Source organism: Hippopotamus amphibius, chromosome 12, assembly GCF_030028045.1.
Source record: "Hippopotamus amphibius kiboko isolate mHipAmp2 chromosome 12, mHipAmp2.hap2, whole genome shotgun sequence".
Classification (NCBI taxonomy): Eukaryota; Metazoa; Chordata; class Mammalia; order Artiodactyla; family Hippopotamidae; genus Hippopotamus; species Hippopotamus amphibius.
Window position 1 is genome coordinate 24,273,059 of NC_080197.1, and position 264,811 is coordinate 24,537,869.

The following is a 264,811-nucleotide window of genomic DNA, read 5'->3' on the forward strand; positions in this document are numbered from 1 at the left end:
GCAGTGCCTAGTCCACTGGCTCCAAAAGGCCGAGAAATGTAATTTTTTACTCTAACACCCTTAACCCCCTATTCCTGTACGTCTCTTTTCGCCTTCTCTCACACATGCTTTTCATTCCTCCTTCACTCCTGGCGGATAATCTATATATGAGCGTTTCCGTTTTATTCTACAGCTATAAGGATTAGGTTGCTTTATGGCGACCTTGACAGACATCTGGGTGGGAGACTCGCGGGAGGGGGGAATCCTCCAGCTCCGAGGCAGAAATCTTCAGATAGTTGGAGGGAGGTGCCACTAGGAGGCGGCGACCACCAAGCTCCACTCAGCGCTGAGCTTTCTGAAAGATTGACAGGAAGTGTACCAACTGTCTTTGCGCTAGCAAGTTGCGCGATCTCGCGAGATGTGGACGCCAATCTGGAGGGGGAGGTCAAAAGCGCCTTTCTGAGTGGGGGATGGGAATATCTGTGGCGCAATCATTGCGCGAGATTGGGCCACGGTCGCTAGGGCCCAATCTTAGATCTCGCGATATTTCCACTACTCTGGACTGTAACTAGGGGCAGCTTCTCGCGAGAGCCCGTGCTGAGGACTCTGTGAGGCCCCGTGTGTTTGTGTGTGTGTATGTGTGTTGGTGAATGTGAGTACGGGGAAGCCGCCGCCGCCATTTCAGAGAGCTTGCCGACGCTGTCGGAGGGGTGGATCCTGAGCTGCCGAAGCCGCCGTCCTGAACTCCCGCGCGGGCTCCTCTAATCCCATTGTTTCTTTTAGATTCGCTTGGGCCTATCCTCCCTCTGAGCCCGAAATTCGGGCTGGGTGGTACCGCGGCCTGGGCCTAGCGGCTTAACAGTAGCAACAGCGGCGGCGGCAGCGGCAGCAGCAGCCCCCCCCTTGCCGAATACGAGCACCGCAGGGGCCCCGCAAGCCCGCACAGGTAAGGAGGCATCGCAGACCCGCGTATTTTCACGGTTGTTCTGAGGTGGTCTTTTCTGGGTTGAGGGGCATTCCTTAGGCGGTCTTAGCGAGGGACGGGGTTTGGGGCGGGGGGTAGGTTTTTGAGAAGTCGGCTTCATTTCGACGACCGCGCCCTTTCTTTCCGGTCGGGTAGGTTTCAGGGTTTTCGGGTGGCGTGGGTTCCAGAGAGGCCTCGGGCAGATGGCGACCTGTCCCTTCTAGGCCTGGGTCGGCCGCGACCTCCCAACATGGCGCCAGCCGAACGCTGCCATGGCACACAACCCCTCCCAACCGAGGGAGTTTCCCTTTGCCCCTAAGATGGCAGCGCAGGTTTTTGCGCGGCAAGAGGCGCTTTCGTTCGAGGCTCTCGGGTTGTTTTTTGAGGCATTGCAGGCGTTTTAAAAATCGGATACTTAATCTGCTTTAGTGTGTTCGGTCTTGGGGACATTTCAGATTTAATTTCCAAGCCTACTAAAGTGTGTCGTCCCACTTTAGTCATTTTGTGGGGCGTCTCTGAAGTTCTGGAATATGTTCGGTAAGGAGCAACTTTAGCAGAATTTAAAATGAGTTGCTGAATGTTCGTTATTATTTTTTATCTAGGCGTTTAGAGAAAATGGCAGACGATATTGATATTGAAGCAATGCTTGAGGCTCCTTACAAGAAGGTGAGAGAAAACAAGTCGGTGAGGTTTATCTATTTCTTAATTTAGCATTTTCACGAAACTACTGCTGAAATGTAAACTAACCTCCCCGGAGCCCTCTTGATTTATCTTATCAGAGATGCATTACGTGTAACTTACAAAAGTAAATATATGCTATTGATGTAATAATATTGTGCAGTAGTTTCACTTCAGCGTGATGAATAAATGCCCATCTATCTCTCTTTGTAGACTTGCCTAACGATATCTCACCTCTACTCCCATGAATTCACCTTTGATTCCAGTGTGAACTGTCAATCATAAGGTAGTAATTGAGTGACTTATCGCTGTACCGTGGTCCCCTAGGTAAAATGACTCAACTAAGAATTACCAGCTCCAGTTTGGTATAGCAAAAAGGTGAATGTAGTGGTTTGGGAAAACAGCAGGGGTCCAAGAATAACATAGCATAACCAGTCTGTGGCAAGCAAATATTTAAATAAGACAAGTCTTACAAGAAGAAATGGGTGAGATTTAAAAATTTATCCTGTACATAAGACTGGTAATAGTAAATATTAAAACAGGCAGGTGATAATCTGCTGCTCAGTTAAAAATTACTAAAATTCTTGGATCCCTGAATAGAAAAAATTTCTTAAAGCAGAAGAGGCAGTGTCACAACTTAGAGTCACTTGATGACTGTTTAACTGTTCTCCATATTGCTTTATTTTTAATTAGTCCCTGCCATAGTATTTCACACTAAAAACTACAAAGGAGTTATTTTGACTAATAATATAGTCTTTGACCCATTTCAGTGTCACAGTAAAAGTAAAGAAGTGTCTTTTCATTCTTTCACCAGTTGGTGGTGAAAATAGCAGTATGCATGCGTTATCACTGATGTCACAAACTATAAAGCTTTGTAAGTTAGCTCTTATACTCCTATAACTGATGTGATCAAACTTTAAAATAAACGTTGCGCTAAACCTTTTAAAAATAATACATTTGTTTTGGAGTGTATAGCTCGACCATGTGGTACCAATTTGGATGAATTCTTTAAAGCTTTGAATAGTGTGTGTAGTTTTGTAATGCTTAGACTCTTGAAGCGCTACTTTCTATTTTAATGTTAAGATTCTGTCTTAGTTTAACATGGATGTAATTCCATGTAAACAGGTATGGAAGTAGGACTGGTGGATTATTAATTGACTTTCTTGGGTTCTTGGGAGTCAACATTACTAAAGCAGTGTGAATCCCTGTTTGCTTCAGGGCGAGATGTGTGACAGAGGTGGCATCAAGCTCTTACAGTCCCAACCCTCCAACGGAAATGGGCGAAGATCTCAGGAATGGCATCGGTCACAGGAAATCGATAGTGGCTGGCTGCTAGCATGGCCACATGGGGCTTAGGCAGAAATAGAGCCGTGGTACTGACCAAAGGGGCCATAGCACATGGAATAAAACTCAAAACAGGACTTCATTCATGTTTTATAGAAATTCTATTTAACCACTTCAACACTGTAAATCTGGATAACTTACTACTTAACTATATAAGAAAATAAAATTTAACATGTTAATATGCATTTTTATTTTTGTATCTTGATGACTTAATTTGTAAGCAACAAAGTGGTTAAACACATACCCATCTAAATTTTTTTATAGCCTTCCATGTTAAACTATAAACAAGTAATTAGTTTTAAAATTGTTTTGTATTTTCTTATTCCTATTCCCTTTACCCTTTGACAACTTGAAATGTTACCACTTCGTCCTCATGATGTTCTTCTATCAACCCTGCTTAGGATGAGAACAAGTTGAGCAGTGCTAACGGCCATGAAGAACGTAGCAAAAAGTAAGTTTTAAGAAGGGACCTGGGTTGGGGGGAGCTATATGTGATTGAGATTTTAAGTTGTATTTCTGTGGCTAAAGCATCAAACCTAAGGTCCTCTCCTGAAGCTTTTCTTTGCCTTTTCTAGAAAAGTAGATTGTTTATCTTTTGGGATGAGACACTATTTGAGAATGTAAAACTATGGATTCTTTCCTTAGATTTCAGGAATTGGTATCAGGGATCTTTTGGACACCTTCCCCTCCAAGTCCATCCATGAAAATCTGGATAAGAGTTCTTGTATTAGAGCTTGTCTTTCGTCTTAAATTTATTAACTTTGGCTTAGTATTTATTATTTGGTGTTATCAATAAAGCTATTACATCCACTGAAGATGGGTTAGGAAGAAGGTAATAACCAGGCTGTGTAAAAAGTATTGTTTGCCCTAAATTACCGAAGGAATCAGAGCTGTGAATTATTTATGCTCCTTGATGCTTCTAAAGGTTCTTTTTGTAGTAATGTTATAGCATATTTAAGTACTTTTTAATGTTCCTCCTACATGGCTTTTGTTGTCTTAAGCTTTTTAAACCCTCATAGACTTATAGTGAGAATGACATTTCAAAAAACTATGAATATGTATGCATGCCATTTGGGTTAAATAAGTAACCCTTAATAGGAACTCAGTGATACAGATTAGTACAGAGTATGGTATACAAGAAGTCTAAGTAATGGTATAAACCAGATGCATTTTGTAAGATTTGATCCTGGTTCTTGAAGTTTTCCTTCAGCTCTAAAGTCAGTGCTTTTTAACATCACATGGTCTGTATTATAAGCTTTAAGATGTTTTATTAGCCTTTGTGATGTCATATTCAAACATTTTGTCATGTTCATGACCCCGTAATACATAATGAAAAATGATGGTAAAATAAGGCACTTATTTTTGGCTCTTCCTTCTAAGAGCTCAGGGTGCTTCTTAATACACTGCTTCAGTATTCTCACAACAAGCTTGTTGTAAGGTAGGTTAATATAATTTCACAAAATAGATGAGGAAATTATCAGACTGGATTTTTCAGGCTTTGCTACACCAATATTCTTAACCCTAGAATATTGTAGTAGTAATGGATCAAAATGATACAATTTGTGGCACATGTCCTATATTTTTTTCTGCTTAGGTGGAAGTCTATTATAGTTCCTCACTAATCACAGCACATTATGGGTATTGGGTTGGGTTTAGTCTTGAATTGTTATAATTTGAGGCAGTCAACCAATCATTGCGTGGTTTAATGTCCTCTGATTTTAGACCTTTTACTAAAGTTTCCTAATTGTTTTAATTTGCAATTCTGTAATCAAAAGAAAACTTAGGAAAAGATATCCCTATAAATTGAAATTATCCAATCTAGATATCAGGCCTAGTGGATGGATACAGATCTCACTCTAAGTGCCCAAAAAAATGAGGATGTACACCATTGGGCACATGCCTTTGTTGTACCATTTTTAGATGTCATTCCTTGCCACTAATCCCATCTCCAGTTAATATTTGTTAATCATCCTACAACTAAGCTCATTAAGACTACCAAGCTTTTCCAAGGAAATTTAGCATCAAGCTCTCAATGACTGGTGCTTAGTGGCCTTTTATATATATAATGTGAAGAGTCCAGTGGAACTAAATAGAAGAATGGACAATTTTCTTTAATTGGCCACAGGGTTCTTTGTTTAAGGGAAGAACCTTTTCAGAATTTCAGCTACCATCTAGTTTCTTTTTAAATGTACAAGTTATTTCTCCGTCAGACTTCTTGTCCTCTGTTAAAGCTGATTAAATAGATGACTCCCTTGGTCCAGGAATTGTCAGCCCATTTTTTTCTCAAGGGAATTAATCTTTCAGATTGAAAGTTATCTAGAAAACTGTTGTATTTAGAGATAAATTATAAAACGAAGAATGTTCTGTGCATTAGCCTTTAGTGTAAATTGTCTCTTAACCAAAGGAAGGTGCCATGTTGCATTTTTCATCCTAAAACTTCATTGTTCTTTAAAAGTCATTGAGTATTGGAATGTAGTTTTAAGGTAGTAAGAAAATGCACATTCTGAGAAATTGAAAGTTGACTAATAAATGTTTTCTTTTAAAAAACAGTCATTCTCAGTACATACACTTGATTGATTTCAGGTGACAGTAATAGGAACTAAGTTTAATATAACACAAATTGGTTATCTATCAGCTTTCTTTCTGAAAAGCTATACCCCTGGGCTTGGCAAGACCTCAGATTATTTCTTTCTAAGTATCTGAGCTTGCCTTCATGGGAGTATTCTTTGTTAGTATAACCGGTTTTGCAAAGTCTCAACCAGCATCCGTTCATTTAAGCTGTTTGGGAATTACTCAAAGAAGCATAAAAAATCAAAATGACACAGCTGAAATATATTGGCTACTGTGGTGTGGATTATCTATAAATTTTGGAATAAATGACTTTTCTATTTTTTTTCTTATTTTCCAGAGTACTTTGCATTTAAAATTTAGATCTTCTTACATGGAAGAGGTCAAATCCAGTTATAGCAAAACACCTTTACAGCAGAGGCCATATAACCAAAAAGTCCAAAGGCCCAGCCCAGTGGACCATTTACTTCAATGATGTTCAGTACAAAATTCCACTGCCACTAAAGACTTTGGAAAGTCCCTTTTAAGTTGTAACAGGATTTGACTATTAGTGTGGATTTTGATAACCCTTCTTTAGTTAACTTAATAAATGTTCTTTGGAGCTTCATTTTGTTATAGAGAAGTATACTGCTTTTCTGGCACCCTTAAATTTTTGTCTGGGCTTTTACAAAGAGGGTAATATTTCTGAATGTCTTAGTATGTTGCTGTCTTTTTACCTGTCTGGGGTTGCCTTCAGATGTGGGTGGGGGCTCATTAATAAAAAAAAGTCATAGAAAGACCTTAAGTTGAAATTAGCTCTCCAATTTTCGAGTCCTTTCCCTTGGCGCAGTAAATTTGGGGCCTAAAAAGGTAAACTGGGAGGTTGGCTACCTCTCTGCAATGGGCCATCTATAAGCAGAGCAAAACTTTATTTGTCTGTCCTTTTTGTGGGGGATGGAGTTTTTACTTTGTCCCCTAGTAATATTTAGGATTTTTGATTATAGCTATCTCACAGAATTCTTTAGTCTAAGAGATAGTTTCAGGTTTTTAGGCAACAAAGTTGGAATGTTATCTGTTGCCCTTCTGGGCATTGCTTTGATGACGTCTATATAAGTAATGAGTGTAGCCTAATTTTCTGTCATGTGCTACCTAGCATATACATTTCTGACAGTCAGGTGGATTATCTTGAAATTTTAGACAAAGTTTCTGCCTCCTTGGAAAGCTCTACATCTCCTTGTGATTGGAGTGTGGGTTTCAAGATTCCAGAAGGTGGGTGTCTTCATTTTCTATTTTCAATGCACTCTAAGATGACCTGCTTACAGGTTCTCTGAGGCAGACTTCAACTGCTCTTGTGCTAACTTTGCTTTGATAAGGACTAAACAGTTAATTAAATTTCCAAATGATGTAGCTGTCAAAATGTTTAATCTTTTTGCCACCACAAAATGGCATTTAAGTGGATAAGTTTAATTTGAAATGTCTTTCAATTTGTATTGAAATATCTGAAGGCACCTCGAAAATTTGGGTGATGTCAGAGGTACAGATTATAAAAATTATGAAATGAGTGGGTGGTATGCTGTGAAGAATACAGAAATAAACGAAGATAACACAGCTGACTGGCTTTTTCACCTTTCAGAGTTTGAGAATTTGTAAAGGTGTTGATTCTTGCTTTTCATTGTACCCCACAGGCTTGTATAAACTGGCATGAAAATGGCATATTTCAATATCTGGTGTACTCGTAACTTTAAAAAGAAAGTATCTGAAATGGTCACATTAAAGTCTACGAATGTCAGGATGCAATCTACTGCATTAGTTTTATTGTCCTTTGTCATTACTCGTAATAATTTTGGCCGTAAAAACCAAGATAGTGATGCTTGTATGGCCCTTTGAAAGTATAGTGTTCATGTGTGCAAATTGGGTCAAAATTGGCTTAAGAGAAATCAGTGTATTTAATGACAATTTTTATGTATGATCCAGCACTAATTCTTAATGTTATTTTATTGTAACTTTGATTTTATTACTGAGTCTTGTGGATTACAGTTAATACTTGGTTGGCCAGTTATATGATGGTCAGACTTCAGAAGTTCACAGGAATTCTCTGGCGATCCAGTGGTTGGGACTCTCTGCTCCCACTGCAGGGGGGCACAGGGTTTGATCCCTGGTCAGGGTAAGATTCTGCATGCTGCCCAGTGTGGCCAAAAAGGAAAAAAAAGATATTTAAAAGTTCAGGTTTTGACCTATACCTACCGACAAGTCCTCTCCTTGTTAAAACTCTGGCTGACTCTCAAGAAGGATCATCATAGTCCCTCTTTCTCACGATTCATTGTCAACTGACTGCTGATTTTCACTAGTAGAAGGCAAAGGTGGGGTGTTGTTTACCTTACCTAAGAATTATTTTTCCGTGATTATTGTGTGTCATTGTATGATAGTAAAAATATCAAGATAAATTTACAAAAAGATAAAACTTCTGACCATAAAAGGAAGTATATTTTGGCAGATTTTTAAATCAGCAGGATAATGGTGACTTTTTTCTTCTCAGGAGGAAAAAAAGCAAGAGCAGAAGTCGTAGTCATGAACGAAAAAGAAGCAAAAGTAAGGAACGGAAGCGAAGTAGAGATAGAGAAAGGAAAAAGAGCAAAAGCCGCGAAAGGAAGCGAAGTAGAAGCAAAGAAAGGAGACGGAGCCGTTCAAGAAGTAGAGATCGCAGATTCAGAGGCCGCTACAGAAGTCCTTAGTATGTGACTATAATTATGATGATACTGGTTTGAGAGATTTGTCTGGGTATCCAGATAGCAATGTAACTGGAGTGATTTGAATTGCGGAATTTTATTTTATTCTGTATGACTAGTTAAAAAGTATTAAGTAAGGATTTTGGCATTGAAAAGTCCAGTAGAAATAGTGTGTAGACAGATACATAATGTTTGTTTCACTAGGCATACAGAACATTGTCTGTTATTCCATATAAAAATACTTTAACTGTGTGCCAATTCGCTTGAAGCACTAAAGTGCTTTTAAAAAAAGATTTGATGCTTTAGTGCCAAATACATGAAAGCTTAAAGGTTCATGAGCTATTACAGTATCCTTTACTGAACATAAATTATTTAAAATTTCAAAGCTCTGATGGATACAAATTATAAGTATGTATAATTAGTCAAATATGTAATTAGTTAACAGTCTTGTCCCTGTGGCTGTTTTCAGCTGAAATGACAGACCAATTGTGAATTTAGTGTATACTTCTTGATAATGATTTTTTTTTCTTTTTTTAATTGATAATGATTATTTGGGGGACTCATCACACATCTTTGTATTTAAGGTGTTTTATTTAATAGACTGCACTAAAAGTGCTTTTGAAGGTTGAATCACTGGAAATTCAGATGTGGTTATTTAAACAAGTTGGAAATGTTTCATTATAGTCAGTTTTAAAAAGCTAAACTGTATGTAATGACTTTGGAAAGAGCCTTCTTACAACTCTTGAGCAGGGGTTGAATCTAAAAATAGCTAGTGCTCTGTGATCTTCCCTGTTAATAAATACACTGTTGTAAACTATGGACTATATTAGAATTAACAATTTTAACTTCAAAACTTCAGTGTTTTAAGATTGAATTCAAAGACAACAGTCCTGAATCAGAACCTTGGCTCTTTAACTTGGTTGAGAAACATTCTTAGCTTTAGTTTTCTCATCCTTTAAGGAGGTAACCACTGACAGATAAGCTGTTAATGAGTCTTGAATGAGAAGAGAATGTAAATTAAAGCACCCGCAATACTTACTGCTATTGATGGAATGTTTTGGTATTATTTGAAGCTGATAAAGTTAGTAACACTTTGAGCTCTGATTCTGGCTCTTCAATAAAAAGGATTCCATTCCTTGTTCTCTAAAGTCCTCCTAGCTGATTATTTTATAAACTTTTTAACAGCTTAAAAAGGACTACAGTGTTATTTTAATTCTGAGTGGTTTATTAGAAAATACTTAGCTTTTTGTCCTATTTATCAAAATTTACTGCATTCTTTTTTTACCAGAATGAATTAAATATAAATAGCAGGGAAGGATTACATTAATTAATTGTGAATACTCTTACCTCTGATGGGTGATGAATACTTGAAGTCAGCCTGTGATTCTGGTCTGACTTAAAATTGGCTTGGTTCTTATGTTTGATTTCAGGTGATTTTTAACTACCAAGGCAGTAACTGAAACTTTTATAATTAAAGGGGGAAGAAAATAGCTTATAGACTCTTATATATCCAGTAAATGTCTATTCTTATCACTTTTAGTGTGATTTGCAAAGGGCCCGTTTAATTCAATATTACTTGGAACTGCTTGGGTGTTAATAGGTGTATGTAGAGTCCATGAAAACAAATCCAAGTGTGGGTTGAAGACCACCATATGTTTTCATTTTGCTACCCACCTGGTAAAGGATAGCAGGATGAGCACTAAGGGACATCTGACCTGACCTTTTAAGTTAAAAAGTTACTTTTGTGATCTTTTTTTGAAAACATCCCTTTAATGTCAAGTCCTGAAAAGTGAATTTTCCTGAGGGATTGATGAACTTCCTTCACATCTTTACTATGGACTATTTTGTCACAAAGAACTGAAGTGTATGACATGCTAAATATGCTTATGTGCAGTCTTGGAGTCTTTCTGTTCAATGGAAAAGTTGGAGTTGCATGATTATTTAAACAATTATTTCCCTTATTTTTTAAAAGAAGCTCCTCGAGGTAATTCCCTGGCAGTCCAGTAGTTAGGACTCTGCACTTTCATTGCCTAGGGCCTGGGTTTGATCCCTGGTCAGGGAACTAAGATCCCATAAGCCGCATGGCACTGCCAGAAAAAAAAAGTTCCTCAAACAAGAAGACATGTGAATATAGTATATGTATGTATATATAAAAACATGTATATTCCTGAGAAAGGATCTGCAAAGTTGCACACCAAATTGTTAATTATAATTACTCCTGGTGTGAGGGAAGTTCGGGATAATTTTCACTTTGTGGTTTTTTTTTTTTCCCCTAAACCTCAGGAATGTATTCATAAATATGTAATTAAAGAGAACTAGACTGAAAGTAGAGCATTTTAAGAATATTAAAAGATTTGAGGCCATAACCTTTGGTCTTGGCACCTCTCAGTGGTCCAGGATGGATAACTGTAAGAGCAGTTTGCCTGGGATAGAGTTAAGAGAAGAAAAAGTCTTTTTATTTCCTCTTCATAATTGAGGTGGAAAACAAGCAGCCTAAACAATGTTAAACTTGCTGGAGAGCGCATGAACGCGATCTTCGCAAGACCCTTACCCTGTAACTAGTGTAATTTTGTGTTTCCTTTTTAGCTCCGGACCAAAATTTAACAGTGCCATCCGAGGAAAGATTGGGTTGCCTCATAGCATCAAATTAAGGTTTTTAAACATACTTCTGAATTGTTTAAATTGTTTTTCAAGGAACTAATATGGTGTACTTGTTTGGGTAACTTTTGAAACTTTTTAACTTTGCAGCAGACGACGTTCCAGAAGCAAAAGTCCATTCAGAAAAGACAAGAGCCCAGTGAGGTAACTGTTGTCCTTGTTTCCTTTGTTTTGCACTTTGAGCTTTTATAAAGTTTTTACAGTTTATGTTACTGCTAAATTTAATGACATTTAGTAATTTGGATCGTATTAAATCTTGATTCATTTTGCAATTCTGTGTTATTAAAGTGAATTTCTAAGTTTTCGATAAGTTGCATGTAAGAAGAATGGAGCAGAAATTACCATTTTAATGTGTAGATATTACATGTGCTTTTATTTCCCTTTTATAGTAACTAATTTTAAATGGTAACTGTAGAAAACTTTAATCTTGACTCACCTTTGGAGTTAATAACTTTTGATTTACTGAAATAACTTCTTGTGGGAAAGTAGTTGAAATGAAATAGTCATGAGTTTTTTTCATTTGGTTCCCTTACTTGAGAAAAGTATTTAATTTCCAAAATCTTAACTGATTTGGCTTGTTTTTAAGTGGTAATATGTTTTTGAATGTTTCTGTGAGGTATTTTCCTCTTAATTGAAGATAAGACTTATACAGTCTACCATTTTGGTTCAAGGAAACATTCTTGCTGAGAATGTCCATAACATGGTTAAGAAAGTGCATGTGTATGCTTACATTTTTAAGGATTTACTTAGAACCTTAATCTTAGTAAAATTATTTATAATAATGTTAGTAGACATTGTCATCTTCCCTTGGCATTCATGAAGTTAAATTTCATCTGTTGTGCTCTTCTATTCTCCCTTATTTGGGCACTTTAATTTTTCTATAAGTTTAGTAGTGTACACCCATCTATTTGTAAACATGGTTAAGTTAAATCCAGCTATTGTTATTTAATGTGTAGATAATCTGCTTTTCATTTTCGATATGCTAATTGTTACTGTTTCTGTATTCTATAACCATCAAGATGTATTTTTTCGGATACTGAATTTGTAGAGTCTTAGTAAGACTGGTCTAATTCTAATAAACAGCTACCTCACTGTTCCATACATCTGTCAAAGTTCGTGAAATAAACTACTTTTTTTTAAAGCTCTTTATTGGAATATAATTGCTTTACACTCTTGTACCAGCTTTTGAGGTACACCGAAGTGAGTCAGCTGTATTTATACATATATCCCCATATAATGGAATTCTTAGAGTCAAATAGTTTTCCATCATTTGGGGTTTTACTTTCAAGTTTATTGTTTGTGATTATGAAACTTAATTTTACTTTATGATTTCCTTTTGGGGATACATCCTTTCTACTAGTTTTGGACCAGTCCAACATTTGTGTATAGTCAGGGGTTATTACTTGTGGCTATCATTAAACTCAGGCTTCTGGTTGGCCCTTTATTATCCTGGAGAGAATACCATTTGTAAGATTGAGAGGCCAGTGGACTTCGGTCCTGATAATGTAAAATAATAAGAAACATTTAGAAACTATCATGTTGAAGGCATTGAGTCACATTGAATTATTTTATGGACATTTTATATACCTCAGTGAAAATGAGCTTGGGAGTAGTGATAAACTGGTTTCAGGAAAGTTTATTCTGTTTACCAAAAATGGATGTTGAGTTATTTTAAAACAATAAGTTAGAAAATTCATTCTATATTCTTTACTCCTGTTAGGGAACCTATTGATAATCTCACTCCTGAAGAAAGAGATGCAAGGACCGTTTTCTGCATGCAGCTGGCAGCAAGAATTCGGCCAAGGGATTTGGAAGAGTTTTTCTCCACAGTAGGAAAGGTAATCTGAGCCTATTTACAGAGCTAATTTAAGTAGAAATTGCGAACAGCATTTTAGTAATTGTCAGTATAACAGATAAAATGAGGAAACATTTAAACACCACATTTTTTGTTTTGTGGAATTTAATTAGGGAAATTAAAAAAAAATGTTTATTTGGTTGCATCAGGTTTTAGTTGCAGTGTGCAGGATCTTTAGTTGGGGCATGTGAACTCTTAGTTGTGGCGTGTGGGATCTAGTTCCTGACCAGGGATTGAACCCAAGCCCCTGCATTGGGAGTGCAGAGTCTTAACCACTGCACCACCAGGGAATTTATTTTTGATACCATTTCTTTTTGCTTCACTTGGAAGTTGATAGTGTTGGAATTGATGTATAAGTCGATAAATGAATTGGGCCTACAAATTTACCTGTTTAAAAAACCTTTTTAATGCCTTGCTTTGCAGTATCATTAATATGTCTCTTCTTTTGAAATTATTATACTTACTGTGAATGGTTGCACAACCAGAACCTTGTGTTAAGTGTGTGTTTTCTTTTTAGGTTCGAGATGTGAGGATGATTTCTGATAGAAATTCAAGACGTTCCAAAGGAATTGCTTATGTGGAGTTTGTCGATGTTAGCTCAGTGCCTCTAGCAATAGGATTAACTGGCCAGCGGGTTTTAGGAGTGCCAATCATAGTACAGGCATCACAGGTAACTTTTTTCTTGGTTAAGGATTTGATCACTGATACTGCTGGAAACCTGCTATTGCTTAGTGTTGTGTTGTAGTTCCTGAGCCTTACATAATCAGCACTTACTACCTTTAGTCAGGTGTTAGATATTTTCAGGATAGCTTTTTCTAAAAAAAATTTACCTTGATTTCTTTGATAAATGTGTATTCTTAATATCCTGTTCCATTTTAATGTAAGTTGTAAATATCTATCTCATGCAAAAGACTTGAGAACTTGTTCTAGGATTTATTGATTTGCAATGAGTTATTTGGGGATAGAAGCATCTAAGAACCCTTCCTATCTTTCTAATAGAGTGGTTTTTAATCTAAGATTTTCACTGTATATATAATGTTAAGAGTAGTTTGAACAGCTAGCTATCAGTTCTAGCATTTCTTAAAAGTGAAATGTTTCAAACTAATTTTGAGAATTTTTTTGTTTACGATAATCCAAATCTTTGCTGATTCTCCACATTAATCGAGTGTTGCCTTTAGAAAAATGAAATTAGTGTTAATATTTTAGTTTAGGTGTGAAAAAAGTGGGATATGTCGTTCTGTTGAGTATATAATATGAAATTATTTTTAGAATTTTTCATCATACCTGTTTGTACTAAGAAGTTGATTTCTGTGACTACCTGATAAGTTAGCTTTGTAAAATGAATATAGGATTTAAAGAATTTTTTTTTTGGCCTCACCATGTGGCTTGCAGAATCTTAGTTCCACCACCAGGGACTGAGCCCAGGCCCTGGCAGTGAAAGCACTGAATTCTAACCACTGGACTGCCAAGGGAATTCCCCAAGATTTAAAGAATATTTTTTGAGCAATGCAAAATAACATTCCTTTTCAAACCCATGAAATAAATACTCCTCATAACTCCTGAAAAGTCTGGTTACTCATCAAGCTTTTACATCATTCTATAGTTAGGTACAAGACTTGTAACTAGATCTGAATTGAAATTCCAGCTTCACTGTTAACAAGCTGTAACTATGGTCAAATTACTACCTTCTATCTCTAAAAGATGATGGTAGGTCCTACATAGTGTTTTAGGGGTATGTAATGTTGGGTATTTATCATTTGATTATATGTAAACAATAAGAAAATAATTGTTACGAAGCACACTGAGGGGATCATTGCTCACATTATTTTCCATGATAGAGGACAAACCTAATAGTGTGTGCGTTGCCCTGGCAAAAGATTCAGAAGGATCAAAGTTATAAATGAGGTTTTTTGGTTTTTTTTTATAAATTTATTTATTTATTCATTTTTACTGGCTTTGTTGGGTCTTTTGCTGTGCACGGCCTTTCTTTTTCATTGCAGTGAGTGGGGGCTACTCTTCGTTGCGGTGCGCGGGCTCTTCATTGCCGTGGCTTCTTTTGTTTGCAGAGCATGGGCTCTAGGCGCGTGGGCTTCAGTAGTTGCAGCACGTGGGCTCAATAGTTGTGGCTCACGGGCTCTAAAGCTCAGGCTCAATAGTTGTGGCACACGGGCTTAGTTGCTCCGCAGCATGTGGGATCTTCCCGGACCAGGGATTGAACCCGTGTCCCCTGTATTGGCAGGCAGATTCTTAACCACTGTGCTACCAGGGAAGCCCTGGCATAATGTAGTTTTGATTGATCACATTTTATGTATGAAATGCCTTGGGTAGTTCTTTTATATGAGTTTTGTATATGCTCTTAAAACTTAATCTAAAAATTTTTATTATAAAATGTCATAGTGAAATCTAAAATTGTTTTAAAATTTTGGCATTGTGTACCATTTTAAGTGTACCATTCAGTGCCATCAGTCACATGTAAATGGAATCTTACAATATTTGTCCTTTTGTGACTTATACTTAGCATAATTTGATATCGGTTGTCTTTAAGCAGACCTAAGGTGTGAGATTACTACTCCATTCAAAATGATATATATTCATTCTAAGTGGATTTTGTGTGTGATGTGCATGTTGTCCTTTCTAACTTGTAGGCAGAAAAAAACAGAGCTGCAGCAATGGCAAACAATCTACAAAAGGGAAGTGCTGGACCTATGAGGCTTTATGTGGGCTCCTTACACTTTAACATAACTGAAGATATGCTTCGGGGGATCTTTGAGCCTTTTGGAAGGGTAAGTGCCAGACGTTTTTCAGTGGATCCTAATTAGGTTCTTAAAACAATACATTTGTTCTTGAAACATACATCTGTATAATAATTCATTTATCTGCTTTGTTATGTTTCTAAGAGATTCGTGCTAAAATGAGAGGGAGTGGTCCTGTAAAGTTTTTGTGTCAACTTTTACATTAAGGTAGTTTCCCTCAAGATATCATTTGAAGACATAATCTATTTTTAAATAAATTAAAAAAATTTTTTTTAACACATGTAATGCTACACTGAAATGCATAGTATTAGATTCAGTTATTAAAACTTCAACCTGAATGATAAAATGTACTGTGAACTGGAGCAAGAGATTTTCTTTTTTATTGGTTTTGGGGCAGGGGGAGGGGGGAATATTTACTGAAAATTTAGGGGGAATATAAGCTTCTCTATACTTGCTATGTAAGGAATTGGAGTGTTTCTTCCCATTTGGTCCTCATTTTCTTCATTTTTTATTGAAATATAATTGACATAGCACTGTATAAGCTTAAGGTGTACAACATAATGATTTGACTTACATACATCATGAAATTATTACTGCAGTAGGTTTAGTGAACGTCCATCATTTCATACAGCTACAACATTAAAGAAATAGATAAATTTTTTTCTCTTGGAATGAGAATGCTTAGGATTTACTCTTAAGCCTTAATTTATGACATACAGCATTGTTAATGATCATATATTACATCCCTAGTATTCATGTATCTTATAACTGGAAGTTTGTACCTTTTGACTACCTTTATCTAACCCCCCCCATCCCTCTGGTAGCCACTGAATTGCAACACTGTGTTAGTTCCTGGTACACAACGTTGTAATTCACAACATTGTAATTTGATGTTTCTGTACATTTTTTTTTTTTTTTCAAAAGAATCACCAGGATAAGTCTAGTTCTCTTTTTAGAAGAGATATTTAGAAGAAACATTACTAGTAGGCTGTGCTCTGGTTTAAAAAATTCATTGTATGGTCATGGATAAAAATCTTGGTTCCTGCTGTACCTTATCCACTACTTAATCTTTATTGCCCTTGGATATACATTTCATTTTTTTCTTTCACTGCCCCACTCAACTCCTTTATTAAACTGTTTTAGGTGTCAATAATGATAAAGTTGGGTTGTTGATTTTTGTGGGTGGTTTGTAGTTAATTGGAAATATACACATACTAATGGGGTACAAATCATAATTGTATGAGTTGGTCAGTCATCATAAAGTGAATATGTTACTGAAACAACCAGAACATGAAGAAATATAATGTATAGGTGCTGGAATATTGTGTTGTAATAAATGCAATCATTGCATTGTACCATATTCACTGTGCTGTGCAAACATCAACCACATCCGGTGGTTTTTTTCTTTTTACTTAGTCCAACATCTTGGGCAGTTTATTGTATCTGGCATAATTGAGAATTAACGTTCGGCGTATTTTAGCATAATGTGAAAGAAACATGTTGATTTTGTTTTTAATATTGTATTTGGCAAAGAATTTCAGATTTTTAGTGGTTTTTGCTGCAAAAGACTAAGATTGTCCAACATTTTTCCTGCTCCCCAATGCATAACTTCCTGTTCAGGACGTTTATAGGCTTCTAGAAAGAAGATTTTTTGTTTGTTTGTTTGTTTTTGGCACACGGGCTTAGTTGCTCCGTGGCATGTGGGATCTTCCTGGAGCTAGGATCGAACCCGTGACCTCTGCATTGGCAGGCGGATTCTTAACCACTGCACCACCTAGGAAGCCCCTAGAAAGAAGATTTTTTAGGGCATGAAGGATTGTGATGTTTTCTATTATTTTTTAGGGGGAGACATTTTAAAATCATGTTTTAAAGAATAAAATACTTTTGCTCCCTCCTTTTCAACTTACATAAAAATTGTGGTTTTCATTTTTAGATTGAAAGTATCCAGCTCATGATGGATAGTGAAACAGGTCGATCTAAGGGATACGGATTTATTACGGTAAGCAGTTACCCATGATTAACATTATGACTTAAAAGTGTTTGATCTGAAGAGCATAGTGTAAAACCTGCTTAGTTATTGATATTGGGGAGGGGAGATAAGGTTAGTATTTTTAAGTACTTTAAATTAGTTTGCTGTTAGTAGCCAATTCTTAGTTGTTGAAAGTGTCCACCAAATGTGAAACTTTAAGCAATTTGCTATCATTCTGTTAGTGGTCAGTTTGCTTAGCCAACTCTTCATGTTATTGAAGTCATTCACTCCTTTATGACTTCTTCAATCTGACTCTTTTCTAAGACAAGATGTTAGTTGCGTAAAGGTCTCTTGGAATTCTCTGACTTTTTATGTGGACATATCTGACAACCAGGACCAGGATTCCCTTATTAAAAGTTTTGTAGCTGACCATTGAAGCCCAGTGCCTGAATAGGGTATGAAGTAGCAGCAGGAATAATTGTGAATGGAGGGGCCCTTTTAAAAGTAAACTCTATATGCAATCCAGTTAGATGATAGTTTCTCAAATTATCTTGTAACCTTGGGAAGTGCTAGAAACATATTTTTAATTTAAAATACAGGTAGTTGTCACCACTGCTGCTATTATACACAAAAATTTTAAAAACTACGGAGAATCTCAGATTTTATCAAATTACAATTGGATCTTATATCCAAATTTAAATAAAATTTAAACCTATTCTTTTGTGATAAGACTCTGTTCTACTGTTCAGTGAAATTTTATCTACCTTAGTGTGTATTGGTGAAAGGAAAACAGTTGTTTATAGAACACCAACATACTATTTTGTTACTAGTAACATTAGCATGATCCCCCCCTCCAAGAAAAAGTGTTCAAGGGATTTTATGTGCAGCTTATAAGTATTTCATTATACTGTTATCTTAAGTATTTAGTATTATGTATAATAGGTTTCATGCTTGAATATTTGCTCAGTGGGCACATTTTCACTAGAACACTACTAAATGTCATGTAAATAATGAAATTTTGCAAAGCATTTTGATTTTTTAATGTAAACCAAGTATGAACGATTTCCTATGACTTAGTAATCTGTATGCAAAGCTAGATCATGTAGGGACTTCCCTGGTGGCTCAGGGGCTAAAACTGTGAGCTCCCAATGCAGGGGGCCTGGATTCGATCTCTGGTCAGGGAACTAGATCCCACACGTGTGCTGCAACTAAGTTCACATGTCACAGCTAAAAAGAATCCCTCACGTGGCAACAAAGATCTGCGTGCCTAAGATCTGATGCAGCTAAATAAATAAATAAATATTTAAAAGCTAGATTATGTAAATCTTGGTCCTGTTGTGTGTGTAAATGTTTTCTATTTTGTAACTACTATCTGTAATTGTTCACATCTTGCTAATGGGAAAAAAATTTTTTAAACCAACATTCTGATGAAAGGTGAAGCATTGGAATTAGATTATATCCCGTTCTTTCATTGTATTAAAACGAGATTATGTGAATTAAAGTTTTATTGTCTGCATCCTGAAATTGAGAATAATTTATTTTGCTGGCAATAAAACAGTGACCCAGAATTTTGTATTAAAAACTAAATTTTGTTTTAAAAACCTGAGTTGAACTTTTAATTTTCCTGAATATTCACTTTTATGAGAGAAAAGAAGCCCCCATTTACATTTATCTCAGCATATTAAAAAGGGTTTTCGTGTTTGAAAAGCTACTTTTCACATTTTGTCACTAAGATTCTTTATTCCCAAAGATAGGTGTTATTACTTGATAATGTCTTGCCATTTAAACCACCACACTAATAAATCTAATATGTGTAAACTTTGGTGATCTGATAATTTATGTTGTGTTACTTATAGCTTGAACTTGTTACTTTGTCCTTTGAGGTTTAATTATTGAATATACTAGCCTTAATAAGTAAGAGTTTCTTCACCTTCCATATATAAGTAATTACTGGACTTTTTATCCCCCCTTCAATTGTATAGTTTTCTGATTCAGAATGTGCCAAGAAAGCTTTGGAACAGCTTAATGGATTTGAGCTAGCAGGAAGGCCAATGAAAGTTGGTCATGTTACTGAACGTACTGATGCTTCCAGTGCTAGCTCATTTTTAGACAGTGATGAACTGGAAAGGACTGGAATTGACTTGGGAACAACTGGTCGTCTCCAATTAATGGCAAGACTCGCGGAGGGTAAGTTTTTCCTAGTGTTGTGAATGATCTGTTGTGGATATGGTAATGAGAAAGGTAACCGTGGAGACAAATAAATGGAAAGTTATTTTTCTTATTTTGGAGTTGACTATTATCCTGGGCAGCACATGTGGTTTCATAGGTGAAATTCATTTCCTTGAAGTTCTAATGAATCTGCTTTAAGATGGTGCTTTTTGAGTACCACAGCATATATTACAGGATTCTTTTTGCTTTCTGTAATAATTATATCTTATACTTCAGATTAAATTTAGTTGCAACAGTGCTTATACTACGTCCTGCCTGTATAGTTTGCCCCGCATATCTGTAGGTCCTGCATCCTTGAGTACGGAGGGCAGACAGTACCACGCCACTTGACATAAGGGACTTGAGTGTTTGTGGATTTTGATATCCAAGGGGAACTTGGAAAAAATCTCATTTGCCCGGCTACCAGAGGACCACTGTAATTTGTTTTAATCAAGTGTGACTTTGGTATTAAGCAACCAGAAGGCTAGGAATTACCCACTCTTAACAAAGCAGGGACTTTAAGACCTATTCTTTTACAGGTACAGGTTTACAGATCCCACCAGCAGCACAGCAAGCTTTGCAAATGAGTGGCTCTCTTGCATTTGGTGCTGTGGCAGGTAGGAATTGAATCTTTTCTATTTGAAATCATTGTTTTTTCACCTAATTCGAAAATTTGCCAAATTTTTGTAATTAAAAGGACTTACTGAGAATTCAATTCATCAAGTACTTTTAACTTAAAATTTTCAAGAGTTCATGTAAGGAAATGATGATATAGGACAGAATTATCCATTGATCATAATAAACTGTCAGGGTATTTTTGATCCTTGCATATCAATTTTTAGTTGAAATTGCTGTAAGTTAAATCTTTTTAAATATCACTTTTGAAGGCTAAAAAGTTTATATTGTTTCAAAGGAAAAATTTTTTTTTTAATGTTTAAGTTTAGAAAGCTATCAGAGGCCTTTGAATCAAGCTTTATTTAAAATAATTATGGAGAAAATTGCAGAGAAAACTGCTTTCCTAATTAGCACATACTACTATTGACCCTTGAACAACACGGGTTTGAACTGCAATGGTTTACTTACATGTGAATTTTTTTCAGTAGTGAAAACTGCACCACATGATTCGTGGTTCGTTAAATTCGTGAATTTGGAAGTGCCAAGGGTAACTGAGGGCCTACTCTAAGTTACATATGGGTTTTCAATTGCTCAGATGGTTGCTGTCCCTGATCCCCAAGTTGTTCAGAGGTCAACTGTATTTCGAGATCTTGAGTCATGGAATGAAGTGGAGAGGTGAGGAAAAGATAGAGAGAACTGGTAGTTTATTACAATTATGTAACAGTGGGTTTAGTTTCTGAATCACATTGTTTTCTCTTGTGTCTCAGTTACTTGAAATTAACCAGAATCTACGAATTAGGATAGCATTAAATTTTGAAATGGTGAAAACTTGCTTTTAGAACATCTGAGAAGAAGCATTTGTATTTTGGACTTTAGATGACAAGAAACACTAACCCAAGAAAGTATGGCAATTTTCAATTATGAATTGGTCCTATGATCTTACCTACAAAGTGAGACTTCGTCAATATGTAGAATTTATAAGATCATGGTACTGCCTCTGAATATATAAGAAGTTCCATGTGGTTGCCTCGTGATTTCCTTTTTAATTGAAAAGCCATTAAGTAGAGGATCATTTCTGCTTTTATATTCTCTATAGGGGGCGCTTTTGTTTTCCTTATTTTTAGTGAATATTCACAAGTTTGTGAGTACTTGCCTTTAGGGTCTTGTACTTTTAAACTGACTTATTTTGAACTCTGATAAGGTAGCTCTTTAAAATTACTGACAGTCATGCTAGTGTCTCCATATGAGAAGAACAGTTATAACTATTAATGCATTTGTGTATTTGGGTCATTTGATGACTCCAGATTTCCCTAAATTGTTTTGTTTTAGCTTTTTAAACAAGTATTAGACATTTAATTTCTTTACAGTGAACACGTAGTCATAGAATTGCCACGTAATGTAATTGAAGATACTAAAGGAAACCCATCACTTCAGAAATGTATCCTAGTCTCTGGTTTGAAAGTTACTGTTTCACCTGAAAACTGTATCCTTGTATTGCTTCCCATTTTTCAGGTTCATTCTTCCAATATTTTAGAAGAATGCTTGAGTGTTTACCATATTCTAGGTATTTCACTAGAGGCTGGTGCCTTTGGGGATTTAATAATACAAAGACATACGATTCATTTCTAAACAATCTTAACTTAAATCCTGGCTGCTGTATCAAATATGTTGATTCGTTTTGTAAACAATATCTTTGCCTAATAATAGTTTCTCACTGTTAGACATTGTTACTTCCCTCAGCCATTATTTCTCCTATGATGAAATGAAGAATGACTACACTTACTGGGTAGTATATATTAAGACTAAAAATTCTAAATGTCCATATGGATTGCTTAAAATAGCCACTTAACTATTGTAGTCTCCCTTTTTAATGTTTATTGATGGATGATTTTAAAGTTTGGTTCTGTTTTCTTAAAACTTCCCATAAATTGCTTTTACTGCTGAGTTAATAATCAACACTCAACTTTTAGGTAAATATTTACATAACTGGGTATTTTTCTCCTGACTGTCTTTAAAACCTTACAAGTTCCTTGTTAAAGTTAAATAAATCGCTGACTGTTGATATATTTGAGGCCCTACTCCCCTAAGTTCTTAAAAGCTGTTTTTTGAAACCAAGAGTGGCCCATCATTATATCCACATGTCTTTATTCTGGAAGTTTAACAGGTCTTTTCTAAGATAAGTTAGTTCTTATCTTTTTGAAACCCATGCTTTGTTTCCTAATTTGTTACAAATGACCTGAAGAATCATTTTTGAAATTTTTATTTATATACACTAAAATATAGCATGGATTTCTGATATCTATACATTTTTTCCCATTTTAGGAAAAAAAAAGACAAATTGTGTTATAATTTAAAGTTTATTGACAGTGTTCCTATGGTCATATCTTCAAGTTCCTTCAGTATACACCAGTTACATTTCTTCAGCTCCCTGAGATGCCAATTTTGAGCACCTAGGACCCAGGTATTCTTACATCACCATATGACTTGGGCTGCAAATCCCTTTTGATTTTTGCCCATGTTTTATGATCATTTTCTGTACTCAACAAGAAACCCTAATGGTAATAAAAGTACTGCAGTTGAATCACATTATTGAAAATTAGGTTACTGAATTCAAACAATTTTTATGTTATGTACTTCTATAACTTTTAGACTTCAAGATAAGCTTTAGATACTGTGACATTTTCTTTACTATTCACACTTGCTGTTTTCACTTGATGACAGCTTTCTCTTAATTTGCTTTTCTCATGTAGAATTTTAATAATTATATGAGAAAAATATATTGGTAGAAATCACCATTCTATTTTTTAATATAGACCAGCTGCTTAAATTTTTCTTGTACTGCATATACTATAGTAAATCTGATTAGGTTTCATTCCTGCCTCATTAAATTTCCAGAATAGGCCAGGAAACCAGACCTAATAAAACTACCACCTTCTGGGCTGGACATGACAATTTAAAACTTAAAAGAACTTAAAAAAATAACCATACATATGGTTAGAATGGTGTCTTTCACTACTTAATTGGTAGATTATTGGAAGTGTTTGATGTGTACTGTTGCAGTATTTACTCTTTTACCATAAAACTTTAAAGTTTAGAATGCTTACTGACACTGATAGAACAATACATAGTTGAATATCCCAAGTACTTGGAATTGAATTCTCAAGATCAGGGTTTTCATGCATTTTCTGACCGGTGTGCTTCCCTTTCCCCATTTCCCATTATTCCCATGTGAAGAGTAGTATAGTGGTATGCATTTGAGATGTGGAAGAGTTCTAGGAATAGGAAGAGAGAGGCATAAGTAAGTTTCCTAGGATAGGAGGAAGGAAAAAGGCCCCAAAGCCTTGTCAATGAGGAATGGGGAAGGAGGTTTGGCTGCCAGGTTTTACTATAAGTTCATTTTGATAAACCCTGCTACCATAGTCCTCTTTTATTAATGCTTTCCTGACATTTACCCTGTTAGTTGAGGCTCTTCATTGTTCCTGCACTGAGCTGTAGAATTCTCTTTTGTTATAGATTTGCAAACAAGACTTTCCCAACAGACTGAAGGTGAGTTGAGTTTTTTATTTGTTTTTTGAAGTGGATGTAAATGTAGCAAGACATAGTTGTGTATGTATATATCATAATTATCACTGTAGTTTGCATTTTGGGCCCAGTTTTGTCAGTGACAGTTCCATTAACAGTAAGCTTTCCGGTAATTCATATTGAGAAGTTTCATTAACAGTAAGCTATCTGGCAATTCATATTTAGAAGGCCTAATCCAAGTCATTACAGTTACCTGAATAAAGATGGTAAATAGCCATGCTTTTTTTTGCTATAGCTTGCTTAGAATTATTTTCTAAGCTTTGTATGCTTATCTTTGTGTTCTGATGGTAACTTTTATATAGGTGTCAGAAGATGAAACCTGTCATTTTAGTAGACAAATCTTTTAGAACATGGAGTCTGTGAACTTAATATAAGGTTAGGAGAAACTAACTCCAGTGATTTGTATAAACATTACCAAGCAATGAGAAGATTATCTAGAACCAAATGCATGCAGATTTCAGAGATTGAAACAATTTATAAAATAGGCTATTTTTTCTTAGTTTTCAATTATCAAGTAAATCTCTGCCATTTAATAGAGCATTTTGTTGAGCTAATTTGGTATCTTATAGGATATACTTTAAGTTGTTTAGTTAAATGATTCTGTATGAAAAAGGTCTATTCTTGTTCCTTGATAGTCAGGAATTAAATGTGTATCTTAATTTTTTCAGCAAATGAGACGATTGCACTCAATCTTTTTTTTTTCCTAACAGATTTTTTTGAAAGTAGAACTGGTGGATTTTCCTCTTAGCTATATTTCTGTGTTTGAATCATTGTGTTTTGCATTCATCTAGGTTGAGCTGGAATATGTGCATGATACATTTTCTAATATTTTTCAGTATTCATAGCATATAATAATCTTCTAGTGTTTTTTCCATGCATACTTCTATTCGTTTATGATAAAGGTACACAGTGGGCTTCATTTTTTTTATTGTAATATAAGCACACTTGCATCTTTAACTTTCTCCAGTGGAGATGACGTTAGTTATTTTAGCATTTTTATTTTCATACAAAGTTTTATGGAACACAAATAGTTGTTTATTGAAGCAAACTATAAAGAAGCAAAAAGCACATGTTATTCTGTCAGAAACTATCTTTTTTTATGATGTATTTCATGCACAGCCCTAATTTTTTATTCAGTGGGATATTTCTGATAACTTCCTCAGGTTATTGTTCATTTTAATTACCATAATTTCTAATGCACTGTTTTATCCATAGCTTTGTTTATTGTTATGTATTGGGATGAAATTTGGTCAAATATTATGATTACGGTGAGTTCTGTAACAGCTACTGGTAATGTTTTCTAAGTCACGTGAAAGCAGTGGAGCAACTGTCTTGCAAAATGCTGTGACTTCAAACTTAAAACCAACATTGGTTTAAATTTGCTTCTAAATATGTGTCCAGTAGTTTTTTTACAATGACTATTATAGATACATGTTACTGTTTTTAGTGTTTCTCCTGCTTGAACAGACCTAATAATTTTAAAAATACTAATTTGATTTTGTAGTAGGTTTTATAGTCCTAGGATATTAATACTTGGATGGTTTTATGTGTATTCTTTTTAAAACTTCATCCTTTTACAATGTTTATTTAAAAGAAAATATATAACTGTATATTCATGGGCAGAAACCTAAGAAATAGGGTATAGCTTTAGTTGGAATTTTGAAGACTATATTTTTATCATCCCCCACTTCTCCAGGATATAAACTCCAGCAGTCCTACAAAATCAGTCCTGTTTTTATTTTCCTGATTTGTATTGACATTTGTCTTACTGAATGGATTTTCACTACTTGGGGTTTAATTTCCCATCTGAAAACAAAACTCCCAACTTACTAAGTTGCCTCAGCTTTCTGGCAGCTAAAATGGGGTGGTGTTAAAGTGACTGACCACCCTAGTTTCACACTTGGGGTCCAGTGGTTATATCTGGCTTTGTTTTTATTCATGGGGATATTCTGATGCATTTTCCATGAAACTGATTTCTCTCTCTCTTTTTTTTAGCTTCAGCATTAGCTGCAGCTGCCTCTGTTCAACCTCTTGCAACACAGTGTTTCCAACTCTCCAACATGTTTAACCCTCAAACGTAAGTAATTTACTTTGATGAAGTTCAAACGGGTATGCTGTGAAATCTTTAATGTTTAACTTGTCTAAGCTAACATTTAGGATGTTTAAACATATTTCGTAGTTCAAACACTGCCATCATTTTGATCCTTTTAGTGTAATTTTTATGCACGTTATTTCCCGTCAGTGTGTAAGATTGGAATTCAATTAAAAGCTTTGCACATTTTGTTTTACATTTATACCCAGTAGTTTTCTGTGACGTTTGTATCACCAGTATACTCTTTTCCCAGTCCTATGAAATGATGATAAACTTGGTATAAGTATCTTTTGAAAGATGTCAATGAACCACCTAAGTGTTGAATGATTTTTAAAATAGAACACATTTAAGATTTTTTATACAGATTAGAATATGTCATTTTGTAAGTTTGAATAGTGTCTAATAGATTTAATATTTTGTTACAGAGAAGAAGAAGTTGGATGGGATACAGAGATTAAAGATGATGTGATTGAAGAATGTAATAAACATGGAGGAGTTATTCATATTTATGTTGACAAAAATTCAGCTCAGGTATTTTGATTACTTTTTTGTGTCTTAATTTTCATACATACTTGGGGCATATTATGATCACTTTTTCCTTAGAGGGTATTGGGGTTTTTTTTTCCCTGAAAGAAGCTTTAACATACTGACTAAATAAATACACCCCCTACAAAATAAAGACATTTTAAAAATAGTTCAGGTAAAGCCAATTATTTTCCAGTAAAGAGCTTAATAAAAAAAAATTAAGATGAAAAAAAAAATAGTTCCAGTCATCATGTAGCATTATTGTTGCTGGTTAGTGTTAAAAGCTTGCCACGAAATTCTGGCACCTTGATTTCATTCTTCAGCAGCTTTCAAATCATACAGGATAGTAACATGGCCAGTTTATGGGATAATAAACTATTTTCAGTAGATTTCTAGGTATATAAGTGAAACAATTATGTAGTTATAGAGCAGTTTTTCTATAGGCAACTTGAATAATCTTATTGGAATCCATGTATATCACAACACCTTTTTTGTTGTATTTTAGGGCAATGTGTATGTGAAGTGCCCATCAATTGCTGCAGCCATTGCTGCTGTCAATGCATTGCATGGCAGGTGGTTTGCTGGTGAGTTTTGACCTTTTTTCTGAGTGATTGTTTTTAATGGTCTAATAATCTTAAGTGAAGGTACTAAACCATCGTTCTGTTTCTTTCAACAGGTAAAATGATAACAGCAGCGTATGTACCTCTTCCAACTTATCACAACCTCTTTCCTGATTCTATGACAGCAACACAACTACTGGTTCCAAGTAGACGATGAAGGAAAATATAGTCCTTTATGTACATAGCTTTTTTTCTTTCTTGAGAATTCATCTTGAGTTATCTTTTATTTAGATAAAAAATAAAGAGGCAAGGGTCTACTGTCATTTGTATACAATTCCTGTTACCTTGAAAAAATAAAAACGTTAACAGGAATGCAGTGTGCTCATTCTCCCTAACTAGCAAATCCCACTGTATACAAAGCTGTTCTCTTGTTCTGCCTTTTAAATGTACATGTAGAAAATTACATTAAGGATCTATAGGGATAGCTCTAGGGGAACAAATGTGCTTAACATAAAAAGGCAGACAGGGATGTAATGATGTTTTTAAAGTTTCAGAAGCCTAACTTTTTACACAGCAGTTACATTTCAGTATGTTGATACTTGGTTAATGGTTTAGCAGAGGTTTCTGGAATACATAGTCTATGGAAATTCAAGACAGCTAAAAGGGCTGTTTGATTAACATCTCATCTTGCATTCTGATCAATTGGCAAGAAAAGGAGATTTCAAAATTACATTTCTGGATGGTATCTTTTCAATTAATGTATCTGTAAAAGTTTCTTTGTAAATATTATGTGTTCTGGTGTGTCTAAGATTCCAAACAAAATGATCCCTGCATTTCCTCAAGATGTTTAGTGACAGTCTGGTAAGCAAAGCAGTCTGAGCAAGAAATAGGAAATGCAGAAATAGGTTTTGTCTGGTTGCATATAATCTTTGCTCTTTTTAAGCTCTGTGAGCTCTGAAATATATTTTTGGGTTACTTCAGTGTGTTTGACAAGACAGCTTGATATTTCTATCAAACAAATGACTTTCATATTGCAACAATCTTTGTAAGAACCACTCAAATAAAATTCTCTTAAAAAGGACACAAGAAATCTTCATTTTTGAAATGTTTTAGAGTCATACAAACTTTGGAAATAGAATATTAGTTTCTTTGACATTTTAGCTGCCTCTTTGAGAAAATTCTTAGTAAAACTGTTACCCTCAAGTTGTCCCTCTACATTCCTTTGTATCAGTCTTTGTACTGTACTTCTTTAGGTATTGTATCAAAACTGAGGAATTCACCAAAAAGAGAACCAAACAGATTTCACCAGGCCTGAAACCTGGGCATTATTTAAGTCTCTCCTTTGTTTTCTGGGCACCTTTGGGGAGGGGGGGAGGCTTTGTTCTTTAAAAGTAAATACTGAACAAAATGGTTTTAGGTTCAAACTGGTTTCTCAAATTGATTTAACTGCATTTTTGAGCTTTAACTTAACTGCAGCAACCCTTCACAATTTATATTCTGAACTCCGCTTCAGGTTTTTGTATCTTGGTTGAGTCTTTGAGTAGGTGATGTTGTTAATAATTGCTCCTTCCAATACTGATTTCCTCATCTGCCTGAATTTCTGTTAACTACTGTATTGATTTGTTAGGGTTGAATTACAAGTATTAACAGGTTTATTTAGATACCAAGATAGTTTGAATTTGGAGGCATCACAATTTTCTACCAACCCTTTTGAGTGATGTTTGCAGTTCCTTTAACTTGCTTCAGTTATTTAACCTGCAGAAGAATTTCAAGATTCAAGTTAACTTTATTTTTGAGCACTGGGCAGCAGTGTACTCGGGTGGTTAGAGACCAATAATGCCAAATTTTCTTTCCACAGTATCTCCTGGTATCTTCATAATTAAAAACTTACTCTTGAATCAAGTACTATCAGGTTTGTTCTGTCATTCCTTTCTAGGGAACTGGGCCAGGAAAGGTGCCTTCAGGTATTTAATCTCATCTGTTAAGAGGTTGCAAAAATTTGCCCACCACCAAAGAATGAAATTTGGGTTGTAAATGATCAAAGCAAATTTGGTAAGAGTTCAGTCAAATAGAAAACTCAATTAGAAAATAGGTCCAAGGGCTGTTAGATCCTTTAGGTAATCCCTGAGACAACATCCAATTTGGTTGTGAATTTTATAGGTGCTGTAACTTTTCTGGTAGTATCCTTGATTGCGATTGGATCTCAGTGTCTTTATGCCCCCAAATACTCCAGTGTAGTTTCTTTTATTATAACATTACCATTTTCTTAGTCAGTGACTGAGAAATACTTGAGGGGCAACTCAGTTTAGAGCAATATCAAGGGATATGTTGCCTGTACAGATGGGCACTTAATATTACTGGGAAACTACCTTAAGCCAATTAATAGAAAGGAAGGGTCAATTGCTAAAACTTACATTCTCATTGATGGCCGGTTAGAAAAATCACCTGAGGTTCACAAAGCTGAAAGGCTGTGAAGTTAGTCTGAATTTGTTCTTTTCCTGATCAAGTCATCTGAAGGACAATTTTGGAGTGAACAACGTAACAGCTAACCTTGTAGTGTGACCTTGAAGAGGTCTAGACAACATTTTAACGGTGAAAAACGAATAGCATCAACTTTAAAGGGTTGAATAATAAGGATTTGCTAGAATCTAAAGTCCCAGGCATGCAATGTCGTTCTAATTTTTTAAAAAAATATTTGTTTGGCTGCACCTGGTCTTAGTTGTGGCACGTGGGATCTAGTTCCCTGACCAGGGATCAAACCCAGGCCCCTGCATTGGGAGTGTGGAGTCTTAGCCACTGGACCACCAGTGAAATCTGTAACTTTGGATTAACAGAGAAAGGTCTTGTGAAATAAGACACCAAACCTCATTAGCCCACCTCTGAAGATCTCTAACTAAGCTGGGTAATAAGCTGAGAGAGAAAAAATGCTTCTAACAGAAACTCAGAATACTCAAAGGCTTGTTTTATTATAGTACATGGGGTGGGATTGATGGGAGGGGGTGGGTGTTGTGGGCAGCCACTGCCCTGATTAGCATCGGATGCCCATCCCGATGGCCATGAATGTGCCAAAGGTGCCGCCACTCTGCATCATGGTTTTCCCGATGCCGCCCATCAGCTCCCGACCCCGCATTCCGATCCTGAGAGAGGAAGAAACCAAGATGGGGCCAATTGGGTACAAAAATATAAGGAGGAGCATTAACTGCCCTTTTCCAATTTGTGTTTATGATCGGGCACTGCTGAAGTCTCGCAGGACATTACCTCTTCCCACATGGGGTAATTCCAAAGAAATTGGTCCTTTAGGGTCTCGAGGTGGATTCTTCTTATGAATGCATCAACTGACGAGTTTGTGGGAGGCAACAGAAGCAGTATAAAGTACATGGACAGGGAAACCATTTTTTTGTGCGGGTTTTACCTCCAGGATATATGTGATCCAATTAGACATCTTAGTTTCCTAGTGTTACAATGACTGAGGAGTCAGACCTGGGTTCAAGAACTAAGTATGCAATTTACAGGCTGTGTCACGTGTAAAATGAGGATCACAACATTCACGACACTCGGGGATAACAGGGCATTTAGCACCGTGATTGACAGTGCTCAGTAAATGGTAATTTACAATCTGGAAAAAAGGGAATAATAGTCTCTTTTACGTGTAAAAATGACAGGTTGTAGAGTTTATCTGTTTAATTTCTACATCCTGTTCCCAGTACAGTAACTTTAATCAAGTTGGAAATAAATACAACACCAGTAAGACAGAAGAGCCATTTATTGAGCAGTTAATGTGCTAGGTTCTGTGCTAAGTGTGGTCTGATTTGAGCCTTACGACTCTATATGATGTAGAGGTTACTGAGCCTCATTTTACACTTGAAACCCAGGCTCCAACTTGCCTAAGGTTACAAAATGAGTAAGGGCCAGAGCGCAGTTTGAGTCAGAGCTCATATTCTCAACCATTTAGGCTCCCAAACTGTCCTCCCAGACTGAACGTGGTTAGGAAATCAGTCTCGCTCATTGGGGGGGGGGGGGGGGATTGAAAAGAATTAGGCTCTTTTCCGGCTGCAGGCCAAGTGGTGTGGGGAGGCAAAGTCCGGTAGTCCTGCCCAAAGATCACCGCCCGCGCCCCTCACCTGAGACAGGAAAAGGTGCCGAAGAGCGCCCCGGCCGCCATGCCCACGGCGCAACCCATCACAAAGCCCATCTTCACGCGGTCGAAACAGCTTGGCTGGGACTGTCCATAGGGACCCACGGCCACTGGCATCTGTGGGGTTCGAAGGTTAGGGAAGTGCGGGCCTAGCCGCCAGCCCGAGAGTCGGGCAGGGGCCGGAGGAGGTGGGGTAGGGAGCGGACCCAGGGGTTCGGGGAAATCCGGGAAGGAAAATAAAGGTGTAACCCGACTCCATCACCCTCTGAGCGTTCGAGTCCCCGCGCCGCGGCGCCCCCGCGTTACCTTGCTCGTGGCCTTGGTCGCTCAGCTCTACGTCTCACACGGAACGCGAGGCGGAGCGCACTTACGGCCAGAGGAATCGCTTCCGGGACGTGGAGTAGTACTTCCGGGGGCCTGTAGCTGAGAACTGCAGCAGCTTTGGGCGGGGGGCTGCTACCGGGACCATGCTACTGAGAACCGCTTGGAGGCGGGTGGCCGCGGCTTCGGCCGCGCCCGCTGCTCCGGGGCCGAGGGCTAAGGCGCCCACTCGGGGGCTGAGCCTGCGCGGTACGCTCCGGGGCCCGCTGGCTGCCATCTCCCTGGAGGCGCGGATCTTTCCCCTGAGCGCAGCGACGCAGCTGAATATTCAGGAGACTCCCTCTTCCGCCCGCTCCCCAGACCCTCTGACCCTTCCTCTTGGCTGCACCCCTCAACCTTTCTCTCGCTGGCCCTCTGAACGGTTGAGTTCGCCGCGCGCCCCCCTCCCGCACTTCAGATCCTGACCCGCAGGCCCTCAGAGCCCTTGATGCTCGGTTTTCTGACCTCTCCTGGCCAAATTTTAGAGATGCCAGTCGTCCAACCAGTAACCTTTGAAGGAGATCTTACCTACAGTCTCCACATTCCTTTTCAGTGGGTTTTGCCCTTTCAGAGGTCTCCTCACTCCCAACAATGCAATTTGAATGTTGTCTCAGCAACCCCCTCCAAGAGCCCTGTCTCTCTCCCTTACCTCTTTTTACAGTTTGCTCAAGTTTTCTGATGCCTTGTTTCCTTTTCCATTGAGATTCGACCTCAGCACCCCTTAAACTTATCTCACCTCCATTCGGCTTTTACCTTCTGCTGTCTTGGATGCGCTGTATGCAGAGTTGCATCCTCTCTCACGTGGCCACTCCGTTCCATTTCTTTTGTCAGTTGTAGACCATGCTCCCCAGTCTGCTGTTGCCTCAGATGCAGCCACTGCTCCGGAGGCGGAGTCAGTGCTGCGACCTCTGTATATGGATGTGCAAGCTACAACTCCTCTGGTAAGGATCGAGGGGCAGCTTTCCCCAAGCTGGTTATAGGAATTATATTGTAGCAGCGGCAATACAAAGGAATGGCTGAATCCCTGTAGAAGTAACAGCCATAGAAGTGTGTGCTGGGAAAAGCAATGAGCCGGGAGTCAGGAGGTGTAATCCTCTAGAAATGGCTTTACTACTGACTAGCTATTGATCTTGGACAAATCAGTTCAGGCACTCTGGTAGTAGTTAAAAGCATAGCCTCTGGAATTAGCTGGACTGCTACTTACTATGTGAACTTGGGCAAGAATTAAATAGGTTAAAAGACATGAAGCAGCCCTTAGAACAGCACCCAACGCATGATAAACACTTGAACATTAATGCACATTTTCATCAACATGTGGACTCTGTCATGTCCTGTCCTCTCGTAGATCCCATTGCTTGGCAGGAGGGGAAACACCTGCACACACAGGTGTCAGGACAAGGCAATGTTCGTCGATTATCTGAGGAGATGGTAGAATAATCTGATTTAAGATGGGTTGGTGGGAGAATATATTAGGCTAACATTTGGTTAGTACCTGAGGGCATGGAAGAGTGTTTGAGGCCTAATCTAGGCAGGGTCTGAAGGGTTGGGAATGTGCTGAGGCAGGTTGGGCAGGTCTCAGGGGATGGAGTGGGGCCCGAGTAAACTATGGGCTCAAGGAAACTGATCTGTTCTGTTATGCTCAGGACCCTCGGGTGCTTGATGCCATGCTCCCTTACCTAGTCAACTACTATGGGAACCCACATTCCCGGACACATGCTTATGGCTGGGAGAGTGAGGCAGCCATGGAACTTGCTCGCCAGGTTAGTACAGGGGCCTCTAGGAGGTTCTGACGTCAGAGGTACAGTGGCCAGTGGGAGGCATTTCTTTTTCGTAACTGTAGGTGGAGGTGGAAATGTGTTGGGGCTCTCTCAGGAAGAGATTCAAAGAACAGGCCTTTGGAGTCCAGCTGAAGGCATTTGATTAGTTCCCACATTTCCTAGCTAAATGACCTCTGGCAAGTTATCTGATTTCTCGAAGCCTCGGTTTCCTCACATTGTAAATGGAGATTGGGAAGGGCCTGGGTTTGATCCCTGGTCAGGGAACTAAACTAAGATCCCGCAAGCTGCGTGGTGTGGTCAAAGGGAAAAAAAAAAAAAGAAAAGAAACAAAGAAAAAGAAAATGGAGATTGTAGTAGTTCCTACTCCTTAGGTTTATTGGGTGGATTAAATCAGACAATGCTGGTGATGTATTTATTAACATGATGCCTCTACATACTAAGAGCTCAGTAAGTGCTTTTTCAAAAACACCCAAGTTATTATTATTTTGTATTGGGCTGGAAAAGAACCTGGGATCTGGGATGTAGCTGAATGTATCCCCTTGTCTGATCCTAGAGGGTACAGAGGTGCTTCTAGAGCTGTTGATAGAGTGCAGTGGAGCTCTTCTTGCTCCAGACCTTTGTCTTTGTTGTTTCTGCAATTGCATTCCTGCCTAGGGAACTGATGTTGCTTATTTCTGTTTCTTGTCTTGACTTGCAGCAAGTAGCATCTCTGATTGGGGCTGATCCTCGTGAGATCATTTTCACTAGTGGTGCTACTGAGTCCAACAACATAGCAATTAAGGTAAGAGAAGAGAACCAGAGGGCACATCTGGGCTTCCCTGACCTGCGAGATGGTGTCCTGCCATCATTTAGGCTCATATATGCATTTCCCAGCCAATTACCCTATTGTGAAGAAAAGACACAGACACACTCTTTCTGATTTGTTGCTTCCTTCAGCCCTTTACAATCTAAAGTCTTTGCTCCTGTTGAACTGAGTTCAGTGAGGAGTTGGATAGGAGAGGAGGTGGCTCTTGGACCATCAACTACATAGTGTTTTGGATGGGAGCTACTTTAAAGAGTAAATAATGGTGACTCAACCCTTTTCTCCATCCTTTTTTTTTTAATTAATTAATTAATTTATTGGCTGCATTGGGTCTTCATTGCTCCACACCGGCTTTCTCTAGTTGCAGGGCGGTGGGGGTGGGGGTGGGGGTGGGCTACTCTTCATTGTGGTGCATGGGCTCCTCATTGTGGTGGCTTCTCGTTGCAGAGTACAGGCTCTAGGCACACAGGCTTCAGTAGTTGCGGCACACAGCCTCCACTGTTGTGGCATACAGGCTTAGTTGCTCTGCGGCATGTGGTATCCTCCTGGGGCAGGGATCGAACCCGAGTTCCCTGCATTGGCAGGCAGATTCTCAACCACTGCGCCACCTAGGAAGTCCCTTCCCTATCCTTTTGATCTAGTCACAATGAAGTCCAGGATACACTTGTAATTGGATATATTTCTCTGCTTCTTGTTACCAACTTCACCCTTATATCGGTGATTTCAGGGCTACCTTCCTGTCAGCCTTCCCCTTCTTTCTGATGAAATATGTTTGCAGCAATTTCCTCCTGTTTCTCTAGATGTCCCCATTTTGAAGTACCGGTTGCTGTGGTGCCTTCTGCAGACATTCACTTGGTTACCCATTCCAAGATTAGTCACCCTGTCCTTGGGACCTTCAGATCTTCGGTACTAACAAAAGTAAAATGCCACTCTCAGTAGTCATGTCGATATTTCATAGAACATAATCACGTCTGACTGGGCCTACTTATCAGGGTCACTTGTGTAAATAGCAAGGCTCTGATAAACTGTGGGCTGCTATAGGTTCAACTCTGGCTCTACCCCCGCTCACCATTGTCTTTCACCTGTGTTGCCAGTATTGCTTTCTCTGACCTTGGACTGAGTGTAGGAGACCTAGACCTGGGTCAGGTTCCAGAGTCATCAATACTCTGCCCAGTCCCGTTAGCAGGAAGGCATCCTTCCTTGGGACTGCAGAGACCACAGAGCCGGGAGTGGTCTTTCCAAAGATGAGGATGGTTTCTGGAATGGGGAGCATTTTCAAAACTTTGGAAATGTTTGCTTTGAAAGTTTCCACAGATTCCCAAACCTAGAGGTCAGGGATTGCTAAGAGTAGTGGTGACAGTTTTCCCCTAGTCTCCTGAGTGGGTAGAGTAAGTATCTGTCTGCTATTAGAGGATTCAATACTTTGGGTAAGTGAAGTAGGAGGTGGGGAGGGAAACTTTAATGTTTTCATTTTTATGTTCCTTGTCCTCAAGAGCATACAATTGTTATGTAGGTATAATTTTGGCCTAATTAGTTTCATATTCTTCTTTTAAAGTAGTACTCTTATAAGCCCTGGGAGGGACGGGGTTGCACATTTTATGTATTTTAACTTTTTAAGAGGAATTCATCCATATGTGTTGAGATTTTTTTTTAACCCTATGGAAATGTTTAAAATAAAGCGTAGGTCTTCCACTTCTTCCTCCCCTATTCTGACCTCGTCTGTTTAATATTGTTCCAGAAAACAAATTATGCATACATATGAATTTGCTTTTAATATTTTCACATATCATAGCCTGCCACGTTTATTCTTCTGTAACCATTAATAACATATCCTATGTTTTTCCATTTCAAACTCCGTAATTTTTAATATAACTGCATTCTTTTTCATGGAGTTCTGTTATTGCAGTTTACTATTCATTTCTCTATTGTTGGATGTGTTTTGTCTTTCCATTTTTTTAAGGATTGTAAATATAACTAAAGCATATTTTGTCTCTAAAGTTTCATCTGTTCTTTGAAATAGTTCCCTAAGGTAAATCTCAAAAGAGGAATCACAGCAGAGTGTGAATTCAGCTTTTAAGACATCTTTATAAATGATTCTCTGAAGAGATTATAGTATAAATATTGCCACCAACAAGGAATGAGTCTATGAGTTTCACTTCTGCACTGCCAGCTTTGGGTATCAGTATCACCATATTTGCATGTTTTGTTATTTAAATAGAAATAAAAGAGAAAGGCTTTTCCTTGGATTCAAGGATATGAATGTTCCCCATTTTCCACCTATGGTATAATAAAAAATATATTTGGTCTTTCTCCTGTGATCCTGTCACAGGGCTTCAAAAACCCTTGCAGTTTCCTAAATGCTAGGAATGTGTTTTGTTATTCATAATAAACCCCTTTGGACCATACCTGAATTTCTGGTGATCAGTTGTGCCTGTGTTATGAACCCCCCATAAAAAGTCTGGGAAGCAAGACTCAGAGGAGCTTCCAGATTGGCAAACTTGTGGATGTGCTAGAAGGTGGCATGCTTCGATTCACATGGAAACTCTGTGCCCCTCCCTGCCCCAGCCTGTGCATCTCTTCCATCAGGCTGTCCCTGGGTTGCATCCTTTGTGGTAAAGCTATGATAGTAAGTATAGTGTTTTCAGTGAGTTCTGTGAATCATAGAGAATTTTTGAACCTTAGGAGACTGTGTGAAGCCCTGTATTTATAGCCAGCTGGGGAAGTGTGGGTGGGTGACTTGTAGGCCTTACGGCTGGCATCTAAAGTGGAGGCACTCTTGTGGGACTGAGGCCCTTAACCTGTGGGATTTGCACTAATTTAGGATACTTAGTGTCAGAATTAAATTGAATTTTAGGACATGCAATTGGTGTCAGAGAATTGATGTTGGAGCATATTGCCCTTGTCTACTTACTCCTTGCAACTAGGATGAAAGTCAGTGCTGTCTTTCTGAGTATATTCTTCTTCCTTCCACCACCACCAATTTCTAGGGGGTGGCCAGGTTCTATAGGTCACGGAAAAGGCACTTGATCACCACGCAGACAGAACACAAATGTGTCTTGGACTCTTGCCGTTCACTGGAAGCTGAAGGCTTTCAGGTCACCTACCTCCCAGTGAAGAAGAGTGGGATCATTGACCTGAAGGTAAGGGGAACAAAATAGGAGGAGCCTGGCTTCAGCCTATAAATCTATCTCTTCAACCTTAGCTGGAGCTTGAAAGACTATATCTAATGGTGAGGGAGGGGTTTAGAGAAACAGGCCTCACAGTGGGACCCAGAGTGTGTTCCCCTTGAGCATGTACCATCCTCCTTTTCTCTGCAAGATTTGTTTCTCAGCTTTTTTGGTGCTTCCTGGTCTGTGTGAGAGCCACTGGGCATGTTTGAAGGATGCCAGAGGTGCACACTCACCGTGGGAAAGCTCTGGCCTCCTTCTCCCTGCCCTCATGTTCCTGATCCTTTAAAAGAGTAGGTGTAGGGACTTCCCTGGTTGCACAGTGGTTAAGACTCTCCATGCAGGGGTCAGGGATTTGATCACTGGTCAGGGAACTAGATCCCACATGCATGCTGCAACTAAGAGTTTACATGCCACAACTAAGGAGCCCACGTGTGGCAACTAAGATCCACTGCAACCAAAATTTAAAAAATAAATTAAGAAAAAAAAAAGAGTAGGCATAGTTTTTGTGAAGAATATGTCTCTTTTTGGTCCATATCTTTATATGTTAGTTTTGGGTCCAGGTATCTTCTCTACCAGATTTTGGATACCAGCATCCCTAGACAAATCCTAAGATATAATTTGTGAACAGAGCCCTGTGATGTGCAAATGGAGATAATTTTACTGTTTTCTTTCCAACCTGCAGGCCTTTTATTTCTTTTTCTTGCCCAGTTGCCCAGGCAAGAAATTCTAGTACAAAGTTGAATGAAAGTAGTGAGAACAGATACCCTTCTTTTCTTCCTGATCTTAGCCAAAAGCTTTCACCACTGAGTGTGATTAGTTAGCTGTGGATTTTTTGTGGCTGTTCTTGCATCGAAGTCCTGTATCAGGTTGAGGAAGTTCTTTTCCTAGTTTGTTGATTTTTTCGTTTTCTTTTTTTTTTTTTTTGGCCTCACTGTGCAGCTTGTGGGATCCTAGTTCCCTGACCAGGAATCAAACCCAGGCCTTCATCAGTGAAAGTGCAGAGTCCTAACCACTTGACCGCCAGGGAATTCCTGAATTTTTTTTTTTAACATGAAAAGATGTTGGATTTTATCAGTTGTTTTAGTGTGTCTTTTGAGGTGATCATGTGGTTTTGTTCTCTGTACTATTAATATGGTGTATACATTGTTGTTGTTGTTTTTTGTATGTTGAACTTGTATTCCTGGATTAAATGCCACTTGGTCATGGTGTGTGATCCTTCATATATGTTGCTGGATTTGGTTTGCTAGTATTTTGTTAAGGATTTTTGCATCTATATTCATTAAGGATATTGATCTGTAGTTTTCTTGTGATATCTATCTGATTTTGATATCAGGGTACTACTGGTCTCAGAATAGATGTGTTAGTTGTAACCTACTGTTTCAGTCTTGCTAACCACTTCATAAAACCCTCCATTTCAGCCATACTGCTTCATATCTCCCTAATATGCCCTAACCAGTCCTGCTTAGGGCCTGTCCTCACGTGTATCCTCGCCTCTGATCTATTTTCTTTTTCCTGCAATTACCTTAATCTTCTTTCTCTTTTAAAAACTTAGTTCAAGTCCCAGCTCATTCATGAAGTCTCTTTGGCTGCTCTAACCCATTTTATTTTATTTTATTTTATTATTTATTTATTTGGCTGCATTGGGTCTTCATTGCTGCACTTGGGCTATCTCTAGTTGTGACAAGCTGGGGCTACTCTTTGTTGCCATGAGCAGGCTTCTCAGTGTGGTGGCTTCTCTTGTTGCAGAGCATGGGCTCTAGGCACACGAGCTTCAGTAGTCGTTGCTCACGGGCTCTAGAGAGCAGGCTCAGTAGTTGTGGTGCATGGGCTTAGTTGCTCTTCGGCATGTGGGTTCTTCCCGGACCAGGAATTGAACTTGTGTCCCCTGCATTGGCAGGTGGATTCCTAACCATTGCACCACCAGGGAAGTCCCTATCAGTTTCACTTAATGATAACATCTTGCAAAAGTTTAGTATAACATTACAACCAGGATATTGATGTTGATAAAATCTGCCCATGTTGTTCTGATTTCTCTAGTTTTACTTGTACTTACTTGTGTGTGTGTTTAGTTCTATGTGGTTTTATCAGTGTGTAGGTCTGTGTTAACTACCACCACAATGATGCTTCATGGTCTTCTTTTAAAACCACTAATTTCATCTCCATTTCTTTAATTTTGTCATTTCAATAATGATATGTAAATGGACTAATACAGTACATAACCTTTTGGGGTTGGCTCTTTTCATTTAGCCTAAGTCTTTGGCAAGTCATTTAAGTTGTCGCATGTCTCAGTAGTCTGTTCCTTTTTATTGCTTAATAGTATTCCATGTAATGGAAGTACACAGGTTCTTTAACCATTTACCTGTTGAGGGGCATCTGGGTTGTTTTTAGGTTTTGGCTATTATGAATAAAGCTACCATGAACGTTAATGTATAGGTTTTTTTGTGTGAATTTAAGTTTACATTTCCCTGAGGTAATGCCCAAGAATGCAATTTCTGGGTCATATGGTAATTTCATGTTTAGTTTTATAAGAAACAAAAACTACCAAACTGTTTTTCAGTTTGGTTTTCAGTGTGGTTTTACCATTTTAGGTTCCCACCAGTAGTATATGAGTGATCCAGTTCATCTGCATCCTCACCAGCATTTTGTGTTGTCATTATTTTAATTTTACCCACTCTGGTAGGTATGTACTGAAAGGCCCCTTTTCATGACTAAGCTTGTGTACATTTTTTGTTAGGGAGGACTTTGTTGGTACTGTATAGTTTCCTTACTCTTGATATTCTTAGGAACTAGAGGCTGCTATCCAGCCGGATACCAGCCTGGTCTCAGTCATGACTGTGAACAATGAGATTGGAGTGAAGCAGCCCATTGCAGAAATAGGTGAGTATCGTGGGTAGACCCTGATGCTGGCCCACCACTGGGATCCATCTGAGGATCAGCACTGGGCTAGGAGCTGTAACACTTTATAGAATGCGGTAAGGAAACCAAGGGAAAGAGAACAAGAATGTATTGTAAATGGCATAACTAGTATTTGAATCCAGGTCTAGTACCCTTTATGTTGTTTTCATTTACTGCAGTTGGTGCAGAAAGCAAAACAAAAAACCTCCACCTTTTTTTCTCTCCTCTTTTTCGTTTTAGAGCATCTCTTTACCATGCTCACTTAGGGCCAGAGACACTCTCCCTGTAACCTCTTAGGTACATTAGCAAATAGATCTGTTAGTCTTTGCTTCTTTTAAATCAAAAGGATCTAAAAGTTAATCTGATAATTGAAAGGCCAGTGTTAATGAGGTAGGAAAAATGTTATGAATCAGAATATAGGGAGTGTTTTGATTTGGTGCTTTGCAGTTGCTCTTGTTTATTCTAGTCAAGAACACTAGAGCTGAGAATGAGAGAGAGACAGAGACAGAAAGAGAGAAAAAAGAAAGAGAGAGAAGTGATTTACTATGTGGCTAGAGGCCAATGCCAGGTATAATTTTGCCTTAGAACTCACGTTGCATTGTGGGACCACTGCCAGGTTACTTCCTAACATTGTGCTCTGGTTCTTCCCCTCTGCTGTTTTCTCAGGGCAGATTTGCAGTTCCAGAAAGGTGTATTTCCATACCGACGCAGCCCAGGCTGTTGGAAAAATCCCACTTGACGTCAACGACATGAAAATTGATCTCATGAGCATCAGTGGTCACAAAATCTATGGTCCCAAAGGTACTAGCCCCTCCTAGAGTTCCTTCTTTGTGGACCTCCCAGCAAACCCTTTGACAGGTGTCGTGGGACTCATTTGAGACTATCACTGCTCTCAGAGGAAGCTGTATATTCAGAGTGCCCTGCAGAATGCAAGTGTCATTTAGCAGTAGCCAGGAACACTTGCCTGTTTGTGGATTCTAGCAGTTACTATATAGCAGACCATTCTTCACTGGTCTCTTTAGGAAACCCTTTCATGTAGATGTTAATTTGGTTGAGGAACAAAGGTTTTGTCATATCAGATTAGCTAGATAAGTCCAGTTATCTTGTCTACCCCACTATGATTTGCAGATCAATATTCTTTTTTTTTTTTAATTTATTTACTTATTGGCTGCGTTGGGTCTTCACTGCTGCTCGGGCTTTCTCTAGTTGCAGCGAGTGGGGGCTACTCCTCGTTGCAGTACATGGGCTTCTCATTGTGGTGGCTTCTCTTACTGTGGAGCACAGGCTCTAGGCGTGCGGGCTTCAGTAATTGTGGCACGTGGCCTCAATAGTTGTTGCTCTCGGGCTCTAGATCGTGGGATCTAGAGCACAGGCTTAGCAGCTGTGGTGCACGGGCTTAGTTGCTCCTCAGCATGTGGGATCTTCATGGACCAGTGCTCAAACCGATGTCCCCAGCATTGGCAGGTGGATTCTTAACCACTGTGCCACCAGGGAAGTCCCTGAAGATCAGTATTCTTAAAGTCCTTCATTTCCTCGTGTCTTGCTTTAGCCTTAGGGGAAGATTGTATGGGCTTTTATGTCTCTTGGTGTTTGTTCCTAGTTTTAGTAGTCTTTGCTCCTATTAATCTCTCAAGGATGCTTGGTCCTGTTGGCCAAGGAATGTTTTCTAGCTGGAATTCTGCCTCTGCACCCAGGTCTTTGGGAAGAGACTATTGTCCTCTATTTTATGGAGGTAGCCATCCAAAATTAACAACTCCTCCTCTGTCTCTTGGGTGAGGGCCTGTAGTGGTTGGTTATGCCAGTACGCTTTCTGTGTCTGCAGGGTGTGTCATCTGGATGTACACCCTGTGGAAAAAGGTGTGATAGCTCCTGGAAGTATATAAGATGGCTTCTTGTAAAGAAGTTGTAAAGAGTGTTTTTGTAAGCCCAACAGGCGTTCTATCTTTAACTAAAATTGGCTTATTGGCTTTTATTGTAAATAAACCTGTTTTGATAAAAGCCAATTAACTCATACTGAGCAGAAGCTCAGATCAGCACTTAAATGTGTATAGGTATCCCTCACTATCCAAACTCTTGCTTTTCGAACTCAGGATCTAGAAGATTGATAATATGGTATCCTTCACTATCCAGATGTAGTATCAGAGAACTTACTCTCTGAACTTGGGAACTGCAGACATTCAGACAGTGTAAGATACTTGAATTTGATTTTGTTTTTGTTTTTTTAATAAATTTATTTATTTATTTATTTATTTTATTTATTGGCTGTGCTGGGTCCTCGTTGCTGCACATGGGCTTTCTCTAGTTGTTGAGAGCGGGGCCTACTCTTCATTGTGGTGTGCAGGCTCCTCATTGTAGTGGCTTCTCTTGTTGCGGAGCACGGGCCCTAGGCGCGTGGGCTTCAGTAGTTGCGGCACATGGGTTCAGTAGTTGTGGCTCACGGGCTCTAGAGCACAGGCTCAATAGTTGTGGCGCACGGGCTTAGTTGCTCCAAGGCATGTGGAATCTTCCCAGGGCAGGGCTCGAACCCGCGTCCCTTGCATTGGCAGGCAGATTCTTTACTACTGCACCACCTAGGAAGTCCTGATTTTGTTTTAATGGGGAAATTAAATACGTCTTAATAAATGCAGTTTGGTACATAAATTATTTTAAAGCCAGGGTCCTTCATAATAATTGTGGGAACCATTGCCTTACTTGTTATGGTACCTGCAGTCTCTGCCTTAGTAGTTGTTCTGTGTGGGAGAGGACCTTCAGTAAGTGCTCACTCTGTTCAAAACCCTTGGCTACTTAGTGGATATTTTTGTACATTCATGCTCATATTTTGGTATGAAATTCCTATAAATAGATTTGCTGAGTCACAAGTTGTATGTTTTTAAATTCTGATGGACCCTAGGAGATTATGCATGTTCACCTAACAATGCATCTTTTATTTTTTTTAACTAAAGTACAGACATTCACATTTCACCAGTGTTCTAACAATGTATCTTGGGGATTTTATAGTGGTAGTATAGAAGGAGCTTCCATATTCTTTTATACACCTGCCTTGTATTTCAGGCATGGATGTACCATAACTTATTTGCCCATTCTCCTGATGATGGACATCTAAGTTGTTTCCAATTTTTTTGCTATTATGAATAATGCTGCATTGCATAATATCATTTTATACATGCATAGGGAGCTACTTTAAACCAATTTGGTCATCACTTCTGATACTAAATAATTTTGATAAATATTATGCTTTCGCTGCTGTTTCTTCTTCTCCCCCAACCTTTTGTATTTTGAAAAATTTCAAGCTTACAGAAAAGTTGAAAGAATGTTTCAGCCCCTTTGGAAAATGATACTTTGTTTCACCTGCATTTCCCTTTTTCTCTTTTTTTTGTAACAAACTTTGTTTCCCAGGAGTTGGTGCCATCTACATTCGCCGCCGGCCCCGTGTGCGTGTGGAGGCCCTGCAGAGTGGAGGGGGGCAGGAGCGGGGTATGCGGTCTGGGACAGTCCCCACACCCTTGGTGGTGGGGCTAGGGGCTGCGTGTGAGGTGGCACAGCAAGAGATGGAGGTATGGGGAGAGCAGTTTCCTCCCACAAGTTCTTCCCCTGTGCTGGGTCTCCTGTTTAGAGGCTTCTTGGCATGCCTGGGTCAGATCTTTGCCAGAAGAGGAGGTTTAAGAAAACCAGTGCTGCTAGCGTCTTGTTCTGAGGGAGGTGTTATGGGCTCTAAAATCCAGGCCCTTTCGGTAGTTACCAGCTCATTTATTCTGACTTTTTGGAACCATGTGTCTGGTTATTGAGCACCTCTGTGCTCAGTGCTGGGGATACAGTGGTCTCTATGAGTAACACAGGGCAATAGGTGGGTCAGATGCACAGTCACTTCTGGGTACCGGGCAGGGTTCCTTGTCCTGTGTGTTTCTGAGCTGTTAATGGTCACCATGCTTAGTCCTCGCTTGCCTGCTCCTCAGTATGACCACAGGCGGATCTCAAAGTTAGCAGAACGACTGACACAGAAGATAATGAAGAGCCTTCCAGACGTGGTGATGAATGGGGACCCTGAGCACCACTACCCAGGTACAGACGTGCCCATTCTGTCCCCATCTGGAAGAGCTGGAAACTGTGAGCCTCCTCTCATAGTAGTTCACTCTTCCAGGCTGTGTCAACCTCTCCTTTGCATATGTGGAAGGGGAGAGTCTGCTGATGGCACTCAAGGATGTCGCCTTATCCTCAGGGAGGTGAGTTGGACTGGATAGACAGGGGCTGTGGCAGGACCAATGAGTCTGCTCTAAGTGTTAGGTTAATAAGCTTCCCATCGTGGAGATGACAGGCACAAGAGTTCTTGGTTGAGAGTAAAAGTCATTTTGTAAGCACCTGTTTTTAGCTGGTTGGGCACAGGCTAAAGTTTGCCACCCTAGGAGGGCTTCCTGTGGTAGACTTTTGTGCCTTATGTGGTCCCAGGAGATGCATGTATCTGTTCTAGTGTTATTCTGGTAGTTCTGTTACAGGCCTCCAGAATTCAAGGATGCTTCAGAGGCCACCAAGGGTTTAGCTGCTGTCCAGGCTGGTACAGATGATTAATTCAGTTGCAGGGGAGTGAGCAGTGGTTCTCTGCTGCCTCTTGCTGTCACATGAGCTGTCACTAGCTCATGTGGTATCATGCTCTGTCATGCTTTGGCAGTGTCCTTGCTCAAGGAGGTTATCCTCCACAGGGGCCAGAGCAGCTAGGTTCACATCCCTAGCAGCATCTGGTCCTTTCGCTCTGTCCGATTAGAACGTCTTTTTTGTCTCCATGGTGTGACTTCAGGGGTGGGAGCATGACTGGGGGTTTGTGGCCAAAAGCAGATGTGACAATGAATTGAGCAAAGCTCTGCGTCTTTCTCCTCAGTGCCTGCACCTCTGCATCCCTGGAGCCCTCTTACGTCCTTCGAGCAATTGGCACTGATGAGGATTTAGCTCACTCTTCTATCAGGTCAGTCATTTGAGCTGCAGCATTTATGAAAGCGGTGGTTTGCAGACTTCATCGACTGTCACCTGGGAAGTTTGTGAAAGATGGAAGAGGTCTGAGCACCACACTCAGAGATTCTGATTCTTTAGGTTTGGAGGAGGAGTAGGAAACTTCTAGAGTGATTCTCAGGTGGCCCACAGACCATATTCAGAGAAACTCTGCCCTCCAGGAGAAGGACCATGTTCTCTCCATATCTTTTGTGGAGTAGATCCTCATTGAGTATTTGCTGAGTGAATTTACCATGGTGCCACAGGTCTGATGCAGAGCTCCTCTCTGTGTCTTTTTCAGGTTTGGCATCGGCCGTTTCACTACAGAGGAGGAAGTAGACTACACAGTGGAGAAGTGCATTTACCATGTGAAGCGTCTTCGAGAAATGAGGTATGCACTGTTGTACCAGAGACCCTTTGGAAGAAATTGCAGTGCTGGCTCCTCTCTTATCCTTAGGCTGTGTATTCATACTGCCAGAAATCAAAGTTTGAGAATCCTTGGATTTTAGGATTTAGAAATACCACAAAGCAGGAAAGTGGATCCTCTCGGCTACTTGTTTTCAGAATATGAAGAAGTGTCTTCAAAAACTAAACTGTATAAATTCAGATGGTTTTCATTATTTAAGTAAGTTAATTAATTAATTAATTAATTTGGCCATGTGGCTTGCAGGATCTTATTTCCCTGACCAGGGATCGAACCTGAGCCCCCTGCAGTGGAAGCTTAGAGTCTTAACCACTGGACTGCCAGGGAAGTCCCCATTATTTTATTGATAGTGTTAATAGTTGTCATTGCAGCAATATCAGTACAAAATTCATGATTTGTAGATTAAGTTTAGGAAAACTCTCTTTAAGACGGATTCTTTTCTTTTCTTTTTTAAGATAGGAAACTTAATTTGGGTTCTATGGCTGGACTTCAGTAGGTAAATGATAGCCCTGAAAAAGTATGCTAAGTGTTTTACAGTTGTGCATTTTCTTTCTTTCTTTTTTTAAAATTATTTTTATTTATTGGCTGCATTGGGTCTTCGTTGCTGCACGCAGGCTTTCTTTAGTTGTGGAGAGTGGTGGCTTCTTTTGTTGGGGAGCATGGGCTCTAGGTACACAGGCTTCAGTAGTTGTGGCACGTGGGCTCAGTAGTTGTGGCGCACGGGCTTAGTTGCTTTGCGGCATGTGGGATCTTTCCAGACCAGGGCTCGAACCCGTGTCCCCTGCATTGGCAGGTGGATTCTTAACCACTGTTCTACCAGGGAAGCCCAGTTGTGCATTTCCTTTGGAAGGAAGTCCATAGTTTTCATCATATACTCAAAAGATTAAGAACCATTACTCAGAGTTTTCTTTGTAAAGATGCTTATAAAGATCAAGAGATCCTTTACCAGCCATTTGCTACCAGGGGCTCCCCTAGAAGCTGTAGAGCTCTGCTTCCTCATGGGAACATCAAGGCCTCTGGATTTTTTCAGAGCTCTGTTCTGGCTCAATTTGACTTTCAGGATTCTTTTGATATAGTTGAGAGTGAAAAAGTTCAGGTATATACCTGCTTCACTTTGTGAGCTCTCCCAGGCCTTTCTGGGCTCTGGATTTTCCTTGGCAGGATCTAGTTGTATTGCTTAAATATCTATAGCTTGCTTAGATTCCTCCTTGGCTTGGCTTTCTGGTACTGTCTGGCACACTCAGGGCATTTCTACTGACTATGCTGCCAGGAAAGACTTATTCTTCCTACCCATGTGGTTTCAGCATCTTCACCCTGTTCCTTCTGATCCTTTACAAACTGAATTCAACCTGATCTCATTACCCTCAGCCAGAGTTTTATTTTGTGAGCCTATGATATTAAGTGACCTTCCCTAAAGAGAAGGGACAGGAAGGAGATGGCTAACTTCAAGGAGCCTTGGAAAATATCAAATAGAAAGGTGTGCTGGGGGGCTTCCCTGATGGTGCAGTGGTTAAGACTCTGCACTTCCACTGCAGGGGGAACGGGTGTGATCCCTAGTCAGGAAACTAAGATCCCTGCATACCATATGGCATGGCCAAATATAAATTTAAAAAAAAGAAAGAAAAGCGCACTGGGAATGCATAGTGTAATGGAGAGAGATAAACCAAGAATAGAATGAAATTGGGTAGAAGAAAGTTAACTGGAGAAATCCAAATCAAAATCCTGCGGTCATAACACATTGAAGTAATATCTAATCTGGGAGTATTATCTAAGGCATTCAAGCTGAAGAGGATCAGAGCTTAGCAGAGATATTTCAGCAGCAGTTCTTGTATGGGATGGGATGCCCAGGCCTGAGATCCAAAAGATCCTTTTGAATTGGAGCCAGGGATGTTGGAAGCATGGTCAGCTCTGGGGAGATGAATCTGGTGGGAACTGGGTAAGGGTGCTACATATCCAGGTGATTTAGGGCTAAGTTCTATCTCTAAGAACTAGAGCAAAACCAAGAAACAAGGGCAACTCCCTGATGGTCTAATGGTTAAGACTCCACGCTCCCAATGCAGGGAGCCTGGGTTCAATCCCTGGTCAGGGAACTAGATCCCACATGCAGCAACTTTAAAAAAAAAAAAAAAGGGACTCCACATGGTGCAACGAAGATCCCGCATGCCACAACAAAGACCCAACACAGACAAATAAATAAATAAATTAAAAATCAAAAACAAGAAACAAGGGCTGAAAAGTCCATTTGTGTTGGGGGTTAGTAGAGAGGCTGAAACTTGCTGCTTACACACTTTCCAAGGGTCTTGGTTCCCCCAGGGAAACTCTGTCCATAGCCTCTCCTGAGTGGGATGAGAGCTTCATGAATATAACCACACTTGACGCTATTGGCTTAGCCTCATTGGAGCTGAGCCTGGGTTACCTAGTTATTAATGTTGGCAGCTGGGGAGAGGCTGGAGCTGAAAAGGACTTACATATAGCTGAGAAAGACTTGATAACCTCTTGTGTTGGGGTCTATCAGGGCAAGGAGGTAGAGGAGAGATAAGAACAGATGGAGGCAAGTCAAGGCTCAGGGTCCAGGAGCCAATGCTGTCTGCTTCCTGAGCCTTCACTCATCCAAATACCTCTTCTCTTTGGCAGCCCTCTCTGGGAGATGGTGCAGGATGGCATTGACCTCAAGAGCATCAAGTGGACCCAACACTAGAAGAGTGGGCCTCTGCCTTTGTGCCAGCCTGGCTTCTCCTGCCTCATCATCCCATGCACAGCCAGGCACTTTGTTACCCCCAGTGGCTGCTCCATGTTCAAACCAGAATTGGTATAGCCCAGTTGACTTTAGCATTGGCCTGCTTCCAAGACAGAAACATGAGAGAGCTATCTTTCTCCGGCCTCAGCTCTTTTGGTGGGGAACACTCCCCGTTTCTCTCCAGGAGTCCTTCTCTGGTCTTATACTGAATGAATGTTCTCATCCTGAAACAGGAAAGACATTTGCTATGATATTGCTGCTGGACACGCCCATATCCTAGGTGGGGAGAGCCAGAGGAACCAGAAGAAGGCTCTTTGTTTAGGGACCCTGATGCTCTACATGGACATTTGAGTTGTTGCTTACTGCTGCTCAGAGAGACTGACACCTTCAGAAATAAGCATAATCATCTATGATTTCATCTTTTTTTGTGGCTCCAAATGCTACCTCTTCATATTGACTATAGACTGAACAGCAAGTTTCTTAAAAGGCTTGTCTCCTTTGTGTTCTTGTCCTTCTTTTCATTTGACCTAATGGAGCTAGAAATATGTGTATGACTCTACCTATTATTCTAGTAATTTATGTTTCTTTTTAAAAAATTAATTTGCAAAGTAGAGAAATAAAATCATCTTCCTCTATTTATTCTGTGACTTTATTTTTTTAAGAACTTTTTTTTTAATGTTTTTTTTCTTTTTTAAGAACTTTTATTGAGATACAGTTAACAGACAATAAACAGCATATATTTAGAGTGTACAATTTGGTATCCCAATCTCCCAATTCATTCCCCCCCAACCCTCCCTGCTTTCCCCACTTGGTGTCCATGTGTTTGTTCTCTACACCTGTGTCTCTATTTCTGCCTTGCATTTCCTTTTTCATAGTTGTTAGCCTTTGCCTGATGGATTGAGGTGCTCCTATATTGGGTGCATAGATATTTATAATTGTTATCTCCTCTTCTTGGATGGATCCCTTGATCTTTATGTAATGTCCTTTCTTGTCTCTTGTAACATTTTTTATTTTAAAGTCTATTTTATCTGATATGAGTATTGCTACTCCAGCTTTCTTTTGATTTTCATTTGCATGGAATATCTTTTTCCATCCCCTCACTTTCAGTCTGTATGTGTGCCTAGGTCTGAAATGGGTCTCTTGTAGACAACATATATATGGGTCTTATTTTTGTATCCATTCAGCCAGTCTGTGTCTTCTGGTTGGTGCATTTAGTCCATTTACATTCAAGGTAATTGTCGATATGTATGTTCCTATTACCATTTTCTTTTTTTTTATTATTATTTTCTTTTTTTTTTTGGGGGGGGTACACCAGGTTCAATCAACTGTTTTTATACACATATCCCCATATTCCCTCCCTTCCTTGACGCCCCCCCCCTCGATTCCCCCCCACCCTCCCTGCCCCAGTCCTCTAAGGCATCTTCCATCCTCGAGTTGGACTCCCTTTGTTATACAACAACTTCCCACTGACTATTTTACAGTTGGTAGTATATATATGTCTGTACTACTCTCCCGCTTCTTCTCAGTTTCCCCTTCACCCCCCGCCCCCTCCCATACCTCGAGTTCTCCAGTCCATTCCCTGTATCTGCTTCCCTGTTCTTGTCACTGAGTTCATCAGTACCATTTTTAGATTCCGTATATGTGAGTTAGCATACAATATTTGTCTTTCTCTTTCTGACTTACTTCACTCTGTATGACAGATTGTAGTTCTATCCACCTCATTACATATAGCTCCATCTCATCCCTTTTTATAGCTGAGTAATATTCCATTGTATATATATGCCACATCTTCTGTATCCATTCATTTGTTGATGGGCATTTCGGTTGCTTCCATGTCCTGGCTATTGTAAAGAGTGCTGCAATAAACATTATGGTACAAGTTTCTTTTGGGATTATGGTTTTCTTTGGGTATATGCCCAGGAGTGGGATGACTGGATCATATGGTAGTTCTATTTGTAGTTTTTTAAGGAACCTCCAAATTGTTTTCCATAGTGGCTGTACCAACTTACAGTCCCACCAACAGTGCAGGAGAGTTCCCTTTTCTCCACACCCTCTCCAACATTTGTTGTTTCCAGACTTTGTGATGATGGCCATTCTGATTGGTGTGAGGTGATACCTCATTGTGGCTTTGACTTGCATTTCTCTGATGATGAGTGATGCTGAGCATCTTTTCATGTGTTTGTTGGCCATCTGTATGTCTTCTTTGGAGAAATGTCTATTTAGGTCTTCTGCCCATTTGTGGATTGGGTTATTTGCTTTTTTGGTATGAAGCTGCATGAGCTGCTTGTATATTTTGGAGGTTAATCCTTTGTCCGTTGTTTCATAGGCAATTATTTTTTCCCACTCTGAGGGTTGCCTTTTAGTCTTGTTTATGGTTTCTTTTGCTGTGCAAAAGCTTTTAAGTTTCATGAGGTCCCATTCGTTTATTCTTGATTTTATTTCCATGATTCTAGGAGGTGGGTCAAAAAGGATGTTGCTTTGATGTATGTCAAAGAGTGTTCTGCCTATGTTTTCCTCTAGGAGTTTGATAGTGTCTGGCCTTATATGTAGGTCTTTAATCCATTTGGAGTTTATTTTTGTGTATGGTGTTAGGAAGTGTTCTAATTTCATTCTTTTACATGTTGCTGTCCAATTTTCCCAGCACCACTTATTGAAGAGGCTGTCTTTTTTCCATTGTATACTCGTGCCTCCTTTGTCAAAGATAAGGTGCCCATATGTGTTTGGGCTTACTTCTGAGTTCTCTATTCTGTTCCATTGATCTTCCTTTCTATTTTTGTGCCAGTACCATACTGTCTTGATCACTATGGCCTTGTAGTATAGTTTGAAGTCAGGAAGCCTGATTCCACCAACTCCATTTTTCCTTCTCAAGATTGCTTTGGCTATTCGGGGTCTTTTGCGTTTCCATACAAATCGTAAGATTTCTTGCTCTAGTTCTGTGAAAAATGCCATTGGTAATCTGATCGGGATTGCATTAAATCTGTAAATTGCTTTGGGTAGTACAGTCATTTTCACGATGTTGATTCTTCCAATCCAGGAACATGGTATATCCCTCCATCTGTTTATGTCATCTTTGATTTCTTTCATCAATGTCTTAAAGTTTTCTGCATACAGATCTTTTGCCTCCTTAGGCAGGTTTATTCCTAGGTATTTTATTCTTTTGGTTGCAATGGTGAATGGGAGAGTTTCCTTAATTTCTCTTTCTGCTCTTCCGTTGTTAGTGTATAGGAATGCAAGAGATTTCTGTGCATTAATTTTGTATCCTGCTACTTTACTAAACTCATCAATGAGTGCTAGCAGTTTTCTGGTAGAGTCTTTAGGGTTTTCTATATATAGTATCATGTCATCTGCAAAGAGTGATAATTTTACTTCTTCTTTTCCAATTTGGATTCCTTTAATTTCTTTTTCTTCTCTGATTGCTGTGGCTAACACTTCCAAAACTATGTTGAATAACAGTGGTGAGAGTGGACACCTACCATTTTCTTAATTGTTTTGTTGTTGTTTCTGTAGGTCCTTTTCTTCTCTTATGTTTCCCGCTTACAGAAGTTCCTTTAGCATTTGTTGTAGGGCTGGTTTGGTGGTGCTGAATTCTCTTAGTTGTTGCTTGTCTGTAAAGCTTTTGATTTCTCCCTCGAATCTGAATGAGATCCTTGCTGGGTAGAGTTGGTTGTAGGTTCTTCTCGGTCATCACTTTAAATATATCATGCCACTCCCTTCTGGCTTGTAGAGTTTCTGCTGAGAAATCAGCTGTTAACCAGATGGGAGTTCCCTTGTATGTTATTTGTTGTTTTTCCCTTGTTGCTTTTAATAACATTTCTCTGTTTTTAATTTTTGTCAACTTGACTAATATATGTCTTGGCATGTTTCTCCTTGGATTTATCCTGCCTGGGACTCTCTGCGCTTCCTGGACTTCAGTAGCTATTTCCTTTCCCATGTTAGGGAAGTTTTCAACTATAATCTCTTCCAATATTTTCTCGGGTCCTTTCTCTCTCTCGTCTCCTTCTGGGACCCCTATAATGCGAATGTTGGTGCGTTTAACATTGACCCAGAGGTATCTTAGGCTGTCTTCAGTTCTTTTCATTCTTTTTTCTTTATTCTTTTCTGCATCAGTGATGATCACCATTCTGTCTTCCAGGTCACTTATTCGCCCTTCTGCCTCAGTTAATCTGCTATTGGTTCCTTCTAGTGTATTTTTCATTTCCGTTATTGTGTTGCATATCTCTGTTTGTTTGCTCTTTAATTCTTCTAGGTCTTTGGTAAACTTTTCGATCTTTGCATCCAGTCTTTTTTCAAAGTCCTGGATCATCTTCACTATCATTATTCTGAATTCTTTTTCTGGAAGGGTGCCTATCTCCTCTTCATTTAGTTGTTTTTCTGGGGTTTTATCCTGTCCCTTCATCTGGTACAAAGTCCTCTGCTGTTTCATTTTCTGTGTCTTTCTGTGGCTGTGGTTTTCAGTTCCACAAGACGAAATACTGCTGATACTGCTTGATACTGCTGTCTGCCCTCTTGTGGAGGAAGCTATCTAGGAGCCTCCTGTGTGCTTCCTGATGGGAGGGACTGATGGTGGGTGGGGCTGGGTGGGTGGAGTTCAGTAAAGCTTTAATCCGATTTGGTGGGCAGATTTGGTGGGCGGAGCTCAGTAAAACTAATCTGCTTGTCTGCTAATGGGTGGGGCTGTGTTCACACCTTGTTGGTTGTTCGGCCTGAGGCCACCTAGTGCTGGAGCCCACAGGCTCTTTGGTGGGGCTAATGGTGGACTCTGGGAGGGCTCACAGCAATAAGCACTTCCCAAAACCCCTGCTGCCAGTGCCCCTGCCTCCTCGGTGAGCCACAGCTGCCCCCCCCACCTCTGCAGGCAACCCTCCAACACCAGCAGGTAGGTCTGGTTCAGTTTCCTATGGGGTCACTGCTCCTTCCCCCTGGGTCCTGGTGAGCACATTTTTGTGTGTGCCCTCCAAGAGTGGAGTCTCTGTTTCCCCCAGTCCTGTGGAGGTCCTGCAATCAAATCCTGCTGGCTTTCAGAGTCTGATTCTCTGGGGATTCCTCCTCCCGTTGCTGGACTCCCAGGTTGGGAAGCCTGACATGGGGCTCAGAACCCTCACTTTAGTGGGTGGACTTCTGCAGTATAACTGTTCTCCAGTTTGTGAGTCACCCACCCAGCATTTATGGGATTTGACTTTAATGCGATTGCACCCCTCCTACCATCTCATTGTGGCTTCTCCTTTGTCTCTGGATGTGGGGTGTCTTTTTTGGTGAGTTCCAGTGTCTTTCTGTCAATGATTGTTCAGTAGTTAGTTGTAATTCTGGTGCTCTTGCAAGAGGGAGTGAGTGCACGTCCTCCTACTCTGCCATCCAGACAATACTTATTTCTTAACCAAGGTTACAAAAGATCTCAAAAGCAAATACCAATCACTTAAAGGCAAAGAAATTCATACTGTTATTAAAAGCAGCATTTCAAGGAAACTTTTATTCTGTGACTTTATGAGAGGCTCAGGGAGACTTCCAAGCCGTCCATGGGAATTATGGAGCAGACTACCACTCCTCTTGATTTCCATAGATGAGTCTGCTTGCCTGTCTCTTCAGTCAACAATTATTTGGGTACCTTTCAGGTGCCTGACATTATTCTGGGTATTGGGGATATGCTGGTTAACAGGACCAAAAAGGATCCTGTTGAGATTTCAATCTAGTAGACAGATAGAAAGTGAGAATTAAACAAATAAGGCTATTATAGATTATGATGAGTGCTATGGCAGAAATAGAATGGTAAGAGAAAGTAACAGAGAAAACCTACCATGCTGACTGTACTAGGAAAGTTTTTTTGAGGTGTTAATTAAGCAAAAACATGATTTCTAGCCATCAAAAGAGCTAGGGGTGAGTGAGGAATAAGAAGGAACAGCAAGAGCCAAGGGGCTGAGGCATGAAAAAGCATGGTGTGTTTGAGAAACTGTGAGAAGGCCAGAGTTGCCAGAGTAGAGTTTTTCCATTTGTGGGTCTGAAACCGTAGGGGGGATGTTACCAGCATTAAAAAGGGTGAGAGAAAAATTTTTAGAGAACATCACACAGATATTTTCCAAAATTTTGTTGTAGTTGATTTACAATATTGTGTTAATTTCTGCTGTATAGCAAAGTGACTCAGTTATACATGTATATATTTTTCATATTCTTTTCCATTATGGATTATCACAGGATACTGAATATAGTTCCCTGTGCTACACAGTAGGACCTTGTTGTTTATCCATGCTGTACATACTAGTTTGCATCTGCTAATCCCAGACTCCCAGTCCTTCCCTCCCCCGACCCTTGGCAACCACAAGTCTGTTCTCTATGTCTGTGAGTCTGTTTCTGTTTCGTTGATTTGTTCATTTGTGTTGTGTTTCAGATTCCACATATAAGTGATATCATATGGTATTTGTCTTTCTCTTTCTGACTTACTTCTCTTAGTATGATGATCTCCAGGTCTATTCCTGTTGCTGCAGATGGCATTATTGCCGCGGAGTGTGGTGATGGGGCTGGCAATGGGAGTGGTAAAAGAATTGACCCAGACAGAAGTGAAGGTAGAAAGCGAGATTTATTGAGTACACTGTAAGGGAGCAGTGGGCAAGACCAAGAGGGGGTCTGCGCCCTGGGGGAGAGAAACTGGGCTTCTTTTATGGTCTCTTCCGGCCACCCTTGGGTGTCAAGGGCATTTGTTCCTGGGGAGGGGCCCTTGGGGCTTGGGGGCCTCCCGGTGGTGAATGGGGCCTTTGAGTGGGGGATGGCCCTCCCCCTTGAGGGAGAGAGGGGCAGTTCTGTTTCCAGTGGCCACGCTGCTTTGCAGTTAGGACAAGGCCCCAGAGGCTTGGAACATGCCCGACTGAAATGCCCTGGCTGGCCACCGTGGAAGCAGGAACGGGCCAGGGTGGCTGTCCCGTTTGGTTGGCTGGGATGAGCCATGGAGGTGCCTGGAATGGAGGCGGAGCTAGCAACTGCAACTGCCATATATTGGGCCTGCCGTTTATCTATTTCATCTTCCAGTTCAGCCCTCTAGGCTGTTGAGGCCTCCTCCCAGTTATTAAAGACCTTGAAGTCCGTATCCAATAGGACGGCGAAGGGCACTTGGGGTCCCTGTTCAAGTGTTTGGAGTTTTGTCTGATATCAGGTGATGCTTGGCTGATAAAGTGAGTGGCCAGAACAGCTAGTCCCTCTGGACTCTCAGGGTCTGGGTTTGTGTATTCATGCATAGCTCCAGCTAAGCGGGCTTGAAATAAGACAGGGTTTTCAGAAGGGTCCTGGGTTATTTCACGAAGTTTGTTGTAATTTACTGGCTTGATGACAGCCTTTTTCATCCCCTCAGTTAAGCAGGTAATCATGTAATCTTGGCGGCCTTGTCCTCGTGTAGGCCCCTTGTCGGTGGCTTGTGTGTCCAGTTTGCTGTCGGGAACGGCCTCTGTCCCAGGTGGATGGGCATTGTCAGGGGTGCGGGCATGTGTTTCATCTGCCCAGGCCCACCTAGGGACCAAATACGGGACTCTTCCTCCAGGATACAACTGGTGGTCAAGACGACATAGATGTCCTGTCAGATCAGATCAGAAGCCACCATGAGTCCTCTGAATTCCCAAATAAAATTGGTCGAGTTCTGACTAAAAGATCCCAATTTAGTCTCAATCTGTGACGTCAGACATAGGCAAGGGGACATGAACTGGAATAGTGCCCTTTTCTCCATTAGCCACCTCAGGGAGAGGCAAAAGATTTTCAGGGGGCTGAGGGTGTTCAGATAATGAGGCACCTGAATGGGGGTGGGAAGGTGAGAGGGTGTCAGGGCAGGGAGGAGGAGCGGTGGGAGAGGGAGCAGGTTGAAGAGGAACGTGTGAGAGATTAAAAGAGGGATCTTTGAGAATATCAGTGTCAGGCTTGGGAGGGCAGAATTTGGGGAGGCATGTGTGACAGGTGTGTCGTAACTTGGGGTTTTGTGACAGAGCCATGAAGGCCTGAATGTAGGCGACCGTAGAGTCCTTCCCAAGTTTACGACAAAAGAGATTGAGCTGCAAGATGCTGTTACAGTTTAGGGACCCATTGAGGGGCCAGACCTCCTGACCCGGAAACAAATATTGGGGAGAGTTTGGAAATCAAATTTAGGACCTTTTTTTTTTAGCCGTGCTGGGTGGCTTGTGGGAGGCTTTTGGGATCTTAGTTCCCTGATCAGGGATTAAACCTGGGGCCACAGCAGTGAAAACACAGAGTCCTAAGCGCTGGACCGTCAGGGAACTCCCAAGTCCAATTTTTAAGAATACATACCAAAGGCGAGTCAGAAGGAATAGAGGGTGTTAGGCCCATATTGTACCTTAACCAGGCGCAGCATCTGCCCAAAAGGCATCCCTAGAAAGAGACAGGCCTCTGCTGTGTCCACGAGGGACTCGAGGTTGCGTTCTACACTGGGGTGTCCCCCGAGCATAAAGGACCTCTGGTGGTGCACTCTGTCTAACAGCGGCCTCCTGACCGGGTTTTAGGTTCTTGGAAGAGTTGCCTCAGCCAAGATGTGCACTCCCTGGTCTCCAGGGAACTCAGGCCATAGGCAGTGTTGAAGAAGCTAAAAGATCTTTTCCAAAACATACCTCACCTCTTAGGGCAACAGGGAGTCAGAGTCCCTTCCCAGAGGCCTTCGCCTCCCACCGAGAACTAGCACCCTGCCCCCCCCTTAATTGCCTGGAGTCAGTAGGCTGATCGCTAGGTGGTGGAAGATGGATTAGAAAGGACGGAGAGAGGAGAGAGAGGCACTCCCATACGGGCCACCAAAATGCCCCAGAGTGTAGTGATGGGGCTGGAAACCTCAGGTAGTAAAAGAACTTACTGAGCCAGGGAATTCTCTGGCGGTCAAGTGGTTAGGACTCTGAGCTTCCACTGCAGGGGGCAAGGGTTCTGTCCCTGATGGGGGAACTAAGATCCCACATGCAGCGGTGCAGGGGTTGGGGGTGGAGGAATTTACCGAGCCAGAAGTGAGGGTACAAAGCGACATTTATTGAGTACACTGCAAGGGAGCAGCAGGTGAGACCAAGAGGGGGTCTGCCCCAGGGAAGAGAAACTGGGCTCTTTTTATGGTCTCTTCTGGTTACCCTTGGCTTAATGTTCCACCCATACAGTGGTTAGGGCTGGCGTGTCCTAGCTTTATTTTCTTGGAGTGCCAACTGCTTGTGACTGCTGGTAATTTCCGCTGGGGGAGGGTTCACTTGTCTTATCTTGAAAGGACCTCCCCAGCCTGAGATGGCTGTTCTATTGTTAAGCTCCACAATTATTTCATTCTTTTTTATAGCTGAGTAATATTCCATTCCATTAACCCTGGCAGTCCAGTGGTTAAGATCCTGGCTTCCATTGCAGGGGGCACAAGTTCTCCCCGGCGGGGGAACTAAGATTCTTGCATGCCATGTGGTGTGGCAAAAAAAAAAAAAAAAAAGCACAGGGGTGCATGTAACTTTTCAATTTAGAATTTTGTTTGGGTATATGCCCAAGAGTGGGATTGCTGGATCATATGGCAACTCTATTTTTAGTTTTTTAAGGAACTTCCATGTTGTTTTCCATAATGGCTGCACCAATTTACATTCCCACCAACAGCATCACACATAGTTTAAGTATTTTATTTTGAATATATATTTGAATGTGTATACAGGTTGCAAATGTATTTCTCATGTGAGTGATAGTCAAAAAAGTTTGAAAGCCACTAAGCTAACGTATGGCGAATGCAGATGGATAAGGGAAGGAGGAAATGGAATTACAGACGTTTTTTTGAATATTTTTTTTATTTTGAATAATTTTAGATTTAGAGAAAGGTTGCAAAGGTAGTAGAGTTGCACATCCAGCACCCAATTCCCTCTAACTTTTAACATTTTACATAAAACTATAGTACATTGTCAAAACTAAGATTGACGTCTGTCCATTAGTATTAACTAAACTTCAGATTTTATTCCAATTTCACCAGTTTTCCCACTAATGTCCTTTTTCTGCTCCAGGATCCAATCCTGGATACCACATTGTATTTAGTAGGCTTTGTTTTTAAATGCACTATATTATACCTATAAAGAGTATATATAATGAAGTAAATACAGATTCGGTTAAAAGTGTGGCCTGGTTTTTTATTTTTAATATGTATTTATTTGGTTGCGATGGGTCTTAGTTGCAGCAGGTAGATTCCTTAGTTGTGGCATGCGAAATCTCAGTTGTGGCATGTAGTTCCCTGACCCAGCACCCTACACTGGGAGCACAGTTTTATCCACTGCACCACCAGGTAAATCTCTGACCTGGTTATTTTAGTCACACTCAGCTAGCACCAGGCTAGTCTGCTGCATAAATCTTTCCCAAACTTGTGGAGAGTTGTGGGGATTTAGTCCCTGATTTTGTCAGTCAATTGACTCCTCACTTTCTGCCTTAGAAGATTAGTTCAATTATGGTAACATTAATCAAGAGAGAGGGTATAGGCAGGGGGAGTGGAGTCTGGGAGGCTTAAGACCAAAGCAGCATGAGAATAGTTTTTTCTGCAGTAAAATAATACTAAAGTGCAGCAGTGGAAGGATTAATGAGGACTGGTGGGTAAGACTCCCTGGATTGAAAATTTTAAATGGGAAAAAAAAAAGGATCAGATCTTGGTTCTTCTGTCAGGGCATCATCAGTAGAACTAGGCAGCATTTTGCGGTCCAGTTAATCCTCAACACAATTCTGCGAGGTAGGCAGTATTTCCCTCCTTTCCCAGAGGCTCGAAGAAGTGAAGCAACTGCACGAAGCCCAGCGCCAGATACCTGTACGGATTCTAAAGAGCAGCTACACTCCCCTACCGCGGAGCTAGCGCGCGACAGGAGCAAAGCTCCTCTTGCCGCAAACACGGGCAACTTCCGGGAGCTTCCAGAGGAGCTCCGCGCGCTTGCGCCGCCCCGCCCCGTGACGTCAACCACTCCGTCCCGCCCTTTCTGGAACGCGTTGCTGCTGAGCGGGCCGGCGGCCATCTTGTGAAGCGGCGAAGGAGGTGGTGGCTGCTCTGGGCTCCGGGAAGCCGTTCGGGCTGGGGCTGCCGGCCGCGGGGCGGAGGCACTCGCGCGGGGGGTAACTCGGGTCTGGGTTCGGGTGCCGCGCAGCTCTCCCCGGTAAGACTCCCGCAGCCCCGGAACGGGCGAGGCTGTGCGGGGCTCGAGCCGCCCCTTGTGGTCCGGGGCGGGGCCTTCGGAGGCCTCGGAGCCCGCCGCAGCGAGCGCCCTGCACGGAAGGGTCGGGGCATGGCTGCGGGGGGCCTGGGGCGCCACTTGCGCCTCTCGGTCCTGAGAGGATGCGAGGAGGACACCAGAGAGAAGTCTGCCTACCGACATGGGGACGAGGCCGTAGCGAGGACGCCCCCGTGGTCTGAGAGGGAGGAGGCCGGAGCTGGGTGGCCCAGCGGCCTGCGAACGAACGGGAGCTGCAGTGAAAACACACTACATCCCGCATGTGCACGATTCTCTCTGCCCCCACGTGGGGCAGAGATTATAACTGTGCCCCGCAGTGAGGAGATAACCGTAGTGAGGACACTCCCTCCACCGGAAGTGGAAAGGAGGCCTGTGGCCTACTAGAAAAAGGGGACTGCAATCTGACACACCCGTGGGGAGGGAGATGTAGTCGGTACTCTCCCGTGAGTGTAGGAAGGAAGTTAGAATTGGCCTCCTTGGCCTGAAGGTGGAGGGGGTTGCAGTGCAGTGCTTCCTTGGCCCAGCGTTGGGCGGGGCTTACCCTCCGGGGCGTCGTTAATTTGAGCAGTCGGCCCCGGTAGCGTGGGGGTGAGTCCGCCTCCCCAGCCTCTCAGGATTGGAAGATGTTAGGCCCTTGGTCCCCGAGTAGGGAAGGGGCTGCTAAGAGCATCACCTTTACGTGTCCCTTGGGAGAGAGCCTCCAGCATCGAAGAAGGAGGAGATCCGATGGGATGTGGAGGCTGGGTGCTTTTAATGGAGCGTGAACTGAGTTTCTCTGTTGAAGGCTGGAGGTGATGCGGTAGTTTGCGGCCACGTGAAATGGGTGGGAGGGGCTTTGAGAATCTACAGGTTAGTGACGGGGATGGCCACTAGTGCAGGAGGCTTAGCTGCTAGATTGTAAATGCGGGGACTATATGTGTGCTCTAGTGTGTGCTTTATAGTGAAAAATTTGAGCTTCATTGAGGGTTACTCTGGGTTATTCGGCACTGAACGTGCCGAGAGTTGTATACTGAGAATAGCAGGCTGCGCAAGAGAGGTTTCTGGACCCCAAAACCCTCCTTGGCTCCGGGTTCCCAGAGATGACATAATGTAAATTGCGATAGTTGGCAGGAACCATTTTGTATTATTCAGGTAGGGTGATGCCAGTCAGTATTAGCTACTAAAAAAAATGTGAGTGCAACTGAAGGTTTTGTTGAAGGAGAGACATTACTATTTCTTTTAGAGCTTCTTGCTTCAATAGTTTTTAAATGGTGTAATTTTTCTAAAATGCAGTACAAGCAACATGAATTGCCTTGGAATTTGTTACCTAGTTTACATTGTTAATGCATTTCCGAGCATTTGCAGTTGAAAAAAAAATCCTAGAAGTCTGGACATATGGGCCGGCCTTGTTGCGTTTTGTTTCTTAATTATAGAAATATAATACCAGACTGGTTGTACTTTTTGAAATTTGGTAGTTTTGATAGCGTGGAGGATTTCTGGCTTTAGTGGAAGGAAATTGTGTTTAGGCATTTTCCAACTGTTACAAGTGGTTAAAAATTTTATGGTAATCTTTGAAGAAAATGAAATGTTTGGTGTGTTTATATAAAAGTTGAGGATGTGCTTAGTATTATTACTGGAAAAAATTTCTAATGACACAGGGAATGCATTTTCATATCGCCTTTATATGCTTGATCATATGTTGATTATTTTGTTTATGGATTGTAATGCATAATTTCAATTTTTCTTATGTTCATATCTGTTAGGTGAAAAATGTGAAGCTTTAGAAACCATCGTGGTAGTTACTTGGAACATATTGTTATGTGCTAATACTAGAAAACTTAAGGCTTCTTTCACTTTCTTTGACGTACCAAATGACTTGATTTTTGCATAAGTTTGGGGGTTGTTGGTACAATTTTTAGATGTGAAACTTGATTTTGTGGGCCAGTGTGTTCCAGGTGCTGAAATCCAGTGACACCATTCATGATGTTTTTATTCCATTTTGTAGATAGTCACGCCATCATTTCAATTGAATATTTTCTTCTGTAGATGAGGTAGGAAGAACCTCTGACTGTAATGGTTGCACAAAAGATGTTTTTAGATATCCCTCCCTAAAATGCAGGGACTGTCGTCCATTTCTGTAATCTTCTGCTTGGCCCATAAGTGCTTGATAAATGTTTGTGGAATAAGTGAATATTGTTAAGTGTTTTAGGTAAACTAAGAAAAATCACTCAATATATACTTTTATCGGATTTTACTACCACCACACATACCTTTTGGTTTGCATAGAGTTTAGCTCATTAAGTTTAAAGTCTTAAAACCAATAGTGAGGGTGAATGTGGTTGGCTAGGTTAGAAGAAATATTGTTTCTTTGAAGTCTAAAACAAGTAAGATAATGAACATTTTTGTTGGCGTTTGGGGGGATTGAAAAATAACTTACTATTATAGTCTTTTTGGCAAGAGAATAAATATCTTATTAGAAATGTCTTGATTTGCTGCATTTGAGTACTGACTGGAGGTTAGTGGGAAAGTTGAGTAATATGCTATCAAAGGTTTATATCTCCCTCAGTGTCAGAAGAATTGTTTTATGAAGAACGGTCCCAGAACCTGAAATGCAATCCATTTGGGGATGGGGACAAAATTAAGTTGGTGAAGCTGTGTTTTTTTCCGTAGTGCATACCATAATGTGATTCTGCTGCTTGTAGCATTGTGCCCATTGTGATTAGTTCTCTGTTGCTTATCTCTGGTGAACATTTGAAGGGTGCTGATTTTTGTTTCTTTTGAATCTGAAGAACTTAGGTCTGCTGTACCCTGGTTCTTGATGATCAAAGAGATTACTGAACAAAATTAAAATTCACTTTTGGATATTTATTACCAAATGAAGAGTGGAGATGGTCAAGTTCTGGTTTATGCCTTGGCTTACTGGTAAAGAGGATTGTCATCAGACATTTTATCCTGAAATTCCAAGTTTTTGGAATGGCTAGTATATAAGAAAATCTGTCTTGTCCTAATAATATGCCAAGTTTTTGTAGCAGATATTTGTAATTGTGCATGTATCTGGTATTTGTAAAGTGGAAACAAAGCCACTGTGGATTAATTCTCAAGATAAAGTACAAAAGCATACTAAAGCAAGCTTCTTGTTTTAAATCTTCTGAAATATATCAGTGGATTTAATTTGCAAATCAAGCCCATTTTCTCTTTCTGTTATGCTCCATGAATAGGTAAAACATGTATTTTAGATGTTTTGTTGCTTAGAATTGTTTCATTTGTTTCAGTCTTTTCTTTCTAAAATACACCAAAGCTTAAAGGTGATTGGAGTGAATTTTTCATTTTGGTATCCTACATTCAGTTGCTAGCTGACATTTAATACATAGGAATAAGTAGGTTCCTGGAAAACAGTAATACTTCTCTTAAATTATTGTGCCCCTTTCAAAGTGAGGTGTTGAAAACAAAAGTACTTTAGTTTTCAATTTCTATTTGAAGGAAGAGGTGTAACACCAAGAGTTGTGAAGTTCTGGCTTCTAGCCTGAGTTTTCTGTGTACTTCCTTTGGTATGAGGTGGGATTTAGGTTCCCCTTGTGCTGAAATAGAAAAGTTTAACAAATTTATCTCTAGATTGATTTTGTACTTTTAATTGAACAGATTGAACTTGGGATTTGCTGAATTCACCTGGGACTTTCAGCTTTTCTCCTTGTTCAGTAATTTCTGTCAACCCTGTAAACATTTTTGGGAGTAGACCTAGCATGTTCTCTTTGGACTTAACTGGCTGACCCCGAACTTGTTCCTCTCCAGTGAATATATGGTACCTTCTTGGATCTGGAAGGGAAGAGGCTGAGGAAACTGTTTCCTTTACCTTAAGGGCACGCCCCACACCAGACCCTTTGAATTGGAATCTTTGATAGGAATCATCACAAGTGCTTAACTAGAAAATTACCCTGGTTCTAAGGCTCATAGAGTCAAACTTGTACATTTAGAAAAAAATATTGTGATAATTCATGCTCTTCCTTGTTGAGCATAAACTTTATGTAAAACAAACTTTCTTCTGTTTTTACATTTCCCTTTGTGACCCGTTAGTTAAACTACTAGATGTGGCTTTTTTTTTTTTTTTTAAATGAAGGCTTAAAATTCTAGATTTAATTAGGGTCGATTGTACAGCATTTAAAAGATTAACACAATGCTCTTGGCTTCTGAAGGTGTTGTTTATAACATATAGCATAGTTTTTTGTGGCTAAACAATCGCACCCTTCTTTAGTAATTTGAGTGGTTGTCTAGATGATGTTTAGCTTGTTCTTTAGAAAAGTTTGGAGTAATACTAAAACTTTTGAATATGTCTTACTTTCTAATGATAAATATTAAGCTCAATGGTGGTATCTTGATCTTTAAAGATAGTTAAAAATAAGCATCATTATTCCAGTAGGCGTCTATGGGTAGTCTTAATACCTAACAGTGACAGTTTTCTTCTACTCTTTTGAGTTGTCTAATCATTTGGTCATATAAATTGCTTGTGAATTGTTTATAATTTCACCAGTTTGGGAGAAATTCCAGTGAAAGATGAGTGACCTGTTCTTACTTTGGAAGTACTCTTAATATGCCGGGCTTTTTTTTTTTTTTTAAACAAGTTTCTTGGAACCATTTTGGTATTAGAAGAAAAAAGAACTTTCCCTTAATATTTTGAACTCTAGTGGTTTTAACTAGGAATTAGTCCTTATAGGCCAGAACTTTCACTTCATTTATGTTTTTTTTGTTGTTCGGTTGCTATTTTGGTGCAAAGGAAAATATGTTGAAAGAGTAATTGCAGTAAATTTCCATGAATACCCTTGAATTGATGACTTAATTTGTCCAGGAACTGTTACTGTGTGAACTTGTGCATTTTCATCAAAATTTTGGTTGGAACCTGAGGAAGTAGGTCACAGTTGGACTTGTGTTATGGAATTTTCTGGACTGGTTTACTCCTCAAGTGATTTCAAGCAATTATCAACCGTGAAGCCGATCTTTATGACTGTTTTAGTTTCCGATTGATTCATTCTTGATGTTGTAAATATATAATGTTTTGAGAGAAAGCAGTACCAAATAATAAACGTGTGGGATTTTGGTACATGTCTTTTTTTTTTCCCCTAATACATCGTAATGACGTACTCCGTACTCTGGTGGTTTCAGACTCGCCTTCGTAATATACAGTTCAGTGTGGCCTGTGCGTGTTTTGTGTTTCCTGCATTGATTTTTGCCTCCATTTATTCTCTATTGCAGTCTAAAAGTTGGTTTTAATTGGTTGCCCACAGGATTGACTTGGCCTCTACTTCTTGTTAAGAAAATACATCTCTTGTTTTATCAGGTAAGAGATTTTGCATAGAGGGTTTGTTTTTATACAAAATAAAATGAGATACATTATTAAATAACATGAAAATATGTGTAACAACTGAATTGTGGTTTTTTGTTTTTAAGAAGCTTATTTGAGGGATGGGAGTGGGGTGGACTGGGTGTCTTGAACAGCTGGTTGCTTCCTTTGGGAGTCAGTTATCTATAGATGCATTTCCCCTGCTGAATTCCTGATTACTCGGCAGTAAGTAGCTGTTTTTTTCCTCAGTAGCATTCTAGACTAACTACAAATATGGATGCTTGTTATTGGTATGGTTTTTTAATATTCCTTCGTGAAAGAAGTATGGAAAATGGGTTATATGTTGTAGAGTACAAATTGACTTTAGGTGGAACCTTAGTGATTGGAATCTAACCCTCTTGTTAAATAAATAAGGTAGGCTCAAGCAAGATAGGTTGAAATGACTCATCTGTCAAACAGGTACTTTGTAGCAGAATAGCAAATCTTCAGTTCACCTTTTTCAGAACCTAAAAACTTTGCCTCTTTAGATGACTTTATGAATAAGTCTTGTGCACTGCTTTGGTTTACTCAGCCCTTTTCTAGATGGTAATCTGGGCAGACTTTTAATATCATGTTTTCACATATGCCTTGTACAGACTTACACTAAATCCCTTCCCTCAGCAGCAAATGATTTGAAGACTTAACTGTGTATGTCACTTTATCCCTGTGTTTAATTCTTGGGACCATATCAAATTCCCGTTTTATTGTCCTAATGCAAACTAGCATCTCTCTCTTGCTCTCGAGTTTTGGGGATCTAGATTACCCATGATGTTTCCCCCAGTTAGTGATTAAGAGATTTTTTGAAGTTGAACGAAATGCTTTGCGTATAGCCAGTATTCTAGAGTTAGTAAGGAGTGAGAATTTGATTTAATGAATCAGAACCTTCTTGATGAACTTCTTATAGACTGCTAAATAGTAAATAAAGGCAAAAGAGTCTGTTGGTGTGATGTTTTTAGTATTAATTTTTCTTATTGACCCTTGCAGACCAAAAATGAAACGCTTCCCCCGCCCCTTCCCAAATTTCTAGCATTTTATGTGGTTTCGTTTTCTGTTTGTCAGTCCATCTTTCTGGATTAAATTTGAAGGTGGCTTTTATTTTTGTGTATGTGTGTGTGAGAAAAGTGTCAACGCCAAACAATATATTTCTCTTTTGTGTACAGCAATTGTCATATTGAGATACAATTGGAGATTTTGTTGCCTTAAATTAGTATTCATGTAATATTTGACATTGAAAAACTGCTTTAATGGAGTTATAGAATTCTCAGCAGTTGCAGCAGGAAACTTTGCTCTTCTAATGTTCTCGTTTGAGAAGTGATGAAACCAAAGCTCAAATAATTTATAATTTCCCTAAGATCACAGAGCCAGTTTAATAGGTTTATATTTAAAAGTTGATTTTTAAAATGGTTTGGAAAATATCCTATATTGTTGACCACATAAGTTTCAAATTAATATTTTTTTTCAGTTGCAAGAATTTGTTTTGGATCACTTTACAAACAGCTGCCCTTGCATTTATTAGAATCCATATGAACTGAAATTTTATTTAAGTCTGGGAGAAACTTTTCTTTTTTGATTATATCAAAATGGACATTATCTACAGAGATTAGTGAGTACCCAGAAATTCCACAGGAGTTATGTTGAATAAAGCTCGTACACTAGTTCAAAAACAAAAAAATACCTCTTTTTCATTATCAGCCCTCCCCTGTGGGATAAACAAGACTTTTTATTAAATGGAGGGTTTGAGAATGAGTCTTTGGACCTGAGTTTTAATTAAAACAGCCATGGTGAATGGCACTGTAATCATGTTCTACTTTTTGGAGTGATGACTACAAGTAACTAATATTTTGGCTATTTTACTCAGTATTTCTCTTGGATACTTAGTATGTATTAACCTTATATGTAATATATAATTCCATATGTCATTTTGTTTAATAAATCTATTTCTTTAATAAAGAAAACTGTTTCATTCTACTATGAAAGATGGAATCAGTTCTCATTTGAGACTTGAATCTGCATAGTGTTAAGTATTATTTGAAATTCATTATTATTTCAGCTTTGTTTCTGTTGTTGTGAGATTGTCATACAAAATGCCGATAATTCTACAGAGTTGTCAAGTTTATAAGGAAGATGCTGAGCCAGTTTTAAATATTAACTTTGATACATCCTTTGTATGTTTTCTTCTGTAGATTGTTAAACTTTGTTTCCTGATTTGACTTACACATTCCTTTTAAATCTTATTGAATAATTAGTGGTCTGAATGATGATATAATTGGTGATTTTCCTGTCCTATGGTTGTTTTTTTCCTGAAACTTTTGAGTCTTGGGGCTGAACTTCTAATTGTTTTCAGAATTAATGCCTTTTGGATGTTGAAATTGGGTTTTACATTGTAAATGGCATAAATGTTGAGTTTTTAGGATATCCAAATATAAAAAACGACATTGCTTGTGATAGTTTGAGGGAATACTTGAGGGCCTCATATGGTAGATGGTCGTTCTTGTAGCTGAAAACTTGGTGTGATAAACAGGAGTCTGACCTGGCCGTTGCCTTTTCTCATCTGCAGGTGTGTGTGGTTTCAGCGCAGCATGGCTGTGGTCATCCGTTTGCAAGGTCTCCCAATTGTGGCGGGGACCATGGACATTCGCCACTTCTTCTCTGGATTGACCATCCCTGATGGGGGCGTGCATATTGTAGGGGGTGAACTGGGTGAGGCTTTCATCGTTTTTGCCACTGATGAAGATGCAAGGCTTGGTATGATGCGCACAGGTGGTACAATTAAAGGGTCAAAAGTAACACTGTTGTTGAGTAGTAAAACGGAAATGCAGAATATGATTGAACTGAGTCGTAGGCGTTTTGAAACTGCCAACTTAGATATACCACCAGCAAATGCTAGTAGATCAGGACCGCCACCTAGTTCAGGAATGAGTGGCAGGGTAAACTTGCCTACGACCGTACCCAACTTTAATAATCCCTCACCCAGTGTAGTTACTGCCGCCACTTCTGTTCATGAAAGCAACAAAAATGTACAGACATTCTCCACAGCCAGCATAGGAACGGCTCCTCCAAATATGGGGGCTTCCTTTGGGAGCCCAACATTTAGCTCAACCATTCCGAGCACAGCCTCTCCAATGAACACAGTCCCACCTCCACCAATTCCGCCAATCCCAGCGATGCCATCTTTGCCACCGATGCCATCCATTCCCCCAATACCAGTTCCTCCTCCGGTACCTACATTGCCTCCTGTGCCTCCTGTGCCCCCAATCCCCCCAGTCCCTTCTGTGCCACCTATGACCCCACTGCCACCCATATCAGGCATGCCACCCTTGAACCCGCCGCCTGTGGCGCCTCTACCTGCTGGAATGAATGGCTCTGGAGCACCTATGAATCTGAACAATAACCTGAACCCTGTGTTTCTGGGTCCATTGAATCCTGTTAACCCTATCCAGATGAACTCTCAAAGCAGTGTGAAACCACTTCCCATCAACCCTGATGATCTGTATGTCAGTGTGCATGGAATGCCCTTTTCTGCAATGGAAAATGATGTCAGAGATTTTTTCCATGGGCTCCGTGTTGATGCAGTGCATTTGTTGAAAGATCATGTAGGTCGAAATAATGGGAATGGATTGGTTAAGTTTCTCTCCCCTCAAGATACATTTGAAGCTTTGAAGCGAAACAGAATGCTGATGATTCAACGCTATGTGGAAGTTAGTCCTGCCACAGAGAGACAGTGGGTAGCTGCTGGAGGCCATATCACGTTTAAGCAAAGTATAGGACCTTCTGGACAAACCCATCCCCCTCCTCAGACACTTCCCAGGTCAAAATCGCCCAGTGGGCAGAAAAGGTCAAGGTCAAGATCACCACATGAGGCTGGTTTTTGTGTTTACTTGAAAGGGCTACCATTTGAAGCAGAAAACAAACATGTCATTGATTTTTTTAAAAAGTTGGATATTGTGGAAGATAGTATTTATATTGCTTATGGACCCAATGGGAAAGCAACAGGTGAAGGCTTCGTAGAGTTCAGGAATGAGTCTGACTATAAGGCTGCTCTGTGTCGTCATAAACAATACATGGGCAATCGCTTTATTCAAGTTCATCCAATTACCAAGAAAGGTATGCTAGAAAAGATAGATATGATTCGAAAAAGACTGCAGAACTTCAGCTATGACCAGAGGGAAATGATGTTAAATCCGGAGGGGGACGTCACCTCTGCCAAAGTCTGTGCCCATATAACAAATATTCCCTTCAGCATTACCAAGATGGATGTGCTCCAGTTCCTAGAAGGAATCCCAGTGGATGAAAACGCTGTACATGTTCTTGTTGATAACAATGGGCAAGGTCTAGGACAGGCATTGGTTCAGTTTAAAAATGAAGATGATGCACGTAAGTCTGAACGCTTACACCGTAAAAAACTTAATGGGAGAGAAGCTTTTGTTCATGTAGTTACTCTAGAAGATATGAGAGAGATTGAGAAAAATCCCCCTGCCCAAGGAAAAAAGGGGTTAAAGATGCCTGTGCCAGGTAATCCTGCAGTTCCAGGAATTCCCAGTGTGGGAATGCCCAGTGCGGGAGTGCCCAATGCAGGAATGCCCAGTGCAGGACTGCCCAGTGCGGGAATGCCCAATGCGGGAATGCCTGCTGCAGGAATGCCTGCTGCAGGAATACCTGCTGCGGGAATGCCTGGTGCTGGAATGCCCGGTGTGGGAATACCCGGTGCAGGAGGTGAAGAGCATGCCTTCTTGACAGTAGGATCTAAGGAGGCCAACAATGGGCCTCCATTTAACTTTCCTGGTAATTTTGGTGGGTCAAATGCCTTTGGACCACCACTCCCTCCTCCAGGATTAGGAGGGGCCTTTGGTGATGGTAGGCCTGGAATGCCTTCAGTTGGAAATAGTGGTTTGCCTGGTCTAGGACTGGATGTACCAGGTTTTGGAGGTGGACCAAATAATTTAAGTGGACCAGGATTTGGAGGGGGCCCTCAGAATTTTGGAAATGGCCCTGGTAGCTTAGGTGGCCCCCCTGGCTTTGGAAGTGGCCCTCCTGGCCTTGGAAATGCCCCTGGGCATTTGAGTGGGCCTCCAGCATTTGGTCCTGGCCCTGGCCCTGGCCCTGGCCCAATCCACATTGGTGGTCCTCCTGGCTTTGGATCTAGTTCTGGAAAACCAGGACCAACAATAATTAAAGTACAGAACATGCCCTTCACTGTGTCTATTGATGAGATTTTAGATTTCTTTTATGGCTATCAAGTGATCCCAGGTTCAGTGTGTTTAAAATACAATGAAAAAGGTATGCCCACAGGCGAAGCTATGGTGGCTTTTGAATCTCGGGATGAAGCCACAGCTGCTGTCATTGACTTAAATGACAGACCTATTGGCTCTAGGAAAGTAAAACTTGTATTAGGGTAGCTGTTCACATCAGTTCTTCATAGGGTAGATATAGTCTTCATAGTGCTGTGATTAATGCATTCAGATTGTTTTCCTAGTGTTTCCAGGTTAGAACCTGTGGATTGTTTCAATTGCATATAGATTGGTTTCCATAACATAGAGCATTGGTTGACTGTTTACAGAAGACTCACTACCAGGATAAACATTGCTGTGTGTTACAGTAAAGCTGTCCGGAGAGAACACAAAAATGATCTTGGCATACCATTAGAGAAACCATTTGTAAAACACAAATGACCACATAAAGCTTATCAAGGAGTCTAGATTGGTTTTGTTTTATACCATATGGGATGAAGAAAATAGAAATGTCACTAGAGCTCATTAAGGGTGCTCTTGCCAGCTGCTGAAAAATAGAAGCTGGCTACTCTTGAAATTTGGTTTAAAGCTGGACAGATTTGCTTTGTTATAGGGTCAAAGCTTTGTCTAAAGTCCTCATTTTCTTTTAAAACTGAATAAAATCTCTGTATACAGATTCACTGTATGTACCTTTATTGCTTCTTGAGGGTTCTTGCTGTATAGACAGTCCTGCTTCTGAAGTTGCTGCTTTGTTTGCCTAATTGACTCATTTGTAAATGAGCAGAATTGTTTTGTTGTTGTTTTTCTAATATGAAACTCCACACTTGGTTTATGCTATAACCTTGAAATTTGATTTCTGATGTCACACTTAAAACTGTGTGGATAAGACGTTTGCCACAAAAATAAAATATGGAGTCCTCTACCTACCAGAGCCTTTTTGGTTTGACCGCCAAGTTTTAGTTTAGTCAGTTTAAAAATTGTCCATGTTGTTTGGATGGCATCGAAAATTAGAAACCACTTTTAATAATCATTGTTTAAGATGCCTGATTTGAAGTCCTGCCCAAGATGGATTCGTGTTCTGGCAATTTCCTTCTGTCCCAGATTTATGTGAAATTTTGACCTGTAACTAAACAAAAAGGGCCCATTCATAAGAAAGCATTATTACATATAGGTCTTTACAATTGAAGTTGAAATTGTTAGCTTTGTTAGCAGTAGTGTTATAGAATAAGAGATCCCTAAGCTGGTCCATAGATTGATATGTATTTAATCCTGTTACTTGGAGGCTTTTTGGTCTGGTTGTTTGATCAGGAGCCTGGTTACAAAAATTCTTTATACAGAGTATAAGTGCAGCTGCCAGAGGGGAGGGAATTGAGACTCCTTGCCCTTTCATACTCGTTGGCATTCAGGACACTAAGGCAGGAGGACCACATGGGTTCTGGTTGGTGAGTGTCCTTGTCATGAAAACATTTGCCTTACAACGTCCTGCTCACTGCCACAAAAGGCTCTACTTATAGTTACTTTTCTTCTTAGTTAAAATGCACTAAAGACGTGTCACATTATATTATAAACATGGAATGGGAGATTGGTGAGATATCATGAAAAACAAATTTGTCTTTTACATGGGCCTCTGTCTTGGTTTGAAACATCCCCAACATTTCCTGCAAATCATTGTACTTACAAAGGGGTCAGCCTTTTAAAAGTATTTTCTGTTGAAGAAGAATAGTGCCTTTTTGGTGTTGCAATTCAGTGGAACACTGAAATATAGCGTCGTGTAATTTAGAGTTAAGAGTGGCAACAGTTTCATTTGTGTGATAAGATTTGGAAAGCCTTTTCATCACTACAATCTTAGAGGATTGACGGTACAGGATTTTTTGTTTAGGGAAAGGATTATTTAGACTTTCAAAGAAAAAATGGCTGTGTTGTAGGTCTTGGTAATTCACGAATACAAATTTGCTTTGATAGATCACTAGATATTGCCTCCTCAACTAAAAAAGCAATATGATGTTTGTATATGCTGTTCAATTTAAGTTTTCTGTTAAAAGTAATCATTTTTCATTCCAAAGACAGAGTGCAGAAAACTTCAGCGCTGCTTGGGAATCTTATTTCAACTGCAGATTATTTTCCCCATTGGAAAGCTGACTATTTTCATTTTAGAAAAATGGGTTGTTTGAAGATGAAAGTCTTTTTATCTTTTTTCACAATTTATTTTGGTTATGTGTTCATACATTCTTATTAAATATTTCATATACTTTATTGCAACTACTTTGTTATTTCTACATTTTAGATAAATGCTGGAAAGGAAAACTTGACTTCATTGTTCATCAAATTAAATAAATTAAGAAAATAGTGGTTTGTGTAGAAATTGGAGAGAATTGTGTTTCATATTTGGTTGAATCACAACAGTGCTTCTCTTGTTGTGAAATGTAATTAAATGCTTTGCCCTCTGGAACTTGATTTTTGTGTATCTGAGACTTATTAACATAGTGCTAACTGCTAAGCATACTGTTCATCTTGTTCTGGGCATTGGAGTTTGAGTTTTTAAAAAATTCTTGAAAATGTGTTCTGTGAAACTACTCATACCTCTCTTCCTGCAAATTTTCTCATAAGAACTAGGTTTGGGGTGAAAATTTACGTTATTTTCTCATTTGCTTTGTATGGTATGAAGGATTTGTAAAGCTTTCTTCAAAGTGGTGTGTATTTGTAAACACTATCATGATATTTTCATTCTTATGTGTAAATTTTATTGCCTGTTTTTGGTGACTCTGACATTAATAGAAGAGAAACTTTTACGTTAGGTTTAAACTTCCCCCTCCCATTTTTTTGTTTGTTTTTTTAGTTTAAAGGGTTAGAGAAATCTACAAAATGTATTTTATAAATAAGCAAACTTGTAAACTTTTCCTGAACTTTAGTGAAACATTTAGTTTGTAAGCAAACTTTGGAGGTGTGTTCTGTGTTTCTACTGTAGTTTGGATGTATAATTATTAGTGGCTTTTTTTTTTTTTTTAATGCAACACTGTTAAGTGAAATGTCGTTTCTAGCCTTGTGCTCCAAGTTGTCAAAGCATTGATAGTGGAAATTCCATAAGGAAACTTTATTCAGAATTTCAGAGAGTAATATTCAGTGTAATTAGGTCAGTCTTAATCCAATGGATGAAAATCTAGGGCTGTGTATGGAAGTAAGCAAACATACATTTGGGGTGGAAATACCTTGGATAAAAATAAGGATGCACGAAAGCCTTAAACTCAAATTCCCTTTTATTGGATTCTGTCATTGTGTACAGGTGTGGGTCAAGTGTTTAAAAATAAATCCACTCATCAGTTGAACACTTTAAAAATGAGTAAAGAAGACGTAAAGTTGCTGCTAGTCAAATCTGGAAAGAATTTCTGGCAGTGATCACTTTTAAAAATGATTTCTTTTAAAAATCATTTTTAAAAATTATTTTATTGCAAACATTCAAATTGTTTTACTGGCAATTCTATAGTAGTCCAAACTTTAGAAACCAAACACAATAAAATGACTCGTTGCCGATATGGCCACACCATTGCCAGCAAATACTGCCTTGGCTTCATTCAGCAGAGATTTTTGTTTATATAGATGAAGTCTTGAATACTGTTCAATAAACTTGTCACGAAATAAAACAGGCTGATGCTTTTAATGCTTTAACTATACATGAGTACTCTACTGAGCTATACCATCAAGGTATTTTGGGGTTTTTTAAAAACTCCTGAAAATATTTTGTGCCTTTGGAAAGGTGGCTTTGGTGATCTTGAAGGTAACAATTGTTGCTTATCCTTGACTGCTAATGCTGAAGTGTGGAAAGAAGATATCTGGAACTGCAGGGAGGAATCTTGATTCTAGGTCAAATCTGTGGTATCTGCCTTTTCAGACTTATGTGTGTTTTGCTAGCAAGCCACTTCGTTATGTGGACTCAGAAAGAACTGGAAACAGATGCTCCTTTTCACAAAAGGAGTTTTAAAGGGGTTGTGAATTGTTTTTTACAAACTGATTACTTTAGGAAATGGGAAAGAAATCTTCAGAATACATTGTCAGCTGCACATACTTTTAAAGCTTTGTTTTTCTTTTTTGTTTACTTATTTGTTTTTGCATTAGTATGTGAGGTATTTGAGGTGGGGAAGAGGGAAGAGAAATCAAAAAATATTGCTGCTTTCTGACATTGATGCTTTGGTTTTGTCCTTTCCACGTTTGTTCAACTTCTACTGAACAAAGTAGCAAATAAAAAGTTTCCATAAACTCCACAGAGTCTCTTTTAAAAAAAAAAATCTGGATTGGATTTACAGAGAAATTAGTGGGCTGTTCCTTTTAACCAAAACTCTTGAAAAATGTTTGTAACTTTTATCTTTATCATGAAAGTTTTAGCCTGCATTTGAGTTTAAATACCCAACTTGTTTTAGAGGTTTAGACTAGACATAATTAATTCCAGGTAGTCGCTGAGCTGTTTTTAAAATTATGAGAGTTTGACTAAGCATATGAAAAATCACAGAGTGAAATCAGCTGCCTAAGGATGTCCAGAATGGCCTTTACCATCTTAAAGGGGTGGACTGTCTGCTAATATGTCTCCTTTTCTTGCTCGGGAGAGATCACTCAACTTCTGTAATTCATTGTTGTCTTTTTTCCACTGGTTTAGAGCACATAATCTATCCATTGTGTGCCTTGCCACCATTCTCCTTACCCCACAAAAGTAGAGCTTTTACAGGATATGGTAGAATCCAAACTTAGGGCTGTCCTTTTTAATAAAGAAATTGCTTGATAGCAGTTTTGTCTTTTTAGCATAAAATCTGTAGATCACATTGACTTACTGTACAATGTTCTAGAAAGAGTGTACTCTGTTGGTGGCACAATTCTCTGATGCTGTAGTGACTTTTCTGGGAGAACTCTTCTGTTCAGCAAATAAGCAAGCTCATCTCTTATTGGTACCTGCTCATGTACATCTTAATTCTTTACTGTGCTATTCCTGGATTTGTTCTTGGTGCCTTGAGCTATTTTGTGCCAGAGGATCTCACAAGCATCCCTAGAATATGGCTCCTTTTCTGGATCAACATAACTAGCAACAAGCAACTAAGGTGGCATTACTTTTCTACTTATTGCTCTACTACTGAAGGGGCAAAAAGCCACCTGATGCAAACATTGCAGCCCCGGGGACAGAAGGGCAGCACTCTAAAACTCTGGTGACAGGAAGGTAGTGCTTATTACCAGTATTCCTTGAATTCTGTCAAGAGTCCCAGGGCCCTCTCCCCAGTGAAAATGTTGAGCATTAGGTCATAGAGACAAAGCACACACCAGCTGTAGAGAAGTGGCTAAATAGCGCAGCAGAGCATTGGAGCTGGCACGCTAGCTGTTCTGGACATCTGGACTCTGATTTTAGTGACTTAAGTTTCATGCCATTTTTCCTAGTTAGCTGATGGCTTGCCATTTCATGTTGAGAGGAGGAGGTGACTATTTCGGGAAAATAAGAGCTATGACCAGCAAGAGAACATAATTCAATATGAACAGAGTCAAAGATGTTGAATAAGCATAACACAGCCCAATATTACAATATAATGAGCTATGCTCTGTTCAAACAGACTGCCCCTTGGTGTTTAATTCCCTCTCTGTTTTGATGTTGTCAGTTTTCCCCTTTTACCTGCTTATATATATAGTAAGCCTGCTGGTAACCAGCAGTATGAGTTTTATTTAGACTGAAGCCCCCTCACTGCTGTCTCTGTAGCCCTAACCTCCTAATTGGGGTGGGGTGTGTGTATGAGTTCACTCACGGCTCTTGATTAGTGAAATAAGATTTGTCACTTATGCATTTGTGCTACACATCAGATGTAACAACCATTGTACTACAAGTCACTTAAGTCCTTGAAGAGTGGGAAAGTCTTAAGGGTAAAGAAGTTCAGCTGCTTAAGGGGCTCTTAAATCATATTAACAGGTCCTGTTGCTTATTTCCTGATCTTTCTTTTGTTCCACACTTCCCCACATGTTGGGTTGCAATACAGAAAGCATCGTGTCCTTTACACATAACTCCTTTCTGTGGTGTGGACCCAGCAGGATCCCTCTGCTATAAATCTGACTTAAGTGGTGGAAAGACTAATGCATCTTTTACTTAGTGAAGTAGGACAGTTTCACATGGCTGTACAGCTTGGCCATAGTTGTAACCTGTGCTAATTAAATGTTTTGAGCGGTGTTGTACACCTAGCACTTACACATTGTGTTGAAAAAGGAAGTAAAAAACGATGTCTGTTCTTCAAAACTTTAGTCTTAAATAATAGAAGTAAGTACTTGTGTATGTACAAGAGTATACTCATGACCCACAGGACTAGATAAAGGGTTTCCTGGCCAGTTGCTAAATGGTCAGACAGAAATAAGCATAATGGAAGCCTTATGTGTAAGCCGAGGGAAGGTGTGATCTCTAACCAGTGTTCTTGGGGACACAATATTGTTAGTTTAGTAAAATGAAATGAGTGTGTGAGGGAGCACAGTGGCAGTATCTAAAATTGTGCCTGTCCTGAAAGCTCTTAAAGTTGTCCCATAACAGGATAGCTTTAGCTTCTGGCAGCCTAAGTGGCATGACTGAGCTGAATGGTCTGCAGGGCAGGCAGGCAGGCAAGGCAAGGCAAGGGTTGATTCTAGGGATATCCTGGCCTAGCAGAGGGATAGAACCTTTTATCTTTTTAATAATCTTTTGACTAGCTGCAAGATAACACTTTATAAACAAATGCTCTAAGAAGACATTCATAAATACCTCAGAATTACATGAATTTCCCCATCAATTTAACCACTTATATGCATAGTTGTGTACCTGAAATTCATTCCTTTGTGGTTTTAGATTGATTTGGGTTCTTATTCTTCTAGACCAGCACTGTCCAATAAATTTTCTCCAGTGGAAATGTTCTCACGTGCACTAATATGGTAATTAAATTTGAATAGCTGTGTGTGGCTAGTGGCTATTGTATTGAACAGTACAACTGTAGATGCACAATGCAGCAGCAGATTTTCTCTTCCGTGTCTGATTTTTGGAGATCTCCTTGTTAGGTAGCACTATCCAATAGAAATAAGAATCACTTGATGTCATTTTAAATTTTCTAGTGGTCACATTTATAAAAGGTTAAAAGAAACAAGTGAAATTTAAGAATACATTTAACATAGCATCATAAAGCAACTATACTCCAATAAAAATTTTACAGAAGAATATATTTAATTTAACCCAGTATATCTTAAATGTTGCAGTTTCAGCATATACTCAATATAAGATTTTTGAGCTATCTTAAATTTTTTTTTGTACTAAATTTTCAAAATTCAGTGAATGTTTTACAGTGCGTTGTGATTTGAAGTAAGCATATTTCAAGTGCTCAATAGCCACATGTGGTTAGGGGCTACCCTTTTGGATAGCACAGATTTAGAATATTAAAAAAGTTATTCCCTGTCATTTCTCTCTTAGTTCTGCTGCCTCTTTCAGCTGTTTCTTCACTTATGGGTGTTCAATTTTTGTTGCATTCCTTCTAACCTTTACCCCTCCTGTTGTAATTGCAGGTTTGTTTTGTTTTTGAGAACTTGCCTCAGTTACCTTTTTTATGGGCCACACTGGAGGTTAACTAGTATTGTCAAATTACTAATTCTGCACCATAAGCAGCCACAGAACTAGAATCTCTCCCCTCTTCCCCTGCACCCCATCCACAATGGCAAGTGGGCAAATTGGTGTGTGTCTGTAATGTAGTGTCTTTATTTTTGAAATCCTCTCTTTAATTTCTCAACTTCCCTAACATACGAATTCTGAAGATCAGCCCATGTTAAGATCTCCCATATATCCCAAGTAAATTTATTCCAGTGAGGGGGCTTGCATTATTAACAGTAGGTATGTTTTTTTTTTTTCCCCCTCAAGGTCTCTGGTCTGCTGCTTTGGCTCATTAATTCAGCACCTTTTGTTTATCACATTGCACACTGGAAATGCACAAGTTCTTGTTGATGCCCTTGCCCTGGAGATGCTGAGGAAGGTGGTCCAGTACTGTTGTCTTAGACACTGCAGGCAATAGAGAGGCAGTTGTCTCATTTAAAGAACATAGATTAAATATATAGATTCCAGCAGGGCAGGATGAGGGCAGAGGTGGCTGCCCAGTAGGTGTTCTTTGAAAATTTTGGTATAAATCACATTTTCCTGAGGCAAATTCTACTTTATTTGCTGTGTTTGTGCTTGATATTTAAAGTTTATTCCTTTGATTCCTTTGCCTTGGCAGACAAATAGGGAAATGTGTGGTGGATGCAGAATTATTTTTGATCTGTGTACAAGGTTCGTGTAAATCATGGAAAGAGGCCACATGAGCCTCACTGCTCTTTTAGTGGCCAAGTGAACTTCAGATTGAACTGGATTACAAGGTGTGAGCTGTTGGTAAAATGGGTGGAAATCACATCCTCAGGGAATCGAGTCATGGTTCATCCAAGTTACTGTGTGTCCCAGGACTAGTTATTTCCTTTCTCTGTCTTCAGTGGGATTAGTGGGATTAATTAACAAAATGGGATTAAGTTAGATAATCTCATTATATCCAGTTTTAAATTTCTGTGATTCTGTGAACCCATCCATTTTGTTTCTTTCTGGAAATCTGTAGTTGCTTTGAACCTTAAAAGAGAGGCCAGTGGAACTAAAAATTTTGGTCTGGCTCCTGCTCTATTGCTTTTTCTGAATATGATAGCAGTTCCAAACTTAAACTTGAGAATTTCATTAGGAGAGAAAAGAGGGAAGGGTCTTCATTTCCCTTTCTGGAGTTTGTTCCTTTCCTGCCAGTTCGGTCCTCTGGAGCAGGTAGACAAGGCATTCCTCCTGGGTGTCTCATCAACCACCAAGTAGATAATGATACTGTCAAAGGATCCATTTATGAGCACTGAAGAGAGGAGCGGTTAACACGTAGGGCATTTATGCTGGGTCAGGCAGGGGACACTTTCCATGGTTAGCCCTATTTAATTCTCTGTATTTAATAACCCTGTAAAGTTGGCATTATTATTATCCCCACTTTACAGATGGAGAAATCCAGGCAAAGAGAAGCAAAATAACTTGCCCAAAGTCTCACTGATAAGGGGTGAACAGAGATTATTCAGTCATCTGTCTGCATGACTCCAGAGGCAGAGCCCCTCCTTTCTTCAGTTGTTTCCGCCTCTCCCTGACTTTTGGCCTCTGGCAACACTCTTCTGTCATGGGTCCCAAGACGGCCGGGGAAGGGGCTCCAGCCTTGTGCCAGTGCTCCAAACGCTTATTTTGAAGTAAGAAGGTGGAGGCTTTGTTTAAGCACAAAGTCATGAGGAGAAAAATTTCTACTCCAGTACATTTCCACCTTGGTTGAAGGCCATGTGTTCCTTCTTGGTTTGCTTCCTTCCCCATATCTAATTCTCTCCTCAAGCTAGCTTCCCTTTGGAAAGTTGGACACAGGTTGGATTTGTCCATTTTTGGATAAGTCTTTTTGGGACATTGGAGTTGGATCAGTGGCTTCCAAACTTTTTTGACCTTTGTAGAATATAGCGGGATGGGAAACCCTGTGACGATTTACTATACTGTTATTTTCCTACTTTTTACTTTGTGTTAACATGCACATGTTAAGCTTTCTAGTATTGCCACATACTGCATGGCAGCCAGACTTCGTAGTATTATATGGATCTAAATCAAATTATTGCTTAAGATTTAGTTTATAAGCACAATTTTAGTAGCCCTTAATCATATGTATGAGTAAAGAATGTGTAATTTTGTAGTAAGGATTTGCATATTTGGTTCAGTTTGTGACCTCAGAGGACTGTCCTTGAGGCTGCGGATTTAAATTGGGAGTTCCTGAGCTATAGAGGGAGAGGCAGGGGTAGAGGTACTTTGTCTGCCTTCAGCATGTTCCTTGAGGGAGAGAGGGAGAAAAAGAGTGGTGGTGGTGGGCGCAGTTTGTCTTTTCAACCTTATGAGAAAAGAGTACTTCATGGGTGGTGTTCTCCCCATTGGGAACCTGTGGAGAATTTCCTGATTGGTTTTCAAGATTTGATCCAGCATCTGAGCTTCTCCAGCGTGCCAAGGTAGGCAACAGGAGTGAGAGCATGGCTTTGGTTTGTGAATGAGTGATAGAGATGGGTGCTCTGTTCTTCCTCACAGCCTGGAAATGGGGTTGAAGTCTGGTACTTTGCCTTCTTAGGCTTTTGGGAATGGAGGAAGGCAGTATAACTCCTGCGCGTGAAGGACTGATGAGTTTCAGCTCAGTTGGCACTGAATTGGATCCAGCTGGATCCAGGAGGAAAGATCTGTTCTTGGATTTGTGAAGAGCCAAGTTAGAATCTCCTGAGGCAGGGGAGGGGAAGCCAAAGAAAATGAAGGATGAGTTACTTCCTATTGACAGAGAGTGAGGTTCCCTATCAACAGTCATATGCTAGTAAACTGGCTAGCTTCTGGGGGAAGGGAAGCCTTATTTTTAGCATTTGCCCAATTTCTGTGGTTTAAAACTTAAGGCCACTTGCTTACAAAATTCCTTTACAATTCTCTCTTGCAAATTATACAAGCTTGGTCCAGCTCCCTGCTGCAAGCCTTCCTCAGGTGTTTTGAATTCCCATTATGTGCTCAGGTCTGTGCTGTGTGACATACTGAAGCAGCATCTTTTCTAAAGAAGCTTGTCATGTCTTTGACAGGCAAGGAGCTGGAAACATTGACAGGGTACATTTGTGGTGTGGATTGAGTATAGTAGTCCAGAATGAGTGGTTGTTGAGTGCTGGAAAGATCATGAAAAGGGGAGCATATGAGAGCTAGACTTGAAGGATAATAATAGCTAACACTTACTGGTAATAATAGTATCAGACTCTGTCCTAAGCATCTTGCATACATTATTTATATAAATCTTTAGAAACAGATAATATCCCCCACTTTACACCTGAGGAACCTGAGGCTTAGTAAAAATTTTGCCCAAATTACATAGGTAAGGCATCATTCTGGTGGGTGTGTAGTAGTATCTCATTGTGGCTAGAAAGAAGTAAAGCCAGTTCTTGGAGACTGGTCACTTCACTGCAGACCTCATACTCTTGCCCACTGCATCAGATTGCTATTAAATATAAGAAGGAAGGGTCTTTCAGTAGAGAAAGCTGTAACTATAGTCCAAATTCTTAAGACTAGGTGGGAGTCAGCATATTTGAGTTCTAGTCCTCATTTTATTTAACCATGTATGTCTCCTTAGCCAGATCACATCTTCCCTCTCTGCCTTGAATTGAGGAACTTGGATAAGATGATCACACAGTTCCTTTTAATTTCTGACATTTTGTGAATTTTAAGTTATAAAAATGAGAGTGTGTATAGTTTCTTTAAGGAACAGTGGGGAAAGTGCCCTGTCAGGGTATGAGGCTTTGGAAACACTAAGGTTGGCTGGTGATGGAGGTAAGCAGAGGAAAGCAACCTACGAGGGCAAGTGAAGAGAATGAGACTCCAAGGGGTAGAAAGGAAAAGCAAAAAAGGTTGGTGTTGAATACTTAGTTGTTTCCATTTGCAACTTCCCAAATGGAAAGGTGTGGATTGTGGGCATGAGGAGAGAACAAACTAGTCTTTCATATTCGTATGTTCCTAGAAAGCTCACTTCTCCCTTGATGGATTCAGCAGCAGGCCAGGGCTAGATTTGGGTTATTTCTGAGGATCTTTGGATTATCATTCCTTTCTTTTAGCATTAATTCAGCAGTTATTTATAAAGCACCTGCTTGTATGAGTCACTGGAATGGAAATAAGATAGATCTGGTCCCTACCCTGTTGAATTTATAATCTGGTAGGGGAAATAGATAATAAGCAAGTAAGTTACACATTTTGATAGGTTTATGAAAAGCTGGGTTTTGTTGGGTTGGAGTCAGGGAAGATCTCTGACTTCAACATAGAAAACAGATTGGAAGGGATTGAGAGTGGAAATGGGGAGACCAGAAGGAGACTATTACATCCAGGCAAGATATGCTGATTCAGAAGACAGCGCACAAAGATCTCGCGAGTATAGCCAGCTCTCTTTTACAAAAATAAATGAAAAAAATTCTGAGATTCCTCTTTTATTGAGTCACTTAAATGTAATATATGATAATAAAATTTTGTAAAATTCCAGTCCTATAAAGGATGCTGAAAATCCCATGAGATTAATGACACTAGATGAAAAGTAAATGAGGCTGGTGTGAAATATGTAGCTGTTAAAGGGATATGGGACAGAAGAGTGATTTGAACTAGTTTTAATTACGGAAGACATCCAGAGGTAGCTTGGAGGTAAATTTTAAAGGAGATGAACGGGATTTAGGAGAGATTAATAATCCCAAGCATTAGGTAATTTAAAGGGAATACTCAAAGGGTAGAAAACTGCACATTATAAAGATTTGCTTATGAGTCACTAATTCCAACAAGAAAGTAAAAGATTTGTGAAAAAAGGGTAGTTATCCAGGGAGCTCTGAACTGTCAGAATGAAATCCAGCCCCATATGCTACTGAGGCACATGTGGGCCCACAGTATTCTGGTTGGGGTTTTAGTCTGGGCAGAGAAGAAACTGAAAAAAGAATAGGACCAGCTTTGGAGAAACTGGTGGAAATAGTAACAGATTAGAAAAGAATGCTCTAGTCTACCAGAAATTGAAGCCTAGCACAGGAGGAAGCTCCTGACCCTCTGCTTGTGTTTGGTCCAGACCAAAAGCATCTCTTTTTGGGATCTTTGAGACGTTATGGAGTGAGGGGAAGGGCAGCAGCTCCAGTTGTTGCCTGTAATCTTACCACCACAGTTAACTACTGCTAATGCTCTTCTAGTTCACACTTTTTTTTTTTTTGGCTGTGCTGCACAGTATGTGGGATCTTAGTTACCTGATCAGTGATCCAATCTGAGTCCCCTACAGTGCAAGCTCAGAGTCTTAACCACTGGACCACCAGGGAAGACCCACAACAAAGTCTTTATCAGGGATAAACCTGTAGTCGTCCATTTAAATTTTCCCCCAACATTTTATTATGAAAATTTTCAACATACAGAAAAGTTGAAAAAATTATACAGTAAATTCCCATATATCCACTATTTAAATTCTACAGTTTATATTTTCCTATATTTGTTTTGCTACTTCTGTCCATTCAGCAAACCATTTTAATTTTTGGTGCATTTCGAAGAAGTTGCAAGCATTCACCCATAAACATTTCAGTATGCCTTATCTTGAGTTTAATGTTTGTTTATGGCTTTTGGGGAGGAGGTTAATAAAATTTACATGCAGTAAGATGTATATACCTTAAGTGTATCATTAGATGGAAATAGATTCACCTGTGACTCACATTCCTGTCTAGGTAAGGAATTTACATTCTCCCTAGAGTTCTCTTCTGCCTCTTCTCAGTGAATACCTGCCCCCCACCCCCCGGGGGAACGGGGGAAGAACAACCACTATTGTGAAATGTTTTCACCATAGATTAGTTTTGCCTGTCTCAAAACTTTATAAAGTGTAATTGCATTTTATGGTTCCTGTTCATCCATGTTGCAGATTTTAATAGCTTCCTTTTTGCTGAGTAGTTTTTTATTTCATATACAAACATTATCGTTTGTTTATCCTTGTATTGATAGACACCCGGGCTGTTTCAAATTTTTGGCTATTATGAATAAAGCTGCCATGAACGTTCATGTACAAATCTTTTTGTGAACATAATGTTTTCATTTCTTTTGGATAAAAATCTAGCGTGTATTTGCTCTCGGGCTAGGTGTTTGGTTTTCTGATAAGCTGCCAGACTGTCAGAGTGGTACATTTAATGCCTTCACTAACAACGTAGGAGAATTCCACATCCTTGTGAACATTTGGTGTTGTCATTTTTTTTACTTCTGGCTATTGTGATGGGTATGTAATAGTATCTCGTGGTTTTAATTTGTATTTCCCCGATAACTAGTGCTGTCGATCACTTCCTTTGATTATTTCCAATTCATATGTTTTCCTTTATGAAGTATCAGATCAATTTTTTCCCATTTTTTAATTGACTATCATTTAACATTGAGTTCTAGGAGTCCTGCATTTAAATTTTAAAGCTTAGTTGTACAAGAATAAACTTCAACATTACTGCTGGGCATTAGTTCAAATGGAAAAGGCATGAAGGTTTGAGTTAAGCAAAAACACATTTACCATTTAATCAGTAAATGGTTATGAGTACTAACTAAGCACTAGTATTAGGGATACAGAAATAATAGCTAGCCCTAGTTCCAAGGAGCCCAGATTATGAGGGCAGACAGACAAAGTAAAAATTCTGATGCAGTGGTTTTGGCGTTAAGTCACTCATTATTTACTGAGTACCTACTATGGGGTAGGTACTGTTGTAGGTATTGTACATGTAGAGATAGGCAAATGAGACATAGTTCCTATTCTAAGACAGCTTATTTATTTTCTGGAGTGTATGTGGGGGAAGACAGTGCAGAGGCCCTGAGATGGGGAATGAGATTGATGTTGAGTGTATATGGATCAGAACTGAAACCTGGCTGGAACGTACTTGCATGACTAGATGATTAGTTAGGTGAGGGTCAGGTCTTGCAGGGCCTTGTAGACCATGGTAAGAACTTTGGATTTTATTTTGAGTGTTTTGGGAAGCCATTCCAGAGTTTTAAAGCAGAGAAATGGCATGAGCTGGTTTCTGTTTGGATAATAAGCACTGTGTGTGTGTGTGTGTGTATGCATGTGCACACACGCCCACAAAAACTGGTGCAGAAACCACTGCAGTCATCCAGAGGAGAGAGAAATCCAACCTGGGGGAAGTGGGCAAGACTTCATAAAGGAATAATGTCATAGCATAACCATCGTTGACAAGGCATTTGCTAGGCAGGAAAGTCAGAGGTATTGGGGGTGGGGGTGGGGGTGTGTGTGTGTGTGTGTTTGAGGAATGAGAAAGAGCTTTGGATGACTAGTTGGGTAGGTGGTGAAACAGCAGGAGGTAGAACAGTCTGAGAAGAGCTTTGAAGGTTGAATTACAGATGCAGGGTCATCATATTACACAATTACTTAATTCTGTATAGATGGGCCCTCTAGAGCTGTGCCGCAAGGTGGCTGTGCTAGGGAGTTAGGTTTTGAACCTAAGGGCCATGAGCAGCTATACAGGGTTTCTAGTTAGAGACTTTCTGAAAGCTGGCATCAAGGATGACTAAGTAGAGCACTGATAAGGATGAAAAACCAGGGAGGAGGCAAGAAATAATGGGGCCTGAAGTTGTTGAAGTGAAGGTGTAGAGACTTGGGGTTAGAATGAATTGTCAAGAGAACATGAGGTGTGGATTGGAGAAAAAAGCTAATGAGTCCCTTTAAAAAATCCAAAATAAACTGTATAATATATTGAAACAATACAGAAGTGTATAAGAGTATGTAAAATTGTCACCTATATTCCATTCCTCTGAGGTGTACTTAAAAGTTGTATTTATTTGGTATGTCTCCCATTTTTTACGTGTGTATTTATTTTATATATGTATTTAAATCTATTGTTTATACACATACAATTGAAGTTTAAAATGGGGGTTATACTCTTACCATTTTTTTTTGCAATTTTATTTTTTCATATGACACCAATATACTTCTGCTTTGTTTATTTACCTGCTACTTGGCATTCTGTTGACTAAGTACCATAATTAACTTAGTCACCACCTAATTGATAGACCTTTAAGCTGTCTCAGGTTTTTTTTTACTGTTCTAAGCAATGGTGAAATGAGCATTCTTCTTTATTTGTCTCTGTACTGTACGAACACTGCCTGAGAGAACGTGTGAGGTGAGAGGCCTGGAGTTAGAATATGACTTAGAGGACCTTGTTGTCCCGTTCCTTCAGGATCTGTCCTTGGGGAACCTCCAAAGCAATGATCTAAAAGCCACAGTCTAGTGGCAATATTCAAAAGAACTGGGGATATTTTTCCAGATTTTAGCTTGAGGTTCACTGCTTCCGGGTATCAGGTGGTTCTCAGAATGGAGATAGGATTTCTTGTGGAATTTTAGACTGGGGAAGAAATAGGAATAATGTGTAGAAGTGAGAATTCGATAGACTTGGGTTGGTTTGGGTAGGACTTTATGGAGCAGGACTTTCTGATGATTGGATTATAAGAGTGGTGGGTTTTCTGTCATTGGATGCATTCAAGCAGAGGCTGAGGTGCTATGGAGGGGTAGTATGTGAATCACATTGAACTCTAAGAATCATACCAGTTTGGGTTGATAACAGCTTTCAAGATGGAGACCATGAGGCACTAAGATGGGAATAGCACTAACTGTGGACTGGGTTGGGGGAGGGATTGACTGAGGGTCGGTTCAAGAGAGGTTGAGGCTGGAGGCATCCTGCTATGGTATAGTGCTGGGAAACCTGGAATGCTGAATGCAGCTGGATGAGAGATCTGACCCCATCTGCACTCTTGGTACAGATGGTCTGCAGGTGTATTGGTTGGCGGGGACATAGGGTTAGTGAGGAATCTGAGGATAACTGTTACGGTGACTTAGGAGGCGGCGTTTATATGGGAGTCACGGTGATCCATGCAAGAAGATAGTGTTTCTAGCAAAGGAAATGGATGAATTGGAGAAGCTTGCTGCTGTTTGATTGCCAGTCAGTTTGGAGATGGCTGAGCTGGGAGCAGAGGCTGGAGATGGCCTTTTGGATTTCATTCAGTAAATATTTATTATCTAGGTGCTTAAGGTAGACCAGTGAACAGAACAGACAAGTATCCCTTCCCTCATGGAGTTTACATTCTAGTGGGGAAGACAAATTATATAAATATATATCATATATTAGACAGTGATAAATGCTAAAGAGAAAAAACAGGAAATGGGTGTGTGATGTATCAGTAGTAGTAGGGATGAAACTTTAGAGTGGCCGGAAAAGGAGAACCTTTTCCTTCAAAATGGAGAAGATTTTGAATAGAGACCTAGAGAGAATGTGAGGGAACAGGAAGCTGTGTGGGTTATATGAGGGAAGAACATTCTAAGCACTGAGGTTGAAACAAGCATATTTGAGGAATGACAAGCAGACTTGTGGGGCCAGAGTGGAGTGAGCAAGAGAGATGTTAGGAGATAAAGTTAGAGAGATCTAGATCTTTCAAGACCTTGTAGGCCAATGCAGAGTTTGGATTTTTTCTAAGCAAGGGGAAATCATTATTGGGTTTGGGTAGAGGTATGACATGACCTATGTTTTAACAGGATCACCCTGGTTGCTGTATTGAGAATAGCCTGTTTGTGTGAGGATGAGGGAGTAGAGGTGAGGATGGCATAGGATGAGAGAGATCTGTTAAAGAGGGTAATGCAGTAAGCCTGATGAGAGATGATGGCTTGGACTAGGCAGTACAAATAGTGAGGAGTTGGACCTGAACAGCTGATTAGAGGCTAGGAGAATCCGTGTGGGGACTGTAACTCTGCCTCAAGATGTAGATAGAGCCCCAGGGTTAGTGGGAAATCACTGAAGGAAGAGACTTTGGGGAGCAGAATCTGGATCATAGTTGTATTTGGGGCAATGTTGAGCTTGGAACTTCGATTAGGGTCTGGTCTGGGGCCAGTCAAGGCATCAGAGTGAGATTCATTGATCTCTGAGGAGATCAGGGTTGGAGTCCGGGTCAGGGGAGCGTTATTGGGATTAGGACCAGTTCGGGGCTGAGGACTAGTTTGGGTCAGAATTGTTGATGGAGGCCAGTACACTTTTTCTGCATCTTCCCGTCATATTCTTGGACCAGGGTTGGTTGTAACCATCATCTCCTATCCCATTGAGCTTACCCAAGGGAATCGGAGGAGTATGGAAGCTGTAGGGCCTTCTCTTCCCTGGGTGTCATGGGGGTAAATACAGGCTCAGCCCTGCCTGGTTGAAGCCAGGGACCTATAGTCAGGGAAGGGTAAAGAAGGTGCTTGATTTGGGTCTTTTTTTCCCCAGATGGCCCACTGTGTGACCTTGGTTCAGCTGTCCATTTCGTGTGACCACCTCATTGACAAGGACATTGGCTCCAAGTCTGACCCACTCTGCGTCCTGTTACAGGATGTGGGAGGAGGCAACTGGGCTGAGGTGAGAAGGACTATGGGGGATAAAGTTGTGGAGGGAGGCTAGGACTGTTTTGGGGTGGAAGGTGCATGACTGTGATGCTTATTGACTTTTGCCCACAGCTTGGCCGGACTGAGCGAGTACGGAATTGCTCAAGCCCTGAGTTCTCCAAGACTCTGCAGCTTGAATACCACTTTGAAACAGTTCAAAAGCTCCGATTTGGTATCTATGACATAGACAACAAGACACCTGAACTGGGGGATGATGACTTCCTAGGAGGGGCTGAGTGTTCCCTAGGACAGGTATGTAGAGCCAGGTATTAGAATCCTTCAGACACAGATTAAGTAAGAGCCCTGTCAGATAACCCAGACTGCTTGGAACTTGGAGGCAGGGGTCAAACAGGACCTAGTCTTGTCTGAGATATTGGTACCCCACCCACCCCTGCTCTGCCTCAGATTGTGTCCAGTCGAATACTGACTCTACCTTTGATGTTGAAGCCTGGAAAACCTGCTGGGCGGGGGACCATCATGGTAAGGAAGAACTCTGCTGGTGTTTGTGGGGGGTGGGATACTTATATGAATGAGGAATTCATGAGATGATAGAGTCTCCTGCCTCTCCTGCCTAGGTCTCAGCTCAGGAGTTGAAGGATAGTCGTGTAGTGACCATGGAGGTGGAGGCCAGAAACCTGGATAAGAAGGTGTGTTTGGAAGGAGGCCCTGGAGGTTTGAGAATTAAGTGGACAGGGATGGTGTGTTGGAGGGGAAAGGATGGGGACAGAGGTCTGTCCTAGTGGTTGTCTCTGCCTGTATCTTATAACTGGGGTCTCTGTGATGTTGACAGGACTTCCTGGGAAAATCGGATCCATTCCTGGAGTTTTTCCGTCAGGGTGATGGGAAATGGCACCTGGCATACAGATCTGAGGTGTGAGACCCCTGGAATTGGGTGTGATGGGGTAGGAGAGAATCTCTTGGGGCTTGTGACTACCAGGGTTTGGAGCACAGGGATAAAGAGTCTGCATATGAGTAGGGAAGGATGGCAGCTCCCCACACGCCAACCCAGAGCTCACTAGAGGCCTTGCCTTCCACCTTCAGGTCATCAAGAACAACCTGAACCCTACTTGGAAGCGCTTCTCTGTTCCCCTTCAACATTTCTGTGGGGGAGACCCCAGCACACCCATCCAGGTGAGGAGCTTGCCTCCTGAGTGGGCTGAGCAGGGGCAGAGAGCCTGGGAAGGGGTTTATTCTCACCTGCCACCTACATCCTGGTCTTTATATACACGCATACACACCTTCCCTCCTAGGTGCGTTGCTCAGATTATGACAGTGATGGTTCACATGACCTCATTGGTACCTTTCACACCAGCTTGGCCCAGCTGCAAGCAGTTCCAGTGAGTGCTGCCTCAGGGTATTGAGGTGGGCCTAGGGGCTGCAGCCCCAGGTAGAGAGGGAGGGCAGGGCAGCTCCAATCCTGGCCAATGCTCTGAAAGTTTCCTACTCTAATTTTTCTTTCCTTACCAGGCTGAATTTGAATGCATCCACCCTGAGAAACAGCAGAAAAAGAAAAGCTACAAGAACTCTGGAACCATCTGTGTCAATATTTGTCAGGTGTGACAATAGCTCATGTGACCCTGTCTCTGACTAAGCTCCATAATCGCAACCCCTTCACTCCAGTTATGACCCTGGTTTTCATCTACAGGTAGAAACAGAATATTCATTCCTGGACTATGTGATGGGAGGCTGTCAAATCAACTTCACTGTAAGTTGCTTCATCAGGGGCAAGAGAACAGATCTGGGGCTCAACGTGGGCTTCAGCTCCCCTCCTCCCCTCCTCCCAGGTGGGCGTGGACTTCACAGGCTCCAATGGAGACCCTTCCTCACCTGATTCCTTGCACTACCTGAGCCCAACAGGGGTCAATGAGTACCTGACAGCACTGTGGAGCGTGGGCAGTGTGGTTCAGGACTATGATTCGTAAGTGACCTTGTCTCTTGCTCATCCCCACTCCCTGCAGATGCTTTAGCCTCTGGGATCACAGTCCTCTCACTGCCTCTTCCCCCATTCACTGTCTTCCCACAGGGACAAGCTGTTCCCAGCATTTGGATTTGGGGCCCAGATACCCCCTGACTGGCAGGTGAGTATTTTCTTCCCCTCCCCTACTCCTGTTTTTAGTTTCAGGGTCCTGATTTGGGGGCATGTGGTAAACTTGCTGCTTGGTACCCAGCTTTGTGAGGAGTTGCAGAGATGCATCCTTACAGGCATGTATATAACGAATGCTCAGGACTAAGGACCAAATACCTCCATACTATAATGCCCTTTTTCTTAGCACAAAAGTAGTCATGAGGAAAGAACCTCATTTTTATTTTGCCCTCAGGTCTCCCATGAATTTGCCTTGAACTTCAACCCCAGTAACCCCTACTGTGCAGGTAAGGCCCCCATCCTCCAGTGTAAGGTATATCTGTCCACATCTAGAGGGCCAGGCTCGTGCGGGCAAGGGAGAATGGGGGGTGGGGAGATAGACACCTGACTCCATTGTCCAGAGGAGTGGATTTTAGAACTAGGACTCTGGAGTCAAATCTTCATCTTGCCACTTGCTAATCATGTAACCTGGGGCCAGTTGCTTAGCTTCTGTGTGCTTTGGCTTCATAATAAGACTAAATATTATAGTAGGATATTGAATATTTAAGAAGATGCATATAAAGTTTGGAGCAGTAAGCCTGGCACATACTAAGTGCTCTCTCTAAACTATGGTAGTTGTTACATCATCATCATCATCATCATTATTGTTATTATTATATCTTTGCCTAGAAGCTCACAGTTACTTATTATCTTTGCCTAGAAGCTCAAAGATACTTATTTGGGCATCAGTGGAAGCCTTGGTGCCTCCCTGCAGCTCTATTCAGGGTACTTTTTGCCCCATGCTCTTTTGTCTAGAGAGGGCCAAACCCCCTGTTTCCCTAGCACCCATACATGAGCAGCAAGCTTAAATGGAAAACTTGACCTCATCTGACCTGGATTTTTATTTTGACATGGGTTCAGGCTTAGCGAAAAGTGGCAAGATCGTTATAGGGATTCAGGTCATCGGGGATCAGGAGTCAGGACCTGGGTCACAGGGGCTGTTATTTACCTTCATCCAGATTCCTCAAACATGAACATTGTATCAGATTTGCTTTGTCTTTCTCTCTCACTCAGATTTTCTCCCTTCCTCCTCCTCTTTGTCTCTCTCTATATATACATATACATTTTTTCCCCAGAAGTATTTGAGAACTGTAGTGAGTAAGCCCCGCCCAAGTTTGCCTCCATGGCCCCATCAACTTTGCACTCCTCGTCGTCTACACGGCCCTCTATCCTGAATACTTCAGTGTTCCCTAAAATCAAAGACATTCTCTTACATAATCATGGTACAATTCTCAAAATCAGGAAATCCACATCAATACACTACTGTTTACCCAATCTATAAAATTTATTCAGATTTTTCCCGTCACACATGTCATTCAGTTGTCTTCCAGAGTTCTTCATGTCATTCATGATAGTGTCATTTTTTAAGATTACAGGCCAGGTAATTTGTAGAATGTCCTTCAATTTGGGTTTACCTGATATTTTCTCATAATTAGATTCAAATTATGCATTTTTGTCATAAATACCACAGAATACCACAGAAGCCATGCTGTGTGTTTGGGAGGCACATGATGTTGATTTATCCTCTTACCAGTCATATTAACTTTGATCACTTGCTTAAGGTAGAGTCTATCAGGTTTCTTGACTATACAAGTACTGTTTTTTTCTTTATATGTAATTAAATTTTTTTTATTGAAGTATAGTTGATTTACAATGTTGTGTTAGTTTCTGGTGTACAGCAAAGTGATTCAGTTTACACACACACACACACACACACACACCCCTTTCTTTTCCATTCCCATTTATTACAGGATATTGAATAATTTGTATCTGATAATTCCCAAACTCCTAATTGATCCCTCCCCTTTCCCATTTGTTAACCATAAATTTGTTTTCTGTCTGTGAGTCTGTTTCTGTTTTGTACATAAGTTCATTTGTATCATATTTTAGATTCCACACGTAAGTAGTATCATATGGTATTTGTCTTTCTGACTTACTCCACTTAGTGTGATAATCTCTAGGTCCATCCATATTGCTGCAAATGGCAATATTTCATTTCCTTTTATGGCTGAATAGTATTCCAGTGTGTGTCTGTGTGTACGTGTGTCACATCTTTTTTTAAATTCTAATTTTTATTCACTTTTTATTTTTATTTTTGGGCGTGTCATGAGGCATGCGGATCTTAGTTCCCTGATCAAGGATCAAATCCGTGCCCCCTGCAGTGGAAGCAGAGTCCTAACCGCTGGACCATCAAGGAGTTCCCTGCATTTCCCTAATAATTAGCGATGTTGAGCATCTTTTCATGTGCCTATTGGCCATCTGTATGTCTTCTTTAAAGAAGTGTCTGTTTAGGTCTTTTGCCCGTTTCGATTGGGTTGTTTGTTTGTTATTGAGTTGTTTGAGCTGTTTGTATATTTTGGAAATGAAGCACCTGTTGGTTGCTTCATTTCCAAATATTTTCTCACAGTCTGTAGGTTGTCTTTTCATTTTGTTTATGGTTTCCTTTGCTGTACAGAAGCTTGTAAGTTGATTAGGTCCTATTTGTTTATTTTTACTGTTATTTCTATTTCCTCGGGAGACTAACCTAAGAAAACATTGGTACAATTTATGTCAGAGAATGTTTTGCCTGTGTTCTCTTTTAGGAGTGTTATGGTGTCATGTCTTATATTTAAGCTTTTAAGCCATTTTGAGTTTATTTTTGTGTATGATGTGAGGGAGAGTTCTAACTTCATTGATTTACCTGTCCAGCTTTCCCAACAGCACTTGCTGAAGAGACTGTCTTTTCTCCATTGTATATTCTTGTCTCCTTTGTTGAAGGTTAATTAAGTGTAGGTGTGGGGGTCTGTTTTTTTTTCCTTTTAATTAATAAGTATCCTTTGGGAGGATACTCTGAGGCTATATAAATATTCAATCACTCATCAATTTTTACTCTCTTGTTTTAGTGTCCATTGATGAGCCTTGCCTGAATCAGTTATCTCTGATTATCAGATGATTCTATAATTTCTCCTCCTACATTTATTAAGGAAGAACTTTTCCTTCTCTCCCATTATTTAATATCTCTGTGGATTCTTTTATTAAATGGGTTATAATTCATTATCTTATTAAGTGGGTTATAATCTGATGCTCTCAACGCTCCTAGATTTGTTTAGGGGATTCCCCCTAATCTGGGTTTTAATTCAAGCTGTGTTTTAGAGCATGGGCCCTTCCTCTCTTTGGCCTTAATTTTCCCATCTGTAGGATGAGGTTAAGAGCCTTGGGTTACAGGGGTGATTGAATGAAATGCTCCCAGGTTCCCAAATCTCCTTGGCCAGGATAGAGTGATGTCAGCACTGGCTGAACCCGGAGAGGGCCCAATATTTATGGTATTCCTTGCCTTTCTTCTCTAGGCATCCAGGGCATTGTGGATGCCTACCGCCAGGCCCTGCCCCAAGTTCGACTCTATGGCCCCACCAACTTTGCACCCATCATCAACCATGTGGCTAGGTTTGCAGCCCAGGCTGCACATCAGAGGACTGCTTCGGTGAGGGTCATGGGAGGTAGTGGGCAGGGAGGGGGGCACTTGGTCAAGGGCTCCCTTGAGGGCTGTGTAACATGAGACTTATCAGTGTGGGAATGTGTGGCTGGGATGTTTAGAGGGTCTGCCTCAGTATATGAATGCACTTGCCCTTAGCAATACTTCGTGCTGTTGCTGCTGACTGATGGTGCTGTGACAGATGTGGAGGCCACCTGTGAAGCTGTGGTTCGTGCCTCCTGCCTGCCCATGTCAGTGATCATAGTGGGTGTGGGTGGTGCTGACTTCGAGGCCATGGAGCACCTGGACGCTGATGGTGGACCCCTGCGTACACGCTCCGGGGAGGCAGCTGCTCGTGACATAGTACAGTTTGTGCCCTACCGCCGATTCCAAAATGTGAGTACGGACAAGCTTGGGGACAGAATAGATCTGGGAGTTTAGCCTTCCACCTCTCCCTGATGTGAGTGGGGATACTTACCCTTTCATCTGAGCCTGGGGCAGGGTTGGGTGTTGGTTTTTGTATCCTTTCTCGGGTATTAAATGTAGACCTTGGGAAGCTATTATGGACCATTGCTGAACTTGCCCCTCTTCCCCTGGCAGGCCCCTCGAGAGGCACTTGCACAGACTGTACTTGCAGAAGTACCCACACAACTGGTCTCCTACTTCAAGGCCCAGGGTTGGGGCCCATTCAAACCACATCCACCCACAGCCAAGGGCCCTGAACAGGCCCTTCAGGCCTAGATTCCCTTGGAAGGATAGACTGTGGCTAGTCCTCTGTCCTGTGTTCCTAAGGTCCCCCAACCCTGAACACACATTCCATAGTGCTAGCATTGTATATTTTATACTTTTATACTTACTTTTATACTTGCTATAGCTGCTCTTGATCTCACCTTGCTTGCCCCTCGAGCCCCTCATTCAATAAAGATGAATGAAGACCACTGCTTTGCTACCACTCTGTGTTTTGGGTGGAAATCTGCCATTAGCCATGTTTACTTCTCTCTGAGCTTATTTGTTGACCTTAGGGGTTGCTGAGTGAAGCATTCCTCTGACATAATAGCCCCACTCAAAGAAATTGGGTATTCCTGGCCAGATATCTGGAGTCATTGACTTCGTTTTTGAAAATGCAAAGACTGAATGTAAGCCAAACACCTATCCTGCCCTGCCTCAGAGCAGAGCTGAGCTGGGAACACAGACAACATGGAAAGTGCTAGGGGAGGGGTGAGTTTTAAGATGGAGCAAGGAATATGCTAGACTTCCTGGAGGACAGAGCAGTGGTTGTTCTAGTCCTAAAAATATGCTATAAGCCTGAATTTTTTAATGGCTAATAATTTTTTTCTTACTAGAAAACCAATATGTATATTCATTGTAGGAAGAAAATAAATATCACCCAAACTCCCATGTCCCAATAAAATATTTGATGCATATTTTTTATACTTTATGTATACTGACAGTGGTACATGTTTTTTATTTTAGAAAATTGGGATCATATACTATTTTAATATGCTTTAAATATGTTTTTAAAATATGCTGGTTCAAAATTATTTCAGATATAAATATTGTATAAAATAGATTATGGAGCAGGGTGTATTTTCTAGGTCTGACAGATTTTTTTCTCTAAATAGATATTATACTGTTTGCACCTTGTTTTTATTATATTTTGGGTATTTTACCCATTAGAACTTATTGCTGACCTCATTCTTTCTAATGCCTGTATATTACTCTGTGTATGAGTGTATCGTAGCTTATTTAGCCAGTCCCTAATTTATCAAGATTTGGGTCCCTTCCAGTTTTCTTCTATTATAACAAACAGTGCCTTAAGAAATATCCTCGTACATTTATCTGTGCTTTACAGGAATTTTTCTGAAGGATTTATTCCTACAAGTGAAAATGCTCAAACAAAAGATAGGAATATTTAACATTTTAATAGATATTGTAAATTGCCCTTCATAACAGTTTTTTACCCAATTTGTTAATCTGACAGGCAAAAAAAAAATCTCATTTTTAGTTTGAATTTATTTAATTATGAAGGCTAGGTATCATTTTATATGTTTATTTGTGAATTGTATTTCTTCCAAATAGCCTTTTTATAGGTTATTGTTATTGTCCTTATAGTCCTCAGTCTGTTACAGTTGTTCAGTTATTAACCCTTTGTCTCTTATACATGTTGAAAATATTTCCTCCCAGGCTATTATCTTTTCAATTATAGTATCTTTTGGTCTATAAAACTCCTTTGATATGGAAATTTAAAATTTTTATGTATACCAACCTAGCTTGCTTTTTAAGAAATTATCCATATATCATTAATTACTTTTATGACATTAAACACTCCTTTATATTACCATTTCTATTGGCTGCATATGGTTTTTGTAGTGTACTTTATCTTCTTAGATACTATTTCTGTTTTTTTCCTTTATAAACAACAGTATGATGGACATCCTTAAAGTATTAACTTAGATGATATCTATGTATCCTGTGGATCCATTCTTAGAAATGGAATTGCCATGATTAAAAAGTGTAAAAAAATTTAAGGGTTTCGATGCTTATTGTGAAACTGCCCTTTAGAAAAGCTGTATTAGTTCATTAGTTAGAAAACCTTAGGCTTTAAAAGCACTCAATAGAATCTTTTCCCTTTGTCTTCAAATTACAAAAGTAATAATCCCAAAATTTAAACAGATGGGTACATGTTCCACCCCCACACATACTCATGCATTCCACTTTGTAGAGGTGTAACCACTGTTTAAAATAGTCTGTTGGGCTTCCTAGGTGGTGCAGTGGTTAAGAATCCGCCTGCCAATGCAGAGGTTACGGGTTTGATCCCAGCTCCAGGAAGATCCCACATGCCGCGAAGCAACTAAGCCCGTGTGCCCAAAAAAAAAAATAGTCTGTATATTCTTCCAAAACATGAACACACTGCAAAGGATCCTAATAGTCAAGATGTTGCATGTATCTTTGCTCACACTTGTCACCCTTTTCTGCTCTCTGCCCTGGCAGAACTCATTAATCCTTTGATGTCCATCTCCTCCATCTTTTTCCTTCCAATTCTACTTTTGACCCTTAAAGAGTTCTTGGATCAGTAAATGAATTGTCCCGTTTTCTGGTGCATCATCTCTCCCCTATCAGGCTCCTTGAGGGCAGGGACTGGTAATCACTAGACCACCCGTACTGTGCCTCACATAGTCAGGCACTCAGGTCTCAGTAAAGACAACCTGAGTAGGGCGACTAGGCCTGCATCAACTCTGACTCAGATGCTTCCGAGAGGTTCTCAAGTCTCCCTAGTTTTTACCTGAAGCAAAGGGGTAGTTGCCCCTCCACCTGCACCTAGCAAGAGTTGGGGTGAGAATTGAGGTGCACAAGCATGGCTTCATGCTGGCGGGCAGCTCTGCAAGAGGGTGGCCTCTGGAGGAAGGTCGGCTTGGGGTCCTGCTGTGGTTCAGCTCTTCATTAGCTGTGTGACCTTGAGCAACTTTCCTGACTTGAGTGGCTTCCCCCTCTGTGGTTGTGAAGATTAGTTAGGTAAGACATATGATGTCCAGTGTACTGTCTTGTGCACATGCATAAACATGAGCTACTGCTGCTACTATATTGATCTGGACTTCTCAGAGAACAGGGTGCTTTGGTAGCCCCCCCCCCCACACACCATATTTATATATCAAAGGCAACTGGAGTGCCGCCCCCCTCCACCTTCCCGCAACAGACCTCCCAGCACTGATCCAGCTTCTTTCAGCACAGACCTCCATTCTACTCCAACAATCAGCATGTTTAATGGTCCCCCCCTGTGGCACTGTCCCCTGCTCCCTCTGAGGTTTGAATGCCATGGGCTCGGACTCGATACAAGCATGTGAAACGGGGGTGGCCCCAGTTGCTTAGAATCTGGATCTTCACCTTGGGAAAGGCAGCTGGGGGGTCATTCTGGGGAGACAAATGGATCATGCCGAGGCCCACTCTCCCAAGGCCTGCCTTCCTCCCCAGTCTCCCCTCACTGTCCCATTCTTTCAGCACCCTCACCTCCCAGGGACAAACGCACCTGTAAGTGGAAAGTCTGAATCTCAGATTTCTCCGCATCGAAGGTGAATTTCCCCAAGAAAACTTCAGTGTCATCATCAACCTGGAGGCCCTGGTACATGAAGAATGAGTGGAGGAACAGTGAGGCACAGGTGGAGGAGGGAGAGAGTAACTTTGTTTAGGACCTACTCTGTGTTCAGTATTTGTCCAGTGTACTGTCTTGTGCACATGGTAAGCATACGCTCATTTATTTTTTGGTGAGAGGATAGCATAGTGTGGAATGTGGGCTCAAAGAAATCAAGTTGCAAATTTTGGTCTGGTCACTTAGCTGTGTAACCTTGGGCAAGTTGCCTACCCTATCTGAGCATTACTTTCTTTATCTGTGAAGTGGGGAGATAATAGCACTTCATAGGTTGTTGTGGGGATGCAAGGACATATAATCCATGTAAAGTACTCCGCACAGAGTAAGCACTCTATAACAGACCATGACTAATATTTGAATATGGTTATAATTATAACCTACAGCAGCCTTGAGAGCTCTGCAAGTGGTACTATCTCCATTTTATGGATGAGCAAGCAAAGACTCAAGTAGCCCCAGTTTTCTGACTGCCTTGTGCTCTCTAGGCAAAATCCCCCACCTTCTTGGCCTCAGCCCCACTTACATAGACTGCAAAGTCACGGGGGGCGCTGTTGGCTCCCCGGGTGTGCGCCACGCTGGGCGGTGGATGCTGCAGAGTGATGTCGCTCAGCTGCACACGACCCGGCAACCGGATCACCACCTGGCCCTGGTCGCCCTCAAAAGCCCAGCAATTCCCAGGGAATACATCTGGCTGTAGGCCGGTGGATGGACAGCCCATCAGAACCACAGGACTGAGCAACTGCTCAGCTTGACCCCATCATGAGCCGCGCCCAGTCCTCCACCCCCAGCCGCGTCTCCGCCCAGGGCCCCAGTCCCTAGCACTGCCACATCTCTCTAGTATTACGTTGTCCTCTGCCTTGTCCAGAGCCTCATCCCAGGCATCCCCACCTGGCACCACTCCCTCAGCTCAGGCAGGTCCCAACCCAGGGAGCTGTTGGGATCCTTTCTTCAGTGTCCTGTCCTAGGTTCTGTTTCGGGATCTAGGTTCCAGGCCCACCTCCAGAATAACTGTGGGCGGCCGCGCGTAGTTCCAGAAGCTGAAGCGATTCCAGAAGTAGGCAGTGTTTGCATCCTCGTAGTCGTGGGACGTCTTCTCTAGGTCGATGGAGGCTCCTGGAGCACCGAGAAGCAACCACTCAGGAACTCCCAGGCCTGACCCACAGCTGGGGCAGTGTCTGTCTGAGGTCAGACAGTCATGTGCATAGTTCTGTCTTTGTCTCTAAGTCTCAGTCTCTCAGTGTCTCTTGAGTCTTACCCACAGAGCTCAGCGCATAGTCGGGTTTCCGCACAAAGTCCTCACTCAGCCTCTGGAACACGAGTTTGGCCACTCTCTGAAAAGAGAAGGGGCGGGGCCTGGAGGGGCGGGGCCTGCGGGCCGGTTTTATAGTTGGGCGGAGTTCTGTGGGGATAGACTTAAGGGGCCGCAGCAGAAATTCCGAAGTCGGGGACTTTGGGAGGGGTCTTAAGGCTCAGGACCCAGGGAGCAGAGCTCCAGGATGGGCCGGGACTATGCAATGGGCGGAGCTAAGGGGGCCAGGCTCCTGGGGCCAAGCTCCTGGACCCTGTTCTGAGAGCAGGATGGGTCTGCGGGGCTCACCTCGCTGTTGGCAGCGCGAACACTGGACACCTCCTTGTGGAGTTTAACCAGCTCAGCCTGGAGCTGCTGCAGCTGCTGCCCCTGGGAACGCACGCGCTCATGGTATTCGCTGCAGGCATAAGGTTGGCACCGTGCAGTTGGCTCCCTGTCCCCCTGGACAGGGCACCCCACAGAAACACCTTTGAACCCCCCAATTCCCGACCCCAGTTGCCTTCTTTCACCTTAGAGTCAGCATCTCCTTAGGTTCCTATTGGACGGAGGAGGGAGAGACAAAATACAGTGCTGCTCAGCTCCCACCCACATCTGCTCCCACCGCAGTGTGGGAGGTCAGACTCAAAGGGCCATCTTTCTGAGGACTGCCTACCCCCTTCCCTGACCTTCCAGGACCTCTCAGAGACAGACCCTCAAGCACCTCTGGGCACGATCCCTCAGAAATCTGTTATATCCAGCCATGGCCTCCAGCACTGCCCCCTTCCCAGAGGCCCAGGGACTCCCCACAACCTCCGCGTTCATATCCTGCCACCCATCCACCCCGGGAGAGTCTCCCCGACTCACATTCTCCAAAGGAGGAGCCAGGTACAGGAGCCCCCACCAGAGTGCTGGAGAAAGAGGGGGGTGGTCTCAGGGGAAGGGAAGGGAGAGGGTTTCCCTGGCATAAAGGGGACAGTGGGAAAAGAGGAGGCTTGAAGGGGCTGAGCCTGAGGGGGATCTGCAAGGCTCTGAAGGGGACTGAGGAGCTGTGAGCCTCTGAAGAGGCTGAGTGGGCTGAAGGATATAGGAGAAAATGTGCCAGGTTTGGCTCCGAAGCATCCAGGGCTGGGGCCCGAGGGAATTCACCACCCTCTCACCTGCCAGAAAGAGGCTCAGCAGCGACACAGCCGTGAGCAGGAAGCGGACGGAACACACCTCCCTGAAGAACCAGAGAAAGGCTGAGGCCCTGAGACCCTAGCAAACCCCGCAGTCCCCACCCCAGGGTCCTAGACCCAGCTCCTGTGAACACAGGTGTGAACTGGCTCAAGCCTCAGCGGGGTCTGGCCCTGCTACCCACCCCCCACCCCCAAGGAGCAGCCCTTGGGTCTCCCCCGTCCCTCCCTCTGACCTGTACACACTGACCAGCACGTCTCCTACCAGGGATAACAACACGCTCAGCACCTGGAAGAGTAGGTCTGAGGAGAAGAGGGGGCTCAGAGAAGGGACTGGGCTCAGGGAGGGGGAGAGATGAGGAGGGGCTCATAGAGCGTGGTGTTCGAGCTTCAGAAGGGGGTTAGGAATGGGGCTCATGGAAGGGGGTTCAGGAAGAGAGGGGTGGGCTAGGAGAATGAGATGAGGGCAAGCAGAATGAGTTGGATTCTCATTCTTAGGGAAGGTGAATCGGGCTCAGGGAAGTGATTGTGAATCAGATATGGGCGGCCGGGGGCTCATGACTGAAAGCAGGGCCTCAGAGATGAGACATGAAGTTCGGAAAGGGGGCCAGAGGGTCAGAGGGGATCTGGGCTGGGCTGGCCCGTACTCAGGAAGCTCTTGGACACTCGCGGGGGAGGCATCTCCTGCCTCAGATCCAGAGTCGAGAGAAGGTCTAGCTGCTCCTCAGGGACAACGGGACAGCCAGCCGGTTCTGCGGGAGCCCAAGGGCTCCATTGGGGCCTTGCGCACCGCAGGCCCGCTGTTTCACCGGGACCCGGCCGCAGGTTCCCCAGCCCAGAAGCAGAGAAACCTCACAGGATTTGGTTCCACCGCATCCCTATCCCTTCCCGGGTCTTTCTCGGCACTCTGAGGCCCCGCCCTCCGGGAAGCGCCGTGTAGCGGTTGTCCCACCCCCAAAAGGAGGCCCCGCCCCCAGTATTAGGTCTTGCTAAGGCCCTATTTCTCTGGTAGCCACTCATGCTCACACCGAGGCCGCGCCTCCTCAGTGGTGCCCAATCACAGGACTTTCCCCGCCCCTCCCCAGGACCCTCCACCGGACCGAGGCCCCACCTTGGGGCATCCTATGTAGTGCCCCCTCTTTTCACCCTACAGGTCCCGCCCCTTAGGAAGTGCCCAGAGAGCTGTACCCCGCTTCCGCGCCAAGCCCCACCCCTTAGGCCCTACCCCTCCCTCCGCTCCCCCGGGTTTGACCCCGCCCGCACCCGAGGCCCCGCCCCTCACGGTTGCCGCGCCACAGGCGGTCTGCCCATTGTGGCTCCGAGGCGCCGGCTTCCGCCGAGAGCTTCCAGCCCATGTGGTTCCTCCGGGCACTCCAACGCTCAAGGCGGGCTCACCGCGGCTCGAGCCCCGGGCTCTTCTGCCCTCGGGCTCCCCGGGCCCCGGCCCAGCTGACCGGTGCCCGCAGCTGTCCCCTGAGGTGACGCTCACAGAGCTGTTGCTGTTGTCGCTGTAGAAGTTGGGCGTGTGCTTGTGCGGGGACGTGGCCGAGCCCGGGCGGGGGCTTCGCCGCATCCTGACCTCGGGCTGCCCCCTCACGGACGCCGAAGTCACCGCCGCAGCCGCCGAGGCCCTCGGCCTTCCCTCGGCCGGTGCGCGCCGCGGGGACCCCACGGACCGTACGTGCCGCCGGCGACCCCGCTGCCTGGGCCAACCCTCTCCCCTGTATCTGGGCCTGGCTGCTGACATCACAAGGAGACCAGGGCCTCCGCGGAACGCCCTGGCGCGGCATCACAGAGCTAGTCGTGATGTCACTCGGAGCCTTGGCAATGTCTCATCTTTCCCAGGTTAAAGCAAGCAGTGACATCACGGCACTTCCCAGAACACCCTGTCCAGGACTACACTCCGCCTAAAAGAATTTCCATCCCTCTTCCTGCTTTTTCTCCTTCGCTCTTATTATTGACATGCTATGTGGTATTTCTGTTTGTTTTTAAGCTCTGTATGGGAGTATAACTGCTTTACATTGTTGTGATAGTTGTGACTTGTAGGCTCTAGAGCACAGGCTCAGTAGTTGTGGCGCATGGGCTTAGTTGCTCTGTGGCATGTGGGACCTTCCTGGACCAGGGATCGAACCTGTGTCCCCTGCATTGGCAGGAGGATTCTTAACCACTGTGCCACCAGGGAAGTACCTTATGTGTTTTCTTTCTTTTTTTCTTCATTACCTGTCACTCCCAGTAGAGCAGGTAAACTTTATGAAGGCAGGGGTTTTTGTCTTGTTCACTACTGTATCCTCCAGCACCTAGATAGGCCTAGCATGTGGTGAGTGCTCAAATATCTGTGAACGAATAAATGCTAAGAAGGGGCAAGGAATCACCCAGGGCACTTCTCAATAAAGTCTTTTTTTAGTCTCTTTTGCTCTACAAACCCTTCACGCGCCTCCTCTCATTCTAGTCATCGGGCCAGAGAACTCTGACTTCAGGGATCTGTGGGTCCCTCTCCCAGACCCATATTCACCAGGGGTCTGTGAAGTGAGAATACAGTACCCACCAATCTCCATACCCACACTCAGACCATCTGAGTCACCTGGAACAGAATGAGGAATCGCACACGGTCACAGCCAAGAGACTTGATGTTCCCAAACTCCTGCTATGCAACAGGATAGTACCAGGGCAGCTTACAGAATTTCAGGTTCCCAGACACACCTTGAGATATTACTTTAGCATTTCTAGAGTGGGCACAGGAATGTGCATTTTTAACAATCACATGTGATCCTGTCTAAGGACCATACTTTGAAAAGCAGTGCAGTTCATCCTGTGCGTATTACACAGCTAGGCAAACAGGTCCAGAGAGGAGAAAGGATTTTCCGGAGACCACACAATGTGTGACAGAGATTAGAATTCCAAAATCCTATCCTGGAGTTTAGTACACCTTCCACCACTTCTCATCTTCATTGGAATGTCAGGAAATGGAAGTGGGAGTTCTTAGAGGGGTTGAGGCCCAGGGAGAAACTGCCACGGTGTGTTCCAACCCAGAGAAGAGGCACCTGTGTTAGCTTCTAGAGGCATCAAAACCTTGCTTGATTATTTTTTTTTAATATTTATTTATTTATTTGGCTGCATTGGGTCTTAGCTGCAGGGCATAAGCTCTTCATTGCGGCACATGGGCTTCTCTCTAGTTGTGGCCCATGGGCTCTAGGGCACGCGGGCTTAGTTGCCCGGCAGCATGTGGGATCTTAGTTACCCTGACCAGAGATCTAAGCCACGTCTCCTGCATTGGAAGGCAGATTCTTAACCACTGGACCACCAGGGAAGTCCCCAAACCTTGCTTGATTAGATGCCACAGGGCTCAGGGGAGGGAGGGAGGAGAAGTCCAAGGTGCTGAAAGTTAAGAATTCTGATCCCCTCTCTGCCCTCCTTTGGGTCCCAGTGTCCCCATCTCTCAAATGGGGAGGAGAAGCCCTCTTCCAACATCTGGGAGCCTTGAGGTGTGACCTGGGCCTTGCTTAGAAATAGAATAACCCGTACCTCTTATCTAGTGTTTTATAGACCCCAAAACTCATTTGAGCACCTTACACCTGGGACATAGGCAGAATGGGATTTTCCAACCTCAGTACAGGTATCCTTTGCTATTACAAAAGACCTACATTAGCACCTGTTTTTGCTGACCAAAAGAAACCTGAAGAGGATTTTCACTTTCACAAAAAAAGGCAAAAAGCAAAAACAGTGTTCCCAGCAAGTGGTTATAAAGGCAGCTTGCACCCAGAGCTGCGAGATTGACACTGCCAAGCTCCTTCCCCAAGAACTACACTCAGCATCTCACCATCAAGCCTCCATAGCTTTGAACTGTCTGCGAGCATCTATGCTTTAAGTTTATTTTGTGCATCCGATAGCAAGATGTATCCCAAGGTGACTGCTTTTTCACTTTATGCCATTTTGTCTTAGGGGAAATACAGGGGAAACCTGTACTGAGATGGAGAAGCTGAAGCACAAGAAGTGACCACCTCTGGCTCAAGGCCACACAGCAAGATCCAGCTCCTCTGTCTAATCTTATCTACTGCTGCCGCCTGGTATATTCCTTATACGTAGGCCAAACTGAACAAATCACAGGTCCCGGAACACTCCCTGAATTCCTCCCCACTGCCTGGATGTCCTTCTCAGCTCGACTCCTGTTCTCAAAGCCCAATTTAAACACTCCCTCCTTAAGGAAGCCCCTCTGGCCTCCCTCTCCTGAGCAACGTAGCCCTGATCCTCTCCTGCTCCAGTGGGGATTGCAGTCTTTCTAGGCTTTGTTTGATGTTGGAATCCATGAAGCTACTTGGAAGAAATGTCTGAATTACCTTTGTGGTTGAGCTCCCTTCCCCGCAGGGTGGCAGAGCACAAGTCCTGCACATAGGTGGTGTCATGGATGGCCCTGAAATGCACTCGATGCATACTTACTCTCACCCATGGGCTCAGGCTGTGAGATACAGTCGTTCCTTCATTCAGTCAAGTGCGGCACATCTGTTTTAGGGTTATTAACCTAAGCCAGGAGCTCTATGTCCAGAAAAATGCACATGTGCTCAAAATTTTACAGACAATTTCAAGGGTTTGCAGACTTCCTGGAGACTATCTATGGTCCCACCAGTAAACCCCAAGTTAAAAGGGCTTCTAGCTTTTGTGAGCACTTAAGAAGTGTTTTGAACACCTGCTATGTGCAAACTAGGGACACACATTCAATCACTCATTAATTCAATAAATGTTGAGTGCCTACATGCTAATGCCGGGGGCTAGGGGATTCACTTAATATATCCATTCAGGCAGTGTTTTGAGGGCCTGCAGTGAGGTGAACAAGGAACAACATGAGGCCCTGTGTCCTTGAGTCCTCATAGGCTGGCAGAGACCAGACGGGTCTGGCCCTCTCTCCTTGCCTTCATCCTCACCCTGTCATAGCTCCCACACTACAAGGATGCAGGATGGAGGCTGAAGCTGTGCAGACAGGGAGGACTGAGCTGACCATAGGGACCTTACCCCTATCTCTCTGTACTCCCACTTCCTCCCTACCCATGACCCCCAGGCTGGCTGATTTTGTGTTTGACTAACGGGCAGGGATTGCTGAACCTGCTGGGTGAGTCCAGTGAGTCAGAGGCGATTCAGGTGGGCGGGCAGGTAGGCAGGAGGGCAGGCGGGCAGAGGCAGAGCCAGTGGCCCTGGGACAATGGCTCTGTGTGTGTGCGGCGACTGACAGGGCTTCCGGGCACCCATGACCGACAAGTGAGGCTCAGCTTTCGAGGTGAGGTTTGCAGGGTTGCTCTAAGAAATTTTGTAACTGGGGAGCTCCAGTTCTTCCATTCCCCAGGACCCACATCCCATCTCTAGGCATCTCTACAGCCTGTTCCCTTTCTCTCCAAGCCCAATGTCTCCAACTGTCTGCCTCCCTCCCTATCTTCTATGTCCCTTTAAGAGTGAATCCAGGGGGACTGGACCCTGGGCTCAGGGTGGGTGGATGGATAATTTTTTTGTGTGTGGGAAGAAGCTGATAAATAACTAGGTTCAATTCTGAGCAGGTTTTACCCAGAAAACAAGGAGAATTCACTGTGATCAAGAAGCAGGTATCGGTGAGGTCAGTAGGGTTGGGTTCTGGATGGGGAGAAGCTGATCTGATGAGAAGCCCCATCTGAGTCCATCCTAGGGTTGAGAGGCTTATTCCTGGGTTTTGGGAAGTATAGTCTCAGGAGGTGGGGTTGGTCTCAGGCTTGAGAGGTTAGACTCAGTTTGGGACAAGTCAGAATCAGGACTGGGGGGATTAGCTCTTGATTGTTAGTTAGCTCCCTGATCAGCCCTAGTGTGGGAGGGTGGGTTCCAGCTTTAGGAGGTCAGTCATAGAGTTAGCTCCCAGTCTGTAGAGTTGGCTCCTATTTCGGGGTTGGGAATAGGCTCTGGATTGGGGGTCAGTGTCAGCCCAGCATTGGATGTCACAAGTTTCCTTCTGTTCCCAGCTGTTCCGTTGGCCACCCTATGGGGCTCCACTGGCTGGGGAGTGTCTGTCTGTACAGGTGGTCAACGGCAGCCGTGTGTTCAGCCCCAGGTGAGTAGGCCTGGGGAACCAAGGATGCAAGTAGAGGTAGAGGGTGGCTTGGGACCATTCTCCAGGGTCATTCTTCTGCTTCATGCCACACCCCCAGGTCTCTGGGGACCCTGGTGATCTCCCTGCAGCAGCTACAGACTGCCGGACGTTTGGTGCTGCGGGAGGCCCTAGTGGATGAGAATCTGTGCGTATCCCCGATGAGTTCCGCCAGCTCCCAGCCTGCCACCCTCAAGCCTGAGAGTCCCTTTAGACAGCGGGTTTCATTTCTCAGAGGGGAAAACCCACACTCAGACAGGAGTGGTAACAAGGCCCCTGAGCCAGGGCGCCTTTCATTACATACCCCAGGCCAAGAGTTGGGTTAGCCTCTGAGGGCCAGGGGTATGGCAAGATAAAGAGTTCTGTGCTGCTCCCTGACCCTGCACCAGGCGCTGTTCTTATGAACCTGGCTGGATTTTCCTGGTGATTTTCCTGGAAAGTCAGCATAACCTGGTAAAAATGAACCTGGGTGTAAATCTCAAGTCCACCACTTCCTGGCTGAAAACTTGGACACGTTATTCAGCTTCTCTAGGCTGTTTCCTCACTTGCCTTATGTGGAGTCATACAAAATGTCCAGCTTTTCACTCTGTTGTCACTTGTTGAGCTCTGATTAGAGTGCAGTGCTGAGCAATGAGGACTGAGTGGTGAACAAAGCCAGATAAGGACTTGCCCTCTTAGAGCTCCATATCTAAAGAGAGAGAGGCAGCCATTAGACAAATAGTCACGCAAATAAGTGTAAAATTGCCACCAATGGGCGTCACAAAAGAACTGGTAGGGGGCTGGGAGAATGTATAACAGAGGGATGTGACCTATCTGGGGGTCAGAAAAGGTTCCCTGAGGAAGTAGTGTTTGAACTTAGAATTGAAGGATATGACAGGAGTTAAATAAGTGGGAGGAGAGAATGTTCCAGGCGGAAGAAACAACATATGCAAAAGCCCAGCACCCTGAGAGAGCATAACCAGGGTGCTGGACAGGAGCCAACCCTGTAAGTGATGGGGCTGGAAAGGTTGGCAGGGACCAAACCATGCAGATCTGTGAAGGCCGTGTTAATCGATTTCCAAGAGTGATGAGAGAATTTTGGATTTGTGTCAGGCCCCTTCAAGAGGTTACTTGCATATGTTAAGTTCTTAATAGCTTATGAGTAGTCACTATTAGTAATGATCGGAGAGGAACCACAAGTCACCAGAGATGCAGGCCAGGAGGGTCTCTGTTTATAGGTGGAGTAAGAGGCATTGTCTTTGGGCTTTTCTTAGCCTCAGGGTAGTTTGAGAGGCCCAAGGCCCACTGTGTATCTGATTTTATTTATTTATTTGGGAAAATAACTGTGATTTTATTTGGGGCAGTGGGCAGGGGTTCAGTCTCAGAACTTCTGGAACTGCTTTTTGGTGCAGGCAGCCTTGGTGACCTCGAGCACATTAAAGCACACCATCTTGCTCAGGGGCTGGCACTTGCCCACTGTGACAATGTCGCCAATCTGGACGTCCCTGAAGCAGAGGGAAAGGTGCACAGACATGTTCTTGTGGCACTTGTCAAAGCGGTTGTACTTTTGGATGTAGTGGAGGTAGTCTCAGTGGATGACAGTGGTCTTTTGCATCTTCATTCTGGTCAGCACGCCAGACAGGATTCGCCCTCAGATGGAGACATTACCAGTAAAAGGGCATTTCTTGTCAATGCAGGTGCCCTTGATGGCCTCCTTCAGTGTCTTAAAGCCCACACCAATGTTCTTGTAGTACCGTGGGGGCTTCTCCTTGTCAGTTTCTCCAAGCAGGACCCTCTTCTTATTTTGAAAGATGGTCAGCTGCTTTTGGTACACACGCTCAGTCTGAATGTCTGCCATCTTCCCGGCTGCCTGAAAGAAAAAAAAGCTGTGTATCTGTTTTTAGATCCAGGTGGAGCTTGACCTGAAGTACCAGCCCCCAGAGGGTGCAACTGGAGTCTGGGCAGAAGAGGACTTTGGAGCACCCATTCGGGACAGGTAATCCTTCCACCCACCTAACCAAGGCCCAGGCAGGCCTCGGTAAGGGAGAAGTGGTACCCAATTCCACGCTGCCCAAGTTGTAGCTCTGCAGTCAGGCCTGGTCCTCTCCTGTCATTTCTCCTTCTCTCAGCTCGGAGCTGATCATTCCCAATGTGGGGTTCCAGGAGCTGGAGTAAGTATGTGGGGATGACCTGGGATTGCAAAGTCAGTCTTGGGATTGGGAGCCAGTGATGTGGGGTCAGTCCCTGGTCCTGGGATCAGTACTGGACTAATTCCAGGGCGAGAAGTCAGTCCTAGAATCAGGGGTCAATTCTGGAATTAGAGGGCTCCCGGGTTAGGGGTCAGACCTAGAGTCAGGGAAGTCAGAGCTGGGTGTCCAGAGATGGGTGATAGGTCCAAGACATGTTCCTTGAGGACCTTTCCCGTCAGGCCTGGGGAGGCCAGGCTGGACCGGTGGGCAGTGGCATTGGGCCACAGGCTAGCTCAAGGAGTAGGTCAGCAGGACGATGAAGACAAGGAGCTGGAGCTGGAGGACGAGCCTGATGTGGAGCTTTCTGGTGTCGTGTTCAGCCCCCTCAAGAGGTAACGTGTACCCACTGAACACCTGCTCCCATAGCTGTGGGAAGACATTCAGGAGTCTTTCTGAAACCTTGAAAATGTTAACGTATGTGGGCTGAGCGATGGGATTCAGAATGTCCTGCTTGAGCAGTGGAGGAGCTGAGGGTGCGGGGCGTGGAGACGATGGGGGCATAGGCAGAGGGGTGGCCGTCTCTGGGGGCGCAGCCCCCTTCTCACTGCACACCTCATATCACCCTGTTTGGCCCTGGAGGATGGCTGGTTAGCCAGAGACGGGTAAGATTCCTCAGAGGAGGAACAACCTAAGACAGGCACAGTCGCAGAGGGGCCAACAGGGGTGGGGCACAGACCCCTAATCCATCTGAGAGAGGTCTCCTGCCCCCAGGGCTGTTTTGCTCTCCACGCCCAGCTCAGATCCACACCTGCTCAAATCGGGCCCAGGAGGCAAAGATCATTGCCCCAGTCATGTGAAGCCTATGATTGTTTATAGGATTAACCTGGGAGTGTTAGCCAAATAAAAGCAACGTGGGATGAATCGGCGGGGCTCTTGATCCTAGAGGTCTTGAGTCCCCCGGTCCTATCTTTCTCTTCAGTCTGTGTCCGTGTTTTCTTCAAGCTTGCAGCACCCGTCACTCACCTCGAGTCGCCGAGCTGGTCTCGGCACATAGCCTCCCGGTATGTCTGCCTCAGTCGCCCACACATGCAGGGTCATGACCATCCACCCTCACAAACACATGGTCGCAGGGTATGGGTGGGGAGCAGATATCCTCGGGTCAAGGGTCATTCACTCCTAGGCATAGACACTGCCACATTCACACACACAATTACACTGGCTCACACGTGGCTTCTGGAACTCATGCAGGTGATGAAAGGCTGATGAGGGCAAGGAATTTTGCCTCATTTGTTCACTGCAGTATTCTAGTTCCTAAAACAGTGTTGGCACATAGTAGGTGCTCAGTCTTTGTTGAGTGAATGAATGAATGAATGGTTTTAGGGCTCCAGGAATGAGTCAAATTCTGAGTGTAGGATTGAGATGGAGGCAAGACCAGACCGAAAGGACTCAGAATCCAAAATACCAGCGCGAGAGGCAATCTTATCACCAGCACCAAGCAAGAGTGTGTGCAGGGAGGGAGGAAGTGACGTGAGGGCTGACTGTAACCCTCTCTGCAGCCGAGCTCGGGGCCAGGCCCGCGGGGATCCCTCCCAGGGGTCCAGGGGCCAGGACTTCCAGGTATCGTTCCCCGCCCAGGGCCGAACCCTTGGGGAATACCACCCACCCTCCACACATGTTTTTCCCTCCTACCGCGGCAGGCTTGGCTTCCTTTTTTCCTCCTCCCGCACCCTTCAGGTGGGGGTCACGGTGCTCGAGGCCCAGAAGCTGGTGGGAGTCAACATTAACCCCTGTGTGGCTGTGCGTGTTGGGGAGCAACGCCGAGTGACCACCACGCAGCGCGGGACCACTTGTCCTTTCTATAACCAGGTGGTGCAACCAAATAAGGAGGTGCCTGAGGAAATGGGCGGGACCCAGGATAAGAACGGGGGGCGTGGCTTAGGTGGAAGTGAGCCTGTTGGCTGGCCTAAGGCAAAGGGCTCTGAGGGAAAGGGTGCAAAGAAGTGTGGTCTCCGAGTTTGGGGTGGGGTGGGGGAGGGGGCAAGGAGGGTGTTCTCTTTACCAGAGGCAGGGGCCAGCTGCTGTGGACCCTTCACGTATAACCTTCTCTCACTTCTCTTGCTTCCCACTTCAACCCAGTACTTCTTGTTTGAATTTCATGAGACCCGGCTTCGCCTCCAGGACTTGCTGCTGGAGATCACGGTGAGGGGGGTAGGGGTGAGAGGTTTCCGTCAGAGAAGGGGAGCTGCCGAAGCTCCAGGACTAACGCCACCTTTCTCCAGGCTTTCCGCTCGCAGACTCTCCCCTTTATGGCCACCCGGATAGGCACCTTCAGGATGGACCTGGGCATTACCTTCGACCAGCCAGGTACTGAACCCTCCCCTCATTGAGACTCCTTTGCACGGACAAGGGAAGCGGACCCTCCGGGCACTGAGCCCAGTGTACTAACTTGTGAGACAGCAATCTCTTCGGACCGCTAACCTCTATGCACTCCCGCTCCTCACTGCTGAGCTGAACTTGAACCCCGGCCGTTGTGCAGCACTCGGATCGCAGCCCCACGACCGCCTCGCGCATCCCGCCGGCCTCCCCTGACCCCTGGCCCGCTGCTCCGTCCCCAGATGGCCACTTCTGTCAGAAATGGGCTCCGCTGCACGACCCCCGGGACACCCGCGCCGGGATCAAAGGCTTCGTCAAGGTCACTTTGTCCGTGAGGGCGCGTGGGGACCTGCCCTCTCCGCTGCCACCCCCGGGCCCGGGCCACAGTTCGGACATCGAGAAGTGAGCTGGGGTGAGGTGGGGAGGGGCGAGTAGGACGGGGCGTGGCCTCTGGGATGCCGAGAGCCGGGAGGGGCCGAGCCTCGGGCTTCTGGACCCCCCAGCGCCCGGCTCTCCTAGGAACCTGCTGCTGCCGCGTCGGGTGCCAGCCGAGGGGCCGTGGGCGCGGCTCCGCGTGCGCGTGTACCGCGCCGAGGGGCTTCCGGCGCTGCGCCCCGGGCTGCTGGGCAGCCTGGCCCGCGCCCTGCACTACCAGCGCGTCCTCATGGGCCCCTATGTGCGGGTGTCTTTCCTGGGGCAGCAGGTAAGCCCCTCCTGTCCCCACTCGGCGGAGGGGCCCAGGCCCTGGTCCTGGTCCACGCCGACCCCTCTCCGCCTGTCTCTGCCGCCGCGCTCAGGGCGAGACGTCGATGCACGGCGAGGCGGCGGCGCCCGAGTGGAACGAGCAGCTGAGCTTCGTGGAGCTCTTCCCGCCGCTGACGCGCGGCCTTCGCCTGCAGCTACGGGACGATGCGCCCCTGGTCGATGTGGCCCTCGCCACCCGCGTGCTGGACCTGAGGCAGATCTCGCATCCCGGCCGCGCGGGTGAGCGCAGCTGGCCCATGCGCGCCGCCTGCCCCCCGCCCCCGCCGGCAAACCCCATCCTCGTGACCCAGCTCCGCTTAGAAAGTCAGGTCCACGCCAAAGAACAGCCCTGCTCCAAGCCGGCTCCTCCCTTCGGAGCCTCACCTGTCGCCCGCAGACTACAAACCCCAACCCTCAGTTTGGCTCCCTTGACAAAATCCTAATCACAGCTGAATATCCAGTAATCAGCCCTGTTCTCCAGATTTACACGCACGAAAACAAGCCCTTTCCACATTAACCATTTACCCGGGACCCATGCGCGGTCACCTGTAGCTCCACCCCAATCCTGACTCCACCTCCAGGGCTCTGGCTCCGCCCCTAGGGTATCTCCCCTGTCTGCAGCGCCTTTGGGAACAGAACAGGTTTAGAAGTGCTCCCGGGTCTTGGTCCGCGGCTGTCGGTCCGCTGTTGTTCACAGGCTTCTCTTCCAGAGCAGCCGAGGCCCAGTCTGACGCCCCTCCCCCTTTAACCTTGCAGGAAATAATTATGGGTGTGGTGCATAGACGGACCTAGTACCCACCTGCTCCATGCTCCCCTCCAAGACACTGTTTTTGTCCCCCCACAGTGGGCTTTAACCCCACATTCGGCCCGGTCTGGGTACCTCTCTATGGCTCACCCCCCAGTGCGGGGCTTCGGGATGGTCTTCAAAGTCTCAGTGAAGGCGTTGGCCCAGGCATTTGGTTCCGCGGCCGCCTGCTGGTGGCTGTGTCCATGGAAGTGTTGGAAGGGAGAGCTGAACCTGAGCTTCCCCAGGCCCCACAGGGGTCCAGGTTGTCCCGGCTCATGGGAAAGAAGAAGAAAGCCAGGCGCGCCCAGACTCCAGCGGGGATTCAGCAGCACCTGGATGCCAGCTCCAGTGCTGATGCGCCTGAGATTCCTAGTGCGGTGGAGGTGGAGGAGTTGCTGCCACTGCCAGAGGTGGGGGCTGGAGTTTCGTAAAGGGCAGGGTCACCCTCAGCTCTGAAGTGTGTAACCGGCTCCCGGGCATTAAATACGGGGGAGGGGGGTTGTCTCAACTTGGGGGCCTGGGTGAAGACTACAGTGTGTGCACACATATGCTCTTGTGTATGTACACATATGGAGGGAGGAGAGCTGACAAATCAGAGGGGAGCCAGAGAGGACTAAACCCCGGGGCCCGATGGGTTGGGACAACAAGTGGCAGAGGGAGGGAGGACACCAGCAGCAAATCTTCTAGGCCTTGGTTGCAATGTCTTTCTGTGGGTATTGTGGCCAAGCGTAGTCCGGGCTGCAAATTGGGAGGGCAGAGGCTGACTCCGGGCTGACCGGCCTTTTCCAGAACACCCTGGCTCCCCGTGAAGATTTCTTGCTCTTCACTGTGCTCTTTGAGGCCACCATGATTGACCCTGCCATGGCCTCCCAGCCCATCAGCTTCGAGATCTCCACTGGTGCGCAGCCTAGCCAAAACCCTGAGGGCCATGAGTTTGAGGGTGATTACTCTTGTTCCAGATTTAGGCCCCTGGAAGGAAGAGTTGACCTTCACTAAGGGGTGGGCTCTGACTTCTACTGAGGCAGAGGAGGTTGAGGGAGGGGACCTTCAGACCCTCAGCCTGGCACCTGCTGACCCTTGAGGCTCCTAGCAGGTCAGGCAGGTTACCGGAAGGGACAATTGAGCTGACCGTCCAGGGCAGGGGAGGGAGCAGAGGGCGTGGAAGGGGAGGCACAGCCTCGGCTGGAATCGGATGTGGGAGTCGGACCAGTGGAGGAGGAGGAGCTGGGGACCCCTGCTCAGCAGCCGGAGCCCCTGGAAGGCAGCGGGTGAGTGCTTCTGGTGGCCAGAAGACAGGCACTGGTGGGTTCCCCGAGGCCCAGGACTGCCCCTCACAGACTCTTCTCTCCTTCCGGTCCAGGCCGTACTTCTGCTTGCCCCTGCGTCACCGCAAGCCCTGCGTGCGTGTTTGGAGCCGCTGGGAGGATCACTCCTGGCGCCTGCAGAGCAGTAACTGTGTGCGGAAAGTGGCTGAGAGGATGGTGAGATCGAGGCGGGTGCCCACAGGGAGAGGCCAGGATATAAGGGCATCTGGGAGATCTTGGCCTGTGAAGGGAGTGCTGGAGGGGGGCTGATGGGTAAAGCACCAGGGTTACCCAACACCTCATTGATGCAAGGCCAGAGGGCCAAAGAGCACAGCTTCTGGGAGAACTGAGGAGACCAGAGATTGTGGGAGGGCCAGAATTCAGAACTGTTGGACCCAGGAAGAACAAGAGTAGAGCTACTAGGGGCCTGGCCTCACAGCCATGGAGCCAGTAGAGGGCTTGAAGAACTCAACAGAGAACTAGTTTGAGTCAAAGAAGGGTGGGGCCAAGAGATGCAGTCATGAGTGGGTGGGGCCTTGGGCTGAGGGTGTGGTTTAGAAGAGGTCGGCGTCTGACCCTCTCACCTGGTGGCAGGACCAGGGGCTGCAGGAGGTTGAGACTCTGCAGCGCAGGCTGGGTCCTGGGGCCTGTACACGGCTGAAGCAGGCGCTGGAAGAGCTGGTGGCTGGGAGCAGGTGAGCTAAGAGCCTCCCCCTCCTTGCTGCCAACTCCAGGGTGAGGGAAACTCATGATAGCTGCCTGGACCCAAGGGCTCTAGAAACTGCCTCTGCTCAGCACTGTACAGAAGAATGCAGAGATGATTGTCAAGGGAACTTGATGGAAATTATTGGGGGTTAGGCCACTCCCCTCCAATAAACTCCCTTTCCCCAGCTCCTACAGGCTTATGCATTTCCCCTTCTCCTCACATCTTCCCTGCTCCCTTCCTCCACACTCCTTCCAGCTAATGACTTCCTTTCCTACTTCATGGAGAAAGTAGAAGCCTCACCTTCCTCCATCCAGTCTACTGCCTTGTCAGCTTCTGCATCCATCTGCTCTCCTCCTTCCTGCTACAGCAGAGGAGGTGTCCTGCTCCCAAAGCCACAGCTGTGATCTTGATTTCCTCTTCTCTCACCTGCCGGAAGAATTAGCTCTGCAACTGTCCACTTTCTCTCCTGCAGCATCAACTGGTCCCTAGGTCATACTGTAACCACATATGTTTGTTCTAGTCACTTCCATCTTTGACCTTCACTGCCCTGGATTCCATAACCTGCTCCAGGTACTTCAGTGTTTTTCTGATCCTCTTCTCAAAAGAGTTATTTATCCATTTATTCAATAAATATTTATGAGACTTACTATGCCAGACACTGTTTTAGGCACAAGAATAGCAGTGAATAACATTTTTATCCACAAAAATTTCTGAAACTTACATTCTGGTGGGGGTGGGGGCTGAATGAAGACACAGATAATAAGCATGTAAACAACAAGGCAGAAATATAAGAAGTATGATAAGGATAGTGTTAGCGAGAAAATAAGGCAAGGAAGTATTTCAGAGAGGTGTTGCAATTTTAGAAGAGGTGCCGAGGGGAGGCCATGGTGGTGCTGTCATAAAGAAGGTGAAGGAGCAAGCCATGGCTGTAAGGGTGTTTCAGGCAGCAAGGACAGCATGTGCAAAGGCCCTGAAGTGAAGCATGCCTGGTGTCTTTGAGGAAGAGCAAGGGAACCGGTGTAACTGCGGCAGAGTGGACAGAGTAGGTGAGGCTGGAGGGTGTGGGGGGAAAGGAGGTTGATAGTGGGCAGAGGCATGTGGGAGTCACGTAGGCCGTTGTAATGGCTTTGGCTTCTTCTTTGAGTGAAATGAGGAGCCACTGAAGATTTTGAAAAGAGAAGGGATATGCTCTAAGTTATCCTTAAAAAGGATCAGTGGGGAGGGATGATATGAAAGGAAAAAGAGAGATTACTAAAGAGGGCACTGTAATAATTCAGGTGAACAATAATGAGGAATTGAGTCAGGGTGGTTGTCGTGGACACAGGGTGACGGGAATAGATTCAAGAGCAGTTTGGGACTTTGGAAGTGACACCTCAGGACTGGCTAATGGATAGGCTTAGGGGACGAGGAAAATGTACAGAGGAAAGTCGTAAATGACTCCCAAGATTTTGGCTTGCACAACCGTGTAGATGGTGCTATTTACTGAGCTATGGAAAACAGGAGAAGGAGAAGGTCTGATGGGAGTGGAGGGAACATCAGAAGCTCATTTTTGGACATGTTAACTTTGAGAGAGACATCTTTTAGACTTATAAATGGATATGTCTGCCAGGCTGTTAGCTATGTGAGTTGAGCTGTGGGGAGAGTTCAAGGCTAGAAATGTAAAATTGAGAGGTGTCAGTACATAGATGGGACTGGTTAAAATCATATAGGGAGGAAAAAAAAAATCTAGGGACCTGGCAAACTCCAGCATTTAGAGGGAGGGTGGAAGAGGAGGACTCAGCCAAGGACTTGGTTGTTGGTGGTCACTTTTCTGTCCTCATCTTCCTCAACCTTTCAGTGTCAGTGGACACAGTTGACCCCACCCTCCTTCTGGAAAGACTCTGCTGTTGACTTCCATGCCTCTGGTTTTCCTTCAGCTTCCCCAGCCATTCCTTTTCATCTCTTTTGATGACTCCCCATCTTCTTGACCTCTGATGATTCCAAATGTTCATGTAGGTATGTCCCGGGGCTTCATTGTAAGGCTCTCTTCTCTGTCTAAGTTCTCTGTGTCTCCAAAAGAACAGCCACCTTTAATCCAATTTAATTCCTTGCTTCATTTTCTATATGGTGCTATTATAAATTTCCATTTTCACTTTACTGAAATTATTTTATTACTAAGATTATTCTTTGGCAGGGAAATTTTTTTAAGAACTTTTATTGAGATACAATTGACATACAATACACTGCATGTATTTAAAGTGTACAATTTGATGTTTTTTTTCTCATTAGTAATGTATATATGGCAATCCAAATCTCCCAATTCATCTCCTCCCAATCCCCCCCCCCACCCCCCGCCACTTTCCCCACTTGGTGTCCGTATGTATGTTCTCTACATCTGTGTCTCTATTTCTGCCTTCCAAACTGGTTGATTTGTACCATTTTTCTATATTCCGCATGTATGTGTTAATATATGATATTTGTTTTTTTCTTTCTGACTCACTTCACTCTGTATGACAGTCTCTAGGTCCATCCATGTCTCTACAAATGTCCCAATTTGGTTCCTTTTTACAGCTGAGTAATATTCCATTGTATATATGTACCACATTTTCTTTATCCATTCATCTGTTGGTGGACATTTAGGTTGCTTCCATGTCCTGGCTATTGTAAACAGTGCCGCAATGAACATTGGAGTGCATGTGTCTTTTTGAATTACGATGTTCTCTGGGAATATGCCCAGTAGTGGGATTGCTGGGTCGTATGGTAATTCTATTTTTAGTTTTTCAAGGAACCTCCATACTGTTCTCCACAGTGGCTGTATCAATTTACATTGCCACCAACAGTGGAAGAGCATTCCCTTTTCTCCACACCCTCTCCAGCATTTACTGTTTGTAGATTTTCTGATGATGCCCATTCTAACCGGTGTGAGGTGATACCTCATTGTCGTTTTGATTTGCATTTCTCTAACAATTAGTGATATTGAGCAGCTTTTCATGTGCCTCTTGGCCCTCCGTATGTCTTCTTTGGAGAAATGCCTATTTAGGTCTTCTGCCCATTTTTTGATTGGATTGTTTGTTTTTTTTGATATTGAGCTGCATGAACTGTTTATATATTTTGGAGATGAATACTTCGTGTGTTGATTTGTTTGCAAATATTTTCTCCCATTCTGAGGGTTGTCTTTTCATCTTGCTTATAGTTTCCTCTGCTGTGCAGAAGCTTTGAAGTTTCATTAGGTCCCACTTATTTATTTTTGTTTTTATTTCCATTACTCTAGGAGGTGGATAAAAAAAGATCTTGCTGTGCTTTATGTCAAAGAGTGTTCTTCCTATGTTTTCCTCTAGGAGTTTTATAGTGTCTGGCCTTACATTTAGGTCTTTAATCCATTTTGAGTTTATTTTTATGTATGGTGTTAGGGAGTGTTCTAATTTCATTCTTTTACATGTAGCTGTCCAGTTTTCCCAGCACCACTATTGAAAACGATGTCTTTTCTCCATTGTATATCCTTGCCTCCTTTGTCACAGATTAGTTGACCATAGTTTATCTCTGGGCTTTCTATCCTGTTCCATGGATCTTTATGTCTGTTTTTGTGCCAGTACCATATTGTGTTGATTACTGTAGTTTTGTAGTATAGTCTGAAGTCAGGGAGTCTGATTCCTCCAGCTCCATTTTTTTCCCTCAAGATTGCTTGGCTATTCAGGGTCTTTTGTGTCACTATACAGATTTTAGGATTTTTTGTTCTAGTTCAGTAAAAAATGCCATTGGTAATTTGATAGGGATTGCACTGAATCTGTAGATTGCTTTGGGTGGTATAGTCATTTTCACAATGTTTATTCTTCCAATCCAAGAACATGGTATATCTTTCCAACTGTTTATGTCATCTGTGATTTCTTTCATTAGTGTCTTATAGTTTTCTGAGTATAGGTCTTTTACCTCCTTAGTCAGGTTTATTCCTAGGTATTTTACTCTTTTTGTTGCAATGGTGAATGGGATTGTTTCCTTAATTTCTCTTTGTGATCTTTCATTGTTAGTGTATAGAAATGCAAGAGATTTCTGTGTGGCAGGGAAATTTTAATGAAAGATTTGCCCATGTCATATTTCACTTTTTGTAGCTTTATCCAGTTTGTGTGTGTGTGTGTGTGTGTATGTGTGTGTGTGTGTGTGCGCGCGCTATTATTTCTTCCAGATCTAATTTCCCTGAATCCAATTTTGTGGTTGTAAATCTTGTCAAGAAGATTTTTTTCTTCTGTTGATTTTTTTTTAGCATAGATCTCTCTGTGCTATGACTGATTTTTTTTTCTGTTGATTTTTAATCAATAGCAAATGTTAATAAGTGTAGTTTTTTTTAATTGAGGTATAATTGACACTTAAATAGGTGAAGTTTTGACCATTGTCAGTTTTATTTTGTGTTATTTTATGTCAGATTATTTCTGCCAATAGAAGTCTTGGAGCAAAGAGCATTAGTAAGTTAAAAAGATAAGCTCTGGGAGCAGTATTAGGTGAAAAATCCTTGGAGTCATTTATTTTACATATTTTTGAAAATTTTCATAATAAAAAGTTAGGAAATCATTGGGGGGTCAAAAAGGCCCCAAAATATCATGGCCAAAAATCATTTTACTTTACTCAACAAATATTTTTTGAGCATCTATTAGGTGCCAGGCCCTGAGGATACAGTGGTAATCAAAATGAAGTCCCTGTGAGGCTTACTTTCTATTTAGAGTATGAGGATGGAGAAGGTGGCAGGGGCTGTTTAGACTGGATGAACAGGGAAGGTCTGTGAAGAGGCACCATTTGAGCAAAGACCTGCATGAAGAAGGGAAGAGTGAGCCATGGAAAGATCTAGGGGCCTGACATTCAGGCAGAGGGAGCAGCTAATACAAAGACCCTGAGGTGGTAATGGGCTTGGTGTATTCAGGGAACAGCAAAAAGGCCAGTGTGACTGTAGGGCTGTGTGTGAGGGAAGAGTAATATTTGATGAAGACAGGGAGATAAAGAGAAACAGAGCATGTAGGGCCTTTTAGGCCATTTCAAGAATTTTATTTTTAACTCTGAGATGAGAAACTTCTGAAGACAAGTGATATGGTCTGGAAGGCATTGAAAAGCTCATTCTGGGTGCTATATTGAGAATATTCTGTAGGAGAGAGTGTAAGAGTGGACGTAGTGAGAACAGCTAGGAGGCTGTTGCAATAATGCTGGTGTGAAGTGATGGTCACTTGGACTAGGGTGGTCCTGGAAAAGAAGGAAAGTGGTCAGATTTTGAATACATTTTGAAAGTAGAGCCTAAGTGATATGCTGATGGGATTGATGTGGAATGTGAGTGAGGGAAAGAGCAGTGAAGGATGACTTGGAAGTTTTGAAGTAAGGCAGGGTTTGCTTTTGGGGTGGGGGCAGGGGCAGTCATTGGAATTCATGCACTTGGGCATGTAATGTTTGAACTATCTTTGGTCAGTGTTGGAACTGTCCAAGTATACCCCATGTGAGCCTTTAACATGCATTTGAATCCTCCAGGGTATAAAGATGCAGATTTCTGACACAGCAGGTCTAGGGTGGAACTGAGATTCTGTGTTTCTAACTAGGTAATACCAATGCTGTTGGGCCTGGGCCACACTTTACTGCCAGGGCAGTAAATAGTTAAATTCTAGTACATTCTGGGGCTCAAAAGTGAGGCTGGCCTCAATGAGCTGGGGAGTGGTCCAAGTACAGAAGCCATCCTTGGCTGAGGAAGGATGCTTCCTCGAGAACAAGACCTGAGAGGAGCTGTGAGGGGGGCAGGGTGTGGGAGGCCTGCTCTGAGGGAGGTGGCCCCTAAGGGTCAGTGTTCTCTTCTTTGACTTCCACCTGCCGCATCCGCCACTACTGCTCCTGCAGACAGTTTTGCCACGGTGCTGAGAGCAGGACAATGACCCAGCCCAACGCCCTGGATTGATGCGGAGGGAAACTGCTGGTGTATAGCCTGGTACGGTCAAGGGAAGGGGGATCAGGGACACCCAGCAGGGATCCTCCACTCATGTTCTCTTCCTGCCCTTCCAGAACCTCTTGGCAAAGCAAGGACTGCGGCTCCTACGGGGCCTGAGACAGGGCAACGTGCAAGAGAAGGTGGCACTGGCCAAGAAGTTCCTGGCAAAACTGTGCTTCCTGGCCCAGGAGGTAATGCCTCGCCCACCCATTTCCCCACCCTGAATACCCTTTCTCCTAAGCCTACCAGAGGTCTTTGGGCAGCGGTGACCTAACATTTGTCCTGTGGGTAGATACCAGGCCATGGATGTATTGCTCTGAGCATAGGACCAGGCTCCATTTGGAGCAGCTAAGGGTGAAGATGCGTGTTCTAGGGCCCAGCAGGGATACAGGGAACATGAAGATCTCTTTGGAAGAAGGTTTGAGAGTACATTTCCTTGGCATGACTTTCCTGATCTGAAGCTCTGAACACAACACATGGGAAGGGTAAAGGACGTTCACATTTTTAGAAAGCTTCCTTTGCTAAGCGTCTACATGTGTTTCCTTGTGTGATTCAACAACCTTGGGAAGATGTTACCCTATTTGACAGGTGCAGAACCTGAGACTTAGAGAAGGAAGATGACTGATCCACCATGTTATAGCTAGTTAAGTGGTAGAACTAGAAGTCAAAGCCAGTTCTGCCCCACTCTGAAGCTCAGTCATTCCCAAAGGCACAGAAAGTTTTGACCGCTGGGGCCAATATGTCCTCAGGGTCAGTGAGGAGTTGGATATTGGTCTCAGATCTTGAAGGGCAAGTTGGAGTTTGGCAAGTATGAAAGAATGAAGAGCATGTGCAGAGGCACAGCTGGAAGGCAGAGCAGTGGAAGGAGATACAAAATAGAGAACTTACTGTAGTGAATTTTAGTGCAAAATTATTTATTTTGAATGAAAACTGTCTTTTGTCAGCTGACATTTAAAAACATTTTCTGACTTAAATATGCCTCCTGAAATAATATAGGTTAGTTTCACTATTTTCCAAACTTTATTTAACACCGTTTATATTATTTTGCTTTTTTTTTTTTACTTAAAATTATGTTTGTTGTGTGTAGCTGTAATTTGTCCATTTTCATTGCCGTATATTATTCAACTGTATGCCTATGCTATAATTCACTTGTCCATCCCACTGCTGATGGATATGTGTATTGATTCCAATGGGTGGTGATTAGAAACAATGTTTCCAAGACCATTTTTGTACATGTCCTGGGTGTAAGTGCAAGAGTTTCTCTAGGGCAGTGATTCTCAACCTTTTTTGGACTCAGGACTCCTTTACACCCTTAATAATTACTGGGGACCCAAAAGAGCTTTTGTTTATGTAGATGTATCTACTGATATTTACTATTATATAAATTAAAACTGAAAAAAAATTAAAACCTGAGAAATAAAAAAATTATTCAGTAAGATATTTAAAATAATAATAGTAAACCTATTGCATGTTTTAAATATATTTATATAGGGAAACATAAATATATTTTTAGAAAAATAAATATATTCCCCAAAACAAAAAATGTAGTGAGAACAGTGGCATTGCTATAAATTTTTTGCAAATATCTGGCAAAGAATTTTTATACTCTGCTATATTAAAATCCATTGGTCTATCTTGCACTTTGAATGAATTTGTTATCCTTGCATGATTTTGAATCATCATATATAGGTCATTTAGAAGTTTGGTTCCCTGAATTATGTATACTTTCCAAATGTTCATGTGTTTCATTATACAGTATTAAGAAATCACATTAGTTAATATCACCACCAATCTCACTAGAAAAATCTTTAAGTGTTGGGAAGCTGTCAAGCTTACAATGGCTAATACAAGAGATACAATTTTTCCAAAATTGTAATTTTACATTTTGTTTTATTCTTAATCTTGGAGGAAAAGCTTTCGTTCTTTCACTATTAAGTATGATGTTGGCTGTGGATTTTTCATAAATGCCTTTTATCAAGTTGAGGAAGTTAAATTCTGTTCTTAATTTTCTTTATTAAAAAATATTTATTTATTTATTTGTTTCTTTCTTTCTTTATTTTATTGGCTGTGTTGTATCTTTGTTGCTGCATGCGGGCTTTCTCTACTTGAGGTGAGTGGGGGCTTCTCTTCATTGTGGTGCATGGACTTCTCATTGAGGTGGCTTTTCTTGTTGCAGAGCATGGGCTCTAGGTGCGTGGGCTTCAGCAGTTGCAGCATGCAGGCTCAATAGTTGTGGCTCGCGGGCTCTAGAGTACAGTTATGGCGCACAGGGCTTAGTTGCTCCGCAGCATGTGGGATCTTCCCAGCCCAGGGCTCGAACCCGTGTCCCCTGCATTGGCAGGCAGTCCTCTGTGCCACCAGGGAAGGGTGTTGGATTTTGTGAGATGCCTTTTCTGCATCAATTGAGATACTCATTTGTATTTTTTTCCTTTGTTCTGCTATTGTAGTATTGATTGATATTCTTAGGTTGAATCACTCAAGCATTCCTGAGGTAAATCCCACTTGGTCATGGTATATAATACTTTTTATATGCTGTTGGATTCAGTTTGCTAATATTTTGTTCAGAACTTATTCCTAAGGGATATATCTATATTCATAAAGAATATTATTCTGTAATATTCTTTTCTTATGATGTCTTTATGGGTTTTTCATATCAAGGTAATGCTGGCTTCATAGAATGAAATAGGAAATATTCCTTCCTTTTCTGTTTTTGGTAAGAGCTTGAGAAGTACTGGCGTTAATTCTTCTTTAAATGTTTGGTAGAATTCACCCGTGAAGCCATTTGGTCTTGAAATTTTCTTTGTTGGGAGGTTTTTGATTACTAATTCAGTATCTTTACTTGTTATAAGTCTGTTGAAATTTCTATTTCTTCTTGAGTCAGTTTAGATAAATTGTATGTTTCTAGGAATGTTCTCACGTTCACTTCTGATTTTAGTTATTTATGTCTTGTCTCTTTTATGCTTTGTCAGTCTAGCTAAAGGCTCGTCAATTCTGTTGATTTTTCCAAAGAACCAACTTTTGGTTTCATTGATTCTCTCTATTGTTTTTCTATTCTCTAGTTTGTTTTTCTCTACTCTAATTTTTATTTACTTCCTTCTGCTAGCTTTGGGTTTAGTTTTCTCTTCTCTTTCTAATTCCTCAGGGTGTAAAGTTCAGTTACTAACTTGAGATCTTTCTTCTTTTTATGTAGACATTTATAGCTATAAGTTTTCCTCTGAGCCCTATCTTTGCCACATATCATAAGTTTTGGTATGTTATGTTTTCATTTTCATTCACCTCTAAGTATTTTCTAATTTCCTTTGTGATTTCTTCTTTGATGCAGTGTTTAATAAGAGTATGTTGTTTAATTTCCATGCATTTGTGAATTTTCTAGTTTTCTTTCTATTTTTTTGGAAAAGTTTAAAATTCCTTAATTTTTTATTCCTGTTACCACTACCACAATTTACAGGGCAATATACCTGATGTAATAAAAAGAAAAAGAAAAAGACAAAGCTACAACAGATAAAAGACCTCATGAATGTACATTTAATGACATTACATTGCATTAATCAATAATTACACTTTTTGCAAACTGTGGCTATGACAGTCCTGAACAAGAAGGGTTTCCTGTTTAAGCTGCAGTAACTTTTCTGAGTATAGATCGTTGTTCCCGTGGCAGATTTTTACAATTCCTCTGATACATATGGGACGACTGTCTCAAAGTAACCTGCAGCTATCCTGACAACTCCTTGCTCTCTCTCCTGCTAAGAACTGTAACCCTTTTCTTCTGAGTTTTTAGAACCTTCTGCTACCATATCCACCACTTCCACCACCAGATCCATAATCACCACCATAGGGACTGTCTGAGCTTCTTCCACCAAAACTGCCCCCCTTCATGAGTCCATAATTTGATTGCTGTTGTCCACTATAATTTCCAAAATCATTATAGTTCCCACCACTACCATAGTTACTCCAAAATTTCCTCCTTCATTGTAACCATCATATCCTCCACCACCGCCACCATTTCCACCACCTTGGTTTCCATATCCTGGTCCACCACCACCATAGCCTCCTCTACTGCTATAACCAGGTCCACCGCCATAGTTGCCACCATCACCTCCAAATCCGTTATATCCACCATCACCTCCTCCATAGCTACCTCTACTGCCACCACCTCCACCACCATAGCCTCCTCTTCCACAAAAGTTTCCACCACAGCCAAAGTTACCTCCACCACCTCCAAAGTTTCCTCCACGACCCATAAAGTTGCCAGATCCGCCTCCATGACCTCTTTGTGATCCAACAGGTTGCATTTCTTGTTTAGAAAGGGCCTTTTTCACTTCACAATTATGCCCATTAATAGTGTGGTATTTCTGAACAATTTTATCAACATATCATGATCATCAAAAGTTACAAAAGCAAATCTTCTCTTTTTTCCACTATGCCTGTCTTCCATAACTTCTGTGGTTTCAATCTTGCCATACTTTTCAAAGTAGTCTCTCAGATTATATTTTTCTGTATCTTCTTTAATACCACCAACAAAAATTTTCTTCATTGTTAGATGGGCACCAGGCTTTACAGAATCCTCTCTAGAAATAGCTCTTTGGTTCCACTACACATCCATCAACCTTGTGTGGTTGAGCACACATTGCTGCATCCACCTCTTCAACACAAGAGTAAGTCACAAAACCAAAGCCCCTGGAACGTTTTGTTTGGGGGTCTCTCATCACCACACAATCTGTAAGTGTGCCCCATTTCTCACAATGTTCTCTTAAGCTATCATCAGTAGTTTCAAAGCTCAGACCACCAATAAACAGTTTTCTCAACTGTTCTGCTTCCTTTGGATCATGGCCTTCCATTTTGAGACTGCACTCACCTCTTCCAATTAGGGTTCAATGTCTTCTTTCTATTACTGATCTGTAGTTTCATTCCACTTTGGTCAGAGAAAGATACTTTTTATGATTTCAATCTTTTAAAATGTATTGATACTTGTTTTGTGACCTACCATATGGTCTATCCTGGAGAATGTTCTATGTGCATTTGAGAAGAATGTGTATTCTGCTGTTGTTGAATAGTGTTTATATATCTCTGTTAAGTCTAGTTGGTTTACAGTGTTGTTCAAGTTCTCTGGTTCCTTAATGATCTTCTGTATAGATATTCTATCCATTATTGAAAGTGGTATATTGTAGCCTCTAATGACTAAAGTAGAACTATCTACCAGATATCATATTTTTTAGTTCAGTTATTTCCATTTGGCTCTGGTTTTCTTATGTTTCTTGAAATTATCCATTTTAAACTCTGTGTACTTTTCCCATTAGATCCTTTAGAATTTTTATCACAGTTATTTTAAGATCCCCATCTAATAATTCCAACATTTAGATTATCTATGAGTCTGTTTCTATTGATTATTCCTGTATTAACCATGGGTAGCATCTTTTACTTTTTCTATGTCTTGAAATTTTTTATTATTGCCTGGATTTTTGTATAAAAGAATAGTATGGGGGGCTTCCTAGGTGGCGCAGTGGTTAAGAATCTGCCTGCCAATGCAGGGGACACGGGTTCAATCCCTGCTCCAGGAAGATCCCACATGACACGGAGCAACTAAGCCCGTGCGCCACAACTATTGAGCCATTGCTTTAGAGCCCGTGAGCCACAACTATTGAGCCCATGTGCTGCAACTACTGAAGCCCATGCTCCTAGAGCCCATGCTCTGCAATAAGAGAAGCCACGGCAGTGAGGAGCCCATGCACCACAACGAAGAGTAGCCCCCACTCACCGCAACTAAAGAAAGCCCACGCACAGCAAAAAAGACCCAACACAGCCAATAAAATAAATAAGTAAATAAATAAATTTATAAATAAATAAATGAATTCTAGAGCAAATTTGAAAAGAAATTTATAGCAAACAAACAAACAAACAAACAAAACCAGTATGGGACTTCCCTGGTGTTCCAGTGGTTAAGACTCTGCACTTCCACTGCAGAGGGCATGGGTTCAATCCCTGGTGGGGGAACTAAGATCCCACATGCTGCATAGTGCAGCCAAAAAAACAAAACAAAACAAAACAAAACAAAACAAAACACCAGAATAGTAGAGACTAAAATAAATAGTAGATATCTCTAGAGAGTTTTGATGAAGTCTGTCTAATTTTTCTTTTATGTTTATTGCTTTCTGTTACTTGTGTAAGAAAACTTTACTACCTCCAAGCCACAAAGATATTCTCCTATGCTTTTAGGAGAATAAAGATAATCTCCTAAAAGCCTTATGGTTTTAGATTTTACACTTAGGTCTCTGACTGTTCTCAAGTTAGTTTTTGCATATGGTGTGACATATGGGTCAAAATTCTATTTTTAAAATATGGACCTTGAGATAGTTTAGCACCATATGTTGAAAAGATTTCTTTTTCCCATTGAGTGGATTTGGCTTTTTAATTGAAAATCAGGAGGCTGTATAAGTGCCTCTGTTGAATTTTTCATTTCAATCATTGCACTTTTTATTTCTGTAAGTTCTATTTTTTTTCAAATCCAGTGTGTTATTTTTCACAATTTCTTATTCCCAGTAACTATTTGTCAGGTTTCTCTTTTGTTTCATTTAAATATAGTAAGCAGAGCTGTTTTTGTATTATCAGATGATTTCAGTAGTTGGTTTTGGGAGGTTTGGTTTCACTCTCTGTTTCTGCCAGTATAATATCAATACTTCATGGTTGTTTCCTTCTGTGCTTAGTTGCTTTAAACTGTGAGCTATTCATTATAGTTTCCCTAAAAAATTATTTGTGAGACTTCTATGAGTCCTGGAATAAAGGTACATTCTTCCAGAAAACATTTGACTTTGCTTCTGCCCTTGATCACCTTAAACTAAAATTTGTTTATATACTTTGGAAAGTATGCTCTTGTTGGTCGCATCGTTTGCAAATATTTTCTCCCAGTCTGTACGTTGTCTTTTCATTTTTATGGTTTCCTTTGCTGTGCAAAAGCTTGTAAATTTGATTAGGTCCCATTTGTTTATTTGCTTTTATTTCTATTTCCTTGGGAGACTGACCTAAGAAAACATTGGTACGATTTATGTCAGAGAATGTTTTGCTTGAGTTCTCTTCTAGGAGTTTTATGGTGTCTTGTCTTATATTTAAGTCTTTAAGCCATTTTGAGTTTATTTTTTATATGGTGTAACTTCATTGATTTACAAGGCATGATGATTTTATTTTTATTTTAAATTTATTTATTTATTTATTGACTGTGTTGGGTCTTTGTTGCAGTGCGCAGGCCTCTCTTTGCAGTGGCTTCTTTTGTTGTGGAGCATGGGCTCTAGGCACATGCAGGCTTCAGGAGTTGTGGCACACGGGCTCTAGAGCACAGGCTCAGCAGCCGTGGTGCATGGGCTTAGTTGCTCCGTGGCATGTGGGATCTTCCTGGCCCAGGGATTGAACCTGTGTCCCCTGCACTGGCAGGCAGATTCTTAAACACTGCACCACCAGGGAAGTCCCAAGGCATGATGATTTTAAATAAGGGAAGGAGAGGGTCAGCTTTGGAGTGATCAGTTCTAGCTATTGTTTGTTTGCTTACTCAGTGATATTTGAAGTCCTACTATATGCCAAATATATGAAGCCCTGGGGACCTACCTCTGTCATGTTTCTTGCCCTTTTGGGGCTTATGTTCTGGTGAGGGAGACAGACTATGCATCTTATTTATTTATTTTTATTTTTAATTAATTAATTAATTAATTAATTAATTGGCTGAGTTGGCAGACTATGCCCCTTAAATGAATAAGAAAAATAATAATGATCTGTAGAGATTGCTAAGGAAGATTTACAGCAGCTAAGTGGGCAGAGGAGAACCTGCTTATGTAAGGTGGTCAGGGAAGACTTCTCTGCAGAGATAGCATTTAAACAGAGATCCAGAAGATGGGAGCAAGCCAGTCACACATGGTAGAGAATGAGTTGGAAGGGAAGACTGAAGGCAGGAAGACTGTCCAGTTGTCTGGACAAGTGAGGAAGGGAAAGAAGGGGGATGTTGGCAGGACCTGGTGATTAGATGTTGGAGGAGAAGGCTGACACCAGCTCAGGTACTTGGCTAATGTGAATGGGCACAAGGGGGCATCACTGGGTAGAGGTCAGGTTGAGAGGAGGGAAAAGTAAGAAAATCAGGCTCACACAGTCTCCAGCATGGTGAACCCTGAAGACCTTATGCTAAGTGAAAAAAGCCAGTCACAAAAGAACAAATACATATGATTCCACTCATATGAGGTACCTAGAGTAGTGAAATTCATAGAGAGAAAGTAAAATGGTGATTGTCAGGGCTGGGAGTGGGAAATGGGAAGTTAGTGTTTAGTGGATACAGAGTGTCAGTTTTGCCATGAAGAAAGTTCTGGAGGTGGGCGGTAGTGCTGGTTGCACAACAATATGAATGTCCTGCTGAACTGTACACTTAACAATGGTTGAGATGGTAAATTTTATGGTACGTGTATTTTAATGCAATTAAAAACAGAGAGAGAGAGAGGGACTTCCCTGGTGGAGCAGTGGTTAAGAATCCACCTGCCTGCCAATGCAGGGGACATGAGTTTGAGCCCTGGTCTAGGAAGATCCCACATGCTGGAGCAACTAAGCCCATGTGCCACAACTACTGAGCCGCCTGCTGCAACTACTGAAGCCCAAGTGCCTAGAGCCTATGCTCCACAAGAGGAGCCACCGCACTAAGAAGCCCATGCACCACAATGAAGAGTAGCGCCTGCTCCCTGCAACTAGAGGAAGCCCATGTACAGCAACGAAGACCCAACGTAACCAAAAAAAAGAGAGAGAGAGATCAGAAAAAAAAAGATTGGACTTTGAGTCTGAGATGGCCTGTGGGACATTCAGGGGAGAGATGTCCAGGAGGCAGGCGGCCAGATGGACCTGTGGGGTTTTGGGGTAGGTCAGGGCTAGAGATGGACATTTGGTCTGTCCATCCAGTGGAAGCTGTGGGAACAGGTGGTCTCAACTCCAAATTCACCTCTGTAACCCAGTTCTCTGCCTGCAGCCGCAGCCACCGCTCCCAGATGTGCTGGTCTGGATGTTCAGTGGGCAGCACCGAGCGGCCTGGGCCCGGATCCCCACCCAGGATGTGCTGTTCTCTGTGGTGGAGGAGGAACGGGTCCAGGACTGTGGGAAGATCCAGACTCTGCTGCTCACAGTGAGGGGCCCCGGGGTGGGGGGGGCAGTGCTGGGGACTAGAGTGGGGTGAGGCTCATAGGGCCACACAGGCATTGGGGTGGAGCCATGCGGTGCACAATAGGGGTCCCCAAATTATTTATTTATTTAAATTTTTGGCTGCACCAACTACAACTTGTGGAATCTTAGTTCCCCGACCAGGGATTGAACCCTCGCCCTTGACAGTGAAAGTGCTGAGTCCTAACCGCTGGACCACCAGAGAATTCCCTCCAAACTCATTTTTTAAATTAAAAGTTTTTAGTTAAAATTTTTTAATTAAAATTAAAAAAAATTTTTAGGGCTTCCTAGGTGGCGCAGTGATTAAGAATCTGCCTGCCAATGCAGGGGAAATGGGTTCGATCCCTGCTCCAGGAAGATCCCACATGTCGTGGAGCAACTAAGCCTGTGTGCCACAATTATTGAACCTGCGCTTTAGAGCCCGTGAGCCACAGCTATTGAGCCCATGTGCTGCAACTACTGAAGCCCACGCGCCTAGAGCCCGTGCCCCACAACAGGAGAAGCCACAGCAATGAGGAGCCCGCGCACCACAACAAAGAGTAGCCCCCACTCACAGCAACTAAAGAAAGCCCGCATAGAGCAAAAAAAGACCCAACACAGCCAATAAAATAAATGAATAAATAAAATTTTTTTATTTTTAATTTTTTCAGTTAAAAATTAAATATTAAAAATGTTTAATTGAAAATTTTCTTAACTTTTAAAATTATTATTATTTTAAAAAGTACACCGAACTCTTTTTAATTATCCAAAATTCCAAAAGCAGATTGTGCCTTTATTCAGGTGAACTTTGATGTGAGATAAACACCAAATTTTGTCATCTCTGGGCCTGAACTGGCCCTTTTGCTGACTGGGCTCTGATAGATGAGCAGGGGTATGAAAATAGGAGTGTGACTAATTAGTTCCTACAAGTACAGCTGATTTGGAGGCAAAATATTGGTAAATGTCCATGGGAGAGACACCAGAAGGGGCCCTAGCGGTGAGAAGCTGTGACCACTGGGGTAAGGGACAGGGAATCTAAATGTGTCTGGGGTGAGGGGACAGATGGGTGAGTGTGGGGTAAGGGAGTACAAGCTCCGAGCACAGTTTTGGGGTGGGGGCCTGGAGTATAGGAAGCGGCCGTGTTGGGGCAGGAGGAATAGGGAATCGGAGTTTAAGAGTAATGGGGTGTCGGCTGGAGGGCATGAAGAGGGTGAGGTACAAGGAATGCTCTTTGGATTAGGGATCTGGTGATTCAGAGAGTAGGGGCCTGCCTTGGAGGAGCAAGACGGTTGGTCTAGCTGGGTTAATGAGAGGTGGGCCCTAACATGCCTCCTCCCCACAACAGGCACCCGGGGCAGCTCCTGGTGAGATCTGTGCCAAGCTGGAGCTCTTCTTGTGGCTGGGGCTGGGCAAGCAAGCCAAGGCCTGCACCTCAGGGCTCCCCCTGGACCTGCTGCCGGAGTCCTTGGCTGGGCTGCCCCACAGCCTGTACCGGGACGGTGAGTACAGGGCATGGGGCAGGCGGGCCCACGAGGCCCAGGACCCAACTCTCCGTTTACCCGAGGTGCGGGGCTAGATGCTCAGCTGGGGGTTCGGAGGGGTCAGGGTCAGGGACTCCAGTGGTCCCTGAGCTAACATGGCCCCTTCCTTCTCTCCACCCCAGACTTCAGCTACTTCCAGCTGCGGGCTCACCTGTACCAGGCCCGAGGCGTGCTGGCAGCAGATGACAGCGGGCTCTCAGACCCCTTTGCGCGAGTTCTCATCTCTACTCAGTGCCAGACCACATAGGTGAGGGCTGGGTTGGGATGTGGGCGGAGGGGCACTGGGAGACAAGGTGGGGTGGGGGGCTGAGCTTTTTCCAAGGCTCTAAGTCTCCCTTCCTGCCTTGGATTTTCAGGACAAGATATTGGATCAGACCGTGCTGATTTAGGGGGTGGTGTAGAACCAGAAGGTTTTAAGGGTGAGGCGTTCCCCTGACACCTACTGTCGCCTCCTCTCCTGCCTGGCCCTCAAGATCCTGGAGCAGACACTGAGCCCCCTGTGTGATGAGCTCTTGGTGTTCGATCAGCTGACTGTGGACGGGAGGAGGGAGCTCCTGCAGGAGGAGCCCCCGCTAGTGATGGTCAACGTCTTTGAGCACAATAAGTTTGTGAGTGTGGCCTGGGCCCGCCTGGTTTCCCACCCGCCAAGGATCCCCTCTCCTTGTCTTGATGCACCCTCGCCTGGTTCCTGAGCCTCTTCTACCTTTGTCGTCACTGCCCTGCTCCCTGCAGGGTCCCCCTGTATTCCTGGGCGGGGCGCTGGCTGCCCCAAGGGTAGAGCTGACGGAGGACCCTCACCAGTGTCCTGAGCTGCAGTTCTTCCCCCTGAGGAAGGGGCCCCAGGCAGCCGGGGAGCTCATCGCCACCTTTGAACTCATTGAACTGGACTACAGTAGCCCGCTTGAGGTCAGAGTGCTGTGGTGCAGCTGGCACACGCCGTGGACCACTCCTGCTATCCGTTTAGGTCATCCAGCTCAGGGATGTGGGCATGTCCCAGGGTTACCCCTCTAACTCCTTTACCCCCAGAGAATGCAGGCTGCGGGTCTGTCCTGGGGCCACCTCACTGGACCTCCTGACTCCCGGGAACACTAGAGGTAGACCTACCTGAGGTTCACCTTGCTAGGCCTTCCACCCCAGAGAACCCAGGCCGCGGGTTGACCCTCATGCCTCAGACACCCATCTTCCTTCCTGTACATGGCTGTTTCCTGAGACAGCCCCCTCCTGCCAATCCTGACTTGCCAGGTCCCTCTGGATTTATATGTCACTAGCAGCCCTCCATTTCTTTTCCCCAAGCCCAGGCTTTCCCGCCTTTGGCCTGATTCCTCTGTAACCTCTGATCGCTTTCTCCCTGCAGCCTTCAGTGCCCAGTGATGTGGAGCCCCAGGACCTGACCTCCCTGGTCGAGCCCCTCTCCGGACACCTATCCTTGCCACCCCACGTGCGTCCAGTGCTTAGGGAGTTCCGTGTTGAGGTAGCACCAGGCACTCACATCCTCCTCCCTTCCCAACACCTGGGTGTCCCTCAGTCAAGTACAGGCCCCTGAATCTTCCACTTCCCAACCCCAGGTACTGTTCTGGGGTCTGAGGGGCCTTGGCTGTGTGCATCTGTTGGAGGTGGAGCAGCCCCAGGTTGTGTTGGAGGTGGCTGGTTGGCGAGTGGAGGCCGAGGTCCTCGCCAGTTACCGTGAGAACCCCAATTTCACTGAGCTCGTCAGGCATCTGACAGTGGTGAGGACATGAGCTGGGGGCCAGAAGGGCTGGGCTGAGAAATGAGAGAGGGCAGTGGGATGCAGAATTTCTGGCTGGTTATATTAGATTAGCCCAGGCGTCACCAAACTTTCTAAAAGGGGCCAAATAGTAAATATTTTAGGCTTTGTGGGCCATACAGTCTCAGTTGCAATTACTCAACTCTACTGCTGTAGCATGTAAACATCCATAGGCAACAAGGAAATGAATGAGTATGACTGTTCCAATAAAGCTTTATTTACAAAAACTGTCAGCAGGCCAGATTTGGTTTACAGGCAATGACTGGCTGATCCCTGGATTAATCCATGAACTGGTGATGCTCTGTTGGCTGTATTGATTGAGCGGATGAAGTGTGAGTCTGAAGAAATCTAACTGAGACGCCAGGGGCTACGAAGACAAGTACTTTCTTTGTTTAATTTGTAATTACTGTAGGTAGTATGGGCTTTTTAAAAAATATATTTATTATTAATTAATTATTTGGTTGCGTCGGGTCTTGGCTGTGGCAGGTGGGCTCCTTAATTGTGGCAGGCAGACTCCTTAGTTGTGGCATGCGAACTCTTGTTTGTGCGTGGGATCTAGTTCCCTGACCAGAGATCAAATCCGGTCCCCCTGCATTGGGAGCTCAGTCTTAACCACTGTGCTGCCAGGGAAGTCCCAGTAGTATGGGCTTTGGAGTCAAATTCTGGCAATGTCACCCAGGAGCTTGTCAAGTCACTTGTCTGATTTGAGTTTTAGCTTTCCTGTTTGTTTGTTTGAAAAAAGGACAAATGAGGGCTATGAGGAGCCAATGAGAGAAAGGATCTTGGTGAAAGGATTTTGTAAACTGAAGAGTGCTGTGCCTGGTGAGGGGGCAACTGGGACAAAGCACAGTGGTTCCAGACTGCAAGTGGGGACACAATGGCAACAACAGCAACAACAGCAACCCAACACTATTTCATGCCTGTGTTTCACGTGCAGCAGTTTTCAGTCTGAAAATGTGATTGTCCGTTTTCAGAAGATGATGAAACGGAAAGCACTTTGCTCACTGAACTTCTAGGGGGTGTTTCCTCTGGTTTCCTATTTTGTAGTGCAAGTTGAGGAAAACACCCCTCTCTCCATTGTGCACTTGAAAAGAATGTGATAGCGTCTGTTGTTGGGTGGAATGTTCTGTAGATACCAATTAGGTCAGGTGGGGTTGATAGTATTATTCAAGCCTTCCTAAAAAAAGTCCCCCTGGGAATTTTATGTCTAGTAATTCTACCCATTGTTGAGAATACGGTATTGAAGACGCCAACTTTTGTTGAATTGCTTGTTTCTCCCATTGTTTTCTGTCATTTTTTTACTTCTCATATTTTCAGTTTTCGCTGTTAGGTGCATGTATATATATATATATAATTGTTATAGCTTCCTATGAATCGACCTATCATTATAAAATGTCCTTGTTTGTCTCCAGTCTGTCTCTGTTGTTGTTGTTTTTTTGGCTGCATTGGGTCTTTGTTGCCGTGAATGGGTTTTCTCTAGTTGTGGCGAGCGAGGGCTCCTCTTCATTGTGGTACACGGGGTTCTCAGTGCAGTGGCTTCTCTTGTTGTGGAGCACAGGCTCTAGGCACATGGGCTTCAGTAGTTGTAGCTCGTGGGCCCTAAAGCACAGGCTCAGTAGTTGTGGCGCACAGGCTTACTTGCTTCACAACATGTGGGATCTTTCTGGACCAGGGATTGAACCCATGTCCCCTGCATTGGCAGGTGGATTCTTAACCACTGGGCCACCAGGGAAGTCCTCTCTTTTTTGTCTTAAAGACTATTTTGTTTGATAACATAGCTACTCCAGCTCTCTATGGTTGGTATTTGCATGGCATATGTTTCCCCATCCTTTTACTTTCGACCTATATGTGTCTCACTAAAGAGTATCTCTTAAACAGCATGTAGTTGCATCTTTTTTTTTTTAAATCCAGTTGACAGTCTCTGTCTTTGAACTGTTTAGTACAGTCATATTTGATGTTATTATTGATATGGTTGTATTTACATTTGCCACTTTGCTATTTGTTTTCTATGTCTCATATATTTTTTGTTCTTCCTTTACTGTCTTTTGTATTAAACAGATCTTTGTTAGTATACTACTTTAATTCCTTAGCTGATATTTACTTAGCAGCTGCTCTAGGGATTACAGTATGCATACTGAGTTTTCACAATCTATTTCAGATTAATACTAATTTAGTTCCAGTAAAATAGAAATACTTTTCTCCATTATAACTCCATTCATCCCTCCCCCTTTTGTGCTATAACTGTCACACATATGTAAAATAAAACCATCAATACAGTATTATAACTATTGTTTCCCCCCCTCAGGATCCACTGATAGATATAGAATTTCTGGATTAAAGGGCGTACATAGTTTTATGGTTCTAAATCTATAGTAGCAAATTGAACATTGGTCCTTTACATAATAATAACAACAACAGCTTCATGTTTCTGATAGTGCTTTGCAGCCTCCAGAGTACTTTTGTACTGTTGTCATTTGATACAATAGTCTTTCCAGTCCAGGATTGTGTCCCTTTTTAGCTGGGAAATGGGTTCAGAAGGCAGTGACTAACCAGAGATGACTCAATGAGGCTGTGGGCTTCGAATGCATATTTAGCTGCATTGTTTCCTCATCTGTCTCTGCTGCTGCCTGTCTCTCCTCCCCAAGTCTGCAGAGGCACAGGTGCTCTTTCCCTACCCCCAGGACTTGCCGGAGCAGCCTTACCTGCAGCCCCCTCTCAGCATCCTGGTGACTGAGCGCCGGGCCTTTGGGCGCACAGTGCTTGTGGGTTCACACGTTGTCCCCCATCTGCTGAGATTCACATTCCGGGGTCATGAGGATCCCCCTGAGGAGGAAGGAGAGGAGGAGACAGGGGACCTCATGCCTGAGGGACGTCAAGGTAAGGCGGCTTTCCCCTTAGGGACTGCCAGACAGAAGTCCATCTGGTTCCTGGCTGAGATGGTTCCAGGGGACCCTCCAGTGGGGCATGGAGTCTGACTTCTACTTGCCTGACCTTCTCCTGGTGACTTTTATCCCCTCTCAGGACAGAGGTCCTTGGATCCCTTCTTGGCTGAAGCGGGGATGCCCAGGTGGCTCCTGAAGGTGATGGAGTATGGGGGATGGGTGGAGAAGGGGCTGGTGGGGCTTGGGGTGATGCCAGGTTAGAGGCGCTGCATTCTTGCTCCCTCAGGCTCCTCTGAAGAAGCTTCCTCTGGGAGGCCTCCTGAATCAAGGTTCAGAGCTGGAGAAGGACATCCCAGATCCTGAAGAGCTTGACTGGTGGTCCAAGTACTATGCATCACTGCAGGAGCTCCAGGGGCAGGTGGGAGCCGAGCAGGGTCCTGGGGGCGGGAGGGGGGCTGGAGGCAGAGAAGGGGGAATGATAAGAAGAAGGAGCTCATCAAACATGGAGCTCTGCACCTTTTCAGAGCTCTTTGTTACAGCCATAGTTTCTCATCTTCACAACAATTTGAGGAGCTGGGGATTATTAACTCCGTTATCTAGACCTGTGTTGTCCAACAGAAATATCGTGTGAGCCACATATGTGATTTTAACTTTCGTAGTAGCCACATTAAAAAAAAGTAAAAGGAAACAGGTGAAATTGATTTTAATAATATATTTTATTTAACCTAGTATATCTACAATATCATCTCAAGACGTAACCATCATAAACAATTAATGACGAGACATTTTACAGTCTTATTTTATGCTAGTCTTTAAAATCCAGTGGGTGATTTACCCTTCCAGCACATCTCAGTTTGGACCAGCCACAGGTCAAGTGCTCCGTAGCCACATGTAGCTGGTGGTTACATATTGGGACTATATGATAAACTAAATATGAAATTGCAAGTGGTTTACCCAGCTGGAACTTGAACTAAAGATTCCCAATTGCCTATCCTGGAAAAGGGGTAGATTAAGGAGGTAAAGGATGGGGAAGAATCTCTGACCTGCCCTTTGATTTCAGACCAACTTCGATGAGGATGAAATGGATGACACTGGGGATTCAAGTAAGCGACTGGCTTTCTTGCTTTTCCTCTTTCTGTCTCCCTCCCTCCCCCTACACCAATATTTCTAACAGGGCATTTCTGCTGTTCCCAGATGGGGGCAACCTCATTTCTGTGGATGGGGAAGCCCAGGACCAGGGTGAGGCTGAAGTCAAAGGCTCTGTGTCCCAGAAAAAAGCAGTCGCCACTCTGAAGGTAACCGGGTGTTTTAAGAGGGGATTCTGCTCAGATTCTGGACATTGAGCTGTCACCTCACCTTTAAGATCTACAACAGCTCCCTGGAGGAAGAGTTTAACCACTTTGAAGACTGCCTGAATGTGTTTCCCCTGTACCGTGGGCAAGGGGGTCAGGATGGAGATGGAGAGGAAAAAGGGTCTGGGAACCTTGTGGGCAAGTTCAAGGTATGTTTGGGAAAGGAGTGGAGGACCAGGGAGCACAGGTGGGGATGCAGGAGGAAGACTCTCTTACCCATGTCTTTTCTGCTTCATTCCCTTTCTACCCAGGGCTCCTTCCTCATTTATCCCGAATCAGAGGCACTGTCCTTCTCTGAGCCCCAGATCTCCTGGGGGATCCCCCAAACCCGCCCATCAAGCTCCTGGTCAGAGTATATGTTGTAAAGGTGAGCATCCATTGGCCTGGCAAGCCTCTAACTCCAGCAAAAGTAATGTACACAAAACCTACAAACTGAAGGGATCAGGGTCCAGCTTCTTCATTTTTCAGGTGGGAAATCTTAGGTACAAAGTGAAGAGACTCTCTGGGATTACACAGCTTGCTCACGGCAGAATCTGAATTTAGAGCTTAGATCCCCTGACTCCTTGTTCATAGTTTTAGTCCCATAGAATGGGGAGTATAGTTCCAGGAAGAGCACAGCTCTGTAAAGCTTTGTGATAGCATGTCATCAAATACCTTTGTACCATTATTGCAGTTTTCATACAGCGCTCAGCAGAGCCCTGAAATATCCTTAAAGGCATCTCAGGGAGTGAGGGGAATGAGTGAGTTGCTGCCCCTTCACTCCCAGCACAGAGCAGATGCTGTACTTTTATCTAGTTTAAATATAGGCGTTCTGACTAAGATGTAATTTAAAGAAACATTCTGTGGCACTCTTCTACCATGATATATAAGCATCCCAGTACATGCTTTAGGTATGTCATCTGGACCTTCTGCCTCTTGCAACACTGCACACTAGATGGTCTGAAATAACTTCCTAATATAATACATCTAGAAATGCTAGATAAACAATCTTTTAAACAAATGCTAAGCTCATAAGAAAAGGAATTCCCGATGGGCCAAAATGAGGAAACAGCAGGAATCGCTGAACAAGCCCTGAAGTCAGAATCTCTTGAGAGGATTTGTCCATACCTGGACCCCAAGCCTTCGGTGCTAATATCTAATAGCCTGTACAAGGTGGGAGACACAACCAAGACCCTTGCATGAAGCAGCATCCAGGAAGGCTCTGTTCTCAGTGAAAGGTGGGTAGCAGGAAGCCTACCCCCTGGGAAAGGAGCCTGTAGGGTAAGTGGTCTATCTCAGCCTCTGTTCCCATTGGGGGAAACAGAAAAAATGTCTTCCCTGAGGACTTACTATTAGAGTTTTGCCCTCAGATTGATTTAAGACTTGAATTTTTATTATCTGCTTAGTCGAGAAAACTCAAAGATGAGAGATCGGCTTAAAGTAGTCCTGAATTAGGCTTCACAGACTTCCATAGATTTAGGTAACCAAATTTGGGTTCACAATCCCAAATTATAAAATATGTAAGAAAACAATCTCTCAGAAAAAGTTGTCAGAAAGAAACATCACAAAGGAGAATTAGATCTCTAAGGGCCTTGGATGTAAGAATTTTCAAATATTAGAAATATAAAACAGCTGTTTAAAATTATTTCACAAGCAGAGAACAAAAGGCTATAAAAATTGACTGGGCAGTTTTGAAAATAATAAGATTTCTAAAGATGGAAGACCATTAAAAATCAAATTTTATTAAATGCACATACATAGCAGAATGGTAGATTAAACTATGGTATGTCCACACAACAGAGTACTATGCAGCTGTAAAAAAGAATGAAGATGATCTCCATATCTGTCAACTGATATGGAGTGATTTCCAGAACACAGTATAAACTGAAAAAATCAGAGTACAAAAGAATACCTACAGTGTGCTGCTCTCCATGTAAGAAGGAAGAAGATCCAAGAAAATACACATTTGTTCCTTTGTACACCAGAAATACAGGAAGGATAAACTAGAAACTAAAGGGACTGGTTTACCTAAAGAGTGTGGATGGTTAAGGGGTGGAAAGAAAGGGAGAATGGGATTCAATCAGTATAGTGTCTACTGTAAGCCAGGCACACGGCTACGGGTTGCTTCCCTGAAATTAACAAGCTAATTCTAAAATTTCTGTGGAAGAACAAAGTACTAAGAGTAGTACTAATTGAAACCATGAGAAACCAATTTCCCTCCCTTTGACTGGAGAGATTAGACAGGGGCTGGGGCAGTGGTGCTGGTGGGAAGATGTATTAGTCCCCTATTGCTGCTGTGACCAGTTACCACAAACTTGGAGACTTAAACAACATAAATCTATTATATTATGGTTCTGAAGGGCAGAAATCCAAAATAGGTCCTACTCGGCTGAAATTGAGGTGTTGGCAGGGCTGCATTCCTTCTACAGGCTCTTGTGAAGAATCGTTTCCTTGTTTTTGACCTTCTAGAGGCAACCTGTATATCTTGGCTCATGGCCTCTTCCTCCATCTTCAAAGCCAGCAGAGTAGCACCTTCAAATCTCTCTCTCTGACTCTCCCATCTCCCTCTTTCACTTCTAAAAACATTTATGATTATATTGGACTCACCTGGATAATCTAGGCTACTTCATCTTGTGATCCTTAATTTAATCACATCTGCAAAGTCCCTTTTACCATGTAAAGGAACATATTCATAGGTTCAGGGGTACTTGGACATCTTGGGGGGGTGTTATTCTGCCTGCCACAGAATGTAAATTGCTATAACAACTTTGGAGAACAATTTGGCAATATTTAGTAAAATGGAAGATTCTCACAGCCAATACCCAGTAATTATACTTCTAGATATAATCTTAGAGAAATTCTCATATATGTATGTAAGGAAACAGATAAGAATTGCTCATTCTAGTATTATTGGTAATAATAAAAAAATTTAGAAATAATCTAAAGTGTTCCTAAATAGGGGGGAGGGAGAGAGAGAGAGAGAGAGAGAATCAGTCATATAATAGACACTACAGTTACATTCAACAAACTACAGTAACAGGTATCAACAAGGATAGGTCTCCCAACAGAAATTTGGATGCAGTAAGGAAGTTCAATGATTCCCAGTTTGTGGAAAGTGGCACCAGTGGGGCGTTTCTTCTTCCTCTTCCTGAAAATCACCCCAAAACAAAGAGAGCAAAAAATCCAGCTTCCAATTATGGTGAAATCAGAGCATTAAAACTGTAAACCAGCAGGAAGGCTGGAAGATCTTCCAAGAGCGCTGCAGGTGGAGTCGTGTGCGTGAGGGAAGGGGGAGGACAGCACTCAGCAGAGTTCAGGGTCAGCAGAGCCTGTCTCAAGGGAGACAAGCACACCCTGAGGATTAACGTTTGCATCGCTTACTAAAAGCTAAAAATTCTGGATAAGATTTTAAAAACGTCTTTTAAAATTTTTTTTTAATATTTATTGAAGTGTAGTTGATTTACAATGTGTTAATTTCTGCTGTGCAGCAAAGTGACTCAGTTATACACACATATATTCTTTTTCATGTTCTTTTCTGTTATAGTTTATCATAGGATATTGAATATAGTTCCCTGTGTTATACAATAGGACCTTGTTGTTTATCCATCCTATATATAATAGTTTTCATCTGCTAATCCCCAACTCCCAGCCCGCTCTTCCTTCCAACCCCCTCACCCTTGGCAACCAGAAGTCTGTTCTCTATGTCTGTGAGTCTGCTTCTGTTTTGTAAATAAGTTCATTTGTGTCATATTTTAGATTCCACATATAAGTGATATTATATGGTATCTGACTTTCTCTTTCTGACTTACTTCACTTGGTATGATAATCTCTAGACCTCTCCATGTTGCTGCAAATGGCATTATTTCATTCTTTTTTATGGCTGAGTAGTATTCCATTGTATATATGTATCACATTTTCTTTATCCGTTCATCTGTCGATGGACATTTAAGTTGCTTCCATGTCTTGGCTATGGTGAATAGTGCTGCTATGAACATAGGGCTGTGTGTATCTTTTTTTGTTTGTTATATTTTATTTATTTATTTATTTATTTATTTATTTACTTATTATTATTATTTTTGGCCATGCTACACGGCATGCAGGATCTTAGTTCCATGACCAGGGATCAAATCCATACCCTTTGTGGTGGATGAGTGGAGTCCTAACCACTGGACCACCAGGGAATTCCATGCATCTTTTTGAATTATGTTTTTTTTCTGGATATATGCCCAGGAGTGGGATTGCTGGATCATATGGCAACTGTATTTTTAGTTTTTGAGGAACCTCCATACTGTTAAAAACATCTTTTAAATGCAATGCTGAGCTTCCAAGAAAATAAAACATTTTAGAGTGGAAAAAAACCTCAAAGTAAAAGCAGGAACTGCTTAAAATGTACCCAGGATTTTGTTTTTATCCATGTATGGTGAAGCCAACAGATCAAGATATGGTTGCTATTGAAAAGATAGTCTGTTTCAGTTTTCTAGAGGAGGGGCATGTTGTGCCCTGCAGGGCCACACGGGGAAGCATGAGGGGCAGTCCAGAGGCAGAAGAAGGAAGGGACATGCAAGGGCCAGAACATTTATTGTGGTTTCTGCAGGAAAGGCAGGGCAAGATAGCGTAAGCAGGCTTAGGATCGGCTAGTTTGAATAATTCCTGTGGGCTCTGAGGTACAGGGGCTGTCTCAATGTCTCTAGTTGTCTGGAACCTGGCCCTGGGGATGATTAGGGCAGAGGAACATTACTTCCTGGAGTATAAGAGCCAGACAGAGGAGGTGGTTGGATGTTGTATGGGCTCTGGATCGCTTGGTTCTTATATGAAAGGTACTCTGGCAGGTGCGTTGTTTGCTAACTCTAGGAATTAGTAGCCCTGGCAGGGGAGTCTCTCCAGGGTCAGTAGAGCCCCAGATACCAGAGCATCACGAATACAGAAAATATGAAAATACGGTTAATACAGGAACCTAGGGAAAAAGAGTGCTAAAGCTGGCTTTCACCCCACACTCACTGCTGACCCAGCAGACCTCATCTTCCTTGTGGATGGTTGACAGGCAGTGAGGACAGAAGATGAAGTCCTGGAGCTACCTGGGGGAGGAGATTGACTGAACAGCCTTATGTAAAGTGGAGCCCCCCCAACCTACACCCTCAGCATAAGGATGAACAAAAATAGGAACTTGCAAGGCAGAAAGAGACACCAAGGAAACTTGCTTGTCTTAACCTTGGCATCAGTTGTGGGGGCAAAAGTCTCCCCTAAGCATACATGACCACAAGCTGCTCTAACGCTGTTCAGGGCCAGTGTTCCCACCATCCGTGTGAACCGCAAAACCTCAACTGGAGGATTTAATTTAAAGTGGCTGCAGGTTTGTAATTTTCCTAGGAAACTGGCAGCAGTGAAAACAAGACCTCTCTGGCAGAGAACACCCACAAGAGGCCCTCAGCATGAGATAAACCAAATAAGAGTCATGATTAAAAAGTACTGAAATACAGAGAAAAAAGCCACCATGAGTAAGAATTAGCAAAACTAACAACAGATTTAGACCCCAAGGTTGTTGATATTGGAATGACTAGAAAGTATACATTAAAAAAAAATTATTTATTTATTTATTTATTTTTGGCTGCATCAGGTCTTAGTTGTGGCATGCAGGATCTTCATTGCAGTGCTCGAGCTTCTCTCTAGTTGTGGCGTGTGGGCTCAGTAGTTGCAGTGCACGGGCTTAGTTGCCCCACAGCATATGGGATCTTAGTTTCCCGACCAGGGATCGAACCTGCATCCCCTGCATTGGAAGGTGGATTCTTAATCACTGGACTACGAGGGAAGTTGCAACTAGAGAATATAAAATAACTATATATGAAATGTTTAAAGAAATAAAAGAATGAATTTAAAATGAGCAAGAAACAAGAGACTATTAAAAATAAACAGCAAAGTTTAAAGGACCAGTTAGAATGTTTAGAAATTAAACGTGCACTATTTAAAATTAAAAACTCAATGTTGGAGCAAAAGATTTGAACAGTCACTTCACAAAAAGCAAATATATATATGTATATATAAGGCCAATAAGGACATGCAAAGATGCTCAATGTGCTTCATCAGCAAGGAAATGCAAATTAAAATCAAAATGAGCTACAATTTCACGTGCACTAGAATGATGAAAATAAAAAAGATCGACGATACCCAGTGTTGGTAAAGATGTGGAGCAACTGGAACTCTCATTCATTGCAGGCAGGAGTGTAAAAAGACTAAAAATGTACTGCTGTGTATAAATTATTCTTCAGTAATTTATGCATGTTGTGAATTTACTAAATTACATACTTATCAAAAACAGAAAAAGTAGGTTTACTACATGTAGTTTAAACCATGCAAAATAGTGCTATATATCACTTAGAGGGGTGCATCTACATGTAGTAAAAATATATATATATTTTTTCTTTTGTGAGTGAGAGACCCCAAGTAAAGGGTTCTGGCTACTTCAGGGATAGAAAGGGAATTAAATCTGGTAAGGGCACTCAGAGGACATTTGGTGGTGGTGTTTTATTTAAGAAGTTGGACACACATGCTCATTGTATCTTTCTTTTATTTAGTTAAAATATTCTTAATTTAAAAAGTGAAACAAAAAAGGAATAAAAAGTAAAATATGCTGGGACTTCGCTGGTGGTCTAGTGGTTAGGACTCTGCGTTCCTAATGCAGGGGGCCTGGGTTCAATTCCTAGTCAGGGAACTAGATCCTGCATGCCACAACTAAAAGATCCCACATGACACAACTAAAGGAGCCTGCATGCCACAACTAAAGATCCCACACGCTGCAACTAAGACCCAGTGCAGCCAAATAAATAAATAAATAAATAAATATATATATATAAAGTAAAATATGCTCATTGTAAAAAATGAACGTCAAATGATATGGAAAGTTGTAAATTGAATGTGAGTCCTTTGTACATCTTTCCACACATTTTGTTTCCTTATATTTTTTGTTATACCTATTTGTATGTCTTAAGTTTTTTTTTTTGGCTGCATTGGGTCTTTCCTGCTGCACCTGGGCTTTTCTCTAGTTGTGGTGAGTAGGGGATACTCTTTGTTGCGGTGCAAGGACTTCTTATTGTGGTGGCTTCTCTTGTTCAGGAACTGGCTCTAGGTGCGCAGGCTTCAGTAGTTGCAGCACTCGGGCTCAGTAGTTGTGGCCCCTGCATTGGCAGGTGGATTCTTAACCACTGAACCACCAGGGAAGTCCCTGTCTTAAGTATTTCAATAATTAGTTTAAAAGAAAATAAAAGTCATCTTGTCCAATCTCTCAGCTTACTCTTTGCGGTGGAAGATCTCTCCTTGGTAACTTCCTGTTTACACTTAATCGGAGATTAGCTCCAGCAAGGGCAAGCTTGGGTTATGACAATGACATTTCTCTCAGTTCCACCCATACTGTCTCCCTAGGCTACCAACCTGGCTCCTGCGGACCTGAATGGCAAAGCAGACCCCTATGTGGTGGTGAGCGCTGGCCAGGAGCGGCTGGACACCAAGGAGCGCTACATCCCCAAGCAGCTGAATCCCATCTTTGGAGAGTGAGGCTTGGCCCTGGGCTTGGGAATGGGGAGCAACTTTGCCATCCGGCCCTGTGGCTCTCACTCAGGCAGCTGGTGCGGTGATGGTGGGGGAATAGACAGAGGCTGCTGAGTCCCCTCACACCCCTACCCCCACAAGACCACCTCCTAAGGCGTGGTGGTGTTCTCAGCTGTGCTCTCTCCTGGCCAGGGTCCTGGAGCTCAGCATCTCTCTCCCTGATGAGCCACAGCTGACCGTGGCTGTGTTTGATCATGACCTCGTCGGTTCTGATGACCTCATCGGAGAGACCCACATTGATCTGGAAAACCGATTCTAGAGCCACCACAGGGCGAACTGTGGGCTGGCGTCCCAGTATGATGTGTGAGTCCAACAGGGCCCTCAGGAGTCATTCTAAGTCTGACCAAGGACATTCAAGTTCACATCCCATCTGTGCGTCCAGATCCTTCAATTTCATAGAAGGGGACTCCTCTGTGACCAAGACATTATAGCTTAGTGGTCAAGAAATGGGCTTGGGAGTTGAGATCCTGTAACTAATAAGTCACTTGACCTCCCTGAGCTTCAGTTTCCTAATCTGCAAAATGAGGGTAATAATATCAGTATCTCCTTCACAGGAGCACCCGACATGCATATTTGATTTTCACCATTATCGTAAACGAGGATTATCCTGTTCCCCAGTCGAGTTATGAACCTGGATGCCATGTACTCAAGGGTCCCCATCACTGCCCCTGTGCCCAACTATGTTCATATGCTGGCTCCAACTGAGGCACCTTTTTTTTCTGCCTGCAGGGACGGGTACAATGCCTGGCGTGATGCATTCCGGCCTTCGCAGATCCTAGCAGAGCTGTGCCAACGCTGCGGTCTTCCCCCACCTGAATACCGAGCCGAGGCTGTCAAGGTGGGCAGCAAACTTTCTGACGCCGCCAGAGACCCCGCCTCCAGGTACCAGCCCCTCTCTGCTGGACAGTCCAGAGGGAGCAAGATGGTAGAAGAAGGTACAGGGGCCCCTGGTGCCCAGCCTAGTGTTTCCCCCAAAGAGCTCGCCTCCCTCTGCAAGCAGAGGAGGTGCATGTGGCTGAGTAAGGACAATAGTGGAGAGAAAATGGCCTTTGTTGGTGAGTGTGAGATCTCCAGGGAGCCCTTCAGAGCCATAGCTAATTGGGGACACTGGGTCCCATACAACATACAATATGGCTGCAGAATTTAGCTCGTTTCATAAATGGCCAGTGGTCTGTTCCCTAAACAAGGTCTGCAGAAAGGCCACAGCCCCCCAATCCCACTGTCCCCCCGACTACTGGCTTTTCACTGGCAAAAGTAGTTCTAGCAGCACCCCCAACTTTCTGTGCATTGTGGACTGGCCCTCCCAGCCCACGGGCTGTCCAGTGCAGCAGCTGCCTCAGCCCAGAGCGTCTGTTGAGGGCAGGGGGAGGAAGGGAGCAGAGCTGGGACCTGTGCGGAACACAAGCTCACACACCTCTTGTTGCAGGTAGTGGGGGCTCCAAGGTGGCAAGTGAGGTCCCTGAGGAGGCCCAGGCATTGCTGGTGCTGCGGCGCGGGCAGGAGATGCCGGGGCTTGGGTTCCAGCTGGTACCTGAGCACGTAGAAACACGGCCCCTCTACCATCCTCGCAGCCCGGGGCTGCTGCAGGTGAAGGAGGGCTCAGCACCCAACCCTGGAACCCCAGGACTCCCACCTGGTCCTGGAGCTGGTCCCCCTAGACCTCCACCTAGGCACTGCCACTTCTGACTCTGGCTCCTGATCCTGGTCCCCAGCATCCCCACTCCAGTCTTGGTCTTCCATCCTGGACCCCATACCTCCACCCCAAACTCTGGTTTGGAAGGACCCCCACCCATGGGCCACCAAGGCTCAGACCTGGCACTCCCAACCTGACCTCTACCCCAGATTCCTAGGGTCTCGACCCTAGAATACCGGTTCTTACTTTTGATCTCAACCTTCCACTGCTGGGGCCTCATCTCTGAGGTTAACTTCAACCCTGGAATCTCCAGATCAGATTCCACCTTCATCCTCATCGCCCAGGATCTGCCATCTTGACCTCAGCTCTTCTCTCCATCTGGGGCAAGGCACAGCCTCTGGCCACAGGGCCTTTAGGGGAGGTGGGACCCCAGCAAGACCCTTTAGCCTTGTCCTGTGCCCCCAGGGATCCCTTCATATGTGGATTGACATCTTCCCCCGAGGTGTGCCTGCCCCACACCCAGTTGACATCAAGCCTCGGCAGCCAGTCAGTAAGAGAGAGTCAAGAGGTCCTGGCCCCTCCTCCCATGGGGCGGGCACATCTTGGACAGCCTGTACAAGGGCGCTCTGAAAACCTGTACAAGGGCCATCCGTGAAGCAGGCAGAGCTAACCCACGCTTCAGGTAGGTGAGCCACTAAAGTCTCTCCCTCCCACTCCATCCCCATAAGCCATAGCAAGTTGGGTGTCTGTCACTTGCACCTGAAAGAGTCCAAATACCAGTTAACCCCCTTCCTACCTAAGCTAGTTAGTGGAGGCTGTGTGTACTTCAGATGTCAGCCATCTGTCACTTTCTATCTCTAGGCTCTGCTTTTCTTGGTGTCACTCTCAGGGAGGCTTTTGCAGTCTGGGGTTCAAAGTGGCTTTTAACAGTGCAGGCTTACATCTTACCAACCAGACTACTCGAGCAGAAAAATATACATGTCTTTCCCAGTTAGAGCAAAAGTCTCGGGCTGATTCTCGTTGGACCAGCTTGGGTCAAATGCTGATTCCTGAACCAATCATTGTGATCAGAGGGCTACAGTGTATTGATTGACCAGTCCTGGGTGATGTCCTAGGTGATATACCCACCTCTGAAGCCAGGTGGGGGTTGGTATGCCTCACCAGGACCACGCAGATTGACAGCAGTGGGGGTGAGGTGGGGGTCGCCAACAGAAAATCAGGGTGCTGTTAACAAATGAGGGGAAATTGACACTGGGCAAAAGGAAAACAACAGATATCCAGGAAACCTCATGACAGCCAAGGACAGGGCTATTTGGGGTAGGATCAAGATGTCACAGCCCCTCCTTCTGTCCCTCAGGGACTGCATGCTATCTTCCCCAGTCTGTGTCTCTCATTCTTCCACTTTTCTCTGCAGACTGGCTTCTCTGCTTGCACAGAACTTTGGCTTGTGGTGACTCCAGCTCTGCATCTGATGCTTTGTGACTCAACCTTTCAGGGTCTTGGTTCCAAATTTATGGCAGGGAGAACCTCATTGGCTCAGCTTGGGTCAGCAGGCCATTCCTGGTGCCATCCGTGGTGGCTGGGGTGGTCAGTGATACCTGGGGCTGCCCCTTCAACCTGGGGCTGCCCCTTCAAGGGACCACAGACATCTTGATCACCCAGCTGGGCACATGTCAGGTGCTCAATGAGTGTCAGCAGCGCTGGCTCAGGTCCTTCCTGCAGTCCCTCGCAGGATCCCTCTCAAGAGTCTGAATACCCTCCCTCAATACATCCCTCAGCTATGAGCTGAGTCATCATCTGGAACACGGAGGATGTAGTTCTGGATGACGTGAACCCGCTCACTGGAGAGATGTCAAGTGACATCTATGTGAAAAGGTAGGCCTGCAGGCCGAGTTGGGCACATGGCTGTGTACTGAGGTGAGATTGCGAACAGGGGCTTGGGCCCGGGGCTGAGCCAGAGCCCTGTCCCCTAGGCCCTAGATGGCGCCTGGAGCTGGGTGGAGGGACCGGCTGGTGGTGAGCGAGGGGCAGGCTGGGTGAGGAGTCGGGTTCCCCGCTCGGCCCAGCACGGATGCCCACCCCTTTGGCCTGCACCTTTCCCCTGGCTCCAGCTGGGTGAAGGGGCTGGAGCACGACAAGCAGGAGACAGACGTTCACGTCAACTCTCTGACCGGGGAGGGGAACTTCAACTGGCGCTTCGTGTTCCGCTTTGACTACCTGCCCACGGAGCGCGAGGTGAGCGTTCGGCGCAGGCCTGGACCCTTCGCCCTGGAGGAAGCCGAGTTCCGGCAGCCGGCTGTGCTGGTCCTGCAGGTCTGGGACTACGACCGCATCTCTGCCAACGACTTCCTTGGTACTGCTTAGCTGTCCTCCTACCTCAACCCCAGCCCCGATTTCTGCCCTCATTGCCCTGCCCATTGGGTTCCCTACTCTAACCCAACCCTGAATCCTAGATTTCAGACCCTAGGTCTGCTTTCTGGCCTAATTACTGAACTTATTCTGTCCTGAGCACCTCCATTCCCACCCAAAGGCTCCCACTCAGTCCTCTAATTTGACCTGAGCTTGAGTCACTCTGGACTCTGACTTTGGAGCTAACGTCTGGTCCCATCCCTGATTCATCAAGGTCTGACAGCCTAGTGACATTTGGGCTGTGTGGTGTGTGGTCCATAGCTGTCGCCTGACACCACCTTGTAACTTTCGATGCCCGACTTACAATTCCACTGTGCTGCCTCCTCCCCCAGGATGTTGTCGGCCATCTGTCACTTTCTGCCTCTGGGCTCGGCTGTCCTTGGTGTCACGCTCAGGGAGGGAAGGTTGGCTCAGACAGATCTTGAGCTCCTTCCTAACCCAGAGAGCTCTGGACTTGCAGGATCCCTGGAGCTGCAAGTACCGGACATGGTGCGTGGGGTCCGGGGTCCTGAGCTCTGCTCCGTGCGGCTGGCCCGGGATGGGGCCGGGCCAAGGTGTAATCTGTTTCGCTGCCGCCGCTTGCGGGGCTTGGTGGCCTGTGGTGAAGCTGCGGGGGCCGGAAGACGAGGAGTCGGAGCAGCGGGAGGCTCAGGCTGGCAAGAAGAGAAAGAAGAAGAGGAGGAAGGGCCGGCCAGAAGACTTGGCGTTCTCGGACTCAGGAGGCAACGTCTACATCCTCACGGTGGGTGCGGCCAGGGCAGGAACCGGGCCAGGCGGGGGCCAGGCCTGAGCCCACCTAAGAACGTGGCTTCTGTCCCCCTTTTTCCAGGGGAAGGTGGAGGCAGAGTTTGAGCTGCTGACCGTGGAGGAGGCTGAGAAACGGCCAGTGGGGAAGGGGCGCAAGGAGCCGGAGCCCCACCCCGCCCTCCCTGAGAAGCCCAAGTGAGTGGGCGGTGCAGGAGGCGGGGCCAGAGCCTGGTGGGGGGAGGGGAGGGGGCGGCCGGGGGCTTCCTCATCACTCCTCACCACCCGCCACGCCGCAGCCGCCCCTGAACCTCCTTCACCTGCTTTGTGAACCCGCTGAAGACCTTCGCCTTCTTCGTCTGGCGCCGCTGCTGCTGCTGGCGCTGGCCACCGTCTCCTCCTCCTCGTCTTCTACCCCACGCCCGGCCGGATCAGCCAGCTCATCTTCCGCCCCCTCCACCGCCGCTAACTGGCCCTGGACACTCATCCCGTAATGCCAGCTCCTCAGCTCCTGCTCTCGGCGGCCTTTCCACCGATACGAACCATCCGGGAGTTCCCTACTTGCTCTACATAAACCTTATGGGGGACTCCGCTCTGTCACCTGAACGCCTACTGCGGATAATAAATAATACTGGGGCCAGAGAACAGAGGTATTCTTGGGTGACCTCGGCTGCGGGGACTCTCTGGACTAATGAATACACACGATGGGAGGCTGCTCACTGGCCCTGCTGCCAGGAAGACCAGGACCCGCCAGGCAGCTCGCTGCCCAGGAGCCCTGGCCACTGCCCTCTGAGCAGCCCAGCTGCTGCTGCTCCTGCCAGTGGCTGGGTCCCTCTCCCCTGATCTGCCCATGGCTTCTGCTGTCCCATGACAGCTAAACCTTAACGTGCTTCATGAACTTGGAGGAACCCTGAGTAGGCAGATCCCTTAGGACACTTGGTTGCGAGTGACAGAAATCCCACCCAAGCTGGCTTAAGCAAAAAGGGAGTCTGTTGGCTTACACAGCTGTAATTCCGAGGATCTGACTGGTTTCCGGTGCTGTCTGTCACAGGGTTCATACAATGTCACCAAGACCAGTTCTCTGCCTCCGCGCCTGGCACTTCTGTCCTCAGGAGACGCTCATTTGTGGACAGGGTCTCTCCTTGACGTGCAGGATGGCTGCAGCAACCCCACGTCTCCCCATGCTCATGTCCAGGAGGAAAGAAAGCTTTCCTAGTCCTGACGGAGCCTGGCTTGCTCTGGGTCACTGGGGCCAAGGGGGATGGGATATGCTGGTTGGGGCCCTCCCCTGGAGCTTAGGGTGGGAGATGGCCCCTCCTCCCAAATCACACAAGCTGACAGGGTTCCTGGGTGACCAAAACAACACGGCTCGCTGCAGCTCGCGATAGTGCCCACCAATAACACGTCCAAGGTCACAGCTCGTAAGTGGCCCCATCGGAGCTGGGTCTCAGGCCTGTCTGCCTCCAGAAGTTTTGCTGTCATTGCCCTACATTGCCTTCTGTCCTCTGCTTCTCCCCCCCACTACTGTCTTACACAAACTCCCTGAGAAGGGATCAGCTGAACTGACCAGCTATTAAAGCCCCTGGTTCCCTGGACTGTGCAGTGGCATCACGGTCCGGGCCAAAGCCAGTTCCCCACATTTCTGCGGCTGCTTTTTTTTTTTTAATTTTTGGCTGCATTGGGTCTTTGTTGCTACACGCCGGCTTTCTCTAGTTGCGGTGAGTGGGAGCTACTCTTTGTTGTAGAGTGTGGGCTTCTCATTGCAGTGGCTTCTCTTATTGTGGAGCACGGGCTCTAGGCGCACAGGCTTTCGTAGTTGTGGCTCGTGGGTTCTAGAGCACAGGCTCCGTAGTTGTGGCACACGGGCTTAGTTTCTCCACGGCATGTGGGATCCTCCCAGAGCAGGGATTGAACCCGTGTCCCCTGCACTGGCAGGTGGATTCTCAACCACTGCGCCACCAGGGACGTTCTTCCCCTTCCTCCCCCTCTTCCTCACGGCTGTAATGGGAAGCCTTGACTAGGTCCAGAGCTGGGGTCTGATGCTAGCCCTGCTCCAGAATGGCCACCGCTACCTTCCCTCCCCATTTTTCAGTGCTGCGTCCACCCAGGAAATTGCAAAGGAGCTGGATGGACCCCACGGGGAACCTGGGGCCAGCAGGGGCTTGGCACAGAGCAGGGTCAGTGAGCAGGGGGAGATCAGGTGACTGAGCCCAGGGTGGCAGGGAGGGGCTCCAGCTTTAGCGGCCACTGAGGTGACAAGCCCCAGCCTGCACCCAGAGCCTATTACCAGTGGGGTTGGAAACTCACAAGCCTGGGGGCTGTGGTGACTCCAGGAAGCTCACCCTGGGAAGGCCCATCTTAGCCCTGGGGCTGAACCCCAAAGGCCTGAAGACCACAGTGGGAGGGACTGACGACAGGGCTATGGGTGGACGTCAGTCTGGTTTGACGAAAGTCCTATTAAGCAGGGGATGTCCATGTGGGGCTCCCAGAGGCACCTGGCTCTGATCTGTCAGTCCTGACTGCCTTCAATAAGTGGCTGTGATGAGGGGTTGTTCCCATGTTCCAGCCAGACCCAAGAACCACACAGAGACCAGCGAGTACTGTCACAATCAATAGGTTTACCAGCCTGGGGCTGCGACTGACTCTGAGTACGGGGTGGGGATGGGGCGAGAGGCTGCGAAAATGACCACAAGGCCAAAGAGAAACAGGAGAGAGAGGGGCGGGGGCGGAGAAGGGCCCACTATGTTGTCTTCCCCAGATCTATCTTCTTCTGGATGGCTCGAGCCGAGTGGTAGATGAGAGAGTCGATGAGTCCTGCCACTGGGGAGAGAGAGGGAGGCTGGCACTGGCCCAGGTGGGCTCTTGGCTTGATCACAGGGCCCTGTCACCGAACTGGCCAGGCCAACATCTCCCCTTGGCCCCTGAAGTGCCGCTCTTCCCTCAACCAACACCCAGTGCGGAGGCGGTCCATCTTTACACTCCCCACCACGCCCGCAGCCCAGACAGACACCCTCGAGCTTCTGACCTGTGAACATGCCCCCGATGATAGCGCACACGCCTGTCAGGAAGTGTGTGAAGGACCTGGCAGAGCGGCAGGGGAGGGTCAGCAGGCGCCCTGCCCCTGCAGGCCCCGGCCCCTCCCTTTCCCCCGCCCTCACCTGTGCTTCTCTGTCAGCTTCACCATCATGGGCGAGAGCTCGTACAGCACGAAGACTCCGGGGAGCCCCTGATCGCCCATCAGCCCATTGGCGACCTTCTCATGTCTGGTCACAGAGAACTGATTTGTCCTCAGCACCTGGGACAGGAAGGGAGCCTGGGCCAGGGCCAGGTCTATAACCTGGCTCCCAACCCTGCAGCCCTACCCCTGCTCCTGCCCCTGGACTGGGTGGAGGAGAAAACGAGGCCCCATGTTGGAAACAAACACTGCAAGGCCGGGGGACCACCTAGACGCCCTCTCCCAGCCTGACCATCCCACCTTCCCCGCCAGTCACCAGCTCTTTACAGTCTACCAAGCCCAGCTATGTTTGGTGGACCCTCTCAATGGGGCCCCAGGGGTGAGAAGCAACTCTCCAAGGCTGCACCATGAGCTCCTGGCGAGGCTGGGCCTCACTTCCTCTCTGCTCAGTCCCACGCATTCTACCAGTCTGCGGAGATGCCGCACCACAGGCCACAGCAGAGATGGGAGGAAGGGGCATGAGGGCTGGCCTAGCTAGCCCCTGGCACAGGGCAGACCACGGGGGACAGTGAGACAGACAGAGAGTGGACCCAGGAGAAATGGATGGAAGCAGTTTGGGCAAGTATGAAAATCGCTTTGAAATTTGACAGCCTGGGGCCTGAGCTCTGGCTGTGAGGACAAATCTCCTACCCTCTCTGAGCCTCAGCTTGTTATGGGGATAAGAGCAGGACATCACTTCCCAGGCTGAAGGAACTCAAGTGCTTGCCATCAAGAGGGTGCCCCGATGTCTGAGCTCCCTCAGACTCACCTCCCCGTCTACCTTCATGTACACCGTGGGCACCACCTTCACGAAGTACTGGAACATCATGGAGGCTGCAGGAAGAAGGGGGCACTGGGCAGGAAGGGCACTGGGTGCAGGCAGGGCTTGGGTAGCTGGGAGCTACCTCCCAGGCTGGTACCTTGGGGTGCGGTGACGTTGGTGTGGTCCAGGGGGTTCACAATGCCCGGGTAGTCCTCTCCGAACGACAGGTGCCGGATGTAGTGGGACATGTTGATCTGCAAGCAACACCAGCGCCTGGGCCTCCGAGCACTCAAGGCCCCAACAGGCCCCTCCCTCTCAAAGGCTCTTCAGACAGGAGCAGAAAGGGGCGCCTGGGTCTGGGGAGTGGGTGTGCGGAGATGGGCCGAGGGAAGGAGAGGCCCTGCCTGGGAGAACCTGTCTGAGACAGGCACCCCCAATCCCCACCTAGAAACACCTTCCTCAGGGTCTGTGGGTTTCTAGGGCTCCAGAGTTTGAGGTTCTGGCTGCACCCACACATTAGACAAACACAGACTGGACACGGGCCCTGTGTGACAGGTGCTGGCTTTGCCTGGAGGCCTAGGCTGGAGGGGCCCCAGATCTCCCAGCTCCCGCTCCTGTCCTGCTCCTGTCTAGATCAAACTCAGCCACTAGACAGTTCTTTTAAACAAATGCAAATATGATTACATCATAACCTTGCTTAAAGTAAGCCAACAGCCTCACACTGCTCGGGAGAAAGACCAGACTCCCCGGCTGGCCTGCCAACCTCCTGCCTCATCCTCGTCCAACCACACGGCCCTGTTGTTCCTTAGCAGTGCCTGGACCCTCCTGACCTCGCCCTGAGGCTCCCTCCACCCGGATGCTCCTGTCCAACCCCATCCCCCATCCCCAGCCTATGCATATCTCAGTTCAAAAGTCACTGCCAGTGCCCTCAGACTGCACCCCCTGTCAGAACATGGCTTATTTTTCTATATCTGCTCCCCACCCCAGGATGTCTTTAGAGTGAAGGCAGCAGCCACGCCTCCACCTCCATCCACCCTCCATGGTTTCCTCCTGGTACGTACGTTGTCGAGGCCGAAGCTCTGCAGGTCGTGGACTAGGAGAGAAGGGAGAAGGCAGGTGGAGCAGGCGCCCCAGACCCTCGCTCTGGCCTCCTCACTCCTCCCTCTGGACTGTGACCTGCCTGGCTTGTCTTCCGCCCCTCATTCACTCACCAGCCTGGCCCTGCTGGAGGGCAGCCAGAGGGCCTGCTGCAGGCCTGCCTGAGAGTCCATGCCCCCCACAGGCCCCACTTCTCCCCTCACATATACAGGGAGCCCTTCACGGGCATCACTGCAGGCCTCTGCTCCCACTAAGGCCCTGCCTGCATCTCAGGAAATAAAACCCGCTGACTCAGGCCTTTCATTAACTAGAAGCAATGGCCAATCACTGAACCCCAAAGTGAGGTGGGAACTGAGAATGTGGTCCAAGCTCTTTCCCTGCCTCCTCTGCCCCCACCCTCAACCCACCAAAGGAAATCCCACAGGCACCCTGCACCGTCCGTTCTAGAACAAGCTCTTCCTGCCCTCTAACCCTGATCTCTCCTACGACAAGGAACCCCACCTAAAAGATACATCCCACTGCTTTTCATAGTCACCCGGCAGCCAGGCCAGAGAAGGCCCCCGTCCCAGGCCCACCCACACCTCCCCCCATCCTGGGAGGGCAGGCTGCTCCAGAAATGGGGGCTTGGCCTCCCTGGGGGGCAGGGCCACTTACTCTCCACAGCATGTACTGCAGCATGGGGGAGGGAAGGGGAGAGAAGGGAGGAAGAGAAAAAAGATTCAGAGCTTAACCAGAACTGTGAGAACTACGGAGCAAGACACATGGTAGAAGGGAAGACTGGATATTCCTGCCTCAGCAGCAGGGCCTGGACTCAGCTAACAAGCCTCCTCCTGGTCCCGTCCCCAGAGGAGCCCTTCCCTGGCCAGAGAAGAATGCAAGGGGGCTTGGTGGCAGAAGTATGGTGGCCTAGGAAGAACAAAAGATCTAGAGCCCTAAGAAGCACTTTCCTAGCTGTGTGACCCTGGGCAAATCACTTGTCCTCTCTGAGACTTGGTGCTCCCCTCTGTGCAGGGCTGTCCTGAGGACCAGGTAGGATCTAACATGGGAAAGTACTTGGTAAACTTTACAGTCTTCCCCCTTCCTCCCCCAAATCAACATTATGTCAGAAACTAGCTCCCAGGCCTCCAAGTCAGCCTCTGGCCTTGGGCAATTGTAGCTTTGTGTTTTGTACATCCTTCTGGGATACGGAGTACCCTCTGCCCTGGGCTCCTCGACTGTGACAACAGCCCAGACAGAGAAGAGGAGACGCCCCACCTCTTACTGAGGGCCCGCAGGCCTGGGCCCACGGCGCCACACCGACTGTCTTCCTACAATCCCCGTGAGCGCACCCTCCCCCGGCCCCCACCGGATCCACCTGCCTGCCCCTCCCCAACACTCAGCCTCATACCCCAGACTGCCTTAAAGACCAGCAGGGCCATCTCCATCCAGCCTGTTATCCTGCTGTCCTTCGTCACAGGGCAGCTCAGGACTGCCGGGTCAGCTCTCATCCCCTGGACTCTTGTCCCATGTGGCTCTGTACACGCCCTAGCATGATCCCCACTCCCATCCCTCCTAGACCCTTCCACGCGCCCTGTTACTCATCAGCAAAACCCTGACATCTTCCTTCAGACCTTCCCTCCACTTTGTGCTCTGGCTGCAGTCCGGCTCTTCCTTGAAGGTACTACTTCCCTTGCAGCCCCTCAAGCGTGACTCTCTCCCACACCTGTCCTCCTCCTTGGCCTTAAGAGAGGTCCTCCTTGCTCCTTAATGCCATTTCCAGATCACTGTCCCTTGATATTTCCTAAAAATCTCCAGGTCTGCAGTTCACGGCACACTATACCACCTCCCATCCCCATGTGTTTGCCTGGAGATGCTCACAGAACCGCTGGTCAGTCCTCCCATGCTGGTTCCCCAAAGTTTTAACCACTGGCTGTCATGCTCTCCTATACGACGGTCCTGTCACAATTCTGGTGATTTCCATGTCACTCAGCTGCCAACCTACCTGTTCCTATGTAGGTCTGCCCTTCCTCCTGTTGCCAAGTTGGGGCTTTCCTACACCTCTAAGGCACTATATTCTGTCTTCCTTTTCCTTCTCAAGGTCTTCACTCCAGTAAATGTTCCTCTCATCTCCAGAGCATCACTTCTGCTCTCTTCAGGAGGTAATTTCTGACAGCATATCAACACACTGCTACATCACACACCTTACACCCCCCACAACCCCCCTTTGACTCTACATTTCCCTCCAGTCACAGCCCACTCTCTCCCTTCCCTTTACAACAAACCCCACAAGAGCTGTCTGTGCTCACTGGCTCCAACTCCTCTCCCGCTCCCTCCTGAACCACTCCGTGGTGTTCCCTGGCACTCCATCCAAACTGCTCTGTTAAGGTCACAATGACCACTGCCATGCTATACACCCAATGGTTGTTCTACTTGATGTCCAGAAGCATCTGATATGGTTTTGGCTTCCAGCCCTTGGCTTTCAGGACACCATTCTCCTGGTTCACACTCTTGTCTCCCCAGTGTTTCTTACCAGTCTCCCCTGGTGCTTCCTCCTGATGCCCTGTCCTCTCATGCTGGGGGCCTGGCACTTAGTCCCCTGAGTTCTCCTCTTCTCCATCTACCCTCACCTCCACCCAGGCAATTCATCCAGTCCTGTGGTTTTAAATACACTGATGACGTCAACATATGTATCTCTAGGCAAGACCTCTCCCTTGAACTCCAGACTTGAATGGCCAACTGCTTACTTGACATCTGGGGTGTCTCAAAGGACACCCACATTCCACTGGTGTGAACATGTCGAAAGTGGCTTCATGCCCTCCACTCCAACCATCTAAACCTGCTCCTCTGAGTTGTCCCCCTCTCACTAAATGGAAACTTCATCCTTCTCGCTATTCAAGAATAAAACTTCGGAGTCATCTTGACTCCTCTCTCCCTCACCTTCACATCCATCATCAACTCCTCTCAGTTGTACCTTCAAAATATCTGCAGTCACTTCTTACCCCTTCTACCACAACTCTGGCCCAGCCCCCATCATCTGGTGCCTGGACTGATCCCTGCAACAGCCTCCTGACCGGCCTGCCTTTGTCCTTCTCCATCACACCCCCCACCCTGGCCCCCAGTCCCCTCCACAGAGCAGAGTGCTGCCTATCTTTTCAAGGTTAAGTCAGATCACGTGCCACTTCTTCAGAGCCCTACAAGAGCCTCCCATTCCATGCAAAGTAAAAGCCCAAGTCCCTACAATGCCCTTCCAGGCCCTACATGACACGGCCCTGTTACCTCTCGCACCTTATTCCTAACCACGCAGCTCAGCCTACTGTGCTCCGGCCACCCTAACTTTCTCACTGTACCCTGAATTCACCAAGCACGTTCCTGCCTTAGGGATTTGCATTTGCTATTCTCTTTGCTTGAAACACCTCCCCCCATTCATCCCCATGGCCAGTCCCTTCTCTTTCTTCAGGTCTTCACTCAAATGTTACCCATCAGTCTTCCCCTGACCATCCTACATGGAATAGCACCCACGTACCATCTCACCCAAGCTCTCACCCCCGTCATCCTTATCCGGCCTTTTTTGGGTTCGCGTTACTTAAATAGCATCTGATATACCATATATTTTACATATTCATTGTCTATTTTGTTATTAGAATGTTCTGAGGGCAGGGACTTTGTTTTAGCACCTAGCACCTAGACTAGCACATGGCACATAACAGGTGATTAGTAAATATCTAGTGAATGTTTGAATGAGTAAATCAATGAGAATAAACCTCATTTACTCATCCCTGTGAACAAGCCTGTAAGGCAGGTACTATCTCAGGCCCATTTTACAGAAGAAACTGAGTAGGGCTCAATATGTCCTACATACAACACAGCCCGGGAGAGGCAGAGCCTGGGTTCCAAACCAGCTCTGCTCCCCCCGAAGCCTCACACACAGGGCATGTGACACTGAGGGCTACCATTTAAACAAGTCCGTACACACGCCAGGCTCTGCGCTATCACCTTCAACCTGCGCAAACGGCGCAGGAGATAAGCGCTATCATCCCCTCTTCACAAAGGAGCAAATTGAAGCTCAAAAAGTTAAGGAAATTTCTCAAAGTTTCAGACAGCCTGTAAGGTCTAACACTGAAATCTGAAGCCAGGCAGTCTGGCTCCTCAGCCTGCGCTCTTCACTGTTTACCAAACTGCTGCCCTCAGATGAGGTTCTGCTCTGGGCCAAAGACAAAAGAGAGCAGGCCGGCGAAGGGGCACTCAAACTCGCCAGGGGTCCAGGGGCTAAAGCTCCCAGCTGATGTTGGGTCACCTACCGTGCACGTGGGACTGCTGGAAGCTCTTCCCGGGGGCAAAGTGGAAGTTTCCAGCCACCTGTAGGGGAGATGCCCTCTCATTCTCCACCCCCTTTGATTCACAGTGGAGTGGGGCCAACCCCAGTGGCCCTGTCCCGCCTCGGTTCCTCCTGTACCTTGTTGACTTCCAAGAAGCCGTACACCTGGCAGCCTTCATTCTTCTGCTCCTGCATCTTCTGGCTGAAGCCCTCTCGCCGGCACTGCTCAATCGTGTCTGGGTTCTTGAAGGCCCAGCCTCGACGGCGATATGCCTCCCGCACATCCTCACAGGAGTTACAGCACCTGTAGGAGAGGAGGTGCGGGGGGGAGAGTGTCCAAGAAGCACAAAAACAGGGCCGGCACCCTGGGAAACACAGCAGTTCTGCCCACTAATGAAGCCTCCGCCAGCCTCATCCCTGACCCTCCAATGTTCTCAAAGTATGTTTCCTCGGCGACAACAGGACTGTTAAAAATACATATTCCCATTCTGTTTGGGGTGATGAAAAGACCAGGTTGTGGTGATGGCTGCATAATGCTACGAATGTAGTTAACACGACTGGACTGCACATGTGAAAATGGCTAAAATGGTAAATTCTGTCATATATGTTTTACCTAAATAAAAAAAATTTAAATACGTATTCCTAGGCCCTACCCTAGACCTACTGAATTTTTCAGGGGTCAGCGCCCGAGAAACAAAACAGCAGTTGCCATATATGGAAGGCTTAATAACCTGTGCTGGGTCTTCCATCTCAGTGCTTTACCTACAGAAAACATTTATTCCTCATGTGTCATTATCACCCCCCTTCAAAGAGAGGGTTATGTATTGGGTTGGCCAAAGAGTTCATTCGGGTTTTTCCGTAAGATGTTACAGATAGGGTTAGGGTTTGGGTTAAATGTTACAGAAAAACCCGAACGAACTCTTTGGCCAACCCCAGTAGCTTGGCCCAAGGACACATGGGTAGAACCCAGACTGGACTCCAGAGACTACCCTTGAATCAGAGAAAGAACCACTTCAACCTCATCCCCAGCTCTACAGCCCCCAGGTAGGGCCTGGCCACAGAGCCTCAGTCACTTGCACCGGGATCAGGGACCAAGGCACGCACCCCATCTAAATTCTTGGTCCGACCTCCCTACCTACGGAGTCCAACAGAGGCTGAGGATGACTGACAAAGTGCCTGAAGGTAGCCCTGCTCCCCAACCCCATCCCGACCCCCTGACCCTGGCTCACTTGATGTCTTCTGTCTCAGCACCATAGCAGCTCTCACAGCGATTAGGGTCCAGGGAATTAGGGTCAAACACCTTCATCTCGACTTTCCCGAGCTCTAAGGGGAGGGCAGAGGCAGGGGCATCAGCGGGGGGCAGGCACAGTGAGATCTGTACCCCTAAGCCTTGCATGGGCCCTAGGGCCTGTGGCTTAGGAATAATAAAAACATTAAAGTAGCTAATATTTACATAGTGCATACTGTGTGTCAGGCACTAAGCAATTCTACATACACGTTATTTCTCTTAATAAAGGTAATAGTAATAAAACAGTAACAGTGAATAGTAAATATTAGCTGAGTACAGGTTCCTGTACTTTATATATATTCTCTCCTTTCAGCCCCACAAGGACTCTGTGAAGGTGGAGGTTAATATCCCCCTAGAACTTGAGAAGGTGCTGAGGCTAAGAGACGCAGTGATTTCACCCAATGCAACACAGTGTGTGGCAGGTTTTAGCTCTAAATCCAGAGGGTAAGCCCTGAATCACCTCGCCATGGTGCTTCCCCTCAGGCTGCTCTCTCTGAGCCTGGCTCCCTGCCATTACCTCATCACAGCGGGTGATTTCAATATTCAATACCTTGACCTCCTGCCTCCAGTAATCTTTTTATTTTTGTCATCTAACCTCAACCACCTATTTCCATACTCAGTTATTACCAATTACTGCAAACCTTCCAAAATTCAATTTCAAGTACCCCAATCTTCAATCTTATCCTCTTTTTCCCAGCTCCACTCTCTCTAGTACCCAGAATCCACCAATTCTTTGACACCACTGACACTCTCAGCCCTTCACATCCTTACTTTCCTCTGTATTTAAATTCTATGGTACGAATGGGGGAAGAACAGTCTCTTCAATAAATGGTGCTGGGAAACTGCATATTCACATGTAAAAGAATGAAATCACACCCCTATCTTACACTACTTGCAAAAACTAACTCAAAATGGATTAAAGACTTAAACGTAAGACTTGATATCATAAAAACTCCTAGAAGAAAACACAGGGAAAGAACTCCTTAACACTGATCTTGGCAATGATTTTTTTGGATATGACACCAAAAGCACAGACAATAAAAGCAAAAATAAATAAGTGGGACTACATCAAAATAAATAGCCTCTGCACAGCAAAGAAAACAACTACAAAATGAAAAGGTAACCTATGGAATGGGGGAAATATTTGCAAATGATGTATTTGATAAGGGGTTAATATCTAAAACATTTAAGGAATTTACATAACTCAATAGCAAAAAAATCAATTTATTCAATTAAAAATGGACAAAATACTTGAACAGTCATTTTTCCAAAGACATACAGACGGTCAACAGGAACATGAAAAGGTGCTCAACATCACTAATTATCAGGGAAATGCAAATCAAAAACACAAGATATCACCTCACACCTGTTAAGATGGCTATTATTAGAAAAAGCAAAAGCAAAAAATGAAGTAAATATTGATGAGAAAGTAGAAAAAAGGGAACCCTTGTGCACTGTTGGTGGGAGTGTAAACTGGTATAGCCATTATGGAAATGTGGAAATTCCTTAAAAAATTAAAACTAGAACTACCATATGTTCCAGCAATCCAATTTATGGGTAAATATACAAAAAAGAGAAAAAAAGAAATCATCATCTTGAAGAGATACCTGTAGTCCCATGTTTACTGCATTATTCACAATAACCAACACATGAAAACAACCTAAGTGTCCACTCACAGAGGAATGGATAAGGAAAATATGGGATGTGCATATAATGGAATATTACATATATATGTATGGTGTGTATATATATAATGGAATATCATTCAGCCATTAAGAAAGAAGGAAAATCCTACCATTTGCAACAATATGGGAACACCTTGAGGACATTATATTAAGTGAAATAAGTCAGCTGGAGAAAGACAAATACTGTATGATCTCATTTATATGTAGTATCTAAAAAAACCAAATTGATAGAAATAGAGTAGATTGGTGGGGGAAATGGGGAAATGTTGGTCAAAGGGTACAGACTTTCACTTATAAGAGGAATAAGTTCTGGGGATCTAATGTACAGCATGGTGACTACAGTTAACAATATTGTATTGTATACTTGGAAGCTGCTGAGAGTAAATCTTAAATGTTCTCACCACAATACACAAAAGGTAACTATGTAAGGTAATAGATGTGTGAGTGAACTCTATTGTGGCAATCATCTTACAACATATATGTATGTTAAATCATCATGTCACACACCTTAAATTTACATGATGCTATATTTCAATCATGTCTCCACAAAGTTAGAAAATAAATTCTCTGGTGCACTGCTGTAATTATTCTCTTGCACATAACCACAACTCATTTGTTCCTCTCTCCCTTTGTTGTACAAGTCTGGCAAAACCCAAATCCTGGTTGAGTTCAACTCTCTGTGCCTGCTTCTTGCCTGTGCCTCCCTTAAGACTGCCTGGCAATCCTAGTTCATTTCACTTATCAGCTCACTCTCCTATTCTCAGAGATGACTTATTTATATCTTTTCCTCTCTCCTTAGGCTTCCAAAATCCCTTCCCTTTTCTTCACTTTTAGCTAATTATCTTGCTTTCAATCTCCACTAAAAAAAAAGAGAAGCAATAGACCCTCTCTTAATCTCACCAACCAAACCCACCAACCCACAGCTAGCCCCCATCCCACTCCTCTGTTCTCTCTTACAGCAAAATTCCTGGAAGGGTCACCTATACTTGATGTCTCCACTTCCTTTTCTGCTCTTTGATTAGATTTTCATCCCCAACAGTATCAAACTATTCCTTTCAGTCTCCAGTGACCTCTGAGTTGCCAACTGCAATGGTCAGAACAAACCAACCAAGCCACTCCCGAATTTCTGACCCACAGAAACTGAAAAAAAAAAAGTTTGTTGTATTACGTCACTAACTTTTGGGGTTACTTGTTACACAGTAGTGGATGTATATTCCCTCACCTATCCCACCCACACACACAAATCCTCTTCCTCCTCTGTGGTCATAAAGTCATTCATTTCCTCAGACCAAAGCCTTGGAATCAACCTTGACCCCACATCCAATCCTACAGCAAATTCTACTGGTTTTACTGGTGTTCAACATACATTTGTTGAACAAATAAATGATAAAGCTCACCAACAGTGCAATCCCTAAAGGTGTGAAAAACCATAGCTTTCAGGAAGGTTTTGTTATGGAGGGAAACTGAGTTAATGAAGGCACTGGGAGGCCACCTAGAGAGAGGAAAGGAAGCTAAAAAAGTGAACAGCCACTCTGTACTAGGCACTGTACACATATTGCTTCATTTGATTCTACAATTCCATGTGGTGGGTACAACTGTTTATCACCACTTAATAGCTGAGGTCACACCCAAACTCAGACAATCTGACTCAAGAACAAACTCAATCTTAAGCCATCCTTCATTCCAAGAAGGAAGAGCATTAAGGGCTGAAGTCAGTCTACGGGACAGGGAAGCAAAACCTGGAGAAGTCTGGGTCCATTTAGAGGAGTTTTGCCAGGCCAAGAGCACACAGGACCCATTCTCAACCCTCTGTTACTCAAATCATGATAGGCGGGGATTGAGGACCTCTGAGAATGACAGCCATGTAGAGTACGCTTCTCAATACTTAGAGGCTAGAAGCCTGGATTTCAGCCCACTTTGATTCTTAACAGCTGTGGGACCCTAGGCAAGCCACTTGACTTCTCTGGGTCCCAGCAGCTTCATGTGTCACTGGGCCGGCCACAGCCCACTTGCCATAAGGTAGGGCTTGGACAAGTCCAGCTCTGGGATTTGAGATCTGGCCTCTTCCCCCCAGTTACCATGACGCTCCGCCTCTGAGCTCACAGGAAAGCCATCCTTATCCAGCCGTTTTTTGAACAGGTTGTGTTCCACATCCAGCTGCTGCTCCCCAGCCACATCCATGGCATCGATGCTCAGATCTGGAAGCGGGAAGTCAGGGTGAGGTACTGGGATCCTAAGGGCATGGGAATCTGGGTTTTGAAGGGTAAAGGGATGCTGGGCTTGTCTTGGGGCAGCAGTGGACTAGGGAAAGGAGGCTGACCTGGAGTCCAGCCCAGAACCTAAGGCTGGAGGTGTGAACCTGGAAACCTACCTCAGAACCCTGGGACTTGTAACTCCCACCCATGGTGAGGTACTCACAGGCACAAGGCATGTGCGGAAAAAGCACATTGATATTGATCTTCAGTTTATCTCCCCGTGACTTGTCCACGTAGAGTTCAGGATGCACCTGGGGCAGGACTACCTCAGTAAGATTTGGCCCCAAGCCCCTTTCCCCATTCCCATCCCTAAAGCTCCTACTTCGACAACGCCAAGCCCCGCCCACGTACTAGGCCCCGCCCCTTACCTCAGTGGTGAGGTAATACTGCAGCTCGGACAGGAACAGCAGCAGCATGAGAAGGCCACTGACAATAGTCACTGCAGGACAGGGAGCGAGGGTCAGAATGGCCTGTGTTCCGCTCCCTCAGCCCCTGGCAGGCCGGGCAGGTTCCAGGCGCCCCAGCCAACCTCTAGGACACCCCACACCCCGCCACCCCGACCCCGCCACAGCCTACCAGTGGCGCCCCCGCAGGTCTTAACCCGGAAGTCCTCCAGAGTCTTAGGGTAAGCATCAAACTGCTTCAGCTTCCCCAGCGCCTCCATGGGGACCAGCCGGAAAAGGGACGCCCGCGTGCCCGCCCCGGCAGCCTCCCGCTTCCGGCCAGGAGCTTGAGCCACGCCCCCTCCGTTTCCGCACGCAGGCGCAGCAATGCGCACGCTCGGCTCCACCCTTCGCTGCCGTTCTCGCCCAGGCCGCCCCGCCCACCCGTGCTGGGCGCGCCGGTGTCTAACCGCGAGGCTCCCGGGGTCGGGGAGCGGGGGGAAGGCGGGGAGCGGGGGTAGGTCTTCTGTGGAGCAGGGTCCCCGGAGGAGGACTCCGTCGGGAACACCCAGCGATAGCAGCATTCGGTGGCCTTGTGCCCGGAACTGCGCCTCGAGTTTCACATCAGACTCTTGGAACAACTTGGAAGCTCCTAGAATAGTGGTTTTCAAAGTGTCCTCAAGCGGCAGCCTCGTTATCACCTGGAATTGGTTAGACATGCAGGTTGTCGTGCCCCGACACAAACCTGCTGGATCGGAAACTCTCGGAATGGTCCACAGGTTTTTCCCTGCAATTACAGCTTGAGAATCACCTCTGTGAAGTAGGTGTGACTTTTATATCCATTTTCTGAAGGAGACACTGTGGCCTGGAGAAGCTAAGTAACTTGCCCTGGATCACAGGGCCTGATTCCAACCCATTTCTTCTGGACCTCAAAGTACTCTGCGAGCCAGGGCCTTGGGGACTGATGTTACCCAAACAGCCTGTCCGTGCTTCTCCTGAGTGTGGCCAGTGGAGGTGTATGGCTCAAATCATTTCAGTGGCATTACACCAGAACTTTGCTAAGAGGTGGTACAGGGGACTGTGGACAGAGTCCACAGAAGAAAATGACTGACACGTTGGGTCAGGGAAAGCTTCTAGGAAAAGAAGGGACAGAAGCTGGGTGCATTGTGGCAGTCCCACTCAGGAGAACCTGAGCCTCCCCTTCTGCCCGCAGGCTGCAGTTTGCTAGGAAGGGGAGAAGGAAAGGACTAATGCATGTTAACTGAAAACTAACAACATGCCAACTGCTGGCATCCATTGTACATCAGAGCAACCCTGGGAAGTGGGTGCTATTTTAAACCCCATTTTATAGATGAGGAAGCCAAGAGCTGGATTGACTTTGCTCAGGGCTGCAGGGGTAGTTAATGGGGCAAAACTGGGGTTCAAGGCCTGGTCTGTCTTTCCTTCCTTCCTTCCTTCCTTTTTTAAATAACATTTTAATTTATTGGCTGCATTGGGTCTTTGTTGCTGCGTGCAGGCTTTCTCTAGCGGTGGCGAGCGGGGGCTACTCTTTCTTGGGGTGCACAGGCTTCTGGTAGTGGTGGCTTCTCTTGTTGTGGGGCATGGGCTCTAGGTTTCCAGGCTTCAGTAGTTGTGGCATGCAGGCTCAGTTGTTGTGGTTTACGGGCTTAGTTGCTTCGCACCATGTGGGGTCTTCCCGGACCAGGGATGGAACCCATGTCCCCTGCATTGGCAGGTGGATTCTTAACCACTGCTCAACCAGGGAAGTCCCAAGGCCTGGTTTTTCTGACTCCAGAGCCTGGGTCTTTTCCACGCATTAGCTGCCACCACCAAGTGCGAGATAAGTCTATTCTCAGTTGGATGTCCAGGGACAACATTGACAGAAATTGTCCTCTCCTCTCTGCTGTATGTCCATTCTGTGCCCATTCATGTTTGACTTCCAAGCCCTCCTTCCTCAGTGGGGCTCCATGCTAAACAACTCACTCCTTCACTCCTTCAACACATATTTATTTATTTATTTATTTATTTATTTATTTTTCCCTGATTGGTTTTTTTTTTGAATAAGTGAAATTTATTTATTATTATTTTTTTTACAAAGTGAATCAGCTGTACTTATACATATATCCCCATATCTCCTCCCTCTTGAGCCTCACTCCCTCCCACCCTCCCTATCCCACCCCTCTAGGTCATCACCAAGCATCGAGTTGATCTCCCTGTCAACACATTCATTAAGCTCTTCCTGTTTCCCGGGTCTCCCCTGTGTTATGGAATACCATGGCGAATAAGACAGGTATGGTTTATACCTACTCTAGGAGCTTTCAGTGGGGGTAGGGAGAGGTAAACAAACAAACAAACTATATATATATACCACTGAACTGTACACTTAAAAATGGTTAAAATGGTAAATTTTAGGTTATGTGTATTTTACCACAATAAAAAATTTTTGAAAAAAATAATAAAGTAATTAATTAGTTAACTCCTTAAATAAAGGAGAGTGTGCCTTGTCCTGTGAAGGAAAAATCAGGGAACTATAATAGGAACAACAAGGGTGGGAGACTCTGTTTTAGGAATTCATGAGTTAGTCCTTTCCTTTATGGAGTTCTTTAAGTGGCCGTGACACAGAAGTCACAGGACACCAAAGTACTGAAAATCAGTTGGAAAGTTCGCTCCTCACAATATCAGACTTCCCCCTTAATCTTCAGCCCTCCCCTTCAAGTGGGGTCCTTTGGCCTTGGGAGCAGTTGGGGCCTGCACAGGAGTACCTCACTCTGCACATAGGGCTGCAGGAAGAGAGGGGGTCACTGGTCATGGGTAGCTGTAGCCTACAAGCCTGACCAGAGAAGGGGAAGGTTTCTGGCCCTTTCATTAGTTAATCGTGCCCAGTCACAGCCTTCTGTCACCTTATTTGGGACACTGATAAATGAACTTTTCCTGAATCATTAAAGAAATAAGTATATTTGTAGGTGTTACATGTTCTCCTTCTCGTGGGAGAAATAGAGCTCTCAGTGTATCTGGGCTGAAAACAATAGTTGCAGTGTAGAAACCTCACTGCTTCCCCTGAGAAGGGAGAATCATGACGCAGCTGTGTTAGGGGGTCTCAGGGCATAATTAGGAGAACTTCTTAGGGACTTCAATAATACAAGGGTCAGGGAAGAAGCCCCCAAATGAATGACATTTAAAATAAGACTGGGAACTTCCCTGGTGGCACACTGGTTAAGAATCTGCCTGCCAGTGCAGGGGACATGGGTTCAAGCCCTGGTCCGGGAAGATCCCACATGCCACGGAGCAACTAAGCCCGTGTGCCACAACTACTGAGCCTGTGTGCCGCAACAGGAGAAGCCACCGCACTGAGAAGCCCATGAACCGCAATGAAGAGTAGCCCCCACTTGCCACAGCTAGAGAAAGCCCATGTGCAGCAATGAAGACCCAACGCAGCCAAAAAGAAATAAATAAAATAATAAAATAAAACAAAATAAGACTGGAAGTAAGGGAAGGAACCAGGGAGGTGAAGTGCTGAGGGGAGGAGCAGGAGGGAGTGGTGTGTTCCAGGAAGAGAAACTGGTCCTGGGGCAAGATGGAACTTGGAAAGTCCTAAGAACAGGAAAAAGCCAGAATGGCTGGAAAATGTGTGAGATGAGTGAGGATTCTGGATTTTATTCTGATGAAGTGGGATGCCATTTTAAGGATTCAAGTAGGAAATTAATTTAAGATGATGTCAGTTGCTGGGTGAAGAATGGATGAGGGATGGATAGAACAGAAGCAGAGATACCAGTTAGGAAGATATTGCAGGCTATGGAAGGAAAACATGATAAGCCCCTCTTTAGAAAGCAGAAATATAATTCCTTTTAAGAAAGGAACCAGTTTTTCTCTGTAAAATATTTTGCTGTCTGGGTAAGTTAAGCTAAGGCAGTGGTTCTCAGAGTGTGGTCCCTGGACCAGCAGCATCACCTGGGAACTTGTGAGAAATGCCAAAAACTGAATCAGGAACTCTGGGGATGAAGCTCAGCATTCTGTGTTTTTAATTAAGGCTTCCAGGTGATCATGCTCAAGTTTGAGAAGCACTGGGTTAAGAAGAGTCTCAGACAACTACTTTTTACTTGCACTATGGTGCAATCCATTCAAGGAGGAACCCTCTTTCAATGTTTGCAGAATGTCATTTAAGTCATTACATAAGTCATAAAACAGTGATCACTGAGAAATTAATTATAATGGCTCTTGTTCCAGTAATATACAGACTCAATCCTGGGAAACGTCCTGCTGTAAAACATCTTTTTTTAAAAAAATAAATGTATTTGTTTATTTATTGGCTGTGTTTGGTTTTCCTTGCTGCACGTGGGCTTTCTCTAGTTGCGGAGAGCAGGGCTACTCTTCGTTGTGGCGCTCAGGCTTCTCACTGCAGTGGCCTCTCCTTGTTGTGGAGCATGGGCTCTAGGGGCGCGGGCTTCAGTAGTTGTGGCACACAGGCTCAATAGTTGTGCTCGAGGGCTCTAGAGTGCAGGCTCAGTAGTCGTGACGCACGGGCTTAGTTGCTCCGCAGCATGTGGAATCCTTCTGGACCAGGGGTGGAATCTGTGTCCCCTGCACTGGCAGGCAGATTCTTAACCACTGCATCACCCGCGAAGTCCTGTAAAAACATCTTGAAATGCTGAATAACATGTATCCCTTTGAGTGTATAGCTGAGTGGTGACAAAGGAAGAGAAAATTCCCAGGGGGTAAAAGTGAAGGTGTTGAAAAAAGCAGTAAATTTATGAGCTGACTTTGTGGCTCTGGGGATGGGACAAAGAGGGGTGGCTAACAGAGCTGGTGTGTCGGTAATCTACAGGCTTTCCTTTCCTTTCCTTTCCTTTCCTTTCCTTTCCTTTCCTTTCCTTTCCTTTCCTTTCCTTTCCTTTCCTTTCCTTTCCTTCCCTTCCCTTCCCTTCCCTTCCCTTCCCTTCCCTTCCCTTCCCTTCCCTTCCCTTCCCTTCCCTTTCCTCTTTCTTCCTCCTTTCTTTTTCTTTCACACATAATACTTATATTAACATAGATGTTTACAGTTTACAAAGTCCTTTCATGTGAATAATCTTGTACCTCAGAGAGTAATATGTGTTAGGAGCTGTAATTTGGTAAGATGCTACATTAGTTTTAGGAAAGCTTTTGGAACAACGTGACTTTCCTTTATTGCAGTCAAATAGATGCGGGGAAAATGGTTTCACAGAGTGTTTTTTAATCAGTGTAGCCTGAACCCCCCCATGACCATATTGTACTTGCCTTATAATCACTGTCAAAATACAATAGCTAGGAGTGGGGGTCTTCTTTGGGTATTGAATATTGATGCTTATACAGGGAGAGGAGATGATATCTTGAGGCCTCAATAAAATGATGGGGGCTTGACAGAGCTAGACCCATAGGAAAAGGGTAGGCTGGGAAAAAATTATCGACTTGTATAGAAAGAAAAAGAGAATGCTTGAGATTGTCTCAACCTGTGACCTAGATACGAAGACAAAAACACATGAAAATTAAACATTGCTGTGACATCATAATCAAAGACCTGTCCTCACATTTGGGGTTTGGATTTATATTCTCTGCTTAGTCTGGAAGCTCCAAAGGGAGAAATCAACATAAAATTGAGGGTGCCTGGCAGAAGCAAACATGAAACTGCTCTGAGGGAATACACACAATTTAAGCCACGTAGCGTTCTCAAGGATAAAATCCTGCTAAAAATGAGCACCTGATCTAATGTCACAAACACAGGAGAACACCATCCAGCATGATCAAGATTTCTAGACACCGTCATCAGCATGATTAGACGCTTAGCAACTTGAGATCATGGAATTTTCAGATAAGAACCATAAAGAAGTAAGTTTAGAGTGATTAAAGATATTTAAGAAACAATAAAAATGTAAAGATGAAGGAAGACTTGCAAATAAATTTAAAATAAATTTAAATTTAAAATAATTTCTAGAAATGAAAAATATAGTAATTTAAGTTCAAAAATCACTGAGTTAAGTAGCCAATTAGACACAATTAAAGAGAGAAGTACCGAACTGAGAGAGCTGGGAAAATTACCCAACATGTAGTGTAGAAAAATAAGATCATAGATATAAAAGTTTCAGAATGAAGAAATCCAACATATGACCAATAGGAGTTCTAGTAGGAGAAAGTAGTGAGAATGAGGGAGAGCCAATATTGGAAAGATGCGGCTGAGAATTAGCCAGAATTGATGAAAGGCATGAATTCTCATACCAGCAAGCCTGAATCTATTCAAACAGAACAAATAAATGTATATTCACATCTAGACACCAGAATGCCAAAAACAGAGAAAATGTTAAGATCTGGAAAAAAATAGATAGCGGCTACATGAATATCATTATGTTACTCACTGTAGTGCTGTTTATGGTATTATCCACTACAGTATCCTTGAAATATTTTTAATAATAGAAGAGAAAAATTAACAGTGATTTGAGAGCATATTGGTCAAGGTATGGGGCTTCCAGAATGACTAAGTGAGAAGCCCAGCAAATCCTCTCCTTAAAAAGCAATGATGGGACTTCCCTGGTGGCGCAATGGATAAGACTCCTCGCTCCCAATGCAGGGGCCCCAGTTCGATCCCTGGTCAGGGAACTAGATCCCACATGCATGCCACAACTAAGGAGACTGCAAACTGCAGCTAAGACCTGGTACAGCCAAATAAATACTTAAAAAAAAAAAAAAAAAAAAAAAAAGCCATGGTGAGGGACTTCCCTGGCTGGCGGTCCAGTGGTTAAAACTTTGTCTTCCAACAATGCAGGGGGTGCAGGTTTGATCCCTAGCCAGGGAGCTAAGATCCCACATGCTTCATGGCCAAAAAACCACAAACATAAAACAGAAGCAATATTGTAATAAATTCAATAAAGACTTTAAACATGGTCCATATAGAAAAAAATCTTAAAAAAAAAAAAAGCAATGATGAAACTGTACAAAATTGTGTTAACAACCTTAGGACTCATCTTAGGACTCTGGAAATTGACCAAAGGCATACATCAAATTGAGAAGCATTTATTCAAGCATTTATCAAACCTCAGTAAGAGCAATGAGATTTCATGGCATTTTAGTCAGTGGCTGCTCCCATCTTCCCCATTCCAGCTCAGTGGTGGCGGTCCTACCAGAGTGGGGACATCTGTGAGCACTAGGAACTTTGCCCTTGGAAGGAGCTGATTTGATTTGGAGCAGAGCTTGGAAAACCCTTGCCCATGGATGTTGTTGAAAATAATAGCAACCTAGTGGCAAACAATCAAGGAAAGCCAACAGTGCAGCTATCCTGAGGTCATGATACTGGTTGGGACAAGCAACAGACCAGTAAACCAGCCAGAAATTTAACAGAGAGATCTGGTAACAAGATAGCCATAATGGGTCTTAATAAGCTTTCACGCATCCCTGGTGGTCTGGAAGGCTGCCCACGTGCACAAGCCTATACACATGCACAGGAGAGATTGGAGAGGGTCCTAGATATCTAGTCATCCCTGGCTGAATGTGAGACCCCGAGCATGCAGAAAGTAAAAGCGGCGGTGGGGGGGGGGGGGATGAATTTGTAAACTGCCTGAATTGTCAGTGTGTTCTCCAAACTACACGGAGACCCATTGATAAAGGGCAGAAGCCTTATTAGTGCAAGATATTTAATTAAGCATAACCTACAACCAATCATTGGCTCGACCACTAAACTATGTTGAACCAAGGTAACCCCTAACCCTTCATGATCCTGGGTTAGGCACATCATATGATACAAAGGCATGACACATATAATAAAATGGACTCCACCAGGATTAAAGTTTTTGCTCTTCAAAAGATACCATTAAGAATTTGAAAATATGCAACTAGAGATTATCATACTAAGTGAAGTAAGTCAGAAAGAGAAAGACAAATACCATATGATATCACCTATATGTGGACTCTAAAATATGACACAAATGAACCTATCTATGAAACAGAGACAGAATCAGGGACACAGAGAATAGACTGGTGGTTGCCAAGGGGGAGGGGGCTGGGAGAGGGATGGGTTGAGAGTTTGGGGTTCACAGATGTAGACTGGTATATATAGAATCGATAAACGATAAGGTCCTATTGTTTAGCACAGGGAACCATACTCAATATCCTGTGATAAACCATAATGGAAAAGAATATGGAAAAGAATGTATACATATGTATAACTGAGTCACTTCGCTGTATAGCAGTAATTAACACGTAATTCAACTATACTTCAATAAAAAATAAATTTAAAAAAAGAATATGAAAATGCAAGCCACAGATTGGGGGAAAATTTGCAAATCATATATAACAGACATCCAGAATATATAAAGAACTCAAAAATAATAAGAGGATGAACAACTCAGTTTAAAAGTGGGCAAATATTTGAATAGATATGTCACTGAAGAAGATATATGAATGACCAGCTAATAAGCACCTGAAAGGATGCTCAGCATCATTAGTTATTAGGGAAATGCAAATTAAAATCCCAATGAGCTGCCACTTCATACTAGAATGGCTATAATCAAAAAGACAGACGAAAACAAATGTTAGTGAGAATGTGGAAAAATTGCAGCCTTCATACATTGCTGGTGACAGTGTAAAATGGTGCTGCCACTTTGGAAAATAATTGGAAAGATATTTTTTAAGTTAAATATAAATGTACATAAAAACCAGCCTTTCCTAGCTGTCTATCCAAGAGAAATTAAAATGCATGTTCCCACAAAGACTTGTAAACACATGTTGATAGCAGCATGATTCATAATAACCAGGGCTTCCTGGGTGGCGCAGTGGTTAAGAGTCCACCTGCCAATGCAGGGGGCCATGGGTTCGATCCCTGCTCCAGGAAGATCCCACATGCCGCAGAGCAACTAAGCGCGTGTGCCACAACTACTGAGCCTGTGCTTTAGAGCCCGTGAGCCACAGCTGTTGAGCCCAAGTACCGCAACTACTGAAGCCCAAGCACCTGGAGCCTGTGCTCCGCAGCGGGAGAGCCTGCGCACCACAGCGAAGAGTGGCTCCCGCTCACCATAACTAGAGGAGGCCTGTGTGCAGCAGCAAAGACCCAACACAGCCAATAAATACATGCATAAATAAATAAATAAATTAAAAAAAAAAATAACCAAAAAGTGGAAACAAACCAAATGTCCATCAACTGATGAGTGAATAAACAAAATGTGGTTTATCCACACAATGGAAAAAGGAGTTAACTGCTGGTGCACGCTACAATATAAACCTCCAAAATATTATGCTGAGGAAAAGACGTCAGATATGAGAAACTACATAGTGTATTATTCCATTGACATGAAGTGACTATACAGTGCAAATCTATGGAGAAAGTGGGTTAGTGGTTGCCTGGAAGGAGGCGTGGGATTGACTGCAAATGTGAATGGGGATCTGTGATGGGCATGTTCAAAAACTGGACTGTGGTGAGGCTCACACAACTGTATATATTTTTGGGGAATTATTGAATCATACACTTAAAATGTGTGAATTTGTATGTGGATTGTGCCTCGATAAAGTTGCTGAAAAGCAAAAGCAAAGCTAATATTTCTAGATGTTTTTATTTATTTATTTTTTTAAAGTCAGTACCCTATCCCCTCACTTTTTAAAAAAATTAATTAATTTTAAAAAATTTATCTTTATTTATTTATTTATTGGCTGCGTTGGGTTTTTGTTGAGGCACATGGGCTTTCTGTAGTTGCGGCAAGCAGGGGCTACTCTTTTTGTGGTGCACGGGCTTCATTATGGTGGCTTTTCTTGTTGCGGAGCACGGGTTCTAGGTGCGTGGGCTTCAGTAGTTGCGGCACATGGGCTCAATAGTTGTGGCGCACAGGCTCAATTGCTCTGCGGCATTTGGAATCTTCCTGGGGCAGGGACCAAACCCACGTCCCCTGTGTTGGCAGGCGGATTCTTAACCACTGCACCACCAGGGAAGCCCTCAAGATGTTTTTAAAATATCATACCTTGCCGTAGGCTGGAGAAGAGAGGAATGGGGAATGACTCACTAATGGGTGTGGAGTTTCCTTTTGGGTTGATGAGAATGTTCTGGAATTAGATAGTAGAAATGGCTGCATTACAGTGTGAATGTCCTAAATATCACTGAATTATTGTACACTTTAAAATGGCTAAAATGATAAATTTTCAAATGTTTTACAAAAATCAAACATATTGCATTGGTTGATATAAATGAAACACCAATAACGCTTACTATGCATCTTTTTCTAGATGATTTTTTAAAAAACTTTTTATTTTGAAATAGCTATAGGCACATAAGAAATTGCAAAAATAGTAAACAGAGGTCCCATGTACCCATCACCCAGTTTCTCTTAATGGTCACATCTTACCATGTAGTAACTACAGTACATTATCCAGACCAGGAAATTGACATTGGTATTAATTAGCCGACGGACCTTACTGAGATTTTTTTGGTGAATTTTTTTTAAAGTTAAATACCCAGTGCAGATTTTCACTAGTTATGATAACTGTTTTACTGTTCTCATCCCGTGGAAGAAAACATTTTGATTTTAAAAATAAAATGATTTCTGACCCACCTCTTTTTTCTGAAACCTTAAAAACAGCTCCGAGTTTTTCATTTTGTTTTTTAACAGCGTCCACGGGCCAAGATTGAATTAAGGGGGTGACACTGGAGATGAAGAAGGTGGTTTGGAGATAGAAACAAATGGATTTTTTAAATGGATTTGGAAATCATAGGAGAGGGAGGGGTCAAGGATAGCACTTGGGTTTCTGGCTTCCGCAACAGGCTGGACAGAGGAACATCTGTTGAGACAGAGAAGTCTTGGGAAGGGGTTGGTTTGAAGGAGGCATTATGAGTTCAGTCTCAGGTTTGTTCAGGGTGACAGGTCTCTGAGACATCTGAGCCGAGACGCAACAAGCTGCTGGGTGTGGGGTCTAGAGAAGAGAAGAGGGGCCTGAGTCAAAGTTACACGATTGGAGCAGGGGCATCACCCATAAACAGTATTTAAGGTTTCCTGTCCACTCTGTTCCTGTGTCCCGTAAATATTTTTACATGATTTTCAGTCTTAGGGATTCAGAGGTAAAGAAGACAGTCAAGGTCCGTCCCTGTCCCCGTGGATCTCGCACTCAATGCAGGCAGCTTGTGTGTGACAGACAAGATAGGGTGGTGGCTTTGTGCCTCAAGGAGGGAGATCACAATGTATATTTGTGATGAGAGCTGTGATATAGCGGGTGGCACGGAGCACCCCACTGAGAGCTAAGCCTTCCCCTAGCAGGGAGGTAAGGAGACACCACATATGTTATCTCTCTGCCCTCACACCTTCCATCCCAGGCCCAACCAGGGTCCTCTTTGGAGGTGAGCAAATGGATAGAGAGGCGGGAGATGAGGGGTTGGGAGGAGGTGTGGTGTGGAGCGTTGGGGAGCTGTGGAAGCCAACAGGACAGAGGGTTGGGGGGCTGTCTGGGGCCTCAGTTCCTCACCCCTCCCAGTCCCAGGTAGAGGAGCCCGTTGGCCGCCTGCCACTGGAGCATCGCCTGGGCCAGACATGAAGCGCTGGTGGCAGATTTTTGTCCTGTGTGTCTTCTGGACGCTCGTTTTGTGGCCAATGGCCCCCTGCCTGGATCTGAAGCCTGAATCGCCACCCCAGGAAAAACAGATGAACGTGGTACCACAGCGTTGCAGCTGCCCTTGGTTCAAATTCAGGAAATGTGGCTGCCAAGCCAGGACCCTCAACGACTCTGTCTGCCACCACACGGCCGGAGGGAACTGGTTTGATGCAGGCTACAAGAAGATGAAGGGGTACCTGATGGGAGCAGCAGGGTCCACGAGCCCTGACGCTGTGCTCTGGCGGTCGGTCAGTGGTCAACACTGGGCTGTCCTATCCCGTCCTTCCCAGGCCCAGCCCACCTCCCACTTTCTGGCCCAAACCTCTGCCCTCGGCCCTGTCTTCGTGTGCCTCCCATCTTCACAGCCTCAACCCCTGACCCCTGGATGGAGGTCTCACCCACCAGGGTCTTGCTTTCCTTCCACTGGGAGCCAATACCTGGGTCTCAGCCCACAATCTCCTCCCTCCTGCTGTTTTCAGGGCATGAACTCAGCAACTGAGCTGGGCAGAGTGTGGAAGAAGCTGTTCAAGGTGATTTCCAGGCCCTCAGTGAGCCATTTTGATCTCTTCTGTGGGACTTGTGCGTTGGTGGGGAACTCGAAGATCCTGCGGGCCGCCCGCCTCGGCAGCAAAGTCAACCAACATGCCGTGGTCTCTAGGTGGGTGCTGAGGAGAGGACAGGGGACTGGACGGCCAGGACTGCCCCCAGAGTTCTGTCAGTTTCTGCTCTCCTTCCCAGGATGAACCAGGTCCCTGTTCAGGGCTTCGAGATGCTGGGGAACCAAACCACAGGACACTCCATCTCCCGCAGGAATGCCAGGGACCAGGGTTCTTGGAGACAGCTGGTGCCGCTGCTACTGTTGAAGCTCTTTGATCTGGCATGGACTTCAGATGCTCTGAGTGAGGAGGTGATGGTCTGAGAACCCAGACATAGTTAGTATGGGGGCTAAGGAGAGGTCACTGCAGGGATGACAGAGGGGGCTCCAGGGAGACCATCTGCTGGCCTATTGGGGGCACCTGCAGGACCTTCCCAGGTCTCAGGGGGCTCATGGCTCTGTTCTGTGCCTTGCACACCTGTGACCCAGGTAGAGATTCTTGTCCTTTCCTCACTTAAAACTTTCCCCTGCTATGCCGTCAGCAGAGTCTAAAAGCTTCTGTCTGGCTTCCAAGACCTGGCATGGTCTGACCCCTCTCCCCACCCCTCCTCTCTCCCAGGCTCACCCTGTGGGCTTCTCAGCATTCCCCAGACACACCACCTGCCTCACGCCTTTCCACACACTGCTCCCTCTGCCTGGAATGCCCTCTTCTTGTCTCCATGGGGAATCCTCTCTCTTCCCCCAATATGATGAGAATCAGCCAGCGGGTGCTCTCTTTTCTGGGCTCCGGCGTCCCTCTGTGTGTTTGGAATCCCTCTCCCCTGGTAGAGGTGAGCTCCGTCCTCCTCCCAGGTCCAGAAGGCAGCCTGTCACCCTCGATGTTGCATGAGGGGAGGTGGGATGAAGACAGGATTCAGCCTGCTGATGCACATGACCCTCTCTCATCCATCAGGATGCCCGCTTTGGATCTGGATCAGAATAGCAAGGAAGGTGGCCCCATTACTGGCAGGATGTTAATCGTACCAACAGAGATTCTGTCGCTGCACAGCACAGAAGCAGAACGGAAGTCCGCCAGAGTGGACAAGCTCACCGTTCACACGGGACACCTGCTGAGTCCACACAAGTCCTAGGCCTTTGGGCCTGAAGGCAGGGGCGTCTTGGGGTTGCAGGAGCAGCAGCAGCAGCAACAGCAGGACTCTGGGGATGTTCAGGGGTAAAGGGCAAGAGGAAATTGTATAGCAGTCAGTCTGGTACTGAATAAAGTCCTGGCCTCATTCTTTTACCTGTGAGGGCAGTGCCAGGGGAGGAAGGGCCAGGCTTGACTTCCATAGCTCAGGGGCAATATTTACATTAATTTCTCTGCCTGGTCCCCCGGATAATGCACGTGGTGTAAATTTAGAGCCAACCCCATGCAAAGTGCAGGCCCAGAATGAGACTTGGGGGAAGCTCTTTTCCCATTGGACAAAAGAGATAAGCCTCCTTCTTTCACTCTGTACTGGCGGGTGAATTTTCTTCTAGCCCAGCTTTTCACTGAAGGGTTAGCTCTTTGAGGTTTCCAGTGTTTAATGGGGACTCCGTTCCAATCCTCTCCCTCCCGGGATCAAGGTCCTCTGACCACATGAGCATTAAACTCCTAAATTCCTGGGTAGCCCCTTAGGCAGCTCAAACACCCCCCATGCTTTTTTTCAGTTCTCTTTTCATTTCTGGCATCTAGGGACTTCCTGTTTTCTTTTAACCTTTGCTCTGTATTTAAAATAATTTTTATGAAAAATATATATGTATATGCTTGCAAAATGACCAATTAACTCTAGAAGGATACACAAGATATTAGGCATGGTAGTTGCCTCTGGGGAAGAGACTGGGTAGGTGAGGAATGAAGGAGGGACAGATTCTTTCTTTCCACTTATTTTTTTATACCTTTTGGACTATGTACCACAGACCCCTATTACACATTCAAAAATAAATACAATTTTAAAAATTTAATACTTTTAAAAATATTAAGTAATTAATTTTGTTGCGCTGGGTCTTAGTTGCAGTAGGTGGGCTCCTTAGTTGCAGCACATGGGCTCTTCAGTTGCGGCAGGCAGGGATCAAACATGCCCCCTGCCCCCACCCTGCCCCTGCAGTGGGAGCTCAGAGTCTTAACCACCGCACCACCAGGGAAGTCCCTCAGGTTATCTTCTACTTTATTATTTTGCTAGATCTGGAGCCAAAACTAAGTCTTCATAGCTCTCCTGCAGTTCCATGAACTGGGTGAATATGTGAAAAGGCCAGTGAGTTCCATGGGCAGCAACTCAGTGCCTCATTCCTGCGGAAAACAGTTTGGCAGTTCATCAGAAAGTTAAACAGAATTACCATGTGAGCCAGCAATTCTACTCTTACAGATACTCTTGTAGATCCACTCTTGTAGATACCCCAGAGAAATGAAAACATATGTCCACATGGAAACTTGAACACAAATGTCTATAGCAGTATTATTCACAATAGCCAAAAGGTGGAAGCAACCCAAATGTCTATCAATGGGTGAATGGACAAACTATGGTATGTCCATACAATGGAATATTATTCAGCCATTGAAAGGGGCAAAGTATTGTATTAATACATGCTACAACTTGGAAGAACTTCAAAAACATGCTAAGCAGCTGAAACAGGAGGGAAGGGAGCAGGGCACAACCTTTAAAAGAATGACATAGCTGTTGAGGATACAACATAAACTGGTTAGAACCAACTAGGTCCAAGATGGCGGGAAATTTGACTTCCAGTTGACCTTGAGCCTCACTATATGCTCATTGTAATACATCAGCATATGCTAAATGACACACCCACAGGAACCAAGACAGTTCAGAGGCCAACCATAAAAGACCAAAAAGTGGGCAGTAGCCCAAGTCCTGGAAATCCCCTCCCCTTCCCCAAAATAGTTGGAGTAATCCTCCCACTTGTTAGCCTATGAAATTACCCAGCCCATAAAAACTTACCACTCCATATTTTGGGGCCAGTCTCAAGCCTTCTGAGATGGTCCACACTCTGTCTATGGAGTGTGTATCTCTCTCAATAAATCTACTTCTTACTTATCACTTTGCCTCCACCTGAATTCCTTCTGTGCTTATACATGAAGAGCCTGAGCTTCATTAACTCCTGAGACCAGGTGTGCGGTTTCAATTAAAGGACAGTGGGTTTGAGGGAATTCCCCAGTGTCCAATGGTTAGGACTCAGTGCTTTCACTGCTGAGAGCCCGGGTTCAATCTCTGGCTGGGGAACTAAGATCCCACAAGCCATGTGGTGCGGCTAAAAAAAAAAAAAAAGACGGTTCAAATCCCAACCTGAGCTGTGGTTGGGTTCGAATCCCATCTGAGTTGTGTGGTTTCAAAGCCAGACACAAAAGGTCACATATTATATGATTCGTTTTGTGTGATATACCCACAATGGGCAAATTCACAGAAACAGAAAATAGATTCATGGTTACCAGGGGTTGAGGGCAGGGAGAATAGTGAGAGATTATTTGATTGGTACAGCATGTTTTTTATGGGGTTTTGAAAAAGTCTTGGAAGTAGAGCTGGTGGCTGCACAACACTGAATACACTAAATGCCGCAGAATTGTACACTTAAATGGTTCATTGTATGTTATGTGAATTTTACCTCAATAAAAAAAGCAGTCATACAAAAATATATATAATATGATTATACCTATAACATTCAAAAAGCCACAAAATTAAAGACTATATTGTTTAGTTATATATAGATATAGTAAAAAGAAAAAGCCAAGGGAATGATAAACACAAAATTCCTAGTAGTGTTAACATCTGGTGGGGAAAAACGAGCGCCCAATGTGTTCAATGGTATTAATGTTCTTTTTTTTTTTAATTTTTATTGGAGTATAGTCGATTTACTTGTGTTAGTTTCTGCCGCATAGCAAAGTGAATCAGTTATGCATATACATATATCCACTCTTTTTTAGATTCTTTTCCTGCCGGGATCAACTCGGCAAAACTTGCCGGGATCAACTCGGCGACTCGAGGTGAGTGACGGGTGCCGCAAGCTTGAAGAAGACACAGACACAGACTGAAGAGAAAGATGGGACCGGGGGACTCAAGACCTCTAGGATCAAGAGCCTCACTGATTGATCCCACGTTGCTTTTATTGAGTTCTCGGCATAGCCTAAGGGTCTAACACTCCCAGGTTAATCCCATAAACAATCAAAGGCCTCACATGACTGGGGGCAATGATCTTTGTTTGCCTCCTGGGTCCTGATTTGAGCTGGGCGTGGAGAGCAAAGCAGCCCTGGGGGCAGGAGACCTCTCTCAAAAGGATTAAGGGTCTGTGCCCCATCCGTGTTGGCCCCTCTGCGACTGTGCCTGTCTTAGGTTGTTCCTCCCTTGAGGAATCTTACCCGTCTCTGGCTAACCAGTCATCCTCCAGGGCCAAACACGGTGATATAAGGAAGGCTCTATGCACCACCCCTGTTGGCCCCTCTGCGGCTGTGCCTGTCTTAGGTTGTTCCTCCCCTGAGGAATCTTACCCGTCTTTGGCTAACCAGCCATCCCTCAGGACCAAACAGGGTGATATTAGTCTCCACGCCCCGCACCCTCAGCTCCTCCACTGCTCAAGCAGGACATTCTGAATCCCATCGCTCGGCCCACATACTTCAACATTTTCAATGTTTCAAAAAGGTTCCAGAATGTCTTCCCACATTTTCCCATGTAGGCCATTACAGGGTATTGAGTAGAGGTCCCTGTGCTGTACACTAGGTCCTTATTAATTATCTATTTTATATATAGTAGTGTGTATATGTCAATCCCAGTCTCCCAATTTATCCCTCCCTGCCCCTTTCCCTCCTGGTATTAATGTTCTATTCATTAAGATGGGTACATGGGTGTTGGTTTTCTTGTTATAGTTCTTCTTCTTCTTTTTTTTTTTTTTTTTTTTTTGGCTGCATTGCTGCTTTCAGGCTTTCTCTACTTGTGCTGAGTGGGAGCTACTCTTCGTTGGATGCACGGGCTTCTCACTGGGGTGGCTTCTCTTGTTATGGAGCACAGGCTCTAGGTGCATGGGCTTCAGTAGCACATGGGCTCAGTAGTTGTGGTTCTCGGGCTCTAGAGCACAGGCTCAGTAGTGGTGCACAGGCTTAGTTGCTCTGCGGCATGTGGGATCTTCCTGGACCAGGGATTGAACCTGTGTCCCCTGCATTGGCAGGCAGATTCTTAACCACTGAGCCACCAGGGAAGTCCTATATTTCTTTTATATGTAGTTAATATTTAACAAAATTTAAAAAAACAGATAACAAGGAAGGAAATCATATCACATGCTGCAACATGGATGAGACTTGAGGACATTATGCAAAATGAAATAAACCAGACACAAAAGATAAATTCTGTATGATTCCTTTTTAGCGTAATTAAGTTCATAGGATCAGAAAATATAGTGGTGGTTTCCAGGGGCTGAGGGAGGAGGAAGGGGGAGTTATTGTTTACTGGGTATAGAGTTTCAGTTTTATAAGATGAAAAAGTTCTGAAGATCTATTTCACAACAATGAGAATATACTTAATACTAACTGGATGACATACTTAAAAATGATTCAGATGGTAGATTTTTACCACAATTAAAACATTATAGTAATTAGAATTTAATTTTAGACATGTGGAAGAACTGCTGATGAGTTAAAACATGCAGGAACTCACCAAAGAAAGTTGCATCCTAGGGTAATAGCTTTCTAGCTATAGTAATATTGAGATATAATTCACATACCATAAAATTCATCCACTCAAGGTACGCAACTCAGTGTTTTTTTGAACTATATTTAGAACTGTGTGTCCATCACTGGAATCCTGTATTGTATATTTGAACATTGATAAGAGAGTAGATCTTAAAAGTTCTCACCACTTTAAGAAAAAATAATTTTTGACTTTGTGAGGCAATGAATGTTAACTAAACATTGTGGTAATCATGTCACAATGTAGATATGTGTCATATCATTATGTTGTACCTACTGTTTTGTTTGTTTGCTTTTGGCTGCACTGTGTGGCTTGTGGGATCTTAGTTCCCCGACTAGGAGTTGAACCTGTGCCACCGCAGTCGAAATGCGGAGTCTTAACCACCTGACCACCAGGGAATTCCCTGTACCTACTGATTAAATGACTACAATGTCATGTGACAATTGTATCTCAGTAAAACTGGAAAAGATGTCGTTGAGAAAAAGAAAAGCAGAATATATTCATATACAACATAGTTTTTCTTTTTTTTTTAGTAGACAAAGATTGAGATTTCTTAAAGTAGCCTAATATTTTTGAGGGAAAATCAGGAAACTGTATTAAGAGACTGAAAAAAGCAGCCCATTAGAATGGTTGATTTTGCAGAAAAATGTAACAACATCCTCTTTTGTCAAAAACTTTATTATTTGATGAAACAAACTCAATTGGAATTTAAAATCCAATATACCTTGGAGAAACAGACAGAAATCACCAGCTAGCAAGTTTGATCTTGTATTTTGAACAAGAGCTGATATTGAGAGTAGACCTAGGATAAGGCAAGTGTGGAAGCAGAGATAGTGATACAGCAGAGACTGACTGGATGTTAAGCAAACCCATCTCTTATTCCTGAGAAAGCATAAGACCACGTTCACCAAGTTGTCTTGTTTTTGTTTTTTTTTTTTTTCCTTTCTTTTGTCTGTGTTGGGTCTTCATTGCTGCGAGGGTTTTTTTTCCTAGTTGCGGAGAGCAGGGGCTACTCTTCGTTGCAGTGCAAGGGCTTCTCATTGTTGTGGAGCACGGGCTCCAGGTGCGTGGGCTTCAGTAGTTGCAGCTCGTAGGCTCAGTAGTTGTGGCTTGCGGGCTCTAGAGTGCAAGCTCAGTAGATGTGGCACACGGGCTTAGTTGCTCCGAGGCATGTGGGATCTTCTGGGACCAAGGATCAAGCTGTGTCCCCTGCATTGGCAGGTGGATTCTTAACCACTGCACCACCAAGGAAGTCCTCCAGGTTGTCTTGTAGTTGGGTATGGCAGTGTAATTTATTTCTGTTTTTTGTATGTTTACAGATATCTTGTGTACTCTTTCCATGCCTGGTCTAAATATTCTCCCACATACAATTCTCTCTCTTCCCCTACACCCTGTTGTGTGTTGATACCCATGAAAATCTTGGAATCCTTATGTTGAAGATGAGAGAAACTCAATTATTACCTTATTGGGGACCTGAATACTTCATAGAATAAAGGCCCTACCCTATTCCTATCTATTTTTAACCTATATGAACAAGAAATACATTTCTATTTAGTTGAAAAAATACTAGCCATTTGTAACTAGCTATATATGGCAGAAAAAGACTTGCCATAATCCCTACTATCCATAAAAAGATGAGAGGGAAAAAAAACTAGAGACAGAGAGAGGCAAGCCAATATGCACTGTGATGGAGAGAGAAAAACACTTCCTTCTAATGGGAACAGATCCAAGACAGGCAGAGTAAGGATTCTGCCTCTTGCTATGGAACCCAAAATAGGTCCAATAGTTCCCCTTCCTACCCCATGGAGGCTAGAACATGAGCATGTGACCTGTGGCTTCAATCAGATGGTTCTTTCATGAACTCTGAAACTTGATGCCATGACATAAATGTACAGAATCAGAAAGTTTTCTTTACGGTTAGTCTGAACTGGGCAGGATGTCTGTATCCATTATCGCTTCATAATAAACCTCCCTTGAAATACAGTGACTTAAAACAACAATTAGTATTTACCATAGTTCTGTGGATTGACAGGGAATTTTTTCTAATGATCTTACCTGAGTTCACTTATGTGGCTGCTGATAGCTTGTTGCTTAGTTGAGGCAATGGTCTAAGATGGCCTCACTTACATGTCTGGGCCTCAGGTGGGATGGCTGGAGTTGCTAGGAGGCTAGGCCTCTCTTTCCATGTAATCTTTCACCCCAGACTTCTTCATATGATGGTGGAAGCATGACAAGTAAGAGGGGATGTTGCAAGGCCTCTTAAGGCTGAGGCTATGAAGTCACATAGTGTCACTTCTGCAGCATTCCATCGGTCAGATCAAGTCATAAAATGACCCCAGATTCAAGAAGTGGGGGAATGGACTCCTTTTGCTAATGGAAGGAGCTGAAAAGCATTTGTGGCCATATTTAAACTACCACAGTGTCCCACAGTGTCAAGGGTTCTGTTTTGGTAGCAACAGTGGTGACATTCCATGCCGGCTATTCCTGGGAAAGTCTTTGGCTACCTCTTGCCTCCCTTGGTTATAACCTCAGCCTGGTTCTCTAGTTTTCACATCAATTCTGTAAACTGCATGATATTTAACCAGTGAATTGTTTTCCTGCTTAAGTTTACCACAGTCTGTTTCTGTTTCAGAAACAAAGAATTCCAACTACTACAGTTAACAAGGATCAAAAAATCATACTCTTGCCAACAGGAATGAAGGCTAGAAGATGATAGAACATTCCTTCAAGCTATGGAGCCTTTTTTTTTAAAATTAATCTAGAATCCTTTATACCCAGTCAAACTATCAATCAAGCCCAAGGATATTGTATTAGTTTCCTGTGGCTGCCATAAAAAATTACCACAAACAAGGTTGCTTACAGCAACAGAAATTTATTCTCTCACAGTTCAGGAGGCTGGATGTCCAAAATTCAGGCTGATTTCCTCTGGAGGTTCGGAGGGGGAATCTGTTCCATGCCTCTGTCTTAGCTTCTGGTGGTTGCCAGCAACTCTTGCCATTTCTGGCTTGTAGACACATAATTCTAATCTCTGCCTCCATCTTTACATGGCACTCTCCCCCATGTCTTCTCTTCTTAAATTTTCCTTATTTTATAAGGACACCAGTCATTGGATTAGGGCCCACCTTAATGCAGTATGAGCTCACTTTAACCTGCAAAGACCCTATTTCCAAATAAGGTCACATTCACAGGTAGCAGGGATCAGGACCTGAACCTATTTTTTGGAGGGAGACACAACTCTACCCACTATAGACAGAATAATGACTTTTCCAGACATACAAAGATTCAGAAATTTCATTTCCTATATAGTTTTTCCTAGGAAATGTTTAAAATTTTTTCTTTATTTATTTTTAATTTTTTATGTATTTATTTATTTATTTGCCTGAGTTGGGTCTCTGTTGCTGTGTGTGGGCTTTCTCTAGTTGCAGCTAGCGGGAGTACTCTTTGGTGCATGGGCATCTCATTGTGTTGGCTTCTCCTGTTGTGGAGCACAGGCTCTAGGTGCACGGGCTTCAGTAGTTGCAGCACATGGGCTCAGTAGTTGTGGCTCATGGGCTCTAGAGCACAGACTTAGTAGCTGTGGCTCACAGGCTTAGTTGCTCTCCAACATATGGGATCTTCTGGTACCAGGGATCAAACCTGTGTCCCCTGCATTGGCAGGCAGATTCTTAACCATTGCGCCACCAGGAAGTCCTATTTATTTATTTATTTTCAGCTGTGTTGTGTCTTCGTTGCTGTGTGCGAGCTTTCTCTAGTTGGGGTGAGTGGGGGCTACACTTCATTGTGGTATGTGGGCTTCTCATTGAGGGGGCTTCTCTTGTTGCAGAGCATGGGCTCTAGATGCACGGGCTTCAGTAGCTGTGGCATGTGGGCTTCAGTAGCTGTGGCTCGAGGGCTCCAGAGTGCAGGCTCAGTAGTTGTGGTGCATGGGCTTAGTTGCATCAAGGCATGTGGGATCTTCCCAGATCAGGGATCAAACCTATGTCCCCTGCATTGGCAGGTGGACTTTTAACCACTGTGCCACCAGGGAAGTCCCATTTTTCCTAGGAAATTTTAATGAACAACAAAAGGAAAGTAGTCCTAGTTTACTGCTAGATTTTATAGGAAACAATACTTATTTAGTTGCAATATTGTAAACACTGATAACAGATATTCAACTTTCAGATTCAGCCTATAGTCTTCTGCCATTCGATATGATGGATGAGCAAGTGAAACATATCTAGTGCAAGTGAGGAATTGAAATTTTAATTTAATTAATTAATTAATTTTGGCTATGCTGTGCAGCATGCAGGATCTTAGTTCCCTGACCAGGATCAAACCCATGCCCCCTTCAGTGGAAGCATGGAGCCCTAACCACTGGACTGCAAGGGAATTCCTACTTTAATTTATGCTACAGGGCATGACAAAAAAAAAAAAAAATATATATATATATATATATACACACATACACACACATATATGTATATATATATAAAACAAAAAAATTAATTTTAATTAATCTAAAATTTAAGATGAACACAATTCAGTTTTGGGGAAACTTCTAAGTATACTTGTTATAACTAGGATATGTAAATCTACTTTTTAGATTGTAAAATTTTATAAAATCTGTAGATAATGTATTTCTGATGAAAACAGTATTCAAATTTAGTTATACTGTGAACATAAAATACAATTCTGATTTAGAAGACAATTTCAAAAAAGAAGGCAAAATTGTGATTTTTTGTATCGAGAACATGTTGAAATGATATATAGACATACTGGGTTAAATATATTATTTAAATTAATTTATTTTTACTTTTTGTTAAACTAGGCTACTAGAAAATTATATACTGTTGAGGCAGGTTAATAACAAAAACAGGGAAGGACAAAGCAAACATAGGAAAACGCAAGCCCCAGGGAATAAATAACTTATGGCCTCTTTCAGAAGACCCTGCCAGGGCAGCACAAATATCTGGGTCAATGAGATAAGAAAAAACTAACGTATGCACTCTGGCTTCTGTACATTGCTTCTGCATAGATAAACATAGCTATAGGCTCCCAAAAGCGTGGGAACTGGTCTATAAAAGGAGAAGCTCTCCCTTGGTTCAGGGCTCAGTCTTTGGATGTGAGTCCACTGGGCCTGTACCGCTACAATAAACATTGCTTCCTGCATTATAAGCCTCGGTGTACTGCCTACCTCAACAGATTCCTCCAACAACGTGGCTCGCATATTTCTTTTGCATGACGTTGCTATAAACAAAGCATGTAAAATGTAATGATACAACAGAATGTATACACAACAGAATGTGAATATTATCATTGACGATGTAAAAGTTCCACATACCAATGTTGGAAAGTACAAAGGGGAAATAATTGGCAAATGGAAGTTACAGACACAATATTCTCATCTTGGAGAAGAAAGCGTTAAGAAACTTTGCCTTGTGGATGTCCCTGGTGGGCCAGTGGTTAAGCCTCAGTGAATTAGAGTCCATTATGTAAAGTCACAAAGTGACCAAGTTGTTACTACTAAACATAATGATATTATCATATATAGCAGGGAGTCTATATGTAACATCATGATATAGTGGTGTAAGAATATTATTTAGAGATACGGAAGCAAATGCTAGAAGAATAGTTAGAAGTGGAGGCCTCTAAGGAGGAGGAGTTGGGGAGGGCAGGAGGCTGCCGCGCCACATTAAAAGCCTTTCTGAACTCTTTGATTTTTTTTTTTGGAAATTTTTTTAATTATTTTCCTTGGTAACAATCAAAAAAAAAAAAGAAAGAAAGAGAGAGAAAGAAAGAAAGAAGAAAGAAAGAAGAAAGAAAGAAGAAAGAAAGAAGAAAGAAAGAAAGAAAGAAAGAAAGAAAGAAAGAAAGAAAGAAAGAAAGAAAGAAGAAAGAAGAAAGAAGAAAGAAGGAAGGAAGGAAGGAAGGAAGGAAGGAAGGAAAGAAAGAAAGAAAGGAAGGAAGAAAAGAAATCCAATCCCTGAGAGTTTTCAAGTGTTGACTACACCAAATACTCACTTTTGTTGAAATGGTAAATTCTCTCTGACCCAGGAGGTTCCAAGTGGCCCCTTCTTTCCCCTCTGGGTCTCCTGTTCATCCACACACCCACTCCTTCCTCACCCTCCTGTCCCCTTGAGGCTTAAATCCACACCTCCCTTGTCAGCCCAGCTCTGGGGTGAATGCCAAAGTGGGGGTGGGGCTTGCCAAGACGCCTGCGCAGAGGTCACAATGCCGCCTCTGTGGTGAGGCCCCTGGTATAACGGGGCTGATGTGAAAGATCTCACTGGACACCAATCTCCTCTGGGAGACCACAGGACACAACAGTTGTCACCTCTCCTATCCTTTCAGCCTCCAGCCCAGGCCTTGGCAGAGTTCCTTCTAGTGGTTAGCAGGTGGCTGGGGAGGCAAGAGGTAAGGTGTTGGGAGGGAGTGTGGTGTGAGGGGTTGGGGGAGGAATGGAAGCTACCGGGACAGGGGACACTGGGGATGTCTGATGACGCCAGCCCTTCCTCCTTCCCAGTACTTGGTGCCAGAGCCTGCTGGGGCACCATCGTCTGGGCCAGAGATGAGGGTTCGATACCTGAAGCTGAGGCTGGTAGCTGCCTGTATGCTTACATTGTGGCTGATGGCCTCCCTTCTGGACCAGGAGTCCAGCCAGAATGAGTTCCATGAGAAGCCCAGAATCCGCTCAAGGACCTGCCCCTGCCCCAGGAACTCTTTAAGAAAGTGTATCTGTTCATCTGGGGTCCATGAGTGCTCTACCTGCCTCCACATTTCTGGAGAGTCTGTCTGGTTTGACGAACGCTTCGAAATGGACATTGAGCCCTTGATGAGGTCAGAAGCGCCCATGTCCTCTGATGCTTTGCTATTGTGGTTGGTCAGTGCACAATCTTGGTCTCTGTCCAATCCCCACCCCCAACCCCAGGCCCTGGCCATCTCTCCCTTCACGGCCCCAGGCTCTAACCTTCTTCCACAGGTGGTGGGAGCCGGGGGTAAGCCCCTAAATTTCTTCCTCCTGTGCTCCTATGAACTTTAGGACGTCAAGTCAGAGACAGAGTTTGAGAATCAAAATCAGCAGCCAATTAAAGGACCTTCCACACACCCGCTGGACCGTGTGGGGTGCCGGACTTGTGCAGTGGTTGGAAACTCAAAGTTCCTACGGGGCTCTGGCCTCGGCTTCAAGATTGACCAACACGATATGGTCCTCAGGTGGGTGCAGGGTAAAAGGTGGTGACCAGGAAGGTCAGGCCAAATCCTCCTCTTCCCCCAAATGTCCATCCTGCCCTCCTCTCCAGGATGAACCAGGCGCCTGTCCAAGGCTTTGAGACAGACGTGGGGATCACGACCACTGTGCGCATTACGTACCCCGAGATAGACAGCTCTCAGGATCCTGGCGCCCACCTGCTGCTGCTTCCTCTGAATTCATCCGGTCTGAAGTGGGTCATGGACATACTGACGAACGAGGGCCACACGAGGAAGCCAAAAAATCCTGGGTATGGTGGTGGGGGGGGCATTGTAAGGGGTGACAGCAGGAACTCCAGTGAGACCCTTGCTAGACACCCAGGGCTTACCTAAGCTTGGGGGCTGCTGTGTCCAATGGCTCTGAAACTCCCCACCCCCAATCCTTTTTTAGGTTTCGGATAGTCCAGGTCCCCCGTGGAAGTAAGGAGAGCAAAGACAAGGTGAGGGACCCAGGAGGGAAAAGGGGAGGGAGGAAAATGATGTGGCTTGGGCAGCCACTGGCCGGACCTCAGCTCACCACCCTCCTCCATTTCCCCAGGTCTCAGTGATCAGCCTCAGCTTCCTCCAGTATGTCCAGCAGAGATGGCTGGGGAAAAATGGTCACTTTGCGTCCTTGGGGTTCGTAGCTCTGTTGTATGCCTTGCACACCTGTGATCAGGTAAGACACAGTCTCGAACTCAGAGAATTTCATCCCTCTCCCACTAAAAATGTCTGTTTTCCCAGGGATTTCAGGTTAAGTCTAAAGTTTTCTGTTTGTTTTTTCAAGACCTTAAATGGTCTGACCCCTCCCGCCACTCTTCCTCTCTCCCAGGCTCGCACCATGGGCTTCTCAGTGTTCCCCAAACACACCATCTGCCTCATGCTTTTTCGTACACTGCTCCTTCTCCCTGGAATGCCCTCCCCTTGTCTCCCTGAGGAATCCTCCTTCTTCCTCCAATATGATGAGAATCAGCTAGTGGGTGCTCTCTTTTCTGGGCTCTGGGGTCACTGTGTGTGCGGAGTCAGTCTCCCCCTGGGGAAGGTGAGCTCCGTTCTCCTCTCAGCTCCAGGATGCAGCCGGTCACCCTTGATGTTAAGTGTGTGTTTGCTGAAGGAATGGTCAGTGGCCGTGGAAGCAGGGCAGGATCCAGCCTGCTGCCCCACAGCCCCCTCCTGTCTTAAACCATCTCCCAGGTATCCTTGTTTGGTTTCGGGACAGACCAGCTCATGAGGTGGTCCCATTACTGGAATGATGAATATTGGTTCAAGAGCGACATGCACAGTTTTAAAGAAGAGCAACAGGTCATCCTGAAGCTGCAGTGTGAGGGGAAGGTTGTTATTTACAACGGAGATGGCGCCCAGCCTGTTCAGCCTACTGGAGCCCCCAGGAGGCTGACAGGTAGTCAAGGGGACCCTGGAGTGTCAGAGAGGGATCGGGGCTTCAAACGTATCCTGGATGACAATCACTCTGCTACTGAATAAAACCCTACGCTGTGGCATTAAACGGCTACATCCTCTTCTAGACTCTCAACAGCCAACATTTCATCATGTTACTCATATATATATATATTTACCTTATCAAAAAACAAAATTAGGGACTTCCCTGGTGGCACAGTGGTTAAGAATCCACCTGGCAATGCAGGGGACACGGGTTCGATCCCTGGTCCGGGAAGATCCCACAGGCCAGGGAGCAACTAAGCCCATGTGCCACAACTGCTGAGCCCACGTGCAGTGAGTACTGAAGCCCTCGCACCTAGAGCCCATGCTCTGCAACAAAAGAAGCCACTGCAATGAGAAGCCCGCGCACCTCAATGAAGAGCAGCCCCCACTCGCTGCAATTAGAGAAAGGCTGTGCACAGCAACGAAGACCCAACACAGCCCCCTCCAAAAAGCTAATGGACCTAATTGTATATCAGATTGATAACATAACCACCATGGAAAGGAATTGTTCAAGTTCCTTTAGAATTCGATATACTGTATATCCTTTATAGGACAGCTTATGTGCATAAAAAGAACAACAGAGAATTTAAACTTCACCCAGTAGATTTATTATAATATTGTAATTTATTACAATATTTATAACTATAATATTATAAACTATATAATAAATATCACAGAATAAAGTAAATAAGTAATTATATTAGTATTATTAGGAACCAAATACAAAATCAGATGGGTATAGTAAAAACCCTGTGACATTAAATTCAAACTGGAAAAATCAATGTGAACTCAATTTTTATGTTTTTGTTGTTGGTTTTGTGGTTTTTTTTTTTTTTTTGGACTGCGTTGGGTCTTCGTTGCTGCGCTCGGACTTTCTCTAGTTGTGGCGAGCGGTGGCTACTCTTCGTTGTGCTGCACGGGCTTCTCATCGCAGTGGCTTCTTTTCTTGTGGAGTACAGGCTCTAGGTGTGTGGGCTTCAGTAGTCACGGTATATGGGCTCAGTAGTTGTGGCTTGTGGGCTCTAGAGCGCAGGCTCTGTAGTTGAGGCACACAGGCTTAGTTGCTGCGTGGCATGTGGGATCTTCCCGGACCAGGGCTCGAACCCGTGTCCCCTGCATTCTTAACCTCTGTGCCACCAGGGAAGTCCTTTATGTTATTTTTATTGTGGTAAAATATACATAAAATTTGCCATTTGAAGGTGTGCAGTTCAGTAGCATTAAGTCTATTCACACTGTTGTGCAATAATCACCATCTTGAACGCGTCATTTTCAAAATGCATTTTCTGCTAGTCTAAAAACTGTAACATTCCAGAGGCAATGATTAACGCTGGAATGCAGATTTCCTTTTCTAAATGTTTTTTCCCACTAAAAGATTCCAGCTGTGGACAAGAAAAGTACAAGGACAACCTGGACATCAACTTTGGGACAATTTGAGCATCAAAAATAGCAACTGTCACGAATGAATCACAGTGAATAGATAAAAATCCTTGAGTCTGTAATGATACTCAAAGAGAAAAACAAACGTTGGAGAAGACTATTACATCAAATGGGGGTGGGAGGAGCATTTATCTTGCCTTTTTGGTAGGAACAGTAGTTCAAGGTAAGCAAAGAGCCTCAGTTAATGAGGGTTTTCAGTGACTGGGTATTCAAAGTAAATCCACTACATTTTTACTTTGGCTGTCCAACAACCGCACATAACTCAACAAAATGTAAATACCCCTGGTACAGCTGAGAACACATTTACCCGCCTCCCTAAGGGCAGTGAGGTGTGCTGGGTGTCTGGCTCAGAGACAGAGTCCAAGAATCCCCAAAGGTATGGGCAGTGCAGCTACCTATCACTGTCTTGTTCCAGATACTGGGCCCATATGGCAACACAGAAACATTATTTAGAAGAATAAAGTTACTCACTATGGAAACAGAGTTTAAAAAATTGGCTGCCCCACTGGAAAGGGGTTAGAAAAGAATGGGGGTGATGGGAGGCTTCCCTGGTGGCGCAGTGGTTAAGAATCCACCTGTCAATGCAGCGGACACAGGTTTGAGCCCCTGATCTGGGAAGATCCCACATCTTCCCTCAGAGCAACTAAGACTGCGAGCCACAATTATTGAGCCCATGTGCCACAACTACTGAAACCCGTGCGCCTAGAGCCCGTGCTCCACAACAAGAGAAGCCACCACAATGAGAAGCCTGCGCGCTGCAACAAAGAGTAGCCCCCGCTCGCTTTAACTAGAGGAAGCCCGCGCACAGCAACGAAGACCCAAAGCAGCCAATAAATAATAAATTTAAAAAAAAAATGGGGATGATGGAGCTTCCCTGGCAGTCTAGTGGTTAAGACTCCACATTTCCACTGCAGGGGTTGTGGGTTCCATCCCTGGCCAGGGAACTAAGATCCCGCATGCGCGCAGTAAGCCAAAGAAAGAAAAAAAAGAATGGGGTGGGAAAGTGCTGCCTTCTTTTCTATTTAATTTTTAACCATTTTTGTGCAATTGTTTCATTTTAAATAAATGGAAAGAAAATCTAGGGAATTCCCTGGCAGGCCAGTGGTTAGGACTCCACAATTTCACTGCCAGAGCCCAGGGCTTGATCCCTGGTTGGGGAACTAAGATCCCCACAAGACGTGCAGCCTAAAAACAAAAGAAACTACTCCCCCCGTCCAAAGTTTGGTTGGATAGAAATTTACTTTTAAGCACATCACAAAGTTTTCTCATAGGTTCTTTTCTCAAGAGGGACCAAAAGGCTCTTCCTTTCCTCTCTCTGCCTCATGCTTAATGAGTCTGCATTGGGAATAGCCGGCAGCCCTCTCAGAGACACAGCACACTACCCTTGGCATGTATTCTTGTCCTTTTCATTCCTGTCCCCATCATACTTGGTTTCTAAGCCCTCCCTCACCAGCTGGACCCTGGGCTGAATGCCAAGGTGAGGGCAATCTTACACACAAAGCCTACAGGCAGGAACTCACAATGTGATTTGTGCAGCAGGGTCCCTGATACAAGTGGGCTGGCAGGAAGGACCCCATTGGGCATCATCCCTTTCTCCTCCAAGGAGGCCACAGGACACACCAAAAGGTACTTCTCTCCTCCCTCCCCTCCTCCTCCAGCAGAGCACCCTGTAGGGCTTAGCAGGTGGCTGGGGAGGTGAGAGGTGCGGTGTTATAAGGTGTGATGTGGAGGGTTGAGGGAGTCATGGAGGCCACCAGGGCAGTGGGATGTTGGTGGAGTCGGTGACCACAGCTTCCTACTTTTTCCAGTGCCTGCTGTCCAAGTCGGCCTGCCATTTGCCCTGTGAATTGTCCCATGGGACAGGAATGAAGACTTAATGGTGGGTTTGAGGGTTGCGGGCTGCCTTGATGCTCGCCTGTGGCCGCTCTTTGGTCAGAAAGGTCTCACCTGAACAGGCTGGCTGGTACAACTCCGAGGGCTGCCATTGCTCCTGGGACCCACAGGTGCAGCCCATGACACCATGCACCCAGTGTACCCAATCAGCTTGACAAACACTTTGAAAGGGCCCTCAGGCCCTCTCTTCCTCCAAGATGTTCTGTGACCCTTTCCCTGGCCTCATCATGAGTGGCCAGTGAGTCTCTTCCCAGCTCCCAGGTCATGCTGCGTGTGCTCCTCTATGTCCAGGCTCTGTCTTCCCTGGAGATGAGCTCCTCCTCTCAGCGCGCTTCGTGAAGATTTGTGACACAGGTTTGATGAGTGTTTGCCCAATGAATGAAAAGCTGGATTAGGAGCAGGGGGCAGCAACCAGCCCAACCGATCTCAACCACAGGGTTTGTCTATTTGGTGTCGGGCGTACAAGCGGAAGACGGCCCCGTATACAGGGGAGAGAGTTATAGCCAAAGGCTCCAGCACGACTTGCATCAGGCAACAGTAGAGGGCAGAGGGAATCAACCAGCTTGGATGTGAACCTACTCGTGGCCAGGAATGAGCCTCAGGCTCTTGGTGGGGTTGGGATATGCAGATTCGGGAGCAGGAGCGGTAATGGCAGGAAACTGAGACGGGAGGCACGGGAGCATTGTGTGGGTTATCAGGCACTGAATAAAAGCCTCCCTGATAGAGAAGGACAAATATTGTATGCTAACTCACATATACGGAATCTAAAAATGGTACTGATGAACTCAGTGACAAGAACAAGGACGCAGGTGCAGAGAATGGACTGGAGAACTCTAGGTTTGGGAGGGGGCGGGGGGGTGAAGGGGAAGCTGAGACGAAGCAAGAGAGTAGCACAGACATATATATACTACGAGCTGTAAAATAGATAGTCAGTGGGAAGCTGTTGTATAACAAAGGGAGTTCAACTCGAGGATGGAAGATGCCTTAGAGGACTGGGACAGGGAGGGTGGGGTGGACTCGAGGGAGGGTGGGGGGGAGTCAAGGGAGGGAATACGGGGATATGTGTATAAAAACAGATGATTGAACTTGGTGTACCCCCAAAAAAATAAAAAAAAAAGCCTCCCTGATTCCCTCACCCCAACAAGTAGTAGTAATTAAGGAAGCACTAAATTTGAATACTAATTCTCACCCCCTCCTGCCTCCATACAAATGACCGAGAGCTGGGAACAGGGAGCACCCACTCTTGGGTGGACAGCTCACAGCCTTTGCTCATGTCTCTCCTCTGACCTCTGACCCCTGACTCATTCAACTTTTTGCCTCCAAGCCCTTCCACCTGTGCCAAGCTTCAGGTCACATGAAGCCATAAAAAGAGCTGGGGGCATTAATGACAAAGGACTGAGAGAAAAGAGGTCACAATGTCCACTCTAGGACAGGCTTCTGATGTGAGAACAGAGGGGCCGGGAGCACCGTCCTTTCCTCGCTGGAGAAGCCTCGCTTCTCGCCTTCACCTCCGTCAGGGTGTGGGCCAACCCCAGTCTCAGCAGGGTAGGGGAGTCAACTGCAGGGCCCCAGAGGCTTGAGACCCCTTGTTCTTGTCCTTCCCCCTCCCTTGCCTACTTTCTCAGTGTGGTGAGCAGAGGTAAGCCCGCGCCCCTCCCTGCTGCGGCCGGCGTCTCGGGGAGGGATGCATGGCCGGCATCTCGGGGAGGGATGCATGGCCGGGATCTCGGGGAGGGATGCATGGCCGGCATCTCGGGGAGGGATGCATGGCCGGCATCTCGGGGAGGGATGCATGGCCGGGATCTCGGGGAGGGATGCATGGCCGGCATCTCGGGGAGGGATGCATGGCCGGCGTCTCGGGGAGGGATGCATGGCCGGCGTCTCGGGGAGGGATGCATGGCCGGCGTCTCGGGGAGGGATGCATGGCCGGCGTCTCGGGGAGGGATGCATGGCCGGCGTCTCGGGGAGGGATGCATGGCCGGCGTCTCGGGGAGGGATGCATGGCCGGCGTCTCGGGGAGGGATGCATGGCCGGCGTCTCGGGGAGGGATGCATGGCCGGCGTCTCGGGGAGGGATGCATGGCCGGCGTCTCGGGGAGGGATGCGTGGCCGGCGTCTCGGGGAGGGATGCGTGGCCGGCGTCTCGGGGAGGGATGGCATGGCTCGGAGTGCACTGATGGCCCCTGCGCCTCCCTCCACCCTGCTCTGCTCAGCCTTCCCCCGGCTCCTCAGGGCTCAGCGTTCCCATACTGCTCAGCTACTCCCTTCCTCAGCCCTGGGGTATGAGTGCGAGTAGACGGTTCGTGGGACAGGAGGTGGGAGGTGAAGTATTGCTGGGGGAGCAGCTAAAGGCGTCATCTGTTCTAAGATCAAACAACTAAACTGAAGCTGCCCGAGGGACCTGTCCCATGGGCTGAGGCCTCATGTAAAGTCTCAGGCTGGGGGCTGCCTTGCTGCTTTTGTGGGTGAGGTCTCCCTACCTCCACAGGTACTTCTGGAAGTTCTGCTGCTGACCCCAGAGCATCTGCATAGCCTGCCTTCACCAGCAGGGGGTCTGCCTGGTTTGCCTAGCGCTCCTGATGGGCCCTGATGGAGTGAGAGACCGCCCTGCGGGTCCCACGTGGGGAAGCAGGTGAGCAAAGGTAATCAGGCTGCGATGTGACTGTCACTCTAACATGCGAAGCATGGAGGCCTGTTGAGAACGGGGTGGCGTACCCACCGGACCCAGAGCTCCCTGGGAACAAGAACATTGCCCAGACTCTGACTCAGCTCTCGTCCCCTTTTGCTCTCAGGACTTTGGGGCCTGTAGCAGCCTCTATCAAAGCCGAAAAGGAGAAGGCTGGAGGGAGGGTGGGGATTTGTGGATGGAGAAGACCTGCGTGCTCAGCTCTGACCTCCCTCCCTCCAGGGTTCTGGAGATCGATCACACCATCCTCAAGTGCATCTGTGAGAACTGGCTGGTTGGTTAGAGACAGTTCCCACCCACCGGATTCACTGCTCTGGTTATGCCCTGTTGCATGTGACAAAGAGAAGGAAAGGAAGCGCTGGCCTGATGCCCTGGGGCAAGGTTGGGTCCTGCCTGGAAGACCCATATTCTTTCCTTCAATGCTTCTCCAATTCAGGTCTCTCTCTTTGGGTTTGGAGCTGATAAGAGCAATTGGCTCCGTTACTGGGGGGACCCTCCAAACAGATGATCCTACTATTGGTTAAAGAAAGTATATGTTAGGAAGTTGGAGCAGAAAATCATCCACGAGCTAAGAACGTGAGAGCAAGATCGTAGTCTACACTTGAACTGAAGACTAACCCTGACCAAGTATCTTATGGGGTGGGGAGACCCTAGCCTGAGGTCTAGAGTGGGGGTGAGGGGCTACCGAGGGTTGGGTGGGGAGGGAGGAGCGGATGTAGATTAGTTTATTACTGAATGAAGACCTTGCGTGGCTGCCTCTGAAATGCCTTTCATTTGCTGGACGCTCTCTCCCTGCTCCCAGAAAGTATGTGGGGCTTAAGGCCTTGGCTTATGACCTATAGATAATGGAACTGAGAAGAGACTCCAAGGTAACCAGGGTCCCTTTGTCAGCCTCTAAGCTAGAGAACCAGAGTTGGGGGACCAAAAAAGGGTAAGGAACCCAGAGAAATCTTGTTTGTCCCTGAGAACTCCTAGCATAGAAAAGGCCAGGTAAGGGGACTTCCCTGGTGGCGCAGCGGTTGAGAGTCCACCTGCCAGTGCAGGGGACATGAGTTCAATCCCTGGTCCGGGAGGATTTCACTTAGAAATCAGAGCAACTAAGCCCATGTGCCACAACTACTGAGCCTGTGCTCTAGGGCCTGTGAGCCACAACTACTGAATCTCACACACCATAGAGCCCATGTGCTACAACTACTGAGCCTGCATGCTGCAACTGCTGAAGCCCATGTGCCTAGAGCCTGTGTTCCACAACGAGAAGCCACTGCAATGAGAAGCCTGCACACCGCAACAAAGAATAGCCCCCGCTCACCACAACTAGAGAAAGCCCACGTGCAGCAATGAAGACCCATTGCAGCCAATACATACATACATACATACATACATACATACATACATACATACATACATACATAAAAGGCCAGGTAAGGATTCTGAGCCACAGGAATCTGACCAGAGGTAGGGACCACCCAGCATCCTGGAGGCCCCAGATTTAGCTTTGGGGAGTTTTAAGCTGTAACCTTTTACTGAGCATCTGTGCTGAGTCCCAAGCGTGGGCTTTGGAGCCAAGCTCTTGCAGCTGCGAGCAGCCCCCTTCCCACTCCGTGTGGCGTGACGGGATACAGTGGGATCTGAACCCTGGGTAAGCAGGCCTGGGGGACCACGGCGCTGCTCGTAAACCCCTACACCCCCATATTCCTAGCTGGCCTTAGCTCCATCCCCAGGCTTAGGTAAGAGGAATCCCAGATGATGGTTGGAGGGCCAGAGGAAGGTCATGCTTGGTTCTTTATCTTTTTAAATATTTATTTATTTAGCCTGCGCTACATCTTAGTTGCTGCATGCGGGATTTTAAAATTTTTTTAGTTGCAGCATGTGGGCTCACGGTTGTGGCATGCATGTGGGATCTAGTTCCCCGACCAGGGATTGACCCAGGCCCCCTGCACTGGGAGCATGGAGTCTTACCCACTAGACCACCAGGGAAGTCCCATGCCTGCTTCTTTAAAGAAAACTATTCTTTCTTAGGCTTGAGGAAGTTGCCAACAATAGGTCTTAAGCCCGTGCACCACCTTTACCAGGGCCAGGCCATAAGTGATGAGTCCTGCCACAGTCCATCCTCCTTCCTGGCTTGACCCACGGCTGGACTACAAGGGACTAGAGTCAGCTGCAGCTCACAGGCCCAGAAAGGGACACCCCAAGGGCACTCACTCAGCCCCGAAGGGCAATGAAGCCAGAGAACACTTCTGAACTCAAAAGACTGAGTTTAGCCAAAGGTCAACTCAGTGTTTTTGAAGCCACAGAACATGTTTTAAGTCAAGAACATATGATGGTTCCTCATGATGCATGAGTTCAAATCTAGATCCCAAGGCCCTCCCTCATCTCCCTCCTTACCCATCCCTCAGCCCCAACACACTCCGCCCAGGCAGACCAGTCCTGGCTAGCAACCCTCCCAACTCCTCTCCAGCCGTCAAGGGCCAGTTCGTGCCTTCCTGCCTCAGCCCCTGGAATTTCTACAGCACTTCTAGGCGGCACACAGAACTGTCCGACTCATCTGCCTGTTCCTGTCAACTGGGCTCAAGCTTCCTGGGGACAGGGGCCTCGTCTTGACGATCTTCTGTAGCCCTTCTCTATCCGAATCCAGGCAGAGGACAAACGCGTGCCCCCTGACTGGCATCTTTAGCAAATTCTTCCTTAATAGAAGCCCTTGAATGTACTGCTGTTGCCCAGCTACACAGTGGAGACAGCAGCAGAGAACAAACGCAAAGACCCAGGGTTTATTGCTGAAGGGGGAAGTGACAGAGGGTGACGTGCTGGATGATGAGTTCTAGGCGAGAGGCGGCAGATGCCCCTTGGCCGGGGCGAGGCGCTCTCTGGGTCACTGCAGGCTGCCAGCAAGTGTGACAGCCTCATTCCCACGTGAGTTGGGGCCTGCCCCCAGCCTTGCAGCTTTCCCTCCCTCCTCCTGAGAATGCCAGCTGACCCGGCGCTCCCAGGTTGGGAAACAGAACCAGAACTTTCTTTGGCAAACTGCAGCTGTGTGGAGGGGCCATCTGTCTGTCTGTGTGCTCCCAGGCTGGCCCGTGTCCCGCCCTGGCAGCGGCTGCTACCTGGAGGTGCTCTGAGCAGTGCTGGGACTGGGGCAGAGCAGGACCGGCCCGGGGGACGACGTCAGGCTTTGAGTCAGGGACTCATCCAGCTTGCGGGTCTCAGCCTCCAGGACAGTGGCCTCGGGGGCCTGGGCCACAGCGAGGAGGGAGTGAGAGAGGCTGTGGTGCAGGCCCGCCAGCTCACGGCTCGTCTGCACCGAGCGGGCGATGTAGTCCTGCTTCTGCTTCCTCTCCAAGGCCAGCTGGGCTCGAAGAAGGGCCACCTGGGGGGCAGGAAAACCAAGAGGGTGAGAGCAGTGGAGGACCCTGACGCTGCCCCAACCCTTCCTGCTCCGCTCCTGCGGCTCTCGGCAGACCTGCGTTTGAATCATCTCCACCACACCCACGAATCTCAGGCTCAGGCTCTACAGTGTTTGCGGGAAGGGCCGCTGGGAATCAGAGAATCCAGTGATTGTCAACCCTGGCTGTACCAGAGACTCAAAAGAGGGAGCTTAAAAACAAACAAAACTATTCACCGACTTTACTGAGGGATCGTTTACATGTAATAAAATGCCCAGATTTTAAGTACATTTGCACAAATTTCATAACATACATATCCATGTATAATCACCGTCTCAACCAAGATGAAGAATGCTTTAACCATGCAGAAAGCTCCACTCTGCCCCTTCTGGAAGGTTTTAAGGAATTTCTGACTTAATTAGACAGGGGTGAGGCCTGAGCATCAGTATTTTTTTCAAAGCTCCCCAGGTGGTTCTAACATGCAGCCAGGGCTGAGAATCACTGATTGATCCATTTCTCAAATGGGTATACTGAGGCCCCAGGCGATGAAGTTATTGGGAGCTCACAGCACATCCAGGAGTAAGGTGGGGCAAGAGAGGCTCCTAGGGAGCAAAATTTAAGGAGGGACTCCAGGTCAACAGTGAGGCCTGCCTTGCCTCACCCTAGTATGGGCCCTGTCTCAACAACTGCTTTGTATGAGTTTAGCAGAATTCACAGTAATAGCTGAGGTCTAGCTGTACAGTCAGGCCCTGCCAGTAGAGACGAATGATTTCTGATACAGGCTCGGAAATCAGAAGTCCACAGTTCTAATTACTCCTGGGACTTGAAAGGCAGGGTGAACCTTTTAGGTGAGGCCTAAGAGGCAAGAAGGCACTTTATACAGTTTCCCTGAGCTTGACCTGGGCTCTAGGGTATGGATCCTGGTGCTGGTGCCAGGCTGCTCTACCCGGTATGCAGGCAACAGTCCTGCCTGCAAGGGCGCACGTGAGGGCAGAGGCGGCCAGGGAGCTTCTGCTTGCTTTCGTCTGTCCTCTTAGAATCTTCTGTCTGCTCCTCAGCCCTCTGCCTTTTCCTTTTCCTCCCTAAGTAGGAGGTCTGGGGCCTGGAGTGTGCTTTCTTCCCCAGTCCCACCCTAAGCATAGGGGAGGTTAAGTCCACTTAATGTGGGAGGTGGAGCTGGGAAAGGGCTCTGCTTGCCTCCCATGAAGACTCAAGTTCTCCGAGGCAGGAACTATTCTCCCCTCTCCCTGCTGGAGGTGCACAAAGGGCCAAGCACATAGGACACCAAAGCCTCGCTGCCTGAGTGCAAGGGAGGGAAGGGGGCCTAGAAAACGGATCCTTCTGGAACGTACCTCTTTCTGTAGTTCAACCATGTGCTTGGTATCTGAAGAGGCCTTCTGCCCTCCTCTTTCATCCTGTGGAAGACACATGCCATTCCTGTTGGGACAGGCCTTCCACCGGGGTTTGTGCAGGCCTCCTCACAAGCCTGGGGACCAGGGCAAGGGCTACGGGCCAGAGCGCCTGAACTCAGACTGAAGTTTCTGGGGCAGCACGGCCCTGGGGCAAGAAGAGGCCCCAGAGGGCCCAAACCAGCCGAATGGGCAACGCCCATGGAGACCTGACACCAAATGTCCTTATGGTGTGGATAGGACTGGCTCCTCTGAGGCACCTCCTGATTTAAAGTACACCACAGACAGGCTTCGTGCTAGCCCCGGGCGTGAGCTAGGGATGCAGGGCAGAAGTAAGATAAGGGGCCTGCCCCTTGGGGAGCTTTCCTTAAAGGAAGGGGGATGGAGGGCTGGGAAGTGCCCAGCCACCAGGAACAGCCCTGCCTGCCAGGCCCCAGGGCTGCCTACGGACGGGCACACCTCAGCTAAGAGTGCTGGTTTGTGGTGTCTTCCCCCAAATCCTGCTGGCCCCAGGAAATACCTTGGACCCCTATCTTGTGAATTCAGTACTGCAAAGGGCAAGGAAGTTGAAGAGGTCCACAAAGCTGCTATCAAGCTCCTAGGCACATTCAGGTGTGTACACGCAGGGAGAGACCAGAAGCCCCATGAGGCCTGCTCCTGGGAGCCTGAAGCCCTGGTCTGGGGGGTGGGTGGACTGGACATCGGTGAAGGCTGGGTTCCTCAGAAGGCAGGGCTGACTCCAGCCCCACCCACTGAGGCTGGGCCTCCTTCCTGGGTCAGGGACAGCGCTGGGTGGGGCAGGGCCGGCCAGGAAGGGCCCTCTGGACTGGCTGCAGTGGCTTCTCCCCTTGCAAGGGTAGCCTGGGATATGAACTGCAAAGGGCTGTTTCTGGTGGCTGGGCTTGGGCTCCCCTGCGGCTGCAGACAATGAAAACAGATAAACCTGCCGGGTGGGTGATGGTGCTGTGGCTTCACGGCTCTCCAGGACCCGTGACGTGCGCATGGAATCCCTCTTCAGTTTTCTCCGCTCTCTCTCCACCTGCCAGAATGTGAGTGAGAAATCAGGGCTGGGCTTGGCTCTGGGGCGGGGGCAGAGCTGCCTTTTTTGAGAGGAGGCCGGCGGGAGGAGGATGTGAGTGTAAGGGGCCAGCAGTGGTGAGACGCTGAACTCCTGGGCTGAGGTGAGCGTGTGCTGAGGCAGCCCTGAGTGCGAAGTGCTGCTGCGGCCGGCGGAGGAGGTGGGGCCAGCCTCCCGGGCCTCTGAAGCAGGGCCAGCAAACCTCTCCTGTAGTATTTTAGGCGCTGTGGGCCATTCGATCTGTCACAGCTACTGCAGTGTCTCCAAACAACTTTACTTTCAGAAACGGCAGCAGGCCTAACGTGGCTCCTGGGCTATAGTTTACTAACCCCGCTCTGGGGGCTGCAGAAGTGGAGATGCACGCCCACCGGACCGGGGAGGCAGCCGAGGACGGGGGTCACCCACCTGCTCCAGGGTGGTCCGCAGCTGGGCGTTGTGGTGCTGCAGGCGGCTCCGGTCAACCTCTAGCTGTGCCACCGCTCGCTGCAGGTTTTCAAGCCTCTGCTCCCAGAGCTGCTTCTCCTCCAGGTCAGGACTCGGCTCAGTCTTCACTCCCGAGACCTGAGGGAGAGACCTGTCAGTCTGACCTGGGCAGCCCCTGAGACAGGTGGGGAACAGACAGAGGGCAAAGGACTAACCTGGCAGGGTCTGGGCTTCAGGGACACAATTCCCAGGGGAAGGGGACAAGCCCCTGGCCAGGCCCCCAGCTCACCTCTCCCAGCTGGGCGCCGGGCTCTCCTCTGGGCCCCCGTTCTGCTTTGCTGGCAGGGCCTGGGCTGTGGGGTCGCTCCTTCTCCAGAGCTTGTCTGGTGAGCTCCAGCTCATCCTGGGTTATCAGGCGTGGAGCAAAGTCACACCATGACGACCTCACATCCAGACCCACTCCACCCTCTGTCCTCAGCAATTTTCTCATCAGGTTATAGTCTCATTTTTCCTGGCACCTCTGAGCTATCCTAGTGCAAAACCTTCATTTTACAGATGGATAAAACAAAGGAGCAGAGAGGGATCTTTCCAAGGATACATGGTAGGCTAGGACTAAAACCTGTCTCATTTTATTTATTTTTATTTTTTTGGCCACGCCGTGTGGCTCATGCGATCTTAGTTCCTCGACCAGGGATTGAACCAGGGCCACGGCAGTGAAATCCTAACCCCTAGGCAACCAGGGAACTCCTGTTTTAGAGCTCCCCTAAGCTAAGCGATAAACTGGAGCACTAGGTGTTGTGGAAAGAGCATGGACTCGGGAATCACATAGAGCCGGGTACTGTGTCACCACTTATTGGCTATATGACTTGGGTCATGATATGAGCTCTCTCCAAACCCCAATTACTTCGTTTGTAAAATGACCACCATGAGACTCCACACTCCCAATGCAGGAGGCACAGGTTTGATCCGTGGTTGGGGAACTAACATCCCACATGCCACACAGCCCCACCCCCCCTGCTCCCCCCAAAATGAGCGCATGAAGCATAGATCAAGCCTCTGGGATTAAACTCCTTTAGATAAATGGGAAGACTAGTGCTAGGTATTTTCTAGGCACCCCAGGGCTCGTGAACGGTAAGGGTCAAGAGGATGGACAGAGAAGAACGGAGGTTTCCCGTGGGGGTGGAGGCTGTCTGGGAGAGGAAAGGAGTTCAGTGTCATGAGGCCAGCTTGCTTAGGTCTAATCCTAGTTCTGCCCTTTACGAGCTGGATGACCTCGGACAGGTTACTTAATCTCTCTCATCTGACGTTCCTCAATTATAAAATGAAGACAGTAACCATTCCTACTTCTCAGGGTTGTTGTAGAAGAAAGTGAGGGTAACAGTGCCTGGCATGTAAAAAGCTTAACATAAAAAATGATGCTACTATATAAATGCCTGTCGACAGATGAATGGGTGAAGAAGATGTGGTAAATAACAACGGAATGTTACTTAGCCATAAAAGGAATGAAATAATGCCATTTGCAGCAACATGGATGGATCTAGAGATGATCATACTAAGTGAAGTAAGCCAGACAGAGAAAGACAAATATCATGATATCACTTACATGTGGACTCTAAAAAAAAATGACACAAATGAATTTATTTACAAAACAGAAATAGACTCAAGGACATAGAAAACAAACATGGTTACCAAAGGGGAAGGAGGGATAAATGAGGAGTTAACAGATACACACTATTATACATAAAGTAGATAAACAACAAGGACCTACTGTACAGCACAGGGAACTATATTCAACATCTTGTAATAACCTATAAGGGAAAAGAGTCTGAAAAAGAATATATATATATACATATATATATATTTTTATATGTATAACTGAATCACTTTGCTGTATGCTGGAAACATTGTAAATCAACTATACTTCGATTTTTAAAAATGATGCTACTATGATGAAGGGCTGATTCTGAAAGGTGTCCTTGAGTGTTTTGGGAATGAGGGGACCCTGACCTGAGCACCATTATTGAGAAAACACTGCTCAGTAACTCAAAAGTATGGACAGAAAGTGCATCCCGCCCACCTACGTATCTGACTTTTTCTGTGCCCATAAGAACAGGCCTGGAAATAGGAAAGGAGTCTCACTTATTGAATGCCTTTTTCCTGTGCACTTTATCCATATTATCGCTTTTTGGACTCAACATGGCTCTATGGGACTGGTACTAATATTCCATATTTTATCAATGAAAAAGCCAAGAGTCAGAGAAGGCACTTACCTCAGGTGACAGAGCTAATAAACTGCAGAACCATATTTCAAATTCAAGAACTTGACTCCAAAGTTCATAAATGTAACCCCTTGCCTGCATATTGCCTTTTAACCAGAGTAGAGTTTTTGGGGCTCCTGGAAGGCAAGTCCCTGCAGGATTGTGTGTCCGAGGTGAGACAGGGGTTCTCTAAGGGCTCACCTCAGGTCAAGGGACCAGGATATAGGGGCAACTTTCCAGGAGAAATGGGCTGGGTTCCTCTTGCTCACTCTGTGCAGGTCTTGTGCTCAGTGCAAGGTGCAAAGATGGCTAAGACATGGCCCTGACTTGAGGCTGAAGGTTATACCCGAAGGTCACTTCCTCTGTCACTCAACATCCCTCCTAAAGGAGCTCACTTTTCCTAACTGCTGACAACTCCAAAGTCTCTACCTCTAGCCTCAATCTCATCCTTTAACTTCAGATTACTTTATAGAGCCGCCCACTGGACATGTCCCCTTGCATGTCCCACAGGTACCTCACTCCATTTCCAAACTGAGCTCACTATCTTCTCCTCTTCCCCAAACCTACCTTTATCCCAGTGAGCAAAAACCTGGGTGCTGTCTTTGATTTCTTTCATCTTTACACCCTTCATCTCTTGGGTGATCACCTGCCAGAAATCCTGTGAACCTCTAGGACCACCCACGTGTCTCCATCCACACTTCCTACCTGAGGTCACCATCTCCCCACTGACTCCCATTACAGCCTCCTCGGTGGTGTCCCCAGATCTACAGTTGCTCCCCCGGCAGCCTGAGCCATCTTTCTGAACTATATATCTGATCACGCCACTCCACTGCCCCAAACCCTTCATCCACTTCCCACTGGTCACCCAGGTCCTTAACATGCTGACAAGCCCTAAATGAGGGGCCCCTTGCTGTCCTCTTTCTCTTGCCATCGCCCCCTCTCTACGTCCTAGGCAGCCTGAACTCCTTCACAGATACTCCACGCTCCTTCTCCTCCTCTTTCCTCTCCCTCCCCAACCTGTGCTTGGCTCCCTCCTTACTGGTCCGTTCAGACTTAATCGGAACACCACTTTTACCAGGAAGCCTTTTGGGATGCACCCCCAGGAGAGGTGGGGCGTCCCTCTAGGATGCTCAGAGCACACTAAACTTCACGTATTAGGCACTGATCCTAATTAGGCACTGCGTTATAATTGCTTTTCCACTAGACTGTCAGCTCTAGGAGGGCAGAGACTGTGGGTATCGTATCTCCGCCTGCCCCACCCCAGCCCCCCAGCACTGTAAGCTGAATTCCACAGTGTTGAGGTGTTCACGCCCTCAGCTTTCTCTCACCCTGAGGTGCAGACAGCCCCGGGGCCCAGGCAGACCCGGCTCTGCCCCCGCTCTTACTACCCACGGAGTGACTCACCCGCAGCCTCTGCTGGTCCAAGTCCCGCTCCCGGACGGAGGCTTGCAGGAACAGGGCTACCTCCTGCAGACTGCTGACGCTGGCCTTGCTCTGGGCCAGGGACAGCGCCAGGCCCTGGGCCTTCTCCCTCCACTCGATCTCCCTGGCCTCCGTCTGCCTCAGGGCCACCTGCAGTCGCTCCAGCTCCCGCTGCAGCCTGGGCCCTGAGGAATCGAGCGAGGTGGACGGCATCTCCCCCAGGGAGGCTTTGCAGCTGTGCAGTGAGTCCTCCGGACCCTTCCTTTGCTGGGCCTCCCTCAGCTCCAGGATCTCCTCTTCCTTTTGAGCTAGAGTCCACTGCAGCTCCGTTAGGCTCTCACGAAGGCCCCTCATCTCTTCCTCTTCTCTCTCATGCCTTGGCTCCAGCTTGTCTTGGGTCGCATCCTCTTGGCTCCTTTGGGCCAGAGACTTCTCCAGCAGCTGCCCCTGCCTCCTCTGGTGTGTCAGCTCTTCATCCCTCCGGGCAAGTGCCTGCTGGAGCTGCCGCACGGCCTCCTGGTGTCGGAGGTCCCGGTCCTGGATCTCACCTTCCCGCTTCCTCAGGGCGCCCTCCAGCTGCCGGGCTTGTGCCTGGCAGGAGTCCAGGGCAGCCTGCAAGGTGGCCGTGCTGGCCTCTAGGCTGCGGCTCAGTTCCGCCTGCCCAAGGAGATGCTGCTCTTTCTCCTGCAGGGCGGCCTGAGCCTTGCTGAGGGCCTCCTGCAGAGCCTCAGCCTGGCCCCGGGCGGCCTCCTCCCGTCGCTGGGAGGACTGGCCATCTTCCCGCAGGGCCTCCAGCTCCCGGTCCCGTTGCTGGAGCATCGCCTCTGCCTGCAGCCAGCTGTCCCGCAGGGCCTGGGCCTCTGCCTCGTGCTCCTGGGCCCGCTCGGCGCATTGCTGCTGGAGGGCCAGCAGAGCCTTCTCCTGCTCCCGAGACTCAGCCCTTAGGTCCCCCAACACCTCCTCTAGGGCCTGGACCCGCTGCCCCTCCACTGCCAGCTCTTCCTGGAGCCTCCGTGTGTGCTCCTGGTGGTCCTCAAGCTCGGCCTGCCGCTCCTTCAGTGTGCCGTGGGCCTGCTCCAGGGCTCTCTGCAGTGAGCCCGCCTGTTCCTTCACGTTCTCCTCCTGGCCCTGGGCCTGCTCCTGCTGGTGCCGCAGGGCCTCGAGCTCCTGGGTCCTCTGGTCCAGGGCCCTCTGGGCCTCGTCCAGCTGGCCCTGAAGTGCTTGCTGTTTCAGCTGCCCCTGTTCCCCGGCTTCCTGAAGGTGCCGCTGAAGGACCACTATCTCCTGCTCCCGCTGGGTCAGGAGCAGGCTGATCTCACCCACCTTCCTGTGCAGGCCCTGGAGCTCCTGTTCCAGCTGGTCCTCGTGCTCCTGAAGCTCCTGGATTCGCTCCTGCTGGCATTCCACCTCCTTCTCCTTATCACGCAGGATCAGCTTCAGGTGCTCCAGGCTGCCGCGCTGAGCTTTACCCTGGCCCTTCCCTTCCTCTGCGCGCTCCTGCATCAGCTGCCTCTGAGAGGCCAGCTCCCGGCCTCGCTCTCTCAAGGACAGCTTGATCTGCTCCAGGTCCTCCTCCAGGATCTTGGTCTGCAGGGTCCTCTGATCTTCCAGGACCTGAATCCTCTCCTTCAGCAGCACCATATCCTGCTCCCTCCTCTCCAGGTCCTGAGTCAGATGCTCCTTCTGCCTCTGCAGCTCCCCGATCTGGTCTCGCTGGGACGTCACCTCCTGGTCCTTGTCCTGGAGCTCTCTTGCCAGGAGGGCGCTGTGGCTCTCCAGCTCCTGGATCTGGCTGCCCTGCACCTGCAGCTCCTGGCTCCTTTCCTCCAGGTCCAGTGTTAGGTGGGTCAGAGCCACCCTCTGCATCTCCCTCTGGCCCTCCAGCTCCTCGATCGCCTTTTGCTGGCACTCCATTTTGTGATGGTTTTCCTCTAGTTCCAGGGCCAGGCATTCCATTGTGACCAGCTGCTTCTTCAGGTCCTGAATCTGTCCGTTCTGGGACTCAATTACTTGGGTCTTCTTCTCAAGTTCCAGAAGCTGATGCTCCAAGATGTTCCTCTGCGTCTCCCGGTCCTTCTCGAGCTCCTTGATCTGCTCCCTCTGCAGAGTCAGCTTCTGCTCTCGCTCCTGGACAGCCATGGGGAGATGCTCTAAAACAGACCTACACTCCTCCAGCTCCTGAATCTGTTCTTGCTGCAGATCCACCTCTTGGTTCCTCTTCTTCAGGTCCAGAGATAGCACTTCCAAAGCAGCCTTTTGCATTTCCCGTTGCTTCTGCAGTTCCTGGATTTTCCCCTGCAGAGTCTCCACCTCCTTTTCTCTTTCGGACAGCGTCTGGGCCAGGCGAGCCAGATTCTCCTGCAAAGCCCTCCCCTGGGCCACCTTCAGCTCACCCTGCTCCTGCAGGGCCTGGGCTCGCTCACGCTCACTCTCCACCTCCTCATGTTTCAGTTTCAGGGCTGAATGCGCTGTTCTCAGGTCTTCCTCCAGGACCCCAGCAGCGCTTGCCTGAGCCCTGGCTTCTGCAACAGATGCCTGTAGACATTCCACCTGGGCGGTCAGGTTCTCCTTGGCTGCCTGCAGTAACTCTCGCTCATTCTGGAAAACAAGATGCAAAACCACCTTAAACTATACTTCCCTGAACTGTCACTCCAACACAGCTCCTTCCTTCCTTCCTCTGTGGCACCAGCATTGTCAAGGATTTGGGCAAAAGGAATTGAGAGTTCCACTTAGGCTGATACTGTAAAAGAACATCCCTACCACATCCCTGGGCTCTGCTATGCTCAGAGGGGAAAGCCGGGTGCAAACGAGCCATCCTAGACTCTGGTCCTTCAGGGCAAGGGACAAAAATCTAAACCTCAATTCAGAAAAAGTAATTAAAGGAGGAGTCACTGGGTCCTTAATCACGGCCCTCAGGGATGTGGGGACAGCCAGAGAAACGGAGACACTGATGAATGAAGCTGGGCACTACATACGGATGGGGTATGACCACGGGCCAGGATGGGCCCAGGAGCTTGAGCCTGGGCCCCGAGGGACTACTCCTGAAGCAACATCCTCCCCCAAACCAGAACCACCATACCTGGGCTTCTATTCCCTGCAGCTCTGCTTGCCGTAGCCGACTCTGTAAGGATGCCACAGTTTCATGCAGTTCTATCAGCTCAGATTCTAGGGAGTTCTGTTTTCCTTCCCACTTGGATTTCTCTTTGGGAAGAGAGGTAGTGGAAGAAGAATCATGATTGGGGGTACAAGAAAAGAGGGGTGTAGAGGCAGATGGAAGATGGGGAACAGAATCAAAGGAGGAAAAGGCCAAGAAGGAGAGAACTGCATCCAGTTTCATAGAGACATCACCCATCTGCCAGCTGCTGTTTGTCTGGGCTCCCTGCTGCTTCCAGACTCGTGTCTGCACCTGCTGCCCAGCGCCAGCAATGCCTGACAACCATCCCAACACTTCTCATCCCGATCACACAGATTCTCAACCCTGGATTCCAGCCGGGGTTGAGCTAGATGACGGTGGAGGTCCTTTCCAGCCCCTAATTCTATGATTTTGCAGAGGTTCCTAGAGAGCAGGGTTGCTCTGCTGGGTGCCCTCCATTTCTGCAAAATGCACCAGAACCCAGCTCTATGAGTGTGGCTCTCAGGGAGCCCTTTGGGACACTTTTAAGACCCAGACCCACTCCCCACGTTGTCTTCTTCTCTTCTATAGTTGAGCCTTAAGTCGCAAGACCCTCCCCTCTCCTTTCCTTTCCTAGCAGTCACCACCCTTCCCAGCCCTTGGCTGTGGCACAGATACGTTCTCCCCAGATTCCACCCACTTCCTGTCTTCTAAACAAGCTCAGGATCCTTCTGCTGTCAAAGGTTAATCATTCTGAGAACATAGTTGGACATGACAAAATAAGTGACGCTGATAAATGATAAAAGACACAGAATTTCACAGTGTTCTTATAGACCGAGCTTTAGGTTGCCAGTTTTTAAATCTGCAGACAGAAAAAATGGAAGCCTAGCCAGCGACTTTCCTCAGTTCACCAAATCTGTTCCTCCAAGTCCCTTCTTCAGGGACGGCCCTCAAAGGCCAAGCAAAGCACAGAAAATAGTTCACAGGGGTCATTACCCCTTTGGAGGTGCCTTTAGGTAAATCTCACAGTTGTCGGTAAGCAGTAAAGAGCGGCTCCTAGGCCTGATCCCGCCCCTCTGGGCTTCCTGCCTTTCCTCTCACTTCCCCCCAAACTCCCCTCCTGCCTTGAGCGTCTCACCTTCCTGGTTCTGGGAGAGCTGCCTCTGCAGAGCCTGCAACTCTGTGTGGACCTGGCTCTTCTCAGCCTCTGTATCAGTGAGACGCTGTTCCAGCTTCCGGGCCTGATCCCTCAGATCATCCTGGGAAAGAAAGGGCGTGGAGCTCAAGTTCCTCACCTTCCACAAAGCCGCCGCAGTCCAGGGCCCAAGCCCCTTCTTCCCTCAGCCTCTGTCGGGCTCTGCCATCATGGACCTACTCTCAGATTGCTGGGTTATTTACCTGAACTCATGTGTATTCGGCTCCCCGAAGGGATGCGCCAACGGGCTGGAGCCTGGGTTCCGTTCTGACCCATCTGTCTTTGAGACAGAACTCCTGCTGAAGTCTGAGAGGGGTCGCCTCCCCTCTCCCTGAAATCCTACTTCAAAGCTTGGCTCAAAGGTCACTGCTTCCTTCCTTCTGACCCTCCCAACTCAGAACGCATTGTCCCTTCGTCCTATTATCATCATGGGCCTCTGTTACTGATCCAATTAATTCTATCCGTTCTGCTTTATCTTAGGATACAGTCTGGTTGCTCAGCTCTGTCAAAAGCCTTCTTGAGGGCAGAGAGCAGGTCTTTCTCCTTTTTGTATCCCCAGCTCAGAGCGGCTGGCTTGTTTACACTCAATTTTTACAGACTGATAGGTTCACTGTGAGGTGCAATTTGAGGGACACTTAGTTCAGTCTTGCCTAGAATGTTCCTATAAATGGCAACCTCAAATCTCAGTGATTTTCAATTTGTTGGGTTTTCTCTTGGAGGTCTTGGCATCAAGAATAATTTGTGGCTGAAGGGAAAATGATGCAAAACAGTATCACAGATCTGTACAGAGTGTCACGGCTTACAGGGCTCACTCGAGCCCCTCACTCATTTAACCCTCACAGCCCTGTGAGGCAGGCACGACTTGCCCTGCTTTACTAGGGAAACCAAGGCCCAGGCAGCCAAAGAAACGCCTTATTCACAGTTGCCAGGTAGTACGTGATAGAGGTGGAACTCATCCCAACTTGATGTCAGAAATAAAGTAGGTCAAAGTGTTTCACGAGTCTTTTTGGGGGAGGTGGAGAGTTGAGGAAGGAGAACAGAGACACATACCCGGGACTGCTGAGTCTTCCACAGGTCTTGGTGAAGTCTGTGGAGGGCAGACGCTACCGCCTCAGCTGAGAGAGCCGTCAGGAGGGGCCCTTTCTTAAAGAGGATCCTAGCCCCATTCTGGTCTGAAAAAATGAGGAAACACCTCCTGACCTGCCTGGCTGCTCTATGAAAAGAAACAGCCGTACCTCCCAGACATGGCCGTGGCCTTCCCACCCATCCCTCCTCTCCTCAAAGAGCCCCTTCTCAGCAGTTCGCTCATCATGCCCTGTCTGCACGCAGCTGTGACGGGCACTAGAAAATGCTAGCTATCATTCGTTAGACTGTGTGAACGATTTTATTCCTGCCATCTCATGAACTCCTTAAAAATCCCGAGAGGTAAGTGCTTTTAACACCCTCATTTTATAGTTGAGAGATTCAAGCTCAAAGAGGAGAGGTGACTGACTTGCCCAAGGACACACATCTAGCAAATGGCCCAGCTGGGGTTCAAACTCTGATTGAATTAATCCCAGAGTCCGTGACCTTGGCCTTGATGCGGTATTGTCTAAGGAACTGCATTCCCTTTCCTTCTCCCCCGGGAGCTAGGCCTGGCTTTGACCAAACGACTGAGTTCCTGGCTGCCTCACCTGGCTCAGGGCCCCAGAGGGAGGGAGCGGCGTCTCCCCCGCCACACAGCTCAAGCCTGCTCTCACACGCAGACCCCAGGGCCTGCTGCAGGACAGAACAGAGGCTGGCCAGCTGCACCTGCGCCTGGTGCCCAGGCTGCTGCTCGGCCGCCAGCGCCTCCAGCCGGCTCTCCGTGCTGCGCAGACGCAGCTGCAGTTGGGCCGCCTTGGCTTCCTGGGCCCACAAGGAAGCTCGTAGCTGCTGCTCTGTTACTCGAGATGCCTCTAGCTCCTCCAGCAGCTGTGCCTCCTGGGCCAGAAAGTCAGCCTCCTTTTCCTTCACCTCCTGCGTCAGTAATTCCACCTGCCAGAGAGGAAGTACGGTCACTCTGAACAGGGAGTGGATACCCTCTCCCTGGACCCTCCTGGGCCTGACCCCATTCAATCCCTGTGCAAACCTTGACTGGCGCTGGGCGGATTTCAGTAGGCTCGGTTCTCCAGCAGGAAGGGAGGGCTCTGGAATGAGTGTAACCCTGGATCTGACCTGCACGCCTACCTACGGACTCCTGACACATGGGCCCGGGCAATGCGAGAGGGTTTTGGCCCTGGTCTCCCTGGCAACCATGCCAGCTCCCTGCTATGATCAGAAATCTGCCTGAAACCCTGACACTGAGCCTAAAGAGGCCAGTCACGATGCTACCGTTGGCTGCATGCTTACTGTGTTCCTGACACTTTATACATTCCTGTAATGATTAAGAATTATCATCCTTGTTTTTGGAGGAACAAAGTGATGTTCACACAACTTTGTGTGAACCAGGAAGCAGTAGAGCTGGGAGTCACACCCAGGACCGTCTAACAAGCAGACCTGGGTCGTCATCTGCTGCAGTCTACATCTAGCTCCTACTCCCTCATTATTCTCCTCCCGGTTCCATCTTTCCTCTGTGCACAAGGTCTGGGGTGCTGTGAGCAGACCGAGTCCCTGGAAGCAAGAAGCTGCTGCTGACTCGTTCTGGAGTAATACCTGTTCCCCCTGCTGTCTTCCCAGGCAGACCAGGCACACTTGGCAGTGGACAGGCTTGAACCAGGCCCGCGTGAGCTCTGCCCTTCTGCGCACTGTGTTCTGGGCCATCAGGTTCCCCACAGGGGCCGTTCTCAACTCTGGGTCGGGTTCCCAAGCCCCACCCCACCCAGTCCTGGCGTCCCCCTCCTGCCGGGCTGCTGAGGTCCCAGCATGACAGCAATCACCCGCCAACTCCAGGAGCAGGCTTCCACCGAGGAAGAGGGCTCTTAGTGGGGTGGGAAATACCTGGGCGCTGAGCTCTTTCTGTCCTGCCTGGGCCTCCTGCATGTCCTGGCGCAGGGAGCTCAGCTCTTGCTGTCGAACAGAGTCAGCCTCTTGTAGAACAAGGAGTCTCTGTTCCTTTTCCACCAGCGACAGGGTCAGGCTAAAAAGAGAGGGGTCAGAGGGCTGCGCCACTCTCTCAGTGAATGAAGAACTACCTTCTCATCTGACTGCTCTAACACAGCCTTTATAGTTAAAATAGAAACAGTAATGACAATGACTCCAGTGTAACAATAAAGCCTCCATTTATTGAGTACCTACTGAGTGCACTGAGGTTCTTCACACATATGATATTTCAACTTTACCGTTTATTCTTCTTTGGCAAATGCCAGAAATATCTACGCAATACCTCAAATTCCACATGTCCAATTCTTCCATCCCCTCTGCACCTCCTCTCCCCCCAGTGACCCCACTATGTTCCCCAGCTCGGTGAAGGGCACCTCCACCCACCCTTAGAAGTCTTGACCACATCACAGCGTTCTCCCCTCATCCCACCCATGTCCACTCTAAGACTATAAATAACTGATTTCAACTCCCCAATGTCCCTAAACCCCTGCCCTCCTCCCCCTCCCTACGGCCCTACCGCGGTTCAGCCTTGGTATCTCTTATCCGGACAACTGTACCAGCCTGCTACCTTGTCTTCCTGCCTCTAGTTTCATCAACAAAAGGATCTCTCCCTCCTCAGACTCCAGGTAACATAATCTGCAACACTCTCTTTTGGGGGTTATGTGATTAACGTCTTCCCCACAAAACTATAAATTCTCTTGAGGCAGAGACTATATTGTCTTAATATATCCCCAACCCGTGGCACAGTGTCTGGCGTGTGATACGTGTTCTTTAAATATTTGCTAAGTGAATGAAGTGTGAGCTTTGGAGACAGGGACCACGCCCTCTCCACACAGCTATCTGTACAGCCCAGTGCTGGAGATGTGAGAGGTTAGGTGACCTGAACGAAGTATTGTCAACCCGGGACTTCCCGTGTGGCGCTGTGGTTAAGAATGTACTTGCCAATGCAGGGGACATGGGTTCGATCCCTGGTCTGGGAAGATCCCACATGCCGCGAAGCAACTAAGCCCGTGAGCCACAACTACGGAGCTTGAGCTCTAGAGCCTGCGATCCACAACTATTGAAGTCTGTGTGCAGCAACAACAACCCAACGCAGGCCCCCTCCCCACACACAAAGAACTGTCAACCTCACAGTGACCCCTGGATCCACAAAGGCAAAAGCCAACTCAATGGCCTATCTAGCCTACCTGGCTTTCTCTCTCTCCAGCTCCTTCTGAATTCGGCTACACTCCTGAGCCTCTCTCAGCTTCTCCTGAACCTCCTGGTCCACCAGCCTCTGGGAGTCTTCCTTAGAAACCAGCTGAGACTTCAGGTCCTCCACCTGGAAAATCAAGGGCGTGAGGACCAAGGGCAGGAAGGTCGGTGGGAGGATGCTTCTCACCCAGGGCTTTAGGGTCCTTCACGGTTTACCATCGTCACCAGCCCATTTCCAAAGCTCTGGAGGTGCTGCCAACCCGGTTCTTAACCACCTCCCTCCGCCAATACCATCCAGCCTAGTCACCTGTCTCCCCGGCCTCACATATGCTGTATAAAGGCAGGCACAAAGAAAAACCTTAGCTGAATGCAACTCTGTCCAAAGGCCAAGTGATGGGCAAGTGACTATATTTTTTTAAATAAACAATCCGAACATCATCAGATACAGGATTCTGAAACGGAAAAGCAATCTGGTATAAAAATACTGGATCTATGGTGAGGCTGGATCTATGGGGCTGCCAAGAAAATGTGAGGTCTGTGGTCCCCACCGAGAGAGGTTACGAACTACCCCAGGGATCTGGGAGGCACGTGCTCAGCTCTGAGCACCCTTCACTTTTCCACTCAGTACTGGGCCTCCCCTCCCAAGCTCAGGCAGCAGGGCCAAGGTTCCCCATGTCCTGCTGGAGGGAGTGGGAGAGCCTGGCTGTGCTGGGGAAGGGCTACCGGTCTGGGAGAGAGCAGCAGGGACCTGCTTCTGCAGGTCGATCTTATCCTGCAGCAGGGTGCGGCCCTCTTCCTGGAGGGCAGCGAGACTGTCTCTGTGCTGCCGGGCTGCCTGCTCCAGCGCCTGCTGAGCCTCCCGGAGCTGGGTCTGCAGCATCCCAGTGGTCTCCTGCAAAGGGAGAAGACAGCAGGGAGTAGAGGAAAGCCTCCTTGGTCTTGAAATCCGTGTTGCAGAAATCGTGTTGTATAAATACTGGTTTTTTGGTTCGGTTGCCAAAAGCTGAGGCAGGGCCCAGCTATCCACGTTGTTTCCACGATACCCTGTCACCTCAAGTCCTCACCTCCTACTCCCTCTCCTCCCTCACCAAGGGCACTGCTCACCCAGGCTTTCTCGGCCAGGGTCCCTTACTCAGACCACTGCTGCAGCCTCCTGCTGGGTGTCCCTACTTCCACTTCATGCTACCATGCCCACACGCATGCATGAACACACACACACACACACACACACACACACTTCTCCCCTCAGCAGCCAAAGTATTTTTTAAATATATATATAATAACTCACATCCCACTCTGTTTTTTAAATACCATCCAACACGTTCCCATTGCCTTTAGTACAAAGTCCAAACTCCTACCAGGGCTGACAAAGGGATCCTGTCCCCAAGCTTGTCATGCTGCCTCCCGTCTGTCCTGAACTGTCTCAGGCCCTTTCTGCCTGTCCCAGGCCCTTATGACAGCTATTTCCTTTGCCTAAACTGTTCTTCAAATAGTGGGCTTCTTTTCTTTTCTTTTTAATGGTTTTAGTGAGATTCAGTTCACATACCCCATATTTTACCCATTTAAAGCATACAATTCAATGGTTTTAGTATATTCAGAGTTGTGCAACCGTGACCATGATCATTTTCATCACCTTCAGAAAGAAACCCTGTACCCTCCCCATCCCCCGTCCTCAATCTCGACCACTCATCTACTTTCTGTCTTTATAGGTTTGCCTATTTTGGATATTTCCTACAAGTGGAATCGTATACTGTGTGGCCTCTTGTAACTGGCTTCTTCCACTTAGCATAATGCTGTCAAGGTTCATTCTTATTGTCCTATGGGCCTGGCTCTTTTCAACTTTCATGGCTCAGCTCAAATGCCACTTTCTCGGTGAGGCCCTCCATGACCACCTTGTCCAAGGAGGCCTCCTCTCATCACTCTCAATTACATCGCCCTTTTTCTTTCCTTTACAGCCCTTATCACAACCTGTAATTATCTCACTTATGTTGTGTCTGCTATGCCACTAAAACACCATGACTGTCATGCCCACCACTGTGCCACATCTTTCTGTTGGTCAAGTGTCAGCACCTAGCCCAGGGGCTGGTGCAAAGAAGTGCCAAAGAGCAGGTCCATGCCAATAAATCAACGCTCCCTTTTCTTCCCTGCCCAGAACCACCCTCCATACCTGCTCCTTTAACTTCTGAACCTTCATGTCCTGCCTCAGCCGCTCCAGTTGTTGGCCGGCATCTGCCAGCTCCTTCTGGGTCTGCAGCAGTGTCTCCAGGAGGGACACCCTCTCCTTCTCTGTTTCGAGCTGCATCTGTTGAGGGGCAGGAGGGCAAGGGCTTGTTGGGTCAGGGGTCACCATGCTCACCCACCCGGCCAGGAGCACACGCCAGCTGCTCTAGGGCTCTTCTGGCAAATGGGGTGGGGGCCGGGGGCAAAGGAAGGTCTGGACCCACGGACTGCGAACCAGGAAGTGCGAAGATTGCCGCTGGTTTGCAAGCTGACAGGATGTGGTAAACGACAGCCCTCCCTCAGGAAGTAGGACACGCTGCCGGCCGTGCAGCTTACGGTGCCGATCACCTGCTTACGGGCTCCATTCTCTGCTGGAAGCCCCCGCAGCACCACTCTCGGGAGTGGGAAAGGAAGTGGTCCAAGGGAGGGGATCACAGGCTGCACGCCCAGCCCGGTCCTCCCAGCTGCCCACCTGGCACAGGGCGCTCTCGGCCTCGGCCCGTTCTTCTTCTCTCTGCGTCCGCAGGGCCTCTGTTTCTGCCCGCTGTTCCCTCAGCCTCGTTTCCAGCTCCGTTTTCTCCCTCTCCAAGCTCTCCAGAGCCTTATCCAGTTCCTGCTGGTGCCAGGAGCGCTCTTTCTCCTGGCCGTGTGAAGGAAATACGTTAGAAGTGAGGGGGTGAAGAGAGGAGGCAGAAGGAGGACCCGGTTAGGGTAAGAAAACTACTGCTCACCAGCTGTGTGACCTCAGTGCCTCGCTTGCCAAGCCTGTTTCCTCATCTGCGAGGTGAGGCTAACTATCCTGCCTTGCCTAGCTCGCCAATTTTATGAGAATCAAATGGGATTTATAAAAAAAAACATCAAATGATATGATACATGTAAAAGTGTTTTCTAAAGTGCAACTGTCCTTCATATAAGCTACAAATATCTGTTATTTTAATGCAACCACATCATGGTTGGTGGTTGCAACAGTGAACGGAGGCGGTGGACTTGCCCTCTGCCGCCCCCTCTCCTCTGCTCAGGGTGGCAGGGCCAGCCTCCTGAAAAGCCAGGCCGAGCCTAACTAGGAGGTCTCCTGTAGGATACAAGAGCCTTAGGACGGGGCATCCCGGTCCTCCCAGAGGTCCATCAGTGGCTGACGCCTTCCCTGATCTCCTAGATGAATCCAGCCCCTCTATTAGGATCTCAGGATGGTGATGCAGGGCACTGGAGCCTGGCTGCCTGGGTCACAGTCTTTACCCCAGCACGACTAGCGTGACCTCAGTTAACTTCTATCACGTCTCTGTGCCTCAGTTTCCTCATCCATAAAGATGGGGATAGGGAATTCCCTGGCAGTCCAGTGGTTAAGACTTCATCTTCCAATGCAGGGGGTGTGGGTTTGATCCCTGGTCAGGGAGCTATGATCCCACATACCTTGCGCCCAAAAAACCAAAACATAAAACAGAAGGAGTATTGTAACAAATTCAATAAAGACAAAAAAAAAAAAGTGGACATAGCATAGATGCTGAGACATGGTTCATCCCTGTTCCACCGCTTTTTAGCGAGGTAACCCTGAGTGACTTCTCTAAGTCAGTTTCCTCACGAGGCGGTTGTGTCAGCTATCTGAAATAACGTGACTAGCCCTTGGCACAGTACCTGGCATGAGAAAGTGCTCAGTAAGTAAGTATCCACTATCACTGCTATTAAAGGGGATTCAGGCACTAGATGGAAGAATGGAGACTATAACCCCTAAGAGTTTTTCTAATTGGTAGGATTCCAGGTGAACGCAGGCACTGTTAAAACTAACAGACTCTCTGGGAATTCCCTGGCAGTCCAGTGGTTAGGACTCCATGCTCTCACTGCCAAGGGCCCAGGTTTGATCCCTGGTCAGGGAACCAGGATTCCACATGCTGTGTGGTGTGGCCAAGAAAACCAAAAGACAAAAATACCCAAAAAAACTAATGGACTCTCAAGAGTTATGAGCATGGTCAACCCTTTCAATCAATAGGGAGATCATAAAGTCAGACAATCAGAAGTCAGGGGGATTATTTGATGGTATGCCTGATTCTTGCTGGGAAACTGAACTGCCTCTGGACACTGGTCATTCAATAAACATTTTCACGTACCTACTATAATCTAGGCACATAATTCTAAAAAGAGGCAAACTTCTGGCTACCACCTTGCCAACAGATCTGCCTTATAATAACAATCAAATCACAAGTACACACAAAGCAGAAGTCAACTTCCATTTGCAGAAATCTGACAAACAAGATCTCTGAACCCTCCACCAGCAAAACAGCAAAACAAACAAACAAACAAGGCCAGTTAAACTATTAAGTATATATTTGAATGTATCACTGAGCCAGCAGGAAAATAATGAAAATTTCATTGGAGCCAAAATCAAAGCAAGACTTGTGACCTAAAGAGGTAAATGAGCACAGAATAGGCTTTCCATCAGAAGCATCTGCTATACCTAATAACCTCGAAATTCATTTTCTGGCTATGTGGGGAAAAAAAAAGAAGACAAAGGGTGGGGAGTCCGACAGGAGATTCCCACATAAGGCTGAACCTCCAAAGGGCTATGCCTGGGGTCAGGAAACTATGGCATGTGGGCCAAACCTGGCCTCGTGAGCTAAGAGTGGTTTTTACATTTTTAATGGTTGATAAGAAGACAAAAAAAGAAGATTTTGTAACATGAAAATTATATGAAATTCAAGCTTCAGTGTTAATACATAAAGTTTTATTGGAACACAGCCATGCTCATTTACGTACATGTCATCTACAGCTGCTTCTGCACTAGAGCAGTAGAAAAGAGTCATTGTGACAGAGACTGTATGGTCTGCAAGGCCCAATGCGACTCTTCACAAAAACACCCGCCCATCCCTGGGCTATAGTCCTCAGTAAAAAGATAAATCTGAGAAAGGGAGAAAAGGGGAAGAAAAAGGGAGAGAGAAAAAGTGGGGGAGAGAGAAAACAAAACACCCTGCAGAAGGGAATAGCAAGAAAATGTGTTTGTTTTAACCCTTTGTGAAGGGTTTTATGTATGTACTTATCCCTTAAGAATTCATAACCATAATCTGGTCTTCATGTGGGTTCAGGACCTGAATGCGGCCCCAAAAAGCTTTCAACAGAAACTCTAATGTGTTCCTGGGATGTTAGTCCTTCAGCTTCCTCAGAGAAGCAAAAGCAAATCTCTGAGGAAAATCTCCTTTGCCTCAGGCCTAAAAGGATTCCCACAGAAAAATTTCCAGAGAACATGAGTTCAGAGTCAAGAATCACAAAACAAATAAGGATGAAGGCCATGAGTGAGAGCCAAGGGAAACATATAACAGAGTCAGACCCAAAAAGATTTTAGTTGTTGGAATTATTAGACAGTGTAAAAGTATGCCTCCTGTATTTAAAGAATAAAAGAGGTGACTAAAAATACAAATTAGGGAAAAGAGACTAGAAAATGACCAAGAAGATTTGAAAAAATAGCTGAAGAGTGTTGAGAAATAATATATTTAATAAATAAAATTTAAAACTTGGTGAATAGACTATATTGCAGATTAGACACAGCTGAAAAGGGAAATTAGTGCATAGAGGGATCTGAAAAAAAATCACCAGAGTACACTGTAGAAAGAGAAAACTACATATGAAAGATGTAAGAGAAAGTTAAGATACATGGAGGTTATGCTGAGTTCTGACACAACTAATCAGAGTCTTCTCAGTACCAGCAATGGAATAATCAGTATGCTCACAGAAAATAACTGCTACCTTAGAATCTATACCTCCAGTAAAACTATCTTTCAAGAATAAAAGTGGGAGGGATAAATCAGGAGTTTGGGATTAACATATACACACTACTATATAAAATAGATAAAAAACAAGGACTATATATCGTGCAGGAAATTATAGTCAATATTTTGTACTAACCTATAAGGGAAAAGAATCTAAAAAAAATAGATGTATATACATATAGATATAGATGTATAACTGTACACCTGAAACTAACACAACATTGTAAATCAATATACTTCAATAAAAAAATAAAATTAAAAAAAGAAAAAAACGATAAAACAGAATAAAAGTAAAACAGACATTTTCAGATGTTGAAATTCATTAAATACCAACATACCCTCACCAAAGGAAATTCTGCTTTAAGAAAGAAAATAAATCCAAACAGAAAGCCTGACACGTAAGAAGGAATGGCAAGCAAAAAAAACCTTATAAATTTTTCAGTGTATCTAAACAATTATTGACTGTATAAAATAATCAAAATGCATAATGTATGGTTTTAACAAACTAATAATAACTAAACATACTGATTAATACAGTTAATAGGTGGGGAGGAGTGAAAGCAGGTACAATGTTCTGTGGTCCTTGTGTCATTCAGGAAAAGGGTAAATATACCAATTAACCTGAGATTTTCACTGAGTATGTATTTTAAAATATTAAAGAACAACTAAAAGAATAAAAAATAGAGTACATATCATCCAAAGTAGCAGAGAGAAAAAAAAGAGGTGAGAAAAGAATACAACTTAATCATCTGATATAACGCTCTAAAAGAAGTTAAAAAAGGTGATCTCTCCTCCCCAGAAGATCTAAGAAGGTGTGACAAATAGTATAAGATGGTAGAAATCCAAATACACTATATCTACAATGACAATAAAAGCAAATGGGCTAAATTATATAATCAAAAGACAAGAGAAACACAGTTCTGAATTGGGCAAGAATAGGTCCAAGGCATTCCACTGCTGCCTTTACACCTGGGGCCACTTTATCAATCCTAAATTCCAGGATCCACTCTTAAGTCTCTGTACTTACAGAAATCACAACAACAATACTAATAGCTAACACAGAGAGCTTACTATATACCAAGAACTATTGTTAGTGTTTTGCATCTATTAACTCATTTAATAGCTAGAAGCTAGATTTTGTACCATGGTGATCGACCAGACTAGTCCTGTGCAGATTTCACTCTTATAAGCAGCAATATCTGGGCTTCCCTGGTGGCGCAGTGGTTAAGAATCCACTTGCCAATGCAGGGGACACGGGTTCAGTCCCTGGTCTGGGAAGATCCCATGTGCCGTGGAGCAACTAAGCCCATGTGCCACAACTACTGAGCCTGTGCTCTAGAGCCCAAGAGCCACAACTGTTGAGCCCATGTATCACAACTAATGAAGCCAGAGTGCCTACAGCCTATGCTCTGAAGCAAGAGAAGCCACCACAATGAGAAGCCCACGCACCACAATGAAGAGTAGCCCCTGCTCCCTGCAACTAGAGAAAGCCCATGTGCAGCAAGGAAGACCCAACGCAGCCAATAAATAAATAAATAAGTTTATTTTTTAAAAAAAGGAGCAATATCTGTCTGTCTCTCCCATCACCGAGCCACATCCACCACCTACCCATTTCTCCTGGAGCTGGTTCACCTCCTCCGCGTGGGCTGACTTCAGCTGCAGCAGGGCAGCCTGCCCCTCTTGCTCAGCCTGGGCCAGCTGTCTGGCTGCTGTATCCTGTGCCTGCTCTGCCCGGCTCCGTTCAGTGTCCAGTTCCAGCTGCAGGCACCTCACTTCCCCTAAGATGCCAGGGACAGGATCTGGTCTCTGAGACTCTGCCCTCCATCTTTCACCCCTCTCCCCAGACCTCATGAGGAACTCCCATCTCAGAGGCCCTGGGCCTGTCCCTGATAGCTTCCCACTGTCTTCCTGGCTTTCAATATCCCATGGAATCAGGTGTGCCCATCCCAGTTGGGTTCTCACCTTGGATTACTTCCTTGGCTTGAGTGACAGTTTGAATCTGGACTTCCAGCTGCCCCTTGGTGACCTCTATCAGAGAATTTTGTTGCTGGGCCTCAAACAGACTGCTCTCCAGTAACTCCTTGGCTGAGCTGTCAGGTTCAGGAATCAGGAGAGTTCTTACCCATGAAGCCCCTTACCTTTCCTTAAGAGGAGTTGGGTTCTAACTACTGGCCACCTAGAGAAGTTGGGGGCGGGGGGGCAATTATACACTTTTAACTCATTTAGACCCCGTGTACTTTGGGCAAGGAACTTAGCTTGGCTACCCCTTGCCCTGCAAAGCTCTCTCTGCCCTGGGCGGAACCGGGGCTAGGCCCTACCTGAGCCCCAGCAGTTGTTCAGAGAGGTCCTGCCGGTCCCGCTCCACAGCCTGCAGCCGCACCTCGAGAACTGCCTTTTCCCGCGCCAGAGCCTCCTTCTCCTGGACTTCCCGGGCCAGCGCCTCAGCCTGCCGCTGTGCCTCCTGATGCAGCTGCTCCACCTGAGCTGAGGCTGCCTCCTGCTGGTGATGTGCCTGAGGGGAAGAACTGATGAGATACGGGAGTAGAGGCAGGGTGCCCCCAGGGCTGCTATCGTCAGAGGAGGGCCACCGGTTCTTCAGAGATTCTGGACGGAGCTCTGTGAGCCCTGAGCACTGCCCACTCACACCAAGTGCCACTTACCTATTCCCCTGATCAACCTACAGAGCCCGCAGCCCAGGAAACATGCTCGCCTTGGAGCAAGACCCTGTGCTAGGGCTGCAAGAGATCTATCTCTAAGGAGCTTTTAGTCCTAAGGAGAAGTAAGCCACACACATAATACCAGGAAGAAAGTGATCAGTGCCCTGGGAAAGGAGATTGTGTATAATTATCAGGGCAATGAGAAGTTTGGTAGAGAAGAAAGATGACCTTTGAGCTGGTGCATTAGTTCAGAAAAAACTCTCCGAGGCCCCTGCTATGTGTTAGACACTGTGCTAAAAGCTGGAGGAATCAAAACAAGTAAGACATAGCTTTGCCTTCAAGGAGCTTTTGGTCTAATGGTGAGACAAGTAAACACATAATTATAGTAAGAAGGGTGTATTATCTGAGAACACAGGAGAGGCGTCTAATTCAAAGTGAAGGATGTGAAGCAATGGAGAATCAGTGAAGGATTTCTCTAGGAATTATTTTAAAAAACTGGAAGATATACCCCAAACTAGTAACACTGGTCACCTCTAGGAAGTAAGATTTCCCTTCCGCAACCATTTCTGTCGTGTTTTCACTGTTTACAGTGAACATGTATTATACCTTAATAGAATGGCAGCAGTTTTGTCCTCTCACCTCGCTTAGTTTCTCTTGAATTTCTTCTTTCTTGTCTTGGATGTCCCTGAAGTCCGCCTGCAGCTCAGCCCTGGTCTCCTCCACTTTCTGCAGCTGAGACTCCAGGTGGGTGTTCTTTTCCCACAGGGCTTCCCTGCTCTTCTCGGCCTCTGCCAGGCCCACCTGCAAAGTGTTTCTCGCCTGCTCTGCTGCCTCCATCCTCCTGCACACGGACTGGTTCTCCTGTTCTAACTACTGGCCAAAAAGGGAAGGATATCAAAGACAAAGGGTTACAGTTTAGAGATGAAGTGCTGAGACAGAAACCCAAGTGAGATATGAACCTGTTCTCCACAGATGAACACAGGAGTGCTTACAAGAGAGGAGGGCTATGCGCTCATTTGGTCTAGGGCCTTTACTCCAGGTACTAGATGGGTTGATGCTGGGGACAAAGACTGGAGAAAAAAAAAGGCAAAATCCTGCTCTCAAAGAATTCAGAATAAGGGAACACAGAACACTTCTGGGGCTCAAGGGAACAGGGTAGTGAAGAGACACATCATATTTGCAACCTCTAGAGACGATTCTGAGACTTGGGCTCTTGAGCAGGCCCTTTTCTGTGACTGCTGTTATCTCACACAACAGGATTAACACCCAGTCTTCCTTCCAGAGGACATGGGCCTCCTTCCTAGCCCTGATGATTTTACCCTAAAGCCCAAAGGTGGTTGTGCTGTAGGCGTGGAAGGGGTCTATTTTTTCTTTTTCAGGTAGGGAGTCCTACAACTTTATTCCGCTTTTTCAAAATGGTTCTATCTATTCTAGGTCCTTTATTTCTACCATACAAATTTTACTTTATTTTTTTTTCTTTTGCTGTTTTATTAAACAGAAAAAAAAATCATACATATTGTTGTACAACCTGATTTTTCCTTCTCTTTTGCAATTTTTTCACTATCATTAAAATCTTCAAACCAATACAGAGAACAATAGGGAGAGGTCTATTTTTAATGGCTGAGCCCAGATCTTATAATCTTTGCTCTCCTCTGCATTCTAAATGTTCCTTCTGCTCATTCCAGGACTACATTTGGGAGCTGATCTGTCTTGGGCTGATCCATCTAAGCACTGTTCCCTGTCACAGGCATCAGCTTTGTCTGTCTCTGGCTTGCCCTCGGTCGGGGCCCAGCCCTGTGCTGTGGATCAGAGAAATCTTTGCTCACCTGGAGAAGCTGCTGGTTCAGCCCAACTTTATCTAAGGCCAAAGCCTCATTTAAGGCACTGAGCTTGACAGCTGCAGCCCGAAGATCAGCTACCTCAGCCTTCAGGCTGTTCTCAGAACTCGACAGCTCCACAATAGACTGTTCTGCCTAAAGACAGAGTTAAAGAGTTTCATTTTCCAGTTTTCCTCCTCACATCCCCAACATCTGCTGTTTTCCTTGTGCAGAGATCAGTTAACACTCTGTTCCTTCTCTTACATTCTAAGCAACTTTTCCCTTCATTCAGTCATTCACTCACCCATTCATTCATTGAAGAGTAAAACAGGAACTCCCAATTACAGAGGCTCAGACATCAGGATGTATACACAACCACAACTGTGATGACACCATAGCCAGTGTAAGCACAAAGTAATCTGGGAACTCACAGAAAGCACGAATTCAGTTTGAGAGAATCAAAAATGCTTGGTAGAAGAGTCGACGGTTAAGTTGGGTACTAAGAGACGAGGGACAGTTTGTGGTTCAAAGGGGAGGAAAGAAGCAGACCAGGCAAAGGGAAGAGTACATGCAAAGTATCAAAATAACAAAAGAACAGGTAAAGCTGAGAATTCAGTTAGTGCTAGGTGGCAGGAGTGAAGGTGTATGAGGGGTTAGGACAGGGATCTGGAGTGAAGAGGAGGCCAGAAACAGTTTGGGGCAGGGGGCTTTGAATGCGGCACCAAGGAGCTGGAAAGCCACCAAATGGTTTTAGGAAGGAGACTGACATGACCAGATTTATACTTTACAAAACGATTCTAATTCCAATACAGAGAGTCTGTTGGGAGGGACAGAACCCAAAAGCAGAAACTAGGAACTGAGGCAAGAAATAGGAAGGGCCATGGCCAGCAGGGTGAAGAATGAAGCAGGCTGCACGCCCTTTTCCTAGAGACACAACTTTCCAAGTCACCCACCCCACCCAGCTGGCCACAGGGAGGCCCACGCACCCTGGCCAGTGCGGCGGTCACTTCTGTTTGCTCTTGTCTCAGCAACTCCCCTTCCAGGCGACTGGACTCCAGGGCTTCCCGAAGGGTGATCAATTCACTCAGTGACTCCGACTGTTTGGCTTCTAGGCCCGCCAGTGTCTCCTGACTAAGATAGGAAAGAGAAAGGCACTAGAGGAAACCTTAAGGAGTAGCTACACCCCAAAAGATAATAGGAATGTAATTGCCTTTGCGATGCAAAAGGATGAAGGTGGTCTCTAAAAGCTGATAAGGAGAGGTCTCCAAGACATTTAAGGTGAGAAAAGCAAGGTACAGAACAGTGTATGTGGTGCACTATCTTTTATGCAGGAAATTGGGGGAAATAAGGACATATGCACATATTTGCATAAAGCAGCACTAGAAGTATTAATAAGAAATTAATTTAAATGGTTACACACAACTTCCTAAGCAGCGTAGTGGTTAAGAATCTGCCTGCCAATGCAGGGGACATGGGTTCGATCCCTGCTCCAGGAAGATCCCATGTGCTGCACAGCAACTAAGCCCGTGTGCCACAACTATTGAGCCTGCGCTCTAGAGCCCATGAGCCACAACTATTGAGCCTGTGTGCCGCAACAAGAGAAGCCACGGCAATGAGGAGCCCATGCACAATGAAAAGCAGCCCCCACTCACCACAACCAGAGAAAGCCCATGTGCAGCAACGAAGACCCAACGCAGCCAATAAATGAATACAGTAAATAAATTTTAAAAAAAAATGGTTACAGACAGAAGGAAGGGATATGGGATGGATGAAGCAGAGAAGTAGTACATTGTTCATATCTTTTAAATGTTTTGACATTTGAATCATATAAATATTAATAAATGTATTACCAAGTCAAACAAATTAAATTTAAAAACATAAAATTATCTTTGTGGATTGTTTGCTCTTTTCCTTGCACAAGTCATGATCCTTAGAGCAGTCCTTCAAGATTCCATTATTCCTGCCTATTAGGTGCAAGGAGCTAGGGAACAGGAGATGAGGGTATGTACCAAAGATGAAGATACAGCCCCTGCTACCAGGGACTGAAGACCTACCATATGCCAGGCTCTGTGCTGGCATTTTGCAAAACACTGCTTTAATCTCCCCAATGACCCTTCAAGGGAAATATTATCACCCCCATTTTATTTTATTTTATTTATTTATTTATTTTTAAAAATTTATTTATTTTATTGGCTGTGTTGGGTCTTTTTTGCTGTGTGCGGGCTTTCTTTAGTTGCAGTGAGTGGGGGCTACTCTGTTGTGGTGCGTGGGCTCTTCATTGCCGTGGCTTTTCTTGTTGCGGAGCATGGGCTCTAGGCACGTGGGCTTCAGTAGTTGAAGCACATGGGCTCAATAGTTGTGGCTCACGGGCTCTAAAGCGCAGCCTCAATAGTTGTGGTGCACGGGCTTAGTTGCTCCGTGGCATGTAGGATCTTCCTGGAGCAGGGATTCAACCCATGTCCCCTGCATTGGCAGGCGGATTCTCAACCACTGTGCCACCTAGGAAGCCCTCATCCCCATTTTAGAAATAAACATCTGTCCAAGTGGCAGAGCCATAATTTAAACCAAGCTTCTGCCCAGCTCTAAAGTCCTTGCTTTTTCTATGACATCATATTGGGGAATTTACAGATAAGCTGGGTCCCTTTACTCTGCAATTCCCTTCCTTGACCAGCTCATTTTCCATTACTTCCCAGGATCAGTCCTACCCTTTGGCCAGTCCGGCCTCCTCTGAATATGCCATGAACATTCCTGCCTCCTTTTCTTTGCTAATCTGTTCCTTTAGCCCTTGTCCCAGTCTCTACCAATCAAAACATGTCAAGGCCAGCCCAAGGGCTACCCTCTTCTCCATGAAGCTTTCAATAATTGTTACTCCTATTCTCCCAGAGGACCTAGCTTGAAGCCCTTTTTAGCTCATACTTCATCTGGCCATGGTTTACTTGTCCGACTTCCCCATTACACTGCAAACTGCTTGCGATCAGGGCCTGTGTCTCATGTACTTCTGTATCCCCCATGGGACCCTGGCCCTTCTGGGTGCTCAGCAATGCTTGGATGGACTTTCTGTTTCCATCCTTCTGCAAATGATGGAGCAGTAAGCTAATCTGGACCCACTGCCTGCCAGGCTTCAATTTACTCCACTTTCTAATGGCGCGGGGGGCTGCACAGAGGGGACTGTCACAAGCACACACAGGCGCTCCCGTTCGCGGACGGCCAGGTGCAGCTCCTCCTGCTGCTCCTCCTTCTCGCCCTGAGCAGAGTCGCCCTGCAGCTGAAGCTCCACGTTTGTCCTCCGCAGTCGCCACGCCTCCTGCTCCAGCACCTCCAGCTGCTGCTGCAGCTCCTCTCTGGTCTTCTGCAGCAGCTCTCGCTCCCTGGAAGAAGGAGCCCAGACATGAGCGGAGACCCTGGAACCTAAAAGCCCTCCTGGAAGCAGACAGCACAGGGTCAAAGGAGAGAAGTTCATGTTTCCTTTAAATATCTCTAAATATGAGCAGGAAACTGTTTTTTTTTTTAATCATCACGAAGACGCAAAACTGAGGGAGCAGGAACCAGCAGAACACAAAGCAAGGCGGCCCTGAGCAGTCCTGGGTCTAGGGAAGCACAGTGTCAGCCAACAAATACACAGTGGGAGCGGGTAAAGGCCGGGTGAGGACCGAGCCCGGGAGGAAGGGGGGGACGAGCAGCCCCCGCTCACCTGCTGAGAGAGTCCACCTCCCCCTGCAGGTCCACAGCCTGCCCCGCCAGGGAGTCGCGCTCCCCGGTGAGCTGCTGCAGCCGCTGTCTCAGGGCCTCACCCTCCTCCTCCCACTGATGATGACACTGCTGCAGGGAGCTCACGGCTTCCTGGCAGCCTGACAGCTGCTGCCTCAGGTCCTGCGGAAGGAGAGCAACAGACGTGGGGTGGTGAACAAGAGCACGGGGCGAAGGAGGGATGCCAGAAGCCTGAGCGTAGGCCTGGGCAAGCGGTCTAGGGGCCGGCGCAACAAAGGTAAGCTACGAAGAGAGATGAGAGCCGTCGAGGAGACAGAGCGGCAAAGACGCCTGGGTCCTGTGGCTCCCAGGGTCTCAGAGTCCATCCTCTTCAAATGTACAGTGGTGGGTGGGGTGTGCGGCACGTGTGGCTGGGACCCTTAGAATCGGGGAACACGTGCCCACACTCCCCTGGAGCGCCACCTTGCACGGTGCTGTGCAAAGAGTTCATCAAAGTGGAGCGTGCCCGTGGCACGCAGAGTGTGCCTGCTCCCCACGAGCACAGCTGGGCAGACACAGAGATTCTAATGGGCACTTCGGGGTGTGGACAAAACACCTCGTGACGGGTCAACACAGCAAAGGGGGCAGTCTGGGCTGGGAGGGTCCCTGGGGCCCAAGTCGGTTTAGACACCCTTCCCTGTGGCTGGGGTCCTCACCTGCACAGCCTGGCGTCTCTGAGTCAGCACTGAACGCACCAGAGAAAGAGCCTCGTCTGGCTGCTGGGAATCGAACTGGGAGGAGAGGCCGCGAGGGTCCAGCTCCAAGGAGCTCTCAGGACCAGAGCCTTGGGCCGTATTGTCCCCTTCTTCTACCATGGCCTGAAATCCAACACAGCAGGGTCACCATCCTACGGACCAACGCCTAAAATCCATGCAGAGGACTAACACGCCAGCCTGGACAGACCTGATGTTTTCTCTCTCAGGTTCTCTCCCTGGGGTGTGGGAGGAGGGTATCTAAGAGCAAAAAAGGTTGATTCCTTCAGCTCCTCAGACCAACTCTTCACCTTCAGTCACCCAAAGCTAGGATGAGCCACAAGGCTAGCACCCCTCGAACACTCCACGAACAAATGAAGGAAGAAGAAGCTGCCGAGGTAGCAAAGCCCAGAATCCAGCCGCTGCCTGAACTGCAGCTGGCAGTAAGAAAGAGGGCCTGTTCCAGCAGGCAGTGCCAACACACAAAAGCTTGGCTACCGCTTAGGGTTCCAGTCTTCAGATATACTCAGAGAACGTGTCCCCACGAGACCCTAAGTCCAAACTCCTCTAGGCGCACCTGAGAGGACAGGGCAGTCTGGGGAGGGTGAGGCTGGACCAGAGGTTTACCAGTACCTGGGTTATAGACTTGATCACTTGCTGTAAAGACAGCTTCTCCTCTAGGGCATTCCTACTAAGAGATGCCTCATGTTCCATTAATTCTGCATGATTTGCCTCCTGCACAGGGGAAAAAACAGAGCCTGTGAGCCAAACTCTCAGAAGAGAATTTATCCTTTCAGGCTCCAAATTAACCAGAGTCTCTTTCTGTCAACCCCCCTTTTGCCCTGACCACATGTGAATGCTAACTCTGTCCTTGGACGCTGAAGACAATGTGATGTGGTGATTAAGAGTTCAGATTAAAGGATTAAGGGCTCCAAATTAGACTGCCTAGATAAGAGTTCTTGCTCTATCACTTACTAGCTTGGTAACCTTAGCCAACTCCTTCTTTGAGCTTCCTTCTCTTTAAAATAGGAATAATTAACAGTAACTACTTCACAGATTTGTTTTGAGGCTTGAATGAAAAAACCGCCCGTAAATTACTCAACCCACTGCCTGTCACAAAGCAAATGCTCATTAAACGTGAGCTATCAGTGGATGAAGGATGGCTGCTGTCTCTGAAAGGCAAACTGATGCTTGAGCCCTAAGGCCAGAGGAACCTCCAGCCCCAAGGCCAGCGATAAATTTGAACTCTCAAAATTGCCCTCCTCCTTCCTACCTTACTGTGCTAATGAAGGCCTAAAGATACAGATTTCCAGCTATGGTCTTTTTTGGCCTGTACAAAACTTGAACCAACATTTGTAAATTGAGAGATTTTTTTGAGCTCAGAAATTCATAAAAATCTGAATTTCTGACTTTTCTCAAAAAGTTAACAAGTGGGCCACACCAGCCCCCATCCCTACATGGCAATAATTTACTGAAGTTGAACAGTGGATGCCTCCTCCAGATGCGACATATATTCTTCAGGGTCCTGCAGTCCCCACTGCTCCTCTGTGTTTCCTTATTTTTGGGATCAAGTGTCCCCTGTTATACTGAAAACTAAATATGACAGCACTGGAAAATCAGAATCCTTACAGCTGAACCCACTTCACTCATTTATACTACTTGGGCCTTGCAGAAATTTGAATTTGCAAATTCCTGAACCAAAAAGAACCAAAAGGCATAAGCACGTCTGGCTCCCAGCTGATCCCAGCCTGGATGAGAAGGCTAGGGATATGTCTGTGGATAGGGGTGTAGGATTTGCCTAAAACCTGAGATCTGAAAATTCCTAGACATGAAAGGAAGCGTGGCGTCAAGCCAGAGGTTCTAACATCCAACCTTAGAGAATCCCTTTGATAACATCCCTAGCAGATGTTAAGCTGGCGACACAAACCTCACTCCTTCATAAGACGGACTGTTCAACTCCCAAGCAGCTCTGGCTGCAGCCGAGCTCTACCACCCTGTAACTTCTAGTCACTGGCAGTGCTTGTGCACCCTGGCAAACATTTAAACAAGCCAACTCTCTTCCCCGGTGTCAGTCTTCAGTTATGTGAAGACAGTCATCGTGTCTTCCTCAAGCCCTTCTTCTCCAGGCTAACCACCGCCATGCTCCTCAGGTGTTTCCCATATGACTAGGTTTGGAATCTCTCCACACATCCTCCCCTCCTACGTGGCCAGGTTGCCTCTTCACGTGGGTCCCACTCTCTCGGAGGAGGACATACTGCACGCATGCACTGCTGTGGTTTCCCTAGGAATACAGTGGGGATAGCAGACAGCTAATGTTTTATTAAATGGATAAATGAATGAATGAGTTAATTAATTTTCAGATTCAACTAAAATGAATTTTTTAGCTTCAGGGGATTTCATCAAGGAACATTTAACTGGTATCCTGCACTCTCTGTCCACAAAGGACAGGCCCACTCCCAACTCCTTCCCAGAACAAAGGATCATGTACCAGGATCTCCATTGTCTCCCTCAGAGCCTTTATCATCTTTTCATAATCTTCATTTTGCTTCTGAGACTGGGTCAGTAGAGCAGAGAGCTCGGTCACCCTGAAGCGAAGAGCACATTACAGTCACCTGGGCACCCACTGACGTGGACAGAGCTGTGCAGCACACCCCAACCCAACCCAGACACTCCCACTGAAGCCTCCCCAGAGTCCCTTGGGTGCCCCCAGCCCCTGTACTCCCTGCATACATGATGCTATAGCCCTGAACTCGGGGAGGGGGAGCCAAAAGCCACTCAGACACATGCAGGGATTTACCACATCTCAAGGCTGGAACACGTGTTTGGGGGCCCGAGAGCTGAAGGAAAGCCCTGGCCCAGGCCCTTCCAGGCCCCGCTTGATCTTGAAGTCAAGCACCCTGAAGCCAATAAGAACATCAGAATTGCCACCTGGGATACTCCCAAGGTCCCTCCAGCCCAAGGTTCTAACTCTGACAGAGAAAAAGGAGGGGCAATTTGGGAGAGATTACGGTCAACCTCCCTGATACGAACCTCAAAGTTCAGGGAAATCACCAAGCACCTTTATCCCCTAACATCATATCCTGGAGCTCAGTACCTGGTATTATATGGGTAGCTAAGTAAATATTTCTTGAAGGATCCAGGAGCTTAATTTTTTGTTTCAAAGCCTTCATAATGTTATTCTGTATCATCTTTAAGAGCCTTGACTCACTGTATGGTCACTCATTTAGTTACTGTATCATTCAACAGACATCTACTAAGTGTCTACTATATGGCAGGTGAAGTGTAAAGCATCAGGACACAAAACTTACCAAGACATGGTCTCTGTCCTTGTGCTTCCCAGTGCCTTCACAACCCAAACAAAACAAACTGCAATTTACATACACCACCAACAGGTGGTGACACAACCTTAGCCATGGGGTACAAACTGAACTTTGCCCGGAGATTCAAATCAAATGGAGCTCTTTGCTTATGTCCCTGCCCTTCTTCTCATTTTTAAAAGATCTATTTTATTATAAGCCAAAAAATAAAAGAGCCTAACCAAAAAAAAAAAAGAGAGAGAGAGAAAAGAAAAGAAACGAAATAATCGAGATCAATGCTGTAACAAGCACATCAAAAGACCATACGGGGGCCCCAGTAATGTAACAGGCTATCAAGGTCATAGAAGAGGTGACATTTGAACTATGCCTTAAAGGATAGGCAGAGAGAGAAGGGAGGGAGGCACTCCAGGCTAAGGTCAGCATCTACAAAGGCAGGGAACATGGAAGAACTTGGCCGTTCTGGGAATGGAGGAGAGTCACAGAGGAGAGTCACAGCCAGCTCTGTGAGTCAACAGGAGAGAAACTGAGCTGCAACATAGTCTGAGGGCAGAGAGAGGGCAGTGACACGGCCCCAACTGTAGCTTTGAGTTTCAAACTAGACTTCCTCTGGCCCACCTCCTTCCCCTCTTTTGGAGGGAATGCTCTTCACATCTCCCGTGCCTATCTCCACTCCCTAAGGGAGTCCACGTTCCCCTAGCAAACCCTTCCTAGGACCCAGCCCATCTTACCGATCCTGAAGCTCGGCCTTCTCCAGATCCCCTTGACTCTTCAGCTGTATTAACTCTTGGCTCCTCTCATGGGCTTCCCTCTCCAGCTCCTGGGTCTTGGCTAATAGCAGCAACAACTGGGATGGCTCACTCCCATTCAGTCTCCCAGATCCGTCAGAATCCCGAGACTGCGGTGCTCCCACAGTCAGGCGCAGACAACAGGTCAACAGGGACCCTGAAAGCCTCACATGCTCAGCCTTGAGCTCCGTCAGGTCTCTGAGTACAAGCAAGGAAAAAGCAGATCCCACCAGGGACTGGGCACGGGAAAGGGAGCGTGGAGGTCAGGCCCAGGGAAACCTGAGGAGCAGGTCTGGGAAAAAGCATCACCCCTCCCCACCAACTCTTCTAACCTTGACTTCCCCCCACAACCTGATTCCCCTTCTGCAGCAGCCCACTGTCATAAGAATAGAGTCGGTAGGGGCAAACCTCCTCCTGTCTTACCCCCACACTGACCTGTCAGTGGCTGACTTCATTTCCAGAAAGTGGCGTCGGAAGGTCACCACCTCCCGCCATAGACTGAGAAGGCGACCGTGCTCCCCTTTCAGGTAGCCCTTGAAAAACTGTGTGTTCGGAAACCCAGGTCACATCAAAGGGCAGAGGACATCTTTTGCCAACAAGGGAGTCTTGGATTCCTCCTGACTATTGGGGCGAAGTGAGGGAGGGACTTACAGCAGATAGCTTATGAAAGGGTGTCTATGTTCAGGCAATGCTGAAGTGTTTAATAAAGTTAGCGGTGGGATTCAAGAAGTCAAAGGGCCTGGGATGGTATATGGCCTTCCTTGAGCTACATTAGAAAAGGATAAACAGTAGCTGCTCAACAATTGGGAGCTGTTGCCATCATCACCACAGACTTATAATGAGGATTAAATGATATCCCATATGTAAATCACCTAACATAATGCCTGGCACAGAGCGACGGCTCAGGAAACATTAGTTTCCTTTAACTGGGATCTGAACATTTCTTCCCCGTTCAATTTCAATAGCTACCTCTTTAGCATCTAGATTGCAGACTTCAGACAAGGAAAGTCAGTAAACTTTAAGATCCATCTAAAACCTAAGCTAGTCACTTATGTAGGAACAGAGTTGCTTTGAGTGTCATGCTACCTGCCAGCAAAACCTCAACTGGGCAGGTAAGGATAGAACTAAGCTGGTGGCCCAAGCAGGGCAGAGCTGCCAGCATGAGCAGTAAGGACAGCCAGAGACTTCAACAACAACTCAGTTTCCACCCAGGTCCTGACGTTAACCCCTTCCAGCACTGACCAGGCAGTGCCCAGACTGCAAGCCCTCTTCTCACTGTTCCCGCCTCCTGTTTCTCTTACCTCCTGCTCCATCTGCCACTGGCTCTCCTTCCTCATTAGCTCATCCCGGGCCCTGCTCCAGTCTACTGTCAATTTTTCCACATCTTCCCGAAGCGCTTTATTCACCACGTCAGCTTTTTCCATGTGCAGCCGAAGCTGGGTGTTCACCTCCGCTAGACTCTCACACCTGCACTGGGGAGGGGTAGGACCAAGTACTAAACAAAGGTCTGAGCCAACGCTTGGACCTCTTGGAGTAAGATGACAACCACTGGAACTTTCCATTGCCAGGAACTGGAGGGCTAAGGCTGAAGTCCTTGGTTCTAATCCATGTTAGCCCTCGAGACAGAGGTTTTCCATCAGCCTTCTCTACCCGCCGGCCAACCACCCAGGCCAGAAAGTTGGGGCCCATCACCTCTGTTGCTCCTCCTCCAATCGGATTAGCAGCTGTTCCAGGTTTGGCTCCTCCACACTTTCCCACCTCTGAGGGATCGGTCCCTTAGCCAGACAAAAGCAAGCTTTATTTACCTCCAAAGAGAACATCCTGCAGACCAATTCCCTGATGCCCCCTTCTACAGCAGCCCACTTTTTTTTTTTTTAAAGTTCATCCTTTATTTAACTTTATTATTTTTATTTTTGGCCATGTGGAGCAGCTTGTGGGATCTTAGTTGCCTGATTAGGGATAAAACCTGCCCCTCGCCCCCCTTCCCCCCCCAGAGAAAGTGCAGAGTCCTAACCACTGGACTGCCAAGGAATTCCCCTGCTTTCCTTTTCTTCTTTCTCCCCTTTGTTAGCAACATGCCTCTTTTCTCAATCACTGCATCCTGCAAGTAAACCCACTGTTTTATCCCTCTCTTCAAAAGTGAACCAGTGACTTCTCCCGAAAGATGACATTTGGTAGTGAAAAGAACTTTCGACCTAAGAAGCATGAAATACAGCTTTCACTAATGGCCTTTCACTTGGCCTCTACTACACTAATTTTTGGACCTTGGGAAGTTATAACTTCTCTGAGCTACAAAGTCTTCAGCTCCAAAATGAAGGTGATATCATTCCCCTGAGAAAGTTGCTTTGCAGGTTAAATGACATAATTCTATGAGAATGCCTAAGGGTGCCTGGCCTATGGTAGAACAGTACATCGGTACATCGTGAGTCTTGGTCCTTTCCTTCCTCTGAAAGAACTCTTCCGAGAATAATGTGAGAAGGTGCTGAGAGGGAGCTGGAACAAAGGCAGCGGGGTCTTTGAAAGCCAGTTCCACCCAGCCCACAGCACAAAGAAATCTCTCTGCCACAAACACGTTGTTTTCAGGCTTGCAAAGGCACACATCTCTCCAAGACAGATAAACACTGACACCTTCTGGAGGAAAAATGCATCTCTTCCCTGGGATTCCACACCCCTTCCAATCTGGTAATATTAAGTCTCCTGAAGCTGCATTTTGTCCTTAGAGAGCCAAGGGTTGGAGTCTAATGGGGCAGGAATAGCTAGGTCCCATGAAGGTATCTGATAAAGCTCTTAGGGGCTGACAAAAGAGAGGCTTCTTCCAAACACCGCCTTATCACACCCCAGCTTCCCTCAGTCAGCAAGCGAGGCCTAGAGGCCTAGCTATACTCCCTGAGGGCTCAGGAGGAGCACAGAACAGCCTCACTCACCCCAGTGGCTTCCAGCCGCTTCTCCAGCTCTTGGCACCAGCTCCGGTACTGCAACACCTGAGGCAAACAGAGCAGGACACAGCAATGGGCATGGCGGGTACCAATGGCCCAAACCAAAGGTTCCCGAGGGTTGAGTGCAAACCTGTGACCAATAAGGCACTGGGTGATGGCAGTGAGGTGAGGCCATAACATCTTACAGTTTCCGTTTGGTCATTTAATAATACATTCTCTACAGCTCCTGTATTGGAGAAGTAAATTCATGGGCTTTGAAACCGGAAGACCTAGGGTCTTCCCCTAGTAGGGTCAGGTCCTACTCTAGACTAGGAGAGCAGACCTACACAACTAACTTAACCCTCCTGAAGGTCACCTTTGAAAGGGGCACCGTGGACAGCTGGTGGAGAGGTTGTGTGCATCAAAGGAGAGCTGTTTAGGACATTCCTACCACGTGGCTCCATCTCCTGCAGACCTCATCCCACCTCAGTCCCCAGCCCCAAGCATTCTCTCTCCCCCTCCTGAAAGGGCAGCTGCCTCACCTTGGCCTGCAGCTTCCTCACGAGGGCTGCTTGCCTCTGCTGGGCCTCCTGGGAGCTCTTCAGCTTCCTCCAGGAGGCTGCTTGGTTCTCTGCCATCTGCTGCTGTAGCGCCAGCACTTGCTCCTCCAGCACCAGCTGCAGTGACCGGGGCTTCATATTGTTCAACCCAGGGCCCCCTGTCTCCATGGGGGCACCGGACAGTAAGCCCACAGGCCCCTATGCAGCCAGCTGTGCGCTCCCAGCAGGCTCTCCAATCATTGCTGTGTCACTTGGACCTCCTCTTGAGCTGGGGACCAGAGCACACAGTGGAGTTGAAAGAACTGTCTAGATGACAAATTTATTCAGCAAATTCTCATTTAGTCTGGTAAAACTGGGTTGGACAAAGTAAATAGCTTCCTTTACCACAGTACTCTTCGGAGCTTTTAAAATACTAAGATGGGGACTTCCCTGGTGGCACAGTGGTTAAGAATCCACCTGCCAATGCAGGGGACGTGGGTTCAATCCCTGGTCGGAGAAGAGCCCATACGCCGCGAACATCTAAGCCCGGGCGCCACAGCTACTAAAACCCGTGTGCCTAGAGCCCTGCTCCGCAACAAGAGAAGCCACAGCAATGAGAAGCCCGCGCACTACAATGAAGAGTAGACCCCACTCTCCACAACCAGAGAAAGCCTGTGCAGCCAAAAATAAATAAATTTAAAAAAAAAACAACAAACTAAGATGGACCTAATCTCTAAAGGGGGGCCATGATGAGCATCGTTTCCCCAATGTGTTGGGAAAGCTCACAGGACTAGTGTTTCCTGGCATGCCTTTTGGAACTCTGCACTCAACCCAAGAGCTCCTAGTTTACCACTGCATCCCTAGTGCCTGGTACAGTACCTAATAAACATTTGCTGAATGAATCACGGAAGGTGCTTTTAGGCTAGCAGGGGAGATGGACACAATTACAGTACGATGCAGTCTGCGCAGTGATGATAGAGACATCATAGGATAGTATGGGAAGACAACAAAAGGACATTTAATCCAACCTGAGGGGCTGCGAACAGGGAATCATCATCACAGTGAATACTTGTGAAGTGCTTCTAGCCATCAGTCACTTTGTTAAGTGCTTTATGCCATTTTGGCATCACAAGAATCTCGAAACCTTCCAATGCTTTCCTATCACACTTCAGCATTGGTACTAATTTAACTCTACATGTGGATGAGGAAACGGAGGCTTACAAAGGCCAAGCCTTAGTTGAGAAATCAGAAAGGTTAAACAATTTGTCCTAGTTCATACAGTTGGCATTTGGTTGATTAGGATTTGAATACACGGAATCTCTCTGAGCAAGTAGCATGCATTTCAGGCAGGGGGACCAAAAGAGACAGGGAAGGAGGAGCCAGCTTCAGCAGAATGGTAAACCCTCCTCACTCACCAGGAGCTGGGCCAGAACAGGGCAATGGGAGCAGGTGGGGGAGGCCAGCCTAACCAGTGACTTCGGAGACACCCAGGAGACAGGGAGGCAAGATGGTCCAGAAGAGTCCGGGGCGCTAATGCAAACTCTGTCTCCAGTGGGCTCTGCGACTTCGAGCACGCGACTCCCTCAGGCTCCTCATCCATAAATGAGGGCACCCAGCTCCATGACCTCTGAGTTTCTTAGGCCTCTAAAACACACGATAACCTCGGGTGGGGGCGGAGGAGGTTAGAGTTCTCTCATTTTATCGGCCCTGAGACACTCACCAGCAGGGTTGAGGAATACCGGTATTTCCAACTACCTATCAGGAAAATGGTCTATTAGAGCTACCTTCTTGGCAGTATCAGTTTCATAATCTGAAGAAAATGGCACATACAGCAAATGTAACATTTGCACATACAGTGTGGGTTTGGGGGGATCTGGGGGGATCAAGTCCCTTTAATGCTCCAAACTGCTGATCTCCTACATCCTGGCCCAAATGCCACTTCCTATCAGGTCCTCCCAGATGCACCCAGGAATAATTAATCACTTCTATAGCTGCATATATAGGCATATCTATATTACGTATTATAAGCCATATATGTATTTACATGCAATATACAGAGAGAATGTCTATGATACATCTCATCATTACTATTTGTCTATCTTCTCCACTAATCTGTGAGCTCCTCAAAGGCAGGAGCTAGTTCATTTTGGTCACGAGTAGGTTGTCAACAATGCATAATGAGGAAATGCATGCGGACCTCACTCCCGGCAGATCTAAACCCTTGGCCAGAGGTTACAAATGTGGACTGTGGGTTCTTTTCAATCACTGTGTGGCCTATACAATGGTTTTTAAGAGTTTAAGTTAGGTGCCAACATTTACCATTGGGAAAACACATATAAAAATTCATATCTCTGGCTCCTTTGGATAATCAGAATATCTAGCGACCCTTGACCCACAATCCTACAAGGCAACAACTGGCTGCAGTGAAACAGCATCTGCCCCCTTCAGATAAGACATATGCTCTCCATTTCACTTCAGTCTCTGGCCCCCGCCCTGGCTTAGCCCCTCCCTCACACTCCTGGGCAACTGCAGATACACGGGTTTGCAGAGCTTGTACTAGACAGTAAGGAAAGGGCATAAAGTAGGAAGAGGAGAGTGGCGCCCATAAAGGCTTAGAGGCCCCAACACCCCAGGCTGCCTCATCCTAGCTGATCAGCTGGGTCAGTACTTCCAAAGGCCTCCCTTTCTGCCCTTCCTTTCCACCATGGCTGTGAAGTACTGGCTCAACCTCTCTCTTCTGGTTGGAGGCACAGACCTGCTGGGAAATAGCTCTCACTGCCAACACGACTAACTGGAGTTGCTTCAAGGGACTTGAAGAGCCTTTTCTCTCCTAACTCTGTGAGGGTTGGGCCAGGCTTTTACAGAGTCTCAGAGGCCCCCAAAGGCTCCCTAACCCCCAAAGCAATAGGTTGAACCATAGAAATTGCCAACATCTGCCCTTTTTTTAACCTAATAAAATGATAATTTCATGTAACTCAACCTAATATAATATTATATATATTTATAATCATGTATTTATATATATTATACAAACCTAATATATACGCAGCCCTCCCATAGTTCCTGGAATTCTCCTATTAAATCTATCTATCTATCTATCTATTTATTTATGGCCATGTGGCTTCCAGGGTCTTTGTTCCCCAACCAGGGATGGAACGCGTGCCCCCTGCAGTGGAAGTGCGGAGTCCTGACCACTGGACCGCCTGGGAAGTCCCTAACTCCTCTTTTAGAATAGGCTGTTATTAACGTGTATACATTATTTTAGAAAATGATAGTAACATTTCAGTAAAGAAGTGGAATTATATTAGAATTACACGATCATTTTACTTTAGCAGAATAATTTAAACATTTTAGAACTATTTAAAAATTTAGTCCAACCCTCTCATTTTACAGATAAGGAAACTGAGGCTTACTTCATTTAGTTCGTATTTTATTTGTATGCCCCATTTACCTTAAAAATGATGTGAAACTGTAGCAGATGTACCATACTAATGTAAGATGTTACTAACAGAGGAAACTGGGTGCAGGGTATATAGGAACTTGCTGTGCTATACAATTTTTCTGTAAATCTAAAATTGTTCTGAAAAATAGTTTATTTTAAAAATGTTTTGAATTGTTTTATGATTAATGCCCCCCCCCCCCAAAATCACTAAAATAGGAATAAAAAGATGGACAGAACACAGAAAAACTACATCAGGAATTTTTCCGAAATTGAGATTTAGTTTTGAGCTTCCTCAAGACACAGTTCAGCACCTTTTATTAACACACTGTCAGATCAGCCAGAGAATAAATAAACTAGCAGAGCTCCAAAAGAAAGGTAGGTTTCAATGCCCCTCAGGAAAGGAAAAGGTCAGTAGTTGGCAAATGGTAACAGACTGAATTGCATTCAATGAGATAATGGATGTCAGTGTGCTTTATAAACTGTAAACCACTGAATAGATGTTATCATTAGCACAGGTAAAGGAAAAAGATTCACTTCTTTTATACATTAATTTCTCCTGTAAACACTCATGAATTCCAGCTTACAATCACATAATTGGCCACAGTGATACACAAATGAATAAAGCTGACTTCCTACTTTTGCTAGGAAGCAGAATGGGAAGGGCAGTGACCTCTGAACTTAGGGTGGAGAATGACAGAAGAGTGACATAAATTATATATTTTGTCTCTTCTCATCCAAATTCTTCCAAAAGGAGTATTTAAACAAATTTAAAATAGCAGCAACACCACCTAAACTTGGAGTAGAGGTGTAATGTTACAAGGACTAGGACAAGGACTGGTATTATTAAACAGAATTTTGTCACTGACAACAAAAAAGGAAAAACACTTGAGGGCACAGACATTTTATTTCCTGAGCAAAGAAACTATAGATATTTGTCTGCAGAGACAATTTATTCCTTATTCCAGAAAAAAAAGAAATTAGCATATAGCTCCTTATATAATCTCATCCGTGGGGCCCCTCTCTGTCCTCCTCCCCCCTCCAAGGCCTCTCCCTTTAGTCTCCTGTGCTGGTTCCTCCATGTCTCCCCACCATCTAAAGGTTGGAGGTCCCAGGGCTCAGGCTTCAGACCTCTTCCCCATCTACATTCATTTCCTAGATAATGTCATCCAGTTTCATGACTTAAAACTGCACCTATACACCCATGACTCCCAGTGTTGCATCTCCAGCTCACACTTCCCTCTGGCATGTCACACTCCTATACTAAATCCAAACATTTATTTAACTTCTCCACACAGATGTCTAACAGGCACCTCAAAGTTAACTCATCCAAAAGTGAACTCCTATTCCTCCAATCTTCCCCATTTTAGTAAATGGTACTTCCATCCTTCTGGTTGCTCAAGCCCCAAAGCCTTACAGTTATACTTACTCCATTCTCCCACACCCTATAACTGATCCATCAGCAAATCCTGTTGGCTCTACCAGTTCCTATCACTTCTGACCCACCCCCACCATCACCCTGAGCCAAGCCACTCTTGCCTGGTGTGGTGGCTTTAAGGTACACCCACAAAGTCTTGGATACTCCTCCCTTCAAGAGGTGGAGCCTAGCTCTCTCCTGGAACAAAGTTAATGAATAAAGTAGAAACAACTTCCAAAATAAGGTCACAAAAGGCCTCCCCTCTCTCCAGCTCTTGCTCTCTCCCCACTCTCTCTGCGGTGTCCTGAGGACACCCAGGCAACCTTGTGAAGAGGCCCAGTGGTAAGGAACCATCTTGGGAGCAGACTAGCCATCAATTTGAGTGCAATCTCCTGAGAGATCCTAAACCAGAAATAGCCAGCGGAGCTGCTCCCAGATTTCTGACCCACAACAATATGAGATAATAAATGACTCTTGTTTCAAGTTGCTAAATTTTGGGATAATTCCTTGCATAGCAATAGATAACTAACACACCTGGATGACTGCAAAAGCTTCCTAGGTGGTAGCAATGCTTCCACCCTTGCTTCCCAAATTTGCTTTTTCTCAGCAGAACAGTCAGTAATCCTTTTAAAATAGTGACAGATTAGGCCACTCAGAACCCTCCAGTGGCTAACCAAGAGTAAAAACCACAATCATTCTACTGGCTTACCGGATCCTAATGATTTGATTCTAGCCTCCAATTGTTTTAATCCCATTTCTTACTCCTCTCCCCTTTTCTCACATCCCTCCAGCCACACAGCTCTCCTTGCTGTACGTGCTTGGAACACACCAAGCCACACACGCATCCAGGGCCTCCTCTTCCAGTTATTCTCATGACTGGCTCCTTTGCCACCTTCAGTTCTCTGTTCAAATGCCACTTTCTCAGTAAGTTGTTCCCTAACCACCCAGTATAAAATACCACCACCCCTCCACACGCACTGGTATTTTTCTACTTACCTTACCATGCTCTATCTGGCCCTATCTGAATATTACGTGTAATATATCTAGCACAATGTAAATTTCCCAAGTGCAAGAATATTGTTTGATTGACTGCTGTATTCTCAGCTCCTAAAACAGTGCCTGGTATATAGCAGGTACTCATTAGATATTTGACGAAATGAATGAATGAAATAAGAACCTTAGGCAGCATGATCCATATCAAAGGTCTTGCAAAATGCTGACAGTTCTATAACCTTCTAAAAGGTAAAAATGAACAACAAAGAAACAGATCATGTAGTTTGTATAGCACTTTACTCTCCCACAACAATTGTAATCTTCATAAAAAACCCTTTGAGAAGAAATTACTGCCTTCATTTTACGGACAAGAACACTGAGGCTCAAAACACAGAAGGGCAATAACTGGTCAGTGGCAGAGCAAATACTGAACCCCAATCTTCTTCCAAATTCTGTGCCCTTCCATTACATTATGCTGCCCCCTAAATCATGAAATATGAAATCACAGCTGTGGGAGGGCACACTTTCTAAACGGTGTGAAACCTAGGTCTAGGTCTTGAGCTCTCTGATGGAAAAGGACCAAAGAAAGGTAAGAGTGCAGCTGAAGGAACAGAGGGCTAGCAGCAGGTCCCAGCCTCGGTTTCCTCCTGAACTCACTCTGTATATTTGGGAACATCAATTCTCCTTTCTAAGCTTTCTCACGTGCATCACAATCCTGGCCTCCACAACGCGGGGGCCTCATGTAAACACCAATGCAACAGATATTTACCAAACCCAAAGGCAATCTAGGAGAATTATCACACGCTCTGGTGACCGACAGCCTAGGATTCGTATCCCAGCTCCACCCACTTATTAGTTGTGGGGCTCTAGGCAATTTGATCTAAGAGTGCCTTAGTTTCTTCACGCATAAAATGTGAGGAAATAGAACCCACCTTACGGAATTGCTCTGAGGATTAAATGGGTAATGCATTTAGTAGCACCTTTGTGACTATTCGGTAAATATTAGCTATTATTATGATCATCACGTGCTAGACCCTGGGATACAGATGAAAAAGGCAAGGCATAACGCTCCAACAAGTGCACGGCTGTAAAAGAGGAGCAGGAAACGTAACTCGGTGCAGCGCGTGCAAAAACCCAGCAGCAAGCTTACTGCGCCTGCAGAAAGCGGTGGGGAAAGGTTTCCGAGTAAGTGATATTTAAGCTGGATCCCGAAGAATGAGAGTTCCTGAGTGGAGCCGGCGGGTAGGGCGGATCTTTCGGACAGATCACGTGCAAAGCCCCAAGGGCAGAGGGAGCCGCCAAATTCCGGGAGCCAGGAGCTGGACGAGCAGGAGAGCGCAGCGCCGTATCTGACAGCCCCAGGCTCGGGAAGACCCCTTGTTACGCGGGCTGGAGCCCAGAGCGGTGGCGGCAGCAGGACGCGGACGCACCCGCCTGGGACAGGTCCCAGCCCCTCTCTGGGCCCCGGGTGCCTCCCGGGAAACTGGAGGCCGCTTCCCGAGCGGAATTCCCTAAGACGCTCTAGGAGGGCCGGTCTCTGGGCCTCGGACCGTTAACCCGGGCACCTCCCGCCAGCCCTTGAGGCCCCACCTCACCACGCTCGGCTCCCGCAGACTCCCCGGGCGCTCCTCAGCGTCGGAGCCGCTAAAGCTGCAGCCAAGGCCCGGCCGGGGGCGCGGGCCCACCGCGGGGCAGGCGCGCAGGCCCCGCCCCCCCCAAACTCCCGCCCTTTCGGAGGGCCCCGCCCCGCCGGATAGCGCGCCTACGGGCGGACGGCGCCGCTTGGGGGCCTCCGCCATGTTGGGTACTGGCAGCCGATTTACGGAGGGTGGCCCAGAAGGAAAAAGTGGATTATGTTAAGAGATGTGAAGAGTCCCTTGCCAGAAACGGGGACATCCGGGGTTGCTGGATTTGAGCAAGGGAAGTTTTGGCAACCAAAAAACTTGCCCTCAATCATACCCCTTTTGGCTTCGGGGTTACATATTGCGCATGTGTACGGTCACCTGGTTCTGGGCGCGCCTGCGCACTGCTCCACCCAAGAACCTGAGCGCAGTTAACAAGTGCGCTGCGTTGTGATAAAGCTTACTTTCAGAGCCCGAAGCTCCAAGACGCTTCAGGCAATACAGCACTCGCAGCCTAGTTACGCAGTATCATTTGAACACACATGGCGTTGCACAGGGTGTTTTCTTTGCCTTACCGTCCTGCATCCGTCCGGAGATCTGCAGTTTGTCTGATTTCCTGCGTAAGCCTGACACGCTGGGGGACTCTGAGCCGTTATTCCCGTAGCGTTTTCTGCATAAATTATCAGTGCGTTTTCTTAGCGTTGTAAATTCCATTTACCTGCCTTTCTTCTCCACTCAGTGGTTCTAAAGTTTTAATTGAGATTTTAAAAGCAACAACAACTGGGGAACTTACTAAAATGCAGTCTCTAGGATTCCACCACTGGAAAGTCAGTAAACCAGGCGTGGAGCCCAGGAATCTGCATTCCAGCAAATACCCTGGGTGAGTCCCCATGCGTTGGGAACATATTTTGAGAAGTGCTGTATAAGATTGCGTATCTCTAGCACCCAGCACAAGGCTTGGTACAAAATAGGAGTTCAGTAAGTGCTGAGTGAATACATGGATGGATGAATGAATAGCAGAAGTGAACAGGGCAATTCACAGCCAAAGGGAACCTGAGAAGGGAACACTTTGATAAGAGTATCTTTGTGTTTTTTCTCCTATAAGAACAAAACAAGTTTTTAATAGTTATCTTGAGAAAAAGAGAAAGTAAGGGGCGGGGAGGGATGGAAGGGAGGACAGTGATTCTTAAAGGCAAACTATGTTGAGAAGGAAGAAGGAACATTGGACAGAGAAAAGGATGCAAAGACTCAGTTGTGTGGGAATCTCCCCCAGGGAAATATTCCCCCGACAGGTTGTGTGCAAGAATGTTCACTACAGTATTTGGAATGTCATACACACCTCAGGGCCTTTGCACATACTTTGCCAACGCCTAGCCCAGTTTACCCCAAACTCTTGGATTAGCTGACAACTTGCTCTCCTTCAGGTCTCCAATGATCCTTCCTCAGCTAGGTCTTCCCTGGTCATGCTACGTAAAGTAATACCCTAACATTTTCTGTCACAGTACTCTTTTCATAGCACTTTTACTTACCTATTTTGGTTTACCTATTATCTTTCTCCCCCTTGAAAATTTAAGCTTCATGAGAATAGGGGACTATGTCTGACATTCCTAGCATTTAACACAGAGCCTGACACAGGGTAGGTGCTAAATAAGCATCGTGAATTGAATGAAGTCAGCCTCAGTGTTACAAAAGGTTAATGACATAAAATCCATCAGCAAACTACACAATACATTTTAAGACCGCAAAGAATAAATGTAGGTTTCAGACTATCAAGACATAGCATTAAAAGGCAAATGGAGTAGAAGAGGATTAAAACAAACTGTAATCTTTGATTTTTGTAAAAGAGAATTCATTAGTTCGTCCCCTTATTCATTTATTCATTCACCCAACAAACATTTATTGAATAGTTGTTATGTACTAGTATTGGATAATAATATAGTGTATTAACAGCAAGTTGGCAATTGTATTAAAACATGATAAAGTAGTACAACTGTGCATTTTGTCTGGGCCAGAGCAGAAAGTGGAGTTAGCTGATGTGTAAGAGTGGTAACATCCCCTCTAGAGATTCTATAGGCTTCGAGGGTACATCAGCCTTCAAACATCCTATGAAGTGCCGGAAATGTTTGGAACCAAAAGAAAAAAAAAATGGTGTTCAGGTGTTGTTCATATACAACACTTGAATTGCTTGGGACCCAAGAGCCCTGTAGGGAAAGACTCAATCTAGCCACAATTAGAGTCTGGCCATGTTCATACCTGTCTGATGATCTACAGTGGGGAGAAGGCCTGAAAGGAAGCTGGATTGGAGGGAGAGACAACGAATCAGTTGAAAGAAAACCAACCCAGGTGCCCTCCAAATGAACTGGGGTTCTTCCTTTATGCCCTAAATTCCCTCTCTGGGAACACACTTTCTATCCTAACCCTTTTCCAGGAGTGTAATGTGGATCCTGCACCCCAGGCTTGCTCATTATTTATAGATATTCCCCCAGCCCCACGCCAAGAGGCTGCGTGGAGTGACCGATTCTCTTTCTTTTTAAAATTATATAGTGAAATTTTGAAATGATGGGCTAAAAAAAACCGTGTGTGTATACATATATATTTTTTTTTTTAAACAGATTTTATAAATCTGTTTTAAAGTTCTTAAATCCTTCATCTGTGGTGTCAAGAGAATGGAGGATAGAGAATTTGTGTGGAGATATTTCTGTTGAGTCCCCACCCTTCTTAGGGAAGATGTAACCACTCAAGCCAAGCAATTGGAAGAGGGGAGTTCCGGGAGGGTTTGAGGTACCACATTCAATCTCATTGCAGTTGGGGAGCGTAATGACTGGATCTACCTCCTGCCCAGGAAATCTATCAATAAGAGACAAGCCTGCTAACTGCTTTGGCAGCAGACCCAGGAGAGTGCTGCTATGTTGGGGTTGTCCTGCTCTCCCAGAATTTGTCAGAGAATGTTTTCTGTAGGCCAAATGTGGACTAAGTAAAAGAAACAGAGCTGCATAGGCCTCTCCTGTGTCCTGTTCAGTAGGGCCTCCTAGAGGGGTAAAGGGACTCCAGAAGTAAGAAGACAAATGACCATTGGCAATAGAGGTGCCTTTGCTAAGAGGAGTGCAAGAGAAGAGCCCAGCAGGGAACCCCTGAAGAACCCATAAAAGCCCTCCATGATGCTTTGTTTGTTGACGGACAGGAACAGCTATAAGCATTTGCCAAACCCAGAAATCACAAAGCCAGCTACCATACTAATTCAAAGAAGACTTTTCACACCCCTTTCTCCATCTTCCTCTCCATGTCAATACCCTGAGTGACTAAGGTGAGCTGAGGATGACAGGGGAAAAATTGAGAAGAAGAAAAAAAAAACCTCAATCATTCCCCTCTTTCTCACTGCAAGCTAACTGCCGGAAGCAGAGCTCTGGGCACCAAAAGAATATAGCATCTTGTACTGGCTTGTGAACAACTTGCTGCTTTCCATCAGAGTCTACTCACTTACCATTAAACAAATATTGATTGAGCACCTACTATGTGTCAAATCCTGTGCTAGACACTGGGAGAGACCCAAAGAACAATAACACATGGACCCTGCCTAGAGCCTCAGTCCACAGACTCAAGTGGAGGCAGGTGGGTAAATGTATATTTCACACACCTACAGGGTGGTAAATTCTATAAAGAGGGAGTGGCTGACTTCATGGAGGTGGTGACATGATAACCTGATTGTGAAGGATGAATCAGCTAAGCAGACAAAGGCAGGAAGGGCATTCCAAGCCGTGTGCCTGGAACAGGGACATGCCGGAGCATGGATGTTTGGGCAGTGCTGGGGATTCCCCCTGGGCATTCCTCCGGCTGATTCTGCCACTTGGTTGGATCGTATGAATCTCCTTGGATTTATAATTAGATAATAATACAATCCCCTCCATCAGCTGGGTATTCCCCCCCCCCCACCCCGGGACCTGATCCTGTCTCAGTGGCCAGGTCTCATTCCAATTCTTGCCCCTTCCCACTGACCAAGTCAAGCTCTAAATACCCACTCCCCCAAGCTTGACATTTCTTGAAGTGGGCACCATCTGCTCAATACCGTTCGGGGTTTGGGCAGTAGAAGGATGTACAGGGACAGCTCCCATAGAACCGGGTCCTCTCTTCCCTCAAAAAATGAGCCCTTAGATTCCCCTGGTGGTCCAGTGGTTAAGACCTCGGGCTTCCACTGCAGGGGGCGCGAGTTCGATCCTTAGTCAGGGAGCTAAGATCCAGCATGCCATGTGGTACAGCCAAAAAAAAAAGGGGGTTAAAAAAAAAGAGCCCTTAATTATATTCCAACCTGATACTCTATCTGCTGCCTCAGGTGACACAGCAGCTAAACTCTAAGAACCTGGACAGGAATCAGGTGGAGGAACATTGGTGGGAAGAACCCTGGGCTTGGAGGCCGACACACTCACCCGGGTTTGAACTCCCGACTCTGCCTGTGTCTTGAGTAACCCACCAACCCTCTCTGAGCCTCAAATTCCTCTACTGCAAATGGGGCTAATAATACTTACCTATTAGAGTTTTTATGTGCAAAGTGGGAGATAAAAGCAGATGAAGGGAGGGAGGAATGGAAGGAGTCCTGCAAGAATCTGAGGTTTCTGAGCTCAAGAATGACAGTAAGGTTTCCAGGTCCCTACCTATTGACAGTGATTCCCTCTAGGGAGAGAGATTTGGGAGTGGCCTCTTTTAATTTAATACATTTTGATATTGTTTCCATTTTATTTTTTTTTACAATGAACATGATTTAAATTTACAATTAAAATATATTCAGTACAGATATCATACTTCAATTAAAAGTTTTTTTCAAAGCTTACATTGCATAGACAGTCATCCAGGAGACTGATAAAAGTGATTGTTTCTGAGAAGCATTGGAAACTGGGGCTCTGGGTGGGAGTGGGACTTCCTGTGTATTCTCTTGTACTGTTTGAACTGTTTTTCATCATGAATTTGTATTGCCTTTCTTTCTAATATACATTACTCTTTTAAAAAATACTTTTCTTTTGGGGGGGGTGGCTCTGTTGGATCTTTGTTGCTGTACCTGGGCTTTCTCTAGTTGCAGCGAGCGGGGGCTACTCTTTGGTGTGGTGTGCGGGCTTCTTGTTGTGGTGGCTTCCCTTGTTGCAGAGCACGGGCCCTTGAGCGCTCCAGTTTTAGTAGTTGCAGTGCGTGAGCTCAGTAGTTGTGGCACATGGGCTTAGTTGCACCGCAGCATGTGGGATCTTCCCAGACCAGGGATCGACCTGCATTGGCAGGAAGATTCTTAATCACTGCGCCACCAGGGAAGTCCCAATGCATTACTTTATTTGTAAAATATTTTTAAAATATAAAAAAATTTTAAAATACATATTTTAAATAAAGAATAAAAGTGAAAAATGTATGGTTACTTTGTGCACCACCCCCGCAAAAGGCAAAAAGACACATACACCCACACGCAGTTTCCAGATTATAATATATAATAATCTGCGGGGAGTGGGATGGACTGACCTCTCTTGAGGACCCACAGGCTCTGACAAGGTGCAGTTCCTGAGGAGCTCAGCTGGGGGAGCCATTGAGAGCTCAGTGGAGGAGCGCCCACCAGAGTGGCAGCTCCTGGGAAATTTAAACAACACAAACCAGAATGATGATTGAGAGGAGGATCAGGTGGCTCTGCTCCTGCTGGGGCTCTCTGGGCGCCCTGGATGGGGATGGCCCAGGCCCCACAGATTATAAGAAGCACAGATGGATGGCCGGGGGCTCTGGGCCCTCCTCACAGCCAATCCCTTTCATATAGGGTGATGCCAGGAAAGATGAATCCTTCCTTGCTGTGGGGAAGAGCACTGGATTCAGAGTCATGTGTTTGGGTTGAGTCCTACGTTGATCATTTCTGGTTATGTGACCTTGTGTCAATCACTTAACTCCTCTGAGACTCAATTTCCTCATTTGTGAACAAGGACAATTTTAGCAATGGACTCTTTTTTTTTTCTTTTAACCATAATTTATGGAGCACCTACTATACGCTGGTTACTGAAAGAAAGGTGCTCTACATATGTAAATACATTTAGTTCTTATAAGCAGTCTGTGAAGCAGATATTTTTATTCCAATTTTACAGGTAAAGCAACCGGTTCAGGGAAAATTGTTTTAAAGATAGGAATAATAGGTAACATTTATGTAGAGCTTACTTTGCATAAGACATTGTTCTAAGAACATACAACGAAAATTTGTAACAACTCTGAGGCAGGTATATTATTATTAGCCTCACTTTATACGAGGGTGAGTCAAAAATTATCCGCACTCTGGCTGTAGAATTTACAGAAGTTTTAATATAACCGGAGTGCAGATCATTTTTGACCCACTCTTGTATATGAGGAAACTGAGGCACAGAAAGATTAAATAATTGGCCTGAGATTACACAGCTGGTAAATTAGGGAGCCAGGACTTGAAGGCAGGTAGTCCAGCTCTTCATCATCATGTTAGACAAATCTTCTGCTTAAAACTCTGCACTAAAATTCACGCTGCACGAAACATAAAATCCAACTTCCTTTCTCTGGCTTGTGAGGCCGTACTCATTGTGGTCCTGGCATAATCTGACCTCATCTCCTATCACTCCCCCTGCATTCACTCTGCTTCAGCCGTATCAGCTTCTCCTGGTTCTGCAGATATGCCAAGCACATTCATGCCACAGGGCCTTTGCATTTGCTATTCCCTCTACCAAGAATGATCTTCTCCCAGACCTTTGTATGGCTCATTCCCTCACTACACCTGGATCTCTGCTCAAACATCACCCCCTTAAAGAGACTTTCCTATCTAAAATAGACATCTCTTTGCCCCTGCTTAATTTTTCTTCACAGCACTTAGAATTCTCCGAAATTATACATTTGTTTGCTTGTTTGTCTGTCTCTTCCACCAGAACATGAGCACAGACTTGGCAGTCTTGTCCACTGTTAGATACCCTGTGCTCAGGCCCAGGATGTAACACGTGGTAGACACCCAGCGTATAGTTGATGGATAATTAAGTACATAAATGAATAAATACCCAATTGGTTAGTGGCAGAGACAGGGCACAAACCAAGTTGTCTGATCCTGGAAGCTGCCTCTTAGCCAGCTCTATCCCATGCTGAACTGACTCTGAGAAATAGGAGGTTCAGATAGCATAAAGAACGTGAAGCCACTTTGAAAACTGCTAAGTGCTTGAAAAAAGCAAAGGATGATGGTGATGATTCCATTCACTGTTTTCTCATCTGTGAAATGGGTATGAATGATACTCTGGTCTGCTGACTTTAAGAGTATGTTTTGTGGCATGCCAGTGAGATGGATGGGGAATCATGTATAGAAGTTAAAAACTCTACCTGGTAGAAGGGACTGTAAAGCTTGTTTCCATGCCAGTGGCTTCCCAAGACTCCAATCCTCTACCTCGAGTTTGAAATTAATATTGCTGACAGGAGAGGGGGAGATAGGGGGACATGGGGGAGGCGAGGGACTCTGTGTCCCAGTAATTAAACATGTTGAGACTGAAGCGCTGCCAGCGGCAGCATCTGGTTGCAATTACCAGAGGGGACCGAAGTGATTAGTCACCTTTCTAGTGAGAGCCAGGCCAGTCCCCTGAGCTCCTCCCTGGAGAGGGTCTTCTAAGCAAGCTCAGAGTCCCCCTTCCCAACTCCCACCCCATTTCTGGAGTTCCCTGGTCCCCAGATAACAGCCCTGCTCTGAATCCTCCATTGTCCCCAAAGTCCCAGCCGATCGGATGAGCCCTTGACTAAAAGCCAAGAATACCATAATTGCCCCCTACCACTCTTTCACTTCTTATGTTTTTAGAAGTCAGGTTAGGGTTCTTTGGTATAAAATGTGTCAGAGAAGGAATTAGGCTTAAAAAGTAATTTAACCTTTCTAAGCTTTAGTTTCTTCATCTGCAAAATCAGGGTACTGAGAGTACCTTCATCATAGAGTTATTGTGAAGATACGATAAAAATGAAGTGGGATACAAAAGCCTGAGTCTAGTTTACTCCAGTACTTGCTCAATAAACAGTAGCTATTATTATTTGCCAGGTACCAGGCTAATCACTTTTTGTAATTTATTCAATTGAATCCCCCACAAACACCCTGTGAGGCAGGTACTGTCATGATTCTTGTTCAGAGTTTCAGAGAGTTTTAGAGGCTTTCAAAGATCATACAATATACTAAAGCATATAGCGGAACTAGAATTCAAAACCAGGCCTGTTTGTCTCCAGAGCCCTTAATTCTTTATCAAGCCATGTTCCGGGACATCTTGATCGTTTGATTTATTTTTGTTCATTTGTTTGTGTAGTTTGGCCACGTGGCTTGTGGGATTTTAGTTCCCCTGACCAGGGATTGAACCTGGGCCCTCGGCAGTGAGAATGTGGAGTACTAACCACTGGACCTCCAGGGAATTCCCGATTGTTTGGTTTATTCGTCCCTTTATTTATTCACTCACTCAAACTTACAAAGTACCTAATAAGTGGCAAGACAAGAATCCCTCCTTTTAAGGAACCCAGAGTCCAGCAGGGAAGGCAGGATATGTCTACAAGCAACTGTACCTTAAAGTAGAAAATGATGGCTTTTGTATATAAGGGCTGGTCAGAGATTCATTCATCCATACGGCACACTGAGAACCCGCTATGTGCTGGGCCCTGTGCCCAGCCCTGCGAATAATTGGAAGATAAATATGGCGCAGTCTAGTCATAATCTAACAGGGGAGACAGGTATATAAATAAATTATTACTGCTATAAGGAATTACGTTATGATTTTTAAAAATGAAAAAAAGTACACAAAGTAGAAGACATGAACTGTGTCTGAGACAGGGCAGCAGAGGCAGAACTGGATAATCTTTCAGCTGCCAAAATGGAAAGGCGCACAGAAAATGTGCGATGGCAAATCAGGAGTGTGGATTTTCTGATGAATGAGGGAAGGCTTCATGGAGGAAAGGGCACATGAGTTGGCACTTTTCAACGGGCAGGTTTTAGAGAGAGGGAGGATTGGAACAGAGAGATCCAGGAGGCCTAGAAGCCGGTTATAAGGGAATTATATTAGGACAGGCCGTGAGAAGGACTGAGACAGCGAGGTGGGGGGCATGGAGAGGAAGGAACCCCAGAGATGACCGCTTAAGTGGACAAGTCAAAAGGGAAGCCAAGTGTTGTGAATCTGGGCAACCGGAGAGATATTAAGGAATTCCCCTCTTCCTTAAAGCTCCCCCCAAAGAGTGTCTGGTGGTGTACTGATCCTCTGAGATGGGCAGGTGGAGCTCTCTTGGGGTTTCTGACCTAGGAGCACCAGATGAAATAGCCAAGTTATGCAGCTGTGCTCTGAAGATCAGCGAGGATCTGGACGTTATCACTATGAAAAGGCTGGTTGGGCATCTGGACACCCTGGCTGTGAGTTTCATCTTCTCTCATTCATCAAGTACTTACTGAGCTTCTCCTCTGTGCCAGGTTGTGCTGGGAAACCAATCTGGTGACCTTAGAGTACGAACAGATCTCTATCAGTCAGGCTCGAAGACTCTTGCATTAAGAAGGAAGCCTAAAAATAAGTAAATAAAAGGGACTTCTCTGGCAATCCAGTGGTTAAGACTCCACGCTTCCACTGCTGGGGGCACAGTTTCAATCCCTGATTGGGAAACTAAGATCCCGCATGCTGCGTGGTGTGGCCAAAAAGAAAAAAGAAAAAAAGAGAAAAGAAAAAGGAAAAGAAAAAGAAAAGAAGGAAGCCTACCTGACCATGGCTTCTACCGCTGCTATATCTCTCACAGTGTGATGTGTTGCAGCAAAATGTTCAAGAAGGGGTAATTGGCTCTGTCTGGGGATCAGGGAAGGCTTCCTGGAGGAGGTGAATTTTCAGCTGAAGCTCTCAGGATGAGGAGGACTTCTTCCCGTTGTGGGAGTGAAAGGAGGCCATTCCAGGTAAAGGGAACAGTTTTCCCCCCATGAGCCCAGCTGGAATTCAGACTTCTTACAGAACTACCAGAAAAGCATCGTGTGGGAAATCATTTTTCCAGCCTCCTGCAGGGGCCGCTGCTGCCCCAGGCTGGGGCTGCCACCTCTGGACTCAGCCAGTCCCTCCGAACAAAACTGAGTCTGTCTTTGCTGGGGTGGCAGTGAGGTACACTCTGAACCTGCCTCCATTCAAGGAGTGGGCTCAGGGCAGCAGCGCCCCCAAAGCCTAAAGATCTGAGCTCAGTCAGTGGCATTTGGGGGGAGGGGTGTAGTGGGTTCTGATATTTTTCTGTCTCTGGGTCACCACAAGTTTATTAAAATAAAAGAAGCTGTGGGTAAATGCTGCCATCTGTGCTGCCCCCCCAACAACAAATCAAGTCCCAGACTAGACGCAGAGGTTGCTTTAAAAACACCCCAAGGACTTAACTGGAAACCCACACTCCTCGTGCTTCTGGGGCTGAAGATCCTTGAGTTCATTCCTCAGCATCTCTCTTCAGGAAGGTGGGGTGGGCTGCCCCATGACACGGAGGTGAAGACCCCTGAGTCTGCTCCATGGGACTGAGAGCTCCCCCCCAAACCTAGAATCCCCCCACGGGCTCTGTGCCAAGAGCCCCCGTGAGCCATGGCCTCAGAGGGCAGCGGTGATTTTTTTCACATAAATATATCGCACTTAAATGAGTTTAGACAGCATGACATCAGAGAGTAATTAAATTGGTTTGGGTTGGAATTCCGTTTCCAATTCCTGAGTTCAGGTTTGTAAAAGATTTTTTCTGAGCACCTGCAGGCGTGTGTGTGTGTGTGTGTGTGTGTGTGTGTGTGTGTGTGTAAGTATTTTCACTGGAAAGGATTCAAAACTTAAAAAAAAAAAAACAAAAAACTGGAGCACACAGGCAGCATTACGCCATTCTTCCTTCTTGGAAAAATCCCTCAGCCTCATACAAGCCTCCTTCAAGCCCTCAGTCAGTTGTGCAGGAGAAAGGGGGCGGTCGGCTTTCTCCTTTCAAGAACGAGTTATTTTCAGCTGCTGACTGGAGACGGTGCACGTCTGGATACGAGAGCACTTCCACTATGGGACTGGATACAAACACACACCCGGCAGACTTCAAGAGTCTCAGACCGAGGAGAAAGCCTTTGCTTCTGCTGCTACTGCTGCCGCCGCTGCTTTTGAGGGTCCGCTCCTTTCATGGTTTTTCCTGCCAAACCAGAGCCACCTTCGCTGCTGCCGCTGTTCTCTTTGGTGTCATTCAGCAGCTGGCCAGAGGATGAGACCCCCCAAACTCCTCGCTTTCTTGCTTTGGCACCTGGCTTGGCTGGACCTGGGATTCATCTGCACTGTGTTGGGAGCCCCTGACTTGGGCCAGAGACCCCAGGGGTCCAGGCCAGGATTGGCCAAAGCAGAAGCCAAGGAAAGGCCCCCTCTGGCCCAGAACACCTTCAGGCCGGGGGGTCACAGCTATGGTGGGGGGGCCACCAATGCCAGGGCAAAGGGGGGCACCGGGCAGACAGGAGGCCTGACACAGCCCAAGAAGGATGAACCCAAAAAGCTGCCCCCCAGATCGGGTGGCCCTGAACCCAAGCCACGACACCCTCCCCAGACAAGGCAGGCTGCAGCGCGGACTGTGACCCCAAAAGGACAGCTTCCTGGGGGTAAGGCACCCCCCAAAGCAGGATCTGTCCCCAGCCCCTTCCTGCTGAAGAAGGCCAGGGAGCCTGGGTCCCCTCGTGAGCCCAAGGAGCCGTTCCGCCCACCCCCCATCACGCCCCACGAGTACATGCTCTCGCTGTACAGGACGCTGTCCGATGCTGACAGAAAGGGAGGCAACAGCAGCGTGAAGTTGGAGGCTGGCCTGGCCAACACCATCACCAGCTTTATTGACAAAGGGCAAGGTGAGGGGGCGGGGTGGCTGGGGCACGGCTCAGAGGGAGGGACATCTGCATGCACGGAGGGGGCTCTTAGAGCCCGGACACCGCACTGGTGGGACCCAGCGTGTGCATCTGGCCTGGGGTGGTATCTGGGACTTACCTCACACACACCCGGTCCCAGGCTACTGGCATGTCAGAGCTGGAGGGCACCTGGGGATCACCAAGTATCATTCCCACAAGGTGCAGAGGGGGTTACTGAAGCCTGGGAAGGAGACAAGACCTGCCTGTTGGTGGCAGAGTTGGGGACCAGCCTTTAAGACTCTTGATTACCGGGCCATGCTCTGTTCTTACGTGAGTTGGCCAGACTTTCCAGGCTGCAGGGGGTTGTAGGTTTTCTCAGATGGCAGAGAGAGACATTAACCTCAGATACCCATGGTTCTGCCACTTTGCCTTCAGGCTAAGGGGGCAGAGGAGACAGGATAGGTGAAGACAGTACATGAGGCATCTTGGAGTCGTGGAATGACCTTGAGATATATGGGGGGTGGGGTGGACAACAGACCTAAGGTCTAACTTACCGTGTGAGCTTGGGAAGACCCCTTCTGCCTTTGGGGTCTCAGTTTCCCCATCAGTACAGCTCTATGGAGGTTGGACTGGGAGATTTCTGAGAGCCCTTCAAACATGAAAACTCTATGTCCTGTCCTAAACACGGATCATTTTTATCATGAACCCAAGAGACAATCTGCTCCCCTCACGGCTCCCTCTGCCCACCTCGCATCACTTCTTGGCTTTTCCTCTCAGCTTGCTGTGTGATCTCAGCAAGTCCCTCCCCTCTCAGGACCTCAGTTTCTCCATAAGTGTGAAGAGGGAGGTGGACCTGACTGCAGCTCCTATGTTCTGGTTCTGGGATTTGGGCTGGCAGGGTGGGGGAGGGGTCAGAGAGGAGAAGCGTCTCCTCATTAGAGCTGGCCGGTGGGGGAAGGACAGAGGGCGGGTGAGGCACAGAAGCAGCAGGTCTGGCTGAGGTGGGGGAGGTGGCCTGGCTGCCTGCCCAGCCGGAGAAAGCTGTGACCCCTCCGGGAATCATAAAGTCAGTCCTTGTGCCCCCCAGCTCTAAGGGAGCTTGGAGGGGGGAAGATGGGGAGTTTAAAGGCCTAATTAGTCACCTTCTAGAGCAATATTATGAATGTTTCCCAATGGCAAATTGGTATTTAGGAAGGAGGGCATGCTGATTCGGGCATACTACTGAGCTTCCTGTACACAGCCTTGTATTTGTACATACATGCTGAATTATACACATGTACACACACTTTACATATATACGTGGAATCTTCTTACATATAGACAGACACCTATACATATATACCCTGCAAATATTCACACAAGCCCAATTGTACATGCATAAAACATGTCACTCAAATATGCATTACTTTTCAAACTCACATATGAACCCAATCATACTTACACACACAAACTGTCATTCACACACACACACACTCTCACACACCCAGCAGGGTAAGAAACAAACAAAAATCATTAGACAGGGAAGCCAGCAAATTGGATTATAGATCAGCTTTGTCATTAACTTGCTGTGTGACTTTAGGCAAGTCACTCCCCATCTCTGTGCCTTATCTGTAAAACAATAACACTAAGATCTTCTTTAAGGCATAGTGTAGTAGAAGCAGCTCAGAATGGAGTGTAAAAAGTTCTAGGCTGGAATTCCAGCTCTGATTTTTCCCAGCTGCATGACCTTGAGCAAGTTACTGACTTCTCTGAGCCTCAGTTTCCTCCTCTGGAAACACAGGGGTCATTATATTGGAGATATAGTATTGGATAACATATTGGATAAGAGATGTCATGTTGGATAGCAGACAGGAGAGGGACAGGTAGAAGGCAGTTCTAAGGCTGATGGACCTCTGCTATGCATCTCATTGACACAAACACCCAGAATCACTCCAGTCACCAACAGCCACATCTACAGATCAACAACCCTACTTGGTTGACTGTGTAGGAAGCTCCCTTATTTTGAAAAAGGCTCTCAGTGATTTGGGTCTTGGCCTCTGTCAGAGTGGGGAAGAGGTTAAAGAAAGCTGTCTCGAGGGGAGAAGAACTGTGGTCCTCCCCTGAGGCCTTGAGGTGACTGGCTCCCTTGGTGAGGTTGCAAGGAATGACTTCTGGGTGTTCTCTCTAGATGACCGAGGTCCTGCGGTCAGGAAGCAGAGGTACGTGTTTGACATTAGTGCCCTGGAGAAGGATGGGCTACTAGGGGCCGAGCTGCGGATCTTGCGGAAGAAGCCCTCGGACACGGCCAAGCTGGTGGCCCCCGGCAGCGGGCGGGCTGCCCAGCTGAAGCTGTCCAGCTGCCCCAGCGGCCGACAGCCGGCAGCCTTGCTGGATGTGCGCTCCGTGCCAGGCCTGGACGGATCTGGCTGGGAGGTGTTCGACATCTGGAAGCTCTTCCGAAACTTTAAGAACTCGGCCCAGCTGTGCCTGGAGCTGGAGGCCTGGGAACGGGGCCGGGCCGTGGACCTCCGTGGCCTGGGCTTTGACCGCGCTGCCCGGCAGGTCCACGAGAAGGCCCTGTTCCTGGTGTTTGGCCGCACCAAAAAACGGGACCTGTTCTTTAATGAGATTAAGGCCCGCTCTGGCCAAGATGATAAGACCGTGTATGAGTACCTGTTCAGCCAGAGGCGAAAACGGCGGGCCCCACTGGCCACGCGCCAGGGCAAGCGGCCCAGCAAGAACCCCAAGGCCCGCTGCAGTCGGAAGGCGCTGCATGTCAACTTCAAGGACATGGGCTGGGACGACTGGATTATCGCGCCCCTGGAGTATGAGGCCTTCCATTGCGAGGGGCTATGCGAGTTCCCCCTGCGCTCCCACCTGGAGCCCACGAACCATGCGGTCATCCAGACCCTGATGAACTCCATGGACCCTGAGTCCACGCCACCCACCTGCTGTGTGCCCACACGGCTGAGTCCCATTAGCATCCTCTTCATCGACTCCGCCAACAACGTGGTCTATAAGCAGTATGAGGACATGGTCGTGGAATCTTGTGGCTGCAGGTAGCAGCACTGGCCTCTGTCTTCCTGGGCGGCACATCCCCAGGAGCCCCTCCCCGCACCCCTGAATCATAGACGGGTCGGGAAGCTACAGCCAGGAGCATCTACACAGCCCGCATGAAAGGATTTCAGCAGCCTTGTTCACTCTCGGGGTGGGACTTGGGCTGAAGGTCACTTTCTATCCACAAGTCCCCCTGTCTGAGGATTTCTGCCCTTCTGTTGCTCTGACTGGCAGGGACAGACCCAGGGAGACAGACTCTGAATGGGACTGAGACCCAGGAGGTCTTGTTTTCCAATGAGACTCAGCCCACGACCTCTCCTCACCTGGGCCAGACTCTCCAGGGAGGGCGCTCCTCGGGAGAGCCACGGGAGCCACCTCCTCCGTGAATCACCCTTGTGCCTGGTGCATTTCCGCCCCTGGGGCAGATGGATGCTGATTGGGCAGGGGTGGGAAAGAGGGGGAGTGGGCTTGGGCAGGGGTGAGGAGTGTGAGGCTGTTAGACTGTTAGATTAAAATGTACATTGATGAGATGAAAAGCAAAACTGTGCCTAAAACGGTGGCAGATTTCTTGTTTACCCCAGGAGACCCAGTGACCCTTCAAAGAATGACTGACCCAGAGCGGGGAAGTGGCCTGCCTGGAGCAGAAGGGGACAGAGAGTACAGGCTGAGCAGAGCCAGTGCTACCTCTAACCCCAATCCCGGTTTTCTTCTAGAGCTCCATCTATTCCACTGGGGCCTAGCAATAGAGTCAGATTTCCTTTTAACATTCCTTAGTCAAGCTTGTTGTCTCCAAAATGGATCCATAAATGGGAAGGAAATTGGGGATTTCATTTCTTCTAAAATCACCCCCACTTCATTCACCAGTATCTGCTCTGTCCCCTCACCCCCACCTCATACTCACAGAATCAACTGGTCACCATTTAAAGGGCCCTCCACCTCCCCCTGGGAAACATGGGCCGCCACGATCTCCTATTCCCCTATTGGGGCATCTCCTTTCTGTTGGGGCATCCTCCACTCTTCTTCACATGATCTTACCTGCGGCCCTGCTACCCTCCAGCTCGGCACAACTTCCACCCCTTCACCCCATTTCTAGAAACAACTGGAGCCCCTCCCCTTTATATTATACAGTATATCAATACATAATTATACATTAGATAAGTAACCTCCCCACTGACCTTACTGACCTTATACAGACCAATGCCAGACACATCCTGACAGTGTTTCCCGCTTGGGGCTTGGCCCAGAGTAAATGCCTACTTCCCTTCTCCACTAGAACCTCTGGGGAAGAGCGAGGCGTGAACTATTGGGAGGGGAATATAGCCCGTGGTAGGGAAATTTGGGTACTTGAGTCCTCGTTCTAATGGCTCGGGACCAGGTTCTGCCCCGCTGAAGAGAGGGAGGACCAGGAGAAGAGAGCCTAGGCCTCTGCTTCCCATCCAGGGGGCCTCAAAATTTTCCCCACCTCTCTCCAGCTGGGTCTTTGATTCCTGGGGCTCCTAGCCAAAGCTGTTTCAACAGTGAGGATTCTTGCCCAGCTCTGGGCAGATCCTGTGTCCCTTCCCTCTAGGCCTGAAACCTGGGTTGTCAGGACCTGAAGCAAGAGCCCAGGGTGGGTGGAAGCGTACCTTTGAGCTGCCTCCCTGGCTTGGAGGCCATTCCCTGTCCCTGAGGGGCCAGCCTGAGCCTGGAGCCTAGCCCTCCCTGGCCGGGTTTCGTTGTGTTTGGCTGGGGGCAGGCCTGCGAGCTCTGGAAGTAAACAAAGGAACTGCCACGGCAGACAGAGTTCTGGTGTATGTGAGAGGAGAGTGAGCCTGGAAGGGAGGTGCCCAGGGGGCCAAGCAGTGGGCTGTGGACACAGGGAGAGCAGTGTAGAAACAGGGTGGCTGGAGACCTGAGGGCAGAGAGGCAGGGGACCAAGGGATCACGGGTGGGGCAGGCTCCTACGTGTACTGATTTCCTGGGCTGTACGTCCCTGGTTTCTTGGAAAGTCTGACAGATTGGCGCTCTCCCTGCCTTATCCTTATCAGAGAGCTTCAAGGCATCTCAGCCACGTTGCGCTTCCTGCTGGAGGCCCTTTTGGCTCCGACTTGATACCCTAGGAGCTTCCTCTCCCACCTCCACCTGTCCTAGGGTGTGTGTGTATACTTGCCCCCCTTTCCCACCCAGACTATGGGGAACCAATCAGATCACTGTGGGTGGAAATAGCCCTTCCATCCTAACCATCTGATCTATTCAACTACCCCCTTGGAAAATTATCCCCACCAGGCACCCACCTCCAGTTCCAATCATAACAGGCTGCATACTTGTACAGGACATTCTCGTACCAAAGGATACAGGCTTATATCATTCTTTAGAGTTCACAGACACACTCTCAGCCGTGGTCCCACAGCTCTGATGGGCTCAAAAGGCAGCCCAGTTTCAAATGTCAAGATTTGTCACTTAGATTTAGAGGCCTTGGGCAAATCGCCTAATTCCACAAACCTTGATTTCCTTATTTGTGAAAAAGGGGGGGGCCTAACTGTGAGGATACGAAAGACACTCAACACTGTAGCTGGCACAGAGGTGGCACTCAACAAATGTCAGCTGTTATCATTATTGTGCCTCAAACAGTCTTGAGAAGCAGGCAGGGCAAAGCACATTACCCCTGCTCTCCCATTTTTACAGATGAGAAGCTGACAATCCAGAGGTGTAGCTGCAGATCTCCTGCAGGCCTCAGTATTCTTTGTACCATTCTTGCTACTTCTCTGGACCCCCAATTCCACTGACCCAAGTCTTGGCAAGTAGTCTAATTATCTTCCTGGGGCTTGACTCGTTGGTTTTAAGAGTGTCTCCTTGGGGACACAGAATATTACCCGTTCTTAGGGAGAAATAGCTAAGCATATAGCTTGGGGCAGGGGAAATGGGAGGAGGCCCAAAGGGGAGGAAAGAAATGAGGCTCCCAGTGCTCTGATGCCATCTCTTGGCCTCTTCTATAGCCCTGTGTCCCAGGGCCACAAGCTGGAGAATCAGCTTTTCTAGAGCTTGGAATACACAACCTTGGGAAGCCTCTTAGACTTCACTCTGACTTTACAATTAGTTCTTTTGATCTGAATACAGATATGAGGAAGCAGAGTAGAGCAGAATAGTCATACATGCTTGGGAGTCAGGCAGATCTGGGTTGCAGTTCTGGTGCTACCGCTTTCCAGCTTGGTGACTTTGAGCAAGTTACTTAATCGCTCTAGTTTCTCTAACTGTAAAAGAGGGACAATAATATCAAATTTAATGGACCTGGGATACAGGAAAGGGGATATTCATTCATTCCATCCATCTTTTTTTTTTTTTTTTTCCATCCATCTTTGATCCATCTATTCATTTACTAACCAATAAATATTTATTGAGGGTCTGCTATGGCCCAAACACTGTGCTGAGTATTGGGGTAATAATAAAAACTACAATGTCTTTTGAAGGCTTATTATATGCCAGGTACTGTGCTTAGCACTTTAAGGGAAGTCTTACCTTGCAATGATCATGTCCCAAGTTCCATGCATGAATGAAAGAGAAAATAAAGATCCCAAAGGATGCTAAGATGGTAAGATAATAGACTGAATCAGAGGAAATGAAACAAAACAGGGGGAAAAGTCAAGTTATGCATCAGAATGCACAGAACCAATCATACAAGTACAAGATGTGAAGTGTGATTTTACAACTTCAGATGGGAAGGACATAGTGTTGTAGGTGGCTGTGAACTCAGTAGAATCGACTGAATACAATGTGGGTGCCTAAGTGCAAATACAAGTGTGGGCTTTATTAATGAAGTGTACTGTATGAACCCAAGGAAAGTGTGGTTCTGCTCTATTAGTAGGATTTGGGGAGTGTTGGGATGGAGAAAGTAGGGGAGAAGCAGAGTCAAGGGTGAATCCTGTGGTTTTTGCTTGGGCAACTGGGCAGATGATGTGCTATTCAACGACAATGAAGAGAGACCACAGAAGGAGGACATATTTTGAGAGGAAGATGATGAGGTCAGTTTTGGACATATCAAGTTTGAAGAACTCTTACAAGATTAGCTTTAAATAAGAAAAACAGCAATTCTTCCATTGAAATGATATAAAGAAGAAAGGATACATGCACATGATACAAGCAGGTTTGTTAGTTTGCTGGTGGAAGTTGAATTTCCATGTGATGGCTTCTAATTTCTGTTTTCTCTGTGAAACAAGAGGGGAGGCTATCTGTTCAGAGACAGTAAGAAGGGGTCAGAGTCAAGGAATGTGCAACAGGTTCCTGTTATGGGTTGAACTGTGTCCCTCAGAAAGATATGTTGGGACTTCCCTGGTGGTGCAGTGGTTACGAATCTGCCTGCCAATGCAGAGGACACGGATTCAATTCCTGGTCCGGGAAGATCCCACATGCTGTGGAGCAACTAAGCCTGTGTGCCACAACTACTGAGCTTGTGCTCTAGAGCCCGCGAGCCACAACTACTGAGCCCACATCCTGCAACTACTGAAGCCCAGGCACCTAGAGCCCATGCTCCGCAACAAGAGAAGCCACCATAATGAGAAGCCCATGCACTGCAAGGAAGAGTAGCTCCCGCTCTCTGCAA

The 264,811-nt window shown here is 45.6% G+C and overlaps 11 protein-coding genes, 1 non-coding gene and 1 pseudogene across 38 annotated transcripts; 8 read left to right on the forward strand and 5 right to left on the reverse strand.

Moving 5' to 3' along the window:
- Window positions 1–416: 416 nt before the first annotated feature.
- On the forward strand, window positions 417–28,135 carry RBM39 (RNA binding motif protein 39). Of its 8 annotated transcripts, none has more exons than XM_057700741.1 (19): window positions 622–925; window positions 1,546–1,609; window positions 1,835–1,907; window positions 2,840–3,416; window positions 6,710–6,785; window positions 8,052–8,243; window positions 10,825–10,890; window positions 10,987–11,040; window positions 12,617–12,734; window positions 13,269–13,421; window positions 15,397–15,534; window positions 17,438–17,503; window positions 19,456–19,660; window positions 20,221–20,298; window positions 23,792–23,842; window positions 25,874–25,955; window positions 26,396–26,501; window positions 27,001–27,079; window positions 27,172–28,135. In XM_057700741.1, the coding sequence occupies exons 4-19, from the start codon at window positions 3,398–3,400 to the stop codon at window positions 27,270–27,272; spliced, it is 1,584 nt and encodes a 527-aa protein (XP_057556724.1). In that variant the 5' UTR covers window positions 622–925; window positions 1,546–1,609; window positions 1,835–1,907; window positions 2,840–3,397; the 3' UTR covers window positions 27,273–28,135. The 8 variants fall into 8 exon arrangements, with proteins under 8 accessions (XP_057556720.1, XP_057556722.1, XP_057556724.1 ...); XM_057700740.1 differs by having other exon boundaries at window positions 3,367–3,416; XM_057700737.1 differs by lacking the exons at window positions 1,835–1,907; window positions 6,710–6,785 and having other exon boundaries at window positions 417–925; window positions 1,546–1,627; window positions 3,367–3,416; window positions 8,049–8,243.
- A 1,861-nt stretch (window positions 28,136–29,996) lies between these two features.
- Window positions 29,997–31,598, reverse strand: ROMO1 (reactive oxygen species modulator 1). Its single transcript, XM_057702708.1, has 3 exons — window positions 31,497–31,598; window positions 31,177–31,307; window positions 29,997–30,192 (listed from the first exon to the last, which is right to left on the reverse strand). The coding sequence occupies exons 2-3, from the start codon at window positions 31,305–31,307 to the stop codon at window positions 30,084–30,086; spliced, it is 240 nt and encodes a 79-aa protein (XP_057558691.1). The 5' UTR covers window positions 31,497–31,598; the 3' UTR covers window positions 29,997–30,083.
- Window positions 31,573–48,968, forward strand: NFS1 (NFS1 cysteine desulfurase). Of its 2 annotated transcripts, XM_057702706.1 has the most exons (13): window positions 31,573–31,760; window positions 32,382–32,491; window positions 33,194–33,310; window positions 34,026–34,109; window positions 37,118–37,270; window positions 40,084–40,177; window positions 40,862–40,996; window positions 43,592–43,749; window positions 44,149–44,254; window positions 44,334–44,415; window positions 45,066–45,149; window positions 45,474–45,563; window positions 48,231–48,968. In XM_057702706.1, the coding sequence occupies exons 1-13, from the start codon at window positions 31,658–31,660 to the stop codon at window positions 48,292–48,294; spliced, it is 1,380 nt and encodes a 459-aa protein (XP_057558689.1). In that variant the 5' UTR covers window positions 31,573–31,657; the 3' UTR covers window positions 48,295–48,968. The 2 variants fall into 2 exon arrangements, with proteins under 2 accessions (XP_057558689.1, XP_057558690.1); XM_057702707.1 differs by lacking the exon at window positions 33,194–33,310 and having other exon boundaries at window positions 31,603–31,760.
- A 10,299-nt stretch (window positions 48,969–59,267) lies between these two features.
- CPNE1 (copine 1) lies at window positions 59,268–94,598 on the forward strand. 10 transcript variants are annotated; one of them, XM_057703956.1, is made up of 17 exons: window positions 59,355–59,438; window positions 64,769–64,821; window positions 87,936–88,064; window positions 88,163–88,342; window positions 88,496–88,570; window positions 88,666–88,737; window positions 88,881–88,961; window positions 89,132–89,221; window positions 89,341–89,427; window positions 89,558–89,644; window positions 89,736–89,795; window positions 89,875–90,008; window positions 90,114–90,168; window positions 90,409–90,460; window positions 93,539–93,672; window positions 93,823–94,059; window positions 94,264–94,598. In XM_057703956.1, exons 3-17 carry the CDS (start codon window positions 87,936–87,938, stop codon window positions 94,402–94,404), a joined length of 1,614 nt encoding a protein of 537 aa, XP_057559939.1. In that variant the 5' UTR covers window positions 59,355–59,438; window positions 64,769–64,821; the 3' UTR covers window positions 94,405–94,598. The 10 variants fall into 10 exon arrangements, with proteins under 10 accessions (XP_057559942.1, XP_057559941.1, XP_057559937.1 ...); XM_057703955.1 differs by having other exon boundaries at window positions 59,392–59,438; window positions 64,737–64,821; XM_057703959.1 differs by lacking the exons at window positions 59,355–59,438; window positions 64,769–64,821 and adding an exon at window positions 59,268–59,320.
- RBM12 (RNA binding motif protein 12) lies at window positions 67,443–70,758 on the forward strand. Its single transcript, XM_057703949.1, has one exon. It carries the CDS (start codon window positions 67,443–67,445, stop codon window positions 70,257–70,259), a length of 2,817 nt encoding a protein of 938 aa, XP_057559932.1. The 3' UTR covers window positions 70,260–70,758.
- Window positions 94,599–97,422: 2,824 nt separating the features above from the next.
- SPAG4 (sperm associated antigen 4) lies at window positions 97,423–101,837 on the reverse strand. 2 transcript variants are annotated; one of them, XM_057703961.1, is made up of 12 exons: window positions 101,528–101,837; window positions 100,912–101,016; window positions 100,501–100,567; window positions 100,250–100,311; window positions 99,957–100,000; window positions 99,623–99,648; window positions 99,402–99,510; window positions 99,060–99,135; window positions 98,802–98,917; window positions 98,328–98,495; window positions 97,688–97,777; window positions 97,423–97,572 (listed from the first exon to the last, which is right to left on the reverse strand). In XM_057703961.1, the coding sequence occupies exons 1-12, from the start codon at window positions 101,835–101,837 to the stop codon at window positions 97,423–97,425; spliced, it is 1,323 nt and encodes a 440-aa protein (XP_057559944.1). The 2 variants fall into 2 exon arrangements, with proteins under 2 accessions (XP_057559944.1, XP_057559945.1); XM_057703962.1 differs by having other exon boundaries at window positions 101,547–101,619.
- A 2,318-nt stretch (window positions 101,838–104,155) lies between these two features.
- Window positions 104,156–150,154, forward strand: LOC130833929 (fer-1-like protein 4). The gene is given in 52 exon segments (XM_057704052.1): window positions 104,156–104,167; window positions 105,347–105,406; window positions 105,805–105,864; window positions 106,237–106,325; window positions 106,423–106,531; window positions 108,245–108,336; window positions 108,470–108,511; window positions 108,769–108,921; window positions 110,086–110,146; window positions 110,264–110,395; window positions 110,666–110,801; window positions 110,804–110,913; window positions 111,144–111,304; window positions 111,422–111,605; window positions 111,700–111,886; window positions 112,491–112,843; window positions 113,223–113,331; window positions 113,527–113,701; window positions 113,794–113,914; window positions 114,332–114,432; window positions 120,285–120,372; window positions 120,447–120,563; window positions 129,359–129,511; window positions 130,871–131,024; window positions 131,189–131,313; window positions 131,540–131,674; window positions 131,799–131,972; window positions 132,421–132,537; window positions 132,632–132,790; window positions 135,492–135,708; window positions 135,853–135,911; window positions 136,000–136,131; window positions 136,774–136,816; window positions 136,908–137,008; window positions 137,077–137,214; window positions 137,317–137,398; window positions 137,401–137,432; window positions 144,458–144,585; window positions 144,776–144,970; window positions 145,373–145,492; window positions 145,494–145,525; window positions 145,644–145,648; window positions 146,111–146,230; window positions 146,742–146,844; window positions 148,067–148,151; window positions 148,388–148,629; window positions 149,146–149,273; window positions 149,275–149,427; window positions 149,515–149,627; window positions 149,729–149,796; window positions 149,799–149,822; window positions 149,825–150,154. Coding segments are annotated over 52 exon segments (6,063 nt in total). The 3' UTR covers window positions 149,899–150,154.
- LOC130833070 (40S ribosomal protein S11-like) lies at window positions 107,722–110,383 on the reverse strand (annotated as a pseudogene).
- Window positions 143,678–143,750, forward strand: TRNAR-CCU (transfer RNA arginine (anticodon CCU)). Its single transcript has one exon. It is a non-coding gene; the product is annotated as a tRNA-Arg (tRNA).
- A 1,873-nt stretch (window positions 150,155–152,027) lies between the features above and the next one.
- Window positions 152,028–164,757, reverse strand: ERGIC3 (ERGIC and golgi 3). Of its 2 annotated transcripts, XM_057702699.1 has the most exons (13): window positions 164,603–164,757; window positions 164,395–164,465; window positions 164,190–164,277; window positions 163,850–163,969; window positions 160,028–160,121; window positions 158,937–159,102; window positions 158,782–158,839; window positions 154,468–154,499; window positions 153,564–153,660; window positions 153,413–153,477; window positions 152,588–152,724; window positions 152,455–152,510; window positions 152,028–152,249 (listed from the first exon to the last, which is right to left on the reverse strand). In XM_057702699.1, exons 1-13 carry the CDS (start codon window positions 164,688–164,690, stop codon window positions 152,170–152,172), a joined length of 1,152 nt encoding a protein of 383 aa, XP_057558682.1. In that variant the 5' UTR covers window positions 164,691–164,757; the 3' UTR covers window positions 152,028–152,169. The 2 variants fall into 2 exon arrangements, with proteins under 2 accessions (XP_057558682.1, XP_057558683.1); XM_057702700.1 differs by lacking the exons at window positions 164,190–164,277; window positions 164,395–164,465.
- Window positions 164,689–176,911, forward strand: C12H20orf173 (chromosome 12 C20orf173 homolog). Its single transcript, XM_057704053.1, is given in 6 exon segments — window positions 164,689–164,747; window positions 164,840–164,926; window positions 175,644–175,894; window positions 175,897–176,222; window positions 176,454–176,632; window positions 176,713–176,911. Coding segments are annotated over 6 exon segments (1,101 nt in total).
- A 22,546-nt stretch (window positions 176,912–199,457) lies between these two features.
- CEP250 (centrosomal protein 250) lies at window positions 199,458–245,478 on the reverse strand. 8 transcript variants are annotated; one of them, XM_057702611.1, is made up of 35 exons: window positions 245,350–245,478; window positions 237,914–238,199; window positions 237,381–237,437; window positions 236,149–236,231; window positions 235,758–235,923; window positions 234,892–234,998; window positions 234,400–234,654; window positions 233,663–233,697; window positions 233,152–233,251; window positions 232,843–232,939; window positions 230,988–231,089; window positions 230,319–230,480; window positions 229,607–229,785; window positions 229,101–229,283; window positions 226,902–227,046; window positions 225,925–226,071; window positions 224,738–224,968; window positions 223,760–223,953; window positions 223,404–223,531; window positions 223,050–223,219; window positions 218,159–218,326; window positions 217,634–217,768; window positions 216,215–216,358; window positions 215,460–215,593; window positions 214,171–214,309; window positions 212,886–213,228; window positions 212,263–212,384; window positions 211,156–211,276; window positions 209,985–210,106; window positions 206,888–209,503; window positions 203,515–203,628; window positions 203,208–203,363; window positions 202,672–202,763; window positions 201,668–201,730; window positions 199,458–200,299 (listed from the first exon to the last, which is right to left on the reverse strand). In XM_057702611.1, exons 2-35 carry the CDS (start codon window positions 238,097–238,099, stop codon window positions 200,110–200,112), a joined length of 7,386 nt encoding a protein of 2,461 aa, XP_057558594.1. In that variant the 5' UTR covers window positions 238,100–238,199; window positions 245,350–245,478; the 3' UTR covers window positions 199,458–200,109. The 8 variants fall into 8 exon arrangements, with proteins under 8 accessions (XP_057558594.1, XP_057558592.1, XP_057558593.1 ...); XM_057702609.1 differs by having other exon boundaries at window positions 202,668–202,763; XM_057702610.1 differs by having other exon boundaries at window positions 202,668–202,763; window positions 245,355–245,470.
- An 11,099-nt stretch (window positions 245,479–256,577) lies between these two features.
- GDF5 (growth differentiation factor 5) lies at window positions 256,578–260,241 on the forward strand. The gene is made up of 2 exons (XM_057703341.1): window positions 256,578–257,202; window positions 259,367–260,241. Exons 1-2 carry the CDS (start codon window positions 256,578–256,580, stop codon window positions 260,239–260,241), a joined length of 1,500 nt encoding a protein of 499 aa, XP_057559324.1.
- Window positions 260,242–264,811: the final 4,570 nt, after the last annotated feature.

Bases quoted from the DNA above. Each gene is read 5' to 3' on its own strand.
- CEP250 (XM_057702609.1), bottom strand. From the start codon at position 238,099: ATGGAGACAGGGGGCCCTGGGTTGAACAATATGAAGCCCCGGTCACTG. The intron at 227,047-229,100 runs GTGTGTGCTTGT...TTCCTATCTTAG, and splicing joins GTCCGCGAACGGGAGCGCCT to TCAGGAGACACTGGCGGGCC. The intron at 216,359-217,633 runs GTATGGAGGGTG...CTCCCTTTGCAG, and splicing joins TTCAGAAGTTAAAGGAGCAG to GAGACCACTGGGATGCTGCA.
- GDF5 (XM_057703341.1), top strand. From the start codon at position 256,578: ATGAGACCCCCCAAACTCCTCGCTTTCTTGCTTTGGCACCTGGCTTGG. The intron at 257,203-259,366 runs GTGAGGGGGCGG...TGTTCTCTCTAG, and splicing joins CTTTATTGACAAAGGGCAAG to ATGACCGAGGTCCTGCGGTC.
- ERGIC3 (XM_057702699.1), bottom strand. From the start codon at position 164,690: ATGGAGGCGCTGGGGAAGCTGAAGCAGTTTGATGCTTACCCTAAGACT. The intron at 164,278-164,394 runs GTAAGGGGCGGG...GTCCTGCCCCAG, and splicing joins AGTATTACCTCACCACTGAG to GTGCATCCTGAACTCTACGT. The intron at 153,661-154,467 runs GTACGTACCAGG...TGTTGCTTGCAG, and splicing joins AGAGCTTCGGCCTCGACAAC to ATCAACATGTCCCACTACAT.
- RBM39 (XM_057700737.1), top strand. From the start codon at position 1,559: ATGGCAGACGATATTGATATTGAAGCAATGCTTGAGGCTCCTTACAAG. The intron at 26,502-27,000 runs GTATTTTGATTA...GTTGTATTTTAG, and splicing joins TTGACAAAAATTCAGCTCAG to GGCAATGTGTATGTGAAGTG. The intron at 27,080-27,171 runs GTGAGTTTTGAC...TTCTTTCAACAG, and splicing joins GCATGGCAGGTGGTTTGCTG to GTAAAATGATAACAGCAGCG.
- SPAG4 (XM_057703961.1), bottom strand. From the start codon at position 101,837: ATGCGGCGAAGCCCCCGCCCGGGCTCGGCCACGTCCCCGCACAAGCAC. The intron at 101,017-101,527 runs GTGCGGGCGGGG...GGGCTCCCGCAG, and splicing joins CGTGAGGGGCGGGGCCTCGG to AACCGGCTGGCTGTCCCGTT. The intron at 99,511-99,622 runs GTGAAAGAAGGC...TTATGCCTGCAG, and splicing joins AAGGAGATGCTGACTCTAAG to CGAATACCATGAGCGCGTGC.
- ROMO1 (XM_057702708.1), bottom strand. From the start codon at position 31,307: ATGCCAGTGGCCGTGGGTCCCTATGGACAGTCCCAGCCAAGCTGTTTC. The intron at 30,193-31,176 runs GTGAGGGGCGCG...TTCCTCTCTCAG, and splicing joins GGCACCTTTTCCTGTCTCAG to GATCGGAATGCGGGGTCGGG.
- CPNE1 (XM_057703952.1), top strand. From the start codon at position 60,240: ATGGGATGTGGAGGCTGGGTGCTTTTAATGGAGCGTGAACTGAGTTTC. The intron at 88,065-88,162 runs GTGAGAAGGACT...TTTTGCCCACAG, and splicing joins GAGGAGGCAACTGGGCTGAG to CTTGGCCGGACTGAGCGAGT. The intron at 88,962-89,131 runs GTGTGAGACCCC...TTCCACCTTCAG, and splicing joins ACCTGGCATACAGATCTGAG to GTCATCAAGAACAACCTGAA.
- RBM12 (XM_057703949.1), top strand. From the start codon at position 67,443: ATGGCTGTGGTCATCCGTTTGCAAGGTCTCCCAATTGTGGCGGGGACC.
- NFS1 (XM_057702706.1), top strand. From the start codon at position 31,658: ATGCTACTGAGAACCGCTTGGAGGCGGGTGGCCGCGGCTTCGGCCGCG. The intron at 33,311-34,025 runs GTTAGTACAGGG...CTTGACTTGCAG, and splicing joins CCATGGAACTTGCTCGCCAG to CAAGTAGCATCTCTGATTGG. The intron at 43,750-44,148 runs GTATGGGGAGAG...CCTGCTCCTCAG, and splicing joins TGGCACAGCAAGAGATGGAG to TATGACCACAGGCGGATCTC.